Raw genomic sequence first — 282,413 nt, 5'->3', positions numbered from 1 at the left:
GAAGATAATGATGATGGTGGAAAATAGCCTCCTCAGCAGTCTGAGTGGAGGCTTTTGGGGGCAGACTGAATTGTTGCCTCTAGAATGGAAAAATAAAATGTCCTGCAGGAATTATTAATAACAACCTGGACAAACGCAGAGTTTGACCATCTGGACAAAAACTCAGTCAGCTTTAATGTAGTGTTTTATGGGTATTATTATTATTGCTTATTATTATGTCTGATTTTAATAAAGTGTCTTATGGGTTTTTAATGCTATGGTTTCAGTATTTATATGCATTTTATTTCGCAATAACTTTAATCTTTTTGAATGCTTTACTATGAGTAATATATTCCGTGTTGTATTTTATTTTATTCTTTGTAAAATTATATTGTATTTTTCTTTCTCTCTATTTCTGTCCCGTCAATCATTTGTGAAGCACTTAGAATTGCGTTTGATTTGTTTGAAAGGTTCTGAATGAATTAAACTTTACTGTAGCTCTGAAACAATAGTTGTTTTTTTCATTAAAAAAAAAAAAAAAGCTAAAGATCTTCACATCCTCACGTGACTTTGTGTGAAGCATTTTTGCGTAAAGTTTTTTTTAGTTCAGGACAAACACACACGTCCATTAGCAAAATATGAGCTCCACTGGTTCAACAGCTGGTGATCAATAAGAAGATGGCTGAAGATGGCTCTTTAAACTTTCAGCAAAATTAAAATGTTTTTGTTAAATCTACATTACGCATTAATGTTAAACAAAATGTTTAATTTAAATAAAAATCTTTTTGCTCAGAAAATAAAAACCTTATATTAATGATCGGACACATTTCCTCACATATCTTACATGTGTTTGTGTAGACGGACTGAACAGAACATTTGGGTTATTTTTGTGAAGCTAAAATCTAAATGTCTGGAGTAGAATCACTACTGCTGCCCAGATGTTTCTGCTTTTGTTTCATTGTTGGCATATGATTAAGACAAATCACTCCGAGCTATAAATGGCCGCCATCGTGTCTCAAGAGGAGAACAGATAAATAAAACTTTACTGAGATTTCTTTCCATCGCCTCACGTCACCATTTTGTCCTATAAACATTGACATTTTAACAATAAGTTGCTAAGTTTCGTGTGCATTTCCTTCTCCACTCCTCATTTTCGGGGCCATTCGGGTAATATTTCATAGATATATCCTCCTGCACTTCTTAAAAGTCTTCTCAAACCCAGAGTCAGCAGGAACTCCTTCACCTGAAGACCAACTCAAGCATTCTGTTTCTTTGGCTCTCTCCCTCTTCACCTCGTATGTTTGTGTATAATCCGATAAAACAACGTCCATTTCACGTCACTGTTGACAAATGAGCCGGGAGTTTACGTTAAAGCGCTCAACAGAACAGGTCCTCAACGATGAAACAAAAAATGAATTATTAAACTTTCTACATTAGCTACCGGAGCTCACCTACAGAATAGATGATGTAAGACTTTCTCCCTGAATATCTTCATTTCTTTGTCCACAGGATTTCTTTTCTCCTGACTCAGCCTAAAAAAAGTCTCTTTGTTATTTATCCGTATGTGGAGCTCCAGTGTTGGTGTGAAGGAACAGCTACAGAACCAAACTAACTTATCTTATTTAATGCAACTCTGCAATTGTTATTTTATTGAACTGTTTTTACTTGTCCAGTAGACTGTCTACCTCTTAATATTACGTCACTTGAGCCTCTAATAATGACGTGTGTTGCATTGATTGAAAACCTCTCAGGAGAAAGCGTGTGCACACACTACGTTGTGCATGTTGAGTTTATAGGAGAGAAGCTGGGAGCTAACAGCTAGCCAGCTAACTGCTAAATGTGGCTACATTAGCAGTTAGCAGTCTTCTTTATGTAAAAAGCCGATTCACAAAGGACTAAACGGCCTCCATGTTTGGAAAAATCATGGAACAAATGTGTGGTGAATATTTAGCCATGCTAGCTGTGTTGCTCTATAGATGTTCAGACTGAAATATTTCTAAAACTGATATTTGGATTCAGGTGAAAGTTTGAACAGAAATTCATGTTTCCCAGAGGATGAATCATACAGACTTTGGTGATTATTTAACTTTTCCTCTATAGCATCACCATGATGTTGATATTTGTGGTTATTGAAATATTTCAACAACTGATTCCAATAAAACTTCAGACATTCATGTTTCCCTCAGGATGAATGTGTTAAGTGCTGACAAACTAGTTGTGTTACCTACGTGTAAAATACAATTTTGATTAAAAAACTAAAAGTTATGAGAGATCGAGTGACAACGCGATAGATGTGATGGAAGAAGAAACTAAGACAGCAAGAGACAGACGAGGTGAGGCTCATTTAGAGGCAGTGACCTCACAGTTTGTCATCAAAGGGTTAAAAATGGAGTTTCATATTTGACTGATGTCCCATCACCTGCCATGCGTCTTCTCCCCCCACCCCCACCTGGCTCCATCAGCCTCACTCTGCCTCCTCCTCCTCCTTCCTACTGTCTCAACCAGCTTCCTCATGCCTAGAACTTCCTCCTCCGCCTCTTCCTTTCTCCTCCTACTGCCTCCTCCTCCTTCCTCCCGGCCTCCTACTTCTTTCTCCCTCCTCCTCCTCCTCTTCTTTCCTCATCCTTCCTTCTACTGCCTCCTCCTCCTTCCTCCACTTCATACTCCTTTATTCACCTCCTTCCACCTCCTGCCTCCACCAGTGTCCCCCTGCCTCCAACTTCCTCCTCCTCCTGCCTTTACCAACCCCCATCTCTCCTCCTCCTCCTGTCTCCTCCTCCTGTCTCCTCCTCCTGCCTCCTCCTGCCTCCTTCCTCCTCCTGCCCCGTGGGGACCCTCCCAGTGGTCCGGTGGAGAGTGAGGATGATTGAGAATGATGTCCGGCTGCTGGTCTGAAGGACGGAGACACAGATGGACCGTCTTCAGGTCCCTGAGGCAGCAGAGTCGACGCTCTGCTGGGCAGCGTTTTGTCAAATCAGCCGCTGACTGATGCTGTTTGACAAAAGACGGCAGGTTTTTCTTTCAACAGGAGACAAACACGGACATCTGCCACATGAGGCGACGCAGAGCTTCATGAAAGCTTTACTGGATCAGTGTTCCAGCACCTCAAATAAAGAGTCTCTAAAGCCTTTAGTGAATCTGTGCAGCAGAGCTAGAAGTGTGTTTCTTCTAAAACAAACTCATTAGACGATATGAACAAAAAATTAAATCTTTGCATAAAATGAATCATCTTTGTTGACAGTTGTGTGTGGCTTAGTAATACTTTGGTTTCCTTTCCTTCACAATATGCCATGGCAACGTTAATGGACAATGGACAATGGACAGCAACAAACAGTATAATGGAATACGGAACTCATCAATATAAGAAGTCAATAAGTCAAGACAATTAAACTCAATTAAAACCTGCAAACAGACTGGAATACACTGGCTATTGACTTACCTTCAAAAGTGCTTTCTACTAAAGAGTGTAAGTAAATAGGCCACAATCATATTAATCAAATCAGTTTTGCTAAAGTTGTTTTGCTGAATTGTCTTCCAGAATATGAAGTAAAATAAACTGTTCCCTGAGCTGCACACAGGCGGCAACCTCCGGTTCTAACGAGTGAAGCCGATGTGGAAGTGTCTTAAAACCTGCATTCTCTTTACTGACCAGCAGGGGGCGACTCCTCTGGTTGTATAGAAGTCTATGAGAAAATGACTCTACTTCTCTCTTGATTTATTACCTCAGTAAACATTGTAAACATGAGTTTATGGTCTCAATCTCTAGTTCCAAGTCTTCTTCAATACAGCATGATGTTCATTTAGTAGATTATGGTCCATTTAGAGTCAAACAGACCATAAAGCAGGGGATGCTTTAGGGCTACTGCCGTATATTGCGTCTCTACGTCACACTTTTGCATTCCAAATATGGTCACTTCTGTTCATTGATTGCTAAAAAACGACATGGCGACAGCCGTAATCAAATATGGCGATGTAGAAATCGACGAACTTGAATTTTCATAACATCAGTCCACAAACCAACGAGTGACGTCACAATGACTACGTCCACTTCTTATAGACCGTCTGTGGCTGCACACTGTCTCAGTCTTGTTTGATGAGTAGCGCTGTCCGTGGTGCTGATCATGCTGACGTCACCATGTGACCTTGTTTTGCTAATAATTGACGTCTTCATGACGAAAAAATGATCTGAAAATGTTTTATTTTCACAGTTAATTTCATTTTAACCTCGTGAGTTTTTTGCCCTAATGTTTTTTAGTGTGAGAAAAAGAAAAATTAACTTTTTCTTTTCACATCCTTCCACCACTGATGTCATCACTCAGCTGAAGAAATAAATTATATATTGTTTTTACAGTTTACAGACACTTCTGGCAGAAAAGTTCCCCGTACAACGACTCATCAAAAGATACCCTTAGCTGGAGCCGAGTCATGTTTTTGAGGACAGAAGAGGAAGACTGGGTGAGAAATCAAGGACATCAATGTGAGATCCGAACAGTCGTTTGAGATATTTCTGTGGTTTTGTTTACACATAAAGAGTCATCTGTTCTTGATCAGAGCTTGACGTTAACGCTTCAACAGGGAAAGTAAACCCTGGAGAGGAGAACAAGAGGAGCGCCTCGGGCAAGGGAAAAATAAATGTGATCTTGCTGTCGGCTCATATTCAGTAAATTGGGCAATCTGGAGGTCGGCATTAATGCTTTTTAGCCGCCGATCCTTAATAATGCTGCATTATGAACAACACATCTGTGAGAACACATCTGTGAGATAGATAGTTAACGTTAGCTGTTAGCTAAATGTTTAGCAATCGGCGAGGTAAAATCAGTTTCTGTCAAAGGAGTCTGGTGAATTTGAGGAGAGCACGTCAATTGCATGTTTTGTCCGTTAATAACTTGTGATAATTGTCCGAATCCCTGTTGATTTTATTATATTTTTATCAGGGTTAAGAAAGCTTGAGAGACGGATTTCATCCAGGTTGAAGAAATCATTGATAGAATCATTTTCGTTTGAATCCTGAACTCAAATCCTCCTCTTTAAATCAGCCCAGCACTCTGGACATGTAAACAACGTGCACTCCAAGTATCTGCGGAGCAGGTATTTCATTATCCAAACAGGAAGTGCAGTGAATCATAACTAAATGATTTTACTTGTTAAAATCTCTCAGTTTACAGGCTCACTTAGCCACCTAACTGAGCAGAGCGTAAGCAGCAGATGCAGACCATTTCACTGCTGGCTGCTTTCGGATGGCCGCTGCTCATCGTGTTAGCGGCCTCATAATCACCGTTTAATGATTTTAGTGGAGCTGCTGAGGCACCTGCAGCCTCCAGCACCTGCAAGTCGTCCATACGGGACGAGGACGAGCAGCAGCAGAGGTGAAGAGGAGCTGCTGCACGTATACGGAGTTTATAATAAACTGTCCGAACCATCACAGGAAAGTGAACTTTAATTACGTTCAACAACAAACCACTTGAGCCACTATTTCATAACGTGGTTTTTGGACATTTCATACGCAGAACGATCGTTTTCACATCTGAAAAGTGAAGTTAGTTAGAAGAAATCTCTCCAGCTGTGGTTTTCAGATCCATAACTCATTATATCTTTGTGATGTCATTTAGTTTTAGAGGGCTGAGAGGACAAAATAACACTCAAAACTCTGCAATCATTTCTCAATGTCAATGACTGGAATGTGAATTAATAGTAAAAGGCTGATTATTAGAAATAAAAAGTCTCAGAGTCTAACTTTCTTCAAAGTGTGTATTTGTTGAAATAAGTTTCTCAATGTGATTTCACCACATTTACAGATGCTTTCATGAAAAAACTTTATAATAATGATTAGACGAAACCAAATACAAATATATATTAAATATCAGTTGTGAACATTGTCAATCTTCACGCTGAGCAGTTGTGACTAAACTCTGTCTACTACAGGAAATACTCTCGTAATACTAGAGAGTAGTATTTGTACTTTTGCAACAACCTGTTGAGCAGATTCACTGAAACACGGTGTGCAAGAAATGAATATTGTTTGAGAAATTAAAACCAGTATTGTTAAAGAAGCCCAGTCGTGTGGCTGTAAGCTCCTGAGGTGCTCCTCCCTCGGAGTAGCCTGGTTGACGCGCTTGCGGTAGGCTATGCTAAACTATCTGTGAGGTGTGGTGCTTTTGACACATCACAGAGACCTTTGTTTGCTGATCGATAGCACATTTATTTTCGTCGTGGAACAATGTACAGAAAGCCACTCTTTCTCACGATGCAGTAAAATGTGTATAGTATCGCGGTCAAAACCTTTTGCCCTTCCGGGGTCAAACACCTGACAAACACAGTGATTTCAGGACCTATATACCCGAGCCCCGGACAGGAATACAGCGCCACCCAATGTACACACAAAGAAGTACAGTTGTATTTATAATACCATTTTTGGCTCTAACACACCGGCCCCTAATTGTTAACCCAGACAGACATAACAATTCAAACAAAATACAACAAAGGAGCCAAAATGTTAAGTTATGACCAAGTGCATTACAGACAAATCAATTTACACTCCCTGTAGCAAAGATAGTTTTGTGACTGGCCTTTCAAGAATGTTAGATTTGGTCTGTAATCTCACCGAACGCACTAGTCCCTTTTTGTCCGTAAAAACTTCCAGAACCTTGCCCAGTGGCCATGAACCACGAGGAGCTGAAGGATCCATGATTACCACGATATCTCCAGCGACCAAACTCCTTTTCCTCTGGTTCCATTTTTGTCTTTCTTGGAGCAAGGGTAAGTACTCCCTCACCCATCTCTTCCAGAAAAGATCTGAGAGGTACTGCACCTGCCTCCATCGTCTTCTTCCATATTGGTCATGAGGCTCCAACACTCCAGGTGGCAAAGCTGGTTTACCCTTCAGGAGAAGTAGATGATTAGGCGTGAGCGGTTCCAGGTCATTGAGATCATCAGAGAGCTTGGTAATTGGACGATCATTCAAAATAGCCTCCGCTTCACAGAACACTGTATGAAGCCCATCATCATCCAAGCTCTGCTGACGTATAACGGAGCTGAGAACCCTTCTCACCAGGCGGATCAACCGTTCCCACACCCCACCATGGTGTGAACCTGCTGGTGGGTTAAAACTCCAACGAATTCCAACTTGTGACAGGACTCCCTGAATCCGATCATGATTCAAAGCAGTGAGTGACTCCTTTAGCTCTCTTTCTGCCCCAATGAAGTTGGTACCATTGTCTGACCTCAAGCTCACCACTTGTCCTCTCCTGCTGATAAAGCGCCGTAAAGCATTGATGCATGCGTCTGTTTCCAGTGAAACGGCTACCTCCAAATGAATGGCCCTGCTCGCCATACAGGTAAATATAACACCATATCGCTTACAGGTTGACCTTCCCCTCTTTACTTCAATTGGTCCAAAGTAATCTACCCCCGTGTTGGTGAATGGTGGTAGATCGGGAAGAATTCTCACCGTAGGAAGATCTGCCATCTTTTGTTCCACTGCTCTTCCATTGTAGCGTTTACAAAAGCTGCATTCAGCAATGATCTTTCTGACAGCGGAATTGGCCTTGGTGATCCAAAACCGCTTCCTCACCACAGACAGTGTATGAGTCCTTCCACCATGGCCCAGATTCTGGTGTACATGCTTGAGAATGAGCATGGATACATGTTGGTCCTTGCAAAGGATTAGTGGATGTTTGGCTTCTTCAGGCATTGCTCCTCTGCTCAACCTCCCTCCAACTCTCAAGAGTCCATCCTCCAAAATTGGATCCAACTTATACACGGGACTCAGTCGACTCACGGTTGCTTTCCTGGATGACAGGGCAGAAATCTCCTCACTAAACCTCTCTCGCTGACAGTAGCAAATGATGGCAATCTCTGCTCCCATTAGATCATCCAGTGTCAAGATGTAAATCTTTGGTTTCTCTATGACACCTTGTCGTTTAGCCTGCATTGACCTATCCTGACTGGTGTTCTCCGGATGATTAGCCACAGACGCTTCCAACTGCTTTCTCGAGCGACTCTGTGCCAACAATATGGCCTTTAACCTGAGAAACCAGGCAACTGCTTTCTTGAGCCTGATCCAGTCAGAAAAGTATGCAATGAGTTGATCAGTAGGACTAGACACGTCAAACACACAGATGACATTTGCTGTGGCCTTCTTTCTCACCTCTTGGTCATCCGAGTCCACGGACACTTCCAACACACTTTTAGGCCAGTCTTCCTCCTGCTTCCAAAGAAATGCAGGACCTTCAAGCCACCTGCCATTCTTCAGAAAGTCTGAGACCTTCATTCCCCTCGACGCATCGTCCGCTGGATTGTCCTTGGAACTGACATGTCTCCACTGTGAGGGCTCAGACGTTTCTCTGATGGTCGAGATTCTGTTGGCCACAAACGTGTGAAAGCGCCTGTCCTCATTGTTAAGGTACTTCAACACTGCAGTGCTGTCAGTCCAAAACACTGAATCCTCCAACTGGAAATTCAACTCTGCCTTTAACATCAAGTCCACTCTGACAGCAAGGACGGCTGCTGACAACTCGAGTCGAGGAATAGTTACAGCCTTCAGTGGTGTCACTCTGGCTTTGCCGAGTAAAAAGGTGACCTGGATGCGGTTTTCCTGATTTAATATCCGGATGTATGTTACAGTTCCGTACCCATCTGTGCTGGCATCAGCAAAGTGATGTAGTTGGGCTTGTCTGACCTCTCCAAAATCCACTGACTTAACGCACCTGTCCACGTTGAATGCAGCCAGCAGATCCAAATCCTCCAACCACTTTTTCCATGGGTGTAAGATGTCTTGTGGTAAAGCATCATCCCAGCCACATCCTCTCCTACAGAGTTCTTGCTGCAAAATTTTGGCCAGCAAAGTGACTGGTGCCAGGAACCCCAGAGGATCATACACTGAGCTGGTAACTGACAGCATACCCCGTCTGGTGTGAGACTGTTGTTTTAACTCCATCTTGAATCTGAAAGAGTCAGTCTCCACACACCACTGCAGACCCAGAGCTCTTTCCACTGGAAGTTTGTCTCGGTCCAAATCCAACTCCCTTAAGTCCTTGGCCCTTTGATCCTCTGCAATGGTTTGCAAAACAACACGACTACTGCTGATCCATTTTTCCAAGTTAAAGCCCCCCTTTCGACACAGAGCAATGAGATCTCTTATCATCCGGATAGCTTCTCCTTCAGTAGCTGAGCTCTTCAAACAGTCATCCACGTAGAAATTCTGCTTGACAGATTGTGATACTTCAGTCGCAAACTCAGACTGGTTATCCTCAGCAGTTTTTCTCAATGCATAGCTTGCACAACTGGGTGATGACACAGCCCCAAAGAGGTGTACAGTCATTCTATATTCAACCAGGTCCTTCGTGACATCTCCATCTGGCCACCAGAGAAAACGAAGAAAATCTCTGTCCTCTTCAGCCACCTTCACCTGGTGGAACATGGCTTGAATGTCACCCATGAATGCAACAGGTTCCCGTCTGAAACGAGTAAGGACGCCAAGGAGTGAGCTGGTGAGGTTAGGACCCTGCAAGAGTTCGCTATTCAATGATGCTCCTTGGAACGTGGCTCCACAGTCGAACACCACTCGGAGGGATCCCTTCTTTGGATGGTGGACGCCATGATGGGGAATGTACCACACCTTCCCTTTCTCGCAATGCAGTTCTTGCGGAGGCACTTGCTCTGCATAGGCCTTACTGATGAGCGTATTCATGTACCCTGCATACTCCTGGTGTAAATATTTATTGTTAAGAAATCTTTTTCTCAAACCTTGAATCCTTTGTTTAGCCACAGCAAAGTTATTGGGCAGATAGACCTCTTGGTTCCTGAAGGGCAACTTCAAGCAATATTTCCCATCCTGAAGTACTGATGAGCGCTCCATGGTTTCCAGAAACTTGAGGTCTTCTCTGGACATTTCCTTTTCCTCAGCCTTTTCATTGAATTCGTGGTTGTACTGATTGGTCAGCATTTTTTCCAATTTGCAAACAGTTATCCTGTTCACCGTAGCAGAGGAAGTCTTTGCCCCTAAAGCACCACTGTTTCCATTCAGCGGACCACTAACAACCCATCCTAGCACTGTCCTGATAGCGTACGGGCCATTTCCACAGCTGTTGATGACCTCCCAAGGTTCCAATATCTTGGGAGCATCAGTTCCAATCAAAAGGTCCACGCTTGCCTTTATGCTTGGGATGTGTACTTTTGACAAATACGACCAGGTAGTGAGTTCTTCAGGAGTCACCATGTTATCAGCAGTGACTGGCATGTTTCTCTGGGTTAGAACATCTGGTAAAGTATAAAAATCATCACTGTCCAGACCAGATATCTCCAAACCACTCAAGGTGTACGCTGGAACAACTGCTTCCTGCCCCATTGTCTGTAGCAAGAAGTTGGTTCTTTTGCCTGTAATATTCAGCTTCTGCATTAGATGTTCTGAGCAGAATGTAGCTGAACTACCAGGATCCAGGAAGGCATACGTTTTGATAATGTGATTTCCTTTTGCAGATTTCACCTTTACAGGGAGAATCGATAGAACACAATGGTCCTTACCAGCCCCTGTATGTCCACATGTTTTCAGTGAAGTTGGCTGGTCAGTAGATGGTTCCTTTAACTGTTCCAAAGCTGTTATTTGCCTTTTGATATGAAGCACGGTGGGATGATTTTTACCACAAACTTCGCAAGACAAGCGCCTTTCGCAGTCCCGGCTCATGTGACCAACACACAAGCATGAAAAGCAAGCTCCCTGTTCCTTCAGAAAGTCAATTTTTTCCTTGTGCTTCCTTCCTTTGAACTGTTTGCACTCCTCCAATGGGTGATTATGGGCACAGCACAGGCATCCAGCCTTTTCGGCTTTCCCTGTATCTGATGTTGGTTCCCTAGCTTCCTCAGGCCAGTCCATAGAAGTTACTGTAGTGGCAACAATATTTCCCCTCACTCTGTTGCTGGGCTGGGATTTAAACCTGCCATAAGTCCTTGTCCCAGTAACACTGGTTGATGGGTCCTGTATGTCACCAAACAGAGGGTCAGAAAGAATTCTGACACGACGCTCAATGAATGTGACTAGATCCATGAAGTGAGCTCTGTGGTCAGTTGTCTCTATAATGCCATGAGCTATGGTCCTCCATTGCTCCCTCATTTTGAATGGTAACTTTGATATAATGGCTCTCATGTGTACAGGCATATCCAGTTCTTGCATGTACTGGAGCTCCTCCATGACATTGCAGCAGCCACGCAAGAATAAAGCATAGGCTTGAAGTGCTTTGCCATCCTCAGATTTTATCGTTTGCCATGCCAAAGCCTTTTCCATGTATGCAGCTGCAATTTTATACTGATTTCCAAAGTGTTCCTGGAGAAGTCCCTTAGCCACTGCATAGCCACGCTCCGGAGCCATATGCTGGCAGCTGCGCACCAGTTCTCTTGGCTGTCCTCCTGTAAATTGTTCCAAATAGTATAAACAATCTGCTCTTCCTGCCTTTTTCTCTACTCCTTGTTCAAAGGCTTTGATAAAGGCTCTGTACTGGAGAGGGTCCCCTTCAAATGTGGGAATTTGTCGTGGTGGCAGTGATGATGAATGCTGCTGGTGCACCAGAGCTGCTGTTATGTCATTTTGCCTGTGCATGATGGCAAGTATATCTCCAGGCGGATTTAGACTGATTTGATGGTGGTTTGTAGAATACCTTTCTTCCTCTGACTGAGCCTTCGTCAATTGGTACTGAAACTGATGCGTTCCCAGTATATTATTTTCCTGCTGTTGTTCCTTGGGGCTGCATTGATGTTGTGGAGCAGCTTTAACCCATTGCTCAGTTTCCTTTGGTCGCACATCCGTTGATCGTGGGTTATCAGGTGGTAACAGCCATTCTGTCAAGTCGTTTTGTGTCTTTGATTTTCCCTCCGGTTTGTATTCCTTTGCCATAGGGTTTAAGCAGTTGACAGATTCCTTTTTCCTTTTCTCCCGTTCGAAATAGGAAGCCATACCATCTGAGGGTCCTTGAGAACGACTTTTCAGATCAGAGGCCTGATATACTGCCAACATAGCATTGAAAGCAGCTAGTTCGGCTTCCAAATCAAGCTGCTCTCTTTTCCTCCTCAGCTGTTGCTCCTGCTCCTCCAACGCATGTCTTTCTTTTAAAGCTGACGTGCGGGCGATAAGTGCGGCTCTACTTGCCTCCACCTTTATCCGTGCAGAGGACGTGGTACTGGAGTTACCACTTTTATTACTCCTTTGACTTGAACGTTTACTACCAACATTAGAAACACTGTCATTTGGATTAATACCGTCCTCAACATTACCATTTTCATACACAGTACCTTCATTGGATGAAACCCACAGTTTTGTAGCAGCAATACATTCATCATTAGACAGCATTTTTGCTTTAAACCATGTTTCATGTTTTTCCCTCTCATCACACGGTAGTAAACCCAACAGAGATTCATGCATGCATTTTGCTTCATCACACACCTCAATCAATCCTCCAAGAACATTTGATACCTGTGTTTTATCATCCCCAGACAATAAATATTGTATTGATTTTCTTATGGTGGCTGCTTTATTTAGTTTAACTTTTCTACCATTTTGCAACGTTTCTAATTTGTTAGCAAGCGCATTTGTAGTGAGCTTAACTACACGGGTTTGCGTTTCAACACCACCAGTCATAGTGCTGGGTTTACCCTCAGTTAGCACACCAGTTCCGGTAGTTTCGTCCAACGCCGCCTCGCGGCTCTCCATGATAAATTGTCAAAATGTCAAATGCAAAGTATATTGTTCTTGTCCGCACGCTTCGGCAACCAATGCATTGGGTTTATGCCCAGTTATGTGTGCACACAATGTAAATGGCCATAAACAGAGTAGCGCTACGCATACCTCTCTGTGCATTTGGCGCCGGGCGATGATCCGGTGGTCCGATGCTCCACGGCCGCGTTAGCCCCGTAGCTCCGTCCTCCAACCCTTGCCAGAGACCCGAACAGATCCGAGCAGCCCTCGTCGTGCTGGAATACTCCACGGCTGCCGATGTTTTCCACACAAAGTTCCAACGTTGGCACCGGGTTTTGACTAATGTTAAAGAAGCCCAGTCGTGTGGCTGTAAGCTCCTGAGGTGCTCCTCCCTCGGAGTAGCCTGGTTGACGTGCTTGCGGTAGGCTATGCTAAACTATCTGTGAGGTGTGGTGCTTTTGACACATCACAGAGACCTTTGTTTGCTGATCGATAGCACATTTATTTTCGTCGTGGAACAATGTACAGAAAGCCACTCTTTCTCACGATGCAGTAAAATGTGTATAGTATCGCGGTCAAAACCTTTTGCCCTTCCGGGGTCAAACACCTGACAAACACAGTGATTTCAGGACCTATATACCCGAGCCCCGGACAGGAATACAGCGCCACCCAATGTACACACAAAGAAGTACAGTTGTATTTATAATACCATTTTTGGCTCTAAGAAGTATACCAGAGATAGGTATATATTCCAGCACTGGTGCCCACACACAGCAGAGTTTTAAGCATCCAGCTCCAGGTGTTTTTCCTGCTGTTTGTCGAGGATTCGTTGGAACAAACTGTAGCCGCTCAAAACCGAGAGCGACATAAATGTCAAGACGTCTCCGGTTCAAACAAATATATATTTAGAGAGATCCGGATCTCCAGCTCCAATAATCCTCCTCCTCTCCCAGCTCTCAGTGGAGTGCGTCACCCTCTTTGTTCTCTATCCGCGGTGTGAAGTGTCTTGAATCTATCTCACGCCTGCAGGATTTCACAGATAACGTGATCCAGCTCCTCGTATGTAATTGTTAAAGGTTTAACACAAAAGCCAGATGCAGAGATGTCGCGAGTGGAACGGAGATAAGGCGACTGAGATATGAGAGGAAACAACAGGAGAGAGAGGACCTCAGTGTAGCGCTGCCTGACAGATATGCTACGTGAGGTGTGAGGATTTTAAAGTTAAGAGAAGGTTCTCTTTCTGCTAGTCACGGAAGATTGATTGTGTCCAGGACGACTCTGTATCTCTGAAAGGTCTTTCATGCTCTTAGGTTGTTCTAAAACAACAATGGCCCTAAAGAGGTTAGCATAGATGCTGCTATAGCTTCAGCTTTCTCTCACCGCGGGAGTATTTCTCCTTTGACAGAAGAACAAAAGGCACTGAAGGCATTTCTTGATGGAAAAGACGTTTTTCGCTCTCAAGAGTTTGATGGACGGATGGTTCTGCCAAGTACTTTTTGAAAGCCGCGGCTTTCTGCAAAAAGTTTCCAACGATGGCTTCTCAAGATGTTCCGTGTCAAAACACACAGAAGCAGAGTTCAGTTTTTTTAGAAACTGTATTTCCTGATTCGGCTCGATCTCAAACGTACGACTGAATCTCTCCGATGTTTCCTTTAACGCTAGCTGACCAGAATCTCTCAGCGAGGGAGAAAGAGTAGAAGTGCTTCCGGCCTCTATTCAGTTTTTGTTTTTCGGATCAGCACCAGCCTAACTCTTCTATGTCCTCAAAGGAAAACACAGTCCACTCACACACTAAGTGCAGCGGTCTCTGTGTTTATCGGTAACAAGTAAAGTGTTGTATTTTCTTTGTGTGGGTGAGTTTGTGAAACTTCCATAAATAAAAGAAACCATTCCAGTGCCTTTGAACCCTCGTACTCCCGGTTACAACCAAACTACAAACGTGTGTAACACCACAGCAAATCTCCACTTTAGAAGGAAAATAGCTTCCGTCCGAGTTCAGGGACTCGAGGCCGCAATAACTTGTGAAATATCTGAAGCAGTGGAAGAAAAACTGACCTTTAATCCAACGTGCTAAATGAGAAACCGTTCATTCATCCACATCGTTTCATCTTCTCTTTGTTCCGTTTCTTGATTCTTCCATGTTACTTGATTTTCTCCGTCTCTTCGCTCCACTCTGTGGATTCTTTACAGCTTTTAATATCACCCAAAAAAACTATTGTGATAAACAAGTCATATCTACACTGAGGGCGACACAAAACCCATGTTCAATTAAAGATGCGACACTTTCTCAACCATGAAATTGTATCTGAGGGAGATGAAGCTGCATGAAGCACTGAGAAGCTTCGAGGCAACGGTCTGATGTGGCTGTTAAATCCTGGAGAACAAAAGCGTGATTAATAACTTTCAGTAATTGGTACAGATAATTAGGAAATATCTCATTTCAGCTAAATTTGATTCGGTGGGAGGACATTTTAATATTGAATGTTTCCGGCCAATTACGGGCAAATTATGTCACTTTGAACAAAATATTGATATAATACACACACACAAAGTGGGAAATTAAATTAACACGATAGATGACACAGTTATGTTTACACCTCATTAAGAGAAACTGAGAAAATATCCAGTAAATAAAACCACAATCTGTCAGACAGTTAAACCCTCTAGACCTCAGTCGACAGGATGCAAAGATAAACTCAAACTAATAAACACAACTATTCAGTTTCTGTCTTTGTCTCGTGACCCTTGAGTCAGAGCTTCACCACAGAACAACAACCAGTTCTATACGTCTTCATGGTTCACTGGTCCCCATCCAAACTAATTATAACTCAATTTACAGAAAGTCATCAAAGTAAAACCTGATGGGATTTCTTGTTTCCATCCATTATATACAGTTGGCGGAGCTAATTCTCCAGTCGGTGGCATTAAAGCGCTGCAGAAGAAGAGGACCTGATTAAAAGTTGTTATCCTAAGGGGAGCATGAATGATGAGCCACATTTCATCCAATAGTTGTTAAGATACTTCAATAATAAACAAACTTCAGAAACCAACCGTCATGGTGGCGCTACAGGAAAAGTTAGAGGATCATCAAAGTCACTGGGATTCACCCTCTGAGGACCATGAATGTCCATTCAGTAGATGTTAACATGTTTCCCCATAACATACATAACGGAGAACACATCCAAATTAAGAATTCCTGTATGTTATTTTCTTGGCCGAGGGAATTTCAATCAGGATTTGTGAACACAAGCTCCTCCCCCTCGAAGCCAGAAACCAGAGAAGGCTGCTCCATAGACAATGAATGGGAGACTGATATAGTTTGTTTTCTATTGTAAATGTATCTGTTGTCAATTGTGAAACAGAACATGGACCATAAACTCAGAACATCCCCTCAGTGTCATCTAGAACCTCTTTAATTCATTGTCTATGACGCAGTTCCACACTTTAAACTTGATAACTTCAATAATTCAGCACCGAGGCTCGTTTAATATTTGGTATTAGTTAGTTGTTGACTTCATACATATGTTGATACAACTGCTAAGCTACTTCAACATATATGGGACTAAATCATAACGCAAGTTAGACGTTATTGTGATGTTCCGGACCTTTGCAAGAATAAAATCTCTCCGACTTGAATACCCTAAATGTTACACACTGTTCCTTTAACCGGAGGAAGGTAAACCTTCAGGGGTTCAGTCGGTGAGATTCTTCTTCTAGGAAACATGAATCTTGGTAAAAAAAATATATATATAGTGACAATATCCCTGTGAGCCAATATGACGGATCGACAGACATCCCGCTAGCGTTACTACACATATACATAATGTATACACATTTGTTCTCTGTTTGACTGACATGTTTTGCTTTTCAAACCAAGAAGAAGGAAGCGTTGTATTCTATTTTGAATTCAGCTGTCTTTGTATATCCCCCGTGCTGCAGTCCTCCAGCTGGGAACATGCGGCCGCCTTGTTCGGGACCCCTATTCTGTAGTCAGGACATGGGGACGCAGGAGATCAAAGCCCGGGACCGAAATACACCAGCTGCTGTCCCCCATACAGGGACTCAGTGTGGGGCCTTATCTGGGCCGAGCAGGGAGAAGTCGTTTCCTCCGACTGAACTGCAGCCGGAGCTGTGCGAGAAAATACTTGAATGTTTATCTGTAGCAGAGGAAACAGGTGGTCATCAATGTCAAACCTATATACAGAGAGAGAGAGAGAGAGAGAGAGAGAGAGACAGAGATAGAGAGAGAGAGACAGAGCGACAGAGACAGAGAGAGAGAGAGAGAGAGAACCTCTTAAGTATCGATAGCAGCACCGCTAACACCGGACCTTATCGATACTCTGGATTTGACTAATTTAGAACGGTTCCTGTTTATGATGGGGTTTTGGGGGCCATCCCTCGTGGAGTTGGACACGCCCTGAACGCACTTCAGACCACTTCAGATGGTTTAAATGTGGCCCTTTGTGTCTGTACTTTACTCACTCTCATGCTGCATGAAACCTGTCCTCACTCTATCCTGTGTTTAGTTCTCTCTTGTTGTGTAAAGCATCTTTGAGTATCTTGAAAAGTGCTTTATAAATAAAAAAACGACTTATCGCTATGAATTCTGAACTGTATTTCCTGAACAGAGCATAAGAAGAGGAAGAGCTTTATTTCTGCTGCTTCACAGAAGTCACACATACAAACGAGAAATAAAGACAAATAACTAATGAATGCAACTTAATAAATATGATTCACGTCAATCGTTAAATACGGACATTTGTATGAATTCAAAAATCGAATTTCACGCTCCAGAGACCCAAGCTGCTCTGACATAAACAGACCCGAGGACAGACGCATAACACTCTGTGTGGACACAAATCCAGAAAGATGAATCACAATCATCGTGCAACTGGCTACTCGTGGATAACTGGCTGTAGAAACGTTGCTAATCAATTGTTTTCTCATCAATAGCAGCTGCCGTGCCAGGTGATGAGTAAACAGTCATTACACATGGCTGTGGCTATTCATAGCGCCCACATCATTCATTTTCCACATGTAACCTGTATGACCCATATTTCAATCATCACTTTTAAACACCTGAAAGGTAATCGATCATTTTGTTTTCAGCGTTCGTATTGAAACTGACTTTCCAAACATATGATGTGAGGAGCCTGATTTGACGCAGTGACGGTCAAATGTGGTTATGAAACAAAGGATCATTCATCATAAACATCAGTCATAAGCAACATAAGGCGACTGTTAGAGCACCTTCATGAGAAAGTAAACATCAGAGCTTTAGATATTTTATTTATTATTCTCAGCTGGGGGGAGGTGGGTAGAAACAGCTCTTTCTCTCCTTCCTTTGTTATATAGAAAATTTAAATTAAAACATTAAACTTACATCCACAAAGAGCAAGCAAGCTCTTCGCTCCTTGTCAGTGCTATGGACGGTGCTACACAATAAATAGTCTCTCCATTATTCTGAAACTACAGCTAAACGACAGCAACGAGTATCTTGGCCGATGTTTTAGTTTTACTATTTTTTTATAGATACATAAAGCTTAAAAGGTGCAAAATACAAGATGTTGATTGCCTCTCAACAGCTCTCAACATGGCGACGGCGAAAGTGACAAACTATATACTTTAGCTTGACTGCTGGTAAAGCCGCTAAATTCCAGCATATCTGTGATTGAGGCATTGCCTCCACATGGCTCTCAACATGGCGACGGCCTAGCAGCTAACGGTGCTAACAGCGCGAATAGTGCAAACAACGGCAACGGTGCAGATTTGACTGTAAATTCTCCCGATTAATGCTCAGAAATACAAGAAAACAGAGTGGACAATGGGGGTAAACATACATATAGATGAGATGTGCACTACCTTCTCATGCCTGAAACACAGATTGGAAAGACTCTGACGACCTTCAGTAGTTAACAGAGCATTTTATTTCTCCATCACTGACAGACTCTGTAAATAAGTCTGAACCCAGGCTGGTTTATAATGTTATTCTCTTGTCCTGTAAATCTCCTTTTAATGCAGCCAAGAAAAATCCCTGCCGACCGCAAAGCTATGAGCAAAAGTGTTATCAAACTTCTGAGCCGCTAAGGACATCTGTTACCCAAAATAAGTGCAGCGGCAGTCGCTCCTCTCCTCACTGAATCACACAGAAACAGGAAACCTCCCGGGTTTAGTTCCTCTAAAACACAACTCATCCGTCTGCTGCGCTGTTTCACTCTTTTACATAGAAGCCCATCTGCAGACGACTCGAGCTGAAAGGAGAGTGATGGAGGAAGGATGGAAGGACGGATGAGAGGAAGGATGGATGGAGGGATGAATGGATGGAGAAAGTGATGAAGAATGGAACATGTTTTTTTATTTGTTGATTAATATGTTTTTCATGTCGTCATATTTCTTCTTTCCTGACGGATATTTTTCAAGTTGTTTTCGTCAAGAAAAATAAGACGAGCAGCGACCGTCTTTCATCGCAGGTTTTGTGGACAAAAACTGTGGATGATAAATATTCTTCGGAAAGAAGAAATATGACGACATGGATAACAGTTACCTTCCTCCCAAACAAAAGGGGTGAGAGGGTGAGAGGGGGGGTGTAATTTATAAATGAACAAGAGAACAAACAGACGACAGGAAGCAGCAGAGAAGAAGAAAGAGGAAACTTGTCCTGTTGATAAGTGTCTGATTGATGATGGAGGGCCCTCAAGGCCACGATGCTGCGGTTACACCCGAAGGCTTAGAGGACATCTTATGTGTTGGTCACGCTCAGCGGACGGACACGCGGACGCGGACACACACACACACACACACACACACACACACACACACACACACACACACACACACACACACACACACACACACACACACACACACACACACACACACACACACACACACGAGGCTTTCACTGAGTTTAAAACCACCTCTGGAGGAGGTTTGAGACTCGTTCTATCCAGATGTTGATGAGGTGTAAAAGCATCCTTCTCTCTAAGACACACAAAGCAAACCGACACGTTCAGTGATTGGAGTCATGAAAGTAGGCGGGGTTTAAACGTCTCTCTGCTCATATCATATGACTTTATTGGAAACAGTCGATGCACTCCAGCAGAGACCGGTCCACCGTGGACAGATCCAGATCCTCCAGCAGAGACCGGTCCACCGTGGACAGACCCAGATCCTCCAGCAGAGACCGGTCCACCGTGGACAGATCCAGATCCTCCAGCAGAGACCGGTCCACCGTGGACAGACCCAGATCCTCCAGCAGAGACCGGTCCACCGTGGACAGACCCAGACCCGGCTTCTACAGCCTTGGACCTGCAGTCGGTTCTCAGAAACACTACCACTTTAATCCAGATGGACCGCCAGAATCAACACAACATCTGTATACGTGTAGACGGGGCTTAAGTGAATGATGAGTTTTGGTTTCACAGAAGACACTAACAGCGGTCTCCTGTGTTAGTTTGACCCGTCTTTCAAACCGTCCTCCTCCCTACCCAGATGTTGTCGCTCTTTATACTTCGTCAGCTGACCTCTGGAGCATCTACTGAGCGTCTGACACCGACGTGGACGGGTTAGTTAGTTGAAGGCCAGATGCGTCTCATACAAACGCTGAAGAGTGAGGGGACCCCGAGGGCCGTGACAAAAACGTCGGTATTTGAGACCAGGTTTTTTGAATGAGACGCTTCCAGGACCGACCACAAGAGACACGTTTGTGACTGAGCATGAATGAAAGTCTTCGGTCTCATCTGGATTTGATCTGGATACTTGAAATGACAAGTGGAAACGGAGCTCAAGAGACTCTCAGTCACACCTGATGTGATGGGAAGAGAGCTGTGAGCAGCAGCAGACTGTCTGCCTCCATGCTGAGTGAATGAAAAGAGACTTTAGAGAATCAATGTCCCGATGCATTTCATCACTTGACTGCACAGCCGGCAGCACGCAGACAGATGCTGCAGGACTGAGGAGATTGCTGCACAGATGAAACCGTGTTTCTTAGCTCCTGAGAAAATACATCGCAAGCTCTTCAGTACAGAAGACAATATAATGGCACATGTGAAATGTACTTTGTTTTAAAGTGTGCTATGACGGGCACGACTGTGTGATACCTGGAAGCAGCTGAAGATATTTTCATTGATAATAATCGCTAAGAAGTGGAAGACTTTACAAGTTCAAGTTTCACCTGCATTTGGAGTGTTTGGGTGTGAAAGTTCTGCGGTGTAATTAAACCTAGGAGGACTAAATATTCATTGATTTTTCTCTTCAAAGATGTCAGAACCGATTCCAAACTTTTGAGTCTCCAGACTCAGAGGAGGAGACCGCCGACACCGATCGACCCAAACATCTCTGCTTTCACCGTCGGTGTTAAAAGGTTCGGTGGTCACTAGAGGCGACGCATAAATCAGATTTTAGATTCGTCTAAATACATAAATTTGACGGTAATTTAACTTGTCGGTCTCATGCCTGCTCAGCTTTACATGAAAGTCACGATTACCATCTTACAGGTTGGACCTGAAACATTTCTGAAGTCTGAATTAAATGCTGTCAGTTCAACATAAAGACGGATATAAGATCCAGTCAGCAATCTTAAAGCTGCATTCTCTCTAGTGTCCACCAGGGGGCGACTCCTCTGGTTGTATAGAAGTCTATGAGAAAATGACTACTTCTCTCTTGATTTATTACCTCAGTAAACATTGTAAACATGAGTTTATGGTCTCAATCTCTAGTTTCAAGTCTTCTTCAATACAGCATGATGTTCATTTAGTACATTATGGTCCATTTAGAGTCAAACAGACCATAAAGCAGGGGATGCTTTAGGGCGGGGCTACACAGTGATTGACAGGTCTCTACCAGAGACATATACGGAATATAAATGAACACTTCTGTTGTATGTTAGACTTCATGAAACAGCCGCAGAATTCACTCTGTGAGAACATTAATTGATGAAGTGATGAAAAATGTTTCTTTGGATTCACTGTGAGAAGCAGGACGAGCATCACTCACGATGGTCAATAAGGTTTTAAATTCCATCGGTGATGCTTTCTTTTCTCCTCTTGTTAAACTCAACGCTCTACTTCTCTCTCTCTCTCTCTCTCTCTCTCTCATCACGTGATGAATATCGTCCCAAACATCGTGTCCATAAATATCCTGTCATGTCAGAATAAAGCCACGAGGAACATCAACGTAACATTCTCGTCTGATTGAACGACATAAAAAAATCACTGAAAACCAGCAATGCTACAGATCTAATGTCTGGTAAGAAGCCGACGGATCGTGGATACAAACAAACAAACAGACAGAAGTGCTGCTTGGTAGACGCCAATTACTGGAAAAGTTATTCACAGACGTTTGCTAACGAGTCCCCGAGGTGACGAGCGAGGAGGGACGGAGGTGATCCGTTTGTTTCCGCTGAGTCTTCATCGAAAGAGATTAACGTCACAATTAGTTTGAATCTGAAAAAATAAATACAAAGAGATGTCGCTCATCGAGAAAAACATAAACTCATCATTTTATGGAGCAGTTGAGGACAAACACCAACACGTGTGTCCTCCATACATACACTTGACATTTCATGTTGAAATAATGTCCCTTAACAATAATAATAATGTTTTTATATCGCACATTTCCAAACTTCAATTCATTATTTTCCAAAAACTATAAACATAAAAACACAGAGGAAACCAAATAAAAAGTGAAAGAATAATTAATATAGAAAATGACAAACGGGAGCAGAGAGTAAATTAAGTGTAAAATGTATTTTATATTATTTGATGCTGAACCACACACCAGACTGTTGTAGCATAGTTGAGCTGCTTGTTACTAAAATGAGACTAACTAGTCCACCTTAAAAAGGGCAGTCCGCCTTAAGAGAGGCTGGGCAAAGGTTGTTTTAAAAAGGAAAGTTAAGGTATTTTTTAACCTGCTGTGTTTCCAATAAATATGGCGGCTGTGACTCTCCACCTCGGCGATGTATTGATATAGTATCGATATCGTGATAAAGGATTCAGTGGTGATGAAGAGTGATGTTAAACTTCCTGTTAAAGCTCCAGCAGACCTTCTGTCTGGTTCACTGTGACCACCAACAGGAATGTACCTCACTGTAACTTCTCTGTAACGCTCTCTGTAACGTTCTCTGTAACGTTCACTGTAACGCTCACTGTAACGTTCTCTGTAACGTTCACTGTAACGTTCACTGTAACGTTCTCTGTAACGTTCTCTGTAACGCTCAATGTAACGCTCACTGTAACGTTCTCTGTAACGTTCTCTGTAACGTTCACTGTAACGTTCTCTGTAACGTTCTCTGTAACGCTCTCTGTAACGCTCACTGTAACGTTCACTGTAACGTTCACTGTAACGTTCTCTGTAACGTTCTCTGTAACGTTCTCTGTAACGTTCACTGTAACGCTCACTGTAACGCTCACTGTAACGTTCACTGTAACGTTCACTGTAACGTTCTCTGTAACGCTCACTGTAACGCTCACTGTAACGCTCACTGTAACGTTCACTGTAACGTTCACTGTAACGCTCACTGTAACGTTCACTGTAACGTTCTCTGTAACGTTCTCTGTAACGTTCTCTGTCACGCTCACTGTAACGCTCACTGTAACGCTCACTGTAACGTTCACTGTAACGCTCACTGTAACGTTCACTGTAACGTTCTCTGTAACGTTCTGTAATCTGAGCATTTTGATCTCGTGTCGGATCAGATTTCATTCCACTCGTTTCACTCTTTGATCTCAACACATCAGATTTGAGTCTTTTTGTGAGTTTAATCAGCGACTCTGCAGCTACTGCATGTCAGTATTTATTAACAACCGATCTCCACGTAAACACGAGTTTGTGAGGTGCGACTGTGACCGACTCCTCTGTAAGAGCGTAGAAGCTCAGTATCGAGTGAACAATAACACGGATAAATGCAAGTGATTGCGTTGATAAACTAAGAACTTTGCATTCTCGTCCTCTCTCAAATGATTTAAATGCATTTGGCAATTTCTTTTTGGGAGAAACCAGTGAAACATTCAGTTAAACTGGCCGTATTACTTAGACTGTGACCAGGTGGACAAGTGACCTGAACACAACACATGCACAGAAAACAGGCTGCAGCACGAGGAGGGAGTCCTCAGTGGGAGTGGCTCATGAATTCTAAATAGCACATTTAAGGAGATAATAAATTAAAAAAACTGGGTATTTTAAACCAAATTATGTCTTTATGGTTAAAGTTGTTTTTTTGTACGGTCAGTTGATCATTCAGCAACCCTTAAGTGTGTGTGTGTGTGTGTGTGTGTGTGTGTGTGTGTGTGTTGGAGCTGGTACCTCTCCAGGTGACTGGTCCTCCAGCTGTTCACAGGTCCTGATACTGTAGATTTTAGGCTTCCAGAGGAATCAAGCTGGGAGGCTCTGCAGGTCGATAAACAGGAGCAAGTGCAACAAAAAGAAGAAGAAAAAGTGGCATTTATTAACAAAAATCTGCCTGGAACAGAAGCAGAAATGGAGCCTGGGAAATGAAATTAAATTAAATTAAATTAAACTGAGGCAAAAAAGACACCAGTGAATGACTGTATATCTTCCCAGCCTCAGCTGACTGGAACCTCCCACCTGCACAGGTCAGGAAAGGATGAACTAAACAGAGCTAACATCCAAAAATATAAACAAACCATTAATACAAAGACTTCTGAAATACTGCTGGTATCTCAAGTAATCCACGGGCAACCCTTGCATACTAATACAAATATAAGATCTTTATATAAATATGTAAAGATTGATTTCTCAGAATGCAGATGTGATGGCAGGAAGTGGTATAACATGACAGTGGCACAAACAGAAAAGTCAATATATGACATCAGAAGATGATTATATTACATTAGATTATAAATCACAAATATCACGCATTAACCTGCAGAATATAAACCTTGTATTTTTAATTTCTTCTTTAATCCTCTAAATAACAATAAACATTTCTGCTGACAAACATTAGGACTAAGGGACTCATTTTGATGTACTTGTACTTTCCATTTTATACTACTTTATACTTCTACTCCATCTCAGTGGGATATATTGTGCTGTTTACTTCTCTACATGTAGAAAATGTAATTAACTAATAAATGATGAATGATTATTATGGACTACATTACCCAGCAGTATATAAAGTAATTAAAATGAGCTCCACCTTTACCAGCTGACACATTGATGCATCAAATATCATTATCCAATAATACTGAGATATATATATATATATATATATATATATATATATATATATATATATATATATATATATATATATATATATATATATTTATATTTATATATATATATATACATATATATATATATGCATACAAATAATTGTGCATTAATGCCTTTTTTTATTTTCAGTTGTAACAATATGAATATTTACTAAACGTTACCACTGAATTTAAACAATAAACCTCGTAAGTTTCCTTTCAGCCACTTAACGTTCAAACAATGAGACACAATAAAATACGAAAAGTGTAAACTCAACATGAGAAATAACACACACACCAAAATAGGGAAGCTAATGCTACCTTACCGCAGGTGTAGCGGGGCTAACCAACGAAGAAGAAGTGGACGGCTGTCTCCGGTTCTCCGGTGTTCCGGTGTAACGTCCGCTCGAAGTTTGTTCCCCCGTTGTGTCTTGTTTCCCTTCTGAAAACTTCTCACTTTACTGTTTTCTAAAGTGTTCATGAACTCACCGCGGTGACGCGGAGCGACGCTTCCTGCTCTCAGCCGGAAGTAGAAACTTCCCGTTCAATTAAGTGCCAGTTGGGAATTAAAAAAAAAAAAAAGACACACAAACAAACAAGAATCTGGGCCTAAAAAGGCAAATAAAAGTATTAACTATCATATTTTATTTGTTGTTTAAAGGAGCTGTATTTAATATACTGAGCATTAACATGGCAGCAAACATATATTACTTTCGTGGAGTAATGTCTATTTGAGCATATTATTTCCCTCTCCCTCTGGATGTGTTGTTATCAGCGCTTCTCTTTGATTTCTTGAAACAGGTTGTCTTTTATTTTATTGTTCATTGTTTGTTGTTGTAATACTCTTTCCGGCCACAAGAGGCTGAAGTGCACCAGTACCTCATGTTTTAAACAGCATTAATGTTTTCTTCCATGAGCTTTCCATGAGGTACATATCTTTTAGTGAGTTTTATAAATCAAAACTCACACACACACACACACACACACACACACACACACACACACACACACACACCAGACCTGTATCAATGTTTCTTCCTAATGTTGTTTTTTCTGTTATAGATGTTGCAAATCTTTCACCTGGATGTAAATCCATCATAAGAGAGAGCATGAACCTCGTCAACAAGCACCGGACAAACATTGAACAGCAAACATCACATTAAATAAATACTAATGATGTCTAATAAACATAAAGCAGCGTTTCCTCTCAAATCTGAGCTCCCGTTGCAGAGAATGTAAAAATAAATTCTTCCATTCCTTGTCGAGTCAGCTCTTTTTTCTCTGTGTCATGTTTTCGCGGCCCGTCAGCGGCGCTCACAGAGGTTCTGGACTGACGGTCCCGGGTGGGTTCCCCCCACCCCCCCAGTGGACTGAGATTCATCAGGAAAGTCGGAGGAACATCTGAGTTCTTGCTGAAGTCGCTTCTGTCACGGAGAAAAACAGCGACTGGAACAGAGTCGCTGCTCCCGAAGAGCTAGCAGCATGTCAGTCATTCCCGCCATTTAGCTTAAAGTCACACACACACACACACACACACACACACACACACACACACACACACACACACACACACACACACACACACACACACACACACACACACACACACACACACACACACACTTAAGGGTTGCTGAATGATCATAAAGTTACCACCTGTAAAAAAAATGTGTGACTTAGAGTTAAAACGATTTTAACTGATATCACCATGGAACTTCCCGTTGATTACTAACGATGAGAAAAATGATTTTTGTATTACAATTTAGGAATTTAAATATGCAAATGAGGCAGTAGCTGATTAAATGTGTGCTAATTAACTAACTATTTTTTTTTAATCCCTGTTACTAATTTTATTAATTTAATCCTTTCCATCTTTTTTTGTTTATGATGGTATTTGGTTTCCTTGAATCTTAAATATCAGATATTTTGACGTTTTCTGAGATTCTAATTTATTGCATAAGACTCAAAATAGTCTGCATTCAGTCTGCTGTGTTTATTATTTGGTCTCATGTGCATCTACAGCAGCTGCCACATATGATGATAAGAATCCATGCTTCTCATTTCCCTTCTCTTGCTCCAGTAACGCTGCTCAGAAAGTCTTGAAACGTTTTCAGATATCAGAGCGGAAGGTTGGCAGGAAAAGAAAAAAAAGAAACGAGTGAAGACGATGTTTGTGAAGTGAGTTCAGAAGTTATTCAGAGGCAGAGAGAGGATGACGTGAAGGGGAACTCAGGACAGAGGGAGAGCTCATCGGTCTGCGCTCTCTCACAGCTTCTGGTTCAGTGTGGGACTCCGAGGAACTCTCGATCATCCCGCTGGAGGAAAGGCGACAGACAGTATGTTGTGTGCCAGCAAAGCATCAACTGTGTACACACACACACACACACACACACACACACACACACACACACACCAACTGTGCAGAGCCTCTGATCCTCGGTTCATTGCTCCGCCTGTGCTAATGTTATTTTTTCAGCATGCATAAAAACATGAGAGGGTGTTTCTGGACTAAAATGTCCCTTTAAGTTATATGTTCACAGAGGATGTGCGTCACTGGAAGCTGCCGTGTTTCATGTGTAAAGAGTGAAAAAGAGAGACAAAGGTTCGCTTTTACTCTCGAGCTCCCCACTGAAGATGAGGGTTCTTCAACATGAGTAGCTTTCAGGCATTAATGCCATTTCATAAAAGTGATAAATGGTTTGTGTAGCCCTGATACATAAATATGGAGGGTAAAAGCATCATCCCCATGGGGTTGTTTCGCCTCACATTAATTATTCAACTTATTTCACTGACAAGAAATAGTCCGGCACACAAAAATTACAGGTTTTGCACAAACAAAACAAGATACCGTACAACATGTTACCAGGAAGCTTTAAAGGAGGCGGTTGGTGTATTGTGTTCCCTTAGAACAGAGCCAGGCTACCTGTTTCCCCTTCTGTCTTTATGCTAAGCTAAGCTAACCAGCTGCTGGCTTTAGCTCATATTAAACTGTACCAACATATTATCATAAATAGTTTTGTAAGACATCTTATGAAAAGTTACTCTTTGTTTTTTTTTGTGTATTTTCCTACGAATTTCCAGGAACACGTCTTCTTCCTCTCGTTACATCATACAGGGTTTTCAAAATAAACTTCTGTCTTTACAGGAAACAACTAAGTTAAGTTTAGTTGCAGCAAAAACGACTTTGTTAGGTTTCGGGAAAGATCGTAGTTTTGGTTTAAAATAAGTACGGAGGTGGCGTTACTAATGTACAGAAGTTAGTTTGACCCTCCCGATGAAGAGCATTCATTTTTCGTTGGTAAAGCTACAAACTCCTTGTGCTGCAGTCTTTAAAGTCATCCAACGGCATTTAATCCAGACTTCGTTGGGTTAAAACTGAATCAGAAATGTTACGATTTGTACGACTCTATTGTTACAATACTTTGTGATGAGACACAGTTTGGACCACAAGGTATCACATTCCTATCTTCTTTAATCATCTTCCAGCGTGACTTCTTGTGACTCCCCCACGGTACCGGCTCCATCGGGCTCTAAAGGTCTCTCATCCAGGGTGTTTATTGGAGGAACCTGTTCACTATCTGTCAAGCAGAAGCAACACGAAAGCAAGGGCAGAATATTCATAAGGATTATGAGCGTTTATTTATTTATGCACTTAGATTAATTAAATCACTCACCAGAAGTCAGTCAGCATTTTCTTCTTTTCCTGTGACAGATAAGACGTCTCTCTGCCATACGAGGACTTTTCCTCTGAACACTAATTCCCTCCTGACTCTGTCGTTGTCATGTCCAACGCCTGGATTCAGAGTATTTACCAATCAGTTAGTAATACTCTCTGTAATGCCCCCTGAGCTGGTACCACGGAGAACATCAGAGACTCTAAGCCAGTTTAACCAGCCGACAGCGAGAGACCTGAAAGAACCTCGGTCACATTTCCTCACTCATGTAAACACGCTCACAAACTTCACTTCTACACCAACATTATACTCAACAGTTCGGTTTCCTTCCAAAGATAATAAACAAGGAAATAATATGAAATATAATCAGCAATGGTGCATATTTTTAGTAGTATTTAGTGACGAGTCGAGGCACAAACCGGCGCTTTTGGCTCCATCCAAACAACAGAAGGTCTTTAGGTCCTCGTGGTGAAAAGCTGCAGAAAACACTCGGCTGGCTCGTAAGTTTACATGACATGAAACACACAGCTTTGTGAATGCTCCTCTGCATTGCATCCCAACGTTAATCTTTTTGTTTCTCTTTTTAAAAGATAATGTCTGGTTGTTGTCGTCACATGTTTATTACAAAGTGCGCTTCACGATTGTATTTTTGACTGATGTTCATCTGGACTCATCTGTCTGGAGTGAATAGTCAGAGAACATCGTTCAGAGAGACTTAAACGCACAATAACGATGTTTCTGCCTCCAGGTGGTACTCAGTCAAACAATAACAAACACACTGATTAAAACCAGGAAAAACACACAGAATAAAGTAGCTTCACGTTAATAATCTGTGTTTCTCAGACGCTGTCGCTGTCCTGGAGGAGCTGCTTCACATCCAGAAGTCCAACGACTAAAATCTTTCATCCGGTTAAAATGAAGAGGTAAAAACCATCAAGATCTAAAAAAACATGTCAATGTATAAAAATGTGGCTTAAAACTGGATATAAAGTTAATTTATGACAAACGAGCAGAACGCTGCACAAAGAGGATATGACAACATTGACAGGCGAGCAAATGAAACGCACCCTAACTCTGATTAAAAAGACACATTTCTCTGGTTTTAAAACCTGTTGGAACCATTTGTGATAATGTAAGTACACAACTCAAATGACACCTTTAAGTAAGAAAATCAACCTGAGAACCGTACACTGACTTCTCAGCAAAAAAACAACTCACATTTCAGTTTAAAAGTTAAATGAATTTGTCATATTTGTGCCGTGATTTGGTTCCAGAGCCGCGGATTCCTTTGATTCCTCAGCGGCTCCAGAGCCGCTGAGGAATCAAAGGAATCTTTATGATTCACCGGAACGTCCTCGTCTGCATGAAATCATTTCAGCACGTTCAGTTATTTACCTCCACTGTGTGTGTGACCACAACTCACGAGCACAGTAACTGCATAATACAGTGATCACGTGCTCACACGCGACCTTCTGTCAGAATCTCACGTGTTACAGAAGCAGCCGGGGCTTGTGTTGTCATGGTAACCGCAGCTCCGTTCGATGGTGGACGTGGATTGGAAATGAAGAAGAAGAGAGAAAACATGAAAAAGAGAGCGACACACTCACTGACCTGTGAATGTTTACATGAGCGTCTGAACCGAACGGGTGCTTGACTCTGACAAACACTGTCTTCTGGTGCTGCCGTTAAATCTGTGGCTCTGTTGGGAACATCGAGCCGACCAAGTGACGGGTCCTCTGAGGCTTTACTTCACTTTACATGACGAGACATGCTCGTGTGATATTTGTCAGCTGCTGTGCGAGGAGAAGCGGTTTCACTGCTTTAAGTTTAATGACATGAAGGAAGACGTTTTTTTTACTGTATGTGACGCAAACACACTTTAAACGTCAATGTAAACACACTCGCGTCATTTATTAGACCCTCAGAGTGATTATTACCGTAGTGTAGAAGTGAAACAGATGGATGAAACAAACAGGACTTTCACCCAGGAAACCACTGTTCATGTCCCATCTGAAACCAAAAGTCAGTGTCATGAGTTGCTCTTGACTTTACTCACTAGTATCGTTAGTCCCGTGAGTTGCTAGTCATGTGATTCACTAGTATCGTTAGTCCCGTGAGTTGCTAGTCATGTGATTCACTAGTATCGTTAGTCCCTTGAGTTGCTCGTAATGAGTTTATGGTCTCAATCTCTAGTTTCAAGTCTTCTTCAATACAGCATGATGTTCATTTAGTACATTATGGTCCATTTAGAGTTGTCCAACGTTTTCGTCTTACAAATTAAACCCTTTCACATTTCCGTTGCCTAAAAATGTCTCATACAGCATTTGGCTCCGCCCTCTCGTGTCTCTACTGGTTGCAAAAAGCCGAGATGGCGACGGCCAAAATGCTGAACTTGAGGCTTCAAAAACTTTAGTCCACAAACCAATGGGTGACATCACGGTAACTTTGTCCTCTTCTTATATACAGTGTATTCATGAGACCCATTTGTTAGCGTCACATTCAGCTGTAAAGCTAATGGCCACTTCTCTTCACTTCCCTCCATCAGCTGTGATCAGAGCGGCATCTCCAGTGAAAAGTGAAAAGTAGTGACAGTCAATTGGTCTTCTGGAAGAATCCCACCCTCTCCTTCCTGCGTGCGGTCCCCATCCATCACCGGCAGCCGCTGGGTGCCCCGGCGACATTGTGTTTATGCAACTTAAAGAGCTTTTCTCTGCCCCGCCACAGTGATATATGGCCCAGGAGCCCAAAACAGATGATGTGTGCACTGGGAGGATAGGAGAATGGATGAGGGGGCCGCGGCCGCCGCCGAGCTGGATGCACCTCGCTGGGAGAATCTGTCGATATTCATGTTAGTAACAATAACAACAAAAAAATGGTGTGTTGGGGATGAAATGGGGTCGGCTGATGCTGTAAGATTTAAAGGCTTTCACAGGGAATGTGCAGCGCTGGTTTGCTTGATATTGCACAGTGAGAAAATCCGTCAATATCGACGTTGAGAACAAAAAGTGTGTGGAGTGAAATGGGGCCGCCTGCTGCTTTGACGCGATGTGGGTTTTTGTTTGGGGGTTTTCAAGGTTTTCGGGGATGTTGTGAGCCACTGAAAGCGACGGCGCTGATTGATTGCCGAGGCTGATTAGAGAGTCGCTGCGGTTTCAGGCTCCCGCATTAAAGTCACAAGATTGATTGGGTTCTAAATATTGTTTGTTTGGCTTTGAATAAACGTTTTGAACATTTTACTGCAGAAAAGAGTCGAAAATGGCAACTAGCATTTAAATTCATTCATTCATTTAATCATTCATTTAACAAGTCATTTATTACAGCATTTAGCAATAACATTATTGTCATGTTGCTATTTTTCAGCGGACATCTTTTCATTTAAAGGGCCAGTTTGTATTGTTGTTTTAAGAGTCTTCCTGTTGCTGCTACTTTTAGGAGACGACAGCATACGTCATTTAAAAAGAGAGAAACACCCTCAAAACACACGTTTGTGTTAAACTAAAGAAGCGATCCAGCAGCATGGGAGCTCTGACTTATGACTTCATGCTGTTATCGAGCCTTAGAATCGTGGGAAGGAGGGCTGGGTGGATGGATGGATCAACAACAACATCAGACTGTGACACCGGAGACATCTGTTTGGTTCAACTGTCTCCATTGAACTCTAAAGTGTTGTTTTGTACCTATAACTTACCACAGCTTAACCACGGTGTCAGATAGAAACCTGTCTTATCAATCATCTTCTATAACGGCCCTTTGGAACACTTTTCGGAAGGCAAACGACGTTGAAAGTGGAGTCCCATTAGAGACGGATCCTGGTTGTTTTCAGAGGTGTGTGAGTAAGAATCAAATGTTCATGCTGTGGTCAAAAACATCACAGCAAAGCATAACTTCAATACTGCTTTTAGACTTGAAATACAGCAGATGTATACGAGGAGAGAAGTGTGCCGTGGAAGTAGAAATGTAGCTACGTCAGGTTGTGTCGACACCGTGTCGGGTTGCTTTCACCTCTTACCTGTTTGGTTTGGGTCGCTTTGGGTTTAAGAGTGACGGTTGTCAATAGAACGGACAAATACTGCAGAGTCCCGGTCACCTTCTGAGTGAACTCTGCTGCAGTTTGTTTGTGATCTGAAAGCAAAGCTGAACAATCAAACAGGGTTTTATGGCGGTAGATGTTTGATTTGAGCATCAAGTCAGTGGTATCAACCCTGAAGCTCCTGATCTGTGGCCTATTATTCCAAAGTTTAAAAAAGTGTCCTATTGGACCGAAAGCCAATAGTCCGAAGGCCCATTACCCCAAAGACAGAAGCCCACTGCTGTGAAAGAAAACCCACTCTGGAGCTGGAGTTCAGCGACTTCATATTGCTCAATTTAACAAATAACGTACAATTCAAACCGTACATCATCACGTATGACTTTGCGTGGCGGATATTTCCCTTTAACAGCTCTTCAGTGTACACAGTTCAATAAACAAACGTCTTCAGGATAATGGGCTTTGGGACCAATTTCAGTGTTGAGCTTGTGTCCTGTGTAATGAAGTAGTTGGACGGAGCATCCTCGCAGTAACTATCCTCTCGTAATGAGACCATAAATAAACCTTTTCTATCCCGTTTCTGTCGGTTTGTCACTTTTTATGATAAACACGTTTACTGAAACAGTTTGGACTAATAATGCTGAGAAACCGTTATTTATCTTTGACTCTTAACCAGAACCTGACTTGCAATGAGTTACCTGTCTATCTGTATGCTTCCTGTTTACTCCTCTTGGTTTGTTTGTACAAAAACAAGAAACAGAACTGAAATGCAACGAGGATCTTTTTTTAAAATGTATTTGCACAGTCGGGACCAAATGAATTGAAGTCCAGGTGAGAAAGAGAAGTTCACTTGGTGCAACATTCTCACCACTTTTCCGTCTTGACGGACGCACATATTCTTCAGAACGTTGGCTGTAAAAGAAGGAACAGCAGATAATTAGTCCGATTTGTTCCCGGGTGTCTTCCCCGCTCGCTGAGCTCCTGACGGAGACTAATGCTGTTGCATTGAGACAATATGGCGCATGAGCAGCAGGTGGTCTGACATTTACTAAACACCAGTACAGTAAGTCATTAAAGGTGCAATAAGGTCAACAGAATAACAGAGACAACAGAAAAAAATCTCGTGCCAGATGCTCCACTTGCTTAGGAAATGAAGAAAAGATAATATATATCTAGGGACGTTACCGGTCTGGTTTCTTTGGTCCTGATCCTGAATATATTTGCAGGTTCAGCGATTATTAAAAGCTTTCTGTGTTGTAATTTATTCTTAAATGCTTCTCATATTTAACATGAAATGGGAAAAGAACATGTATTCATTATTACAGTATGTTTTATTTATAATTCATCAAGTTCAAGTTGAAATCTGACAATAAATGTTGAGATATTAATTAATTGAGGTTTCAGTTACCTCAATATATAAATGGCACTAAATCATAGTGCAAGTTATACATTATTGTGATGTTTCAGACCTTTGCATGACCAAGTTCTTTCTAACTAGACCTCGTTGAATTTGAATTGAATACCCCTCTGTAGACTTGGCAATGATGTCTAAAGGACACTAGTCTGTGGGAAAGCTTTCAGTTTCTCTCAGTCTTTTACTCGAGCATTTAAAAAAACGGCAAAATGTCAAAAGGAATCCTGAGACTGCAGTGTGAGCGGCTCAGTCCTGCTCTGCTGTCTCTCTTTCTCTTTCGCTCGCTCTTCCCAGAGAGAGGGAGAGAGAGAGGGGAAGACACTGTGGCAGGAGGGTTAATAACTTGCTTTGCTCTGGACGCCTCAAATTGGTTTCCATTGACACCTGCTATCTCAGCAGATAGCAGAGAGGACCTCATCAAGTGTAAAGGCGCCGATAACGGGGAGCCAAATAACCCACTATAGGGCAATAACTTCCATCCCATATATACGCAGCTCTTATTGTCGCCGTGTCAAATCCCTGACTTTTGTTCCTCCTGCGGTGATGATGTTCCGCAGCTCCGTCACTTTTCAGCCGCCCTCGATGCCTTGTGGAGATAAACCTTTCATTTCCATTCACGCTCTTTAATTGCCTCGCCACGAGGATGAGCTTATCTCAAATTAGACGTTCAAATATTGAAATATTTGTCATTATCGGGTTTCTTTCTTTTTTCTGTCATAAAAGTGAATATAATCCAGCGCGGTGCAGCAGGAGAAGCTCACAGAGAGAAGTGAGGAGAAAGAAAAGGAAAAAGTACAGGAGTACAGGAAACTCAAAATAATAGATTTTCAGTTCAATACGTGATATTTATGTGTCACTTTTGAACTGTCATGAGTTACTGTTAATTGCTCTTATATTTCCTCTTTCATCTTTTATAACCAGAATAAAAAGACAACATTTGTCAGTTTGAGACGTGGCAAAGACGGTGTGTCAGTTTCCTCTCATTACATGCATAACGTCTTTTCAAAATAAAACTTCCAATGTAGGTTTACTTTGTTTTTAGGCTGGTTTGGGCTAAAAGGAGAATGCTTGTTACGTAATAGTGTCAGTTTTGGATGTGTCAGTTTCATGCATCGCATCTTTTCAAAATAAACTTTGGTCTTCACAGGAAATGTACAGATTCCGCTCGTTATGTGAATACAGTGTCCTTTCAAAATATACTTCCAACATAGTTTCTTTTGGTTTACTTGGTTTAGGCAACAAAAGTAGGCAACTTGGTCAAGAAAAGAGATGTGTTTTGGGTTCAAATAAATAGTTTTTGTTACGTAACATGAGTACATTTCTTAAGTAACTTGTATGTAGCACTAGTTAAAGTTACTGTGAGGAACTTTTAACTGGTTCTGACACAGTCTCAGTTTAGTCCTGATCCTCTATCAGACCTCCATCAGTAAATGAGACCATCAGAGAGAAGATGGTCTATTTCTATATACTTACTCTTAATGCTCGTCATCGGGGCCACCGGCTCGGATTCTGGTAAAATCAGATGCTGGGCCCGCTGGAGGGAAGGGAGGCACGGGAGAACCAGAACCAGGACTGAGAGGGGCAGACTGTCAGACCCTGCTGCAGTGAAATGAGAGGTTTCCTAAAGAGACTCTGGTGCTCGGAAACTCTACCACTTCTTCTACAGGGAGAGACAGAATCTACAGAAAATAAAAGCTCTTGTAGTAACTTCAAATACGTACATTATGAAACAAAACTACGGTAAAATAAATCAACGTTGACTTGGTTCCACATGGGACACAAACAGCGGCCTTTTGGGTGAGAGTCCATGTTTGTTTGACCTGGATGGATTTACATTGGAGTTAGTTAAAAGCCGGGTGCGTCTCATACAGACGTCGCTCCGGGGTGAGCTGGTCTGATAACAGACTTTGGTGAAGGCGGCTCACATGTATCCTCTGGAAGGAAAACAATTTCCGGGGTTTACCTGTGGATCGAGAGGCGAGGATCGATCAAATAAGGGGATCTGGATTTACCCAAAGATTGAAAAGAAAAACGATCCTAAATCAAGTTTCTCGTAGCTGTAAGTGGATTCAGAGAGAAAGAAAGTGAGAAAACGAGAGACAGAGAGAGAGAGAGAGAGAGAGAGAGAGAGAGAGAGAGAGAGAGAGAGAAGTGAAAGCAACAGGAAGAACCAGAGCGCAGCAATTTGCCACATAAGCGAAACGTCAAGCTAATGGAGTGAGGAGCCTCCTCTTCCTCCTCCTGAGTTTCTCACCCTGAGATGCAATCGAATCAGTCTCTGACAGATCAGAGTGTTCAGACCGAGGCAGGAGGACAGATAGATAGTCAGACGATGCGTTTGTCTGTGAACGCCTCCATCATTCACCGACCACACGTGGCACTAAAGAGACAGAGAGAGGCTGGTGTGGCCTGTGGGGCAATAACAGCATCGAGTCCAGCGAGTATTTAAAAACACAGGTTTTATTCTCTTATTCTTATTCTGTCTCTCTTCTTGTGTGCCGTCTGCCAAATATGCTGTCACACGTTTTTCACTCTCGCACTTTTCTGAGTTTGCCAGCCAGCACTTGGCAAAGTAATCAGAGAGTCATTGGTATCGATCAACAACTCTTAACAACCATCCAGAGAATATATCTCTTTGGATTCTGGCAGTTGCTCCTGAGAGGAGGAGGCTTCATGTCGCTTAACAAGACCGGAGAGAAGAACAACATTTCTGCTGCTGTCAGAAATTGTCTTTTTCCACCCCCCAAAGTTTCCCCAAATCTTAGCTTCATTTTAAAAGACTGGAATAAATTCTTTAGAATCATTAAAATAGATCAAATCTTCTGTTGAACCGAGTCAACACAATGCAACGAGGGGTTGTGAGTAACAAGGCCACGAGCCTAAAGGTTGGAAACAAGTGGATTATTGGTGTAAAAGTAAAAATCGCCCATTTTGCCGATGATGTTTCATAACACAGTGATGTTTATTCTTTTACTTTTGAGGTTTAGAGTTGAAGGAGCGAGTGGAGGGAGAGAAGTAACGATACCTTGTGAGGTCAGAGGGACGGCTGCATGCAGGAAGCTAGTTTTGGTCGGTTGGCTGCTGATTTGACGGCAACACGGTGAGCTGCAGCAGAGACACAGATCATAGAGCTGACTAATCAAAGACACACTAATCAACTGCAAAGACACAAAGTGACCACAAATACACACTAATCAACTAATCAAAGAGACACAACACGACCACAAAGAGACACAAAATTACTACAAGGACTCACAAAACGACTACAGGGAGGCACAGAATAATGACTAAAGGACAGAAAACAACCACAAAGAGACACACAACAACTCAACAGGATGAGCCAGATCGCTAAAAACACTTTTCCACACAGAATGTTAATTGTTGAAGCATCCCTTGTATAAACACAACAACAACAATCTATGGGATTATGCACAAACAACAAAGTTACGTTTATCTTTGAGATAAATGCAGAGGATAAATGTGCATCGAGGGGATTAATTAAGACTTTACAGCGTCATAAAACCAGCTGTTTTAAACAGACTCTCCCCATCACTGTACAGTTACTCTCACTGTTCCTCCCTCATCCACTCACCCTCTCTATGAAATAATGGTCTTCCTCCGTCTCTGAGTCTGTCTCTGTGTGATGAGAGCCGTGTTGGGGAGGACCGGCTCTGCATGGATTCACATAACTAACCTTCAGTGTCCAATTAGATTAGTCGCTGCAAAAACCAATTAGTGTAACTGGGAGGGAGGATGAGATGCCAGTGGTCGTATTAGGACCGTAGGACCGTATTAGGAAACATGCTGACAAAGCTCTTCAGTAGCCACTGCAGTGGAACATGCAGTCGTTTTCTTTGCTCGAACGGTAATAGAAAATAGAAGTTTCTCAACTTGGAACCAAAAATACCGCAAAGGGAAAATTTGGGTAGAACGACAAACTTTGGCAGTAATTAGTCCGAAGATCTGCAAATATATATAAATATATTTTTAAAAAAAAGTCTTTATCCCGTTTAAAAAACCTTAACGCAGAAATATTTAAACAGACTACATTTTAACTGACATACAAAAATCCAAGAATATCCTTATTTAGCTTAAACGTGAGTAAACAGCTGTTTGGCAGACGGCTGGTGTGAGGGGGAAGAACAGATGCACTCTTTTAACAGACCTCCTTCTCCTCTTCCACAGTTAATCTGCAACAGCAGCAAACTTATCTCAATGTGGAGGTAAAGATTTGTTAGAATTAGCACAAAGGGCCGGGCGAGTTATCCGTGCCGCGCGTTCAGGATCTATACGTTTTGTTTTATTGATGATATTCAATGAAAAAAACAAGCTTCTTAGGAATTGAGATCGAGTGGCTCGTTTTCTGAAAATCACCGATGCAGTGCAGCAGTTTCTCTTGTTTTTGTTTTTATTCCGAACAGGTTCTCCGGTGCCCATTTGCTCCACAAAAGCAACCTTGATAAATCTTAATCTGAGCAAAGAATAAGGAAAAAGAAATGGAGACATGAAGATCGCGCTGCTTTCACTGTTCTGATGCAGGTGTGAAATAAATCACATGTCTCTCAAAGGCAATTCAAGTGAGTAAGACACGAGTGCCAAACTGCGTTTCCTCGGGGGAATATATGTAAAAAAAGAACCAAATATTTTTTTTTATTTCATGTCGATACATTCTTGGACAACACCACAGAATAGTTGCATGAGTGGCCAAATGTAAAATCTCTCCCACAACATTGGCACATAAGCAGCAAGGGCAACATTAATATAACTAGTACAAACAGTAGAAAACATACATGCTTCCTTTTGATGTGTTTTTTTAACAAGTATTTTGTTTTTTTTAAATATATATTCATCTTGTTCTCCATTTCCCGTAGTTTCCAGGAAAATAAGGAAACCAATCAAAGCCATATTCTGCTGAGTGAGAAAGAAACGGTGGAGAAAACGAACAGAAAGAAAGAAAAGAAAGAGAAACAGTACAATTCAGAGCAGACACGTGGAATCAACCGTTGTGAGGATTTCCTTATTTTAAACTTTTTTTTCTTTTTCTTTTTTCGGATTCAACATCGAACATATCAGGCATGCATTGACAACCTCGACATCAACACCTTTTTTTTTGTTGTATCAGTAGTCCAAGAAATCACCAGAGAGCCGGCGCAAATCCGGTGAAGTCCGGACCGAAGCGGGTTCTTTTTAAAGTCGGCTACAACACAGTTAAGGGTCGTCATCATCATCATCATCATCATCAGCATCATCATCACCACACACCTACAAAATACTGGAGAGGTCATCGTGTATGTGCTCGTGGAGAAGGAACACACATGTTGGGATGGGAATGCTTTCATCATGGGACCACCAACAAGTCAAACAGTTCAAACAAAAGCAGCCTTTAAAAACACGCCTTCTTTTTGTCTTTGTGTCCGCGTCCTTCTGAGGAATCTGATTTTTTTATTTTTCTACCACGTCAGACGACTGGTACTGTTGGATTGTTGGACTCGCATACGACAAAACCTTTGAGCAGAAAAGCGAATCTCTCAAGTTTTCACTCTCCTTCTCATCCGGTTATTTTTTTTTGGGACAGCCATGAAAAGTTCTTGGCTCGGATTTATTACTGAGAAAAAACGGGGTTCCTTCAGATCTTGTTCCTGTTCAAGTAATTAAGAGAACACTTTGGAGTCAATCTGGTCTTATGTCCACATTGCTGATCTCAGATAGTTAAAGCTCCTGAAAACACAGCGTCAAATCTTAGTGTTCCTCTAGAACAGAGGTTTTTTGAACTGTAAGAGAGGCGTCCTCCCCCCTGAGGAGGAGGAGGGAGAGTGAGGTAAAGACGCGTGAGGTGAGACGGGAACGGTGCATGCAGGTGTAACAACAGGAAGTGTGTTTTTGCAGTTGCAGCAGGAGACACACAGATCATGGAGGAGACTTTTCAGATACAGGAAATTTGATTTAGGCGCTGCACACACAGATCTGCGCATCTAAAACAAATAATAAATTCAGGTAAAAAAAACAAAACACAAGAACATAGAAGCAATTGTACAAAAAGCGGTTGCAGATGATGAAAGGCAACATATATAACTAACACCTATTAAGCCACAAATTCCCGATTTTTGAATTTCCCGTATACGTTCACAACGCTTCCGCACCCAACTGCTACAATCTGCGTCAACAATCGCGCGCTCCTTCTCGGAGTCGTGACTTCAGGTTTCAGTCAAACCTGACCACGATAGCATGATACACTTATAATACGATTCAGTGTGACTTACACTGTCCGGGGATATCGTTATCTCTGACGTGCGTCACAGATAGATGTCCATGAATCCACTTAGAAATCATAGAACGAAGACACTTCCTATAATTGCAGAACTTGCCTGAGAATCTTCACATCTTAAAGTTTTCTTCAATATCACAGGAACCCAATGGTAGTTAATGGGTTCACTGCAGATAATTCAATATACTTTTAAGAGACTATTTGACTAAATTGACAAATGAAGGCAGTGTCAGACTTTGTAAACCCCTGTACTTCAGCATTAGTACGTGTGACTGAAAACAGGGAGTGTGTGTGTCACTCACAGCAAGAAGCTGATTGAGAAAACCAGTTTTCAGGGCCTTTAAGGACGTTTCTTTAGTGGCAACAATCAGATTCCAGGTGGCAGCGTCAGCAAGAGCCCTCAAAGATCTCAAAGTGAAGAATATGGCTTTAATAAAAAACAGAAAACATTGTGCATCCAAGAAGCGAAGAGCAAAATAGATTCATCACCAACGTCATAACCATCGTCGCCTTTGAAAAAGAAAAAGGAAATAAAACCGACAACCAAAGTAACATGTAAGCCATAAAGAGCCACACACGGGGAGGACGGGAAGGTTGGAAAACTTGCAGTTTGGAAATACATTAAAAGACAAGAGGAGGCGGGGCTTCATAGAAAGGTCACGTCAGACTGCCGCGGCTTCGTTTGACATCAAGGGCAGAGAGAGAATCACCACGGAGCCCCCCCCCCACGAGGCTGCAAAGATGCCATGTTTGCTCTCAGTACCATCATCACCTCACAAACAGAAGGATTTATATATATATATATTTTTTAACTTTCCGAACATCCTCACGTCTTTTTTTTTCCCTGGCGCGTCTTCGCTCTCTGTGCGTCCTCGCTTCTCTTTGACCGAGGGGAAGCCTGAAGTCCGTAGGAAAGTCCCACAAGGCTTTGCTTCAGCATCTGTGAGTCTGTTGGTGGGCGATGAAGCACATGAGACCATAGAACTAAACAACAACAACAAAAAAACATACTTCTCTGCTTCTTCTTTTTTCCTGCCTATCCTTGTTTTTTTTAGCCAGCAGGGCCGGAGACCAGACATCTCCAACTATCGCTCTGTTTTCAGTCTCTTGCTCTGATGCCGTTAGATCACAAGGTCGTTGTAGCTCACGAACTTCTTCTTTGCTGCCGGACCTGAAAAAAAGGAGACAACGGACAAAACAGGAAGGAGCTTTAGTTCCTGCGGCTGTTATTTTTTACCTGGAGGTTAATGTTGTGATCGAGGCGAAATGAAAGTTGTACACAGATGTAAATGAAATGATTCCAGAGTTTAAAGGAAGGCCTGAATTATGAACTCTCAAAGCGGGAGGGGAGAGCAGTTTGGTGCGTTTGAGATCAGAAAAGAGAATCAGCTTCTCTTCATTTACAATTCTGTGTTCTATAGCGAGGGGGTGATCTGTCAGTGTTGAGAGGTCATAACTCATAAAGCAAAAGAGCATCTGCAGCCGAAGATAAAAACAAACAAACAAAGAAAGAAAATCCAAAATGTCAAAAAAGCTTCTGCAGAACAAGAGCATACAATTAAACTTTGGTGAACTTCTCTTTGGGTGAGGGCCATATTTTAATAGCACAAAAGCAACGACCAGCACGGAGCAACCAGAGAATAAACCAGAGAATAAACCAGAGAATAAACCAGAGAGTAAACCAGAGAATAAACCAGAGAATAAACCAGAGAATGAACCAGAGAACGCGGTGATCAATAAATACACTCTCAGCCAATCACATCGTGCCTCCCAACCATTGACTGTATATGAGAAGTTGACGACGTTACCGTGACGTCACCCACTTGTGGAGTGCCGTCCTGAAACCTTGAGTTCGGCATTTGGATTTTCGCCATCATGTTTTTTGGTCGTCGCCATTTTGTTTTTTTGCAATCAGAGGGTACAACCGTGCGCTGAATTTTTTGGGGACCAAAATGTTACAATTAAGTTTCATGAGCTGAAAACAGCCTGTGAAAGGGTTAAAGTTCTAAGACAAAAACACAGACAACGGAGGAGTCGCCCCCTGATGGACATTAGAGAGAATGCAGCTTTAAGACACTTCAGCATTAGCTTCACTTTTCAGAGCCGCCTCTGCCTGGTCCCAACTTGAAATATATCTAAAATGTTTTCACTTATATTTGATCTGTCATTGTCGCTGTGATACTGGCTTGAGAGTGTATAATGAAAACAAGTTTTGTTGAGCGTTATTCGGTCGTTTCTGCGCGTCTGCTGCGAGGAATTTGTGCCGATCTACGACACGATTCTCCCTCGAAAAAAACAAACCAGCTCTCAGAATTACAAGGTCGAGGCTCGTGCTGGTTCGTTGCGGCGATAATAAAATAAGACTCTCAGATGTTAAATGAGCAGGAAGAACGGGCGTCATGTGTTCGCTTCAGTTATGACCGCCTCCCTATCTCCCCCTGCAGCTGGACCTCCCTCCCCTCCACCCCCCTCCCTCTACTGGTCACCACTTGGCCCTCGGTGTTCATCCAGTGACAAATGGCTTCGAGCCAAAAGTCCATCATCAATCACGGCGAGGAGATAAAGATGAAAATGGCATAATATGCATATTAAGGGCTGAAAGTGTCACCGAACCTCTCTGACTTTGTCACAATGTGTCTTCTTCATGCAGAGAGAAGTCGTTAGAGTCAGACCCGACTGTCCAATCAGGACCGTGTGTGCGTCACACTGACAACAGGCTCAACTTATTGGATAGGCAGAAATAAAGTGTCATATTTTGACAGTCATTTACATCCACTGATATGACGAGGGGCCTCAGGTTTGGATTTGAGTGGATTTGCAGTAAAACATGTCTTTTCTCTTGAGGGACATGTTATTTGACTCTTCTGCTCCACTACATTAATACTTTTAAAATTAAATCCAACTGAAAAAAATATGTTTTGATCCGTTTGTTGCAATTAAATCACAAATCACATTAAATCACATCATTATTTTGGGTTCATACAGCCGTAGTAAGATACAATGAATAAAGATCAGTGAAATTCGCTTTGTATTTGTACAAAGCATTTGACACCCTTTTAGCTTATTTTTCGTATTTACTTTAAGAACTACGTTTAATATGCTACCACACATGACCCCCTTTGTTAATCGGGGGCATCTTCCCTGACGTACATGTGGAATATTTGAACACAATAGACACGTTGTTTTGGAAATATTATATCATATGCACTCTGCTATATTAGCTGTTTTAAAAACAAAGAATCAGTTTCCGGTGAATTCGTCCATCGACATCCCAAGCTGCCACACTTCTCCACCCATTCCTCAAAAAGGCATTTGAAGGTAGTGTCACATGTGTGTGAGAAAGGCTAATCCCCAAAGAAATAAATGTAGCAGAGGGATTTCACTGCTGCAGGCACCCGGGGCCACGCTCAGAAAAGAGGGAGAGAGTACCGCTTGTAAGGATTGTTTCCAAGAGCAGCCGGGGCTATACGAGTTTTAAGAGAGATATAGAAGCCTTTGTTGTATCAGGAATCAGCTTTTGGAGAAAAGGCACGAGAGGCCTTATGAGAGCAGAATCAGAAGAGATTTTGGCCTTTGAAGAGACCGGCCGAAGCCAGAAGAGCGACGAGAGATAGAGGCCTTTGTCGTTGGGGGGGGGGGGGCAAGTGATTGAGGGCTATTACATTGTGGTGAAAGGAGGGAGAAATGGAGTGAGAAACGAGGGGGGAGTGGACAGATGGCTCTGTGGGTCTTCAGGGAGTCACGACTGAGCTGCAGTCTGCCAACGCTGCTCCGGTACTGCTGTGTCTCCTCTACCGTGAACGGACTCTGAATAGTGAAACATGCTGAGGTCCAGAGTCTAGGAGACCCCCCCCCCCCCCCCCCCCCCCCCACACACACACCAACAAGCAGGACTGACTGACGAGCCGTAATCATCCAGATCCCACAGGTGGGTTTTATTGGTGAGCCTACTGAATTTAAATACACCAATAAACGAGGGTAGGTGGCATTTGGAAGTCAGTATTAGGCATCATAAGCCTACTAACACTTATGATGATTAAAAAAAACATAAATTACTTGATTGTTGTCATCCACACCTGTTATAGCCTGTGTCTATTATTATAATACATATACATGCCATTAAACAGCTAAAGAAGAGGACACAACGAGATGCATTAAAAGAGCTACTGTCAAAGCTTGAACAATGGAAAACCATGTCGAGGACACAATGGGAATAAGACTTTGAAAATGCTCATAAAGAACCCAGATGCATAGAAACACTAGTTTCTAGTAAATGCATGATCAGTGAAAAACTAAAAGCTACACAAACCTGAAGTTGGTAACGAATTCAATACTTTTTTACTCTTATTCAAGTAGTTATTTTTGATGATTACTTGAAGTTTTACTTGAGGACTTTTGCAAACTAAGTACTTTTACTTGAGTACAGTTTTTGGTTATACCACTGATTCAGACAGCTTTATGGACAGAGCATCGCTAAGAGCTGGCTAACATTGTTAAGAGTTGATTAACATCACTAACACTCGGCTAACATTGTTAAGAGTTGATTAACATCGCTAACACTCGGCTAACAATGTTAAGAGTTGATTAACATCGCTAACACTCGGCTAACAATGTTAAGAGTTGATTAACATCGCTAACACTCGGCTAACAATGTTAAGAGTTGATTAACATCGCTAACACTCGGCTAACAATGTTAAGAGTTGATTAACATCGCTAACACTCGGCTAACAATGTTAAGAGTTGATTAACATCGCTAACACTCGGCTAACAATGTTAAGAGTTGATTAACATCGCTAACACTCGGCTAACAATGTTAAGAGTTGATTAACATCGCTAACACTCGGCTAACATCGCTAACAGCCTGCTAACAGCCTCACATTGCTAACAGTCAGCTAACATTGCTAGCAGCCCTGCCATGAGTAAGCAGGATCTCCCCCCACTTCTTTCTCTTTCTGCCTTCACTTTCTCATGTTCATTAGTTTCTGGATCCTCTTGTCAAGGTTGTTTGATGATGAAAACATGCATTTGATCTGCTTATGTGTGACAGAATCAGAGTGAACTCATCCAGGGCACGATTGTACCGGATCAACTGGAGAAACAGGAGCCGAATAACGATATCAGACATCTGGTTACCCCATCTTAGCGCCGCCTATACAGGATCCACAGAGGAATATCTCAACAGGTTCTCCCCCTCTCTCACAGTATCGCTCACAGGTGTTGAAGGAGGGATTGCCACATGCACAGTTCAGGCCCCGAGGAGCGTAGGAGCCGCGCATTAAAATCTGAGGTCTTGGGGGTCAAACGTTCTGTTAAAGTGCCACCCGAAATAGCATGCAGCAGAGACAGACTGTAAATCTGCCACTCAAATAGTCATATTATGCTCGTCTCTCCCTCCTCATGTAAAAGTTATGAGTCAATTCAAAGATGGCGATAAAGAGCTGTGGAAGTACACTTAGCATTCCCTCCACACACTCCCTCCTCTCTCCCACTCAAAATGTATTCCCCCCCGTATCCCTCTCTCTTTTCTCTGGGCTGTCTCTCTCTCTCTCTCTCTCTCTCTCTCTCTCTCTCTCTCTCTCTCTCTCTCTCTCTTTCCATCTCCTAAAAAAAAACCTCCAGAAGAAAATGGATTCAAGGTCAGGACAGCAAAGCAGAAGTAGAAGATTAATTTGCTCTTACCTCTGATAAATTATGAAATTAGCCTGTCAGGGGGGAGAAAAACATTATTTGGTGAGATGTCCCTGAGAGCCCCAAAAGGGAATCCCACTGCGAAGTGGTAATTTCATCACATGCCATGTAATTTCAATTTGTGCACTTTTTAAATTTATTTCTGGAACATTCAAATTGAAGCTTTTTTTTCTCCCCAATTTCTTTTATTCCAATTCTGATTTCCTGTGGAGCAGGAGCGCAAGTTTGATATATATATATATATATATATATATATATATATATATATATATATATAAATATATATATATATATTTTTTCCAATTACAAAAGAAAATGCTGTTTTTGCTCGTTTATTTAAATCCAGCATAATTGTTATTAGAACAGAAGGAGCATCACAGAGGTACATATGGGGGCTTCATAGAGGCAACATTAGTGCCATATGTGTAAAACTTCATGTGATGCTGTTTTCAAATCATTGACACCCAAAATAACCGTCAATGCAGGTTTCACAAATCCTCACTGACGACAACAAAGGAGACAAGGAGCTTATAAAGAATGTACGACATAGCTTACGTTGACAGCTGAGTGGGAGTTTGGTGGAAGTCACTGAAAGAAGACAGCTCAATGTCTTCGGTCCCGTCTGCACGTATGCAGATAGTTTTAGAAACTTATATTTTCCTCTATGCTTTGGCCTCTACCTACAGACATGAGAGTGGTGTCTGAACATGCAACTCTCAGGGAGACTTTGCTTTTATTTTAAAGTATTTCTAATGTGTTTTCAGTGCCTCAGTTCAGGTATTAAGAAAGAAAAATGTAATTAATCCCTCACACTTCCACATTAAAATCCAAGTCAGTCCAGGAGGTGCTTTAAATGATTGGATGAGTAAAATAATAACATGCTTTATTACGTTTCAATTGATTTCAGCTCCAGTTTCACAGCTCATTTAACAGTCCGTATGTAACCGTTGAGTTAATATACAGTGTTTCATACTCATTTCATTTAAACTCCGAATAAAGATCAGAGTTTTTAACCGACATGAGGCGGAGCAGATGTGGACTTACTGTTGGGGTCGACGTTCTCGCACAGCTCCGTCTTGGCCTCCCCGTTGGGCCGGTCGCTGGCCTTGTGGGAGAGTCGGGACGACATGGTGGCGGCCGTGGCGACGGCCTTGAAGGAGCGTTTCCTCTTCTGCACGTTGAGCTCTGGGTGGAAGATGATGACGTAGACTTTGGGCATGTAGAGCATCCCGAGGGCCACCGAAGCACTCAGGTTCATGGAGATGGTCAGTGTGGTCGTCTGGATGTACAGCTGGAAGAAAAGGTGGGGGGGGCACTCAGCTTACAAAGGCGTGTGAATGCATAGAAACATTTACAGAGCTCATAGAGTTACTGTATATTTTAGTGTGTAGACAACATTGATGTCTGATTTATACCCACAGACTGTATATAAGAAGTGGACGTAGTCGTCGTGATGTTACCCGCTGTTTTGAAGCCTCGAGTTTGACGCTACCGATAAACAGAAAGTGATGGCATTTGGACTGCGGAGAAGTGATGTAGAGACGCCCTATACGTCTCTGGTACAGAGCTGTCAATCACCGTGTAGCCCCGCCCTAAAGCATCCCCTGCTTTATGGTCTGTTTGACTCTAAATGGACCATAATGTACTAAATGAACATCATGCTGTACTGAAGAAGACTTGAAACTAGAGATTGAGACCATAAACTCATGTTTACAATGTTTACTGAGGTAATAAATCAATAGAGAAGTAGAGTCATTTTCTCATAGACTTCTATACAACCAGAGGAGTCGCCCCCTGGTGGACATTAGAGAGAATGCAGGTTTAACACACTTCAGCTTTTGTTTAACTCAGCAGAACCGGAGAACCTGTTTATACCGCTATCACTTCACCTAGAACAGTTCGGAACGGCATCGGATCAACGCGATCAAACACTGTTGGATCACATCAATTACAATATTATGCGAGATACATGTATTCAAATTATGACTGAAACCGCATCAGATTTGACGCAATCATATAAACTGCTTGAGAATATTATTTATCAATATTCATCAACTGGCCCTTTAACAGTTTGCTCTCCTGAATCTACATGAATCAAAACAGTGGTCATTGAACACGTTTAGGTTTTTGTGCTTTCTATTGAGATGCAGCCAGAAATGAATCATACTGTATTTGTACATAAACAGTAGAAACTGAGTGCATTAAAGACCTATTTGAAGTAACTCCCATCATGTTCTTCCCTCTTCACGTCAGTAGATGTTTTGGTAAATGTTTAAATTAAAGACTAAGACTAAAGATTAGATTAGATTAGATTAAAACTAACACAGTGCTGCCTGGATAAAGAGTAACTCAGCTAAATATACGTTTAAACACAAAACTAAATGCGATGCAAACGGTCTGCCACTAGTCTTTTGCATTTAAACTATTAATTGACCGCTGCTTCTCTGTCAGGCTGTCAGAGCTACGCTACCATGGAGCCCACACTGTCACTAACTGCACTCACTGGATGAATATTATCTAGTTTTTGGACAAAAATGAAGAAGCGATTTCAGACAGAAGGGTCTGCAAAATGTGTTTGAAGGATGTATCCAGGGTGTCAAAGTGATTCATCAGTGAAAAGATAAAGATAGAAGCTAAAGCTACAGATCACAGTCTTAAAGTAGCTCTTTATTCACGGTTACAATCATTAACATGTAAAAGCAGCATGTAGCATAGAAGTGCTAATGCTAGTTAATGACATGCTAACGTACTCTAATGTTAGCTCCACAGGTGTTCAGGTAGAAACGTAACGTTTTAGAAACATTTATCTCCTTCAACCTCTCCGGGTAACGAGTATCACGATCACACAACGTTTAACATGACGAGCTCCACATCCACTAAACCAGCCTGAACATGAAGACCATCTGAGACCACTGATGAGAGTCTACGGAGCAGAGACGGAGAGTTATTGGACCCTGGTCAGAGCTGGATGATGCTACGCTAGGATTGGCCAGTCTGCATTTGAGGGGCGGGACTTAACAAAGGGTCAATTAAGATTGATGAAGATGAAGCGTTTTTGAGAATCGATACATTATCACAAAACATAACACTGCGACCCTCTAATGTATCGATGGTTTATTTTTCCCGAGTGTCCATTTTGAGCTAATTTACGCTCATAGTTCTTACTTCACTATATTTATCTGAGAGCTGTAGTTACAAGTTTCTTTGTTACAGATTACACTTTTCATTATAAATATCAATAAAAGCTTATCAAATTACAAAACATGTAGATACAAACTTCTGACTGGAAGTGTCTTGTTTTATCAGATCAAGCTCTCAGACACAGCAGCTGTTTGTCTGTCTGATATAAATCAGTGTGATAAGATGACTCGTCAGATACGGAGGAAAAATACATCAGAAGATTCAATTCATCACATCGCATCTTTTTTTAAATATAATTTGTGTCGTTGCATGTCTGTGCTTTACAATGTGAGTGTGTTGTGTCTGTAGAAGCACGTGTACGTGAGTTTTCAGTAAGTGTCACTAGATTGGTGTTGGAAAGACCAAAAATAAGAGATATAAAAGACAAAGTATGAAAGGAAACTGAAGATGCTGTAATCAGGACTCTCCTTCCCTCCATCGGGTCAGACAGAAGACGCAGCAGGCCGGAGGATCCGAGGGAGGAAGAAAACAACGACCTAATCTTATTGTTTACTTGTTATCGGGCGATAAAGGCTAGGTGAGATTGTAGATGAAGCTGAGAGCACGACCACCGGCAAGGTTAAGTGCATCATTTATCTTGTCAGCCTCCTGTGAGTTACTCCGGTTCTGCATTTATCTAAAAAAAAAAACACACAGACGAGGAGCGAACCGGGCTTCAACCATCAGATTAAGATAACGTGTGCGTTTATCTTGGAAGAAAGACGGGGAATTAATTCCATATAAACATCCCCAGTGGTGAAATATACGTTTACCGAAGTACTGTCACTTTATACTTCTCCTCCACAACTCAGAGGGAAATATTGTTCTGCACTATTTATCTGTTTAGTCTGTGGAGGGAAAGAAAAACGTTATTTAATAATGATATTATTCATATCTGGCATTGCTCTGTTTTTCTATTCTGCTATATTTTCTAAGGTTATTCTTTACACTCTTTTAAATTGTATTTAAATGTGTCTTGTGCTTCTTCTGTTTTACTGCCTTTTATGTCTCATATGAAACATTCTGAACTCCCTTGTTGCTGAAAAGTGCTGCACAAATAAACGAGCCTTTTTCCAGTTGTTCTGTTGTGTGTACATTAATGTGAATAACAAACAAAATATTGCTCAATCAAATCAAAACAACGTGCCAAAAGTTCCTCTCAGGACCACAAACACAGAGAGACTTCCAGCGTCCCCGAATGCAACTTTCAAATCACATAAAACAAAACAAAATATATATAAATATATATACACATCTGGTCATATTTCTGAAAGCGTTTGTTCTGTCAGGATTAGGGTTTGAGAGGATTATAATAACCCGTGTCCCGGTGAATGATATCCGTTACGCTGTGGATCCTATTTCATTAATATACTCCACGTGTCTCCTGCTCATTGCTGCCGACAGCTCGTCTCTGATGAGGACCGTCTCAGTCGAGTCGATTCCAGCGGCACGTCTCACATTCAAGTCAAGACTGGAACCAAATCGAATCGTTATTAATCACTTACGGCTCAGCGTTTGTGCAGCAAACAAACGCTGTGGATCAGGAGGAAGTCGGTCTCTGTCCTTCAATGAATCAACGGGATTGTGACTGAGTTGTAAAATAAGAGACACCGACTGCACGAGGGACAACAACTAAGACGACATCACACACGTCATGAGATCCAAACTTCAAAAATACTGTCAATAAATACTCTGACGTTTAAAATTAATAACCACTGAATGTACTGAATGTACCTGGATACTAAAACGTAGTCTTCATATCTAATATCTGTTCTTATAGCTGTCTGTCTCTGTCTCCTCACATGTCTGCCTCTCTCATTACATGCATCACCTCACCTGTCAGTCTCTCCTCGCCTGTGGGTCTGTCTCCTCACCTGTGTGGGTCTCTCTCCTCACCTGTCTGTCTCTGTCTCCTCACCTGTGGGTCTGTCTCCTCACCTGTGTGGGTCTCTCTCCTCACCTGTCTGTCTCTGTCTCCTCACCTGTCTGCCTCTCTCATTACATGCATCACCTCACCTGTCAGTCTCTCCTCGCCTGTGGGTCTGTCTCCTCACCTGTGTGGGTCTCTCTCCTCACCTGTCTGTCTCTCTCTCCTCACCTGTGGGTCTGTCTCCTCACCTGTCTGTCTCCATCCTCACCTGTCTGTCTCTCTCATTACATGCATCGCCTCACCTGTCTGTTGGCTGTGATGTAGTTGTATTGTTTGTTAACTAAAAAGGATGTAGAAGAAGAGATTTAACAGTTGTTCATGTGGTCCAGGTGTCTCTATGGACAGACGTCTCCCCCTGGACAGCCTGTTGTTGTGGACACAATTTGTTTGTTTTTTACATTAAACAGCATTTAAAAAAACGAGACTGCTTCGTGTCGACAGCTTAACAATGCCTGCTGTTCTTGAGTCTGTGCTGCGTTAAAATAGAGGACAATGAGGTGATAAAAAAGGAAGTCCAGCAGAACTTCGTCCAGCTGCACCGCTCAGTAAAACATCTCTGATCTGATTCCAAAGACACAAATCACAGTTTCATTAGTTAACCGCTGTTAAAGCCGGAGTTCGAACACATCTCGCACCATCAAATGCTTTTATATCTCGTCTAATCATTTGTGTTTGAAGAGTTTGTGTCAAACCGTCTCAGCGGGGAGCGGCGGCGTGGGCGCAAACAAACTCCATTAATTAGATGTCCCTGGATCTGTGAACAGGGAGGAGGACTCATTAGGACTCTGCTCCGGAGCGGTGACAGATACCATCCAGTGTGGGAGGAGAAGACTCTGCACCTCGGTTAGTTTGCAGCGTGCTGGGAAAGTTCAACTCGTCAGCAACAGTTACACATCATTCTTCTGTTCTCTGCATTTTTAGCGGCTGTTAAAATAAGTGAATTCTAGTAATCAGATGATTATCTTGTTTGTTTTAAAACATAACTATTCAATAATTTAGCTTTGCCAATGATGTAACTTTGACAAAATATTTGAGTAGCCGGAGAAAGAAACAGCAGCAGTAGGCTAACCTGCATTCTCTCTAGTGACCACCAGGGGGCGACTCCTCTGGTTGTATAGAAGTCTATGAGAAAATGACTCTACTTCTCTCTTGATTTATTACCTCAGTAAACATTGTAAACATGAGTTTATGGTCTCAATCTCTAGTTTCAAGTCTTCTTCATACGACCAAGACGGCGAACTTAAGGATTCAAAACTGTGGTCCACAAACCGAATGGTGACGTCTCGGTGACTACGTCACAGTCTACGATTTGAATTCTCTTTTCCGTCGTTCATTTCAGTTCATCAGACTGGATGGTGGTGCGTCTCTGTCTCTGGGCAGGGCAGTGCAAATGTGGGGTTTTTTAGCTGCTAAGCTAACAGCTAAATGTGTTCTAACTGCTTAGCTTCAGGCGGAATAGGAAACGAATCGACTTTGGGCGGATGAGCCTTCTTTTTAAAATGTATAAAAAACATTGACGAAAACAATTCATGCATAAATAGATGAATCTGTTTCTGTCGCACAACACTAACATTTACTTGATGTGTTTTTCTTTTAACGTCCACAACATTACAACCACAGCTTATATAACTATCATGTTAACTATTCTTGGTGTGAGCAAGAAAAGCACGTTGCATTAAAAACACGATGAGACGAGGTCGCTGTAAGAGCTCAAACGATGGAAAACCATTAAATATGACATTTCTGTCTGTATTATTGTGAGGAAGGTTACCGTCTCCTCATCGCTGCAAACGGATCGGATGGGCTGTTCCTGTGTCATGGATGTCATTATTTATTCCCTCTGTAACGCCTCATATCAGCAAACTCTTCAAATGTTTCCACTCTGTTCTTTTGTGCTCGGATTGAAAGAGTCCATAAAACAGATGGAAACAGATTTGAAGTGTCACTGCAGGACTCACAGTAAAATTAACTGATGGAGGAAACGGCAAAATAAAACTCAACAACATGGACACCTGCTGATCACATCTGTCTTCATCCAGAGAATAAACTCACACTTTTACATCCAAATGTATCAAAGTGAAATATGAAGTTGAACTGGATTCCTTCTCATTATTGGTGGTGTTGATTTATAGATACTTTAGATTGTTTTGTATTGTTTTAAATCTGTCTAATATATATTAGTCTTCAATTCCTTATTGTCAATATCAAATAAATAAGTTATTAATGTTATAAAAATTTCACAACTGAGCAGGAAACCAAACTTATTCTTATTCATAACGGATTAATTATTGAAACATGTGTAACAGTGCTGCACCGTTTTACTGCACAGTCGATCAGCTCTTTGTTATTTCCATCACATCCACGAGGGCCGAATCTGCTGGCGGGAGGACGCGGTGTCATCTTATGAAAGCATTATGAGGAACACTGCATTTGGCCCCATATGGAGGCAAACAATCTACAGTATACCAACAATGATGTAACAAAACAATATCACGGCAGCGGGGAGCATCTGCTCAGCTGGACGTCTGAAATACATGCAGAACATATAACAAAGAAAAACAGAGCAACAGTCTTATCGACCGGCCAGAGAAAACGCTCTCAGACAGAAACTGCACCAAAGAACTAACAAGGTGTGATTTGGAAAATGTCCAAAATGTTTTCTCATTGTTCAAAATCAGTCAAAATAGATGAACGGAAAAAACACAAGGTGAGAAAAAACAAGAAGTGAATCAGGAAGCAAATATGAAGGAAATAATTAATCAAATTTTGCATCATTTTGTATACTATCTTGATGCTGAAGGTTTGCACGTGGGTAACGTTGTAGTTAACGTTGTAACACGAGGTGTACGTTGAAAACCGGTTAACATGGGGACCATGTCTATTGATGTTCTCCACTGCCCCGTTCTATTTAAAAGGAGAGATAAGGAGGATTATCTGCTCCAGTTATTCATCTCATGCCGTTGATGCTGCTCTAAATACACCGGCCTCTCGATTTGTAATTTGAGTAAAGGCTTGAGACACCATTAGGATATTGGAGCTGCATAGGAGGGTTTGCATGAAGCCGTGCATGATTATATTACATTTTTATAGCTCAGTGAATTCTGCTGCTGGCCGGAGCGCCGACCGTCTGAAGCTCTGCGTGCTTTCTGGATGTTGGACTGAATTTACATGAAGGAACCTGTGTTCACTGACCTACATACACACAGTCCTGTTCCAGCTGCAGAGGAGGTTTTAATATTCATTGGTTCAAATGTATGTGTGGGTCAAAGACCACATGGGATATTATAATTCAGATGAAATGAAACATAGCGTGCAACTTAATATAATCTATTATTACAGACGAGCAAAGACAGAAATGATACATTATTACATATTAATATATACATAATACGTAATATATATATATATATATAATGTTCATTGTGGAGTTTTAGTTTGTTAAGTTTCAGAGGGCTGACTGAGTAGAATGATTTACTAAATAAAAGACAAACAATCACTGTAATCGTTATTTTAAAAGATCTTCACCTCAATTCAATTCATGGTAAAGTATTTCAAACAATTCTGAACAAACTGCATATTACTAAGAACATAAACTGTTAATATGATACATCTAATTGTATTCTGTTGTCTATTTGTTGGTATATTGGTTTTAGGCATTTTTTAGATGAATATGCAAATACTCTTAACTGTTTACATTCCTGGCATCGTGTATTTGATTTGTGCAACTCCTTGATGATCTTTGTTGTTTATATATTGTGTTTTTTTGCACTTTGTAAACTTGTTTTGAAAAGTGCCATATGAATAAAGATTATTAAATATAATTAAAAAGTTGACAAATTTAACACTGCTGTCAATTTATTTTATTTTTGTCCTTTTATGTGCTGTACTATAGTATTTTTGTAAATTAAATTTTTTTTTATTTTTTATTCTTATTTATACATCACATTAATTTCTTTCAATTTATCTTCATTTATTGATCTGAAACAGACAAACTAGACAAGCAACGCCTGTTGATAGTCAAAACTTATTTTAGGGTTCGTGCTTTTAATTAAATCCAGTAGTTTCTCACTGAGTTGCAATTTCTGTTCGATCCATATTTTTTATACTTTTTTTTACCATTATTAACTTGTGTTTCTATCCTAAATTGGTAGACCTTCAGGATTTTTTGTTCTTTGTGTCCCCTTTTTTAATTGCATGTGTAATTGATTTGTTTCTCTAGTGAAGCACTTTGAGCTGCATCTCATGTTATGAAAGGTGTTGTTTTTTATTTTATTGTTATTTGTGCTTTGTGCTGCTGCAACAACCGGATTTGCCTGCTGTGGATCAATAAAGGTTTCTCTTATGTTAAATGTCCCTTTTTTCACTCCAGAAAGATGTCTTTCTTCATAAACATGAGGAACATGAGTGTTGCTTTTAGACATAACTTAAAATAAAGAAATGTGAATCCATCTGTTGCAATGCATCTTTTCCCACCGGAGGGCGACATGCTGAGTGGCCATCAGGACGCTGTCTGCCTGGAGCTCCTGATTGGCCTGTGAGTGCCGTCCCTGGTGGGTAATGAGTGGGATGACGTCGCTGCCGGGTCCCTGTAGTACACACCGGCCAGAGTGTCTGTCCCCGAAGTACACACAAAGGGTGCAGAGGTTACTCAACGAGGGCCGCCGCAAGGAGCTTATTGTTCCTGTTCAGCCCCCTGTGGGTTAAGATGGCCACCCCGAGGCCCTCTGTGGCCCCTGGCTGAATAATGATTATTCAAGTCTAATTAATATCCCTCAGGACACGGCCTGCTACCGTCACCATCAACATTATGGTACCTGTGATTAGATTTATTGCATGGCATTTATAATATTCAACGTGGATATTTCGTCTCTAATGGCTCCACTCTTACATCGTTGCCCTCCTTCACTCCTATAAAACATAAAGACTGTATCAAGTCAAGGGCGGCGGAGGTATTAAAACATCCTTCTGCTGCGGCTGAAAGCTTCACAGTCTTTAAGAGCATCTCGCACGACAACGAGAGTATAAAGAAAGCTGCAGAACTTGTTTATGATGATATGAGCTATTACTCCGCAAGACCCTCACTTGTGAAAGTGTAAAGATCTTTAAATGGAGTCCACAAAACAGCAGATGATGTAACCCCTGTGGGCACTGACATGGCCAGGACTGGACAGGTACACGTTTCAGTCGACAGAAGAGTGAATGTGGAGGAAGTGGGAGGGCAGTTAGAGACGAGAGCTGGTTTACTGTTTTACTGTTTCGTGTTGAGAATGTTGTGTCGGTGGACAGTCGTCCTGAACTTAACATCCCAAGTTAGAGCGTCTTTAGCTTCTGTACTACGAGTATTTAGTGAAATGAAAATTTTGAGTGTTGACGAGTCAAATCTTTTGCATTTGATCGGACCACTACAAAAAGGGTATTAGAGGGTATAGGGTATACAGAGATACAGAGGACTTTGGCTCCACCAGGCAAGCTAAGTGAAGCCAATGCTTATGTGCCTTAAAGCTGCATTCTCTCTAGTGTCCACCAGGGGGCGACTCCTCTGGTTGTATAGAAGTCTATGAGAAAATGACTACTTCTCTCTTGATTTATTACCTCAGTAAACATTGTAAACATGAGTTTATGGTCTCAATCTCTAGTTTCAAGTCTTCTTCAATACAGCATGATGTTCATTTAGTACATTATGGTCCATTTAGAGTCAGACAGACCATAAAGCAGGGGATGCTTTAGGGCGGGGCTTACAGTGATTGACAGGTCTCTACCAGAGACGTATACGGCGTCTCTATCAGTCCTCAGTCCAAATATGGTCACTTTAGTTCACTGGTTGCAAAAAAAAAAAAATGGCGACGGCCAAAATGCCAAACTCAAGCCTTCAAATTCGCAGTCCACAAACCGATTGGTGACGTCATAACGACTACGTCCACTTCTTACAGTCTCTGGCTCCACAAACCTCAATGTGGCTGAAAGTTGCAGATTGATTGATGGGTGGATTTCACGATATTATTGGTTGGTACCATGCTCACACAAGCACACGTCATATTGTGTTCTACAGGAAGAAAAGATCATTTGATTTTGACATTAAAATACAAAATGATGCATTCTCTCAATAAGCAAGTGGAATGGATTTGATAAAGAGAAAAGCGCAGACTGGATAAACCGACGCTCTCACTGATTTCAACACGGTGAAAGTGAGAGGGGGTCTAAACTAATCACTTAAAAAAATTGCGTTGAGCATGCAGCCATAAATGACCACCCAAAATGTATATTCAGTTTGGCGCAGCAGTACGCGAGAGTAGCCGTGGACAGACACATAGATGCACACGCTCACATGGGACTATCTCATAATCGCCTGGCGGAGCTAACAATAATAGAGAAAGTGTGGTGAACCCCGCGGCGAGGTGAAACAGCAGCAGAAGTTTAAGTGTAAGAGTTGGTAAGAGAGTAGACGGCGGCTGTGAAACGGGAGCAGATAGAAATTCGGCTTACAAGAGAAAGTTTGTGACTGAAGGGCGAGTTGGAAAGAAAGACAGGCAAGAGGAGAGTGACAGCGAGAGAGAAAGAAGGAATAAGGAAGGAGGAGGTGAAGGCGTGACAGGGCTGTGATAGGGAAAGAAAGGGCTGGCAGAGCCGAGAGAAAGAGCCGGAGGACGACGAGCGAGAGACGAGTGGTGAGAAAAGGTTAAGTGGGATGAGACAGCGGCGGAATAGAGAGTGGAAAGCCAGGTGAGATGAGAGAGCTGTAAATGATGAATGAATGAGAGAATGGCTGAGGAGTCAGAGAGAGAGGAGAGGAGAGAGAGAGAGAGAGAGAGAGGAGAGGAGAGGAGAGAGAGAGAGAGAGAGGCTGGCAGGTTTTTAAGAGGCCTCGGACAGCAGCGGAAGATTGATGGCAAAGTCAGAGAGTCGCTCATGATAAAAAAAAAAAAAGATGTCGGGGAAAGTCGAGAGAGATGGATGAGAGGGGTGGAGCAGTAGAAGGGGGAGATTGTAGAGGAATGAATGAGAGAGAGAGAGGGAGGAGGAGGAAGAAGAGGAGGAGGAGGAGGAGGAGGAGGAGGAAGAGGAGGAAGGGGTTTAACACAAGGAAAAGAAACAGAAACTACGAGAGGGGATGATAATAGATTTAAATTGCAAAAACAAGGAAAGACTGAGAGCGTGCAGTAGAAATACTACAAGTATTAATATAAATACTCCTGCTGCTGTTGTTAAGCTAGTAGTTTACACTCTTACATCCTCCCACCACTCATCCATATTCACTAATCTGTCACTCTCCACGTCTGCTGCAGCTGAGCTAAGCTAAGCTAACAGTTGAAGCGGTTCTGACCCCTGGGGGTCTTTTTCCAATTCCGGTCTTTAATCAATCAGTTCTCAATCCCCAAAACGATAGACCCCTTTACACCACATGATGGCAACGCAAGTAGTGTTTCGCCCCACTCATCCACACGACTTAGCAAGCTTTAAACGTAGAGTTAAAACTGTTAGCAGCTCACAAATGTTTGGCGCAGCAATCGAAAACAGACTTAGCCAAACCGCAGGAAAGGTAAGATTTATGCTTCATCATCTCAATAAATCTTCTCAAAATGTATTTTTCTTTTTACTTTTACTATGTTGCACCAAACTTTAAAACTAGATTAAAAATAAGAGCTCTCTGTAAAAGTTATAATAGTTTTTTTACGATTATAAAGCATGACTCACTGTAATTATGTTGCATCAAAACTTTAAGACTGTGATCCAGTATTAACTTTAGAATTTGACTCTGGATTTACTTCATTTTAAACCTAGTTTACTATAACTGATCATTAAAGGAATGCTTGTCGGAGGTGTTCAGCTGCTCTTCAAAGCATCTCGACCTGAGTCACGTTATATCTGCAGGTTGAACACATCGCACACGTATATATTTTATCTGAACAAAATCTTTCAGCGTGTTTCTCTGACAGTAATTAAAAATGATTTCGCTCCACAACAAGAAAACCATGAGTGTTTTATTTTATTAAATGTAATAATTCACTTCAGAAGACTATAAACACCATCTCATGTGTTCTAGGTGAGTTCACACTTTGCAATGTTCATTTAGTGTTTCAGTCGTCACAGAGGGAATTCATAATGGTACGTTTTATTGTGGAAATCATCGCTTAATGTCTTTTTTCCCCCCAATATAATTTTTTGAGAAAACACTTATTGATTTTACAATAACCACCGTGCCATATGGCTGATAGAGGAATACACAGCGCGCACATCACGGGGATATGTTGGCGGCTTCTTTTTCATCTCACTGCGGGTGAACTGCTCTGCAACAAAAGGGCAATTTACAGCAATCACTGTTTGTCTGTGAAGAATGATTTGTGCGATTGACTCCATTTAAAAAGGCAATAAAGGCTCCGCTGGAGAAGGAATCTAGTTTCATCAACGGACCACGAATTCCAGGGATGTGTTGGGGCGACTGCACGGCTTCGTTTTAAGCGTGCGAGTCTCACTGAAAGAGAAAGATGATAGAAAACGACATAAAGTACAAAAGAGGTGTTTCTTCATTTTACGCCATCGTTCATGAAGCAACATGAGCGTTGGAAATACAAAAAGATCACCTGAGATGTAACGCGGCTACTTTCAGTCTAAAGCAGACAACACAGCGTCATCTGAACGAGCTGCAGATGTGAACTCGTGCTGTAAAACATGTAAACGTCTTTAACGTTAGCTATAATATAAACGTGTCTCCTGATGAACGGACAGACGCGTCCACAGCTTTCTGAATGGACACATTGGACAACCTCGCTCGAAGATGCGTGAATAAGAAAATAAGTGCCGTGTATTATTTATTTATTTATTTATTTCCAGCAGAGGTATATTTCCTGCTGACAGGGGGGGGGGGCAGTCACAATAACAGGTTGAGTCTTTTAATCTCCTCCTATTTTCCTCCCATCCTCCCCCACTTGTCTGCAGGAGCTTCACTCACACTCACACACACACACACACACACACACACACACTCACACACACACACACACACACACACACACACACACACACACACACACACACACACACACACACACACACACACACACACACACACACACACACACACACACACACAGACACAAAGACTCACACACACACCGACACACACAGATCCAGCTGCTATAATGGACCCATGCCATAAATCATGCTGCTGCTTGTTCTCACACGGTGTGTGTGTGTGTGTGTGTGTGTGTGTGTGTGTGTGTATTGGTCGGTGTAGTTTTTCTCTACATGTGTGTATTGTGTGATTGTATGGATGCAGTGTGTGTGTGTGTTACTTAGCACTTAAATACTTCGGTATGACTGTGAGAGATTATCGCTTATTGTGATATTATAACCCTGACAATGTAACTAGCGTAAATAAATAACAACTGCCTGTAGTGGACTTCCTTACATAATGCTCTGTAACGAGCGTACAATAAACATTTAGTTTAGGTTTAATACGGGACACGCACAGCGTTCTCCTGGGTGAAAGTCGTGTGTGTGTTTGACGTGTCTAACATCTCCTGCTCTTCGTGGACGCTGTTGCCTCAATCAGCATTTATATTCCATTAAAACACATTTAGCTGTTGAAGCTTTAATTTCTCACAGTGACTCCACGAGATCATTTTCACACCATTTCCATGATGTAACGTTATTAGACTGTTGGGAATCTCGCTAATTGCTATTTGCTCTCAGGCTGCGTGTAAAGAGACGTTGACGCATCAAAAAGTTGAGTGAACATTGGAAATGCACAGAGAGACTGTTGTTCAGGTTATGACTGTGAGATGAGTTCTAAACCTCTCGTGAGAAGACGGAATTTTCGAAACTTGATCAATTAAAAAGTGTCACTCTGAGGATTGTTGTCCAGCTCGGACTGATCTCCTCCTCTGAGCTCAGGCGTTTCCTGTTCTGTGAAATCATCTGAGAAAACATTCACCTTTTCACTGTGCACATGTGCAACTTTATTGTTTAACAACTGGTCCACTCAAACAGCCGTGCTGCTCATCTCCATGTTTCCATTCAGGTGCTTTAAATGCGTGAAAGCTGCTGGACGCTCTAAACAGCAGCAGCACATTTACAGCACAGGACTCCAGACTGTGTCTGCAGAGATGAATAACTCAGTGATTTATGTGAGGCTGCTGCACAGCTGGGCCCCAACCAAGAGGTCATGTTCCTTACCTTGGCAATGATATTAAATACAACCTCAGATCACAGGGAGCAGCTGCACCCCTGACAAGTGGGAGGGTGTGTGTGTGTGTGTGTGTGTGTGTGGTCCGTTTTCAGGTTCCAGAGCTACTGAACGGTGACTCTGAAAGCTCAACAGACTGCAAGTTAAGAAAATAATAATAAAAAAAGATCCTGACCAATAAAACAACAAAAGAAGGCAGAAAACCGGATTTGGGTGTATTTTCTGTCTTTCGTGGTGTTTTCTGTTTTTAAGGGTGTATTTTCTGTATTTGGTTGAATTTTCTGTATCGGTGGTGTTTTTCTGTTTTCAATTGTGACTTCAGTATTTCTTACTTTTTTCTCTTTATTAAATATGTGTATTTAAAAGGTCCCTTCTTCCTCTAACTAAACAAATTGACAGCAGCAACGTCCTGGTTCTGGTCGATATTTTACTTTGACCTTGTTGTGAAAAGTTTTTACTGCAAAATCTTTCTACCAAAGAAAAAATAGTCGCCAGCGAGGCCAGTGAGTAACCAGTGAGGTCAGTCTGTTTCTGAACAGAAATGTGTCTTTCGAAGTATTTTAATTGACTTTTTCTCAAAGCTGCTGGCAGCACAAACATTCCATTCACTCCTATTGTGTCGGGGTCCGACTACAGTTACAAAATTGAAAAGAGTTATTTCTCTCTCTTATTTTTGGTCATTTTGGTGATCACAACATCCTTTCACAAGAAGAAGAAGAAGAAGAAGCCGAGCAACAGCAACAGTCATGGCAACTAAACAAAAAAAGAACAGAACACACGAGAGTCTGGAGGGATGACAGCGTTGCTTTGAGGAGAGGAGTAAAGAAAGGCAGAGAGGAGAAGACGATAAATAGGAAGTGATGACAAGCGAGGAGCGAAGAGGGATGAGGAGGAGGAGAGGGATGAGGAGGAGAGGGATGAGGAGGAGGAGAGGGATGAGGAGGATGAGAGGGATGAGGAGGAGAGGGATGAGGAGGAGGAGAGGGATGAGGAGGAGAGGGATGATGAGGAGGAGAGGGACGAGGAGGAGGAGAGGGATGAGGAGGAGGAGAGGGATGAGGAGGAGAGGGATGAGGAGGAGGAGAGGAGAGGAGACAGGCAGAAAACACAAACATTAATGGATGCCATAAAATGCATGCTGCATGAAGAAATGATATTAGCATTGCAAACATTATCCTCCTCCTCTGGTGCCTCCACATACCAGCGGATCTACCTTTTTAAAACACACTTAATTAAATCAACGTGGACGGCGGCAGTTTGAAGCCTAAATGACGAGAGCGAGCCTCCGCTGTGTGACCTCGGCATGTCACACGGGGAGATGCTCGGGTCTCCTGGGAAAAAGAGCTCTTCGGAAGGTCGAAGAAAACACTTTTCCTCCGGCTGATTTATTCATGAAGTGCTTAACACATCAGCAGATTTCGGGTCTTTACATCGCGTGACGCCAAAGTCATCCTAAATGCTGACACAGCATTTAGGATGTCAACCGTGTAGCAAGAGCCCTCCATTAAAAACAGCTACGCGGATACAACCCATTGTTAAACCCATTGTTAAACCCTGTGATGGTAAATCATTTATGTTTTTAATGCGTGTGGATGAAATCTAGTTTTTAACTACGGTGGAGTTTGATAGCAGCTGTTTTTCATGACACCGACAGACCTCAATATTCATGAAGCTTGTTTATTTGTGTGCGCTTCTTGTTGTGTTCGAGGGCTGTTGACTGTAACGGGGTGAAGGCGAGGAAGAGTTGAGGGAACCAACGGACAAACATCTGTAGACAACGAAACAAAATTGAGATTGTTCTCTCAAGACGATAACATCATCGCTTCAGCCAACGGCCAAATACGAAGACTCAAGACATATACAACAATCATAGTTATATATATGTATATATATATATATGTATATACATATATACAGATATACAGATACATATATACATACTACAGTTGAAAAGTTATGAATCAGCTGATTGATGTTTTTCTTCTTTACTTCAATGATAACTATTTGAACAGAAGTAAAAACAGTAAAAGTAATTTTGTCCCCAGAAGAGGAATTAAATGATTCGTATAAACTTCCATATTTAACCCAAATACACATTTTGATTTTGAATTTGTTCTCCAGTCCAGAGAAGCGTCGGTGACCATCGCTCCGTGTTGAACTCTACATATTGAGTTAGTCTCTCTGAAGTCCACTCAGCGGTGAGACTGAGGAGCTTTGAACTGTGTCTGAATAAGAGCTGCACTAAAGCAACACGTTGCCTGTTAATGGTGAAAGTTGGTCCTATTTCACTATTTAACTCACGCACACGCGTCTCTGTCTGTCTGAATGTAAACACATGCTGCCTTCTGCTCTGTGATGATTGTAACAGTGAATCAAGAGGAACAGTGTTGTTCTGTGTGGTTCGGCGATGTGTTGCTTCACTTTCACACGTTAGCTTCTATCTTCATCGTTTCAACCTGTTTTCACTCAATCAGTCTCACATCCTGATGAATCCTTCAAACACACATTTATAGGCCGTTCTGTCTGCTTCTCTCTGAAGTCATCTCTTCCGTTCTTCCTAAAGATCACATGTAATCAGGGAGTGCAGTTAGTGACAGTGTGGGCTCCATGCTAACGTAGCTCTGACAGCTAGACGGAGTAGCAGCGAGGGGGGCGGGACTTAACAAAGGGTCAAGTGTCAGTCTGGTTGAACAGATTGCAGGCTTTTCAACAGTAGTATATAAATTATCAATTGTTTTATATTAGTTTTTTATTTCATTCTCGTGATGTGTGTTTTTCAATATTTCTCTCTATTTGATCTCTTTTGTAAAGTGTCTTTGAGTTTCTTGAAAAGTGCTTCCTACATAAACAACGTTTTTAATCTTTATATTTATTGCTGTTTTTAACCTCAAACTTGAATGTGTGTGTCGGGCTGCAGTTTAGTTTTCTTTTGATAAAAATAACAAAGTCAAGCTAAAGCTGGAAGATAAAGGAACATTTGTAGAATATACTTCAGTATTTGTTGATCTGAGGAGCACACACACACACACACACACACACACACACATCTCACCTGTCCTTTGTACATGCTTTGTGTCACCTGGAACATAAAGCACATTCTGTAAATTCTTAATCCTGAATGGGTTCTCCACTGAGTTCACGTCAGAGAACACACACACACACACACACACACACACACACACACACACACACACACACACACACACACACACACACACTACACTTCTGTTACATTTAGATACAGCAAATCCCTTTTCAGAGCCCAGCAGACCGCTTTATCAGTTTGAGAATGGGACCCTGTTCAGCACACGGGGGGCTAATCCCTCTGCATTATTTCGTATTATAAAACCTGCGCCCCGGCACACAGAGGTGGACGTCTGTGTGAGCGTCAATGAGCTCGTGTGACTTAAAAAAAGTAGATCTTTGTGTGTGTTGAAAACACTGTGCAGAAGTTAGTTTGAGGCTTATGACATCAGTTCAGTGAGGTTAAAAACAATGTATGAGCCACTTATCTGAGATAAAACGTATGTGGGCGCACAAGCTTTACGTATTGTTGTGTTTTACTGTAACGTATACGGATACAAATGTAACTGATCTTGCTGCTTGTGTCAGGCTCTTTCAAATCTCCAACACAAGGGGAGATCTCATGTATCGCCGAATAAAGTCATTCTTCACCTGAAATCCTGGTTCCCTCAGCCGCCACACTGACATTTTTCTGTAACTAAATTGTCCTTTAATCTTTTCCTTTTATTATAACGGCATCACCCTATCACATTGTGAACAAGAAGAGTTGCACATATGTTTATGATCATGAGCTCATTACATCACAGAGTCTCCATAGTCCAAACCGAGAACTTTATTGTTTCTTCAACTTTGACGAAGGCGACGCAAACCAGGTGCACTTCTTCTGTTCTTATATTTCACAATAAAGGCCCCAAAACATGTAATATTCTTCATTTGTCCCACCCCCGCTGTATTAATGCCTTCACACTTGTCATTTTAAGTTTGTCACGCACACGCACGCACGCACGCACGCACGCACGCACGCACGCACGCACGCACGCACGCACGCACGCACGCACGCACACACACACACACACACACACACACACACACACACACACACACACACACACACACACACACACACACACACACACACACACACACACACACACACACACACACACACACACACACACACATACACACATACATACATACATGATTTAATGTGAATTCTTCTTTAATATTTCTAAGATCGGATTCTGAATTCTTTCTTTAGACAACTAATAATGGAGGGTCCGCTCTCTATATACCCCTCCCCCCCCCCCCCGTGGGCCTCACGAGTCCATATTTACAACCCTGTGTTATCACATAAAATCCAGATGAGATTTATGACTCTTTCATTTACAGTCAGGTCACATATCTGCGTCTCTGTTGGTGGGATCATAAATCTTTCTGGGCTGCGTGTACTTCAGGGTCGGCCCTCCTCTCGTCCAGAGGGAGGTGGTGATGCTCCTCCAAGTGAGTGTATTTAACCAATCAGACAGTGAGTGGACATTTAAACATCTGGAATAGACTCGAGCAATCAAAATTTCTTGGATGCATTTACACTATTTTTATAGATCAACCCACGACATTTCACTTCCGTAGTTATTTTAACCCAAACGACGATCTTTATCTGAACCTAACTAAGTGGTTTTGTTGCCCAAAACTAACTGAGTTTCCCGTGAAGACAGAGTGTTATCTTAAAGAGACGGTATCGGAAAATAACACGTGCTGCTGGCTTTTGTAGTCAAACCTACAAAAAAGTAACTTTTCGTAGGATGTCACACGAACTGTTCCACCACAGGAATTTGTTCCTTGCTCCAAAAAAACCCATAAAATATAAAAATAACAGCAACCAATTGTTAGTGAACATGTAGATTCACAAGCAGATAGAACAGTCTGTTTTATCGTCATGAGTTCCAATATACAACTTTAACTGCACATTTCATCCCTCAAATAATTCAACTGTAAAGATTTATTAGTAAATGTGGTTATTTTTTTCAGTTATTGGCCATTCAGCTTCAGCTCGCTACCATAACATTATACAAGAATCTAATACGCTGTGTGGCTCTAGGATAAAAACAACAGTATTACAACCTTTTTTTAAACACGTATGCAATATCTATAACCTGGATCCTTAAATCACTTATGACTCATGCGGCTATTTTTACATTCAGTTCGATCTTTTGTGCCCTTTTGGTGTCGGTGCTGTTTATGTGCATGTTGGTGTGTGTTCATACACGAGTACGCGGTCGATAAGAGTGCATGTTCTGTGTTGGTTCTCTCTCATTCATTAGTGTCAGTTACTGCTGCACTTGAGCTGCTGCGTGGGTTTGTGTTTGTGCATTTTGTTTGCGTTTTGTTCCTGAAATTGGCCTCTTGAACGCAGCAGCAGCCTCCTTCACGCTCCTCCCCTCCCCTCCTCACCCACAGCCCTCCCTCCCCCCCTCCCTCCCTCCTGCCTTCTTTGCATCACTACGTTTGTGTCGTCTGTCTCTTCCCGGCTCTTCTCTCCCTCCTTCACGCCTGCTTTGCTCTCGGCCTTGCTGTCTGCCACTGTGTATGTTTGCATGTGTACGTTATGCGCTTCAGTGTGTCCATGCATGTGCGTGTGTCTGCCTGTATACCCTCAATGTGTGTGTGTGTGTGTGTTTGTGTGTGCAGCGTCTTCCTCTCTCCTCATTTGTATTCGGCTCGTCTTGGACCAGGTGGGTAATGACAAGCAGCAAAGGCCAGGATGTCACCGTTCCACTCAGCTGCTGGCTGGCTGCTGACGTCAAGCCTCTGCTACAGCACACACACTCAGACACACACACACACACACACACACACACACACACACATTGCTAAGTTTAAATAAGGCACTTAGCGCCGCCGTAAGATGTAGAAACAGTTTCTCTATCACGTAAAAACTCTGCGGTCGGATTCGGATCCGGCCAGCCACGTCTCTACATGTTTATTCAGTGATAGTTACAGTTCTCAATCCTACTCACGGGGCCGATTGAAAGAAGAGAAAACAAAACCGAACAAAGCAATCCCCAAAACAAAGCAGATCCTTATCACCGGGGTGAAATACGAATATTGCTTTCTTCTCACCCCGGAACCCGGCCGGCGAATCGAGGTTCGGCCCGCTATGGTTTTGGTCTTTAAAGTAATAAAATCCCAATCTCCAAATCCACAAGCAGTGGCTGATCTAATGCAACATGGTTACAGCAGTAAATACACAGAATAACAGGACTCAGCGGTCTGCGATGCTTGCACAATAACACGGTCTAGACACTACAGTAACTTAAACAAAACAAGCTAAAGGATTAACACACTAAATGACCTAATTAAGCCCAGACACCAGTTAAACTCGTACTATGAGAAGGTTTCTTTTGGTCGGATCGGTCCTTCGAGTGGTGAATGCACTCGGTTCGCGGCGCAAATCAGCCTCCGTCTCTGCAGAGAGGAGGCTGTCCTTGGGATGATTTGAAACTCGCGCTTGGTTTTATCAGATGCCTGTCCTCGGGTCATAAAACCGGTGAGGGGTCCCTTTTGGCCAATGAGGGACCAGAATTAAGTTTGGCTGGAACTCTGAGGTGTGGCACATTCCTTAGATCCCGAGTGTCCCATCTACCAGGATCAGGTCTCTTGTTAAACATCAGGCCAGCATATGCTCCTTTGTTTAAAAAGCACATGTGAGGGCCTTAGTGAGACTCCAACAACTGCATCCAACTCACCACCATATGCTGATCAGCTACAGCCACAGGGCTCTTTTGCTCAAGGTGTTCTGGTATCAGGTACATAAATACAATGGAACACGGTCTTGGGGGTGACAACACTTGCAAGACTGGACATGTGGATTGGGTGATTTGCCAAACAAGTGGCAGGTGAAGAAAGGTACTGATTCGGGATCAGTCCAGTTTAATCTACCACAGAGATGACCTAGTTGTAACACATATTTTTAAAGTTCTGTGCTTTGTGTATTTTCACTTCGTCTCTAGTTATTTGAGAAAATATGCATGTACAGCATTTACAGTTTGTAAAAAAACACTTGAGACACTCTCATCTGATTTAGTTTATGTTGATTTCTGCATCACTACACTGCACTCCTTTTTGATTGAAGGCAAATGTGCCAAATAACCAGAAAAAAAGAATTCCTTTGTGGACCTCAAACTTTTACAAGCTCCATCTAAACTGAACAACTAACCCAGTTAATGTTATTTCATGAGCTCCATGAAGCTTATAGTCTTCTGTAATATACTGATGAAATGAGAAAGTACCTGTTAATCAGTAACTTTTAGAGGTGTGGTAGGTGTTCTATTGAACTTTGGAATGGACACCTCACCTTTGGAATGGATACCTCACCTGACTCACGTGAGACGAACTACGAAACAGTTTGTGATTCTTCCTCACTAAAGAGACACACAGACTGAGAGAGAGACGATCAGATTCACCTTCAGACCAAACTAACAACTTCCTCTGAGTGAGTTCAGCTACAGGAGAGAAAAGAGGAAAACTACAACACTGCTGCTTCAACCTGCTGACGCTCCACACACTGAATGTGAGTTTGACTAAAAACAGTGAAGTTAGTAGAGGAGGGAGGGGAGCCATGACTGATGTACTTTCTGTGTTTTCAGCTTCACTCAGAGACAAAATGGCTTCCAGATCAGAGGAGGATCTCTGCTGTCCGGTCTGTCGTGAAGTCTTTAGAGATCCTGTTGTTCTGTCATGTAGCCACAGCTTCTGTAAAGACTGTCTGAAGAGCTGGTGGAGAGAGAAACCAACTCAGGAGTGTCCAGTTTGTAATAGAAGATCTTCAAGGTCAGATCCACCTGTTAGTCTGGTGTTAAAGAACCTGTGTGAGTCCTTCTTACTGGAGAGAGATCAGAGGGCTTCAGAGACTCTCTGCAGTCTGCACTCTGAGAAACTCAAACTCTTCTGTCTGGACCATCAGCAGCCAGTGTGTCTCGTCTGCAGCGTTTCAGAAAAACACAGCGACCACAGATTCAGACCCATCGATGAAGCTGCTCCACAACACAAGAAGAACCTTCAGGAAACTCTGGAGACCTTAAAGGAGAAGTTAAAGGTTTATGAAGAAGTTAAAGTGAAGTCTGATCAAACAGCAGAACACATGAAGGTCCAGGCCCGACGCACAGAGAGGCAGATTAAGGAGCAGTTTAAGAAGCTTCACCAGTTTCTAGAGGAGGAAGAGGAGGCCAGGATGGCTGCACTGAGGGAGGAAGAGGAGCAGAAGAGTCAGATGATGAAGGAGAAGATGGAGGCTCTGAGCAGAGAGATAGCAGCTCTTTCAGACACAGTCAGAGCCACAGAGGACGAGCTGAGAGCTGAAGACGTCTCATTCCTGAACAACTACAAGGCTGCAGTGGAAAGAGTCCAGCAGCGCCCCCTGCTGGAGGATCCACAGCTGCTCTCAGGAGCTCTGATAGACGAGGCCAAACACCTGGGCAACCTGACCTTCAACATCTGGAACAAGATGAAGGACATGGTCTCCTACACTCCTCTGATTCTGGACCCAAACACTGCTGATCCAGAACTCATCCTGTCTGAAGATCTGACCAGTGTGAGACGAGGAGAGAGACAGCAGCTTCCTGATAATCCAGAGAGGTTTGATGTAGACTGGTCTGTTCTGGGCTCTGAGGGATTTAACTCAGGGACTCACAGCTGGGATGTCGAGGTAGGAGACAGTACAGCCTGGGAACTGGGTGTGTTAGCAGAGTCTGTCCAGAGGAAGGGAGACATAGAGTCTGGATTATGGATAATACAGTTCTATAAAGGTGAATACTCAGCATATTCACCACCAGCTCCATTCACTGTTCTCAAAGTGCAGAAGAAGTTCCAGAGGATCAGAGTGAATCTGGACTGGAACAGAGGAAAGCTGTCGTTCTCTGATCCTGATACTAACACACACATACACACCTTCACACACACTTTCACTGAGACGATGTTTCCAATCATTAGCACTTATGATAAACTGAATATATCACCACTGAAGGTCTGTGTGTCAAAACAACAGGTCTGATAGAGACTTTAGTCTGAAGGTGGAGATTATCAGTTATTGACCTTCTTAAAATGTACATCCTGTGTCTCTATGTTTTTACTTTTCAGCAGCAAACTGTAACAGATCAGATCAGTGCATCTCTAGTTTCCTGTCAGTATCTTTTCAGACCTCCAGTAAGAAGTGAACCTCCGTCGTAAGACTGAAAACCCAGGGTTAACCCTGACGTTCCCTCGCTTACCCCAAATCCTGCTCCGTAGTTCAGGGCGGAAGAAAAGGTGGCACGTAAACACCTGATCCAAGTTTCTGAACTTTTATTGTCAGTAGAGAAATGAGATGATGAGAAATCAAGACGAACCTGCACACATGTGATCAGAAACCTGGATCTTCAGAATCATATTAACTGTGAATAACCAGGTTTCTTATGATCCATGTCAACAAAAATATACGAGCAACCTAACTTTCTTTAGTTCTTTTATGATCATTTCAGTAAACTGTAAGAAGATATCAATTCAGTTTCTCTGCTGACTGAGATTACTTTGATCGGACAAAACAAAAGACATTTTTAAATAAAATTTAGTCTCTTCGTGACAACAGATGGGTCGAGGTCTTTTCTGAGTTTTCATTCATATATTTGTGTTATAAACTGTGTATTTACAGGCTCTGTCTTCACTGACTGTGCTACCTGTCATTTTGTTGTAGTTTGTTGTGTCTATACTGGATACATGTTGTTGTTGTGTATACATTTATCTTTATGAAGGATTTTTTCCCCTATTTCAGAATGAAATGTGAAGAGATATGTGACGCCAAATCAAATAAAGGAAAATTATGAACAAAGAAAATAAAACAGTTGTGATTATTATACAAACTTTATATCTGATAACAGTGATCATAATTAAAATATATAGTGATCATATCTTCATGTGCTGTGGAGTTTAATACATTTACATGGGATTAATAAACTCACACTGTCAATATCTGTCAATGTGTATTTAGTAAATTTGATTTCATGTTCTTCACTGAGTTCATTGTATTCAGAATATTATTTGGGTAACATCCTCTACGATCTGTGTGTTTCTGCTGCAGCTCCAACTGCTGACAAACTACAATCAATAACTTCCTGATGTTTTTACAACAGCTGCATGCACCTTTCACCTCACTCCGAGAGAGAGAGAGAAAAGGATCTTTCGACTGCAAGATCCTTTTCACAAGACAGATCCAAGACCTCTTAAATATGAAATACATTAACGTGCGTTATCACGTCTTTGTGACCTTTCATAACATGTTTGTTACATGACTTTGTTACATGTTCTTAATTCACTAACTTCTTTAAAGGCGCAATGTGTAAAATCTGGCCGCATGCTTCCAACAATAGGCAGTCGTTAACCAGGTTCGACCCAGACGGCAACTTCCGGTTCTGCCAAGTGAAGCCGATGCGGAAGTGTGTTATACTGGCATTCTCACTACTGACCAGCAGGGGGCGACCCCTCCGGTTGCAAAAAGATGTAACTTGACGAAGAGTCTACCATTTTGATTCGGCCAGTCGGCAAACTCAGGTTCTGAAAAGTGAAACCAAAGCTGAAGTGTCTTAAAGCTGCATTCTCTCTAATGTCCATCAGGGGGCGACTCCTCTGGTTGTATAGAAGTCTATGAGAAAATGACTCTACTTCTCTCTTGATTTATTACCTCAGTAAACATTGTAAACATGAGTTTATGGTCTCAATCTCTAGTTTCAAGTCTTCTTCAATACAGCATGATGTTCATTTCGTAAATGATGGTCCATTTAGAGTCAAACAGACCATAAAGCAGGGGATGCTTTAGGACAGGGCTACACAGTGATTGACAGGTCGGTACAGCTATTAGAGACATCTACGCCATCTCTACATCACTTCTCCACATTCCAAATATGGTAACCTCTGTTCATTGGTTGCAAAAAAAACAACAACATGGCGACAGCCGTAATTTCAAGACAGCAACAGCAAAATTGCCGAACTCAAGGCTTCAAAACAGCAGTCTACAAACCAATGGGTGATGTCGTGTCTACGTCCACTTGTTATATACAGTCTATGGTTAAAACGTGGCTTAATGCTAGTTGCTACAGCTAACCGCCTGCTCACCTACCGGTGAAGTAGTCTACTCAGGGCAACAGGGACCAAATGAAAATGTAAGTCGTTTGCGCCACTTTGGTTGTAAAGAGTTGTGACCATCCTGCTACGTCGATTTTGAATGTGAACGTCCGTTCTACTCCTATTATGTTCCCGTGGATTTTACTCTGTGGGTTCTGATAATGAGCTCAGTTTAAATAATGACATCCATAAGACTTTCCGATCAGTGAGTTAGTTGTAAATCATTGTGGACTGAACAATCAATTGATCTTTTGTCTGAACAAAATGAAGTGAACTACCAGAAAGAAAGCACCTTGGTTGAACAGCTGTCACAAACACCTTCCCCTTTAGGAAAAGAAAACTACATATACAAGTCAATGCTGAAAGTTAAAAACGTTCATGATGAAGTGGAGCTCAGTGCCACAGGCTGCAGGATTCCCCTCACCGTGCACTGACAGCCCTGTTAGGCAGCTCAGAGGCTGGGAGCTTATCAGCTGCCTCTGTGGCCCGAAGCAGTTCAGGTGGACAAGTGTATCCCTGTGGACAGGACACAAGTCCATGAGAAGGGTTTACCCCAATCCATCCCTTCAATGCTGAGTGCCGAGCAGAGAAGCTTAGTTTTTCAAATGACTACCAAAGATCAAAGTCCGGAGCTCACCGTGTCAAACCGGACATTCCTACCTGGGCCTGAGGGATGTTGGGAACAGCAGATCATTCGTAATCTCTGCCTCTGGCTGGGTTTACAGCCCCTTACCAAACTGTCAATCACTGGAAACTCAGGTATTAGAAAGGCATTTGTGCTTCATCAAAATGTAATATAAATTCACTCTGGTAATACCACAGAAGTTCATCGCATCAAGAAAAGCCTGTAAGCCGGACCTGACGTGGCTCCTTTTTACAAATCTTTATTCAATTCCTCACAACTCTTCACACAGTTAGACTAAACTTTTCACTGCTTTGACTTAGAATGCTTTCAGTGACCACATGAAATTACGAGAACTCTTTTCTCACTCAAACTCGACCACCGCCAAACCTGTGTATTCAAACTCCTTTCTACATGTTTGCACGCCATTTTTAAAAGAGAAATTGGCAACATTCTTCTACGACAAAAATAGCAAAAAAGGAGGAAGAAAAGTACATAAAGAGGTGATTGGGCCATGCACCGTTCAGTGCCTCATGTCATTCCTGGATGACCTCTACAAAAGAGTGAAAGGTGGAAAAAAGAGGTTAGAAAGGAGGCAAGGACACATGGAGGACAGAAGGTGTGACGTGGAGGAAACACTGCTGCATCTTACATGAAGCTCAGCACAACAGTTCCTCTAACAACATACATTTTTGTAAAGAGGACACATGTAAAATGAAGTGTAAATACGGAGAAGTTTGGTGGAAGTTGAGTTTGAGTGAGAAAACAATTCATTAATAATAAGTGGTCATTAAATGCATTCACTTCTACGCTGACGACACGCTGCTATATTTCCTCAAAACATTGTTTGTTTTTAAATGTATATCTCAATTACCCTATTTAAAACAGCTTATGGTTCCCTTCTCCTCTAATCATCAATAAGCCATTCCATACAGCATACAATACACATTAATACTTTTCTGTAAACTAATTATATTTTGGTTCAAATGATTGTAATTGCATTTTAAATAGCTATAATTTGAAAACTGTGGAGCGTTTTGAAAGTAAACTCAGTTTAGAGAAATGTGTGTAACTAATTGTAAACAAACTGTAATAAAGAAGAACATGCAAGTTTGCCCACTTTGCATGTATGGATTCAGTAAAATGTCATTAATACATCTAAGTATCCAAAAACAACCAATAGATGTTAAACAGATCTGTAGGGACATGAACCAGAGCTCACATAATCGCTATTCATCCCTGCAGTGCATGGTGGAGTTGTGCTAAAGCTTATTAACACTGTTCAGCAGATTGAATTCCACATTTCTTAAAGGCCTAAATGCAGAGACTCATTTCATTTGGCAGTAGTTTTTATAAAATTGTGATCAGACTTGAAGGCCATACAATAATTATAAGAACCTTTAAACTGTTCCAACAAGTTACCTCCATCCTATAACTTACTCACATTAGAACACATTTTCAGTTTGAGCCTTGGATGACAACGAGCCACTTGTGTCAGCCTCCGGGAGTTCTTAGAACCTTTTGAAACCCCAAAGGAGAGAAACAACAACACAATCATGCCCAGTCTCTGAGGAGTGGTAACTCCTGGGGATTGCAGCTGTTGTCTTTTATTAAATCTACCCACTGGAATTGCTTCATCAGGACAGAGTAGCCGATGAGAGCAAACAAGATCTGGGGTCGTAACAAACAGACAGTAAGTAATATGTCGCTCTGTCTACATGCAGTCATTTACCAACCACATGCGCTTTAAATTCCATCTTGATTCATACACGAGATCATTGCAACTGCCTTTTTTCCCCTTCTTTTTTACATTGGTGTCATTGGTGTCATTTCACTGCAACATGTGGATCATTGGGTTTCATAACAAAGCCTTCCTCTCTCTGCTCAGATGAGGATGAGATTATTTTCTAGTGTCAGATCAGGCTCGTCTGGAAGCCTTTAGGCTGATAAAATGGGACACAACAGTGATAGTGACCCATTATGAATGATGCCGTAATTCTCTGCTTGACATGGATTTTCGCTATATTGCGATTTGTTGGTGATTATTAATTGCAGTGTGACAGAGTATGTGCGTGATTCTCCTGTTTTTAAACTGAGGGAGACAGGGATGTGTTATTATATAATGCTATTTTACTGTGGCTGATAATGAAAGTCATGGAGACTGTGTAACAAGACTCTGTGAAGTTATGTCACTATGTGACAGTGTATGGAAGTTTAAAGCCTTTGACTGCATAATCAATAATCAGAGGTGTAGAACTTAAGTTACATGACTTGTACTCGAGTCAGACTCCAGTCGCAACGCTGACTTTAGTCCTGACTCAACAAAATCAAAAGGAGACTTAGAACTCAAATTTTACTTTAATACTAGTGAAGTGTTACTTCACTTGGACTTGAGCCTTTTGACTTTGAAATACTTGATCCCTTCACCAAAACCCAAATATTAAAAAGTATATTATTTAAAATGTATGGTATTCATCACCAACAGATGCAGGAGAGAACCATGAAGAACTAGAATTACATTACCGAGTACCAGTTGGAAAAAAAGGATACCAAAGCTGATTTCTTCCCACATGGTGGTCAAACAAAACTGAATTGCAGTATGAAACAAGTGTGAGTAAGTACCGATTACAGACACGCATACGACATTACTTTTAGTGAAGAGTTCATAATGACTTTGAGTTGAGACTCGAAACTCAAAGTTTAGGACTCAGGACTGGCCTGTCTTGACTTGTGACTTGCAAAACAATGACTCGGTCCCACCTCTGGTAATCTGTATGCTGTCACATGTAGAGAGTAGGTTGGTTACCTGGAGTTGGCAAACAAAATGTGTCCACAGACAGCAGAAAAACCACTGGTGATGTAGGAAAGAAAGGCGGTAAAATCTTTGAAGAGACGTATCATTGTGGACAATAGGAACTTTCATCAGACTGTAGTGCAACAGTGTCTGAGCGTTACCAAACAATTCCGACTCAAATCTCGTGTCATAGTCAGAGGTCAGAGACTTGATGCTAAGGTTTTGGTCACACCAGAAAATGGAACAGCAACATTCATCCGCGTGTCATCTCGAAAATATGGTTCTGGAAGCTTGGTGACAGAGTGACTATTGGGACTGCTAGTTGGGGAACAACAAGCTAACTGGTAGTCAGTCACAACAGATCAACAAGGTTATTTCTATTTTCTCTGCACTGTTTTGTTTACTCCCCCTTGACAATTTAATTTCTTCTCATTCCAAATCATCACATACCGACTTGGCTCACTTTGCAGGCAACACATGGTTGCGAACAAAAACACTTGCTTAGGTTCAGACAACAAAACAACTTTGTTAGGTTAAGGAAAAACCTCATGGTTGAGCTTAAAATAAGTACATAAACTAAGTAAAACTTAAACAACGTAACATAGGTATGAAAAACAAGTGATTCAAAATGACTAAACAACACTTTGGGACACGTACACTGGTCTCCCACACCGTTCTCCTGGTTGAAAGTCCTGTGTTTGTCTTCATTGTTTTGATGTATTATTAGAAAGAGAAGCGCAGCTTTGAGAATATGTAGCTCAAACACCAAAACTGTTTTTCAATTTGCAAACAGGACATGAGTCATTGTGTTGTCGTACCATCTACTGAAAGTGAAATACTGTAATCACCCAGCCATCAAACCATCCAGCTGTTCATCTTTCATCCACCCTTTCGCCCATTCATCCATTGGTTCCTACCTTTTCTGCAGACTGCGCCGTGCCAAAGAAGATGGGTATAAAAGCCAACCATACGATGCAGGTGGTGTACATGGTGAACCCGATGGGCTTGGCCTCGTTAAAATTCTCCGGCACCCCGCGGGTCTTTATAGCGTAAACAGTACACGTTACCATCAATAAGATGCTGTAACCCAACGAACAGATAATCTGAAGATCCGTGATGTCACATTTCAACACCCCTCGGGCCAGATACGGGTTGAAGGTCTTCTGCTCGTCATAGTCTATGACAGTGTTGGGTGGATCCACCACGAACCAGATGAACACCCCCAGCAGCTGGACTGAGATGAGGCTGGAGGTGATTGCCAGCTGTGAGGTGGGGCTGATCAGCCTGGGCGCCGTCACTGACTTCTTGCCCTGCTCGAAGATTCGGTAGATGCGGTTGGTTTTGGTGAGGAGGGCGGCGTAGCTGATGCACATACCCAGACCCAGGAAAATCCTTCTGAACGAGCACACGCCAACATCTGGCTTGGCGATCATGAGGAACGTGATGATATAGCATAAAAATATCCCAGTCAGGAGGACATAGCTCAGCTCCCTGCCGGACGCTCGGACAATCGGCGTATCGTTGTACCGTATGAACGTCGCCATGACGAAGATCGTAGCGATGATGCCGAGCATTGCCAGGAAGACCGGAATCACCGCCCAGGGTGAGTGCCATTCCAGCTTAATGATGGGTATAGGCTGGCATGCTGTGCGGTTGGCATTGGGCCTCATGTTGTAGGAGCAGAGCTTGCAGGTGAACTCGTCGAACTGGTACTGGTAGCCGTCGCAAGACTCGCAGTGCCAGCAGCAGGGCATGCCTTTCACTACCTTCTTCCTCTCGCCGGTTCTACAGGGAAGGCTGCACACCGAGCTGGGAATGTCCTGCTCCCCTCGAGGCCACTGCATGTCCTCGATCTGGAGAGAGAGCAAGAGAGCAATGAACGGTTAGATCAGTGGCTGCCAAACTTTGCCAACCACAGCACCTTGATAGACAATAAAGATCTTGTCTGCCTCTCTGAAATCCTAAAATGTCAACTTTGTTGAAAAAGGCAATTTTCTTTACCTTGAAAGCTAAAGGGGAAAAAGATTATCTGAAACAAAAATTGGTGTGTGAGTACATCCCATACGTTGTAAAACTTCAATGCGCTGAGAAGCCACTTCTAAGTAATGACATTGTAAGAAATTGACGCTGAGGTTCTGGTGTCTCAGTCTCAGATTTATAGCTGAGATTTTTATCTTGCAGTGTGTAGCGCTGCTGTTAAACAAGGGGTTTGCTTTGGCTCTGGCTTGTAACTCAAGCAAAGGTCTCATTGATTTGACAGCTTGACTGCTCCTAATGAGTAATGAATACTCTATTAGTCCAACATCAATATGGATAAATTCCACCTGGATCATAGCGCTGCACTGAGAGGACATCTTAGTTATCTGCAATTTCTACTCAGCGTTGCAGCCAGGTGGCATTTAATTATGGCTCTGCAACTGGAGGATCCTTTATCAAGGCACACCCTGCTCCTCGAGTTTCACCATCTTTCACACTGAGCATATTTCAAATTTAAAAACACATTGGAAGACTGGACACAGAGTAAATTGTACTGAGTAAACGAAACGGTTGTCCGCACTGAGAACGATAATGACACGTGAACGATATCGTTGGTGTGTGTGTAGTCCATCAGTCTGTATATAAGGATGTAGTGCCTCCATGCCAGCGGTAGTGTAACAATACTTCATGCAGACCTTCAGTTGTGTCTCAATTCAGTGGCCGATTCGGCTCTGTGACTGCAGGCTTAGCGGCAGAGCATGACAAGTAATCCACAAGAAAATGCAATATTCTCGCCTGCGAATATTTTGTATCAAAACTATTCATATTGGCAGTTGCAAAAGACTTATCAATAAAAAGTTTGAATTCCCTCTGGTAAATAGTTACAGTATATACGTCTCGGGCTTTTATTGTGAAAGGTAAGATGGTAAGAAGGAGTGGATCTGGTCTGGAGTAATAAAGTTTACCCACTTTGTTCCTACTCCTGTGTGATAAACGACAGTGTATGTCTCTGTTCGGGATGCAAAAGATCAGAAAATCGACCTCACAAGTTCACCTGACAAAAACAAGTAGTTCGACAAAATATATTGACGTGATTGAAAGCCTCAACTCTGCAATATGTGCATCGATTTGAATGGTTTAATCCCCATTAGCTTACGCCTTAGCGGCCGCTAATCTTTCTGGGGTCCACAGAAAGGACAAAACGTAATACACACAAAACATGCAAAACCACATGAATATGCGGCTCGCTGGGAGGTGTGTGCACCCTTTGTACTTAAATGAGCTGCATATAAACTCTACTACACCCCTGGAAGCAGACGGAAATTTAAAAAAGGAAGCATTCAATTATTTTTTATATTTAATTTGAAAGAGGAGAGAGCCGATAAGTCAGAAGCATCCATAATATCAAACTTTCAATATGCTACTATGTGAAATTGGAAGTGAGCTAAAGTGTTAAGGATCATTAAATCAGCTTGTGTCCTCCCGACAGTTCCCTTTTGAACCTACGCCCAGACCTTTGGAAGGAGCTCCAGCGACTGACGGTGGCCAAAAACCATGTTGTTGTGTATTGATGTTGATTATCTTGGCAGATAGAGACTTTTTTTTTTTTTTTTAAAGGATTCGAAAGGATTTCAAATGGCTCTGTGACCCCGGAGCCGATCGATTACACAACGCTCAGGACACCCTCAGACAGATTATCTACAAAGGCCGATCTGAACCAGTGTTTGGTTCCAGCAGCCTGAGGGGGGGGGGGGGGGGGGGGACATTGGGTGCTATTGCCACCCACCATCAACCAGACTCTCCCCAGGCTCTTAAAAAAACAAAGTTGAGGACCTGGGATAGTTGGGGATAAAAAAAAAAAGGCGGCGTGGACCGAACAGCCTGAGTCAGCCGACGGCTGGTATTTGGCCACGCTGAGGATTTCAGCACCGCGGCTAAAAAGGCTCCAAACAGCCCTCTGATCTTCCTCCCTTCCCCAAACGCGGCAGCACGACTCTGAGGCGAAGCGAAAGACGCTCTTTCTCTTACTTCATTTCTTTTCTATAAAGGTTTTCTGATCATAGCCATCAGCACATCCAGCACTCCCATATTTTTGCCGACTTCACGCTAAGATCTTACTTATTGTATTCTGCGCACAGCCAACACATCAAAAAACGACATGACCGGCTGACACAGATCCCCGCTGCTCCTCCTCAGCAGAGCGAGGTGAATACGCTCCCCCATTTAGCATCTGAGGTGTACTAAAAGCCTGTCACGTAGGAAACAAGCTTTCCGCTACACAGAATTGATGAGTGGCAAACCTGTGCCTGGTTACGGAATGACTCACGGCTTCCCTAAAGGGATCTCAGACCGGAGGTTCAAAATGGGATTCAGAATGCTCAGAGCAACGCCGGGTAAGTCGTTTAAATGAAAAACGCCATCTGTCTTCCCGCCTTTCGTGGTGGTCAAGAGGACTGCCAGCCGCTGCGGCATGTTCAATAATTCACTCAGGTCTTTGAGGAGGTGTCACAGCTGGTAGACGGATCCGGATGAGAGGTCCCTCTGGTTTTAAATCTGCGACTTTGTGCCCATATAAAAGCCCCTCCGGCTGGAGATCGGCCTCAGCAGGTGATTAAGTCCCGGGGTCCTGAACTTCCAGGTACAGTCTCACACTCTTTGGCAACGAGATGAAAATACTGAGGAGAACCACGTGTTTGTGGCACGGACTCCATCTCAGAGGTTAAAATAGAAACATGTGAGGAGCACAAAGGGCTGCTCTGTACCAAGGAAGAGTTGTTAGGTGTGGAGGGTGAAACATACCACGATGCTTCCTCACTTTATAACTGACATTAAGAACATTCTTTTTTGAGGAAATGAGGGATTTTATACATTTAAAGAACAGAAATCTGAATGTTAGATAAAGAAAGATTAAAAGTTTAATAATCCCTTATTAAAGAACTTCTGCCAATAGAAAACACCGTCACGTGAGTTTGTTGACAACGGCATTAAATCTAGGCATGCAAATTTAGGATTAGGAAAGCAAAGGAAGAAGGAAGACAATGGAAGCAGATCATTTGGCTTTGTCTCTCTCTCTCTCTCTCTCTCTCTCTCTGCCTCTCTCGACCTCCGTCCCCTCTGGTTTTCCTTATCAGTCCCTGGCAGACCTTTCACTCCTCAGACTCTGCTCGTCGATAAACCGTCTGCCCACATCGATGTCATTGTAGGCTGCCGGGTCAGGTGAGCCCTTCTGTCTGAATAAAGAGGCTGTAAAGTGTCCCAAACAGACCAACCACCTGTGAGGAGGAAGAAAGTGGAAACGTGTCCGGCCTCTGAAGATACAGGAGGGGGAGGGGCGGCTTCTCTTTCAGCTTCTCTTTCACTGCGTTTGTTTGTGTGACGTCTCGTGCTCTTCTTCTATCTGTCTATCTATTCATGTATCCATGCTCCTCTTATTTCCCCAAGTATGGTCCAGGGTCTGCTGTGTTTTGTCTATGAAATTCAATGTTGAATCAACAATAACAGAAATCTTCTCACGGGGGGGTTGTGTTTGATTTTTTTAATGAAGCTGAGCTACTTCACAATGTTTCCTCGTTCCTCGGTGCTCTGCATCCTTTAATTGCTTGTATCATAAATGTTTTTTTTTCTGTTTTCCTGTTTTTTACCTCCTCAGGTCCCGCCCACCCCGTCACGAGGCATTCGACTTCTCTTTACATCTACCTGACTGAAACTCACTTCAGCCTTCCAAATCTCTCAGAGGAGAGTTCCTTCCCGTTAATGCGTGGCCGCCGTCGTTACAGCGCCGACTACGCATCGAGATTAAATTGATTAATTGAATAGTGCTCCCTGCACTGGAATGTACACATTTGGCAGATTAGCAGCAGGCCTGACTGAACCAGAACGAGTGATGGACTAATCAGACGAGTGCCACCGGGCCGTCGGCGGTGCGTTGTGTTGCTGCTCCGACGATACTTTTAAACACAGCATGGCAGCACTCGCAATGAAAAAAACACAAAAACAATGTACGGAACCGATTAGCTTCCCAGCAGACGTCACATTTTGATTAGCTGTCAAAGCATTCGCTATGCTCAATCAGCAGTGTGTGTGTGTGTGTGTGTGTGTGTGTGTGTGTGTGTGACGACTGAATTAATGCTGAAAGAAAATAAGACCAGAACAGTACGTGGCTAAAACCGTTAAAACTGTCCAAATACATTGATTATGATTAACTGTTTTAATTTAAAAAGGCATTTCCACTCTTCAGGTCTCCTCCTCCTCCGTCTTTCGATCCGTTTCGATCGTCGTTGGTTCATTACGTTCCCAACACAACTGCAGGAAACTGCTTTTAAAAGATATGGCGTCTCGCTTCTCCGGCTCATTGGGTTCCTTTTCTTCCTGCCGTTCTCTCTTCCTTCCTTTTATCCACACATGATGTGCTGTATATATATATATATTTTTTTTTATCGTCTCCTGTCTTCACCTCTTTGGTCCAGACTGAAATATCTCAGAATGCAATTTGTTTCAGGGTTTCCTGGTTCCCTCTCAGTGTATCATTCAGGTTATCGTCATAAAACGGTTCGTAAATGAATCTTACAAATAGTTTGTTTTCCAACTAAAGCCAGCAACGCTTGGCATTTCTTGTTCGTTACATGCTCACGGTCTTTTCAAAATAAACCTCCGTCTTCACAGGAAACAACTTAGTTAGGTTTAAGAAAAGATACTTTGTTAGGTTTAGGCAACAAAACGACTTAGTTATATTTAGGAACAGATGGTTGTTTGGGCTGAAGAAACTACAGAAGTGCGGTTACAGTTTGAGCAATGATGCAGTTGTTTTGTAGGTTGCACTCACAGAGGGTTTTAAAACAGGAGATAAGAAGAGAGCGTCTTCTCTTCAACAACAGACTCTCTGAACAGGACGGATTAAAAGTGATCCAAAGCTGAGAGGAAGGTATCTTCAGTTCACTTAAGCCTGAATCATAATCTCAGGGGCAACACACGAGGTGTACTTCACTTTTGTTTCAACATTACTTGAAGCGGTAAATGCAGCAGCCCGGGATGACCTGCTGCGACTCAGGATTACTTAAAAGGAAATGATGAAAACGTTGTGTACATTAATTGGGAGGAAGTGCAGTGTTTTTCCACCACAGGTGAGAAATCGACTGCCTTTGTTCTTTCATTCGGGTGTTGAATTAATCTGAATAAAACACACTTCTAACTCTTCTTCAAAGAAAAGTTACCGTTAGAGGGGAACATTTAAATAATTATTTTCCTTTCAGCTGCATTCCCAAGACTCAAAGGGGCAAAGCGAACTCCAGGCATCAACGAAAACAGACAAACAATTCACCATTGAAACGAATGCTTCCCTTGTTGTTTATATTGTATTTATGAGGACAGTCTGGGAATCTGTATTTATAGGCACATTGTTAAACAACAGGGCAAAACCCAATGAGCAGAACACAAGTGTTGGAGATATATCAGACTTCCTTTTACAGACAATGGAAGTCAATGGAGGGAAAACAGCATTAGGGCTGAATAGAGTTCCCTCTGGCTGCTTTCCTCAACGCTTTGCTGAACTTAATTACACAGAAGAGAGCTAACCAACGCTAACACACGCAGCTACTGTCGACATAACGTCTGGGTTGTAGTTCCACAGTGACTCCAGAGCCCCAGGAGGAGCGCTGGGCCTTGAAGACAATCTGACACATACTGTTCAACAGTTTCATCTATACGGGTTCATCACGTGATGCCCTCTAAACCAAAAAGACTTGTCTCCACAGACTTACATTGAGAAGGAGACGTTTGTAAATCCTCTATTTTTTTACGAACACTTGAGTAGCCATCATATAAATCATTAGGTCCTAAAAGTTGTGAATGTTTAATAAAAAGTTGTATTCCTTCATCTGTTCATCTGAATGAGTCTGAAACCGAGCGGCTTGGAGGTGTAAAGGAAACATGATTGTGCTTTATGGACGTGAAAGATAAGGGTCATTTTATTTAACAACTTCAACTTTATTGCAATCGTCATAGGACAGGAGAGGAGAGAGACAGACGGGTGAGGAGAGAGACAGACGGGTGAGGAGAGAGACAGACGGGTGAGGAGAGAGACAGACGGGTGAGGAGAGAGACAGACGGCAAATTGTTTACAAGAAGTCTCCTTCATAATGGAGGTCAATGGAGGTCATTATTCTTTGGGCTCACGTCATTGTAAAAGCTCACTTTTTAAGACGCAAAAAAACACAAAGCTGCTGTTTTCACATTTATCGTCTCTGAAGAACAAGTTTGAGAAAGAAGAAAAATAAACTCAGTTTCAGAGTCATGACACATTTCTCTCAGCCTATCATTGGAAAGACTCGGCTCCATTCACTGTGGCGGCTGATCTCGGACCTGTTCAGGAATGACAGAGGGTCATCTCTCCCCCTCTCCCCCCCGTCTCTCTCTCTCTCTCTCTCCCCCCTCTCCCTCTCTCTCTCTCTCACTCATCACACATCTAGAAGGGCTGTGAGGGATCGCTCTCGCAGAGATCAAGGTCAGATTTCATTACTCCTCATGAGGCTCAGCCCACATCCCAATCTCTCCTCTCCATCTCTCTCCGGCTTTCAGACATGAAAAGGCAGCAGCAGCAGATTTCTAAACTATTACAGATAACGCTGCTCACTGCTGCTGCCGGGTCAGAATCACCTTTAATTGTCAATTCCTCTGGAGACCCTCCCCCCCCCCCCCCCCCCCCTCTGCTCTGCTAGAAAAGGAAAATGTGAAGTATTAATATCCCTTTCTCAGACACAACAGGAAACACATTTTGGTGTTGCCATTTGTAAATGTGTGCTCATATTGTGTGTGTTGCAGGCGGCAACCTCTGGTTCTGAAGAGTGAAGCCAAAGCTTCATGTGTTAAAGCTGCATTCTCTCTAGTGTCCACCAGGGGGCGACTCCTCTGGTTGTATAGAAGTCTATGAGAAAATGACTCTACTTCTCTCTTGATTTATTACCTCAGTAAACATTGTAAACATGAGTTTATGGTCTCAATCTCTAGTTTCAAGTCTTCTTCAATACAGCATGATGTTCATTTAGTACATTATGGTCCATTTAGAGTCAAACAGACCATAAAGCAGGGGATGCTTTAGGGCGGGGCTATAGTGATTGACAGGTGACCAGAGACCAGAGACGTACACGGCGTCTTTACGTCACTCCTCCTCAGTCCTAATATGGTCACTTCCGTTCATTGGTTGCAAGAAAAACAACATGACAGCCGTATTCAAAGATGACAAACTTCACAACATCAGTCCACAAACCAACGGGTGACGTCACGACGCCTACGTCCTCTTCTTATATACAGTCTCTGGTGTGTTGGTGTACGTGAGCCTGTGTTCATATCAGTCTGCATGTGTGTATGTTCGATGTGTCTCCTCTTTGATAGATGATGTAATCCTGTTTCCATCCCCGGCCGTGCAGAGCGGCGTTACTGAGGCTCAGGACATCAGAACGTGTCATGTCCTCTGCGATGGATTTAGTTTCTGCCTCACGTTTGTTCTCCTTGTCTTTGTGTGTTCTCCAACCCTCGTCAAGAGCTAACACCTGTATATTGTGGTGCTCACATGTGATGTGCACACAATTTAATTTGGTAAAAAGTGAGGGCTACATCTTAAAAAAAGATGAATTATTCTTTATAGAATAGAGGTCTCCTGGACAGAAGTCTAAGTACCGATGAAACAATCTAAAATATCTCCATTACAAGTTGATAGTTCTGCATCCAAAATCCCACTTGAGTAAAAGAATAATCAGGTGGAAGAGCAGCCGGCTCTGTAATTTCATAATCTCATACTCGCAGTGTGGCGATGCTTTTATTATCATTTACAGACAAACAGTCAGAAGTTGAATTATTGTCGTGGTTATTTGACGTTTCTCAGGCATCAACCTTTGTCATCTTGGTCAGCTGCCGTGTTTGTTCATTTCTCTGTTCATGTACTCACATTGCAGACAGAGTCACGGAGGATTGAGGAAAGACAAGGTTCCACGAGGAAGTGTCCATCTGTCTCTGACTTTCTACATCGTCCCTCCGCTTTACAATCTGAAGGTGCTGCTTCAATCTAATCAGAAGGCGGTCGTCACTGTTTGTGTGGTTTCACTTCACAAAACAGATCCAAATGTAGATCATTTAGACATTTTAAATCATGTGACTGCAAGGCCAGCATTACAGGGCCACCATCTTTCAAGAAGTATGAACGCTCCAAAATCAAAATAACAGGAGGTGTTCCTGTTCGTCCCACTCTGTGGATGAATAACCTTACTTAGATCCTCTATAACACAGACAGACACAACACCTGATCGGTGATTTCAACCTCTACAAGCAAACAAGGCTTTCTAGACTCAACTCTGTAGGTGGAATATACTTTCAGGACAACAAGGGCCTTAAATCAGTGGTGGTTTCAGGACTCGTGGGATAAACATGGCTCTGATCTTACAGACAGTACGGACGCTCACAACACGCTGACATGTTTAAATGCCCACCCAGAGGCTCGAAGCTTAAGCTCTTTTCATCCATTAACAAATGCACTCCTCCTTCTCACAGTCATAATCTGAACAGGCACACATGATACACGTTGTTTTAGATTCCCTGTGACTTACACCTTCCGGGTAAATCTTTATTTCTGATGTCCGTCCAGAATAAACCATAAGTCTTGAAAATCATAGAACAGAAGACGTGCAGAACTCGCCTGAGAATCAAAGTCATCCAGTGATAGCGGTGTGTACATCGTACACTTATGGATGATTCTGCACTTTTAATGGCGACAGTTTGACAAAGTGTCAGCAAATACAAGCTAAAGGAAGCATTAAGGACACTGCAGTCTGAAAAAGAATAATGAAAAGAGTTACAATGGGCATTAAAAATGGCAATCAAATATATCTTTTTTGACATTACATTTTAAATGATATGAAACTGTTCTGTTTTCCATATAAACTTATTCTAAAAATAATAATATTTGTCATGCTCGACTGAGACATGAATTGACTCTTAAAGCCTGTAAATAAAAAAAACAGTTTCCACGAATATGGAGACATTATAGTTTATATTTCCTCACACAAAACAAATGGAGAATTTAAATTTCAGTTCGATTTCCAAAGCTGTTCCTCTCACACAGAAGAATACGTGTTTCTGGCCCCTTGCCCATCGTCTGCATCACGGCTCCCCCCCCTCCTCCCCCTCCTCCTCCCCCTCCTCCTCCTCTCCTAAATGGCATCTGATAGGCCGTTTAAATGCTTTTGCCAAATTGATATGCTTCTCCCTCATTTTCTACCATTTCAGTGACTCTTTCATCACTTTCACTTTCCATCTTCCACACCATGAACGCGCAGACAGGCCTGGACTGGATCATCACATCACTCCCCTCTTTCTGTCCGTTTCTCCATCTCTGCCCACTTTCTCAATGTCTGCTTCGTGGCGTTTGCTCCCAGTGACCTTTTGTCTGTCGAAGTGACACTGATGTGCCATCGTGACAGCGTCTGTCTGTCCCAGCTACAGCACGGAGGGAGGGAGGACACGGTACGACACAACAAGACCCAAATATCCCTGATCCTAGTCAGTGTTTTCTTTTGCCTTGGAAACATGCATTCCATCCAGAAAGCTACACTTTGATAGTTTGAGCCTCAAACAGATTACTTTAACAGTTTACATTGAAATGAGGGCAGACGTCTCTATTTGAAACTTGACTATAGACTTCTGAGACATGACAAGGGCCCCAATTGATCCTTCGCTAAGCCCCGCCCCCCGCTGTGACTCTGACAAGCTGTCAGAGCTACGTTACCATGGAGCCACACTGTCACATTTCAGAGAGAAGCGGACAGAAAGTGTGTGTTAGAAGGACGTATCCAGGATGTTAAAGTGATTCAGCTGTTGAAACAGGTTGAACAGATAAATAGAAGCTAAGGTGTAAAAACTAAAAGCAGCACGTGTAGATATTCAGTTTACCTTCAGTAGCTAGCATAGCATAGATGTGCTAATGCTAGTTAATGACGTGCTAACGTACTCTAATGTTAGCTCCACAGGTGTTCAGGTAGAAACGTAACGTTTTAGAAACGTTTATCTCCTTCAACCTCTCCCGGTAACGAGTATCACGATCACACAACGTTTAACACGACGAGCTCCACATCCACTAAACCAGCCTGAACATGAAGACCATCTGAGACCACTGATGAGAGTCTACGGAGCAGAGACGGAGAGTTATTGGACCCTGGTCAGAACTGGATGATGCTACTCTGTGATTGGCCAGTCTGTGCTCGAGGGGCGGGACACACTGATTTTACCTGAGAACAAACCACAACGATTAGGAGCTACTGGTTTAATCCTTACCAAAGTGATTATAATGTTTTATTACATTTTTTATTTTTACAAGTAGCTATTACTGTCAGAAATACTTAAGTAAAGTAAGAGTAACTAATAGTCATACTTAAACTTAGCTGTGTTTTTGTCCACAAACACAACATTGAGATATCATGTTGAACTTGTGAGCAAACAACTGCTTATTTCCACATTCAGCAGAGCAACATTATTTTACTTTTTCAGCTTTCTTCCCTGAAAACGCCGCTATGACAGCGAACCACAACGGTAAAGTTTTGTGCCGCACAATGAGCAGAAACTCACGATAAAGCTCCGTAAAGCTGCAGAATCAGCTGATCCTCTGCAGGCTCATCGCTACCAGAGACATTGTTGTTGTAAAAATTGTAGAAATTACAAGTGATGAATTAAATTAATCTCAATTGAGGCTGGGAATGGGATGAAGCGGGGGTCTCCAGCCTGGAGAGGATCAGCAGCCAATGTCAAGAGAGAGGAGGGGAAATGAATGAGGCAAAAATATTGTGTGTGTGTGTGTGTGTGTGTGTGTGTGTGTGTGTGTGTGTGTGTGTGTGTGTGTGTGTGTGTGTGTGTGTGTGTGTGTGTGTGTGTGTGTGTGCCGTGGCGTCCTTCTCTTTATTAATGATGTATCGGAATAACACCTCCCCCCTTTGTGATTAGTGTTAAACACTTCAGGACCAAGTTGATTGAGACCGACACACTACACACTCTTTACACACACACTCAGGGCTACATCGCCCTGAGTGTCCAGGTATGTGGATATGAAACACAGCCCTGCAGGGATTCTGTTGTGGCGTGGCAATGTGCCAAGTCATCATGGGAAGCTGCCATTGTCTAAATGAAGCTGGTAATCCTGTATCATAGATATGAACAATGTAATCCTCCCCGAATACATCGTGCTGCAGCTGAGACCAGGTAATCTAACGTGCTGCTGGTTCCATTGACCTTTTGGAGTTCCCGTAGTTCATTAGTTTAGCTGGAGTCTTGCTGGACTGAATACATAGTTTTATCATCATGACTATACATCATATCAATGTTTTCAGAACAATATGCTCGTCGCTTCGCATGCTTACAGCAATAAGGTAAAGAAGCATCAGGACTGAGTTCAGTAAAATATACTGAATATTTTAAGGTAAAAGCTAATAATGTTTTTATTTAATATACTCCTAGAAAGTGCTTAAACTGAATCAGCCAAATAAAAGGCAGTAAAGAACAAACTCTTTGTAGCAAAGAAGCAACCAGAGTAAGTATTCATGATAAAGTACGAGGTCGCCATCAATGAAAACTAAACGTTATTTAAAGTTATAATAATACTGCAGTGTGCAGTGCATTAAAACATTGATTTATTGAACAACCATTCATTTGGAAAAGCGAATAACCAAAATAATAATATAATTGCGTATCATTTGTTACATTGACATAAATATAAAATGCAAAGAAGAACCTCGGATATGTGGAAGATAAAATGGAGATAAAATGAAGATAATGAAGATAAAATGGGTTGTTGTACTTGTATATTGTAATGTAGTACAACAACATTTTCAAATACAATGTAATCCTCTGAAATGTCTTTTCCATCAGGTACTCAGTGGTAGATCATTGTTGTATCAGTGGTAGATCATTGTTGTGGTAGATCATTGTTGTGGTAGATCATTGTTGTATCAGTGGTAGATCATTGTTGTGGTAGATCATTGTTGTATCAGTGGTAGATCATTGTTGTGGTAGATCATTGTTGTATCAGTGGTAGATCATTGTGTATTTCCTGTCGTCTTCAATTCAAGCATCTTTTAGGAGGAATATTAACTGTTAAAATAAAGACATTTTCATTCATCATGTTTTTTTACCTGTAAAACATAGATGGCAGAACCTTCACCAACAAGATTAGAGGAAAATAACCGCTGCTGTTCGTTAAGCTGATCGCTGTGAGCTCAGCGTTACCAACGGACCAAGCTCACCTACATTTCATTGAACTGACATCTTCTCTCATCTCCACTGTGAAGGCGGTAACATGACGACCAGGACGACCTGTCACACCTGACCCGTCATCTTTACAGAAGGAGGAAAAACAAACGGCCGCTCATATCGAATCAACCGCAGGGGATTTGTTCCGGACCTTGAGGAGGACCCGGACACATCCCTGCATGTTGAGCGTGATTAATGGGGCGATGCATGAGCCAACACGCCACCGTAACAAATCTCTACGGACGTTTCGCTAAACACGGCTGTCAGTGTCGATGAAGGAGTTCACGGCCGCTCACTTAAAAGATCAACCTGCGGGAGACGAGGTGACGGACTCGCACCTCGGGGTGTCTGCACCACAGCGAGGGACGCTCGAGACGCTCCAGCTCGTCTCTTTTAGCGTCTAAACCACAAGGAAACACACAGGCTGGGCACTGTGACCGCCCAAAAGAGTGGGTAATCTCCAACAGATGAACGGATCCACTCCTCACTGCACTGCACCTGTCTCCACTTGGCCACAGGAGGCCCGTCTGTCGGCATCATTTCAGCATCGCGTAGGACGGTTAATCTCAGTGATCCAGGACCAGAGGTTCTCGGTTTTGTTCGAGATCAAGAAGCACCCTGTTCACTGACAATGAGCCCGTTTAAGGCCTGACAGAGACACACAATGACTACAGATGATGTGGACGGACGGACGGACGGATTATAGATGGACAGATGATAGATGGATGGATGGATGGATGGAAGGATTGATGAAAGGATGAATGAATGGATTGATAGTTTATAGATGGATGGATGAATGGATGCATGGATGAATGAATAAACGGATGAATGGATACTTTCTTCATTACGGGGATACATACGTGTGTCAGCAGCAATACACGAACAAACTACATGATGCAAAGAATAGTTCAAAACAAATGTTAACAGGCGAGCAGACTGAGGCAGCACGTAGGTCCTGGTCTGTTTTAGTTTACTCTAGAGAGCTCTTTGTCAGAGACCGGGTACGAACAACATCTCACACTGAGAGAAAAGATGAACTGTACCAGACTTAGCTGCTAATTTCCCTCCACAGCCCCTGGGCAGGTAGAAGCAAACACTGAAACTACTAATGCAAATAATACAAATACAGTTCAGCATAAAATAACTACTATATTCAATCACAGGTCCAAATATACAAACAGCATTAGCTTTCATGTTCCTGCAAATGATCAGTCAGCTAATATGCAAATATAGTCTGGTAGATGGTAAAGCCTGTCAGAAGTAAAAAATGAAAATGTCTTCCCTGGTGTTAGTTTGTAAAGTGTGTGTGTGTGTGTGTGTGTGTGTGTGTGTGTGTGTGTGTGTGTGTGTGTGTGTGTGTGTTAATAACATGTGGTTTGTCCTGAGGAGTTTTCAGCTGTGAAGTTAAAAGAGTGGTCCTGGGTGGATTCTAGCAGAAGAGTGAGAGAGTTGTCCCGGTGCAGATTATGGCCACATAAACCCCGACAGAGACCCATCAGACCGAAACGTGGTCTGATTGACCCATTAAGTCACAGCAGAGCGCTGCCAGCAGGGAACTACAGACAGAGGAGGAGAAGAAATAACATAATATTCATCTCCTCTCTTCCCTTCATTTACATGAAAACATCACCAGACATAATAGGACATGTAAGGCAGATCATGTATGTCAGTGTGGCACATTATGATAATTGATCCATACATAACGCCCCCCCCCCCCCCCCCCCGGGGGACGAGGGTTCTCTCCTTCTCCGACTCCGCTAACTGCAGCAAGTTCAAACAGAGGTTACTAATGTTCTAAAATATGCTGATTGCTCTTCAGCGCCTTGATTTCAAATCGCCTCGGAGTGCCGGTGTACATGCACCTCGGCTAAATCATATTAGCTCTGACTGTCACGCTTGAACATATAGTTTCAGTAATAGCTCCTTTTTTCTAATCTGGAGAGCAGCACACGCTACAAAATACACACAAAGGAATTATGAGGATAGAGGGAAAGAAGCAATAACGGGAGGCCTAATAGCAGCAGCTCTGCCACATCTGGCTTTACCGGAGGCTATTGAGGTGAATAATTTAGTGCTGTGAAGGAGCAGAGGCATGGCCGTGAATGCAGAAGCGGAAGAATGCAGCGGATGAAATCACAGCCATGGTGTTAGAAAACATGGCTGCTCTATAACAGCTGAGGAGCCAGCGAGAGGAGGAGAGACTCAGGGTTTAGTCCCAAATCATTCACTCATTTACAACTTCCTACGCACTAGTTTTACACAGAGGACATGAGTGAGCTCATCTGCAAAATGAAGAAATAAAACATTTCTGACAGTTACACAATTACGTCTTTGTCAGTTGGTGGACCATCCATGAGATTAATACATATTCTCAGCTATTTTGTTGAGTTCTTAGCGAAATATGAATTTAAGTTCCCCCCTGGTATGCAGTGATGCAGCCTACAGTGCATGTCTAGGACTTTTATTGTGAAGGGTTAAAATGCGCTGCCAATGTGAAGTACTTGCTTTTTAACAGGATGAAAATCGATGCAGCAGAAGCAGAGATACCGTCGGTCCTCTTTTTAATTACACGCATTCTTCTTCCTTGTCAAAGCCCAGTGCCTACATTACCCACAATGCAACGACACCGCAGACAGCTGTGTGTGTTGTGCTAGTGGCTGGTTAATGTCTCCAGCCTGCAGCAGAGATGAGCAGCGGGCTGCAGAGCTCTCACTTCTTTCTGACTCCACAGATCAAGATCTCTTCACTTTCACACTGACGCTGACTCACGGTTCACACTGCTACATCTGGAGGCACTAAAGGCTTTATACTTCTTTATATATAGGTATATTAGCAAATTGTAATTTAATAATTAAAAGTAAAAGTACTCATTAAAGGCTGTATAATATTACTGGCTTATTATTACTGATGCATTAATGTGTAAGTACTATGTTATAGGGGTGTTCATTAATCCACAGCAGACCCTCCGACCAAGACACCAGCGGTTTGTTGTGGTATCTGTTTAAATGAGGATGAACTTGGTAGTTTATTATGTGTTTTTCACTCAATGTGCAGGATTTCCTTGCTGTGCACATCTCCCCAGTTTTAGTATACATCAGCATACATCCCATAATGTGAATGCAGTTGTCTTGCAGATTGATCTCCTCTGTTTTAACATAGTGTAAACTCTTGCTGGGATCAGACACACGCTCAAATCCACAGCGTTAAACCAACGCGTTCATGCTCGAGAAATTGTATTCTCCAGAGCAACACGGCGGCTTAACCCAACTTCCTGGAACGCAGCAGCTGTCGCTGAAGGATAACTCTGGTTAATAATTCAACATCACTTTGCTTTTGAGCAAGCAGTACCTATCTCTGGAAACACAGAAATAAACAGAAGCCCAACCAATGAGTGGAGCAATGAAACACGGAAGGAAGCTTCGAATCACAGACGTTACTCCACAGGTGAGAAAATGACAAATGTTCCTAACTCAGACTTTTCTCATGAGATGTAGTAAGTACACGTTTTATCCAAATAGACTCCAAAAGATTTCAGACAGAATGTTCTGCTCCATTTGCATTTCTGTCTATGCATTGAACAAATGTCTAATAACTTGACGAAGAGCACCATCATGCTAGCAGCTCAGTGAGGTCGTACTTGATTCGGCCAGGCGGCAAACTCAGGTTCTGAAAAGTGAAACCAAAGCTTCATGTGTTAAACCTGCATTCTCTCTAGTGTCCACCAGGGGGCGACTCCTCTGGTTGTATAGAAGTCTATGAGAAAATGACTCTACTTCTCTCTTGATTTATTACCTCAGTAAACATTGTAAACATGAGTTTATGGTCTCAATCTCTAGTTTCAAGTCTTCTTCAATACAGCATGATGTTCATTTAGTACATTATGGTCCATTTAGAGTCAAACAGACCATAAAGCAGGGGATGCTTTAGGGCGGGGCTACCTTGTGATTGACAGGTCGCTACCAGAGCCGTATACAATGTCTCTACGTCACTCCTCCTCAGTCCAAGGTCCATGGTCACTTTCTTTCACTGGTTGCAAAAAACAAGATGGCGACGGCCAAAATCCAAGAATGGCCAAAAACACAAACACAAAGACTTCAAAACCGCAAGTCCCAAAAACAATGGGTGACGTCACTACGACTACGTCCACTTTTTGTATACAGTCTATGGTACATAGGTGCTTTGAGCTAAATGCTAACACAAGCATGGTAACATGCTCACAATGACGACGCTAACATGCTGATGTTGAGCAGGTGTTTACCACGTTCACCATCTTAGCTTAGCCTGTTAGCATGCTATGATGTTTTCTGTTCACTGTTTTCAGGACAAACTGTGAGTAAATTATTACTTTCTGTATTATACATTTTTTATCCATAAAGGTTTTATAACTGTAAAACTTCCTCAGAGACTAGAGAAGCTTTTTTAATCCGTTTAACGTCATCTCAATGTCAAGTGAGGAAGCCGAGCCGGAGAAACACTAATGCACATGCGCAGTGCGCTGCTCACTTACGCACACAGTCCGGTATGCAGTTCTTATACTACGTCCATGAGCTGAACAAGAGAAGCGGGTTAGAGGAATGTTTATGGATGATAGAACAATGTAAAGTCTGAAATACAGGCTTCTATTCCTTCATTTAGTGCACTTCACCCTGTTGAAAACATTGGTGTAGTGTGGTCCATTTGGCTCCGTTGGGCCGAGTCGGATCAAACAGCCTAATAAATGTGTAAACCTCTCACACTATCAGATAATCTCCTCTGTCCTCCAATTAGGAGACTGTGACGACGGGCGAATGTGGTGTGAACTGGCCTGATAATCCTCCAGCGTGTCCCCGGCTTGGCTCGGATAAAAACACATTACAGGGGAAAGCAGAATGTAACAGTGGTTCGTATTTCAGTTATTAACATAGGTGGATGCAAATTCTTTTAATCTGCTGGGAGGAATGTTTGCTTTGTTTGCCTTTAAAACGGCAGTAATTAACAAATGTAATGTATGATTAATAGACCTGCATATATATTCAAAGGTAGGTTTTTGTCCTATGGATCTGCTCTCATGTGTACTTTTCATTATGCTGACTCTCTTCTGGTCCTTACTCCTCTTTCTGATTAACAAGAGAAACAACTTTCTTCATTCATTACAAATATTTTACTCATCATGGATGATGCAACATTACAGTCGAGCAGGAGACGCAGTTGTCTTTCAGCAATAAACACATTTAAATCATCCATCTCCATCTCCATCCAGCTGCTTAACAATCGAGATCCACACCTCGGGTAGAAATGATATGTTCTGACGTGGATTAACATATTTTTTTCACTTTCCCTCAAACATTTGAGCAAATAAATCTTTTCTGCACATTAGAGGACCTTTTAATCACAGCATGTATTATTTAAAACATCATTTACAAACTAAATGCTGCTGCAAATCATTAATACATTTTAAAAATGCATCGGAACAGTGAAGTTATTTACACGCTGTGGTTCCACTGATCTGTACGCAGTATTAAAAAATGAGTTTTTTAATAAATGTGCAAATGGTGATACGGTTCATCGTAAGGAGGAAGATACAGAGACGGAAAAAATAAACAAAGCTAAAAATAGACGTGTCAAATGACGATTCAGGATTGGGCGTCTGGTTCCTCTAAAAACGCCTTCAGTGGGACGGACTGAGATGTGAGGAGAAGTGTACGTGAGGGAAACAAGGATGAAACTCAAGTGTCTCAGAGGAGACGAGGAAGGAGGAAACTATGACGGCGTATTTCAGGTCATTGTAGGTAAAATAAAAAAGAAGTTATTACGGAGCCGGAGGAAGGGGGTAAAACTCAGAAAGAAATCTTAAAATTTGCCAGAAACAAATTTGCTTTTTCTCTGAAATTATTATGGCAACTTAACAAGAAGAGAATGACAGAAAGAAGGACTAGAACAAGGCATTGGTTGTCCTCTACAGACAGCTCCATGAACTCACATTGAGCTGCAGGGCCTCGGTCCATTGTCCGATCACGCGGTAGCCCGGCACGGTGACGTTGTTCCACTGGTACTGAAACAGGTCGTAGCGTCCGGGGGCGTCGCCGTTGCGGTTGAAGGTCACTGAAGTACCAGCACTTCCTGTGGAGGACAAAATAGCCATTTAGTCGCTCGATCGAATCAATCAATCAATCAATCAATAAATACATCAATCAATCAATACATCAATCAATCAAGCTACTCTTGTAGATACAATCGTAGATTGTTGAAGAGTAAATGGACTGCATTTATAAAGTGTTTGTATCCAAACTGCTTTACGATTTGCGTTTCCTACACACAGTTTTGTACTTCCATCTTTATGAGGACTCTCCTTGACATATTGCATTCCTTAGCCCCATAGCCCCAAACCCAACCCTAAATAAGACTTAGCCTTCTAACCTGAACCTTAAAAAGTCTGAACCCTCAAACAGCTCTTTGAAGAAGTGAGGACCGGACAAAATGTGCTCACTTTCCAAAACTGTCCTCATTCTAAAGTTCTTGGTCCTCACAATGATAGATGTACAAACGCTCACATACACACACACACACACCCGGATGGCAGTGAGCTACCCTGCTAAGTGCTGCTCTGATCAGCAGCAGTTTGGGGTTCACTGGTCAAGTTTACATCCAAATTTAGTTCAAATTTTAGTTTGAATTTTCAGAAAATGGTGAAAATAAAAGATGGCTGAATGCTTGTTTCCATCCACTCCTGTTGTCTGGATGTGAGTTCACTGGTCGCTGTAGATAAACAGCCGGTGGAGCTAAATCTCCAGTTAAGCTGTAGATTGAAAAATCAGCTCGCTAAAATATATAAGCCGTCTGCTATCGACACGCCGAGGCCGAGGCACCCTTTAGTGTCAGTATGAAGAGCACTGAGCTTTCAACTAACTCCAATGTAAAGCCACCTGTGTTTATATGATGCTCTGGGAAATTGGTGTAGTATACGATGGATGGATGGATGGATGGATGGAGAGATGGATGGAGAGAGAGATGGATGAATGGATAGATGGATATATAGATGGAGAGAGAGACGGATGGATGGATAGATGGATGGATAGATGGATGGAGAGAGAGACGGATGGATGGATAGATGGAGAGAGAGACGGATGGATGGATGGCTGAGTCGTTAATTGATCAATTTTAAGTCCACCACGCTCTTTTCCTAAACAGAGTTGTTAAGTTGACTCGACCTGAATTCCTGTGAAGATGGAAGTTTATTTTGAATTCATTCAAGTATTATGATACATATTTTAGTATTAATGTGAGTTAAATAATGATTTCGATTATTTTTCATTATTGTTGTTATTGTTACTATTATTATTATCATTATTAATCATTTTGTTATTATTGTTATCACGATCAAAGAACCAGATATTTCCTAACACAGCTCGTCATCTTTTATTCTGATTTGCTCTTCATCCAAGACTCCGACCGTGAGTCACGTAACACTGTCTATGAATGGATGAATGGGCCTCTATGACTCTGTGAACAAAGTGGTTTAAAACACTGAACGAATGTAAATGAGCGAATACATCAGCCTCCCGTCAGGCCTGTAGCGCAGTAAACACCCCCCCCCCCCCCCCCCCACACACACACACATCTAGCTGACATTAAGGTTGTTTTTGGCACTTCCTCTCAGGACGGGTTGTCTCTCTGACCTCCCCGTCCTCCTTCTTCCTCTCTCTCTCTTTTATTATTCCTCTGTTCTTTCTACTCGGCGATGCTGGGAGGCCCCCTTGAAAGACACCGTGTTTATTTACTCTGGCTCGCCTTGCTTTAGGTGCAGGCCAGGACTCTCTTTCAAGTCTGTATTTAATTTAAGGCGAAAGGGAGGCAGATAGAGAGGGAAAGAGAAATGTGGTGAAAAGAGAAAGAGAGAGAGAGTAAAAGAAAGAAGGCTGACAGGCGGAGGAGAGGGGACAGATTGGGCTTCCTCTCTTCAAAATGAAATACAAAGAGAATCTTCCTCAGGTCAAAAATAACAGCTTCTGTTTTAATATACTTTTCTCTCAGTGACTGAAGTTTGAACCCTCCTCAGCAGCTTCAGCTCTTATTCTACTACATGTTGCTCTTTATTATTTTGCCACGCCTTCACTTCACCTTTAAATCATTCTTACATTTGTATTTCAAAACTATTATACTTTTACTTCACAGATGTGTGCTGATACATGCTAAGACGTGCATCTTACTCACGTGCATGAAGCATTATTCATGTGTGAGAGCATGCATGCATGCGTTAGTGCAGGCGTGTTCACAGGTCTGTTTGCGTGTTTGGTGGGATGGCTGCGTCATGCGTACTGAAGAATGTGCATTAATGCAATCAGACTGCCATCCCAGAATGAACTATCTCTGTGAGCAAAGTGTTGACTCCTGTCCGCTTCCCGCTCAGCCACTCAAATGTCCAATTGATCCGTTTCCATTGCACTTTGACGCACTTTGTGTTCATCGATACACCGACTTCCAGAGCAACCTGCTGAGCCACGGCCGTCCTATCAAAACTATAGTCAAGCATCAACAAAAGACAACATCAACAAAAAAAGTACCAAAATAATCCGACTGACCCTTGTTATCTATGAAGTGTGCAGCAAACTCTCAGTGACATGAAGGAGAATGTGTCAGATTCAGATTCACCAAAGTCACAGAAAAATACAAACTAACTAACCGATTGGAAGGATCAGCATCTCCCCTGTTCTGCAAGGTTAAAAATGTGCTTTTGTCAACGGAGTCTGGTGGCTTTAAAGAGAGCGTAGATGGATATATCGGAACGAGACATTTATTCACTCAGTCTGTTTCTGCTTTAGTGTCCACAAAAACTGTGACACCTCAGACAGGAAGCAGTTCTTTATGCACAAATTGAAAATGTGCATCCAAACAGGTGCATGGAATTTAAAGATCTAAATGATTTAAATTCAAAGGGTCATTGATGTCAGACAGAAGCAGACAAAAGCAGCTTCTCATTTCCAGCCGCCATACATCTATTCTCCCGGTGGCTACAACAGATTTCATCACAAGCTTTAAAGGACATATAAACGGGGAGAAGAGGAACGTTCTTATTATTACAATTCACAGAGAAGGTACAACCTGTTCTCAAACCCGATCTCTTGTTCCTCCTCGCTGATTTAAAGAGATTACCTCAGCGTTATTGAACAGATCCAACCATTGATCTTCATCCAGTCTTCTGATGTAAAAGCACATCCAATATTCAAAACTTTCAAACCGGATGCCACTTATCCAGGGCCGGAGATTGGAAGCAATTGTAGAAGAGGAGCACTTATGCTGCGTCGCAGGTCTATATGTAAAGTCAAAACAGCAAACTGCTTTCTATTCGGCTGAGCATGAAGGTGAGGAGCTACATGTATGTAGGAGGGCTGTTTTAGAGTGGCTGTGTCTACTTATCTAAAGTGGAAAGCAGTAATGGAACGTGTGTGGATACAGTACATGCTTCTACATGTGACGTTCATGTGGAGTCAGGAAAGAAGAAGCTGCTTTCATATAAAGCCTTTTTTTGTGTCTCTTGTGCCGAACAGATTATTTCAGGAAACCTTTGAGAAAAGACACTTCGACACAAAAGGCAAATCGTGATGTCGTCGAGTTACCCGTCACGCTCATAGGAAGGTCCGTGTTTTGTTTTTACAAAGATTTATTGCTCCATAAGTGAGATATTGATGTTTATAGATGCTTTCAATGATTTCCACAGACTGCAGAATCTTTCATGAGGAAAGAGTGAAAAACTGCCCGAAATTCTGTTTTTGAGATAAAATTGTAAAATTTACCACAATACATCGACTATCACATCCAAATTTTGGCATTTATTTATATTTATTAAGAGGAGAAGAACAGCTCAAAGAAGAAGAGGAGGAAGAAGAAGGAGGTGAAGGAGAAAGAAAAGGAGAAGAAGAAGAAGATTGTCATGAAGAAGAGCTTATTCTCTCTCATCTTCTGTCGTTGAGGCTCAATCTGGTTCGGTCTAATGAAAAGCGTGACCGCTTCTCATCCGCCCTCTTTGTGTCAAACACAGCAGGTTGATTGACAGCTGGGATCTCAAAGAGATCGACTCTCATTCTGAAAGAGGAGCAGACTATTTAAAGCGACGGTCTATCTGGTGTCTGCCGTTGAGCAGCTCCATCCTTGATTCCCGCCATGACCAGACAACTGCCTCAGATCAATACTTGGGTTAATCGCTACCACGGGCAACACACAGACCTCTTGATATTAAATGTATTTGGTTTCTCAGTCGATATTTGGCTCATGTTTGCTTCAATACAGAAAAAAAACAAAGGACAGAAAGCTTCGGTCTCATTTGTCGTATGAATCTTTTTCTTTCTTTATCAATTTCTAAATTGATTACGATCTGAGTGAAAGGAGATATGCTCTATTTAAAAAGAAAGTCATCCAGGAGCAGCTCTGCAGAGATGCTGGGGGCCGATTCCTTCTGTGGTTCTTCTGTGTGTAATTATTTGGACTCCAGTAAACGGTGAGTGAGCAGTTCAACTGCCACTTTCATTCTAAATTAGCACGCGGGCGCCTTTGCTAATTAGCTGATAGAAGTATCTCTCTGGAGGGGCGGATTTCTCTCTGTCTCGTGCATCACAACTATAAAACTATGCAAATGATCGTCTGAATAATAATGCAGGTAAAACATGCAAATAGCTCAAAGTGGAAATGTAATATTTACAAAAAGGGGCTAAATAGTTCAACACTAAGTGTATATTATATTAGCTATTACTACTTATTACTACGGAGGGTTTGAAGGGCCCAATCTAAATACAACTAAAAGTCATTATGTCCTTTCATTTTAAATGAGACGTTTCATTTGTGATTGATTGAAGAAGGCGTCTTCCTCCAGCAGCATGGGTCATGAAGCTGCACTCTTCTGTCTCCGTGTCAGTGTTGTATTCATGTGTACATTGGTGAAGCCCGTTAGAAGTTCTACGAAGATATTAAGGTTTTAAATGTTGCACAAGATTAAACACGTTGTACCAACTAACCACTGTTGTGTAATGTTAAAGTGTTGTGGGGGGGGGGGGGGGGGGGGGGGGGGGGGGGGGGGTCACGAGGAGGGTTAAAAAAGACATGAGTAACTTACTACTTATTACAGCGTGAAACATAAGGTCCAGCCTCCCTCACCACCCCGACCGTTCTGCACGGTCCCGTTGGTTCAAGCAGCAGACTGAAGGTTTGGTGAAGGTGTGTCTATTGTTACAGCAATCTTTCCCTCATCCGAACTAAAGCACTGCGAGTGTCTTAACACAACATAAAAAGTCTAATCATGCTTTAGCTGCAACAGCTTGTAATACGTGTTAAATCTCATCTCTTAATTACGCTGATGAAAGACATAATCCAGACAGCATTATGCTCCCTTCACAATGTGTTAGGCTACACAAATGATAAGCACCGTCACTCGCACGAAACATCCACCCTTCAGCTCGAGGCTGCCGGACTAGAAACAATAACATCACAATGCAAAATACTCGTATAATAACTATGCATTTCATTTGCATCTTGGCCGGAGAATGAAACGTCTTCGAAGGCCGACTGCTCGCTCGCTAAGGAGCTCGGTCCTTTATTACGGGACATTTGAACAGAGGAGCAGGTTGATGGAGTTCCTCGGGCGGTTTATGTTCCAAAACAGTGAAGTGAATGGAAAGTATGTTTGGAAAGAGAACATCGTACCACCTGGCACAGTCAGCCAGCGACTTAATGACCGACTTCAGAGAGCAGTCATTGTGTGCGATGGGCCAATAAAAGTCTTAATGATTGCTCCTTTAAGACCAAAGCTGTACATCATCTCACTTTACAGCACCTGTTCACAAACACACTTTCAAAAGAGGTTCCTTCACTGCTCAGTTGATTCTGTGTATCTTCAGCTAGTATTACCTCCCCATGGTGAATCAGATTAATGCACCGCTGCACAGTCCATACATATTTTAATAACATTATTTAAATGAACATTATTTAAAGGGGAGTTGTTTTTAGTAACGTTGTTTTTAGTAACGTTGTTTAAGTACATTTGTTCCGCTTGATTTGTAACGTTATGTAGGAAAGTCTGCTCAGGACGGCTGTTGTTTGTGTACGTAGTAACGTAGTAACGTTGTTACGGTGTTTGCTTATCTTAACCTAACCAATCTCTTCACAACAATAACCATGCGTCATTATAAATTTCTGCAAGCGTGATACAAGGCTGACATAAAAGGGTTTGGAAAAGAAACATACGTTTGCAGAAACGTACGATGACAACATCTTTTCTGGAAACTGGATTGCTGTTACGGGTCTGTACATGTACAGTCCATTGGACCAGTTATTAAAAGCATGTCATGTGTGTTGCAGCGCACACAGCATCTCACATGAGTTCAATTCCACACAGGCCCGTTGCAGAGGAAGTCGTATGCTGTGCAGATTGTAAAGCCCTCTCAGGCCAAAAGATTTTTAATTGTCTTTACGGCTCTAGCCGCCCTCTCACTCTTCGGTGAATTATTCCCATAATATAACTGATAAAATACGTTTACAAATGAGCCTCCATGTGGGAACAGTTTGAAATTCGCGAGCAGACAGCCCACGACTAAAAGCGTCGGTCCAGTCGGGTGCCTAATGGCTGGTGACACGCCCATCAAGAGCCATTGTGGACGCGTATCGATACAGATTATTCAATGATTGAACTGATCAGGGATCAGATAAAACGCTACAGCAGTTTCTGTACGATCGTATGTGTTGACATCACTGGAGCGGCTTTAATGAGACAGATACCGACGGCTTGAAGCTCCTGTTATCACAGTCACAGACCCTGGAGGTTATTTACAGAGTGCGAGAGGAGCAAAGATTACACAATGTGTCCTGGAGAGAACAGATTACACCTCTTCTACATGAATGACTCTCAGAGCTCCTCTCTCACAGACCGCTTCAATCTGTCTGCAATGTTTATCGGATGCATTTAAACTGAGCTTTTATAAATACAGAAGAATTAATTCATGTATTATCAGTCAGTAAAAGTAGCAATACCACAGCGAAAGAAATACGCAGTTACAAGTTCTACATTAAAGAGTTTACCTGGGTACAAATACAAAAGTCTGAGCATCCTAATCTACTGCACCAGAGTTCATTATTGGATAATAATCACTGACAGATGAAAGTGTATATCACTAATGTTTAACCACTTTCTACATGGCCTCAGTCTATAATTTATTCATTAACTATATTTTTAATTAATAATCTGAGTCTGCAACATAACTAAAGCTTTCAAATAAGAGTGCAGTAGAAAGTACGATATTTAGCAGAAGTACAAGTAAAAGTGCGTCTAAATTAAACTACAATACTTGAGCGTGTCTCTATAAACTATAAGCTGTGAGGTGGAGATGGGACTCTTCTTCTGCACTTCAGCATAAGACGTTCAGGTGAGTGTCTAAAAAAACCAATGCAGGATTTTCAGTACAAGACACGAGTTGCATTGTGAGATCAAACAGTAACAACACATTAGAAAAAGAGAACAGAACTCCACACATGGCACGACGGAGAGCTCGGTTATGATGGAAAGATAAAAGCCCTTAAGGCCGTCATACGGAGGCAATTTTACGAGACAATCAAGACACTTTTATAACCAGGAGTTTTTTTTACGATCAGCGTCAGTTGGCTACTTTGGTAGATTTACAATTTATTCCATCTGAAGCTGCTCTCGTCCTAAAGATTCACAGGCGTATCTCGGCCTTGGAGGACATATAAGTGCACTTTACGTCCTGCAGAAGGACAGGACCATCCGTCCCGCTCACCGTTGAAGCTGACGCTGCGGATGTACTTGAGTAGTTTCTTCCCTCCAGCCAGGTCCATCTCGGGGCAGATGCCGGAGTTCTCCGGACACAGGTCCCTCTGCATGTTGTGGAGGGCGTGGGCCATGGCGTACACGGCGTCGATCACGAACTGGACCTTACCCTCCTGCTCGTACTTGGAGTCGATGCTGATGCGCTCCTGACCTGAGAGAGACAGACGGAGACGACGGACAACGTAAGTGACTATCACATTGAAACACAATGGCAACCGTTTAATCCATGTTCCTCTCTGGATGAATTGCAATAACTTTTGCTTCATGACCAAATACGTCTAACTCCCATCAGCCCCAGCGGTACTTTGTACCCAACTACACATTCATTATAAGCAGGTTTTGACGTGAAGCTATAAACTGGATTGTTTCTGTAGGAAAAGAAAGAAAAAGTTCCGAACTAATTATTTTCATTGTGTAATAATCTGCTGATTAAGTTCTTTGGTTTGTAAGAAATAGTGAAAATAGAGAGACATGTCGTCACAATTACCCAGAATACCTTTCACAAAGTTTGTTAAGTCAAACCAACACTCCAAACCTCGACATCTTTACTAACATTGTAAAAAGGAAAAGAAGCATAAATCTGGATCCATGAAACGTCTTTACATGAAACATAACCTCAAAAATAAGTTTCTAATTCATTTCCTCATCCGTAGATGTGAGTAGCCGCGGAGTCACCAAACAGAACGTGTTGGTGTTTCTTTCTGTTCTCTAGTTGAGTGTAAATGTTGCACACTCAGCTCGTTTTACAGATAACAGCCGAGCGTTTCATTTTGTCGAATGGCTGACTCGCAGCATTAACGTTAATGAGCTACAGCTGATAGCATCAGTCAGCTAAAAGTGAGGAGACTTTGTCATCCATATGAACCCGACTTCAAACAAAAACAGATTCTCTGTTTCTTACAAAAGTAAAAGACCTTAAACAGCCTTCCTGTTCACGCTGGACAAACTGTTTCAAATACTAAATCATATAAAGACATTTTATTGGAACGGACCACACGTCATGATCGATGGGAACCACTGGTTGAACCTTTAGCAATGTATTTTATTTTGAAATCTTATCAAACTGTACTATCTTAATGCTGATTGTAGTGCTGGGCAGTCTGGTGAAACCAGTTCCTATATATTAAAAGCTCTTCTATGCGAGTGCTGTCCTCCCGAGAGCCTGTCTCAGCAGAGGAGACGAGTGTCCCAAACAGCAGCAGCTTCCATGTGGAGTCCGATAACAGGATTATGATGTCTGCTGTGTCAGTGTGACAATAAAAAGGGAGGAAATTGTTCTTTTATGAACTGCTGGCTGGACATGTGGTCCGTGCTGATATGATGGAGGGGCGCTCGCTGTTATAGGTTGTTTCAAATATTAGATATGTTTTGTTTAAACGGAAGTAATCAGTAATTGATTTGTTTCACCTCCTGCTGACTGTAGAAGTCAAACCTTCTAAAAGGAAAGAAGAATGTTTTCTCCAACACGAGGTAACAGCGTTTATAACGTCTCTTATGAAGCTCCTTTTCTTCTAGTCGAGACTCAATCATTCATCAGTTTCATGATTCAAACAAACTACATTTAAACAATGACAAATGCATTTTTTATGTTAAAAGAAATTGGCCAGCTAGCATTGCTAATAGCCTCTTAACATTGCTAATAGCCTCTTAACATTGCTAACGGGCGGCGTACGTCGCTAACAACCTGAAGACATCGCTATCAGCCTTCTGACAGCGCTAAAGGCCGGCTAACATTGCTAACAGAACTATCGCCACCTCTTATTTCTTTCTCTCTCTTTTTGTGTTCACTTTCTCATTTTCAGTAGTTACTTAATAAATAGATTTTGCGTAGTCGACAGTGAGCAATGTGAACTTGCCCATGTGATTCCAACGTGTAACGGTTGATATACATACTGATTGTTTATTGGACCGGACCAACTAAAGAATGGGAGAAACAACAGAAGAATTAAAGAAATCAGACAAATGGAAATAAAAAGGTTATTTCATGGTCTGCCAGTCCTGTCTGATCACTGCTTAAAGACGCCTGATTAAAGCAAGTAATCCTGATTTGGCGCCTCTAATACTAAAGCAGTAGCACAATGGTAAGAAATATAAATCTTATAACAAGGATAAAAACTTCATCATCATCATCATCATCATCGTGACAATATCTCCATTTGTGATCGAGCCCTTGATAATCTTTGCAAAAGATACGTAATAAAAATAAAAACAAAGAAGCTTCTGTGAGGATTAAGTTGCCTGATGATGACGAGGAGAGAGATGCAATCACATTCAGACAATCACAGAGACAGTGGGGCGGATTGTAGCTCGGTGAAATTCGTTGCGCATTTCCCTGCGACGCACAATCACTGAGTAATTGTTTTCATGGTGTTTTCATGAGACTGGTGGAAACGTTATGCAGACAAACAACTAAAGCAGTTTAAAAGGCAGCAGCTGCAGGGCCTCGGCTTTCAGAAGAAGTTTGGGTTCTTAAAAAAAAGAAATAACAAAAAAGACTTTGAAGGACGTTGATATTTTGTTATTTTACAGTTTCTGCTGCAGGAATGAGTCATAAAAACCCAGAAAAGACTTTTTCTTTTTATGCCTGAGATCAGAAAACTTAAAGTAAGACGGATATTTGTACCACATAACAGTACAAATAATAATATTAATAAATTATTGCGCAGATACTGTAGGTGTGAAAGACACCAGTACTTTGCTTGATTACTTAAACAAGAAAGAAGTTACAAGATAATCCGACACATCTCCAACGGACCAATCAACAGCGCAGGTACCTGGAGAATCATTCATGCTGAGAATGAAGAAGACGAGGCAACGAGCAGCTGCATGCTTCTTTGTGTGACTACACGGTGGCGTGCTGGAGAGCAGCAGCAGCATCGCAGCAAATATAGGAGTTCATTATGATTATGCGTGCGTGTGAAAGAGCAGCAGATACTGCCGGGATTTCTTGATCCACCCCATTAACTTCCTTGTGTGTCTCTGCCCCTTTTTTTTTTTTTCCAATTGTCATTTGCTTTCATGCTCTTCATTGCTCCCTCTCTCCTCTCATGCAATCTCTCTCCATTGTGTCTCCTCCTCTTTCTTTCTCTTCAACACTTTTCTCTCCTACAGACCACACAGACACACAGACACACACACGCACAGACGCACAGACACACAGACGCACAGACGCACAGACACACAGACACACAGACGCACAGACACACAGACACACACACGCACAGACGCACAGACGCACAGACGCACACACGCACAGACGCACAGACGCACAGACGCACAGACACACACACGCACCGGCTTTCTATCATCAAACTAAATAAACATTCAGTTCAACCAGCTTTAAGTTATTTACATTATTAGCAGTTTCCACAAACAATCACTGAACCTGCAGATGTTTTGAGGGTTTGGAAGCAGATTTATCAATGTCAATTAAAAATGTCACCCAATTATGATGTGATATGTAATATATATGTTTAATAACTTATAATAAGAAGAATATTTATAATAATAATAATGACATTTGGACTGATGATAATATCATCAACAATAAATAATATAATTCTATTCAGCTTGTTACACAACTGTAATAGTCAGTTTCACACTGGACTGTGTGGAGCCAACAATGATGAGTCTCCACTGTGTGCGTCAGGATGAAGAAATGCATTCATAATATAATCAAATTAAATATTAAAAAACACAATTACTTCCTGAAACGCTCAAGGTGAATTGTGTAACACGTTTCCTCCTACACTCACGCAGACATCTTCGTCTTAGAGAGCTGAGCTCAACTATGAGTGGGACGTCTTTGTTTTATCATCAGCTGACATCGGGAACCTGGATCTTCTCTCCACAAAGAGTCAACAGTTATATATAAAGATATTTCTTTAAGAAATCTCAAACACATTTTTATCAAAAAGTCCTTGAGAAGTTTGGTCCCTCTCAGCTGCTTCCATACGTCATTCATAAGAATCTGAAGGTCTTAAAGGGGAACTGCAGTATTTTCATCCATCCCTATTTCCCCATGTTTTCGTGTCTTACTGACTAATAGGGACGACAGATTTTGAGGTCGGTCCAGTATTGACTGACAGCGCTGCAGAAGACAGCTGCTCACAAGCTGCAATATAATCATATCAGAGCAATTTGTTACTGTCAATTTACGTTATAACATTATAGAAAGAGTCTCGCTCAAGGAGAAGTCTCGTTCTGGAATTTCATGAGGTGACATGTTGCTGGAATAAAAGCGAGGGCCAGTCGGGCAGAGTTTGTTGTGTTGGAGTACAGGAAGCAGCGAGTGTTCAATGTCATGGCTGGATGTTTAGATGACTTCAACAATGTGGTCTTTGACTCCAGGACTAGCAAGTTAACGACACACGTGATTACCAACTCACAATATTAGCCAGCTAACAACTAATGTGACGAGCTAGTTAACGACTCACGTGACTAGCTAGTTAATGACTCACATGACTAGCGAGTTATTGATTCACGTGACTAGCGAGTTATCGACTCACGTGACTAGCGAGTTATCGATTCACGTGACTAGCGAGTTATCGATTCACGTGACTAGCGAGTTATCGATTCACGTGACTAGCTAGTTAACGACTCACGTGACTAGCGAGTTAACGACTCACGTGACTAGCGAGTTATCGACTCACGTGACTAGCGAGTTATCGATTCACGTGACTAGCTAGTTAACGACTCACGTGACTAGCTAGTTAACGACTCACGTGACTAGCGAGTTAACGACTCACGTGACTAGCGAGTTATCGACTCACGTGACTAGCGAGTTATCGATTCACGTGACTAGCGAGTTATCGATTCACGTGACTAGCGAGTTATCAATTCACGTGACTAGCGAGTTAATGACTCACGTGACTAGCTAGTTAACGACTCACGTGACTAGCTAGTTAACGACTCACATGACTAGTGAGTTATCGATTCACGTGAATAGTGAGTTAATGTCTCACGTGACTAGCGACTCTCGTGACTGGCGACTCTCGTGACTAGTGAGAATAACAAAATGAGTCACGTGACCAACGACTTGACAAAATGAGTTAACGTTGACTTTTAGTTTCACACGGAACGACAGCATTCTCCTCGGTGAAAGTCCTGTTTTTGGTGAAAGTGTTTCATTTTTACCAATTTACTTAAGATTTCATTGAGCTTTATTCTCCTTACAAAATGAATCAAAACAGTGACAACGAGGAACATCGTGAGTTGATAATTATGAAATATGAAACTTCTAATATCATTGAAATCTCCATTTTAATTGTATTTGTTTATTGGTTTTCTTCACCCATGAACTGGTCTCCTGTAAGCTGAGGACACATTTGGGAGAATGAATCTTTAAGTTTTGTTTTGTTTTAAAAAAATTAAAAAATGATCATTATGCGAGGGTGTGCATGCAGACAAATATGTTGTGTTGTTCAGAGCCTCGGCCTCAGCTGGGATCTCATTAACTGACACTGTCAGCTATGCAGCTCCCGTATCACTGAATATATTTCTAGAACAATCACATATGAGCTGAATTATGTATGTAGCCACCCTCTCTCTCTCCTCTACACAAACAAATCCCAGTTTAACCTTTGCTCGCTCATAAACACAGAGAGGAGACGTCGTTTCCTCCAGAATATTCAGAGTCCTCCGAGAAATTACATTTTCAGGGATAAATGTCCGGAGTCAAGAACGTCACACTTGAGATATAACCGGCTTCCATCCTTCCAAAACCGATATTTGGTCTGACCAAACTATATTTTACTCATATTTCAAGACAACAAATGCTTCCTGACCTGTGAACATGTGAAACACACCAAATGATTCGATCTCACCGACTCCTGAAGGGAGACAAAAGTTCAAAGCAAACGGATGAACGCCAAAAACTCTGCTCTCACAGACTCTAGGTCTGCGTGAGCGTCACCAAACATCACTACATCAGTATTAATCAGAATACCTAACTGAGGCTTACATTTCATTAATTTTTGTTTGCTGAATAATTGTGACAGACAGTTCAAATCGTTCAAGTGCATTGGTGCTGCAAACTGCATTTCACTCTCATGCATTGTTGGTAAATTATATGTTAACAGCTTTATTTCCCCTCCAGATGTGTGCAGGCAGTGAATCCATGTAAATCAAGGCTGCACGATACCTACCGGCCTCCCTGTTATTGTCTTCTATTGCAAAATGTTTCCGCACCGATTTGTTGTTATCAGAACAGTTATTATGAGCAGCAATGAGAAGGCCATTCATGTGTTGTATGTTGTCTTCTGCAGAAGCAAATAAACCATCTTTTGGGTCGTGCCCTATCCGCGTCTGTTACGTAAGGATCGGAGAAAGCTCCAATTATCCAGGATTAATCTCAGTCCACAGACACTATTCATTCCCTCAGCTGGTGATGGTGTATTTTTGTTTAAAGGGATCGTGATCCAACAAAAACACAGCAACCAAAATGCAGAAAAATCTCAGTCTATTTTTATATCGACATTCCCCGTAAACTGAAGTGCACAAAATCCCACGAGACTTTTCTGAAATGCCGAAAAAAACACTTTGCATCAATCATCATGCATCGTTCATTGCTCAAAGGTTTAGCTGAAAAGCAAGAACCTGTAAACAAAACAGCGCTGTATCGTAGTTTGTACCTCATCGGCTGTACCTTCTGTCTCTGTGCTGGTTCAGCAGACTGTGTAGTTTGTGACTGTAAGACAGATACCTGCATCACATGTACATCTGCCCTGTTTCTCTCTCTCTGTCTGTCTGTCACACTTCCAGGATTCGCTCTGAAATGAAGCACCTTCTTCAGAACCCCGGAACGTTACTGCATCATCGCACGGCTCGTGCTCCGCTCCCAACAATGGCAGCATTGTGTTTAGAGAGTGGAGTCTGTTCGCCTGAGCAGCGGAGACCCGCACGGCGCTGCCATGGATATAGACACGTGAAGGCTGGTTTAAATGGAATGAGGTCAAGTTTGAATGCAGCAGAAGAAGAAGAAACACGCAGTGGAACAAATGAACTGCAGCTCAGAGCGTCGTTCTTTTTCTTTCTTCCTCCAGGTGCAGGTGAGACGCGTTCTCCAAAGCAGACTCACCAGCTTGTGTGTGATTGGTGCGAGTGTTTGGAAGGAGAATACTGGCAAGACATCAAATATAGCATGGTCAGCACACCTAAGCTTCACACTATGACACTCTGGGATCCTCTAGTCAGTCTGTCCGTTTTGGACGTTTCAATATAAGTTTTTATACATGAAGAGTGTCTTTTCAAAATTAACTTCCATCTTCACAGGAAGTGCATGACTAGTGACTCACGCACGGGAGTCACGTGACTAGTGACACTAAAAACTGATTAACAACTCAGGAGACTAACGACACTAATGAGTCACATGACTAACGAGACTACCAGGTGACTAAGTACACTAACGACTCTCGTGACTAATGACTCACATGCATAGCGAGTGACAGACGACTCACGGGACGATCAACTTTCGTGAGATTCGAGACCAACGACCCTAACGACTGACGTAAGGACTTAAGTGACAAACAGTTACTTCTACTTTGAAACGGGACACGAACAGCGGTCTCCTGGGTGAAAGTCCTGTTTGTTTGACCCATCCAGACATGAATATATTGGTATTTGAGAGCCGTGGGCAACGTATTCTAATGACGTAGGAAGGGGAGCCACATCTGAAGATTTCACAATCCTTTCCTGAACCCAACATAGTTGTTTTGTTGCCTAAACATTCCTAAACTGTTTCCTGTGAAGACGCAAGTTTGTTTTGAAAAGACATTTATCTTAAGATGTACGAACCTTTGTATGAAGATACAGTGGATTCAAAGTTACAATCATAACTACATTACATAATTACATATAAGGAAATGAAATGTGAGGATAAGATCCACATTCTGAGCATTAAACCTTTTTCTCCTCATTTATTTATCTGAATTCTAAGCTTGATTCTGAGGTTGAGCCGCAGTAACCAGAGCGGCAGACATAATTCATTATTGTTATGCATGAAATATGGATGATAATAACCTGCTCACAGTAATAGAATAAGGCATTTCAATATCCACAGTGAAGTCAGAGAGTGGTGGATAAAAGGAATCACAAAGAAGTATCATCAAAAAGATAACCTGCCTGAAACCAAGTCAGGATTCCTGTTTCATTCTTCTGAATAAACCCGGATGACTGTTTTCATCGTGAAACATATTGAAGGAGGCTGAACAAACAACCAGCATTTACATTCAATTCAACATCACTCAAAACCTTCACCCTCCATCAAACAGGTTGGAATGGGAATGGCCTCTGGGGGGGGGGGGGGGGGGGGGGGCACAGGATGAGCAGCAAACAACATGAAAAAAATAAAGAAATGAATCAGAAGGCAGAGCCGGATCGGTGTGTGTGGTGTTTGTTGTGGGATGTTATTTATTATTTGTCTTTTGGTGTGAAGTCTCTTACATAAATGATGAGAGGAGATAAAATGGAAGAGGTAGTTTTGGCGGAGGATGAGTGAAACACAGAAGGAGACATGCTATCAATAAACGCTCCCCAGTAATCCCATCACAGGCAGAGACAGCAGCGGAGCTAGCCAGGCCGCTAATAGCACGACACCAGGAGCCCGTTAGCGCCACAGACCCCCGATCCAACACGGAGCTCCAGCTCACTCATTCCAACACTGAGTGGTATTACTGTGCTCATGGATCTGTACTCATTCCGAGCCTCCTCCTGCGATTCCTTCATCTGCTTTACAAGGTTCAAGTCAACTCTTATCTTGAAGAACAGACATTTTGAAGAGATACACGTTTGATGAATCACAATCACTTTGTTTTATTGGAAACATTTACACATGTTAAATAGTATATGAGACCAAATGACTGGATTTAGGGGGAGCTAAACTCTCATTCTCCTAATTTCCTCTCATCAGTAAAACAAACGTATGCTAGCCTTTCATATTAGATTCAATGTTACGAGTAATACGAACAGTCAGGCTCCCTCATGTGGCTCAAAGATGTACTGCAGATATAAATACATCTGCAGAGACAAATTTAGAACCAGTGATATGTTGACATAAGTCATCCGCTGCCACTGAAACGAAGGTTATTATATCAAATACTTCCACTTTTCAGCTAGATAGTATGAGGCGTCTTATAGGACAACGTCAAGCTGATTCCATGCATCACTGCTTGTGTTTTAGTTTGAATGAAGTGCATTTTGCGATGCCTGTATTGTTTTGGACGATGTGTTCTGCTAACAGCTAACAGAACTACCAGCACACTCACTGCTCAGTACATCGCCGCCACTCAGCCGCTGCCAGCCGTCAGACAGGTTGGTGCATTTATGTTTTCCGCTAGATAGTAAGACGTGTCTTGTACGAAGACTTTACGGTCCGTTAGTGTCTAGACGAGGTTAGCCAGCTGTGGGTTGTATTCAGTACATCCCAGAATACTGCAGTTGTCGTTGCAGACACACCTGGAGGAGATCTGCACTCTACTGAGTGCACCTTCCTACTTAGATAACATCATTCTGCTGTGCACAGCCAACGACGCCTGTTTGTTCTGAGTGCAAATAAAATCAAACTAATACTGCTGACTGACAAACCAGAAAATGAACAACTCCGTTCTGAAGACACAATATCCAGGATGTACTATAAATATCCAGCTTAGACATTCAGTGTGCTGTGACACCAGAAGCAGATGTTCTTACCCATTTAACAACTGGCTCGCTTTGCTCCCAGCGCTCAGTTGTTATCCTTAATAACAGCCTCGCCATCTGCTGAAGAGAATGACTCCTCCTGACCGGTGAGCGCCGTGTGCCGTGACATTGTTAGAAGCTGTTTTAGCAAAAGTGTGAGGGGAGCCGGCTGTTCTCAGCTCAGCGATCGACGGGCTGCGCACACTGACAGCACCAATAATTACTCCGGGTATCTGCTGCCATGTGGCTGCAGCTCTGAGCAGACACTGATCGGAGACTTCCTATCTCTTGTTAGGAGGCCTCCGGAGGCCCGACTATCCTATACTCTAACCCCTCTCTATTTCCTTGCCTGAAGCAAAGGGACCCGGAGCTTTATGTTCTCTTATAAACAGGAGTCTCTCAGTCCCTCTCTCCTCTCTGTGACCTGCTCATATCTGTCTCCCACTCTCCATCACACACACACACACTAAACAGGACGCCCATCGGACCCCACTGGCATCACTTTATCTTGGCTCCAGCCTACAAAGGCACCGCGAGCACAATGTTATCCTGGCAGCTTGCTGCTGCCCCCAGCTACGGCTCTGTGTGAACGTCCTCGCCCACTGACTGCAGGCTATTAGGCCTTTCCCCCTGTAACCTCAGACGGGTCCTCTGCCTCCGGTTCTGCTCTTGTCCCCTCTGCTCACCTGCATGATTTCGTCATCAATACTCTAACACTTACATCTGCTTACAGCTACATCATAGGCTGTTATAAACCATGTATTACATGTCTGTATATCGTTATAAATGCTGAATAAGGGGATTAAAGTGAAGTGTTGCCGTGGTGTATCACATATTTTACAAATCAGACTGGATTTCACGAATCATATATTTAAATAGATTACTCTTTGAGGTCTTTAATCCCTGAAAGTTGACGCAATAAACACAAAGCATGAAGCATAAAATATCATCCTATTGGCAAATATAATTACTTCCACATTTTCAAATGGATAACACTGCAGCAATTAAGCAGCACAAAGCCACTGAGTGCGACTAACGGTTCACTGTAAAGTAGCCACCTCCTCTAAACAAACCCGACGCCAGCGTCCTAATGCCGCACCATGTGGCAGCTTTATTACGGCAATAAGAGCTGATGGAATGTTCTTTCTTGAGATTATGGGCACGGCGCCGATGTGTGGCCGCAGACCGACCACGATACATTAACCAGCATCGTTGGGGCCGCTGTGTTTATTTTCTACATTGCTTGAATAATCATGTGGTCCTGTCCGTCCATTCATCTTGTTCTGGGTTGCAGAGGGAGAAGTTTTATCCCAGCATGCACTGGGGTAGAGGTAGGGCATCCACTGCAGGACTAACACACACTCAGATTCCCAACTAGAGTTCAGTCTGCAGTCACAGATTCTGCTATAATGCATGTCCCTGCACCGTGGGGGACAAACAGAAAGGTCTCCAGTCAGCCGACTCAAGTCCCAGACCTGGTCCCAGTCTGTCAGCGCTGGTGCACGATAACGACCCTGCCTCTGAAAAATCACGCTACACGACTTGTTTTCCCAGTTTGGTTGTGGTGTGAAACTAAATCACGCTGTCAATAAAATTCACTAAAGGAGAAGGCGGGCCACCATGCAGGCACAGACCCAAATAAATAGAGCTAAGCGTCTATTGTTTTTATTACTATTTGGCAGGTTAATAACGTGTTTGAGGGGAACAGAATCAATCAATGGCAGGTTCGTAAGTATTGATCAGGATTTGTCTTTTTTCTTCGTAGGCAAATGTAAGGGAACAGTGGTATACGGTATCTAGTAGCTCAAGTAGCATAGGAGGGCTAACATTAGTTAATGACGTGCTAACGTACTCTGCTAATGTTAGCTCCACAGGTTTGTAGGTAGAAACAGGTAATAAAAGATGATTTGAGAAGGTGTGAGTCATCGATAACCACATGAAGCCATTACTGTCATCGGCGTATGGACGCACACAGTCACACAAATGAACACATGACCTGTAATCTCCCCAGGACGACGTCTGGCGGAGATTACAGGTTACAGGTGCAGCATCAACATTTTGCAATGTAGAAGATATTGTTGAATACTGAATCTTCAGCATTATACTGATAAAAATGCATTTTGAAAACCATAATCATCCTCACCCGTTGATCCCTGGAATTGGGGTTTAGTAAAGTGTCACTAATAGTGTTCATAATGGGCCTCGTGTCGCAGCTCTGTCTCAGCATTGGTCCACTGCCCACTGACTCTTCAGCAAACATTTATATCTGTTAAGCAATTCAGGAGATTTACTGCTGACAAATAACTCGACATAAATCTGCTGTTGTAGATTATTATTATTATTATTACATAATATTCAGGAGACTGTGCTGATGTTGAATAACATAACAGACGGTGGCGACACAGATGGTGAACTCATCGCTGCCACTTGTTGATCTGGCACCCATCCAATGTTTGAGAGTGTTTGTCCTGACCCTATTAGTCCTTGCACCATTGGATCCCTATCACAGCGATGCATCCCGTCACCTTCATGTATGTGTATCTGTGACAGTATACCGTCCGGCTGTTTATCCGTCTGTGAGGACTCACGACTCACTCTGAAGCCGAGCGCGTTGATTCATTATCTTCTGATATGAGGGCAGCGAATTGAACATTCTTGTTGTGGGGCGACAGTGCTCGCCGCTGAGACGCTGTGCTTCCACACAGTCTCATCTTTTATTCATGTGTTTCAGTGAAAGCTGAGGAATGTAAAAACACGCATTGGTCCGTCCAAAATGAGCTACTTGTTAGCTTCCAGCTAACTATCTACAAGTAGGCCAGGTAATTAGAGCAAACAGATAACACGAGGTGATGTCATCATGTACAACAGTACTGATTTATCGTTTTCCTGTTCGACTTTCCAAAACGACTGTTGTTGTGACACTTGGTGCCAAAAAGCTCAGAAACATTGCAGGCTGTAAACTCTTGGATGAACAGGCTTCTAGGGCACAGGGCCAGGAGAAAATCACAGAGCTCAGTTAAAATCGCAGTTCAGCAGCAGTTTTTCAACAAACAGCAGTACCTGAGAGTACTGCTTTACCTGACGAATAGCACTGAATGAGACACAGAACAAACACAAAGACGCGCAAAACGACTGAAGAGATGCAGGAATGACACCTCGGAGATGCAAAATGACAACAACAGGGATGCAAAACTACCAGAGAGACAAGAACAAAGACAAACAAATTGCAAAAAACAAGCACAGAGAGACTCAAAACAACTACAGAGACTCAAAACATTTTCAAAGAGAGGCAAAACGACCATAACTAAAAACCATGAGGATGTGTAAAATAATTGGGGATGCAAAACTATCTAAAAGAGGCGCAAAACAACCACAAAAAGCCACAAAACGTTGGGGACGCAAAACTACAGGGATGCAAAAATACACAAAACCACCACAAAAGATGCAAAACAACCACAAACTGATGCAAAATGACTACAGGGATGCAAAACTACCACACAGATGTAAAACAACCACATTTTGAGATACAAAACGAGGCCAAAGAGATGCAAACTGACCTCAGAGATTCACAAAACAACCTCAAAAAGACAGAAACCAACTACAGAGAGAAACCAAACGTCCACGGAGACCCTCACAATGACTGAAGAGAGGATGGAAAACGTTTTGTGTCTCTTTCAGTCGTGGCACTCTTACTCTCAACAAGCAGAGCGCTGCACTCTGCAGGAGTGAGCTGCCACTGGGTCCAACTATGCCTCTAAATGTCTTTGTGCTTTAAAAGAGCTTTTAAAGAATAGCATCATGTCAATGTGCAAGTATTATCCGTATAATTCCTCATTTCTTTGCAAAATAGAGGGGACATAATGATCATTCCTTTGTGTTGACACAAAGAATCCCTGACCTCATCTGAGCAGCTTTAATACTCGGTGAGTTGGGTTGAATTCTCCCCGTCTGAGTCATTAGAGTCGTTTCAGAGAATAAAGCTGCTGCTGGTGTCTCTTGTCTACACGCCTGCTGCTTCGAGGACACAGAGGGACTCAATCATTCCGAAATGGCACAGGAGGCGTGTTCATTATGTAATTGCAGGTTTAGTTCTAGGGGGCACAAGTGATCCCAGACGTCTCTGTGGTTGGAATTATAATATGTGTTGGTGGGGGGGGGGGGGGGGGGGAACAAAGAGTGTCAGTGAAACGTGACGATGTATTAGGCACTGCCACTGTTTACTGTTTGTAAAATGTATACCTTTAAATATCAACCAGACGAGTTAGTGAGTGGAATACGAGAGGGAGGGTGAAACGTAGCAGACATGCAATGAGACAATAAGACAATAAGACAATAAGACAATAAGAAACGGTATTATGTTCCTCTGTGGCTTGAATCAATACTCTTAATAGAACGGGTTCATTCGTGCTGAAGGTTTGCTCCACGCTATCGTATTGCGTCGCTAATTGCCGTGCACGATTGACTGTAGCCCAGAGGGATGAAGAGTTTCTGCTCCACCATTGCAGGTGCAGCCGTGCCTCCCCCCCCCCCCCCCCCCAACAACCTACGGGAGAAAAGACCAAGTGTATGCAGAAAGTCAATATGTGATGAATAGCGTTCATTAGAGCTGTGATATTAGCCCCTGTCTCTTTCTCTGAGACTTCCCGTCCAGCTCAGGATGCAGTGGGTCGCTTCCAGCTGCTGGTGTTCGCTCATACTGCCCCCCCCCCCCCGCCCCTCTCAGCACTTTCTGTTGGAAGTTCGCTCATTTTGTTCTCTGCTGGACGATAAATCAACAACCAAATCCTCACCGAGAGAATAGCCTCATACTGCGATCTTGGCATTGTGTATATCGTATGTAATGTGGATTTGCACTTTATTATCTCCGGCAAGAAGGTAAAGCTTTATGTTTGGTTTGTTTGTTTGTCAGCAGGATACTGGCCTGATGTCCATGGAACCTGGTGGAAGGTGTATTATGGGCTGGATCATAATCACAGGGCGGATAAGCACATTATTTTCTGTTATGTTGACATTGCAGGAAAGAGCATCTCGTCCCTCCTTATAGATTATATTGTGTTTCAGTGCTGCACTCCTCACACTTTGTATTGCAAACACTGCTCAGTACTTTCCCTCGGTATAAATAAAGCTTGATATTTAATTATATTTAATTATAATAAAAGTAGCGATGCCCTGAGTCTTTTAACATTGAGCATATGCCAATCAAATCCAATCCAATATCTGTTCTTGTTGATTCTTCTTCTCTTCATATTGCAGCCTCTCATCATCTCCAGCGTGTATTCTGAAGTTCAGCACTTTTTAAAGCAACAGCAGCAACTGAGAGCGCTGCAGTAATAATACAATAATGATATTTCCTGCATTTACATTTAATCAATCTAGCGAATACCAGATTAAATTGGTTATTGTGCTTCATATAATAATAAAAAAGCAATATAAAACTTTGTGCCTTACTGTTTTATCGTTTAAGGAGAATATTTATGAATTAAAAGTTTGCAGAGCCCTGGCTGCCTGAAGCTCATGGCTGGATGTAACTTATTGGGCCTTCTGTGAGTGTTATCATCTCTCCTGAGGTTTAGTCCTTCTCTCTGGCCGACTGTGACGTCTGGACACCGTTGGCAGAGGCTCACCTGTACACTTCCTGCTGCTCTCGTCCTTCTTGGAGGAGCTCATCAGCTTGCAGTTGAAGTTCTCCTCCCAGTACTCGGCGAACCACACGTTCCTCCTGTTGTTCTCCAGCGTGCGTGACGTGAAGTATGCGTCGAACCCTGAAAGACAAAAGGACGGCGGGTCAGCAACACCTTCAAAATGTCTGTTCTGCACCCAAATCACTGGTGTTATGTAAAACATCCAACGCGCTCTCAGAGACGAGTTCACCTCTTCATGACAGAGACACATAGCAGCAGTAAACATGATCCGAGAGGAGGGTCGGACACGCGTGCAAGTTCAGAAACGCACCTTCTGTCAGTGCAAGAACAAGTCCGGGGGCTCTCGTTCTGGTTTCACGCTGCCAGGACGGCGGTGAATCTTTGCATACGGACACAAAACGTTTGGCAGGACATGAAGACTCCAGAGCAGCGGATGGAGACGGAGCTGCGGATCAACAGAAATAGCTGCCGAACGAACACATAACCTGTGCTGGCGTCACACAAAGGGCCCCGGAAGAGTAGGTGGTGGCTGGAGGCTTCTAATCACATAAAGCCATTAAGAGATTATCGGTAACGATGACGATAAACAGAATATGCAAAAGAATAAATATAAATGTATTCAACCTCAAGACAAATTTTATAAATCCATGTGCGGCATAAAACCATTATACAATACATTATGAATGTGGCCGCCAGATGAGCATTAACTTGATGCTGCATTGATTTATATCATCTATGTACTTTATTATGTCCTTTATTATATTTATCTTTTTAATAAAAAGAGAGCAGCAAACACACGCAGAACCAACACACTTTGGGTCAAAACACCATGATGACCATTTCATTTCAATCAGGAGAAACTTGTTTAGAATTCAACAGTGATTTATACAAACATAACATATGAATAGTGCAAAGTCTTTGGCAATTGGACTCCATCCTGAAGTAATCTCACCGAGGGGAGGGACACTGAGGTCCAATAAGGCCTGACCCCCCCTGGAGTCCAGACGCTGGTGGTGGTGGTGGTGAAAGGAGTTGCTGCAATCTGATGATGAATGAGGAGCATGACTGTGATGCTGACTGGAGGTGACGGGTGGAGGAGGGTCGCATCTGCTTAGAGCTGAATTGACAACTGACAGCAGCAGAGAGAAGGACACTTTTTAAAGTTTGACAGCTGCGATGTGATTGGCTTCAGGAAACGGTGCAGAATCTGGTTGGTTACTTCAAAGTGAACACCCCCAATCAGCAATTAACAGGAGAGAGAGAGAGAGACAGAGATTATGAATGAGAAGGAGTGTAGAGATAGTCTTCCTGACTGAACTTGCGCTTAAGCTTCATAAATTCACAGGACAGGAAGTGGTAGATGTAAAGGAGCTGGTCGGATCATGAAAGACTCCGAATCTGCTCCGTGCTGTACAATTTAAATCAAAATCCATCCAATCAAATCACTTCAGCCCGAAGAGAATGAATAATATTTCAAAGAAAGCATTAGCAGCCGAGTGAGGATCCATTTCTTCCTCTGTTGACAGCTTTGTCTCCTGCACTCCATCATTCAGATGCTCACAACAGTCAGAACAGGAAACTGAGTTATACGGAGAAGAGTCCTCCATCTTAAGACCTGCACTTAATCACGTCGCTATTCTCGCTGTGAGCGTTGGCTTTGAAGTGACAGGCAGCCTCGCCCTCTGCCACCGATGCCGCTGAGATGTCCTTGACACCCTCTCACGATGTCACCGACGCCTACATCTTTTATCATTCCTGGCTAAAAGTAGGATCTTGACCTCTGTTGCTTTCTATGCGTGAAGTCCGCATTAGAGGAGGACGTCAGGGGACGTTTGTACGGTGATGGCGATGGAGGTTAAACGCACACATGAAAGAGAAACATAAAAGATGACAGGAGAATACAGCTTGAAAAGGACTCTGTTACAGTGAGAGATGTAGTTCGTAATTCACACAGCGACGGGCTGACTGGGACTAACCCGTCGGTTTGTGGCCGTGATGAAGCCTCGAGTTCGTTTTGTTCTGCGTACACTCTGCACTCAGTACCTGCCCAATAACCTGGAATCTAATCCTGATATTTATTTGTATCTGCCCATGTTCCCCCTGGCAACTGCAGGAGTTCCGAACGTGCATCTGTTCAGGAATCACGGCCGTCCTGTCACGCATCAATCACGCAGCGTCTCCAGCAGAAACAAAGCATCCGTCTCGTGCGTCTGCTGCGTCACTGACGCACGCTCTTTCCGTATTTCCCGTCCGTGAGAGGAGCGTGAACACAACAGTCGGATGCAGAAACTAGGGCAGAAATGAGGACCGTCTCTCAAGACACTTTGACTGACGTGGTTTTTCTGTCCCAGTCTCTGCGGGCTGGAGACGGACAGCTGTGCTGCTCACATCTATTTAAAGATGTCTTTCTTCTGAGGCGATGAATAATGAATGTAAACAGAAACACTTTCACGCACTGATCCATTCTGATGAGGGACGCGTGCTTGTGATAAACTTAATCAAGACTATTTCAATGATGTAATGTTATGATTTTCACTCCTTAATTCACCGTGATGTCAGAACTGTTATAGATAATATGCATTCACGCTCCATGAGTTCTTCAAGCGGCTTATTCTCTCCTTAAAGAACACAAACGAGCAGGACGTTAAATCGTCTGACTGAAGGGCAGATTATTCCTTCGGCATCTTCTCGCAGCTTGAAAGAAAAACTAAATTAGAAATGTCCTTGTAATTACTGTTCGGAGAGGAGCATTAGTGCAACAGAACGCCGAGCATACATTTGAAAAAGTTGGGATTCGACAATAACTGCATCTGGATGTACCCCTCAGGGGCGAACGCGGTGTTTGATCTTAATTTATAAGAATCCCTGATGAGTCTTAGCCTACTTTATGGAGCGTATAATGTCAGATCGGGTCCTGAGGAGAAGCTGCCGAGCCACTGAACAGAATTACAACCGACCCGACCGTTGTTCAATGAACACCGAGAGCTGTTTCATCAACATGCTGCACAGTGAGACAGGCTGCTCTGCTATTGATTAGTGATCCACTGAATCAGTATCTACATCCAGACCCGGAAGATTCTCTTGCAAAGGGCCGCACGACCATTTCTGTTATTTTTAACATTGTTGTTGATATTTTATTATTGGCATTGTTATTTTGATTATTTAGATGATTGTCATTATATTATTACTCTGTTATTATTACTATTATTAGTAGTAGTAGCATTGTTATTACAATTTTTATCATTATCTTTATTATTATTTTTTACTATTATTCACATTTAGTGCATCCCTGCTAGACTCAGTCAGTGACTCGTTATCTCTGATTTCCATCCAGAATAAACTTCCATAACTCCACTTCTAAAATAAAGACACTGCAGCACTCAACATGTTTTAAGTATTCTCTAGCGTCATAGTAATCCAGTGATACTTGTGCATTAAGAGGTTCACTGCAAACAGGAGCTGCTAACAGGTCATTCGTCTTCCTCTAGAGCCTCTAGTTGAATGTTGTACACAAACAACAGTATTTAATGATTCAAAAGGTGCCCTTTGTTGTTGTTGTTTTAAAATAATACATGCAGCACAGCTGTTCAAAAGAGAAACACAGCAGATGTTGCTTTGAGAGGAAACGTTTGACAGGAATAAAGAGCAAAGACAGATCTCCATGTTGGACATTGAAGGCTGGTGACTTCCCCTCTCTGCACTTTGTTTCCTGCACTTGTTGTTTACTCCGAAATGTCGAACATGTTCTGGGTCAGAGATTTCAGCGACACCGTGAAAGCGTGTCAGACAATAGTGACATGTTATCTGGTGAGTTACCGCCACCGCTGCCGAGACCAAAGGCTGACATTTTCAGGGTCGCAGAGTCTGTCACTGTCCCTGACAACAATGTCACGTTCTATTGATTTCTTTTTCATTTCAATCTGAGAGAAGTGTCCATTTCTGAGCAAATCGTCTCTTATTTTCAAAGCGAAGCCAGCGTGAGAGTAAATCGCAATTACAAGTCCTTGATTGTAACACAGACCGAGGCAAAGTGGACAAAAGCGGAAATGAAAACGTTTGAACATTGATAATTAACAGCTACTGAGGAGGAAAGGTGAAGTGTGCTGTGTTTTGATCATGAATAACAAACTACATCTTGTAGAGGAAACATAAAATAAAGTTTTGCATCCAACTAAAAGAGTTGAATTTGATTATTTCTAAACTAAACCGTTTTGGGATGAATGGAAAGCTGACACTCCAATCCAACGAGCTCTGCTGCATTCATGTGGGAGGATGTCAGTCATCAGAGTCGTCATCTGAGACATCGCTGTAAAAATGACTTGTTGTGACTTCTTGTAGAATCACAGCCTCATGAAACTCTACAAACACAAACTAGAGACCTTGAGAAGTCAGAGGATGGATGGATTTTCTAGATATATTGACAATAAGTGGGTTCATGAGCAGTTTCCAGATCAGAAGTGCTCGCCATCCAATAGAGAAATCTCTAAACTTCAAAGGTTTTGAAACCAAATCACAGCATGAAGTGTTCCTCAAGGTCTATGTGTCTCAATGTGGTATTTATGATCTTTCTTTTGTTTTGATCAATTCTCGATTGTTATAAAACTGTTATATTTTAGCACCAAATCTGCATAACAAATGCTATTAACCCCAAAAATAACGCAACAACTTATGAGACATAAGTGAGCACAGGAATTGCCATCATATACTTCCATCATAATGTTCACTCAAGTTCTAAGCTTTGAGACGATGTAAACAACTTCTATGTAGCATCGGTTGACCTGCTATCTCCCCTAAAGACCCCCTGTTCCCCCTCAAAAGACCAACATGGGTCTATGTGTGTCTCTAGGGGTTCATCTGATGGGAGTAGTTTCTTTGCTGATTCAAATATGGATCATATTCTGGAGAAACAAACTCCACCAGATCATCAATAACTTGAGGCGCTAACTGACGATGCTGTGTGGAGCTGAATCCTGGATTTGTTTCTTTCCGGTTGATTTACTCACAGAAGTCCCTAAACAGTCTTCTGACCGCCCAGCCGAGCTGATGGAAATGCTGCTGCGCTCATCTCCTCGTTATTACCTCACCCTCCCAATAACAGAAGCTTTACAGGGCTACATGCCGGTTACTGTGCTACCCTCTAATTGGTGGAGGCTGTAACAGCAGACTGAGAGGAAATCTGCAGGGCTGCAATGATCGGATTTCTATTTGCAGCAGTCAATATCCGGTTAATGATGCCAGAAGTGAACATCAGTCAAAGGTGCAGCAGTGCTCGGTCCCCATCAATGAAAACTAAACGTGATTTGAATTGGTTTACTGCATGATATAATGTAATAATACCACAATGTGCAAAACATTTCTAATGCATTTATTAGACTCATTATCTGTCATCGATTTCCTCTGATTTGATAAATGCCTCTTCCGTCCAGTGTGATTGAGTCTTCAGCTGGCTGCAGCCAATCAGTCGATTTTACGGCCACTAAACCTGTACAAATGCAACAAAAATAAACGTGGAATTCTCAAAGCACCCGCAAAGGGTGAAGTGCACCTTTAACCGGCTGCCAAGCAAATGCTGACGCGGTGTTCCCGTGCTATTTGCGCATATTTAAATGAGGTAATATGCAGATATTCTTATGACAATGAGCCTCACTAACATCAGTCCAATTCACAAAGACCAGCGCAAATAGTCACAGCAGCTGCAGGGAAAGTATTGGCGTCTTCAGAGAGTTTGGGACATGAACTCTGGTCTCCTGCTTTGAGTCCTGTGTTTGTTTGACTGCTCCACCTCCACTCCCACCCGCCTCTGTGTGGGCTTGTTTCATCTTTAAAATACATGGTCACACTCCCGGAGCACTTCCTCTGAGCGTTGGATAATGACGTGGATGGGTTGACATCACAGTCGGTTGAAGGCTCGCTGCGCTCCTCACAGACACTGAAGTGTGTGTTGTGCGTTGAGCAGCGGCGGTGGTTACGTTTAGGCAACAAAATCACTAAGTTAAGGTTAACATAAGAAAAGGCCAAATTGCCCTCAGCTGTAGAACGTTATCGGCGTGTTTGCTGTTATAATATTAGCGTAAGATATCTTGTGAATCGGACCTTGAGACGGGGCAGACAGTCGTTACAAGTGATGGAGCAGAGCGGCTGTGTGTTTATGTGCAATAGCCACCAAAATGTACAAACAAACAGCAATATGAGAAAGCAGTGGAACTGTAGAATCCCTTCTGAACTACTCGTGTTGATCGTGTGAACGTGCTGCCCTCACACCAACCTGAAGCTCTCTCATTATAGCGCCATCGCCGGCTCAATATTTCAGACGTATTGCATTGGAGTGAGGGGTGTTCATGCCGAGAGAGGGAAACAAACCAATAAGAGTTTGTTTACTTGCCTCGCTGCCAGTTATCAAGCTCTAAGTGCTGCACTGATGGGAGCAGTGACTCCACTGGGACCCCCCTGATAAAGCTGCAGTGTTCAGCGAGTCTCAAAGCACTTTTTATCCTCAAAGATACAATTTGAATCTCAGGCTTAACTTCCACTTGTTATCTGGAATGTCTCGTATCCGATTAGATCCAGATGAGATCGAGGACACTTTGATTTCCACTCAGACAAATATCTGTGTCTCACAGGTCCGTCTTTGTTTACTGAGCAACATGCATATCAGGGTCGGTCCTCCTCCTCCGGTCCAGAGGGAGGTGCCAGGAAGTCGTTTGATAACTGACAAAAACACCAGAAGAAGAATTTACAAGAACGGTATAGCAGCAAGCTAACAGCTGTCCTTACGCTAACACAAACATGTGGAGGAATGATGTAGTTACACTGTGCAACGTATCGTCATACAACAGTTTGTACGATATCTCTTCATACAAACACGTGTCAGCTTCCACTCGTCACATGCATACAGTCTTTTCTAAACAAACTTCCGTCTTCACAGGAAACAATTTAGTTAAGTTTAAACAACCAAACTAATTTGTTAGGTTTAGAAACACATTGTGTTTTGGGTTAAAGTAAATCAACACGGACTCCTTGATTCGCATGGGGCACAAACAACCGTTTCCTGGAGGAAATACCGTTTTTTATTTGCATTTATATCTTTTTAACACATGGCTTAAATGCTTAAAAGGGGTCTACTAGTTAAAGATCTTGACCTGAATGGTTGTGTCATAAATAATTGCTTCGTATTGTATAAAGATCAATCAAAGTAGACAAGAACAATAGAGAGAGAGGAGAGGAGCTGGATTAAAATAAAATTGGAAAGCAAACAGGAAAAGAACAAGAACACGAAAATAAAGAAGAAGAGGTAATAATGACAGTTTACAATGTTTACTGAGGTAATAAATCAAGAGAGAAGTAGAGTCATTTTCTCATAGACTTCTATACAACCAGAGGAGTCGCCCCCTGGTGGACACTAGAGAGAATGCAGGTTTTTAGACACTTCAGCATCGACTTCACTCGGCAGAAGCGGAGGACGGAAAACACGTCACATACGTCACGAACGTCACTTATATTAAAATAATCAAAATCTCAGACGCCAAAGGCTGCCTGGTGCATCGGTATCAGACGGCGAGAGGCGTGACAAAGTGTTTTTGACGCCCTCGGACTGAGAACGATCTGTCAGCCCTGAAAGTGAAGCTGCCACTCTGACCCTGTGATTGCAACAACTAATCAGAACCGTAATTTGGCTCGGTACATTTCCTCACAGACGTCAGGTAATTGCAGCGCGTGCATAATTAAGAAGTCTCACAAGACAACCGGGGGGGTGAGTTTCCTCTGAACCCTCTGCTGGCGAGCTATTGATTGAACAGACCAGCATCTCTCTCTCACACACACACACACACACACACACACACACACACACACACACACACACACACACACACACACACACACACACACACACACACACACACACACACACACACACACACACACACACACACACACACACACACACACACACACACACACACACACACACACACACACACACACACACACACACACACACACCTTCCTGTGCAACACACCGTCTGCCTTTTAATGACGCCATTAATCGGCGTTCTCTCGTCTTCTACGTCTCTCCGTCTCCTTCACTTTAAGTGCCACCCTTCCGTCTCCCCCGTCCTCTCTTCTGTCACGAGCTCTTCTCCCGCTCTTAACTGTGACACAAACAACAACAAATGACGCTTCCAACGACTGAAACTCTGAACTTCTCTTTCTGCAAAGAGACACGTTTTCCGGTTCTGTTGACAATTTGTCTGAGAGGAAGCGGGAGTCGAGCTGAGAGACACTATAGAAAATCTTTTCTTCAGGGTGACACATCGGAACACATTAAAGTTCACACAAGAAATAATAATGTGGAAAACAAATGCAGTTGCATTCAGTGGCCCAATTGGGAATCAAAAAACCCAACAACATCCGCTAACAACGCTCGTCTTCAGAGGGAAGGGTAATGCTCTTTATTCATTCCACAGACAGGTGATTGGTATCCATCGGCTCCAGTTCTGATCAGCAGTGATGGAAACATGACACGTTCATTTCCGCTGTGAAATAAACTCAACGAACTGTCTTTGTTAGTCTTCACACTGTTCCAACATTCACCAACTCTGGTTTGGTTGAAATAAACCCTCGATTCAAAGAGTTAGGTGCTGAAAGAAACATCCGTTATATTTGCTCCTCAGAGCGACAAGACTCCACTCACAGAAACAATCGTTAACCTCGCTGATCATTGTGAAACACACGTCATTCAAACTCGACACAAACCAAATTAAACTCATCAAAGACGTCTCGGTTCGTCTCTCCACAGCTCCGATGATCAACAACTTTTGTTTGAGAGTTTGAAGGAGAGACTGATTAAGAAATATAAAACAAGAAGTAACCACAGGAGCATCTTCACTGTTTACTAAAGCTGCACTCGAACGTGTCACCACAATAAAACAAAAGACAGGAAACTTGTCTATTGGCAATGAAAAAGGAGACTATTGCTTATTTTTTGAAGGGTTTTTCTGTGTTAAAACAACCTGCTTGTACAGATTCATCTTAAAGGGTATTAAGAGTCATTTTGTAAAGCAGTTGTTCTGCCATTTGTAATCCCTTTATTTTAACCTACAATGTCCTTTTAATCTACAATGTTGATATTTTTTTTATACAGAAGTCGTAACTGAAATAAGTAACCAAAGACATTTAACTGTGAAAACGTTCACCTGATTTGGGCGCTACATGAAAACTCAGAAGATCACATAAGTTCATGCTTCATGCTGATGGGAACATGAAGGCCTGACCCTCATCATCACAATCCATCCAATAGTTGTGGAGAGAGAACACACAGATGACAGACGTCGTCTCTGCAGCTAGTGCGGCTGAAAACACAGCGCAGTAGAGCAGTTTCAGAGAAACCCAACAACTGGGGGGGGGGGGGGGGGGCATCAGAGTGAGAGCAACACATCACCTTTGAAGTCACTTTGAGTGTTTCAGATGACTCACTATTCGCTGAGGTCAGACTCTCACCGGTGACCTTCCAACACATTCGTCCTTGCTGTCCTCATGTCTGTCCTGCTGTGTAAAAAGGGACTTGAGCAAAGCTCGAGCTCTGGAAGCCAAAGTGCAGTTTCACGCAGATGAAAAGACCTCGCGAGCCGAGGTCACTCCTGGGCCGCGGCGGTGTTCGGCCGAGCGATCCTAGAATAGTTGGTGTGACGTGTGCGACGGTTATCGCTGCTGTGTGGCAAGCTGCTCCGTTAGCCCTCTCACCTGGGGGGCACAGGGCGGTGTTGAACCGGCATCGTAACCACTGTGTGTGTGTGTGTGTGTGTGTGTGTGTGTGTGTGTGTGTGTGTGTCGCATCAAATCCCTGCTACGACATGATCGCAGCATCACGAGTAGCCATCTGGTGCTCGGAGGCCGGTGTCTGCAGATCGACCTGTTTCCACTCTGTCTGTCCAACTTCACCCCCAAAAACTAACACGCGCTGCTTTCCTGTAATGATGGGAGTCTGGGAAATATCATCAAGCTGGTATCGCGTGTTCATGCACGCGTACATATACTGCTTCTGCACGCACCGTGGCTGCTTTCACCAGGATGGGGGACAAGTATTTCAGCGCTCGTGTCTTTAATGTCGGCATTTCCACAGTGAACGTTCTCCTGCATCGTGTGCACAACGCAGCGTCTTCATTGAGTGAGATTCCTGGAGCTCTCTTCTCTCCAACAACAGTTATGCTAGGACACATGTTCATGTTTTTATACTGGCTCAGGTAATGAGTGGGACAGAACATGACACGTGTATATGTAATCTGAAAACAGGTATAATATTGTTATTATTGTCTTAATTGTGGTGAGAATTGGGACAATTTGAGTGTTTCACAGATAATTGTCGGGTACACGGCAGGTAAGTTTAGTCGATGACAAAATCTGACAAAAATAGCGTAGCCATGGACATTAAACCGGCTATTAGTCAATAAATCCTAATTTCTACAAAAAAAAAAAAAAATACATATAAATGAAAAAGTTAGTGACAAATTAAACTGTCCATAATAACTCATTGGGATATGTAGCATATTTTTTTAAATCTTATTTTTTGAATAAACTGACATGGAGGTCCAGACAAAAATATCTATTATAAAACAAGCTATTGACAAAATTATGAATTGCTCTCTTCTTATTTTGAATACATTAGAGACGCTCGGATCGAATCACCGAACCTTCATTCAGCCATCGATGCTAAAACCACACCGAACGGCCTCTCAGCCACTCAGCCGTCAACATCTGAAGGATCCATGTGTTGATGTGTGGGGGGGGGTATGAAGAATGTGAACATCATAATGAATCTGACAGAAAATCTTTGCCAAGGGCCCATTTTGCTCATTGAAGTGTGCAGCTATAGCTTTTCTCCAAACGCTCCCAGAGGCACAAAAGCTGTAATCATCGGTGAGCACCGGCAGAACCCCGAGTCCTCCCGGTGTGAGCGTGAGTGAGAGGCTGTGGTGTGTGAACGTGTTCGTGCTTAAAAGATCAAACTCTGAAGTCCATGAAAGAAAAAGGACGAAACTGAGGAGACGGTTCAGGTGTCGGGTGGAAGAGGCAGCTGTGCTGCTACGTCGGCTCCCACACGGTGTCCGGGTGCAGTGTGCATGTTGACGCACTGTTGTATGTGTGTGTGTGTGTGTGTGTGTGTGTGTGTTAGAATTTATAACCTTTCTCTCCCATTTTCAGTGATCTGTCTGCATCACAATGACAATTTCTCACAGAAAATCTGAGCTTCTGCAAAACGGTTTCCAGATTGTGGAAACAATGAAAACAGCACCAAACTTATTTTAACACATTTAATCTCAATCATTCTCTATTTTTTTCTCTCCTTTCGTTTGGTGGTTGATCAACACGATCACAGCAGGTTCATGACTCTGCTGGATTGATAGATTCTTCAATTTGACCCTGAGTTCAAACCCAACAGCTCCAGTACTTTTCTTTACGTAAGACATTGTTCTTAAATACTTATTTTCAGAAGTGTGAGGTGAAATGCATTTCCCGGCTGCCTCCGCTGCATCTTTATGGGCTCCACAGAAAGCCGATGTATTTATACAGACGTGTCTCGGTACATGCGAGGTTAGCGGTTCAGCAGGCGAGAGTCGTGCAACGATAGAAATGCTGCTCAGAGTTCTTCTTTGTTTTTGTGAGGTGGTTTGTGGTGGAAGGTATTTCTGTTCACACACTATTCGGTGCCGCAGGGTTCCCGACTCATCTCTCGGGGTACGTGGTGCATGATGTCACGGCGTACAGAGCCCTTGTGAAGTCATGGGGGGGAAATAAAGGTGCACAAAGTGCCGGTATCACAGCGAGCCGTGAAGCTGCCGCAGTCGCTCCGGTTCACAAAGTGTTCGACAGATGTTTTAAGAGGTCGCGGCGTCTTTAGAATGAAAATATACATCACTCGGGGGCATTTCTTCACCGTCTTCCCTCGTTTTGCTTCTTGACATAAACACAGTCTCCGAGTGTGGAAGCCTCGAGTGAGCAGCAGAGATGGTGGTGAAACGTTCTCCACCCACGGGCCAATCGGATCGCAGAAGCTCTCCTCTACGCTCCCCTTGAGGGGAAGCCTTCCCTTCTTTTCTTCAGACTCTCAGCTAACACCAGCTGAACGAGGACGGCAAGCGTCGGGTCGCAGGGGTTCATTCTGAGAGCGCGGAGAAAATAATGCGCTTCATAAAACACGTGGCGAGCTCACGTGCCGGTGAATGCGGCGTGTTTGCTCGGGGGCAGTTAAAGGCCACCGGGGTCTCTCTGCACTCTGTGTGTCTTGTAGCAGAATTTATTATCAAGTTTGAGTCTGAAAAGTGAGAGAAATCTTTGATTCCCAGCAGCTCCGGGAGGAGTTTTATGTCCAACTCTGTCTCTTGCAGATGTACCTTCCCATACAGTTAAAGCGCACTCTTAATTACGTTACGAGGGAAACATATTTTATCTTTCAGAATTCAAACAAAACAATAAAAAGCAACAAAACTACAAGTACTTCTTTAGATTTAGTAAAAAAAAGTTTGTCTGCCAACGAAAGAACAGCGTCTTTTCTGAATGGATCGAATATTAAAGAGCGATGTGTCTTTGAACCTCACATTCAAAAAACTGCACAAAAACAAAATCCAAACAAATCGTATTAATTAACTGCGACCTCAGACTTTGCAGCAGCGTGGATTTGTTTTTAGAAATGAGAGACAGTGACCTATCGAACCCAAAGATGATTCTATTCAGTCCAACAGAATTACTCACAACTAAAACGTTTCTCCGCGGCAGCGAGATCCCTCTCAGCCTGTAGACTTTACATGTTGATGACAACTACGATTTTTAAATAGTTTTTCTTGATTCAAGGAAAGTTTTACAAACGTAAAACTAGCGGATGAATAATGTTTAACATCAAGAGTCATAGTTGACCTTGTTTACAGTTCGAGGGGTTCTGGTAACAGTTTTACAGATGTACCTTTTAAAATAATGGTCTATGGGTGAAATACTTTTTGAAAGACGGGGTTTTTGTTCTGCAGTACTGACAAAACAATAGTGTCCACTGGGTCATTTCAGCGAGGCGGAGCTGCGGAGCCGTATAAGGTTGTTATCATACATACATGGCCTACTGTATATTGTATCGCCTCGTCACATGATCAATCATCGTTGCACATCTGTAGGTGACAAATCTTTTGCCTTTTTGAGGGAATATTTAGCAAATGTTACCAATGAACTTAAGTTATTCTTTGAACAAAGTGTCCGTCCGACACATTGTTAGAGGTCCAACTCTCTTTACAGGCCCCACCCGAGGGGCCCCAGGGTAACTGCACTGCCCGTCTCTATTCACGCCCCTGGTGGAACAAAATTCCTCCTGGTATAGGACACAGTTCTCCTCTGCTGGAGAGAAAAGTCCCCCCCCCCCCCCCCCCAAAAAAAACAAAAAGTAGCCAAACAAACAGAAGCCATGAGGGGTCACAGCTAAAGCTGGAGCCGAGCAACGACTCTAATGACCGGAATTAAAACCAACTGCCAAGAGCTCGAGCAACAGCCAACTGCTGCTGCTGGGGCTGCAGCCAGTAAACAAGAGAGGGAGAGAGGGAGAGAGAGAGAGAGAGAGAGAGAGAGAGAGAGAGAGAGAAGTCAATTACTGGCTCTCATTTAGCTGTGCCTTGAGTGGGGAAAACAAATGGCCTTATTTAAGATAAGACTAATCCTCAGTTTGAGAAGAAAACAGAAGCTTGTGAGGTGAAAGTGTTTCTTCTGCCGGTGGAGACAAAAATAAATGATTCAAAGGTTTGTTGGACAGAAGTATTACGATCTACTCGAGGCTTTCCTACATGAACAGAACAACGATGCTGCACCAGCACACATGTTGTTATATTCACATCTGGAGACCATTGCTACACAGTGGTAGATTCATAAATTGAAGTTTTTATGGACATCTTGGTCATTAAACAGTCACTTAACTTTACTAAAGTACCGTTATCAGAAATCATTTTTAGGTTATTGTTTGGGACTTACAATGTAATCTACAAAGAGAAAAGGTCAACACTTCCTGCCCGGAGGAGGTTTCGGGGACATTTTAAGGACAGAGGAAGGTAAACAGTAACAAGGCTGCTTGAGCAAGGGACACTTAAATGTGAGAAAAAGAAATGACAGGTGTACTGATGGAGAAAGACTGTTGGTGTGAAGCAGGAGAGAGGTTGCTTTGCATGATCAGTGTCAGCGGATAAGCGTCTCCTCCTCCCATCTCTTTGCCGTTTGTCAGATTAGTGTTGCTCCTCACAGCGCAGCCACAAGAATCCATTGTGACAGGCTGCCAGAGAGCGTTCCCAGAGGATTAGATACGTTCTCCAGGAAACGGCCATCCAGACATCCAGACACTGCTGCAAGCGAGGACACGCAGGGCCACACCAAGGGCCACCAACAGGGCCACACAGAGCCACAGAGGGCAACATGCACGGCCACGCAGAGCCGTACACAAGGCCACACATAGAGCCACGCAAACAGCCGCACATAAGGCCATGCAAAGGGCCACACATAGAGCCACACAGGGCCAGTATTATCCAAATACGATCTTTATCAAACTAAAGGAAGTAAGTTGTTTCCTGTGAAGACGGAAGACAATGAGGAGTAACTTTTCCATGAGATATACGAACGGTTGTACGAGGAAATGTTGACACGAATGAAGCAGGTGCCTCTCTCTCTCTCTCTCTCTCTCTCTCTCTCTCTCTCTCTCTCTCTCTCTCTCTCTCTCTCTCTCTCTCTCTCTCTCTCTCTCTCTCTCTCTCTCTCTCTCTCTCTCTCTCTCTCTCTCTCTCGCTCGCTCGCTTGCTTGTAAAAAGCAAACTAGAAACCGAGCTAGATATTTGGTGTTGATGTGGAAAACGCTGGTAGACTCGTTGTTTTTTTGGGGCTACACCACAGTTAAAGCACAGAGCACCACTGATGCAATGAAACGTGAATCACCGGTCAGTTTGCACAGTTAAATATCAGTAAGAGACGTTGACTGCAAGATAAATCATCTCTAATTAGAAAGCATCACTCATGATGTGCAGCGCTGCCACACTCAGGACGCCACTGTTTTTAGGAGGAATTGGGAAACATTAGTTTCATACAGGGTGCTTTGGTCCATGCTGTATCTCCTCTGTGGTGTTCATGGGAGATCATTTTATCTTTAGACCTCTGCAGCGAAATAAAGTGTTGTTTTTTACTGTAACATCTAAGCAAAGAGACTGAGCAAAAATGTATAAATGTAGTAATATTAACTGTCTTTTTTTGTCCGCAGCCGTGAAAGGTTGCCTCTCTTTCATGCATAATATATAGAATTAGCATTTTTCTCTGCGCTAACGCTGAGCTCACAGTCACTTCCTGTCTTCTCAGGGCCAGATGTGTGCAGGAGGACATTCGTCTTGGCGGATACCGATCATGTTTTAAGCACATAGAGCCAGATTAAAATCCACAGCCTCCTATCTCCCACGTACACATGGTCACGCTGAACCCACCCGCTCCGTGTTTCTAACAAAGAGGATGGAGAGGAGTGGGTGGAGGGGGGGGGGGGGGGGGGGTGGACCGTGTAGGCATCGACATCCATCCTCGCTAACCTCTCTCTGGTTCCTTTCCTCTTTCCATCTCTACATACAGTAAATAAATGCACTGAGTCAAGTGTTGCTACGCTGCAGAGTCGAAAGAAACTACATTTTATACTTCAAATGATTAATTATTTAATGTTATTAACGACTTAATACTTTTGATTTGATGAAGTGGAGGCGTTAGAGACGTTGGGGGCATTAACCCTCTTCTATGTTACAGGAATTGGTGACACACAATCCATCGCGTAGTGAAGAGAAAAAACAAACAGATAATTCCATTTTATAATAAAGTGTTGCTCAACAATGTTTGTGTGAAGTTCAGTACTTCTATAGCAGCCTGATATTAGACAGAGATTTGCAGATTAGAGGGCGTAACTGACTCTGGGAAGTGGATCCGACTCAGCTGGAGGCCGCAGACTCAGCGGGGAACAGTTCCCACATTCTTCATCCTTCCTCATCCTCATCCTCAACTCACTCCTCGCCTTCCTCTCCTCGTCTCGCTGCGTTTCTGGATCTTTGCTCTTTTGTCTTCCCTTGATTTCTATTTTTTCCCCTCAGACTTTCATATTTTCCATCTTCGCCTCGCTCCCTCTCTCTTGACTTCGCTCTCAGCCCTGCTCTCAGGCTGCTGTGTTCAGACAGGCGGCTCTAATTTGCATTTACATGACAAACACGAGTTGGATATATTTCCAGAGGTCGGAGAAGACAATGAAAGGGAATGTGACCCAAAACCACAAACAGAGATTCTGATTCATCTATAATAACCAGTCTGCTAAAACAGACCAGATGTTTCTCTTGTGGACATGAATGTGACACCACACGAGGAAAACAGACACAGAAGAGAGAGAGCACGGACAGCTGAGGTCTTTTTCAGATAAACTGAAGGTTCAGATGATAATCTCTCGTCTTTGGCTGCTGGCAGGAGATCCCTCGACTGGACTCCTCCAAAGACACAAACTGAACGGAGAAATTTACCTTTACATTAAAACTATGATATGAACAGTAGGAGAAGTATTGAAAGGAATAAACTACTTTAATGTGTCAGTTGTACTAACATCGTGTTGCCCGAGTCGACCTGCTCCTTCGGCACTGAAGCAAGTAAAGTAAATGAAAGGAAATGTGCAGCGCAACACCAAAAGGTCTGACGTTATAGGGCCGTCTTGAGGAGGGTCGTTGTGTCGGAATCTAGTTTTAAGACCGTCATTAGTACAGATTTGTGCTGACATGGTGCATATTGACACATTAAAATTGGTTTAATCAAATTACAAAACCTGTTAAGAGAGAGTGGGAGGAATGAGGCGTTGATAAGTGCCCCGCAGCAGCTTAATGTGGTCATCGTGAGGCAAAACTTCCTCTCCCTCTCACCTCTTCTCTCGTGTCTCACAGCCTCTGATGGAATGGGTCTTCAGCCCTCATACCCGAGTTACCCAGACTGACCGTCACGGCCCAGTGATCTCTCCCGTCGTCTTTATGCCCAGAAAAACGGCCATTTCCTTAAATCATTTGTCAAAAACGAGGGGACAAAAGGGATCACGGAGCCCATCGAAAAGGGAACAATGTTTATTAGCGCACCACCCGTCGACCCCCTCCAGGCAGATCCAAGGTTACACACACACCGAGCTCCACTTGTCAGGGCTCGTGTTTCTGGAATGTGCACCGCATGTCGGTGAAATGTGTTTTTCGTAGCAAAGAAAAGGGCAGAAATTGACGTTACAACAAAACATTGGCGACACGATTATCGAGGCTTTTTGTTGTTGCTGTGTGCGTGGGGGGGGGGTGTTGATTGGTGAAAAGAAAATGTAATTTGGCTGCTTAAAGTAAACAGTTCAGTCCGTTTAATCAACCTGTACATCTGTCGTCATTCAAACTTAACAGCATTTAACGAGGAGTCATGTTTACCGGATGTCCTCGTCGGAGGCGAACAGGATGACTGCCCTGGCGTACCGAGAGTCAAACGGACTGTTCTGTAAATCTCTCTTCACTCGTCTGTGGCACCTGAACGGAGCAGTTATGACATTTTAAGAAAAACGTTTTTTCGCTTTCTTGCCGAAGGTTCGATGTTCAGATTGATACCATGTCATGTCTGTGTGATAATTATTAAGCAACAGTCGGCTGCTGGTTAGCTTAGCATAAAGACGCAATCCCTGCAAAACAGCAAATAGTCTTTCTTAAACTTCAGTAAACAAACAAGATATAGCATGTTAGTCAGTGAGCGTAAGAGGATTGTATGGCATTTGGAGAGAGCCATGCTAGCTGTTTCCCCCCTGTTTCAAGTCTTTATGCTAAGCTAAGCTAACAGGATGTAGCTTTAAATTTACTGCACAGACATGAGAGTGGTATCAATCTGAACATCGAACATATTGCATGTTCACCAAAGCCAAATACTGTCTCCTGTTAAGATGATGCACAGAGTGAAGAGTGAATGTTCTCAACGAAGATTTGTTCTTTTCAAAGGTCCAGTCAGTCGGCTCCAGAGATGAGAACATGACACAAGTTCACACAAACGAACGAGCAAGCACATTCTGACATATCCACACGCGTGGTGACCGAAGAGCATCGTCAGATAAGGAGACAGGGATGTAAATGAACTGACCGCTGATGGTGGCTCTTTTCGGCAGGATGGTGACGGCTCCCACGGCAGCGTCCTCCAGCTGGTGGATGGGACTGTTCTTGGCCCCCCAGCTGTCTGAACCGATCCACAGGAAGTGACCGATCTGGTCCGCCCGTTTACTGGCATTCAGGATACCCCTGGATCCAGACACACACACCACCACAGAGTCAGATGCAGGCAGCCTTTGACGTTCACAGAAAGTTATTTTTCTTTCATAATGGAACTGAACTTTATTCTGAAAGTTGAATAAATGTTGCAGACCAAAAATCTTTGCGTTTGGCTATATTTTACAATCTCAGGTTTTGCCTTAAAGCGGTCAATAGTACAAATCGATGTGCAAAGGATTCACACATTGTTAACAATTAATGACAAATAGCAATATGAATGTTTTAAGAGCTGTAGAGGAGATTCTAACAGTTAAATTCAATTTTAATTACACAGCCCAATCTCACGAATCACACATTTGACTTAGGGGGCTTCACAATCCGTATAACAGACATAAAACCATGTTTTAGTTTGGGTAAAGAACCAAACATTAATATAGAACAATAGCAATAACACTGGGTTATTAAGTTAACACAGTATCCTGTTGGTGCAGAGCTAATGGAAAACGGGCAGTGCAGCAAACCAAACATAAATATAAAAAAGATAACATAATAATAGTAATAAAGATACTAAGTAAAATAAATGGTCAAAGTTGAAAGCACATTTCTAGGCAGATGTATTTAGTTGTTAAAGTAAACAGTTCAGTCCGTTTAATCAACCTGTACATCTGTCGTCATTCAAACTTAACAGCATTTAACGAGGAGTCATGTTTACCGGATGTCCTCGTCGGAGGCGAACAGGATGACTGCCCTGGCGTACCGAGTGTCCAGCAGCAGACGGATGATTTTATCAAAGTCGGAGGGTTTGTGGTCGTGAGGGATCTTCAGTGACTGAGCGATACAGATTCCACCTGAGGAGACACAAAACACAGTGAGTCACGGACCGCCTCGCTTCCTGAATGTCTGTATTTCATGATGAAATAAGATTCTGCACAATCACAACCATTTGCTTCCAAACAACCCTTTTCTTCTTTAAAGAAAGGGTTTGTCAAGGGTTCTTTGTGAGACTATGGGTTCCATTGAGAACCCTTTTCATCCAAAGAACCATTAGAAAAAGATTGTTGAGAGATACTTCCTGTGAACCCCCCCACGCTAAGAATCCTTGGAATATAAATGGGGTTTTTGGTAGAACCCCCTGAATGGGTTCTTGTTAGCACCCTTAGAGGGGGATATGTTCGGGATAGAAGCTCCATAGAGGGTTTGCACCATAGAAGGGCTCTCAGTTGAACCTTTCACAGATGGTTCTCTCCTTTATGTTGAGTTCATGGTTGAACCCTCTGAAAGGTTTCCAGGTGGAACTACATGAAAGGTTCCACCAGGAATCAAAACAAGTTCTGCCATTGGAGTTGAAGAACCCTATAAGGTTCTAGTTGGCACCTTCATTTCCAAGAGTGTGGGTTTGACATAAAACATGTTTTTTATTGATTTTTCTTGTCAATGACTTTAACGTTTAAGAAACACCCTTCAAGGGTTCTTCCAAGAGTTCGTCCTAAAGGTTGAAGAAAAGGTTACTGCGATCGAAGAACCTAAGAGACGACTTTAAAGGAGCACACCAGAGGAAAGAGAGCTGTTCCACATTTCATGAAGCCACCGATGTTTCTACACACAGCCGTCTTAAAAGTGAGAAGGAATTAGGCAGCGAGAGCTCGCGGCTGAGACGTCGTTGGTTTTAATAAATGTCACTCAACCGCACCGTGTGCAGCTTTCTATTTTTTCCTTTTCCTTTCTCAGCATGCCTCGTTTCTCCAGCACACAGTCGAGCGCAGAATCATTATGCATTATACATCTTATCTTATTTCACATCCATAATTGACAACTTATAACTTATAACAATAAAGAATTCATCCTTTCTGACGTCGCATGCATGATGAATATTGCACGACCTGACCTTACCAGCCACCATTAGTACAGTGGCATGTTGGTTGTAAACCTGCGTATAACACGAGAAGGATTTCACCTTTTTAGTGCTTTTGCTCAGAAATCTGTCCCGGAGATCCTGCAGAACTTCTAACATGTTGACAATATGGACGTCAAATTATTGTAAAGGCTATAATCTACAAAGTCCTCAGTGAGTTAGTCCAGAGTGCAAAGTTCAGCCTCAACAGCTCAACATCGTTTTGCTGTCAGCTGCTCCAACAACAGGAAGTAAAGGCCCACAATCCTCTGCTTCATGAAATCAGTTACACTTTTTCCATTTCCATTCTGAGCGAAATGCCGCTTGATTACCGTACACAGTCACACAATTGTGCGTTTTGTATTTTTATTGAAATATGTATTCCTTCTGATTACAACGACAAAAATCACCTTTAAGTTTGATCATTTATAATCAGGAGCTGATGAGAAACGCAGGCTGATTCAATTCCTCCTGGAGTTTCATATCAATAACATCATCGCAATCAATCCAATAGTTGTTCAATAATAGAGATCTTTGACTCAAAACCACAAACGTGTACCCCATGACACTCCATCCAATAGTGGTCGAGAAATTTCAGTGTGCATGAAAGACAGATAGTCATTAGCATCCATTGATGGTAACATGGCCAAAAAACAAAATTCATTCTCATACGACCATTTCATAAATATGCGTCGATGCCGGCATGTAGGTCCACTTCCTGACCCATTCACTAACACCCACGTGCACTAATCACGTCTGGCTCAGGCGGATCTATAATGAAAAGCAGCGCTGAGGACTTCTGCACAAAGAGTTTGGCCTTTCAGAGCGGCTGCCGTCATTGTGGGCGAGAGGAGGGCAGCGGCAGCGAGTCGGAGGGTTTCTGTCCTCCTCGAATGGCAAACTGGATCAGATATCATGCGGCTTACAAAGAGCACTTCTGGACCGGGCAGCGCCAGCGTTTGGATCCAGTCCTCACACGGAGGCCTTCTGAGCCGTCACATGCAGATACTAAACGTATGATGTTGTCAAAGAGTGAAACACGTTAGATGTAATTATTTTGCCAGATATGTGAACTGTTGTTGGAGCGTACGTTGCATCGACACATCCAGTCCTTCACGCTAACGATCGCATGTTTGAGAAAATGAAGGTAAAGATGATCACATCACATCCCCACTTCCTGTGCAGACAGGAAGTTAAAAGACACAATGACTGTGTCGGGAACGCTTCCTTGTTGCTGAAACACACGAGGTCAATAAGACGAGCTCCACGTCGACACGACGAATCCAACTTCAGAGCGCTCTCTCCGGAGGAGAAATGTTTATTCCAGCGACCTCTTCACCTCCGCTCCACCGTTCCTGTCTTCTATCAATAATGAACATGTGCCGGCAGACTGCAATGAACCACCGACTGAGATACTCCATTCCAGTGCTCAGAGGTTAATACAATGTTCACAGGGAGTCCATCGTTTTATTACTCGCACCAAATCACCGTTTGTCTTTACTCCTTTCTTTTATGTCAATATACTTTTTTCTGTTTTCTTCTGTTTTGTCTGTTCTTTTCTTCCGTCAAGTACATTATGTTTTTATTTTCTGTCCTTTTCTCACTTCTTCCCCTCTTTCTTTCTGTTGTGTTTTACTTCATTAAAGTACATTCAGTCTCTTTTCTATTGTGTTTTCTTCTTCCTTTGTTCTTTCTTTTCTTTTCTTTTCTCAGTCTCTCTCAAATAACACATTGTCTCATCATCATAGCTGCCTCCATACTGCTAAATAAAAACAAAACAAAGCAACATTTACTGAAGCACATTACACACATTACACACATTACACAAGCAGAAAAGAAGAAGCAACATATTGGACGACCTGTCGTTCTTTTAGAAAATGATCTTTCTTAGTTTTCTTTCTGTTTTTCTATCCTGCCCGTTTTTCTTTTCTTTCCTCTCATTCTCTTCCTTTCTCTTCACTACTTTCAGTGAAATAGTTTCTCCTTATTCTCTTTTTTATCTCCCTTTTCTTCTTTCTGTAATTATTTTAGATGTTCTTCATTCCTTTCCTTTCTTTCACGTCCCTCTGCTATTATTTCTCTTATTCTCTTCATCCTGTTTTCTTTCTTTCTTTCACTTCATTTATGTATTCCTTTCCTCCTTGCATCGTTCTTTCCTTCCTCCCTTCCTTCCTTCTCTCACGGTGGTATACCTCCTGCTGCTCCCAGACTCTTCAGATCGCTTTTCTCAGAAGAAGACAATTCACTTCCTGTTCCTGCTTCAGAGCAGCTAGAGAAACTACAGCAGGTGAGCAGACTGTGATATCATATCTCATCACATACTGTGTGCACTCACAGACAGAGATACATCAACACCAGATGATCACAGAGGCTCAGAACGCTGATGCTGCAATTACTGAGAATAGGATGTTGAAAATGAATAATGCAAAACAAATAAATGTCATAAATGCAATCAAATATGTAATTATGTTTCTCTTCTTAGCTTACTTTAAGCTTATGTTTTTATTATTAATATCATTATCATCGCTATTATTAATAATATAATCTATTTTCTGCATTGTTATACCTGCTCTCTGATTTTGTATTCTTTCTTTCTGCAACTTATAAAGCTTGAGTCTTGATCAGGTCTCCTTTGCAAAAGAGTTTTCCAACTTAAATGGGATTTAAATAAAATAATATAAATAGAATATTATATAGTATATATGAAACACCGCTGTTCGTTCCTCGTGTAAAAACAAGAACTCAACATTAATGCTTTTTGTCACGGACTCACCAACATCATTCAGATGAATCTGCCGGGTACCAAAAATGTCCCGACCAACTATCCATGGAGTAGATGTTGAGATGCTTCAGTCTGGGCCAAAGTGGAGCAACAGACCAACAGTGCCTTCCATCAAGTGGGAGATGTTCATTGGGACTCCGAAATAGAACTTCTGACAACTTATCATCCATCGTTAACAGCTACTGATGTGTGTTGGTGACGTTTACTGTAAAATATGACTGTTACTCATGAGGACGTTATTGTACCTCAAGCTTTTATCATCTGATTAGATAACAAACCTCATTCCTCTGCTGCAGCACAGAGCTTATCCGTTAACGCGGGAAAGCGACAGACATTTACAACCCTCGTGTAGCTGGCAGTGAAGTGAGAGACACACATTAAGTTGATAGACAACCCTCCTTAATTAGGTTCTTCACAGCCTGCTGATGTATCACCTCATCACGGTGCTTTAGGAGCATTCAGAGTCTCCTGCAAAAATAAATGTTTACCACACAACGGATACTTCTCATCATTACCGGCTGATGTATATATATATATAAATACATCCTCTCCTCCCACACGCTGCTGGAGGCTGCCGCCACCTTCAAAGCAACGGTGACTAGATTCACAGCAACATGATGGAGTCAACTTTAAAGTGAAATGAGAGAATAGAAACACCAATCGTGGTTGTATCATTTGTTGTTTTAAGCTGGATGTGTGCTCGACACAAGCGGTCAGTGTGTGTCAAGAGGTCGATACTTACTGCAATGAATAATGATTCTGTTTGTTTTGTTTTAGTTTGTTGCACTTATTCTATTCGTTTGTTTCTGCACTGTACTTTGCTCTGGTTTCTGCTCTTAGATGCTTGTTTATAAAAGGAGATGCACTTATAACTTGTGGTGACTATAGTTCTCTTGAATACCGATGTTGAATACACTTGTTGTAAGTCGCTTTGGATAAAAGCGTCTGCTAAATGACTGTAATGTAATGTGAACACAACATTGACATTTCATCACTTTCTAAGTTGTTATGTTGAACTTGTTTGCTTGCTAAGCAGTTACAGAGCAACATGATGATTCATTCAGAGTCTTTGTGTCCGATATTCTCTCTCTTTTAGCTCCGTTTTTGGTCCCCAGCACCTCCTGAGGGAGATATCCGTCTCTTTACTGGTAAATGGGCCCTTTGTTCCCCAGCTAGTCTTTAACCGAGTCTGCTGTTTGCTGCTGAGCAGGTAGTGTGCAGCAGCTTCTTACATACTATTGTCTTTAAACTTGACACTATGAGAGCGCTGAGAGTGAACCAGAAGAGTAAAGTTGTAGGTTAAATAATGAGCCAAAAGGAGTCACATTAAAGCTCTGTAGAGCCGAGGGGAGCTGCTGATTCAGCTGATCGTTCACTACACATTGTCTCTCCATACGTTGGTGTTGGCTGCAGCTATAATGTTCTGAATGACTGATTTACTCTCTAATTCTCTGACAGATGGATCATTCCTGAGGTTTCTGCGGCTGAAAATAGAACATTGAGTATTTTTATAAACAAAAAAAGACAGTCAGAATTCAGTCGCTCGTGCATGTGCCTCCAAATCATTCATTTTGGCTTCATGCAGGCCAAGGACGAAGAGGACTCCGTCTGTTAATACCTCCACGCGAGCCTTCATAATATATCGCCGTGACTCCTCATCTCAAATTCAATTGAAAAGCTGAAGCGTACTAGATCAAATATGTGTACGGGAAAAGGGTTTCTATCTCTTATTCTGCCAATGAATAAAACATTTGGCTTTGGGTGAGCAGTGGTCAAAACCTCCCGGATCTCATATTATACTGAATCTTTATGAATCTACATCTCTTTGCATCACGACTAAATTAAGTGTTTCATGGTGGATTACATTTTAATAGAATAATATATATACATATTTTGTCTGTATGATCACATGAAATGTTTAATAATGGTATAAATTAAGGGAATCAGAAGATTTAGCATTGTACTCCTCTAACTGTCAGACTCACGAAGCAAAGACCAAAAACGAGAGAGGTCGTCTTTTTTATTCCACACATTCTACTCTCTTGTCAAAACCTGCGCCTACATTACCCACAATGCAATGTGACCGCTGAGAGTTGGGTGGTAGATAGGTTGATGTAACCTTGGGCCTCTAGCCTGCAGCAGAGATGAGCAGCGGGCTACAGAGGTTCCTTCTTTTCTTACTCCACACCTCCAGATTTCTGTACTTTAAGAAGTCGTAGTCTTCAACCGATTCAGACTCAAGTGACATCACTTGAGGTCAATATATATATGATATAAGAAGTGGATGTAGTCGGATGTGGTTGTGAACTGCCGTTTTGCAGTCTTGAGTTTGGCATTTTGGCCGTCGCCATCTTGGTTTTTGGCTGCAAGCATCTTGTTTTTTTGCAAGCAGAAGTGAAAGGATTCAAGTTCTAAGAAGAAAACACGGAGAACTCAACGCTGTGGCGGCGACCCACAACCCTTCTCTTTGCAGCAGGAAACATAAACATACAGCACGTCACTTCTACAAATAAGCAAACCTTTTTCATGTGCTTCTTCAACACCTGAAAACTGAAGAGTTTGTTTGTGTTGGAGACAGTCCCAACCAGTGAAGACACGAAGCCTCTTTGTGCAATTCACACCAATATTACAATGTTTAAGTTAATCACATCATTCGGACCAAAGGAGAGAACCACCGCACCATAAGACAGAGACAGACAGACCAAGTGTCTACACAGACATCAATATACATAAGGTTCAAACAGTGATGCTTTATTGTGAAGAGCAGGTTTAAGTTTAATTTCCTCCTAATTTCTAATGTGTATACTTCTAATTGCTTATTTCCTACTTGTTGCTATTTATTGGTACTTAATTCTATCCTGCTGTTCCTGTAACACCTGGATTCCCTCTCTGGGGATTAATAAAGGCTTTTCTTTTCTTACCTAAACAAGCATAATGTAAGAACGGTATAGTTTGTGTGAGAGAGACTTTTATATTCTCTGTGTAGTGAATTGATTGAAAGAAGCTGCTGGAGCATGTAGAAATAGCCTACGTCATGCTGCTGAACATCCCAGCTGGAAGCGTTCCACACGTTGGGCTGAGTGGGGTTGAAGTCAGGCGAGCAAAAAAAGGAACTTTTCAATCCTGGAATCTGAAATTGCATCAGAGAACAGTGCACTTAGGAAAGCACACTTCTGTATCTTTGGTTGATTAGTCTTGTGAGACCGACTGGCAGACGGCGCAGACGGAGGCTATTTACTTTTTTTTATCCATTTTGTAAGGGCTTACTGACGCTACAGATAAGAATTTGCATAAAAGTCTTGGTGAGTAGAGTTTATTCTCCGGTCCTGGCAACTGAAGCGTGAAAAAAGCACGGATTGCTTTTCCAAACTGATCATATATGGATCCAACCCTGTCTCCTAGGGAAACAAATGAAGTTCCCATACAACTAAACTGAACTCTCAATTACATTTAGAGGGGAAACGTATTTTCTCCTGGATCACGGTCTCAGTTTGAAACAGTTTGAGACAGTTTGAGACAGTTTGAGACACACAGTTAACATTGAAACTAAAGGTTAAAGCAACACAATGACTCCCGGGTCTCCTTTGAAAACTATTTGGGATTCAGTCAAAAGTAAACGTAATCCACAACAAAATAAGTTTCCCTTGAGACGTAATTCACAATGCAGTGTTAGAGACCTGTCAATCACTGTGTAGCCCCGCCCTAAAGCATCCCCTGCTTTATGGTCTGTTTGACTCTAAATGGACCATAAGTTACTAAATGAACATCATGCTGTATTGAAGAAGACTTGAAACTAGAGATTGAGACCATAAACTCATGTTTACAATGTTTACTGAGGTAATAAATCAAGAGAGAAGTAGAGTCATTAGACTTCTATACAACCAGAGGAGTCGCCCCCTGGTGGACATTAGAGAGAATGCAGCTTTAACACACTTGGCTTCACTCGGTGCCAACCCTAGACCAAACTTCTATTTCTATTTGAAGTTTTATACAATCCGACTTATTTTCTGCAACCAGAGGAGTCGCCCCCTGCTGGTTATTAAGAAGAATGCTAGTTTAAGACACTTCCACATTGGCTTCAGCTGTGGTACATCTATCGAAATTCATCCTGCAGGGAACAACAAATCCAATGAAAACAGCTTAAAAACGTATTCAGATAATGTTCTTATCTCTTTATATATGAATACATCCCTACTGTACATGCTGCTCACACCCAGGCGTCTGTTTGGAAGCAACCTCCCGAACCCCCGAGCACCCGTCAGACTGACCTGTCCGTATAGATTACTGTCATAATGTCTGCCGGAGAGCTGCACACACACAGACCTATTGATCAGCCTGTAATCTCTGCTCTCGAGCATGAAGAATCGGTGATCGGTGGTATGTTGTGGTGTCATGTCCATTCAAACTTAGTATATCTAGAGACCCCCCCCCCCCCCCCATCACATATTGGTTGTCTGACGTTCCTCCAATAGCTGCTGCTGTATGAGGCGGTGCACTGTATATCTTATGTCAGCTGAAGAGCCCTGTCAGTCTGGTGGGAGACGTAGTTTATCCCTCACAGAATGCTATTCTGAGGCGCGCAGTAACGTATGCAGCAAAAGATGTTCCACATACAACAGACACGTATAACACCGTAGTAATATATATGAGACCTTCAACTGATTTTATTCCAGGGATAAACTAAATATTAAGATGTATTTCATAAATTACAAAGCTGTGATGCCATCAAAATGTCATGAACATTTTAAAGTTATTACCAGGAACTTTTAACTGGTTATGAAAAAGTCTCAGGAATTATCAAAGAAACGGATCCAAATGATGTCCGGACTTTATGCAAATCCTTCTGTTCCAATGCACTCGTGTGTTATCCTCAGTATATGTGTCACAGACTCACAGACAGACCTCTGAGCAGTAACTTGAAGCATAATCTGCTTGTGTTTCAATCCTGTCTCCTTCTTGCAAGAATGAATGTCCTGTTTAATGATTTTTACATCGGTGTCGAAAATCCAAAAAGTGAAATCATTCCCACAAATTCCATTAGTTTAGAGAAAGACGATGTAAAGTTTAAAAGAGAATATTGACCCACTCACTATTAATTACAAAGCCAGGTTTAGGACCCCCTAAAAAGGCCCTGAAGAGGATAGAATAGAATAGAATAGTACTTTATTTATCCCCAAGGGGAAATTTGTCTGTGGCAGCAGCAAACAGGGTTACACAATAAAATAAAAATATTAAGTGTGGAAAATGCACAATATATACAATGTAATAAAATAAAATAACCGAGCAGGACCTATTCGATTTAAGAAGATAAAGTAATAAAAATGCACAGTATATACACGAAGTAGAATCGTATTAAATTAACTAAGTATGAAAAATTAAACAAAACAGTACTGCACAAGATCACCAGCAGCAGCAACAACAGTGTAGCATTGTTATAGTCTTGTGTTTGATTTGGCCAGAGGTGATTTATTATAGAGTCTAATAGCAGTGGGCAGGAATGTTTTCCTGTATCGGTCCTTGTGACAGCTGAGCTGAATCAGTCTGTTGGAGAAAGTGCTCCGCTGTCCCTGCAGTAGGTGGTGGAGAGGGTGGTCCGGGTTATCCAATATGGACAATAGTTTCTTCAGTGTCCTCCTCTCCACCACCTCTTCCAGATAGTCTTGTTTGCAGCCAATGATGGAGCCGGCCTTCTTAATCAGTTTATTAAGTCTGTTGGTGTCTCCGGCTCCAATGCTGCTCCCCCAGCAGACTACGGAGAAGTACAGTGCACTGGCCACAACAGACTCGTAGAACATCTCCAGCATCTTGCTGCACACGTTGAAGGATCGAAGTTTCCTCAAGAAAAAGAGTCGACTCATCCCCTTCTTGTACACAGCGTTGATGTTGGTCTTCCAGTTCAGCCTGTTGTCGATGGAGACACCCAGGTACTTGTACTCCTCCACCATGTCCACATCCTCTCCCAGAACTTTCACCGGTTGTGGAGCCGTCGTCTTCCTCCTGAAGTCGACCACCATCTCTCTGGTCTTGGCCACGTTCAGACGCAGGTGATTTCTACCGGCCCACTCTACAAAGTCATCCACTACTGCCCTGTACTCCTCCTCCCGTCCGTCCCTTATACACCCGACCACTGCAGAGTCATCAGAGAACTTCTGCAGATGGCATGACCCTGAGTTGTACTGGAAGTCAGTGGTGTACAAGGTGAACAGGAAGGGAGACAGGACAGTTCCCTGTGGGGCTCCAGTATCACTGACCACCGTATCAGACAGCACACGGCCTAGTCGGACAAACTGTGGTCTGCCTGTGAGGTAGTCAGTGATCCAGGAGACGGTGGATGCGTTAACCCCCACCACCCGCAGCTTCTCACTCAGCAGCAGTGGTTGGATGGTGTTGAATGCACTGGAGAAATCAAAGAAAGTGATTCTCACAGAGCCACCGGTTCCATCCAGGTGCGACTGAGCTCGTTGCAGCAGGTAGATGATGGCGTCGTCCACCCCCACATGAGGCTGATGTGCAAATTGCAGAGGGTCCAGTGAGGATTTCACCTGCGGTCGAAGGTGGGCCAAGACCAGCCTCTCCAGCACCTTCATCACATGAGATGTGAGGGCAACTGGTCGGTAGTCATTGAGGCCAGATGGTGTCGTCTTCTTTGGTACGGGAACCAGGCACGACGTCTTCCACAGCACTGGGACTTCCTCCTGCTTCAGGCTCAGGTTGAAGAGGTGTTGAAGGACATTAGACAGCTAGATGGCGCAGGTCTTCAGGACCCTGGGGCTGATGCCATCAGGTCCCGCAACCTTTCCTTGATGGAGTCGCTCCAGCTGTCTTCTCACCTGGCCAGTCGTCAAGCATCGATCAGGCTCACAGGGAGTTACAGTCGCGGATCACAGATATAAACAGCTGCCTGACCATGAAATAAAGCTTGAGAATCCTAAAATCAATTGTGTAACTGGCCGCAGCCTTTTGTACATTTGGACGTTTTGCCTGCACTGAGCAGAATAAATTGTTCTGCAATAGTCAAGTCTGGAGGAGATGAAGGTGAAGACGTCCTTCTCTAGATCTTGATCATTAAACGTCTCAGCTGAACAAAACAGAACATTCTCAGTTTACAGAATAGTCTTGAGTTGCATTCTCCAATCGGTTAAAAGCACAGAAGAGTGGAAGGACTGCTTTATTTTGCCAATGATGTCTATTTATTATCATACATTTATTGGAGAATTTATGGTATTTGGACCCGTAGAAGCTACCTCCTGTGATCGATAGGAACCATAAGACCAACGACGTATTGCCTCCTCTGGTGCTCGCACACTAACCACACTTCCGCTCGGACTCGTCCTTTGAATTTATCCGTGTTACCTATGACTAAATATTGATCCAGGTGATCACTCTCCTCCTAAAGTACCTCCACATCTGTGTGAGTGCCTGTTTGTGTGTAGTATAGGGCCACGCAGTGGGCTGAATTATGGCCTCATTCCACCGAGTGTTGGAGTTATGGCGGCGGGTGTCAAAGCTCGCAAGGTCGAATTGTGAGTCACTGCCGCGGTGTCGTCAAGGCTGAACGGTCACAACGACTGCTGGAAGCCAGCACGATGTCGGGATCCAAAGCCGCTTATCACAACCTCATTAGGCTGTCGCTGTTCAGTATACAGCACGAGGCCAACCGGGCTGCAGGATGCATTTAACCCTTCAATGGTTGCATCCATCCACAGCAAAATATTAGATTCCACAAACTGTCTCGGACTTGTTTGCTGTATTGAAGAAGACTTGAAACTAGAGATTGAGACCATGAACTCATGTTTACAATGTTTACTGAGGTAATACATCAAGAGAGAAGTAGAGTCATTTTCTCATAGACTTCTATACAACCAGAGGAGTCGCCCCCTGGTGGTCAGTAGAGAGAATGCAGCTTTAAGACACCTTTTCTGGTCCAACTTCAGCGCACCCTGGGGCTTCTGCTTTGGGCCCAACACGCTTCAGACTTCAGACACAACAAGTGCGAAGAACGCTCAATCAAATGAAGTCAAGCAATATTGAAGAAGATATCACAACTTAAATGTGTTTCACTAAACGGCAGAGAAGAAGAAAACCTTTTCATGAGCTTTTCTATTTTGTCACTGACATCTCTTAAGTGACTCTCTGTTGCCTCTGAGCCTCTTTATCTCTTAGAAAGCAGTGGATTGTTTTAATCTGGCTCATATTTGCTTCCTTTATTAGAAGAGACCGGGCATTTTATAGCAAGAAAAATAGTTTCAACAAATGTCCCACTCTCTATTCAAAGTAGAAATAAAGTAATGACTCAAGTTGTGTAATACCCTTTTAAATAAACATTAAAAATTCACAACTGCCAGTCTGTTGCTGTCATTCATGTTGGATGTTCTGGTAAAAACAAAAGACATTGTTTGAAGCAGAAAGTGACACAGAGGGTTGACAGACTTCAAACACTCAGGTTGGATGGGGCGGGGGACACTTAAGTGTCTCTATAGCAGGTCAAGGAGGGAACTCTAAATGCCAACATGGACTTCAGTGCATTGAACAGACAGAAACATCTGTCTGTTCAGTGCACTGAACAGACAGAAACATCTGTCTGCGGAAGAAAACGGCATCTCGCTGTCACGGCTGCTCCGATCCAGAGGGAGCCCGTTTCAAGAGGAGTGATCCTCTGACCTCGAGTCCTTCCTTTGTGATCTCATTTCTGAGCCAAAAGGAAGTCACATTAGTGTGGTGGTGAACAAAACAAAAGAAAACACAAAGGCAGACTTCAGCATAATCCAAAGAAGAGGAAGTGAATGTGTCACTCTGTGGAAACTGTTCCTCAGCCCACCGACAGATACGAATCTGTCAGCTCTGAAAGCACTTCAAACTTTCCCACTGATGCAGTTCCTGTGTTCCACGGAGCAGACGGCTACATCTTCACTCCGGAAACATTGAAACGGTTTGAGAATACATGAGGAATATGAGTCTGACACATACAGAGGTCCAAAAGCTGAACATATAAGAGACCAACATGAGCCCAAAACGTGTTCCGTTAAAGGAATTCACACTTCTGATCTTTCTCCCTCTGTAGTCACTCGCCTGTCCTGTTCTCTGTAACTCCTCACTGTCTCTCCTGCCGACGTGTATTAAAAAGATTATTTCATATAATTATATGCACTGTCTTTACTTCATCTTTGTGTTTGACTTTGCATCATTTTGGATTTGAATGACAGAAATGTGTCTCAAACTGGACAAAAACACGATCAAAGTATGCGTTTTACAATAAGCTATGGAAACAATAAGACTTATATTACTCTATAGTTCTGCTGGGTTAGGGTTGTTGGATTGAGGTCTGTAGGTGCCACTGTGGAAACATTTCTGTTGTTTGATCCGGTGACTTTCTGCTTGTGTTGGTCAGCATGATGTTCACCCTGAGAACTGTGGGTCGTACCTGCTCTTCCTCTCTCATCTCCTTCTCTCTTTCTTTCCCCCTCAGTCTCTTCATCTTGTCTCGTGTCTCTTTTCTTCTTGAAGCTGAGCTTTGATCAATAACCATTTAAATGTTTGTCTCAGTATAGAAAGTAAACACATGGAATGGTATTAAACTACAAGCAGTCGACTATTAAAACGATCTACTATCCTGTTTTACAGTCGCTCCTTTGACCACCAGATCTGTCCGATCGTACAGATCGCCTTGAAGAGTCGAGTGTGGACACACATGTGCACACAGCTGAGGTCCGATGTGGCACATCTGTTCCAAAAAGTCTCATTGCGAAGACAAGCGTAACCACGGCCGAAGAAGATGACGAAGACGAAGGAACAAGAACTGACAAAGAGGTGATTTATGTTCTGATTTGATTTGCTTGATGGGCCTTTTATCTATTCTTCTCTGTTCAGCACCAACACTCCAGTTGGACTTCTTCCTGTTTTATCATCTTTAGATTTTGTGCTTATTTAGACACATTTCTATTTAATGTTACAGAGAAACACTTAAGAATTAAAGTAGTCAGGAGCTTCAAACTCTGATGAACTCCCGTTTGACTAAATAACTCAGATCAAGACGAGCAGATATTAAATTGATTTCAGATTAGATCACAGTCACAGCCTGAGCACGCTGATCTGATTCTGGGTCGTGTTTAAACCATATTTAAGGAAGCTGATTGGATTAGTCCAGATCGTGGACGCTCTCCCCGACGCCGTGTGAAAGTGAAGTGTTCTCTCTTTAAAAATGTAGAAATATGCGGAAAGATTATGCATATTTTAGTGTTTGATCAAATAAGTTAGAAATGGTTTGCTTTGAGCGCGTATATGAGTCCGAAAAGAGAGGCAGAGAGAGAGAGACGCTTTCATCATCAGAGCCATTTCACACTCAGACCATCAGCAGAATATCAAAGCTCTGCATTCACACACACACACACACACACACACACACACACAGAGAGCGAGAGAGAGAGAGAGAGAGAACACAACAGGCTGACTGTGCTAGTTAGTGATACGCAGGCGATAGCGGTGGTCATCTCCGGGTCAAATGTGTTTGCATACTGCATTTCACAGCGTGTCGTGACAATTCACGGCATATCAAACCGCTGAGCTCTGTGGCGGTGATGATGTACAATTCACCACCGAGCGAAGGGGAGCCGACGACTCTCAGCCGTAAACACACAGATGTTGCGTTCCTGCTGTTTCTCTTGAGCCGTCATCTTTACATTCAAGTTTAATTTCACACAAATATCAGAGACACGTTTCCATCAGTCACACGGATGGAAGGAGGTGAAGAAAATCAGTTCTGCCTCGTCGATTTCTTTTGATCCGAGTGAATCAAGGAGCTACGCAGATGAACAGACGCACTGGAGTTAGAGGAGGGATTAGAGGCTTTGCTGCATCTGAAATCTGGATTCTGAGAAATCTGCTTTAAGTCACAGAGAAAGGTCCTCAATATTTTCTAAATATCAGTTGTGTTTCCCATGCAGACAATAAGGTAAAAGCAGTCAGTGTTGTCTTTTAGTTTCACCATCCCTGCCTTAAGTTGTATCGATGATGGATGCTGGAGGAAAAAGTCAGAGGATCATGAAACTCAGCAGGATACATCCTCTGGGAACCATGAATGTCTGTACAAAGTCTCATAGTAATCCACACACAAGTGGAGGACCAACACATGTCCAATAGCCAAACGCAAAGCCGCCGCTGTCTTTCCAACAGCTGCTGACAGTAGAACACGTTGTCTCATTTATCTGCTTGAAAAAGCTTTAAAAGTTTGACACACCATCTCTCCCATAAACAGCTCTTCATGTACCGGCATCACCATGAAATATCTCTGGTGCTCCGTCTAACTACCCGCCAGCTTAAACTGCTCAGCAGAAATCACAGCGTGGCGGGTGAATGTGATCTGAACATGCAGTAATGTTGCTCTTCAGTAAAGACACTTGAGATTCTCCATCTCTTCTTCTGCCAGAGGACTCTTTATCCTCGCAGCACTGACTTCTGTCTAAAGTATAAACAAGTAGTAAAAGTCGGTCTATGAGACCAGAACGAACTGGGGAAAAGAAGGTTTTATTGAACGCAGCTCACCTCGACGCTCTGGTGACAGGAGGGAAAGGGGAGGCGTGACGATGACACAGCGATAAAATAGAGAAGCCGGGCAATCGGAAAGTGAATTACGAGCTGAAGAGCCAGTGAATGGCAGAGAGTGGCCTAAGTGGGTCAGAGTGTCGTGAGGGCGGAACAAACCTTGTGAGACAGAACGAGACAAAGGAGACAAAAACAGAACTGACAGACTGCAAAGGAAGATGCACGACAACACAAAACAAAAGCCTCGCAGTCAATGTTTGAATACCTGTTGATTCCGATCTCGATGAAAGCCAAAGTCTGAGACTGTTGTCTTCCATTGCATGAAACTGTTCAGGTACTTCTTCGTACAGGCGATAATTCTCCGCTAGAAAGGTGGAGGACGTGATGACAGTAAGAGCAGCAACTAACAGTCCTGACATGTTGACTGCTTTTCTTAATTCATAAAACAATGTCAAAGCATGTTTAAACGTTGTGCGTCTTTAACATGCATGACGCTGGCTTGCAGTCTTCTCCCTCTCTGCCTGTGTGGATGCATCGCTTCTACTCGGTGCAAAAAGACATGAAAAAGATCTGCTGATGATTCAGATTCTGAGAAGTTTGGAATCTAAATCCTTTAGCTTTGGTTAATATTAATGACGAGGCACCAAACAAAAAGAAGCCAGAACATTTCAGTAGTTGAAATGATTAAAACATGCACGTTGTATCTCTTTATGCTCATTATCCCACCTGCCTGTTTCTCTTTCTTCCCCTCTGTTTTCATCCATTTACCCTCTTCATCCCCCTCACTCTGCTGCTGCAATGAAGCGTGCGCACAGTCACCATCTACCAGTGGGACTCACAGCACAATCACATGAGCAGAGCTGGAGCAAGGAAGTGCAATTAAGGCTTCAAACCAACATGTGAAGTCATATGAAGCATTGAAACAGCAGGTACAGCTACTACTTTCTGTTCAGTGTCGACGTTCCTTCTCTAAGTACTTAAGCCACACCCCCTTTTTATAGAATCAAACAACTTCTTAAAACCACATTTATCAGAAACATGAACACTTGATCAAACAGAGTGAAGAACTGGCAGAAACCGTCTTTGGGGAAAATCTATTTGACTTGTTTTTAAGTGTGGCCGATGTCCCTGCAGGGCAGTCTCTCCATCCGTGATAACCCTCACCCTCACCCTCACCCTCACCCTAACCCTCACCCTCACCCTAACCCTCACCCTCACCCTAACCCTCACCCTCACCCTAACCTCTGCAGAGTGAAGAACTAACATTCCCCACAAGCAGAGCTGCCCTGGAGCGACACCGAGAGCGGTTCTTACGAGTTTAGTGTGAGAGACGCTGTGTTCTCCTATCATTCCTTAAAGAGACAGTAGAGATGCCTCTCACCTCTACGAGCTGTTCTCACCTCAGCGTTGCGTCATAATGACTTTACAACACTTGCAGCTCCTGGAGAAGTGGACGTCTTCTGGATGCTACATGCTGCCGAGCCCCCGGAGACTCGGCAGCTATTTCCGGCGTCATTGTGCGATCAAAGAGATTCAGACGTGGGCCGGTCACCCGGGACCACACGCAGCCACTGATGTGAGCCGTGCTGCAAATGCCACTCCTGTGATGAACTGCTGCTGCTTCCCCACGACGAGCATCTCTAAATGAGATTCATACTTTGTTTTGTTTCTCTGCTGTCAGCAAAAACAACAAATAAGCCGTTCACTCCGTTACAGTCTCCTTTATATGAGCTCTATACTTTCTCATGTATTAAGGTACGAGACCATCGCATTGACTTTATTCACCACATTGAGAGGAATATATATTGCTTTTGATTTGACTAATTATTGTTTACCTATAAGAAGAAATGAGTTTATATCCCACTTTTCAGAACCTTGTTTACAAAGTGCTTCACAGTTACAAAAAAAGAATATAAAACCACATGAATAAATGATAAAAACCAACACAATCAGACATTGATAAGGTAATAAGAACATATTAGAGAAAAGGTGATCAATAAAATGCCTTTAAGAGTAAAGAGAAGCTCATAAAAGAGGATTTGTTACAGACTACACTGCCGACCATCCATCACTTTAAAAAGTCAACTATGTTTCGATATTTATTCAAAGTGACACAACTGCTGTAAGATGAGATAAGTTTAATGTTGGGCCACTAGGGGGCAATAAATCACCCAAACCAGCTGACAGACGTCCCCGTTATAGCGATGGCTAACACGTTAACGGACAGATACCAAGTCGTCACCTTGGACTCCAGGAATGCGTAACAGACGTTTTTGACTTTTTCTGATGTTTCATAGACTCTACGGTTAACTCTACGTCCAGGAGGCTTCCTGATCAGACGCCGGAACCTCAGCTGGCTCCTATCGGCTCTTCTCCGAGCTCCGTTTTGGATGTCTGAGCTCCTCATTACGGCCGCTTCTGTCAGCGATCTCACTTTTTGGTCATGAGCTGGTAAATCAAGGGTCTTGCCTTTCCGGTTCAACGGTCTGGTACCCGTCACTGCTGAAGACCACCCGTCTAGCTCACGCTCCGCTTTACCCTCACTGTGACTCACTCCCAACGCAGTCCACCGTTTTCAGGTTCAGGAGTTCCTCAAAGTGTTCTTTCCACCGCTCGACAACATCTCCAGCCCTGCTTTCACGTTCGGTTTGCCAGAACGTCTTTGAGGCCAACCAAAAGTCCTTCGCCCGGGTTTTGCTTTGGCGACCGCTGCAGCAGCAGTTATTCTGGCCAACGACAGTTTTTATCTTCATACATTTTTGGTAAAAATGTAGCAAATATTTTCCTGGTTGCAGACATGTTTCATGATCTTTCTTATATCTATTTTATATATTTTAGGTAGTCTTTTCTCTGTTTCACACTATTAATCTACGCTTTAGGTCACGAGGTAGCTTGATTTTAAGTAGAGCCCTTTGCTGGCGTAGTCCATCATTTGTTCGCCCATTCACAATAAATAACAGACAACTTTTTGTACAAATCCGGTTAGTGCAGATTTCCCATGAGGCTCGGGGGGGAGATGCATCATACATGAAGGGTGGAGGACTCCATGAGGGCACGAGGCCTGCTCTCCTCGCTGAGGGAGATATTCCTGCTTTGCCTCATCAGAGATGATGAATGAGGAGAAGCAGTGGCACTCACACAACCAGTCAAACCACTGCAGCTTCATCCACTCTTCACATGTAGTTCATGTAAATGTCTGATTGTAGTGTTTTTTTTATTTTTTGTTAAAAAAGATAATTTTTCCTTTAAGGAAAGAAGGAAAACATCGTCTGATTCACGTCTGTGAGATTCCTTTATGTCTACAGACTTATATCTTGTGTCACATATTCATGTTGTCCATACGACGGTTTGCTTGTTTGCACTGAAGATATGAAGATTTGTTTCAAATGGTTTTAAATCAACGAAGGAAACATTACTCTCCCTCTACATCCCTCCTTCCATCCCTCCTTCCTTCCCTCCTTCTCTTCCCCTCCGTATTTCCTTTCCTCTGTTCGTCCTCCTTCCTGTCCTTTATTACTTTCTCTCGGTGCTTCTGGTGATGAGTGGGGAGAAATAAACAGCTCTGAGGGCCACGAGCCCAGTCGAGCCCCCCCCCCCCCCACCCGTAGACCCATTCAACCTGGGGAGCTCATCAATTGGCACACAATTTGGTGTAATAAATGCCAGCGAGAAGAATGAGCCCCCTGAATTGGAGTCACAAACACGCACACACACCAGCTGCGATGGAGGGTTTAAATACATTTTAACACACCTGTACCAACACAAACACAAGTGAAATACATGTTGGCTCTTTAAAAAAATTCCAAAACATCCATGTAGTAAATTCACACACACACACACACACACACACACACACACACACACACACACACACACACACACACACACACACACACACACACACACACACACACACACACACACACACACACACACACACACACACACACACACACACACACACACATCTCTAAAGGAGCTGCCCGACAGCCTAATCAATCCTCCAGCTACTTGTCTTTTAGCGGCTGCATCCAAGAGGCAGAGCTGTAATGACCCGCGGACGTCTGATGAAGTGAAGGTTTACAGACTGCGGGGGAGTCACGCGGCAGCGTCTGTGTGAAAGGATGTTTTAGACGGATCTCCTCTTGGTATTGATCGTTGACTCCGGCCTGCGTGTCACGACGTCTGTGTGCTGATGCATTTTAAACCGTTAGCGTGTTCATGCGGATCTGTGTGTTGAGCACTGGGGGACGAACAGCAATCGGAATTTTATCCAAAATTGCAATATTAGTTAAACGTGAAATATTAACGTATATTTTTCAAATGCAATATTGTGTTGTTGCAGAGATGTCCTGGCCCAAACATCATATTCTACAGACATAAGGCAGGAAAAATATTCTTGATATTTTTGTTAAAATTCTTACAACATCCTGAGAGCAATCAATGACTCGAGTGCTCCAACAAAATGAGAAACATTTCAATATTTGTGGCTGTCGCGTCCTGTGATTGAACAGGCCGTGTTCTGTTCGGTCCGCGTCACCGGAGTTTTTCACAAGTTAAAAAAGCCATGTGGTTTCTGAAGATGAACAAATGTCAAATATCACAAATCAGTTCAAATAATTAGAATTAGATATTTGTTTCAACATCGTTGAGCCCTTTTTAGTACTCGGCCAGACATTAGTCGGGTATCTGAGAGGAAAGGAGAACATTCTGTTCAGCCTCTCTTTGACATGACGCATCGTTAGATTAAAACTACATCAAACCTCCAAACGTTGGGGCCACTCCTGTAGCTGCTGGATCTTCTTCATAATCTCGAGTTGGGCTGCATTGATGTGTGTTAAAGGAGAGCATTGTTTAATCCGTGCAATTCATTTGAAGGAAACAGCCCTGCAGGTGAAAAACAAAGCCGGGGAACCAGAAGAACGTCACCACACGTGGATCGTGGATCGTAGCCTCCGTATTTATCTCAGCTGACTGAACTGACGACATGATGCACGAACATTACACTGATTTATTACACATAATGCAAGTTCAAATGTTTCTACCATAAAAAGACGGATTAAATCAGAAAGCGTTGGCTAACTGTTTCGGTTGAATGACGACCTCGTGTCATGTTGGACATTATAATAATACAGCATGGAATACATTCTGTAATAACAGAGTCACGCTGATTAAATGTAAGCAGTGAGCAATATCAAACACTTTAAATCAACCACTGACCTTATTAATATAATTCCCATGCTGAGACTTAAATTTGTCATAAATTCGGCCAAAGCTGACGAGAAGTTCAATAAAAATCTATTTGCTGCAGACTTAAACTTTCTGTTTAACCTCTCGGTTTCTCTTGAAGAGCATCGAGAGAGTTCAGTGTCAAAGGTCAACAAGCGGAAGACATTTTGACCAGAGATGTCCATCTCCTTGTCAGCTGATGATGTCTGTCACACGACTAATAATGAATCAGAGGCTGATGACTGAGAAATAAAACAAAAAGAGAAGAACATGTCGGCTGCAGCTCACCGTCCTCAGAGCTTTTATCTGTTGTGGATCAGAGACACTCGGCCGTGCAGCGGCTTGAAGGTGCCGACGCTGGACTTCTGTGTGCGGTAACATTCTCAGTACTGCGGTGGATGTTGAACACATTTGAACTACAGAAGCTGAATGCTGACATTAATACGATTATTTTTCGTATCACAAGTTTTCTGAAATGTTATGTGTAAATATGCAAATGAGGAATTATGTTATCAATTATCTGCTCATTTTGACACGTTTCCAGGACAGAAATCTGAACGTTGGATGAAACCATTTTCAAAACTCTTGTGTCATTTTGATGACGTATTAGAGTCAAAGGTTTTTACATTTTGGAAATCTCTTTGTATCTCAGAGAAAAACACTGTCAACAACCATACAAAGTATTTTCCTTTTGCCATATTTCTACGAATAAACTCAGGCTATGAGTGATTTATGGACAAATGCAAATGAGACATTATCGAATGGTAACTTTTGGTGAATTCAGGAGAAATGTAAGCAGTAAATGTGTATTTTGGATGTTTGTCCATGTTATGGAAGCGAAATAGAGCAAAATGTAAAAGATGACCAGAGCGTGCGGCGTCTTGCCTTCAGACTGAAGCTCTCTGGAGGAGAAGTGTTGCAAATCGGCATCAGCTCTGCTCTCTTTTCACGTCGTATGGGAACACACTGACACAGGAGATGGATAATACATTAGATTTAGATATTGCTCCGTAGACATAGATTGAATTTCACTTTTACATTCTGTGACTAACAGACAAACAGCACTCGAGTCCCATTGGTTCCACGGTCTGTGTTCCCATTTGAGGTTCGTCTTGACACGATCTCCTCACTGTTACTGAGCTCAGCAACTCTCCTGGATGATGGAACCATCACACAGGTTTATGTTCCTGCCACCAGTTTGATGGATTTCAACAACTCGTGTCAGTTTGGTGGATGTTTCTAAATACTACAACACCCATGAGCCTCAGCTGCTGTTGCTTTGGAGGAGAGGCCAGTCGGAGGCACAAACCTGTTGCAAATTTAAAATTCTTTCTTGAACGAAACACTACTGAGTCCCTTAAGAAAAATAACCCAGAATGTAAAAGTAATAATAATATTAATAACAGCATTTTATACAGACTATGTATGTATGAAAATATATGTAAATTGATTTAAAGTGAAGATTTTCATCAGGAGGTAACAAAATGATAATTGAGTGTATGGACCACAGATTGAAGCATTGCACCCTGGGAGTCGTAGTTGACTTCTCCTTCAGTTTTTATGTCCGCGGGTTTTTAGCACTATTTCATCCAAGAAGCAGATATTTTCTAACACAGCTGTTCATCTTCTGTTCGGATGATTCAACCGGTAGAGTTTCGCGTCCACCACCAAACCGTCTTTTACTGCAGCGGCTGCTGAGGGCTGAGAAGCTGGCCTCTGCCTCTCTGGGAATGAGTTTCTCAGAGAACGGCTCTGTTGGGTGTTAATTGCTGAGTTTAAAAATGAAAACAAAGTCACAGAGAGAACTTGCACGTCGGAGAGTGTTTTTCTTCATTCATGCCCACATTGGTTTCTTTTCCTGCATATCTTAGATATCCAAACACGGCCGTCTCCAGATGATCTCAATTTGTGAAGCTAATTTAAGCGGTGTGCATGTTTGCAGCATGAGTGAATGTGGAGGCGGGTTGTGTGAAATGGACTGCCGTGTAATCGTGCTAGATTTTGATCATCAGCTCTCGGGACTGTGAACTCCCCATGGCTTAACATGTCCTGCCTTTAAAGTCTTCTGTTTCAGCATCTGAGAGCTTGTTGCAACAGATGACTGTGGGAGACGCTAGTGTGATGAATAGAGACTTAATGGGGATTTGAAGTAGTTCAGAGGCTCCAGTGTCATCGGGTGTTTCTGTGGCTCCTGCAGGATAAGCAGCGAGGTATCGTCCATCGAGTTCAGGACTTTAGGGCAGGCTGTTGGTAGCGACATGTATATCAGGTGGCTACAAAACTGCAGGTCCTTCTATTGGACGCACCGTCAATAAGGTGAGATGGTGGCATAACTAACGTGGTTCTTGCATGTGTACAGATAGCTACAGGCGGTTAGCTGCTGGCTAACACAGTGGCCCAGAAGTCTGCAGGTGCAGTGTGCTGCATACAGATGTGTGTCTACTGTGGCATCGTGGTCTACGATAACAAGACCAACAACCTCATTCAAGAAGTGTCTCCTGATTATCTCCAAACGCCGCCCCCCCCCCCCCCCCCTTCTCTTTGGGATGTGTCATGCTGCTTGTGGAGGGCTGTTAAAGACTCTTTTGAAGGATTTATAGGCGCTATTTTTAATTCTAGACTAGTTTCTCACTGATGCATTTTTATTAATGATCACAGCTAATGATGACTATTACCAGTGAATAAAAACATAATGACTCAAATGGCGGTTTTTGTGTCTCCATGCCTTTGACGATAATGAAATACGGAGCATTAGTCATCGCATTTAATGTGTGTAATCAAACAAGCTTTACAATTATACAATTTATTGGGTTGTTTGTTTTGTAGAGCACATTTTCAGGTTTTAAGATGAAACGTGTGTTTGTATAACACTGTGGATCGAGCAACTGCTCTCACTATTTTAAATCCCCAAATCCAAACCTTCTGTATTTGTATGTGACGTTGACTAAAAGCCGTTTCTCTCTCGTGTGAATTGTCAGCTTTGCTGTGTTCCTTTCAAATACATTTCTTGAAATTTCTGTTCACATTCTGTTGACAGAAGATTTGTGCTCGTTTGAAAGAGTTTCTAGCCAGAGTTTGTTCTTTGGATTCAGGAGAAAGGGTTTACACTAATGGATGGACACACTGTGACAGAGAGAGTCTTCTCAAATGACTTGGTTCTTAAAGGGTTGAAGACATATAGCGACTATACTGTCAGGGCGAACTACTGTTAACAGTCAATACGCTAGCCAGCCAGGCGAGCACAGTTGGTCACAATACACACATTCTGTGCGCAACTGTACACCATTTCATTCATTAAAGGTATATCAAAGACCTAAAATAGAGCTCTCCGAGGTGTTTCCGCTAACAAGCTCCCGTTAGCTCAGCTCAGTCGCTATGGAAGGTGGTCCTCTTGGAATAGTGCAATGGAGAAGTGGTGACGGAGAACTTTGGGAATTAGTTGAACCTGCTATCGTCTCTTTGTAGCATCGTGACTAAAGACGAACCTCTGTGTTACAAACCTGACTACGTCTCCCCGCTGAACTGCAGTACTACCTAAACCATGTATCTGTAAAACGTTCTTTCTGAACATAACGGGAGAATCGGTTCTTCACATACATTTACTATAAGTCGACTGTTTGAAAGAGGGGATCAATTCAATATCCTGTATTCTCGGGGAAACTCGCATCCTCTTTCATTCCAGCTAAAAGTGGCCCCTGGCTGCAGATGTATAGCTGAAGGCTTCATATTGTGTAGTCGGGATCTTGCCCGTGGCAGACGCAGCTTAGGGAAATTATGGGTGTATTTCATACATACGACTGGATAGGTTTGCAGAAATTGCCACGGAGTCATTCAGCCTTCGCCACCTCCCAATAACCATCATTCACATTGACACACAGGAGACCAGGAGAGACGGAGCTGAAGGGAAGTCTGCAGATAAAAACACTGCATCCAGTAGATACTGTAGTCTGTAACTGCAACGATGCAAACTGGGGCTGAAAGCCCCTAAAGTGCTGAAAGAAGCATCGGAAGAGAACAGAGGAAATCTTTTGGCCTCAGATTACATCAGAGTGCCTCAATTATTAAAGAGTTGTGGTTTAAGCACAGACAGAAAGACAATACTTTATCAAAGTAAAAGTAAAGTGAGTTGTGTACATTGTTACTATGTTACTGATTGTGTCCGAGGGTGAGCCCAGTGTCAGACTTTACAAAACTCCTGTTCTCCAACATGTAAACTAGCAAAAAGCCACGACTGTTTAAACTCCTATCAGATAGGCCCTCGCATAACGTACCTGTCTAGTATGAAAGCATCTCCTTTATCACACACTGAACTCTCCTATTTACTCTGATGAGTTGCCTTTATAATAATTGAATGACAAAATCTGTGAGTTTGATGCGTCTCCATGGAGCTACATGGATGAATAACTGAACGGGTCTAGCTGGCACAAGCTCAGGGGCCCAGAGTGTCAGGGCCCCCCTCTAGCTTTCACACAGCGACAAAGTGTCCCTTAAAGAGACAAGTACCAACCACAAGAGACACAAAATGACTGCAAAGACTCAAAGCGACACCACAAAGGGGCAAAACACACAGACAAATAATAACTACATAAAAGAACAACATAGTAACAAAGTGACACAAAACAATTATGAAGAGACACAAAGAAAACTACAAAGAGACCCAGAACAACTACAAAGACACTCAAAATGACCACAAAGACGCAAAAACACAAATGGCCCTATCAGGAGCCATGTGTTAGGTTTGTCCATTCTGGGCTACCGTAGGAACACGGCAGGACCCGCTCTGTATGTCGAAATAAACCAAACAACTCTTATTATCAGGTGATAATACACTGAAGAAAACATACTTCACCGTCATTCATCATTATATTCCATTTCTGCCAACAGATGCCATTCACAGCACAGATACACCGATGGATCACACACACACACACACACACACACACACACACACACACACACCTCTGGATTTGTAATCAATCCCGTTGTGTTCCTCATCTCTCCTAATGAAAGAGGGGATGCTCAGCAGCAGATGCCCTCTCTAATCTGTCTGCTAACAGAAGGCTAATAAAGGAGCCAGAGTCAATTACTGACCAAAGAAATGAACATTTGATGAAGCGGTGGTAGTCAGCGAGCCAGAACATCCAGCTTTTTATATTCTCTTCTGGGCTCACGGAAGAAGAGAGAACGAGAGAGGAATTGCCATTTTGCAAACACAAACACACACAGAGGAACTCTGGTTCTAACCTCAAGGAAGCACCGAGATATTCTCCACAAAGAGCCTGAAGCACAACTCCTTCACATTCCTCCTGAATCTTTGCGGCTTCTGCTGGTTGAACGTGGACGCACACACTTAGATGCAACCTAGTCTACATAAGAATGCAGCAGGTCTGAAGTCAGATTTCTCTACCACCCAGACCTGACTTGTTTTAACTGTATTACTGAGAGAAGATGCTTCGTTGGTCAGTTGAGGGTGGAAAATAACTTAAAAGCCCAAGTCCTTTAAAAGTAAAAGAAGAAATACATCTAAGGTCCATGCCAGAATTATATAGATATATATCCTCTGTGGTGGAGGTTTGGGGAGGTTAAGGTCACAAATGTCTTTGTTAGTTGAGGGAAGGTTGTTGTTTTGGTTAACAAACGATGGAGAACCCAACGTTGACTGTTTTTAGGAAACAGGAAGTGATGGTGTTAAAGTTGTGTTGAGCCATCCATTCACCCTGACCTCCAATAAAGTCACCTCACTTCCTGCTTTGCTCTCATCATGATGCCTCTTGCCATTAGAGGGAGCTTTCACTTAAATGCAAACAGATGTCTTTTTGGTATATTTTTCTGAAACGACGGATGCAGCCTCGCTTCATCTCAGATTGTGTTTCATCCTGGCCTGAAGTACTTTTTAAATGTTGTACTTATCCGTTATTGGCTGTTTTGTCAGTTGTAATGTTTGTCGAAATGTCTTATTTTTGCTTTTATTGTCCTATGAATGGGAAACGGACTGCATCTATACAGTGCTTTTCTCGTCTTAGCCACCACTCAAACTGCTTTACAACACAAGCCGGCATTCACACCCACCAATACACTGGCGGCGGAAGCTGCCATACAAGGTGCCACCTGCTCATCAGGAGCCATAAACATTCACACAATCGGAGGATATGTGGGGTTCAGTATCTCGCCCAATGACACTTTCACATGTAGACTGCAGGGGCCAGGAATCGGACCTTCTGATTAGACGACCACTCTACCTCCTGAGCCACAACCGCCCGTTTAACACATGTCGCTCATGCAAGAGAGGACAAACTGCAAAGCGGTGAACGAAAACGCAACATGAGGCAAAGAACGAAAGAGGACGAAGACGCGGAGATAAAGTGAGATACTGTAAAGAGAAGAGAAACCAAAACAGGCAGTGAGAGAAAGCAGGAAGGAACATTTACCAGAGAAAGAAGGTGAGAAAACCAAACAGAGGATGATGGTGAAGATGCAGTGAGAGAAGGACGGCCACACAGGGACATCAACGGGGTCACAGACGATCACACGATCACGGGACAATCAAGCGTGTTTACCAGTTCACACAGAAGGAGGTGTTTTTCGTTTGAGTGAGTGCAAAGCATAGGGCAAGCTGAGGCCAATAACAGGTCTTCTGCCTCGGGGGGGTGAAGGGGATAATGGGAAATCTCACATTCATCACTTAGAGGCCCGACAACCCAAAGCAAAGGTGGCAGATACATCTGAGCACCAGCGAAGTCTCTTTTATAAAAGCATTACACATGTACTGCAACACACTAAGGCTGCATATAACGACCATTTTATCAATAATTAATGAACTCTTTGGTCCATTAAATATCAGGAAAGTGAAATATGCCCATCAGACACGTCCTCAAGTCCAAAGTGACAGATTCAACTGACTCGGTTTCTCCGAACATCTAAACCCCAGAAATATCTATTCTGTATAGATTTTGAACACTTTGTCGTTGTGCTTACAAACACATTCATAAGCACGACAAAGCGTTCAAAATGATGTATGGAGTCCTGATATTGTGCGATATAAAGAGCATTATAGCTCAGGGATAATAATAAAAAAAAGAACGCTAAAATCTAATTTTAACCACAAAGCACTGTTGATTCATTTCTTTGCTCCTTCCGATTTACATCTTTACGTGCCTGCAGCAGGCATTAGTTACCGTGCTTTGAGGCGATCACCTGCACATATCCCCATTATGACTGATGGAACACGCTGTACTGTGTGCAGCACATGACATGCAAACCAGGAAAATCCCTCTAAAGATAATAATTTCACAATCTAAAAATGGAACCGTGTGCTCTGAATAACATTTGTAAATCAATGTTTATCCAATATTTGAGATAGAAATCCCGTGTTATTGGCAAACAACGATGATTTAATAAGCCAACATCATGGCCTGTATTCATTGATGTTATGTTATAAAATGTTACACCTTACTTCAGTTTAGTCTTTTTCTGCCTGGTCCCATGAATATCATTTGGTGCACAGAATTCAGATGCAGAATACTCTAAATGTGACCATTGGAAAAAATATAAATTAATAAAAATCACTTTGTCAGTATGGTGCCTCAGACGTTTTAGAAACAACAAGAAGTAAATTGGTAAAGAGTTCCAGTTGCTGCTGGAGCTGCATCAGTGAGACACAGATCATGAAGGCAATTAAGTTACTGAAAAACACACAATCGCTGCAATCCGCACAACAACATCACCCTCCTTGGAGCCATCATTCAGTCCAATCCAAACACACACATATGATACACATTATGATCCCTGTGGCTCACTGTTTGAGGATATCATAATCTCCTGATGTCTATCTTGACCAAGTCCATACATCCGTATCTAAAATGAGAAAAACAAGATGCTTCAAATGACTTCAGAAGTCTGAGAATGCCTGAGAATTGTCACACGTTTAAGTTTTCTTCAGTGCATCCATGGGTAGCTGCAAACAGGAAATGCTAAAAGATAATTCGGCAGACTTTCAATATGTGAGGGAGGATCCTACCCAAGGGCCCCACCCAGGGTGGGCCCATAGTGCCCGACTTTACAAGAACCATGATCTACAGCATGTAAGCCGGCAAGAACAGTATTCTGTCCAAACCCTAGAACAGTTAATGAGTTGAGTACATTAGATGTGCCTCGTCTTGTACTGGTGAAACTGTAACTTTACTATCGCAAAGACAAACTCCTCTGATGTGGCCTCATACTGCAGACGTTAGCCGTGTTTCCGCTCAATTGTCAAGTGAAGTTTAAGCAAACTCTTGAAATGTCGCAGAAAAAGAAGAAGTACGAAATGAAGACGTTTCCATCAACTGGTTTGGAGAGAATAAACTCAGCCAACGTGGATTTTCATCAGAGGTTTGAGCGATCGCCTACATCGGGCTGGAATCGGCCAGTAAACACGGTAGAAAAAGGATGCCAACCAGAAACAGGAAGATGGTTGGATCTGCCCCAAGAAAAGTGGAGAGAGATCTTCGGGAACTTGTTTTGATTGGGCAGGTTTTAATGATCCTTTCATGTCAGCTAATAATGGCCAGATTTGATGCAGTCATGTGACGAAGGCAAGCATTTGCACGTGATGGGAACATCCAAGTGAACAGCGTCAGTGAAAGACAGCTGATTAGTCACGTGACTAAAATGTTTTCTACGTCAGGATCTATTGGGCAAAGGCTTTTCCATGATCCATTTAGAGCATCAACTCTTGTTCGACAAAGGCAAAAAGCTCCTCAAAAAAGCATAAAAACCTTTCTATCGGAGAGCTTTATTGTTGCCTTATAGCATTTCTAATACTTCACTTAAACTATGTGAATGGAAGCCTGACTTGTGACACTGGCCGTGACGAAGATAACGCTGGAGCAAAGCCGATTCAAACATTGTTACCTAAACTGATATAACTGAGTAAGTCAATAGCAGAGTGCGGTTGATTTTATATTTCTTCGAGTTCCTGGTCCTTGTCCAATTACTGACGCTCTTTGCACCAAACATGTGCTCGTATTACTTCATGTGGAACGGAAATCAAAAGTCGAGCGAGAGCAAGAGGAGTGTGAAATCAGTGCAAGTGTACCAACCCACAGGGAGCATTTTGACAGCTCAAATGAAGCGCTCAGTCGCTGTATCAGTGCAGCGCCAGAGCCGTCTCCGAGGTCTCCTGCAGTTTTACACTTTAACTTAATTTTCAGAATGAAGTTTTCCACTTGAATGACGTTGACCAATCGTCCATTTCACAGTAAACAAAGCTGGGAAACCTTTTTCTGAAAACAAATGTTCATTTATGAAGCTCGGTCCGATCAAACCAGCTCACACAGTGTCCTGAACAGAAATACATTTTGGATAAAGGAGGCAAAATGTGTGTGTGTGTGTGTGTGTGTGTGTGTGTGTGTGTGCGTGTGTCAGGGTGATGGATAGACTAATATGTGATGTTATGACTGCATGGTCAGTGTGGCATATGAACTGATAAATGAGGGTATTCTGAGCTCGTACATATCTCTGAGTCTCTGAGTCTTGTTTCAAGGAGAGAATCTAATATAGAAATACAAAGCAGGACTAAAGGACAGGATTTATGAAATAACAGATCCAAGTTTCCCAGATTCACCAGAAGAAAACAAATTGCAAATTTGTCACATTTTACTTTTTACTGAGTTGTCCCAAACACGAAGGTGAAAAATCCGCCTCAAAGCCAACTCAACACTAAGGAACAGATCTCTGGTGTGGAAATTCTCATCTTTTGGCTTTTTGTTGTCCTGCATGTCCAGAGTTCATGGCCTCAGTGTCTTCAATGGCAGCCGCAGCCCTGAAGCCAACCACCGCTGAGAAGCTGCAACACGGCATTTTAAATTGCTCATGCAGCTTCTTACAAAACAGGAACTGTTTTTGCCGTGTAAAGTACTGCATTAGCTCACTTTAGCCCAGTTGCAGTCTTTTGACTGCCATTTGAAGCGTCTCAGCTTATCAGAAGGAAGGCCTTCGGGCTGATTTGAAAAGGCTATTGTCTTGCTCTTATCTTTCCTCTTCGGCCTCGAGACACAACGGATGCAGAGCGATTGTCGGAGAGCTTCTCCTCCGCTTTGGCTCACAAGCATCCAAGCGAATACATGATGTGGCACAAACACAATATGTGAAGTCAAGAGACAGAGCTTAAGAGCAATCAGTGACAGTTTTAAATGTCATACCAAAACCACAATCCTTCCCCGAAGATATCCAAAGCTTTACAATAGCGGTGTCACATCAAGAGACGGATTCATTTTTCAAATTTTGGGAGACCCAGACAGTCAGACAGACAGACAGACAGACAGTCAGACAGACATTCTGGAGGGCAGTTGGAGATATTTTATAGTGTAACGTACCAGACAACTCAAATGATTTGAGTCATGATGAGCACTGAGGTTGAACTGAGGTGTTTGAACAGCTAAATACCAGCAGCATGCAGTGATGTGTACTTCGCACAGAGTCATGAATTGCAAAAGCACATCAGTGCACATATCGAAAGCAATTTATCTAAATAATTCGTGCAGAAGTGCGTCTACTGAATTTTTTTTCTGCTTGCTTTCACGAATGAATTGTTACTCCTCTTACCTCCAACGTCTGTGAGGACTACTCTAGTGTCTGAATGGTCTTTCCTTCTTCCAGGTTTTAGAAAGTAACTCATTACTAACAGATGTTAGTTCGTAAACGGGGGTTTGTTACATGGAAAACAAAATGCTGTACAATGTTAAAACCAGACTGGCAATCGAATAAATCACCATTCATTGGTCAAAGGAACTGGAAGTTTAGCAACAAAATGTGTGCAGATTTATATAGGAGTAGGCTTCTGCTGGAGAAACAGTGGACTGCAGCCTCCAGGTTGGGAGAGACTCACTGCCCCCAGCGAGGGAGGTTAAGTATCTCGGGTTCTTGTGCGAGGAGTGAGGGTTAAATGGAGCGCAAGATGGACAGCGGTGATGTGAGCGTTGTAGCGGACCGTTGCGGTGAAGAGGGAGCCGGGCTGAGGTGGTTCAACATCTAATGAGGAGGCCTCCTGGACAACTCCCTTTACAGGCCACGTCCAACTGGTAAGAGGTCCCGAAGGTCGACCCAGAACACGCTGGAGAGATTATACATCTCATAATCGTCAAACTAGAGGCTTCAAAATGGCAGTCCAAAAAACAATGGGCGACGTCATGATGACTACGTCCACTTCCTACACACAGCACTCTTGGAATATCAGATGAGCAAACCACAGTTCAAACCTCTTCAATCTAACCACTGAGCAGAGTGCAGAGGGCTCAACACAACGCCGAGATACAATGTTGTGGTTAAGTAATCAGCGTGGAACAGTATTCTGCTGCAACGCTGTGGGGACGTCGACTAAACGGAAGTTTGAATCATTTCATTTGTTCTTCTTTTGGGGACAAAACTGTTTCACATGTAAATAATACATTTGGTGTCTGATTACTGAAGGAAAGAAGAAGTAAAACAGCTAATTCCAAACTATTTGATCGTAGTGTATGTAAATCTACTTCTATCTCAGAAGACATTGTTTGCCTTCATAGACAGTGACAAACGTACTTGTTGGCTGATATTCCATATTCGGCTTGAAGCTGTGTGAATGTAGCCGTCCACCTCCTTAATACAAATACTACAATGATGAGGATTTCAGCAGCTTATGCTCCACAGCTACTTTAGAGAAACTCCGTGTTTAGTCACTGCGGACCAGTCAGACATGCAGGACGTGCATACATAAAAGCAGAACTTCTTCAAGGACTTGGACTAGATTTTATAATGGGACTTAAAACTGTTGGAGCTTTTGATGGTAAAGTAATGAGATACAACTTTCTGTTGCTCGGCTTCTTGGTTTAGCCGTTGTTCACCGAGAGATAAGAATCAAAGGAGTCACGAATCACAGCGGCTGAGCCGATGAGTCACCGAGTGAGACTACACCTTCCTCTAATGACTTGTGACTTGGCTGACGGCTCTGCAGGCAGCCTCCCATGGTGGTAGTCATTAAATCAGTGAGTTGCACTTTGATGGAGTGACTGACGAGATGGTTTCATAACCTGGAAACGGCTAGAACTGGTTCCCATGTGGTGTGGCCAATGCTGTATCTCATGTGTCCTTCAGCTCAGTGGTTCCCAACCCTCGCTCCTTTATTCTAACGTCAACCTGAACAAATTACAAATCTGTGAACAAAATCCATTTGAGCAAAGGGATTCATATATTACATTAGTTTGGGAATTCTTTTTTAAAATAAACTCTCTTTAGTGTTTATAACTCGTTAGTTTCTTCAACATAAATTTTGTTATTGGCGTCTTGACGGCTTTACAACGCTCTGGAGTTATTGGAAAAGTTTGGATCACACGAGTTGCAAACAATCCTACTTACTCACCACCCGAATCTAACTCTCACATTAATCCTCATGATATAAGTGTTGCATGATTTGTATCTGCAACTGTGCAGAAATGATCCATACTTAGCAGAATGTGGTCAACTATTTATGAGTGAGGACAAAAAAAAGTGTTTTATTAGTTTTTTTTTGTTTTAATGTGCAAATCTAATTTTGACAACCTCAGAGCAGAGAAATCCTGGCGCACCCCCTGTTTTCTTTGGCGGCCCCCTGAAGTCCAAACCTGCAGTGAACTGAGTATAACACGAAGTGAATAGCAGCACAATAAACACTGCAATTCAATCACTCCAAATATGGTCTTCCTTCCTTTGTCTTCTTCTTTTCTGCGTCAAAGTCCTTGATGTCGACCTGATATTGAGCTGATGTGCTTCCCACGAAGACCCCACCTTGAAACATTGACGTTGCTTTGACTAAATATATACTGCGGCCCGTGGGACGACTGCCGAGCTCCTCTTGAAAACGCTTGTTTTGAAATGACTCGGCATCAAAAGTTTGCGTTTGAAAACAAAAGAAAAAGGATCCGTCAGTGTCAAACTCTGCTGTTTGGTGATTATGCCGGAGCTGAGTGGAAGAAATGAAACGGGGGGGGGATTTGTTCTACAAAACGAAATATTTTATCGGAGAGCGCACAAGTTATTTTGATGGATGGCTGCCTCGCCGTACTGAGATAAGCTGAGAAAACGTTAGTACAGGCTGTGCAACGATGACCTGTATTACTGAACACCAATGCCATACGTTTCCTCTCGCTGACTGACCTCTCCCTGAATCACTCCAGACTGGCTATCACTCCCGGAGTAACACACCACAGTCTGATGGAGTAGAGTGAAACCACTTCTCTTTTCTTTGTTAGTATCCTCTCCACCCCCCCAACCCCCAAACCTGCAGTTTCCACTTCGGTGATAAGCATTCGTCACCGCTCTGCGTTCATCGGAGCAGAAGAGGCTAATAAGCGGCTGATGCGTGCCATCCGGGGATTCCCAGGTAATCAAATAGGCGAATCATTCGCCGCATTAACTGGTGTGTTCTGGGCTGCTTCTAATATTCCTCCAGACCAATGAATTTATAAATAAACACACAGAGGGGGGGATAGTTGCTGGGTTAGAAGATGGAGGAGGATGAGGAGGCAAACAGCTGCAGGGACAAGTTATGGAGCCACCATGGGAAGAAGCCCGAAGGAGACCGAACAACCAGTGGCGGGCCGTCAGGGCCTGCAAGGCCTTCTCTGCTGGCCCAAACAGAATCACAAAGTTATAGCTATTTTATAACTTAATATTTTTTCTTAAATACACTACATGTATTATAATTTATAAAGATATTTTCCCCATTATCTTATGTTCTCATTGCACAGCTCCTGTCTTCCTCAGTTGCTCTGCTTCCAGTGCAGCTTGTTTTAAGTAGAGCTTTCATCCAATCAGATCTCACCTCTGTGTCTCTAGGTAAGAACAGAGGCCGAGGCCTGCAGACTCACACGTGAATCCATGAGCAGTTTAAGTGAATGGGGACGATATTGTTGATTGTCATAGTCTTCAACCAATCAGATCTTTAGTTTGACATGTTGGGCGTATTTGAGCTTTCTAGGTGGCCTAGCCGAGTACGTGCAGCTCAGCATTAACGTGCGGTGTGATTGGTCAGTGGGCTAGCGTGACTGTTGTGAAGCTGAAGCTAGCGAGCAGAACTTAGTAAGAGTTCAAGTTGAAAGATATGTAAGAAGTTATGACATTGAAATTACATTTTTAACGTTTTTCTTGGTGTAGATTCTTTGCATCTTGCAGTGACCTCAACTCAAACTCTAAGTATCAGCTCAGGAGATTGTTTGACACCTCGGCTTTATGCCAGAGCTATATTCATACATTCTTTTTGCAGGAAAGTCAGAAGATGTTAAGCATCTAGTAATGTTCTGCTCGTTTGAAGCTAACCTGCTGTTTCACTACAACCATGGCCGTGATTCTGTTACTGAGGTGAAAGAAAGCAACACACTGATAGTGCAGCCTCTCGTGAGATGTGTGATTTCATAAATAATGCCGACAATGTCAAGACTGCTCAGAAACATAACGAAGAAAACTGTTTAATTTCAAAGCGAGCAGTAGCTGCAGGTAGTTTTCCACATCCTGTGCGTCTCTGCTGGAGTGCTTGTGATGGTAAACAGCTTGGAGACTTCATCCCCCTCCTGCTATCTGCTGCCAATACGCCGTTCACATGGTATTAAGAGGCCCAGTTACCCCGTCAGCATTCTCAACCTCTGAAGGAATGAGAAGCAAATATCTCACAGCGTTTTTCCTCACAATCCTGCTGATTCAGAGATAATAAGGGCGGCTTCCTGCGGGTCTTTTGAAATGTGTCTGTATTCAAGAAGCTGCGGAATAATAAAGCCCTGATCAGAATGCCCCTCTGAGACTCCACGGTCTCCTCCCCGCGTGTGCAGTTTTGCTTTTCTTTCGGGTCCGAACACAAACCGATCACTTCATTTGCACTTCATGTCGAGGTCCGACTGTTGAGACAGGTTCGATTACATGAGCCCAAACTCAGTGAAGCAAACGACTTCTTTCTTTCACATTCTGGCCCGACTATGGAGGATGTTTAGGACAAGAAATCCAGTTTAAATATGTGGCTCCTGCTGAGATTGGCTTTTATTTGTCCACTCACTTATATTTAATTAAAGCTGTGGGCAAGACTACGGAGTACTTACTTACAAGTACACATGTACTTCCACCCTAATAAGGGCGAGTATTGACTATACCTTTTGCACTTCATGAGCTCGCTTCATTTCCAGATCCATGAAGATGAAGTCTTTGTGGGCTTTAGCCTTCACATAACAAAAGCTGACTCAAAGTGTCAACCTGTTAATATTTACAGCACTGAAGAAAAAGACGTCACATCGAGTGGTTGCATATATCGGCTGTACAGAGATGTGTTCTACTTTTATAGGCAACTTTTATACCACAGTATAAAACTTAGTATAAAAAGTTGCTTATAAAAGTAGAACACATCTCTGATGTCTCATATACTTTTATCTGCATTTTTTATTGGTGATATCAAGATATTCTATCAAAATAAAAGAGACATTTTTGAAAATATGGATTCTCTTTTCTTCAGAGATGAAACCTTCATCTCGTCTCTGTTCTCTCGTGGATATGTCTGATCAATGATTAATCATAACGTGTTCAGTAGCTTGTGTCTTACTCAGCATCCAATTCTTGAAAATTAAAGAACACATATTGCCTCACATTTTAGATGAAAGCACAATATGCAATGCTAACTAACTATTGTATACACTTTGCTGCTAGCACCGTTGGCTGCTAGCATTGCTCTGACATCTCCGTGTTCAGAGCCGTGTGCAGGCAGGCAATCCTGGCTGTCTGGGGTTGTAGCTGCTGCGAGCAAAACCATACAAATAGTCCTCTCTTTCTACTTTTGTACTTGGTACTGGTTTATTTCCGAAACTCAAACGTAGTATAGAAGGTATATCTTGCAGGAATGCATGAAGCAAAAGCTCCTGTTTGTCATCACGGTGCAAGTACAATGGGACTACGGTGACACTTTGATAAACCAGCTGGATCCTTGCTACAGTAAAAGTGAGTAAAAACGGAGTCTACTGTCGACTGCAGAGACAAAGAGAAGTCGTGAGAGAAGCGTGAGAAAAGTTGAGATAAGAGAGAAACTCTCTCTGCTAAGCAGTCTCCTACCACCCGACTAATCACTCTGGATGAGTCCTCCCTGCATTACCGCCAGTGTGTGTGTGTGTGTGTGTGTGTGTGTGTGTGTGTGTGTGCAGGCTCCTATCTTCAACTGGAAACGAACACCGTCTAATTATATTACCGGAGAAACATATTGTGTGTGTGTGTGTGTGTGCGAGAGAGTTTACATGTGGATGTGTGTCTTGCTGACTGATAGAGGGAACCTCCCGCAATCAATACTCGGCGGATTACTCACAAATCTGCAGATAATCCAGAAACTACATTTCACACACAGAGATCTCTTTTATCAGATATTCATCAGCCTGAGAAGGCGTAGTGCGTGTTCACGCCTTGATGGCATCAGAAATAAGAGGATTTAGGAGCAATTACAACACCTGCTCAACCCCCAGACTCTCTTAAGGATTCACTTCTCGTGGATTTATCGCTAAATTCGGAAACTCAGCTGTTCGTCATCGCCCGACGGTGGCCTGCACCAGTGGACGCTGTAGAGCTGTGACAGAAGCGTGCTGGCAGGGACTCAGTGGAGACAGATGGCCTCTACCGTCCCTACCGTCCCTTTACACATGTGTGGGACTCCGGTCTGCTCGTTTAACAATTTGGCCTCTTCGACATGCTGAGATGGATTTTTTTATGCATGCAGCTGTACTTATGCACGTGGGAAAACAATGTCCACATGTTGGTACGAATACTTTGTGGAGAGTCATGAACTTGGAATTGAAGCCATCTGTCAGGTTCAACACATACACATGATGAATAAAGCTGTTATCATGGGACATATGTGGCGTCTGAAAGCAATGTGTCATCATGCAGATGGTGTTTGGGTTCAGATGAAATCTTATTGTCAAGTCTGGTTTAGTTTTTTAACTTTTAAAAAAAACCTTCATTTTACATTTTTAACAAAACACAAGACCTCAAAAACAGCAGGTGAAAAAAATAATAGTAATAATAATTTAGTAAGTAGTGAATTCATATACTAGATATATGCATACATAATACCTCGTGTCCTTGTATTGTATTTGGTTGTTGTTGTTGTTGTTGTTGTTGTTGTTGTTGTTGCTATATGGACTCATAAAGTTGAACATAATATGCTGCTTCAACAACCAGCGACCTTTTAGCCAGAAGACCTTCTTTGTTCCTCTAGAAGTCAATGGAGAGGTTTTTGTCAACCTGCGTACTTCATTAACAGCACTTCCGTGGTTATTTTAACCCGAATGACGATCTATTCCTAAACCTAACCAAGTCGTTTTGTTGACTAATCCAGTTTCCTGTTATGACGGACATTTCTTTTTTTTAAGGAAATTGACACGAGTTGCTGGACTTTGTAGGAAAACGCACGAAAAATGAGGAGCAACTTTTCGTAAGTTATCGTACGAACTGTTGTGTGAGGATACGTTGATTCAAGTGGTTACGATGTTGGCAGTTTTCAGGAAAAGCACCATCCTCCCTACAGTAACCTGTGTGAGCACGAGCACGTCCTCGACACAGTAACCCGTACGAGTCATTCCTTCAAGACACAATTAATTCATTCTGCAAACCTTGCTGTTCATTTTTTTCTTCGCCGCTAAGTGGCAGTTTTCTAACATTCACCAAGGAATTGATGTTTTCTGTTTGTTTGTTGGAAGGATTACAGAAAGACTTCTGGCCCTGTATCCATGAGACCTGGTGTCAGGGTGCAGCATGAGCTTCTCCCAGATGACGACACGGATCAGATTTATTTTTCCACTTATGCAAACAGCTCTACACTCCTTGAGCGTCCTTCTAGTTGCCTTTAAAAACACAGCCAGAGGTTACGGCCCAAGATTTCCTCCTGAATATCTTCTGAAACAGAACCCGTTGAAGGATTAAAGAGTGTGAATACTGCTCGAGGTGACACTGTGCAGGACTGCTGTGCAATTCTTTCTTTTTTTTAATCAAATCATGGTTCAAAAACCACCACAGATCAATGATCAAGGACTCATCCGTGTGGAAACATTGGCTGACCGTTTGGTGTTAGCTCAGTTGAAGGGTTTTTTGGGCGCCCTCTGTGCGCCCTGGCAGCGGCCGCGTCCTTTCATAATCCTCGAAAAAAGCGCCAGCACATAAATGTCAGAACGCCGTCCTAACTGGAGAGATGTGAGGAGTCGTCAGACTGATCCAAATGTCATCGAGATTATTCGGGGAGCAATCAGCATCACTGCATACTAATCAATTCATTTTAAGCTTCTGTGACTCAACCGTTTTATGCAACACTCTTTTATGTTTATACTGAGGCACATATTTTACTAAGAAACACGTTTTTTAGTTTAAAGGGGTTTAAAGAGCAGCACAATCACTTCACGTCAGAGTCACAATTTGCATTCATTATCATGTTAATAAAGAGCTTTAGCACCGTGGCCTCCACCTCACACAAAATCCAGACAACCGCATCCCTCGATGGGATATTCTGAGCCTCAAAATATACTACATTACATTACATTACATTACAGTCATTTAGCAGACGCTTTTGTCCAAAGCGACTTACAATAAGTGTATTCAACATCGGTTTTCGAGAGAACAACTAGTCACCAGAAGTAATAAGTGCATGTCCCTACCTCAAACAAGCATCTAAGAGCATAAACCAGAGCCAACGTACAGTGCAGAAACAAAGGAATGCAATAAGTGCCACAAGCTAATATAAAAACAATAAGTGCAATAAGCTAGTATGAATACAGTAGATGCTAGGTAAGTGCTAAGCGGAAGGGTAGGCCTTCTTGAAGAGGTGAGTTTTCAGCCTGCGCCGAAAGATGGGCAGCGACTCTGCCGTCCTGACATCAGTGGGGAGTTCATTCCACCACTGTGGGGCCAGGACAGAAAACAGCCGCGACCGGGTCGATCGGCTGCAGGGACCTCTGAGCGACGGGGCAACCAGTCGCCCCGAGGTAGCAGAACAAAATTGATAGCAACAAAATGCCGCTCAGATATGGATCTGGTAAACAGGTTACAAAGGAGACCCCCCGTCATCACCAGTCTTACCTGCTTCCCTGGAGAGCTGCATGAAGGCGTCCACGCCCTTCTCTCCATAGCTGCCCTCCGAGGCCACGGTGGACACGTAGTTCCAGCCCATGGCCTTGACGATGTCCACCATCGCCTGGGCCTGGAAGCTGTCCGGTGGGACCACCCGAGAGAAGAAGTCGTACCGCCGGTCGTCACTCAGCTCCGGGGCCGTGGATGCATAGCTGATCTGAGGGATCTGGAGACAGAGGGGGGGGTTGAGGAGTTAGGATGGTGGAAGCACGGTTAATCAGTGTGATCCTGTGAGGGATCTGGAAAGACAATCGTGCTCTAAATAATTCTGCATTCATGTGGAATCAGGCGGTCAACACTTTCTTGACTGCACGAAAACACAAACGAAGAGTCCGATGACATACTGATGCAGGGATGACGTATATGTGCAGGCCAACAGGAGGTTAGGTATGATTTTAACATTGAATAACAGATTATTGCAGAAAATAACCTTCGGAGAACCAACGTTTATGATACTGAGACGTTTTGTTCCTCAAGATTGATTTTTGGAGCGTGAATGTAATTGGCAAAAGTACGGAGCTAACATTAGCCTATAAAGGAGCTCCACCACGGTCACATGACTTCATGTTACCCCCACTCAGCTAAAGGAGGACTAGTGTTCCAGTGATGCATTTAGTGCTCTCATTTAGACTCTTGTTAGTAACTGCCTTTTATAAGACACGTAGAAGCTTCCACGCTTCAGAGGGTTATTTACTGACATGTTTTTTAAAATCCATTTATCTTGTCTTAACCACAGACCTTATTTCAGGCATCTAACAAAGAACACGTTCTAAAAACTGCTGACTTCGAGACTAGGGAACAGGAAGTGAAAAAATGCTGACTCATTGTTTTAGGGCTCATCTCTGAAGCGCTCTATCGCAGAACAGCAAAACGAACCACGCTTGATACGTTGCTATGATGATGAAATAAAATATGTGGAATGGAATGAAACTATTTTATGTATGCATTCTAGTAATGCATGCAGCTATCAATTGCAGCTTTCTATTAATATTATATTGCAAACTTAAGGTAGTTAAATTCTGTCGCGGAGGACGTAAATATGTTAACTTTGGATTGCGATGCCGTCTACCGTTACCGGTGTCTCTACCGAACTCACCCAATGTTACCGTCCTGCTCTCGTCCACCGGTCTACTGTCTGACGTGTTCCCCCTGAATGCAACACATGAGGCGGAGTGTTGCTGCTGAGCAACTCTCCCCTGGATTGGTGAACACTGAACAAAAGCTATTTTAAAAAAGCACCAGGGAAAAGTAAACATTTATATTTATATCACCGTCCTGTCACAACGTCCAACACAGACAGAAGGGGGAAAAAGACTAATATATTTAATAATATATATATCTACTTGAGCAGCACTGTGACTGACAAGTACAGATAAGAAGCATGAATAAGACAAAGTATGGAGGCTAATGAGTAAATGAATGCGTTCTAGCACTGCGACATTATCGAGCTCCACCTGAAGGTTTAGAAATAAAGAGGAAAGTAAATTCAAGAGAGAAACTTTTCTTACTTTTCTTATTTTCTTATTCAAGTTGGCTGATAAACAGACATGTCTTTAGAATATGGAGCTACAGCTTAAATGATTAAACTGGAAATTTTGGTTCAGGTAAAAAGTAAAGTTGTTCAGAGCCATGCAGTGCTAATATATGTGAGAAGCTGATAATGAATGTGGGAGATGATGAGAGCGGATTTCCTCCCGTTTGCTGGAAAATGAGCTCGACGCAGCAAAGAGCCGACGTGTTCGTGGTAATTACACATGTGTGGGAGGTCAGGGATTATTTGATCTCTGTCCATCAAGGTTCTTCACTAATGGACAGTCAGAATTAAACTCCATCCCTCAGGAAATTCTCTGAGAAACTCTTAAATTTGCAACCCCCCCCCCCACCCCCAAGATAGTTCCTCCAATTACCCTTTGATCTGCTGGGAGTGGAGATGCACTCACGCTCACATTATGGCTTAAGAAGTTTGACGTATGCAGGAGAGTGTTGCTCCGTCTGTGGAGAAGGTTAAACACTCACAGAGAAGTTCCTGTCCATCCTCAGTGTATTACACACGGATAATTATTATTATTGGGGTTTTATTAACTTAATTGGATTTTGGAAATACCATTTGCAGCACAAACACTTTTTCTTTCACATAATCAGCAGCTTATTTCTTTGACCTTGTTTTTCTTCAGTTTCTATTCACTTTCGGAGTTTAACAGAAACTCATTTAAACTGCGGTGATTAGCGTCTTCTTACAGCGTAACAGATTATGAATGCAGGAGGGACATAAAATATATTTAAAAACAATCTGATGCTATTAAACAGTTCAGATGTTTTTGGTCAACAAGATGTGCTGGAGAAGACGTTTCTGTTTCACCGTACTTCCTCTACACACCGTCTCATCTGTGAATCCAGACTTCAGAGGTCTGTTAGGGACAACCCACAAAACTCTCTAGATCAATCATTGTATGGCTCCTGCAGACTTGTGCACTTATACACAGAAACATATCGACACGTATGTGGAAAATATATATTGGGTATCAAAGTTACAAACCCACACATGAATCCTCTCGGGTATCGGTCCAGTTTAACAGTTTTATTACTACAATCACCACCTCACGGTTGTATGTCTTCACCGACCAGTCGAGTTGCAGTTAACATCCATAAATGTCATCACTTTATAATTTTATCCTTAATATCCTTTAGTCAAAATTAGCATATTAATTCTTGAGTTTAACCTCGAGTCCAAGTTATGAGACATCCTGTTAACGAGGATGAAACACACACTGTGTATAAGAAGTGGACGTAGTCATCGTGACGTCCCCCATTGGTTTGTGGACTGCCGTTTTGAAGCCTCGATTTTGACGATTTGGCCATTGCCATCTTGTTTTTTTTGCATCCAATGAACAGAAGTTACCATATTTGTAATGTTGAGTGACGTAGTGACGGCATGATACAGCTCTGGTGGCGGCAGCGACCTGTCAAACACAAGGTAGCCCCGCCCTAAAGCATCCCCTGCTTTATGGTCTGTCTGACTCTAAATGGACCATAATGTACTAAATGAACATCATGCTGTATTGAAGAAGACTTGAAACTAGAGATTGAGACCATAAACTCATGTTTACAATGTTTACTGAGGTAATAAATCAAGAGAGAAGTAGAGTCATTTTCTCATAGACTTCTATACAACCAGAGGAGTCGCCCCCTGGTGGACACTAGAGAGAATGCAGGTTTTAAGACATGAATCATTGACTTCACGGAGGTTTCCACCTGTATGGACCAACATGATCTCATGGGAAGGCATAAAAGGCAGGTCAGGTGTATAAAGTGAGATGAGAAACAGTTGCTGTAAGAGGTCTTTGCTGCTGTAGTGGCTGTGTCCTTGACACGTATAGCTGGAATGTGTTGACTCCAGGTGTTACAAAGGCCACCTCATCTGGCCGGCAGCGATAGATGCTGCGTCGTGCCCACACACACAGTCACAAGAACACAAAGGTACTGTTGCACAAACCTCGCAGAGCACAGCGGAGAGCAGGCAAGCACATGAATCTGCAGATGTGACACACACACACACACACACACAGACACACACACAGACACACACACAATGTGGGTTAGTTTTTTGTCGAATTTGAGGTGGAGGCCTGCAGCATGAAAACCTCAGGGAACCAGAAACACCTTCAACCTGCTGCTCCTGCTTTACTCTGAACCATTCTCCTCTCCACACACACGCACACACACACACACACACACACACACACACACACACACACACACACACAGGCACTTTCCAAGGCCCTTTTCCTCCCAGAGAGAGCGAGAGGACGTCTAAGAGTGTCACTACGAGAGGGAGTGAAAGAAGGACTTCATGATTTACATGCTACTGTAGTTTTGGAACAAAATATGCAACTCACTCTCAGCCCATGAACAGCCGAATGTACTTCATGCATGGATGGATTACTGAGTCGACCAGGCTCAGGCTCAGGGGCCCAAAGTGCCCCCCCTTCTGTGGCCTTTAACTACAGAGTGTCACCAAAAGAGACACATGCCAAACAGTAAGAGATTTAAAACGACCACAGAGGCAAAAAATGACTACAAAGGAAAACGAAATGACTACAAAGACACACACACAACAGGGACAACTAAAGAGACAACTATAAAGCGACTCAAAGACACACAAAATGACCACAAAAAGATACAAAATGACCACAAAAACAGCTAGAAAAAGAGACTCAAAATGACCACAAAGAGACAAAATTGACTCTCAAAGCACTCCTCAGTCACTTCCGCTCCTCTCAAAAGGTAATCTTCTCTCAGGGCTCTCTGTCAGTGCTCCACCGACGGTCAGCCGTCTAAGTCTCACCAGGTGGATCGTGTAGATAGTTTACACCAGCCAAATTTGGGCTGGCATCTCCACCACCTTCACCTCCCGAAATAGAAATTCAGGGGACGAAAGTCATTCTATTTATCATCTCAGCAGAAACGCTGCTAGCCAGAGGTTTCCAAACTCTGAGGCGGGAGATGGAAGGTGAAGATACTGTGTGAGGGTGAAAGAGACGGGAGTATGCAGGAAGTTCGTTTTTGGAGTTTGGCTGCTCATGTGACCGCTTACCGACACGGTCAGCAGTTGGAGCTGCAGCGATGACACAAAAGCAGAAACATTGTGTTTCATGCACTGGCCAATTTTATTTTTTTATAGAGTTTGGTCTATTTTGCTTCTACAACATCTAGTGGAAAGAAAACATCCAAAATACACATTTCTGTTTCTTTTCCTACTTTGGTCCTTTTGCGTCTGTAGATTTCTCCTCAATTCAAATTTAAACATTATTTTCCACAAACTTGTAATACAAAAAGTGATTGCCTTATTGTAAGTAATCAACTTACAGTCTATGATTTGAACACAGACATGAAACTCATATTGATGTCATTCCATGTGACCAACACTTCCCGCTCATATCATTATCTCTGACGTCCATCCGGAAGAAACGTCCACGAACTAATCGTTAAAAAGACGCCGCAGATCTTGCGTGAGAATCGTCGTGTTTTTAAGTTTTCTTCTGCATCAAAGTTGTTCAGTGATAGTTGTGCACATATCCATGGCTACACTGCCACTCCCCCAATCAGGAGGAAGACAATGAATTGCATCTGCAGTGACAGAGGACCCGATGGTGCAGCTCTCTTTTAGTGCTCTTAAACATGTCGATGTTGCCTCCTGGTGACGGACAGCAAGAACAGCTTGATCGCAGTCACTGGAGGCGTTCTCATCGCCGCGTCTCTCACTCTGACAGCGGAGAAAAGAAATGGAATGAAGTAAAGGAAATGTAAAAAGTGGCGTAACGCAAAAAAAAAAAGAAAGGTTGACTGGATCATTAAAGAGGAGGATGAATCCACATTCTCTACAGGGTTCATTAGTCTGTCCCACTTTGTGTCTTCAGGGACACCTGTGTACGGGGAAATCCACTAAGTAAACTCAAATTACAGGCCAGCAGTGAGACAAATGACAAGCCTGGAAGGAGGAAAAGGAAAGAAAATAGGAGCCAGTAAAGGTGCTTGAAGCTAGGAGGCCTTTCATCCAACGTGATCCGAAAGCTGAGCGATGAAGTGATGATTCACAGCTTTCTCTTCAGGAGGCAGAGAGTCGTGTACAAGTGTACTTGTTCTGTACTAACGTTTGCCTATTCCATCCAGTTGACATGCTTTGATATATAAAGTCATGTCGTTTTGGGTATTATTTGATATCCGTCTGGAAGCAGCGGCGTGTGAATCTCTCTCACCCTCTACCTGCCTCTCTGGAGTCTATTAAACTGAAAAATCATCCAAAGCTGAAACCTCCACCGTGGCCTGCAGGAGAGAGGGTTCACACAATCCCCGGTGAGCTTGCACAGCACACCGGTTGTCCCTGGGACGGCTGAGGGGACCGCGGTGGTCGTCACCGTCACTAAATTTTCGCAACTCGGAGTCTCGAGGTCATCGGTGACAGTAAGCGAGGAAATGGAATAAGAGGAGCTCTCCATGTGTTGGCGTGCTGCTCAGCTTTAACACTAGTTGTCTGTTATGCATCGTGTCGCGCACAAGACCCCCAGAACAACGTTGCAGTGGTAGCTTCTTCAGCAAAGAACAGAGCTTCTTACATAAACCATCACATTACAAACAAAGAACTCTATGTGTAGATTATTCCTACCGAAAGCACAAGTTACTTCATTATTTTCCTCACAGAGGAAGATTTTATGGCAAAGCATATAGCACTTAAATCATCATTTAATGAGCAATAAGAATGAAACGGACTTCAGTTCCCAATCTCATTAAATAAATCACATCAACAAACTGATGCCTTCGCTCTTAAGGCCGTTACAGACTGGTGGCGCTTTTTGGTAAATTAACTTGTAAAGCGCTTTTCTAGGCTTCGGACCACTCAAAGTGCTTTAACACTACATGTCATCATTCACCCATTCACACACTGACGGCAGGAGCTACCATGCAAGCTGCCACCTGCCCATCAGGACTCCAACTAGCCATTCATACAACATTCACACACCGAAGGCACAGCCGGCGGGAGCAAATTGAGGTTAAGTGTCTTGCCCAAGGACACATCGACATGGACTAGCGGAGCCGGGGATTGAACTGCCGATCCTCCGATTGAAGGACGACCAAGAGTCTAGGAGATGTTACGATGAAGCGTACAGCACTTGGACAATAATTTAATGAGCAACAAGCATGAAATGGTCTTCATCCTCAACCTCTCAAAATAAATCACATCAACAAACAAAAGTGTTCTCTCTCGAGTCCTTTACACACCGGGGGCGGGGTTGTTTGTGCGATACATTTGCGTGTCAATACATACACAGAACAAACCTTTAATTTAAAAAAAGGTGTTGCAGCTGTTGCAAAATCCTCACTTACACATGAGGCACAAGTTGCACTGAGCATCACCGATATCAGTTTTGAACACCAGAGACCTGTTCCTTCCTTTATCTTCCCCAACCAACAGTTGAACAATTCTCCCAACCATGACCACCGCCATCGTTAGCTGCCTTTCACAAAAGATAAGTGCCGACTTTCACTACTCTATAACTTAATCGGACCTCACCGTATCTCAAACTGTTGCTATGCGAGGATTCTGCAGGAATCAGTAAACAAAAAACATCTTCATTAGACCGAATCCATTGATGCTTCAAGAGGAGAATCGTGCTGAGGCGCAAAGGCAGCCAGCTCGTCCACTCAGCACTAAAGTGATTTGATGAATTGCACTTCGTTTTAAATTAAAAGCGCATGGCAACGACTTTTAATTAGTAGCTAGTGAGGCTTTGTGAAAGCTGCAGAGGTGTCGTGCAAATCCCAAACCCTGAGACTTTCAGCTGGTCAACGGGTCGGCCGGATCACGTGTCCTCAGCTTTGCCTCGAGCTTCATTTTAATTACGTGATTTGATAATTACATAGAGCTTGATCCTAATTGCATGAAATGTGACTGATTATTTAATGTACCTAAACAGGAAAGATCAGCGGTCAGAGCAGAGGGAAAACAACTAATGGAAGGAGTTCTCCTCCCAACAATTAGCGACTCTACAATATGACTCGAGATTACAGGTTTTATTGCCCCAGAATCACCGGCTCCCTCCTGAGTCTCCCCCCCGATATCAGTTCTTTATCCCAGACGGCAAGCTCCGGTTTTGCCGAGTGAAGCCGATGTGGAAGTACTTGTATTCTCTCTACTGACCACCAGGGGGCGACTCCTCTGGTTGTATAGAAGTCTATGAGAAAATGACTCTACTTCTCTCTTGATTTATTACCTCAGTAAACATTGTAAACATGAGTTTATGGTCTCAATCTCTAGTTTCAAGTCTTCTTCAAGACAGCATGATGTTCATTTAGTAAATGATCCAAAACCCGGAGAAGAAACAGACAAATAAATACAAATACAATTGAGTGACATGAGGAATAAAGAAGGAGCTGTGTGCTTGAAGGCCAACGTTTGGCCGCGATCCAAACCCTCCACCCTCTGAACCCCTTTGATAGATTAGACTCATAAGCGGCTTGGTCGTCCCTCTCCTTCTATCATACCGGCCTGCTGGCATCACTCTTTCTTCCCCTGGACACGGAAAGGTCAGCACCTTGACAGCTCCAATAAAACACAACCTGCGCCACAATGTGACAATGGCTAAACCCCCGCATTGATCCGAGACACAGAGGCAGAAGGAGAGAGGGTGTGTGGGGGAGTAGGGGGGAGGATGGTGCAGTCTGAGAGAAGCAAAACATGACCCGAGCTGCAAGGTGACAGCGACCAAAGCCGCATTGATCCAAGACAGATGGCAATAGAAAGGGGGGAGGAGGAGAGGGAAGCGAGAGACACCGGAGACAGAGAGATTGACGGCGAAACAGAAGGAAATGCGGGGACGGAGGAACAGGAGAACGCGTGTAGGAGTGAGAGCGAGGAACGACAATGCGACGGAGGGATCCATAATTGATTTCGAGGGCCCAGAAGCTTCTCCGTACCCGAGTGGAATAAGAAAGTAGACAAAGTCGTTCAGAAAGAGAGAAACAGCCCGGGTGGCTACGGCATGCGCCGGACATTCTTATTGACATTTCCGTCTGACATTTGCGCGCCCCTTCAATGGCAGAGGACTCGCAGTTTATTGACCTTCTGCCGAAAGCCGCTGTCTATTAAATGAGTGTGTTTGTCGGTGTGATTTGTGACAGCCGGTATTGGTTGTGGCCTGTGGCCTTTCCGGCCCACTTTGTCAGGCAGGAAGTGTTTGTCAGAGGGGCCGGAGCTCCGGGTCAGCGGTGTGGGTACAAAACAGGTGGAAGGTTGACGCTTTCATAAACTTTTATACGACGCTGTGACGTAGGAAATGAGTCCTTTTTTTAATTGGAACGTGTCTATTAAAGAAGAACACATTTCAAATAACACAACCCTAACCACAGCAACAGTACTTCTGCTTGATGCTGCACGAGGAGAGAAGCTCTCACTGCGAGGGATGAACCTGTACACATAAAGAGTACACAGTCAAGCTGTTCTTTGAAACAGCGGTGCTTTGACCTACCTGCTAACATGCTGACGGTTAGCAGGTAGAATGCTAACCGTCTTAGTCTAATGGGTTTGCATGCTAACATTAGATAATTAGCAGAAAACTCACAAGTACAGCTTTTGAAAGATGGAGGATTGGATCACAGCACATTTATTTGTCTTTTGGTTGGAAGCAATAAGTCATTCTGAAATAGAACATTGACAATTTTGTCAAAATCTCGACGTAAATCATAATTATTGTATATATATATATTTCTAAAAATGAATCAGTCCCCTGCACCTCTGTCTGGAACACTCTCTCTCCCTGCAACCGACCTAACCACTAAGCATGACTTCATCTTTTTGTGGAAACCAGTTGGAAACACTGCATTTTGTTTTCCCCCGTAACTTTGGTTGTTCCACAGTCTGCCATTTCCACTACTGGGGGATAGTATCTGCAAGGGACTTCCATTGATAGTCTTTGGCAACTGGCAATCAAACCTTCATTTTCCAGGTACAGCCAATGTAAACTTGTCTACTGCCACTGAATTTTACAATATAGCTCCAAAGCCGAAGTGCTTATTCAAGGATTTCGGTATGTTATACTGTATGTGTGTGTGTGTGTGTGTGTGTGTGTGTGTGTGTGTGTGTGTGTGTGTGCAAGAGAAAGGATATGCGAGTTTCTAATTACCATGTCGACCACAGTATCTCTCAAACAGGGCAGCACTGAACACTAATGACATTGATCAAACAGTGTGTAAATGCACAGAAGTGTGTACACAGCGTGTTACGTCATTACACCCACAGCTCTCTCATCACTGTGCCTCCATATCTCTGACGGATCGCTCTGTTCTCTGTTAATGAGCCAGCGGGGCCACATCTGGTCCAGTGTTGGACGAGTGTGATCCCTGAACCAAATGGAGCTGACAGGTCCTACACAGCACATATGGCACCGAGAGCCCGGGCCGGTGCGGATGCGCCGACCGGACGCCACTCAGCGGCAAGTGTGAGTGATTTAACATGTGTGATGTTTGGATGTGTCATCGCACAGACACACAGGGGCAGCAGTACAGCTTTTCAACAGAGAATGAATATCTGTGTATGAGTGGATAGAAGATTATAACAACCACGTTGATGAGACATGCTGGGACCTTCCACTGGGTTTTAACATGCGTGTTGGGGCGATGGGATCACAAGTGGACAGCGCTAAACACAAGCGCCAACGACCGCCAAGACGCAGAGTGACGCAAAGTTGCGTGACTTTGTCCGCAAATATCGAAAAAGACTCACCAGTCGATCGATTGTCAGCTGATTGGCCGATCAGTCTCTTCTCAGACAGAAACATCGTGTCCTAATAGCAAGCGACCGTCCGACTTCCGCGTCGCGTAGTGTGCCTCAACTTTAGACTACAGACCACTTCAAACATGGAAATACTTGCTATTTTTCTATGTTTGCACTTTTTAAATAGAAAGCACACATTTTCATGATATTTACTGGAAATGAAATTACATAACAACCAATTAAGTAGGTTTCTGGTAGCCAGCCGTGTAACGACACACACACACACACACACACACACACACCATGTAGTCGGTGTAGAGGTTTTGATGTAAATGCCATTAGCTGTGTTGTCATTTATATGTTTTCCTTTTTAATTCTGTGAAAGTCAAACACGTTACATAAAGTTTATTTTAGTTGGATTGAGAGAAATGTAATGTAGTCAATGTTTTATTATGAACATACAAATTAATTCCAATTTTCCATGAAAGAAATGAGACATAAATGTTATTTGTTTGCCGTCAATTATAGATCTCAGAATGACAGAAAACAGGAATCTGCAGGTCGGATTTTTGCTTCTTTTTATAAATCGGTGGGGAAAATTGCAATCAGTGCATCTCTGTTGTCGGGCGGTTTGGTTTGATTTTAACGTGCCTCAACACTCAAACTATTAATCAGTCACAACTAGAAATACAATAAATGAAACACCATCGCCAGCATGCTTTAATGACTGAAAATGTACCGTTGGATATTCTAAAGACATGAAAAAATGAAGCCGTCTAAAATCATAGTTAAATGAAAATTATAATCACCGACTGCTGTAAAACCGTGGAAGGCCACATTGTCCAAATCCGGGCCCAGCAGGCTCCAGTAGGTACTCACGTACACACAGCAGCCACACAGGCAGAGACCTGCTGAGTCCTGCTGCATTTAGTCTGTGTGATTTCATCCCATGGAGCCGACGTGAAGACTATTGTGGTTTCTCCTCCAGACATTCCATTGGATGCATTTGCAACAATTCGTTGTTTTTTTAGATTTACAAGCTCTCCGATACGGCCAAGAAACACGACTCGACGTAAACCGAATGGTAGTCGTATGCAGGCTGTGCCAATCATGTCGTACAGCGCACAGAGAAAAGAAATAGAGGCTGGATGTGTGCTGGATAAATGACATGGATCACCCCTCATAGGGTGTTTGTGTGTGTGTGAGAGAGAGAAAGAGAAAGAGAGAGAGGTGGTGGTGGGGGGGGGGAGGTGTAGAAACGTGTCCTAAACACCCTTAATTACAGTGACCCTGCTAGCTCGGGGTACAGCAATCACCGATTTCATTACAACCTCTCATTTTCTGTGATATTCTCCTCCCCTCTCACTCAGGCAGCACAATCACACACACACACACACACACACACACACACACGCGCACACACACACACACACACACACACACACACAGGGGCTGACATTTTGGCACACAAACGCGCTCATACAGAAATACAAACACGTAGGCGCACGCATTCATCAACATGCTGGTTTTTTCCCAGCCTGCTGACGGACGGGTAGATGAAGCAGAAAGCTACAACCTACTGCACGGTTATACTCTCTGAGTCACCGCGTACGTTTGTGTGTGTCGTTGAGTGTGTGTACATTGTTACTATCGATATATCTGCACAGCGGTGCATCAGCATTCAGATAGACTGTGCCAGATGAAGAGTCGGCCATGAGGTGTAACTGTGTCACATGTACAGAATGTCTGTCCGTATGAGGAACGTGGTAATTAAGATGTTTGCTGTATCTTTCTCAGGCGGCAAACTTTGGTTCTGAAAAGTGACGCCAATGCTTTGTGTGTTAAAGCTGCATTCTCTCTAGTGTCCACCAGGGGGCGACTCCTCTGGTTGTACAGAAGTCTATGAGAAAATGACTCTACTTCTCTCTTGATTTATTACCTCAGTAAACATTGTAAACATGAGTTTATGGTCTCAATCTCTAGTTTCAAGTCTTCTTCAATACAGCATGATGTTCATTTAGTAAAGTTATCTCTACGATGCCTCCTCATTTCACAACAAAAACTTAAATAAGGTGGCAGCTAGCTGGAGGGAGATCGCAAGAAGGTTGCCTCAAAGTGTCCTACTTGGGGTTGGCCATATTGTACGTAAATACCACAATATGAAACATGTTTAAAAAGTGCACATAGGACAATAGCAGCAAGTATATTATACGTAGGTCGACGTGGTTTGTTTACGCAACGTAACAGAAGTGAATTTATCAAATCCAATATTTATTGGATTCAATGTGGACATAAAGCGTCTTATTATAAGTGAATAAAAAGACCACAAACGTCCTGTTTGGTCAATATTTTCCATCATTACGATAAATTATTATATTTTGTTATATTGATCAAATTCGTTCATGCATTTTTGGCTCTTGCCACTCGGGGGTTCAGTGAGCCCTCTGAACCAACGCAAACTGCGTCACAAAGAAGGTATTTAAAGCGCCTGCCACACAGGATGCGGTTCATGCTACGCCCAAAATGTAGGCGGTTCACATTTTGCGCGACGCAGCGAAAAGCCGTAGAAGCCCCGGGCTACATTAGCTGCTACTAGCATAACACTTACCTATCTAACCACCCAACTGTCCACAGTCCAGTTGAATTGTGGGCAATGTAGATGCTAGGTATTGAATAGGAAGGAGAATGTGTACTTCCTGGATCATATCTCACCTCCTCACCTTTGCACACTAATGCAGATCCTGAAATGTGTTCCCTTACAGTGCTATTTCCTGTGTCAACGCTAAGTGGGCGTGAGCTCCTGGATGTCTGTGTAGGATTATATACATGGGCTATACTTTGTTCTTTGCATAAATCCTAATAATACCTCGTTGCACCCACTTGAGGGTCGCCTCAAGTGGGTACTGCTCGAGGTGTTAGGTAAGTCGCTGTCGACTGATTCATAGAGCTGAGATGCAAAACCACACACACACACACACACACACACACACACACACACACACACACACACACACACACACACACACACACACACACACACACACACACACACACACACACACACACACACACACACACACACACACACACACACACACACACACACACACACACACACACACACACACACACACACACACACACGGCTCCATTTGCATTTATTTTCCCCAATCCATCACTTTATTCCTTGACGAAGCATATTAGCCGATTTCTGCCCTCTAATATTTGACACTACACACACACACACACACACACCAGCAGCAGCAGCAGCTCATCATCAGTGGCATGTCATTAAATCTGGTCAGGACTCTTTGTGCTTACATAATTCATTAGGAGCACCAAGTCACTGAGTGGAGTAATCCTATTTAATCTGATGTTGTTAATTCATTTGTCCTACATCGCCCTCGATTCTCACCTCGCTGTCTCCTGAAACAGAGAAGAGTGGGGAGGTGCAGCACAGGTGAGGGAGAGGAGGAAAGATGAAAGAGGTGGACGGGGAAGATGAGGACAGAGTTTAAGGGAAGAGGAGAGGAGAGAGGAGGTCATTAGAGGAGGGATATTGTAGAGGAGAGACGGGGTGAAGGGGCCAAACCCACTCAAACTTTTAAGTAATGACCCAGCTGCCAATTAAATATGAATGACCTCATGTAATTCAATGGCACACTTCCAGTTACAATGAACATTTTAATTAACCCATTTGGAAAGCTGGGAGGAAGGGGCTCCGACATTATTTTGCTTCAAAGTAATTTGAATTCTAGATTCTAAATTTTGGCTTCGAGCTGCTCGAGGTTTACACTGTGAGTGATGGATACTGTGACGATGTAAATCTGGCCGTCCGCATGTAGAATAAGACCGGAACAGAATTTTTCACTGCATTGTTTCCTAATCGGATCATTAGGCAGTGAAAATCTATTTCATACAAATGACTGCAAGCTATGCTATAAATTAAACCAACGTCCTCTCAAGACTAGTTTTATTCTCCTCACAGCTCGCTGTTGTTGACATGGATAGATTACTGAACGGGGCAGTCAGGCACAGGACCAGGGGCCGAAGGGGTTCAGGGGGCCCCTGGTCCTGTGCCTGTAAAATTATGCAGAAAGAGACACAACACTACTGAAGAGAGACGCAAAATGTCCACAAAGAGACACAAGACAACAACAAACAGATGGCAAATGTCCAAAGAGATGCAAAGCAACAACAAAGAGATGCAAAGCAACAACAAAGAGATGCAAAGCAACAACAAAGAGATGCAAAGCAACAACAAAGAGATGCAAAGCAACCCCAGAGAGATTAACGATAACTCTGCAAAATGTCCAGACACAAGACAACAACAAACGGATGCAAATAAACTGCAGAGAGACGCAAAACTACAAAACAATTCAAAACAACCAGCAAACAACCTGCAAAAAAGAGATGCAAATACACCAGAGAGAGATGCAAAACCACTACCAGACCCAAAATCACCACAAAAAGAAGCAAAAAAGCCAAAGATATACAAACTACCATAAAGAGATACAAAACCGCAACAAAGAGATGCAGAGCAACCACAGAGATGTAAAACCACCACAAACAGACCCAAGAACCACTACAAAGAGACACCAAACCACCACAATGTGATCTGGGGGCCTTTTACATTACTGTGCCCAGTATCCATGGTGGCGGATATATTCTCTAATAGATGGCGTTTGACAATAAACGGGGGGGACGATTGGGCCTCAAATCTTCTCTTTCAATTCTCTCTCACCAGACTACGCCTTATCTGATGGGTTCACTGATTTATCGGAGGTGGAGCGGAGGCCGTGGCTGAGGTGGAGCGGTATGATGACATGCTCCGAGGATTGGTTGAACCAGGAGGGAGGAGTGGAAAGAGATGATGGATGGATGGAGACCTGAGAGCTCGGGGTTGGATGAGACGGATGTGGTGGTTTGACTTTAAGAAAACGTCGTCGAGTCACAGCGATAGCGGCTGCTCTGCTCGGTCTGACAGCTCCATTTAGGAACAAATGAAGTGATGCAATATTGACGATATGGCCGGAAGAATGTTATTGGTGAACATCTCATTAGAAAAACCCACGGTCATTAGTGAGCAGCTTGTGGTTTGAGGCTGAACAGAGGATTCAGAGGAATGAGCGAGTGGAGACGATTTGACACGAATTCAAACACACAGTCCATTCTTCCATCCCATCCAATTTGATTCAATTACAATTAGGATTTGATATATTTGCTTCTTTACTTTCTGCTCCGTCTTTGAACCACAAGGTTTGAGGTTCGATTCCCGGCTCCTACTGTATGCATGTGGAAGTGTCCTTGAGTGAGACAGTGAACACAGCAGCCCAACGCTCCTAAAATGATTAAGATGGGTCGAACGCAGAGGTCACATTTCATGTACGTACCTGTATCTATATGACAATTGTAATCAAGCAAAACATTATTTTGAAACACCAGATATTAAGAATTATTTGGCAAGTCCTTAAGGAGTCCTTATATTAATATGCTGCTGATTGATAAGATAAATGTTATTTTATTTATCCCTAAAATTAACATTAAATGTAGCGCAGAGACAGGCAATAAAAAGTAAAGATAAAAAACAAATAATTAAATACTTGAATATAATAATAAAAAATAAAATAAGAACATTTATAAAAATTTATTTCAGTGAGGATGATGTAAAAAAAGCCGTACACAATGTACACATTGCACAGCATGCTATGGATTTGAAATGCGAAGTGTCCACGTCTCTGTAAATACATCAGCTCATCTCTTCAGTAACACTTTTACCTTCAGCGGGGAAGAGTTGGGCCGGTTGGAAGTAGCATTAGCTGCTAACGTCAGTGTTACCCGCCTTTTATTGACGGTCTCCTCTCAGTAACTCTACCGTCAGCTCACACGATGCCTTATTAAAAGGTAACAAATATGGAATTCATAATATATCGGTTGCCTCCACAATCCAACACAGTGCAAACAATGGCAGCAGTGCTGACCGGGCTAACGGTGTTTACCTGGGACTGATGCTCAAATTACAACTTTGACATCACTCCACTACATCTTCTCATCGACAACAGGTGTTTGCTGCTATATTCATGCTCCTGAATTTTGGATTCAACACCTTTAAATAAATAGCAAAGTGTGCGACACCAGCGTGATATGTTGTGGTCGGGGTTGTCCTCGTACTTTTGAAAAAAGGGTGACTTCACTTTGATTCACTGTGTCCAACAAAATGGCAGAAAAGAGAAGATAAAAGAGCAAGTAAGAGGCCGTGATGGGTTCTCACAGCTGATGTGAGCGGGAGAGTCCAGGTGACACTGAGGGGATGGTTTGGCAAATCGTGTTTCTTCCTTTGTCGTCACTTCTACGGCAGATTTTGTTTTTCTTGCAATGACACAATTATGTTGAAGTCAATAGCTGAAGTGGTTTTATACTGTGAGCTTTAAGCCCGCTCCGTCCTTCATGCTGTTTCTTTTCTCCAACTCTCACCCCCATCAGCATCTCTCTCTCTCTCTCATCTTCTCTCTCTCTCTCTCTCTCTCCTCTCTCTCTCTCTCTCTCTCTCTCTCTCTCTCCTCTCTCTCTCTCTCTCTCTCTCCTCTCTCCTCTCTCTCTCTCTCTTCCTCTCTCTCTCTCTCTCTCTCTCTCTCTCTCTCTCTCTCACTCTCTCTCTCTCTCTCTCTCTCTCTCTCTCTCTCTCTCTCTCTCTGCCTGCCCTGCCTGCCTGCCTGCCTGCCAAAAGCCACAAACCCGCCACTCTGCCCGAGAACCCATTAAGCGATCATCAACAAAATGGCAGCTCATTCATTCGTTTTGTTTTCCTCTCGCGAACACATTGCACACATCCATATTGATCCCGCGGGTTTCATGGTGTGAGTACACTGCATTCACTCGCGGAGTGCGCTAAGAGCAGCAGCATTCTGCTAAAAGCAGCAATGAAACACTTGATTTTAGAGTGGGAAATGCTCCAAGGCTCTCAGTATCTCTCTCTCTCACACACACACACACACACACACACACACACTCCTCTTCACAGCATCCAGCTCTCTGCGGGCTTTTTTAATGTCGTTCAGCTCGGCGCCGGGCGTGTTTCAGGGAGATAGTTCCTTTGCACAGCAGCTTCCGACAATGAATCTCCCCTCTGTGATTTGCTCCAGTGTTGTTGGTCCATCCTCGACGCAGCTCGCTCGCTAGCTATCACTGGCCAGATTGAGTTTGTTCCCCCCCTGCCTGTCATGCATGCTAAAGCGGAGACAGATTACACCCCCGGACCGACGGCGGTTCACAGACTGCGCAGAGTCTGGCCTGGAAATCTGAGGCGCTTTGTTCTGTGATCGCCACGGCGGCGGGAAACTGGACAGCGTTAAATTGCTGGTATTGTCAATGGCAGATAAAAAGCCGAAATGGAAAATGACTGGATGAAAACGGTCTGGGTTGTTGATGTGCTGTCACCGCGGTGCTTGTTCCGAGTGTGTGTAGTTTGCATTCTTGTGAACACAACGTGACGCCTTCATTCTTCACCCACAGGGAAGAGGATTTCACACAATTTGCTGCAGAAATCTGCAAGCAAGTGGCATGACAGCAGAGTTCAGGAACAGTGAGGCAGTGATGGCGGATATGATTGAGTTCCTTCTCCGGATCTCTATGTTTCACGAAGTTCAAAAAGTTAATATTATTACCACCCATGAGGCTCACCTCGTATGTTGGCATAGAAGCAATTGATAATTAAGGAATCCGCTTACCAAAGTAATTGCCTCATTAGAGGAACTTATTACAGTTAATATATGATGGCGATCATCACGAGAGGGGAAACAGGAAGCTCAAGTGCTTCAAAAATGGACACGTGTTGCTGGACCTTTGAGAGAAAACGAACGAAATGTTTTTGCAAGATATCAATCGAACCATCGTCTGAGGATACGTTGATCTTCTATTTCACAGACATAAAACCAACACACACTCTGAGAACACAGTTATACTCCATTTGCCAAAACGCACAAACAAAGACACACTCACACACACACACACACACACTCCTACATGACAGCAGGTCAGCTAAATTGATTACCAGGGTGTTATCCTGACCATATGTGCCATGTTTGCCCATCAGAGTGAGTCATCAGCGCTGCTCGCTAACACAGCTAAACATAGATTTATAGACGTCGAGTAAAAAAACAAAACAGAACAAACATGTATTCTCCTGCGGCTCTCTGAGGGCTTTATCAAGTTTATGAGGGCCCTAATGAAAACATCATTACTGCAGCAGGCTCACCAACACAGAGCCACTCCCAATGCTTAGTGAACAGTTTTAAAGGTCTAATGAAACGCATAAGTACTCTTGCAGAAATGGGTCAAGTAAAGTCTGTGATGTGCCCGTTTGTCCGTGAGAGTTAGACAATGAAAAGATCTTTCCTGCCCGTACTTCAGTCTGTGGAAGCGGTCGTGTGATATGCCTGCTGTGTGTGGTGTGTGTGTGTGTGTGTGTGAGTGTGTGAGTGTGTGTGTGTGTGTGAGAGTGTGTGTGTGTGTGTGTGTGTGTGTGTGAGTGTGTCGTGACCATTTTCCAGGTAAAACAAGTGTGGACGTAATGCTGAAGGTCCCACGCTGTGCAGACCTGACCCTGGATTTGGGGCGAGGCAAAGCTCGGACCAGCTCACATAATTGCACGCTGACTATTCGTTCCATACACTGGTCCCTCTGCCGGGTCCCCCCCCCCCCCTCCCCCCGATCAAACCGCAGTCAATTGTGATTCACTCCACTCTGTGGTCAATATGTTTAACACCTGATGTATGCTTCTGTGTCTCGGGGCTCTCAAGTATTAAGCAAAGGCAAACAGGTGGGTATAATGAGCAGATAGAACATGGGGGGGGGGGGGGGGGAAGCTTTTCTTCTCCCGTCTCTGGAGATATTCTTACCAGATCCCTTTCTAAACAGTTTGATACACTCTGTTCTGTTTCTGACCTGAGAGTCTCTTCTTGACTTACAAACAAGGGAGAGAACACTGATAAACCGTGCACGAGAATCAATGAGTGTGAATCAAAGGCAGGCAGGCAGGCAGGCAGGCAGGCAGGCAGGCAGGCAGGCAGGCAGGCAGGCAGGCAGGCAGGCAGGCACACACACACACACACACACACACACACACACACACACACACACACACACACACACACACACACACACACACACACACACACACACACACACACACACACACACACACACACACACACACACACACACACACACACACACACACACACACACACACACACACACACACACACACACACACACACACACCTTGCCGTTCGTGACAGGAGGCGAAGAAACAGCGACTCCTCTTTTGGAGCTTTTGATGCCGCGACTCGAGTTATTCGAGGTGAGATTTAAAAGCTTATAACCGTTGTTACACCGGTTGCTGCTCATCGTCTGTGTCTTCAGTCAGGAAGATATTGTGTTCACGTTTCTTACATCTGAAGCTTTCAGCTTCCACCGCCTTCTCTTTCAATGAATGCAATGTTAAAATGTCAGAAAACACTGAGGACTGTGCACACTGATTGACAAGCATGATAGCGTGACATTCATGCTCACCTGGAGAAACCAAACACATATTTCCCAAAAAGAAAAGATAGAAGACAGATTTGTCCGTCAGAACTCCACCTCGGGTTTACCTGAGGACCCTTAGGTTGGGAACCACTGGATTAAACTTGTTAATAGAATAAACCTCAAGAGTTTACCAGATAAATAAATAATACATCAAAAGGCAAAAACATCATGTTTTCAAATTTCAGTCACTAATTTCCCTTTCATGTTTCTTCAAGGTTTAATTTCATAAAGAAAATCACAAATATTAAATTAAGGATGTCACGATACCAGAAGTGTAATAGTTGGGGGGGGGGGGGGGGAGTTATTAGTATTAGTATTATTCCCTGATGAAAAGCCTCAAGTGTCCTTTCACATTTTTTTTTACAAGATGACATGTGAACACATCATGATGTTAGTTGTCCAATACTTTTTAGCTTTTACTTTTCTTACTAAATATATCGTATCAGAAAATAACTCAATGGAACACACATTAACATAAGCTGTTTGCTCCACTGAAGGAACATCATTACATTCCAACTCGTTTGTTGATTGTAGAAGATGCTCCAGAGTTATTTCCTTTTGTACTTTACAGTAACGGCTTCCTGCCTTTCTTATGCCACGTTCCACTGAGCTCCAGACCGACGAACACAAGTTGTCCCCGTCTTTAATGGCACTGTCCTTCTTTATGTTCCTCGCTCACAATGAAGGCCGTGGCAGAGGGCCCGCACTGCAGACAACTCTGCCAAACTTTGAGTCAGACAGATTCAATATTGAATGGCCAATCATCCGCTGAGTGTCTGTGGGGGAGACGAATATAACCGAGGGACGGGCGAGCAGAGGGAGACGGGGGACGGGGGACAACAGCAGGGAGGCGGACGCAAATGGAGATGGACGGAAACTCCTCACGACGTTTTGGCTGATGAAGAGAGCGAGACGGGCCTCTCGCCTAACAAGCTCACTTTGCATCAGCGCCTTGTTGGGACATGAAGCGGCAGACGGGAGCTTGTACCCGAGTGAACTCACAGATACAACCTCATTCTTATGTCGCACTCCGACGATGACACATGCATCTGTTCCTTTAAACCTACAGAACATTTGGCACTGAGAATACTGCAGAGAAGAACTCTGAACTGACGAACTAAGACACAGAAGTCTCCGACCGGATGTCCAACTGGACTCCATGATATTACAACTTGTGCTGAAGATAAAGCACTACAAAGAAGCTACATGGATGAGTTTCTTTGGTTCGATATTCCAGACGTTGCTGATGCAAATAAACTAAATAGTTTCATTTTTTACTGATTTCTGACATTTTATAGGCCAAACAATGAATCAATAAATGTAAACAAATGGACGGATTAATTGATTATGGATCAAAAATGTTAGCAGCAGCTCTGGCAATACCACCGGCTGATGGCTCCGAGTTATATCACTTCCATGTGCAGATCAGTCATACATTTGCAGGCACAACAATACAGTAAATAAGATATCGGTTTCCAGAGTCATGAACAGAATGCACACAACAACCCGTCGCGTCCGGCCCTCGTTTGCTGCCGACCGGAACTCATTCCAAAAAGTTCCCCTCGAAAGTAAAACTTTAAACATGAATTATGAATTGCTTCCCTGTAATACGAAAGAGAAATGCAATGACGAGTTATTGCATTACCACACATCCAAAGTCTGGCTGACAAATGAACGAGTCAACCGCGAAGACTAATGATATTTCTCCTTCACCGTGAGCCCCATCAGGCGCTGCAGCGACAAGCCTTCAGTCTGAGGTTAAATCAACAACGCTGCAGCCGCCGACTGCCGCTCTGTTCCACTAATGGAGGGACTTGCTGCACGTCTTCTCTGACTGTAAGCTCACAACGGTAACGGACAAAAGCAGCATGCTGACGGAGGAGGAGAGGCGCTAAAAGAGGAGGATTGCGGGGGTGTGCGAGAGATGGGAAGAAGTGAAACTCTCTCTGTCTTCCTTGGCGGGCTGCATTGGCACAACTCCTGTGGAGCAGGGACAAGGCTTGGCAGGATCCGTTTTTGGGATTGGCTCTAAAGTGGCACTGATATGCTAATTCCTCTCTGTTAAATGAGGAATATCCCTAGTGGGACGCTGAGGCGTCGGTGGGAGCTCCTCCACTCTAAGTGATCTATTTATAAAAGCATAGCGGAGTAGGTGGAGGCATCAATCAACGAGCCCAGGAGGGGAGGAGATTTGTGGTTAGCATCAAGTGTACTGGAGAGCCACGTGTTCATGGTACAGAGCGGCGGATGCTGCTGGAGGCCTCATGTATCCGTATTTATGGACGTACATAAGTGATACATCTCACAGGTACAAAAAAAGGTGAATAAATAAATGCACCACGAGTTCTATCCATTGAATGTACCGTATAATATATAAAAGTGTTTGTGTTTGTTATGATATAAAATCATTGTTGTCCACTTCAAAGTCAGGTAATTAATTATTACATATAGTATGTACATGGAGAACAAGTGGACATAGTCACAGAGGCGTCCTCCATTGGTTTGTGGACTTTGCTTATGAAGCCCTGAGTTCGCTCCCAGCATCATCCTCCATCACTGAGCAGATACCTGCTGGTTCTGTGTGCACTTTAAACTGCTCAGTGAGTCTCTGGCTAAGTAATCGTGGAGTCAACAAACTTCAATCACTCAACCCCCTGTAGATGTATAATGGACATTTGCATCTTCCCTTTATGGACGTTGACATAACACCGTACCCCCCTCACACATTCGGGCCCCACGCAGCTGACTTCACGCTGCGCCGAGGCTCCCGTTTGGAGGCTCCTGTCAGAGACACTTCTGCTGCGCTCTACATTAGCCTCGCCGCCGGGAACAGAGGGTGACCCTTCGGGGTGAGATCCACCATCTGTACCCGACTCACTGCGCTCATAAACCACGCCAGGTTCAGAGCGGGGCACACACGGGCGGACACACACACACACACACACACACACACACACACACACACACACACACACACACACACACACACACACACACACACACACACACACACACACACACACACACACACACACACACACACACACACACACACACACACACACACACACACACACACACACACGAGCTGATAGTGAGGGTTTGTCCTTGCATGGAGATGTTAGGACCACCTGCTTTCTTCTTGCACTGAAAGCAGCCGCCACTGACGTAGTTCTGCGACTGAAGGGTGATTCCAGCATGAGTCATTCTCTACAGAATTAATGTGGAGGATCTGTCTGCCCAGAAGCTTCATTAACAGAGAAACAATGACAAACACACTATTATTATGGTTTAGTACTCAGGATAATCAGGACACAGTTAAACATTTAAAAGGAAAAGGAATTAATATAGAACATTTGACAAATTACTTTTATGGAATTCACATCCAGCAAATATTCAATGTAAATAGAAAATAGCAGATTCAAAAAGATAGAAAGAAAAAATAAATGAATAAAAATAATGATAACTTCATATCTTAATTATTTTTTTTCCTTTTCAGTTACACTTTTCCATTTTGCCATTAGAAATTGCCATTTTAGAGAATCCATTTTCATTCCAGTATCCAATTGCCTTTTCTCTTTTCCTTTTTCCCTTTTCTATTTGATTAAGGTCGACTATAGAGTATTATTTTACTTGCCATTTTCCCTTTTCATTTCAGTTCTGGGAAAATGATTCTCCACACATCTGCTCTGTAAACACAAGTTGTGTCAATCACCTACCGAAGTCAAGGAACCAGATCAGCATTCACAAACAATATGTGGAAATAAGTGGGTTGAATTCGTCTTCTGTGTGGAAGTATTCAACGGCAGCATTTGGAAAAAAAATGTCATGAAAGTCGTAGAAAAAGATCTCCAGTAACAATAATTAGCCGTACATTCGATACCTGCCTTGTAATAAGGGATGTATCCTTACATTAACACGGTAATGTCATACTCACAATGTAAATATAATATGTTCTTCAGTATTTACATAAAACTGAACATTTAAAGCAAGTTGTACTTTACTACAAACTGTAGTCAGCAGCATACACGAGACCTGAACACAAAAGCAGCTGATAATTCGAATGAGTCGTGCTGACTCACAGTGCTGCACATTTTTAATTGGGTTCAGCAGCGCCACTCTCGTTCTTTGATTATGTATCCGTTTCACTAATGAAGGGAGGAGGAGTCTGTGTAGAGACACATGGAGGTTCATACGAGTAGCTGTCGCTGGCATAAAGAAACATATTCCATGAATCTGGTGACAACCGTGTTGACGCGCGGCTCTGTTGAACTGCTTATTCCATTCCGTCGACTTCTGTTTCAGTAACATAATAAGAGTAAAAACATGATGAGCTGCTCCTCCTTTTGTTCGCTTCGTGTCATTCAGCTTTGAACTATTTCCTCAGTTTTCTGGCTGAAGAAGAGATGAGATAAAAGTCAGACTTAATTGATCCCCGGAGGGGAATTCATGTGCTACAAAGGCACAAAGAGTGAATTAGATAAATAAGGATAAAATAAGTAAGAATGGACGATGCGCTCTACCTCTGTTGCCCGTACATTATAAGCACAGTCTCATTCCCAGGACGTCCTACGTTTTGTCACGGCTCTCAGCGATGGATACTGATGCAGATGACCCGTCAGTGTCTGTATGAGATGCAACGGGCAGTCAAGTAACTTCAACGTCAACTAATACTCAGCAATTTTTAATGCTCAGAGGAACTGCTTCGACTGCAACAACAGACAGTTGTTCATGTACCGAGTGAAACCAAAACTCGACGTTGACTTATTTTCAGTAACTTGAGAAGGCTTTGTTACCTCACATTCATAATTTACGTAACATAATGTAAAGTAACATAATGTAACATAAGAAGGCTACTTAACGTTACGTAACGTAAGATAACACAACTTAGCCTATACCTAAAATATTTAAGTTGCTTAATTTGAACCCACACAACATTTCTTTACTCAACCTAACCAAGTAGTTTCTACTTAAACCTAAGTGACACCAAGAGAGGACGCTGTCTGTCACTCATCAATACTCCTGCACTGTAATATGAAAGACAACAGTGTTAGGTATGTTACTGCATCTTTCACGAGTTGTCCTTGTTATGAACATATACAATGTGAAACATTAAGCAATGCATGTTCTCCACCTCCACATCGAGCTCTGATTCAAACTTCACTGGAGAACTCAGCACATCGTTTATAAGAAGAGCTACAACCAATCGCTTGAAAATACTTTATTTGTGGGCAACGATAGGATGTACAGAGATTTTGTTGAGTCCAGCTTTGTCAGGATGAACCGATCACTGCTGCTTAGCTTTTATTTTTCTGCATTTCACTCTTGTTCCAACTCGTTACCTGATTTTCTGCCACTGAGTACGTTTGAATTTGAGAAAGTCTGGTGATCCAGAGTTTCATTAAAAGGAGATGGAGCCCTCGTCTCTGTTGCAGCCTCACTTTGTGGTTGAGGCTGATAAGACAGATGTGTTTTTGCAGAGTGCAGCTAAAATGGATGTGATCTGTATTGGCTGATAATTGTCATCTGGATTCTCTGCGCCGGATTCATTTCAAGAAGAGAGCAGGTGTTCCCAAGAATCTGTAACCTCAGCATTAAACACTCCTGACTACCAGCTTGAAAAAGCAATGCAACAGGCCAGCACTGCATACCGAGGTGACTGTACCAACAAGTAACTGGTGGATGTAGCAAAAGAAAAGTAATACCGTGCTCTCTGGTTGAATTTATTAAGCACTGGGTTGAGGGGCAAAATGGGCCACAAGCTTGTTTGTGATGGGCCTCGACTTGACAAGGCTACCTGTAAGGTTTAATGAGCCCTGGTCTCCGGGTGGGAATAAATTATCATAATTAGGTCCTGAGATGAAAAAAAGTTTAAGACTGCTCAGCGCCACAGTACATTAAGGTCTCTCCTCCACACTTACTTTACAACCTTGTAGCTCCTTGTGTGAACAGAAGCCTGCCATGGGGAGGAAGGGAAGGGCGTCCTCTTAAATAAACCTTAAGACTCTGTAAGTTGTCTGTATATTGAAAGGATTTTTATCAGACAAGTATAGAAGTGTCTATCGTACGATGGTCTTACTTAAAAAAATGCAAATATGTGTACATTTCTGTAGTGTCTTGCCCCAGTTAAAAATGCTCAATTGCGGTAACAAATGTGTTCCTGCATTTAGAATTCAGATAATGTGCAGTTAGATATCACATGAAGTTCTGCCCTCAACAATCAAGGTAGATACGGTACTTGCAGTAGTGTAGAACAACTGGTACCGCCACGGTTTCAGAATTTCAGCATCGACTAGTGTGGTGGGGAACAAATATCCTGTAGCTGCTCTGCATGAGTCTTTTGCTGCTGAAATAAAGAACACCAAAGACCAGAGGTTCCCTCCTGTATATTTATTTTCTGCGCAGAAAAGGTTCAATCATCACAGCAGAATGCGTACAGTCTCAGTGAGGAAGAAACTCGAATAAAATGAACAAGCTTTCTTTATACAGAATGAGCAAAGGTGGGGGCCGATGGCCAATGTTAGACATTTGGGTCTCAGACTGATGGAACAACACGTGAAAACAAACGGCCAGCAACCAAAACAAGCAGCCCGAAGGCTTTGGCACTGGAACATTCTCACAACACAGTTAGTTCTCTATGTGAACAGAGAGGGAGAATCCTTCTTCTGCACAACAGAGACACGGTGAAGTTCAACAAAGTTCAGAGCAAAAGTACTTATGCATGAATACAATATACTGAGTCGAAATATATACTAAGTAAGTAGAAATATATATACTACGTAAAAGAATACCATTACACTAGGTACCAAAGTATCGGTTCTCATGACATCACTAATTCTAACCCATAGAGTCAAATCCAAATAAACCAAAAGCTGTGAGAGACGATCAACTGCAACTAACGCAACTAACACATCAGTATGTCCTGGTGGGTCAACAGGTAACTCCACATGCCATGTACACAAAACCGGGTTATCTCAAGTCCTTACCTCGGCTACTTCAGTTCCAACCTTCTCTCTCAATCAAAATACATCATGTAATATATATAACAGGAGGCACCCTGAAGAAACAATGTATGGGGGATACAATCACTCGATTGTACTTCACCCCAATGCTCAAATAAACAAAAAACAACTCCAGACATTTGCACAATCACAACACGTCTTGCTATCACCTCAAAGGAGGCTTTAATGAAAAAACAAACAAGGATGTCAATGTTGACAACCTCAAGTCGGCAAATACACATATTGCATGTTGTTTTTTGTCACCCAAGACAGATAGTATTAAACCCGGCCTGCCTTTCCTGCAGTGCAATGTGCTACAAGCATTTCTGAGCCAGCAGGACCTGAATGTTTTGTGTGAAGTGTGGATGCTGTGCACTGTGGGGCGGGTCAGATAGGATGCTTGGAGAATTAGAAAGAACTGTAGTCAGAGCAAAAGGCAGCTGCTTTTTAAAATTCCATTATGAAATCAAGTAAACAAATTCACTGCTGCGAGGCCATTTACTGAAGCAACGACAGCCAGGAACGGGTTTATTGAACCTGCATCGACTGTTAGACGGCGGAGGTAAACAACTCACACTGTGGGTGCTGTCCAATAGTCAAAGAATGACCTGCTATGTCTTCTCCTGGCCACGTTTCCTTAGAAAGATGTGAAGGAGAATTCATGAGGACATAGCAAAATATAACCGCAGTGCTGAGAGAATCCGATTCTGATCCGATCCAATTATGTTGGATGTTTTTTTTTTAGAAAACAAATATGGTGACAATCTCAATGCTGTTCAATTCAAGGAACGATTCCTGTCCAAAACAGAAGCACACCTTCTAAGAAGGATGTTTCTAATTGATCCACAGTGCACAGTTGTGATTGGCGGCCAAATGGTGCGCCTCACTTAACTGTTGCTGCCACGAGGAAGTGTGGAACGGCATTATCTCCGTTTTGTTTGTAAAGAATCAGAAACCGTTTATTGCCAATGTATGTTGCACATACAAGGAATTTGTCATGGCGGGTAAAGGATGGTTCAGTGTACCCTAAACTAGAGGGGATAAGAAGGGAAGCATTGAAGTACCTTTCATTAGCATCTAGTGAATTAGACCAGTAACCTTAAATCTGAAAATGAGACTGTTTTTAAAACGCAGTTTTAGTTTGCAGCCATGCTAAGAGGCTAAAGAGAGACAGCAATGCCAATTGTTCATCTGGTCCACCACTTTGGCTCCGAGTTAAATAGCTGAACAGGTATTTTTGTGGATTGAAGCAACATTTGGTACAGATAGTAATGGCCCCCAGAGGTTGAACCATACTGACTTGATCACATGACGTTTCCTGTAGAGCCAAAAGCAGGTCAAAGTTTTCCCTCAATATCTAAAAAAAAAAACATATCTCCAGTTAAATATCCCCCATGGGATTAACTGTAATGAATTGAATAAATACATTTTTTATTATTTCCTCAACAGCAACAAAGCACAGATGCGCACGCACGCACGCAAAATGTCACTGTTCCAGTAAATGGTGTGTAAACATGCACAGTTAACGGGACGAGGCATGAAATAGCATTGATCCTGGCTCTATTTTAAATCAAATGTCATCTCTGTGTTTGTATGATACATGTGTGCTTTGCAAAAGCTGCTAGTGGGCATGTGCTTATGTGAGTGGAAGTGTGCTGTACAGTGTCTGAAGTGCGTGAGTGTGTGTGTGAGTGTGCGTGTGTGTGTGCATAGATGAGTGTGTCTGAATTACTCTGTGCCCAACAAAGACCGGGCCAAGCATGCAACATGCATTTGATCTCAACGGCCAACAAGCACATTTTATATCAGGCTGGAAATGGAAATCCTGGTGGGCTGCTTCTAAAGGAGCTGATCAGAATACAAACACCTCCAAAGTGGAGGAGGAGGGGGGGAGGGAGGGATGAAGAGAGAGAGAAGGGAAGACCGACAGAGAGATGCAAAAGAGAAAGGAACGATGTGTGAATCACAGAATGGGGCAAGAAAGATAAAAGTGAGATGTGATCGATGGATGGATGTATAGGTGGATGGATGTATGTATAGATGGATGGATGGATGTATAGATGGATGGATGGATGTATAGATGGATGGATGTATAGATGGATGGATGGATGTATAGATGGATGTATAGATGGATGGATGGATGGATGAGTAGATGGATGGATGTATAGATGGATGGATGGATGTATAGATTAGATGGATGTATAGATGGATGGATGGATGTATAGATGGATGGATGGATGTATAGATGGATGTATAGATTAGATGGATGTATAGATGGATGGATGGATGTATAGATGGATGTATAGATTAGATGGATGTATAGATGGATGGATGGATGTATAGATGGATGTATAGATGTATAGATGGATGGATGAGTAGATGGATCGATAGAGCAAACAAATGGAGTCTTGAGAGTGTTTCTTCACAGGGAGAAGAAACATGCACGTAAATGTATTATAAAAGGTGCAGTTTCACTGCTCTGGTGCCGTTTAGAGACCAGGAAAATATATATATTCCCATATATATATGCTGCTTTCTTTGTCTTGTGTTATAGTAAAGTGAGTATTTGATGACATCTTCCCGGGCTTTAGGAAATTGCACTGGGCATTTGTTACTATTATGTTATATTTTATAGACAAAATGATTACGAGATTGATTGAGATGAATTGCTAATACAAATTGTAAAAACTCTTGTTTGCTGTAGCCCCAGTCTTAATGCATTTTCATCACTGAGACAACAATGCAGAAGTAGTGAGAAGCGGTAAAGAGAGAAATATCTACAAACAGCTCAACAGCCTCAGGCGTGCCGCTGCCATGTGGTCTTTTAAAGGAGGAATGGTGTCCATTAAAGAATAGATAGGCCTGAACAGAGGCGGCGAGCCCTGAAGGCAACACCCAGTCACACTGGGTCAGACGGTCCTGCAGCAGTTTTTGTGGGAATATGAATATATATATATATATATATATATATATATATATATATATATATGAATATATATATATATATATATATATATCTCGTAATCATTTTGTCTATAAAATATAACATAATAGTAACAAATGCCCAGTGCAATTTCCTAAAGCCCGGGAAGATGTCATCAAATACTCACTTTACTATAACACAAGACAAAGAAAGCAGCACCACAGACTGTAAAACCATCTTGGTTTGGAGAGAAGTACAATCAAACGCAATACAATTTGTAATTTCTTTTTTTTTTACTTTCATGAACACACTGAACAGGTTTACGTTCTATGACAAAAACACGGACAACTCCCAGTTTGGTAGCACACTGTAGCCACGCCCATAAAACATAACCTGCTCTATCGTCTATTTCAGCAAGTAATCGAGACCATGAACTCATGTTTAAAGGTATAAACCAATTGAGAAGTAGGGTCATTTTCTAAAAGACTTGTATAGAAGACGTACGCATTGGCTCATGCGTCTCATACTGGACTCCTGGAAATACACACTGACATGGACAATTGGCCCCTTTAGTGTGTGTCCTCCACCACAACATTACATCACCGTTTATTCTCATCGTTCCCTTTGTCACATTATTGAATGGAAGCTTCCGTCACACAAACACATGTTTCAAGCTGGAGTCATCAGCCTGCCAATCACCCGTCTCAGTTTCCCTATCTACCCCCCCTCCATCCCTCTCTCCCTGAGCCACTGAGCATAATTGACAGTGGGGTCTGGAGGATTGGGGCGCAGCAGGAGTCATTAGCAGTAGCTGGCAGGCTCACTTGGCGACTCTTTTTCATTGTGTGTGTGTGTGTGTGTGTGGAAGGTGAGGGAGGGAAAATGGCTAACTGCTTTTCTTGAAATCTTTCCTTGTGTAAAATAAGGTGATGTGTAAAGGTCCCTGCATGTAGAAATCCCCGGCTCTACAGATGGAGGACTCGCCAAACCCCGAGGATCGGAGCAGGACTCCCACTCTCGGTTGATGGTCTGCATAAATTAGCTGTGAATGATGCGAGAGGTTTACAGATTCCAATCTCGAACAGACTGATCCGAGGCGGCCTGATGCCAACTCGCACGTTTGATATTTATGACCCTGACGTCTGCCACGTAGACCATGAAAACACAGCCGGCGCTGAGACGAGGCAGACAGAGCCAGCAGGGTCTGGCTGTCCACGGCGGTTGGCGGTGATTGTAACAGGAGTCAGCAGGAAAATCTCAGCCGCTGTCAACTGTGTAATGCGTTATCTGTTGCTAATTATCTACCGTCAGCGTGTCTGCTGAAGCTTTTGCTACGAATGTGATGTCTTAAAGAAATCAGCCGTCTGTTGCGTCCCACAACGAGGAGACATTTCCAGCTGAACGCAGCTCAGCAGATCTATGCGAGCTCTCCAGGGTGTCACAGAGAGACCAGGGCCCGGATGTATCAACACTTCCCACACATTAAAGCAGAGGTGAAAATGTGCTCAGCTCACACAGATTCCAGACTGTGAATACACAACTTGTCTTCCTTTTTTTCTGAAGCACTCTGACACTGATAAAGAGTAAAATACAGATTCTAATAATACAACATTGGTGGTTTGGGTTGTTAGCCAATTTCATTGGTGATGATTCTCTTTGCAGTAAACACAGTGATCTGTGGAATACCAATCAAAGGCACATAAACCTAATTAGATTAGATTTGATTTCCTTTTGTTTACAATCAGTATTTACTGGGGGATATTATAGAACAAAGAGAATAGAGCCATGTGTACCCAAATCCCTACAAATCTCACTGAACGAATGTGTCTGCATCATAGACTGTATATAGGAAGTGGACGTAGTCATCGTGACCTCACCCATTGGCTTGTGGACTGTTATGAAGCCTCGATTTGTCAATTTGCCGTCTCCATGTTGGATTACGGCCGTCGCTATGTTGTTGTTTTAAACCAATGAACGGATGTAACCAAATTTGGAATGCGGAGGCGTGACATAGTGACGCCGTATACGTCTCAGGTTGCTGCAGCGACCTGTCAATCACAGTAAGCCCCGCCCTAAAGCATCCCCTGCTTTATGGTCTGTTTGACTCTAAATGGACCATAATGTACTAAATGAACATCATGCTGTATTGAAGAAGACTTGAAACTAGAGATTGAGACCATAAACTCATGTTTACAATGTTCACTGAGGTAATAAATCAAGAGAGAAGTAGAGTCATTTTCTCATAGACTTCTATACAATCGGACTTCTTTTTGCAAATGAAGGAGTCGCCCCCTACTGTTCAGAGGAGAGAATGCAAGTTTAAGAGACTCTGGCTTCACTCGGCAGAACCGGAGATAGCCGCCTGGTCTACATAGTTCTGTGTTTGTGTACACACAGTTTTAGTCATTACATAGTTTAAGACATGTCCACTTTCCCAGAGTTTTCGAATCACAAACTCTGACTTCGGCAGAGCCTTTTTACATTTACCAACTGTGGAACACAGAGAGGGATATTGATGAACTGCTGGAGCGCACACAAACACACGCACGCACACCTCGACCAACATTAGATGCCAAGAGGGCATCGCCGACTGGCTGTGCTCCATCCAGGGAAATCAAGTCTCACTTGTTGTCAAGTGGATCATAACTGTCGATCGCCACACGGCTGCATGGACTTAGTCCGTGAACCTCAAGTAATGCTCCTTGGCATTTTTCACTCCGTGAACCACAAGTAATATTCTTCGAGTGACATTTTCCGTTGATTTTTTTCACATTTTCTGCAACTCATAACGGATATGGTGTACCAAAGAACCTGAGCAACATCTTAGAAGGATAAAGTAGTACTGATATTAATGATGTTAAACTAATTGGTTTTTAGTGAAGGACATATCTGCAAACGTCAAGGTTCAGTAAATACAATATTGCCACAAAGCTGTCCCGATCACTGATACGCAACTTTACCAGAAAGGCTAAATACAACCAGAGATATTAAAGATGATCTATACGAAATTCAGAGCATTTCTATTTCCTCCACTTGGCTCTCAATATGGCGGCTAGAAGCTAACAGGGCTAACAGCACAAAGAGTTTAAAACAGTTACCTGAGGGGGACCCGGAGGATTCCCAACTTGTCAAATATTGACATTTGGTCAACGCTCATACACTTCAAACTACGATGCTCTAAATATCCCCTCAGTCATTTTGTTCTCCTTACATGTCTTTTCAAATTAAACTTCTGTCTTCACACTAACTTAGGTTGTTGGTTTTGTTGCATAAACCTAAGTTTAGGAAACGATCGTTGTTCCCGGGCCAACTGGGCTTATTTCTAAATTTGCTCAAGAATTACATAAATAAAATCATAGTAATTCAAACAAAGCATAATTGAAATGACCAGTTACGTTCCAATATCACCACGCCAATCAAGACACATCATCAGGAAGAGAGAAACATGGTTTTCCTTCCATGGGATGCAGTGACACAAAATCGATGGCTTCAGCTGACAGAGGAAGAACACATTTAAAATGCCGAAGTGCCATTAAATCAATCTTTTAGCTGTGATCTGTTAAGGATACGATCGTATAAGCAATCTGTAAGCTGTAACCCTGCAACATATACTCATACAACAGTTTGTATGTTAACTTACAAAAAAGTCACTCCTCATTCTTCGTGGGTCCAGCAACACGTGTCAATTTTAGCTCGTTTCAGCAAACAGTCTTTTCAAAATAAACTTCCATCTTCACAGGAAACAACTGAACTTAGGTTTAGGCAACCAAACTACTTAATTAGGTTTAGGAAAAGATCGTGGTTTGTGTTTAAATAAATACGGAAGTGGTGTTACCGAAGTACGGAATTTACATGAGAAATAAATCAATGTTGACTTCTGGTTTGTACACGGGGCATGAACACCGGTCTCCTGGGAGAAAGAACGCTTTGTGTTTGAGCAGCAGTTCAGACTGACCTGCTGTCAGTCACCAGAATTAGATGTTCCTCTGTGTGCCCAATCAATTGTCCAATCAATCAGTCTCGCTTTGTTTTGAAAAAACTCTGTGTGAAAAATGGACCAGAATCCAGAAGAAATGTTACCCGTGGATCTCTGTCCCCTCTTAGTCTGGATACAATGGACTCAACTACAGGTGTGAACATTCTGAGATACTAATGTGGGAAGTCAGCGGCTGGACCAGTCGGCACACTGCTGAACCACTGCTGAACCACTGCTCAACTACCGTACGAGTCCTTCTTTGAGCGCGGAGGGTTCGGAGCCAGACAGGAAGCTTCAGACGAGACAAATATCACATTAAGAGGAGGAGATCTTTTCCTGTCTGAAGCATCTGACACTTGCATGAGTAGCGCTCCCCTACCATCAGTAACTACTCCTGAGGTCCTCTTGGTTCAGATTCTTTACCTCAAACGTCTTGCATGGAGTTATTCAGCGGACAATCGTGCGCAGAGCCTCGGTGTTAATAATATTGCAATGCTGTTTGTTTTAGTTTCTGTAGAGGCGGTGGGTCATCACTTTCTTCTGCTGCAGCCTGGATGGTGCCAGAGTTATTATTTTTTTTTTATATGGCTTCAGGCTGCATGCTTGGCTCTTTAAAGATTAAATCCCTCTCCATTTGTCTCGCCCACAATGCCCAGTAAAGAATCCCCCGGTTGGAGGCTCCAGAGGATCAACTGGAGGGGGGGGGGGGGGGGGGGGGGGCATCGGGGACAGCAATAATAAAAACGTCTAACTTTGTTTGTATCGAGCACTTTCCCAAACTTCTGTGTCTCACAGCAAAACAACACAACCAGCTTAATCAGGAAACCTCCAACTTCTGAAATACTGCAGGGGAATGTTGGGGACTCATTTTGCACCAATATATACAAGTATAGATGGAACATATGCAGCTAGGGTAGCGAGACACAAACAACAAGGCAAGAGAAGAAAAAAGAAACACTTCAACTACACTTTTTACGTTTTTGTTTTCATGATAATATTCTACAACACAATGCATAATTCAGGCAGAATAATTCTCTCTTATGAAGTGATTTTTGTCTGAAATTCAGACCTTAAAGTTCTATTTTGAAAAGTGTAGTATATTACATTACAGTCATTTAGCAGACGCTTTTATCTAAAAGGGACTTACAATAAGTGTATTCAGCAGGTATTCAAGAGAACTACTAGTCACCACAAGTCATAAGTGCATCTCCTTTTAAACAAGCATCTAAGAGCAGAAACCAGAGCAAAGGTACAGAAACAAACTAATACGTGCTGAGTGGAAGGCTCAGGTAGTACTTAGTAGTAGTAGGTTTTCAAGCTGTTTTTTTATCTATTCATCATTTATTGTTTCAAAACATTTGTTCTTGAACAACCAGATTGAAACTGAAGAGTTAGATTTAAGGACTCTATTATTGACAGACGTGTTTCCGACAGATTGATTGATGAACTGACTGATGACTGGTGAACAAAGTGGAGCATTTAACAGCCAATGAGACTTATTTCCTCAGGAGTTGGTGGTGGAGACCAAAAACAGAGCTAAAAGAGAGAATATTGGACTTACATCCAGTTGGACAAAGACCAACTCCATGTGGAAATGAGCAGCTGTTTGCCAACAAGTTCAACATAAAAGCTGATGTGTTGATGTTGCAATTGATTATTGCAGGTTTAAAGGCCCAGCAAATAACTCTCGTATTGGTAAAGATGTAGAGGAGTGAAGAAGTGTGTTATCAGAGCTCCGTCTTGCTTTGTTGACATCGGCACATGTCCACTGCTCTCAATCGGCAGTTGCAGCCAATAACCAGACAGCATCATCACTGAAGTGCAGCACCCGTCCTCCGGTTCCTCCGTCAGGTAAACACTGTGAGCTCCGTCAGCATGTTTGCTGTAGTTTTTACTTTTAGTGCTTTTAGCAGTGTTTGCTTTGAGCTACGTGGCTCAGGTGTCACCGTGTTGAGAGCTGTTGAGAGGCAATCAAAATGCTCTCACTCTTTGTATTATGCAGCTTTAAAGTACTTAAAACTGGCTCCATCTCGACCCACTACAACAACTATGCTGTTCATAAATAAAAAGGCATCAGTGGAAAAAACCAGGACTGAGCAGAGCAGACTGTCAGACCCTTCTGCAGTAAAATGAGATGTTTCTAACGGGAGTCTGTTGCTCAGAGACTGCACCTCTTTTGTTGACAGGGACCAACAGAATCAACAAAATATGTAGCTTCCTCATACTAGTTTTCAGTGCAATTTTGAATGCAGGATTTTTACTCATTTCTTTACTAGTTTCGTAATCCTTCTTCCAAACCTGCACATTTGATCAACTTATTAACCGTTTGGTCCGTTGCTCTCTCCTATAATTTTTCGTCCAATCCACTCGACCATCCAAAGCCTCACATGTTCCTCTCACCACATTTCTGTTTTTCATCCTGACACCGAGAAAGATCAATCGACACAATGTGCCAGGAGAGCTCCTCTGTGTTTCTGACCGTTTCCTACAAAAGAACAGTGGCTTTCATTTGTGTACTGGATGTTAAAAGCTAATCTGGCTGGTCTACCCGAGTCCAACGAGCCCTGCGCCGCTGACACCCCTCTGGGGCTTTGCTATGTGGGTTGGCGGCGTCTGTCCTGTCCACACAGTCCACCACAGCTAATGTATTCATTCACCTTCTGACTGCCGCTTGCCTTTAATTGCTATGGGGATTATTGGCGGTTAAAGGCTCGGCCGCCGTGCGAGGTGGCAGACAGCCCACACGGCAACGAGAGCAGCCTGAGACCAGAGGGAGATCGAGTGGAAGAGGACGGACTGTGAAGAAATGTCAACAGTGGAACAACAGAAGCAGTGAGACGGGCAGTGAGAGTCCTCATTCATTCACATTCCTGCGGATCTCCTCTCATGAAACTGCAGAGAGTCCTTTTCTTTGATTGCCACGTAAAACATGTGCATCTTCACGTGAGGGGAACTCCTGTTGAGCTGAGGAGGTAAAGTGGGTTTTCGTGGGCTTTCATGTGCAGCATGCGAGCAGAGAGGCCGAGCTCAGAGAAAAAGACGGTGGTCTTTGGGTGCTGATGATAACGATGTTACTGTGTGGCGGCGGCTGCATTAGTTTTAATGCTAAGTTGAAAAGTTTGCTAAAGGCTGCTAAACTCTGTCAGCACAAACTCGCTTTGTTTCAGAACCTAAAAGGTCCATTTATTGTCACTGTGTTAACTCAAACTTTGATGTTTGATATCTGGCTACGCAACTGATGAGCAGGTTTAGTGGCAGGGAAAATGTTTTCCCGTTCTATTATATTTGGTATATTTGTGGTGTTTTTTATTTTTTACTTGCTTGCTGGAAATGTTCTAAACCCTAAAAAGGCTCACGTGGTGAAATTAGCAATTATTATTACATTTAAGTTATATTTGTCCAATTATTTTAACTGTTTGTTTTGTTGTTTAAATGACAGAAACATGAAGACTCAACGAAAAGTTGGTTGTTCACATATAAAGCATATAATGGGCAGGTCCGTCTGCATTCTATTCTGGGTTTTTCAAATGGAAACGCACACGTAGCTGTTAGCATAAACTTAATAAAAACGAAAATAAGCTATTCAATAAGGTTAAGACTAATGTCAATGCTAGCAGTGCTAAGTTTGAAAATAACTGGAAGGGTTAGAACTGATGTTGTATTTACATTCCTGTGTTCTCAAAGATAACATTACATTCTGGTGGCTTTGAAGAGAGCAATATAACCGCTTCAGCTGTCCGGCGGCGAGGTGAAGCAGCTGTGGGCTGGAGCAGCACAAAAATGTAGTCAAGCCACCTTAGAACATTTTTTCAGTAAAATAAATCACACTCATTCTCATTAGTCAGTCAAATCTGACCTCACATACTGTGCGACGCTGCCGAACTTGCCTGAGAATCATCATGTTTTTAAGTTTCCTTCAGCTTCAATGTAATCCGGTGACAGTTGTCCGGAGATCCACTGGCACACTGCAAACAGGAGCGGCTAATAGAAATATGAGAAATATGATCTTTAAACATTTTGTCGGAGGGACAGCCCACGGTGTCCTGAACACGCTGTAACAACAATAACTGTCTGTGGATCTGCAGTAATAACAGCCAGTAATGACCGGTGTTATAGTGACCATGAAGCACCATCCATCAGCAGCCGTGTGCTCGGCTGCGAGCTCTCAATGTGCGTCAGGAGACAGTGAGGAGGCAGAGGTGTAGTTCATCTCACTAGCGGAGTTAAAGGTCACCGCAACTGTTAAAATACAAATCCTGCTGTCTAAATGCAAAAAAATAAATAAATAGATGCACGCTGTTGTATCTGCAGCGGGACCACTGCTGTGCAAACCGTACATAAATACAAATGACATGGCTGCTGCAAGCTGTTTGACCACATTGAGCCCCGACCTCGTGTTATTGTTCAGTGTCACTATGCTGCATGAAGACGTAATGCAGAGCATTCAGTGGCTAAGGATGTTGAGGAGAACAGCACGAGAGCATGAACAGATGTTAAATACCGTTAAACATGGATGTAAATACAGCAAAGTCTTCTCCCTGCATTTACATACATTGAAATCTACCTAATAGCAGTTGGTGATAAACGTCTGTGTTGTTAATGTAGTTTTTATTCACTCAACCTTCTTCAAATCATTTCTGTTCTTTTAATGGATACCTACCTGCACTTTGCATTCAATCCGTAAAGTCATATTTGCATCTTTACCACAAAGGTCTTTGTGCTTCTCTACCGTCTAATGTTTGACTGGAGCACAAATTAAACGCAAGTTTGATATTTTACCTGTTTTCTGATTCACCATCTGGTTAAAAAAAAAATACATGTTTAGGTCTGAACAACACAAACAACTTCATTTATTAGAGAGATTTGTCTCTTCGTGATCCGTTATTTCCCCCAATTAGCTTTAAAGTCAGAGAGAGCAGCAGAGTCTGTACGTCCGTCTGCAAGAAACACTTAATACATCGTTTATCCTCATTTCCATTCAGTCAAGTAAGACTTGACAGATCCTGAGTCTGGTTTAATATGCGTTACATCATTTCAATTTTCCGATATCTCCAACACTCACGCCAACGCAAAAATTCACACAGTGAACATCAGGACCAACGAAGCATTCACAGCCACACATACTTCTGGTTAAGTGTCTTGCCCAAAGCCACATTGACGTGGACTATATATTTATATATATATATATATATATATATATATAAATATACAGTATATAAAACCAATACACAATATGATTTCTTGGTTCCAACTCTCAACTCATTCCGCCATTATTTCAAAATAACAGCGCACCGTCATTCAAGATAACTCCATCTACCACAGCGTCTCACTGAAGGACTGTCCAACGAGTCTGCAGGAGGAGCCGGGGGTCGAACTGGTTCAAGGACAACCCGCTCTACCGACTGAGACACAGCCGCCCCCGGACCCAAACAGTTACATTGAGATGAGCTGAGCAACTTCATCTCAAACCAAAGTTTAGTTCACAAACCAAACCGTTGAAATTGTTCAGCCATGACTTCCCCAGAGACGCGATAACAAGGTTGAACCACACGGCCGGCTTCCAATAAATCTTCTTTTTGTGTAATTAAGAACAAGCAAATACATTTTCATATTTTCATTTTCTGTTTGCCGAGTTGAGCGCACGCACATTTTAGTTTTCCATTCCGTCCTTAACGCAGCACTTTCTTTGCTTGAGGTTTTTAATGTGGTACCTTGGTTCTCTGCTCATGGGTCCCTGGTGAGTCCTCCCCCGGCCCAAAGATGTGGCGCCAGCAAAAATGGCCTCTTATACCCTGGCAAGCAGGAAGTGGAAGAGGCCAACTGGGTGTGGAACAGGGGGGTCCACTGTTAAGAATCCCAGTAAAATATAATTATTTTAGCTTTGTTTTTATGTTCATTGTGTTTAAATAGTCTTTATTTAGATGTTTGCTTGTAAAGTAAATTTGCAATTTAAGGTAAGTTGTTTTATATTTTTCATAGGCCTTTTTCAACATGTTCAGTAGTATGAATTCAATATTCAAAGTGTAATTTTGGTGCATTTTTGTCACACTATGAATACACTTTTATTAATAAAAGTGGTGATAAGAAACGTAAGGCATTTATCTTAAAAGCACAGAGAAAAACTACAGACAGAAATGTTGCATTTAAATTATCTTCTGGTTAAAGAACAGCCGACAGGGGCTTTTAAGTTTCATCCCTTTGAGTCTAAACATGTTTAATAGCCACAAATTCATTGCAACGAAAGCATAGAGTGTGAAAACATCTGCACCGTCAGCAATCCTGTTGGGAAGAAGATACAATCAAAATGCAGTGTGAACAAACGTGTCTGTTGGAGGTCCTGTTTTAAACCTGGAGTGGTCATCTGTCTGTCAAACATATTTCTAATACCTCTAATTTAATAATCATGGCCATTAAATACAAGAAACGTTACTGCTATATTAAGAATGCCGCTTTGTTACTCTTACTTGTCACTTTAATATCGATTCAGCACTTTTGTTCTGATCAGGATCCTGTTTTACTTGATCAATGATCTGATTGGTCAGTCGAGCTATTTTTATCTGATTCTGTTACCTGCTTCATACCCGACGGATCTACAGATCCCAGCGGTCAACAAACTAGGGACTTCATTGATTTTACTTTAAAGGTTGAATTTAAATGTACAGTTGTCATGAACGGGCATATTAGCGACAGAGACCAAGACCGTTGTCTGCTGTAGAGTTGGACATTTTAACATGGCGGTCTGTTGACACTAACTTCTCTTTTGGACCCATTCTCAAGTGGCCGTTTGAGGAACTGCAGTTTGTTTTTTGCATTTTTCAGCATCTTGGGTCAAACCACTGTGACGGCAGCAACAAAGTGTTTGCTGATCCAGCGCGGAGTCGGAGCCGGCTGGATGTGTTTTTTATCGATCTATCAATCAAGATTGTTTTGGTGTTGGCTGCAGAGTGTTGGAGGTATCGGCATAGAGATGTTTGCCTTCTCGCCAATAAAATGGAAATATATATATATATATATATATATATATATATATATATAGCACTTGGCTTGTGGCACTCATCGCGCTAAAAAATACATTGGAAACACTCAACAGCAATGCCTCTTTCCAGAAATCATGTTCAAAATACAGTTTAAGGGATCATCATCCCAGTCATGATTTCTGGAGAGAGACATTCTTGTTAAGTTTTTCTAACGGAGTCATATGAATACATATGAATATGTATCAAGTCGCACTTGGGACATTTCAGAAGAACGTAAAATTAAAAGACACTTCAAGCAAGCCTCGGTTGGATGTTCTCTAACATAAATGTCACTGTCAAATGAATTCATGCATTAGTTTCCTTATAGCAGCTTTTTTAATGAGTCCCCCCCCCCCCCCCACGCTGCGTTTGATGCATGACCTATCAGCCTTCCAGATGGTGGACTAAAACATTTCATTACTATTAATTTCAGCAATACAGCAAAGCATTAACGAGGACTCCCACGAATCACGTGTGTAGCAGGTGCCGTGCAGCGAGAGGGGTTCCATTAAGCTTTTATTCAAATTTGTCATTTCTATGTTTGGTTGAACGAGAGAGTGCAGAGCAAGAGGTCGGGGAGAGGAGTGGCGAGGGACACGGCGGTGTGTGGATGTGCGATCGATGTTCGTACGATTCATCTTTTCCCAACAAACGAGATGAGACACTGAAAGATGTTTGAAATGTTGTGATGCTGTTTTTAACATTCAGCTCACAGTGCAGTGCATGTTTCTTGAATGCGTTTTTCTGCACCAATAATCTGTCTGGGATGACAGCAATGTAATTTATCAATGATCAGAAAATGCTGGATTTTGATATTCCTCCAGTTTAAAGTCCAAATGAGAACCGTGTAAGTTATTAAAGGTGTTGACAACCACTGGACTGTTTGTAGCACATATTTCAAATCTTACTGAGTCCATGTCTTGGTGTTTGAGGTTCTGTGCATGACCACATATTTCGTGGTTAGATCATCTAGTAAATTGTAGCTCGTAGTGTTTCACTTGTAACGTTACACGCTAGGTTTCTCCACCAAATACATGTTAACACAGGATACTAAATACTGGGCTACTTGCTGACTTATTCTACCCTCTCACTACAGGCTGGTCTCATCCAGCATCTGTAGCTATACCAGGAGGCAACCTCCGGTTCAGCCGAGTGAAGCGTGAAGTGTCTTAAAGCTGCATTCTCTCTAGTGTCCACCAGGGGGCGACTCCTCTGGTTGTATAGAAGTCTATGAGAAAATGACTCTACTTCTCTCTTGATTTATTACCTCAGTAAACATTGTAAACATGAGTTTATGGTCTCAATCTCTAGTTTCAAGTCTTCTTCAATACAGCATGATGTTCATTTAGTACATTATGGTCCATTTAGAGTCAAACAGACCATAAAGCAGGGGATGCTTTCGGGCGGGGCTACACGGTGATTGACAGGTCGCTGTCGCTACCAGAGCAGTATTTGGCGTCTCTACGTCACTCCTCTGCATCCAAATATGGGTATGCTATATTAAACATGGTAACTTCCGTTCACTGGTTGCAGAAAGCCAAGATGGCGATGACTACTACCACTTCTTATATACAGTCTATGCTTTATGCAACAACTTGTGCAGATCAATGCCAAAGGATCTTGCCAAGAAAAGCAGTAGGATTCATAAAAACGCATTTACGACTTCTGGTTTGTCAGTGTGATTATCGAAAGATAAGATGTCGCTTGAATCCAGAGAAATTTCGAGACCCTGATCCACTGATTTGACCGGCGTATGATTAACTCAGGTTAGTGTTCAGGTGTGTTTATGAGTGCAGCCTTACAAGAAGCATGCATCACCTCAGCCATCTCGACTTCACGGCGAGAAGCAGATGGGAAACGTGTTATTTTCTATAATTCCTCAAGATCATTTTTCGGCCTTTGCTGTAAGTCAAACTGTGAGAATGATGTGAGGTAACGCGGCCGGGCACCCGTCCAGCAGCGGCAGCACATCGTGGCCCCACACGCCCGAGGGTGGGTGGTCGGAGGCGTGACAGTCCAATTAAAAGGTGAGGACATATGATGTGTCAGAGGAGGACGTCTAATCCAAAACAGCTCTGACACAAACACCCCCAGCGCTAATAACCAGTCAAACATGTCTGCTCGTCGCCTCCACACCATTCCCTTCTGTTTCCTACTTATGTTTAGATTTATTGTCCCAGAGGGATACTTCGTTTCACAGCCGGTGCACAAAAACATACAGCTATACACATGGCAACATGCAGATAAAGACAAAACTGTCATGTATTCATTCAATTAGCAGCTCACGCAGGCAGATCGATCAGAAGGAACAAAACTCCTGAAGCGAGCTCTTCTCCATTTAAACGTTCTGTATCTCCGACCAGACGGACGTAATGTGAAGTGATGCTCTTGGCTGTCTGAGGTCACGGGAAAATACAAAGGATAATGCTTTTTTAATTTGAAGATGTCGGCCACGTTGTGTGCCTAGAGAACTGCTTTTTTGATGTTGTTAAATCCTGATGTAAATTGGAATAATGCACTGCTGTTATTGGTTTTATTTCGTTCGGCATGTTTTCTCTTGTGTTGAAAATGGAATACAACTGCATTTCATTGTGCATCCCTGTTGCATAATGGCAATACATAGTCTTTGAATCACTGAGAGACAAATGCATGTTTTACTGTAAAACATGAAAGTGATGTTGATATCAAAAAGGAGAGTTAATGTCTGTTGCCATTTTTGGCTATTGCATGGATTGTCGTGGAATTTGCGACACTCATCCACCGTCCACTTCAGGGTGAATTAACATAACTCTGGTGATCCCTGAACTTTCCATCACAGCGCCGTCATCAGGTCAACATTTGAATGTGTCCAACACTTTGATTTATGACCAACCACCTGTAGAACTGAAGACATTCCCAGCAGCCTCAGCTCTACTTTGCGTTTGCTGCTAATTAGAAAAATGTACAGCCTCACAGAGCTGCTAGCATGGCTGCAGACAATGCTTCTGATGCATATGTTTGTTTGTAATTGAAGTTATTGTGACTGCTTCACAAATGAGAAAATATCTTTCTCTATTGCAGTCGTGTCTTCCTCTCCCAGCCCTCCCTCCTCCTCCTCCTCCTCCTCCACACGCCTCCTCTCCCTTTCAATGAGTCACTGTCTCCAGCTGGACAACTATGACAAGAAAGAGACACTAATAGCAGGTTTCGCTCGTGGACACCCCATTACTTAATTGTCATGTGCCTTAATTTTAAAAAAAAGGATATCGGACATGCTGGCAAATTATGTCTCCGCTGCAGCTTCCCTGCTGTCAACAACAACAACATCTTTTCAGAATTGGAAATTTCTGTTTGTGTGGAAGTTACAGAGGAGAAAAATAACGAAGGAAAGACCTGAAGAAGAAATTTACAACAAGTGCCGCAGAGGTACTAAAAACAGAAAAAGCAAAACTCCCTGGAGTACACATCAAAATGGAATATTAATTTCTGACACCGAACATGTTTTTTCTTCAAAGACGAACAAAACAACAGCGTTACGATGAGTCTCGTGTGCACATGACGTATCCTTTCAGGTTTGCAGGTACCGCTAAAGTGGTCGCACGCATGTAGGCGGTGATGTCGAACGCGGGCTGACAGAATGACAGAATCTTTTCACTTTCGGTCGGAGCGACGCATAATTGAGCTGCCGAACACTCGATGCCAACGTTCATTTTTCCGAGCCAAACTCGCCTGCAGCACAATTTTTTGCTATTATGCGTTCCAGCACAGTGAGAGGTTCAGGTGAAGGGCCTCACAAAAGAAAACATTTTTATTCATGTAATTTGTTTCATAACATTCAAACTGCAGTGGGGACAAAGGTGAATATTAAACTCTAAACCGCTTGAGTGCAATTTACATTTAAGTGGTACCATGTTGTCCAAAACGCTTTAGAAACCTGTTTGAAGTACTTCTAAAAACCCCGATCTGTTATGGTTCACTAATTCTTGCTGCCATGATGTCAGTCACTGAAATGGTACCTTTATAATGTTATGACCCCCCCTCACCCCCACCACCCTCCCAACTCAAATTGATTCAAATTTGTTACTTTGTAGATTATGTTATTACATTGCAGGTGCTTGTAGGTGCAGAACTTGTGTCTGTTACAAGGCACCCTCTGATCTCTGGATGACCTCTGTTCCCTTTGTGCACCATGATCACTCCTGTGCTGTTTTACTATTTCACTGTTTCAAGACTCCCCCATGCCCTTTCAAAGACCAGCAGGTGTCTGTCTCTGCGGGAACCTGGGCAAATGTTGTTGGAACACAGACAGTTCTCGTGACAGTGTCGAGGTCCCCCTTGAACTCTGTCACCACTGTCCTATAAAAAATACACACAAACATGGCCTGTACAGTTTCAAGATTCCCTAAAACCACAATTTTCCTTGATTTACCCACACTGGTAGATCTAAAATCCATCTCAATAGATACGGGTCAAATTTGACCCAAAACAGCCTCAGTGTACAAAAATGTGTAGCACCTGTTCAAAAGTATACAATTTTAAAATATTGTCATTTTTGTGTATTTTGGGTCACTTTAGGAAAAGTCATCAAATTCCAGGCAAAAAGAATGACGTTTAGGGTATTTTAACTGCTGTCAAATGTCAAAACGGGTCAAATTTGACCCTAACAGTATGTAAGGGTTAAACAACTGCATTGTCTCAAGTTTCTCATCAGAAACTACATTTTACAAGATAATATATGAACTCATCATGATACTCATATTTACTGAATAGAGCTTGAACGGATCATAATGTAACTAAATGCAACCTCAGTTAGCGTTAGCCGTTAGCTCCATTATTAAGCCAAGGAGGACTGTGCTGCCACCGGCTGCTAACAGCTAACGTCAACTAGCTTCTCCTCTTGCCGATTTCAACACTACATTGTTGTTCACAATGTAGCATTTTCAGGGGGGGAAAAACTGGCGTGTTGTACTAGTTTGCACATGCTCAGTAGCGATCGGGCAGTATGTACGATCGGGTAGCAAGTGAAATGTGTTATTGTTGTTCACGAGTAGGGAAAATGAGCAGATAAGTGATCTGATAACATGATATTGGACCGATTCATAGACTTGTGTAGTCACCGAAACCCGATCCAGTATTTTAGGCTGCGTCGGATGCATTTCTGATACTTGTATCAGTATTAGAACAACTCCACTATTAACGCACCAAATCTTTAAGGACGCAAAATTCTAGTCGTGAAGCCAAAGCTTCATGTCTTAAAACTGCATTCTCTCTAGTGTCCACCAGGGGGCGACTCCTCTGGTTGTATAGAAGTCTATGAGAAAATGACTCTACTTCTCTCTTGATTTATTACCTCAGTAAACATTGTAAACATGAGTTTATGGTCTCAATCTCTAGTTTCAAGTCTTCTTCAATGCAGCATGATGTTCATTTAGTACATTATGGTCCATTTAGAGTCAAACAGACCATAAAGCAGGGGATGCTTTAGGGCGGGGCTACCTTTTGAATGACAGGTTGGTGCCGCTGCCAGAGCCTCTGCGTCACTCCTCCGCATTCGAAACATGGTGACTTCTGTTCAATGGTTGTGAAAAAACCCAACATAGCGACGACCGTGTTCCAAGATGGCGACGGCGAAATCGCAGGACTCGAGGCTTCATAACATCAGTCCACAAACCAATGAGTGACCAAAAAAAACAACACATAAATGTAACCTGTGATCGCTGAAACTTATAACAACCTGTACAGCCACAAGTATCAAACAGTCCATTACAGCGTGCCACACGCTCCATCACTAGCGTTCCATACACACAGACAGGATTAGCTCTGCACAATCACTGTTTAACATTTAAAACCACCACCACGCCGCCACAAACCATGAGCTTTAAATACGACCACAGACATCTATGACACAGTGGGAACTAAACCTGAGCATCAACAGCTTCATAGAGGAGACTAGAAGTGATATTATGGATCATATACAGGCAGAGATATGAGTCCACATTACATTTACATTTCAAGTAATGCTATATTTTAAGTATCAGTTCCAAAGCAACAACAAAATGCAGGATGAACAGTGAGCATGGAGCAAAAAACAGCAGCTGCTGGATTGTGTGCTGCCAGCAGGAGGGTTTTTTAGTAAAGAGAAGAAGGAAACCCGCTATGCGGTAGAGATGAAACACTACATCATAAAGCCGTTGCAGAGTCGGGTTTTTCCACTGAACCGGCTCGGGAGAATATTCTCATGCTTTTACAATATTTAGCTGTGGCTTTAATGAGCTTCAACAGCGACTGCTGCAGTCTGAGCTGCTGGCGTGGCAACAAGACACGTGCAGATAAATGATGACGGAGATCTGACGCCTCACCGCGTGTTTTCAGTTTAATTTAGAGGGAAACAACACACGTGATGTGAAAACAGATTGTATGAAAGTGTCATTCATACTGTTAACAGCAGACAGTATTTAAAGCTCTCACATGAGTGACACTGCAGGGGATGTGAAGGCTCCACTCTGCTCTGCAAAACATCTGCATCCAAAGACTTTTTCTTCTTTTAAACAACATAACATTCATTACAAAAAATGAAGCATTTGCTGCTAAGTTCTTATACAGCTTTTCAGATAGCTGCAAAAATGAATGTGCTGTAATTCCCACAAAAATCTAATCTTAAGTAATCCACATAATCGTGAACCAGGAAGTATAGAAACACGCTAAAAACCAACACAGGGCATATGGGTCAAACAAGACAGGGTCTTTCAGCCAGGAGGCCGTTGTTCATGCCCCGTGTGAAACAAAATGTCAACTTGTAACTTCTGCACTTCAGTAAAAATAACTTATTTAGTTAGTTATCTTAACACAAACCACGATCTTTTCCTAAATTTAACCAAGTAGTTGTGTTGCCTAAACCTAACTAAGTTATTTCCTGTGACGACGGAAGTTTATTTTGAAAAACTGTATACTGTAGGTATTGATGCGTGTTGCTGGACTGTCGTAGTGGAATGAGGAGTAACCTTTTCATGAGATATACAAACCGTTTTATGAGGAAACGTTGCAGCGATACAACTTCAACCAATGCGGTAGGACAGGTATCTACTGTACATCACGTGGTTGATGGTGGCTGGACGGTGTGGAAAACTGGGTGCGCAAAAATATGATTTTAAAAATGGAAATTGCAGCAAATAATAAACCTACCAACCTAATAAACTGGTAATTTGGCATTTTTTCCAGTCCATTTCTCCTGTTTTTTTTTGTGTGTAACGTATCAAGCCAACATTAGTTGAGAAAGCAAAGTTTTACATCGATGTAGTTCTAAATCATTTTAATCCATCCACCGGCTCAGCGGGACACGATCTTGTAAACGGCGAGGCTCTAACGCGCGAGCTTCTGGTCACATATCGTATTCTCTACGCTCCGCTCTCCCACCACAGAGCCTCACGGTGCACACGTAAACACAAACAGCAAAGTCAACTGACTGACGTGTGAAATTGCTTCGGAACATTTATTCCAGCAATTGCCAACACCAAGGGTGTTGTTCGCTTCCACAAATGAAGGCGTTTTATGCAAACCATGGGGCCAATTGTTCTCTCTGCGTGTGTGAACGCAATCACATTTACATTCCAGTCATTTAGTATGCACTCGCACAGTCACAAAGAGAGCCGCCATCAAGTGCAGGTGAGCAAAAGAAACGCATATCGTTTACAGATAAGACCCAGAAGTGACGAAAAACCAACAGTCGGAATCACAATAAAGCGGCGGATACAGCGGGCCACGTGTCGCTCCGAGGGCTCGGCCTCTGTAGCGGCGGTGCAGCGTGTCTCAGTCATTACAGAAGCATAAATTCAGAGGCAATGAGACGTCAGTGTAATTAGCTTCTTTAAGCTGTGGCCGCGTAAGCGCCACTCAGCGCGCCGCTTCCTGTCAGAGATAAGGGCGGTCCGTCGATCCAGCTGATCCGTCACTCTGATGCTGACCTCAGTTTGTCGTCGTCTGATTTTTGATACACGAACCTGAATGTCACACCAGCCGAGGAACTTCTGTGAAATATGTTTTTGGATCATAAATCCTTCAGATTTTCATGAAGTCAAACTCCATTTTCATACCATTTATTGTCAGCATTTTTTCAGTATAGCCAATCAAAGTCCATCTGTCTCTCTATACAGTGGATTTTATTCTTGAATACTTAAAGGGCCAGTATGTTTGATTTGGTGCCCTCTAGCTGTAGTTAGTCTGACCTCGTACAACGGTTCATATGATATCTCACGAAAAAGTAACTCATTTTTTTTTTTTTGCGTTTTCCTATGAAAGTCCAGCACTCGTTCCATTTATACAGTCTTTTCAAAATTAACTTCCGTCTTCACAGTAAATAACTTTAGGTAACAGAACTATTAGTTAGGTTTAGGAAAAGATCGTGGTTTGGGTTAAAATAACTCGGTGGCGTTACATATGTACGGATGTTGAGTGACAAATAAATCAACGTTGACTTCTCCTGTGTGAACGACCGGTTTGTTTCATTCCAACTGAATGTTTAAATCAATTAATCTTAATGTTTTCATTTGTGAGAAAGCAACTTGTGAACCGTCCAATGATCTCCTCTTTGAGCTCAGAAGCAGCTTTATTTTCATATGACTCACTCTGATATCACTCCCGGGAGAGCCGCTGGGAAACCCATAAGAAAGTTATTATTTCTGATTTTCCAATATCATGCCATTTGTCAGTCTATATATCCTGCATGAATCAACACGTCGAACAATGGATACGTGCACATCCATAGACATATATATCTAGATACAAGCGGAGATTAAACTCACAGTGATTGTTACATTGTCACATTTCAGACAGCCATAAAAAGATCAAATCTGTGCTGCGAAGCCTGAGAAGGAGACCGGGGGGTCTGCTGCTTCTCTGACATGATGTACTTGTTTGGCTGTGTACCTGATTTTCTGGATGGTTCCACTGCAGAGAACCAAAGTGACAATGATAGAAAACACGTGCACACACACACACGCTCACACACACACAAACGTGTCCGCCGTCTGCAGGGAGCCGAGCCGTGTGATGACGGCTGTGATCTATAATTAATTCGCAACTGTATAAATGTAACGTGGAAGATAAATCGCTTTAATACCGGGGGAAATATATAAATAAAAGAAGAGAGGGAATATGATAATATTGCGAGACGGAGGGGGCAGGAAGTGGGGTGTGGAGGCATTGACACACAGAATTGATGGCATAATAAAATCGGCGGGGCTGCATTCCATGAGTGGGTGCCTTTGTCTCGACGATGAGTTCAAATACATCCGGACACATTTTTTTTTTTCCTGTGCCATCGTCGGGTTGTTCTGGCCCTTCCTCCCATGTTTTACCCTCCTCCTCCTCCTCCTCTCCATCCTTTATCTCCAAAAGGCAGAGCTGCCTCTCAACGTCGCCAATAATCCTACTGATGCTCAGCCCACTGAGGGTTTAAGGCTGCTCTTTCAGTTGGCCTCCTGGCACACTTGAATGATATCATTTTGCTTAAAATACAAACAGGAAACAAAAACAGTTAGACAACAGCAGTGACTCATTTTTTATTTCTTTTTTTTTGTTTAATGCATGGCACTCTTCATCTTGGAGGGGGAACAGACTAGCTGGAAGCAAACATACTCTTAGTTTTGATCTTCGGCTAATTCAGCGGCCTCTCGTTTGCCTCGTTTCACACCTCCTCGCCCCTCGGGTGACCCGGAAATTGAGGGGGAGGTTTGAGCGAGGAGATCAGCTGCTGCAGGATTCTCCATCAGCCCTTTTATTTGAGACCTGTTGGTGACACGACGCTGCTGCGATCGGACTGATCTGAAGTCACTGACATGGCAGTTTTGTACCGTTTAGAGTTTAGATTTGAATTCCACTCTGGTTCCCAATCTTCCAAATCATTTCCCCATTTTAATATTTCATCATGGGTGATGTAGCAGTTCGGGAGAGGAGGCGAGTCCGTTGTACTCCACTGACTTAACGTAACACTGTCATAACACTGTCAGACTCTCGATGGAGAGTTTAAAAGAGTTCAAAGAATCAAAGTCGGTGCAGCTGAACCAGAGATTTCGTCATTTTTACTCCACAAATTCTTCTTCCTTTGCAAAACCTGCCGCCTACATTACCCAGAGCGCAACTCGCCTGCTGACGGTTGAGGTTGGAGATTGTGGTGTGCGATGCAAGTAGCTGGCTGATGTAGTGTGCAGCCTCGAGCGTCTGAGATGAGATGTGGACAACAGATGTCTCACTACTTTCCGAATCCACACCTCCAGATTTTTTACACTTATAATCTTTTTTAAACTTATAATCTTCGGACCCATAAAGGGACATAACTCGAGTTCACACAGCTCCCTCTGGAGACACTAAAGGCTTCATTCTACTTGGAAAACACTTGGAAACAATATGATCAATAATCAACATGATTTATGCCTTGAAACACTTGTTACACTGTTGCTTTGCCTCCGTCTTCTTCCTTCCTCTCTAGATCTGCTGAATGCGGCTAAATACAGACTGGCCATCCTCCAAATCATGCAGATGATAACAGATACCCTTAAAGTAAGCTGCCATCATGGCTCAGCCTGCCTCCTGGCAAGGACGGGATGTTCTCAGCATCTGCATGATGGAGGTTTGGCGTTAAGACTTGCAGCTCAGTGTACCTGCTCTCTCACTAACTGAAGTTAGGACCCACTCGCCTTAAAGGCCTCACAAAGTCCACACTGTTCGTTGTTAGCTGCAAAGATCACTGAGGGGCATTTGCATTCATGGGAAACCTCCAGAGGGACGGAACACGGAAGAGAACCCAACATCGCTGCCTGGTTTTGTTTTTGTCATCATTATCTCAATGATGCTAAGTATCCTAACCCTCTCCTGTCCTCCCTCATTTATTTTTCTCCCCGAGTCCCTGCATCCTTTCTTCTACCCCCCCCTCACTGTTCCTTCCTCCTCCTTGTTTCTTTATTCGTTCTACTCCCGTTTGCCCCCTTCTCCTCTGCCATCTATGTTTGCTTGCTTTGTGGTCATTATTAGCGGTATTATTAGCATGCAGCCGCGTGCCCTAAGGGCAGCCGTCTGCAAAAAAGCAACAGATGCTGCAGCTTACAATCACACAGCGTCAGCACAACACAGCAAATAGACACAAATTTGGGTCGCACTCCGGTGGAATCCGCTCGCTACGACTCTGCAGAAACAGGGCGCTCAAAATGGAGCTGAGACGGATTCGAGCATTTGGCAAACTTAACTCTCACCCCGGCTTTCTAAAGCGTCTTCTCCCCCCCCACTCGCTTCTCTCTCCCTCCATCTCCATCAATGTTCTGCCTCTCTCCCCTCGTCCTCGCCTCCCTGACCCAGTTGCATATGCTCATCACAGCAGAGGGTGTTGCAACTCTTCATTTGTACCATCGGCGTGGCTAAGCCGGGACACGCATTAATTGTGGGTATCGGGGCACATGTAATTGGCTTACTGTACATTAGCTGACTGGGGTTGTTGCTGCACCTCAAACTCTTAATGTACTAAATAAACATCATGCTGTATTGAAGACTTGAAACTAGAGATTGAGACCATAAACTCATGTTTACAATGTTCACTGAGGCTTCTATACAATCAGAGGAGTCGCCCCCTGATGGACATTAGAGAGAATGCAGGTTTAAGACACTTCAGCGTCGGCTTCACTCGGCAGAATCGGAGGTTGCCGCCTGGTCCAGAAGCATAAACAGGTATTGCTTTTTTTCACACATCTGAAATATGAACTGCTACAGAGCCAGGACTGTCTCCTTAAAAATGATGTTCCCATACAACGTCAAGGGAAACATATTTTAAACGTGGAATACGTTCGCTTTTAACGTGTCACAAAAAAAGTTTCAAAGGAGTCTACTGTATATGCTAACCAAAGACTGTATATACAGATGGCCGACGCCCACTTCCTCCCACTGTACAGAAGTGAAGCTAAACTATCCCAGTTTACTGGCACTGTCATCTTGCGCTTTTGACTACCGAAGTCCCGCCCACACCGCTACCCGAACTAATCGTGAGCAAGCGCATGGCCACAGCTGGTTAGCGCAAAAGAACCGCAGCTTTCAATCATGACGTCACGTCTCCTTTTCACAGGATCAAATAACTAATCCAAACCAAAACACACCTGAACATACATCAGCGTGACACGAAATCCCTAAAATAACAGAGAAAAATATATAGATTTTTTTGTTTGTCTCATACGTTGAAGTGGAGGGGGCGGGGTTTCTGACCTATACTGCAGCCAACCACCAGGGGGCGATGAGCTTCCCTTTTTGGGGGCTGTCATGTTTTCCATTTTTAAATACAGTGTATGATGCTAACGTGCCCGCAATGACGATGCTAACATGCTAACAAATAGCTGTTGTTAATGTCGTATATCTACAGGACTCTTGGTGAGTATCCGACTGAATTTGAGGTCACAGCTCATTTTTGAAATAATACTCAAACAATACATTTGGTTAATGTAGTGACACAGCATGACGACCCAGCTCTGGGCTTTGTTATGACATGGTTGGGCGGGTGCCACTGATCCCCAGCACTCATTGCAAGCTTTGGACAGACATCAAGATAAATCAAGTTGTCTGCCAGAATGTGAAATCCATAAAAAAAAGGGCAAACAAGGGCTCATGAAAAAATCAAATAAAGCTTTTAGAAGTTTGTCAGGGGCAACCCGCTGCCAAGTCAAACCACAGTCCAGGTTTTCACCGCTGAGCAGATCTGTTTTTACATTTGGGTTTCATGCCTTGCTCAGGGGCACATTGACGCCGGCTGCTGCTGCGCGCTGGGAGAGCGTGATTGAATTACCTTCCCTCCTAATCCTCGGGATCCTCCTGCCGTTTCTTTATTGCATGCCTCAGCTGAAAACAACGGTCCTCCCTGGTGTTTATCCGCTCGTTATCTGGCTGCGAGACGTGCTGGATGGGAAAGTTGTTGTACGGTTGGAGTTGACGGTTAATTTCACTCTCCTGGGAGAAATTACCATCCGTCATCCAAATTAAGGATGCAGTTTTCATTTGGCTCTGCAACTAACGCAGAAAACACCGGAGCTGGTCCGACAGGGTGGCAGGAACCAGGAACCACGGCTCACAACTCTTACACACATCCAACACAAAGCAGCGTGACAGTTAGATAGAAAGAGACAAACGTCTCACTGATGGTCCGTTTAAGTAGATTAGTCATATAGAGGCGTCAGTATTGAATTGAGACTCTTTCATAAAGAGTTAAAAGTTCCTCACAGACATTTTTTGTATGTTTTTGATCTGTGAAAGAGGACCAAACACAACATACGGTTTAAGATTGTTTTTCCTGCTTGGTGACATTTCTGTGATGATCCCGTACTGGAGGTAACGTTTGTTTTAGAGATTCATCATCACATAGAGTCAAATACATCCACGCTGAGCGATGCTGCTGTGAATAACGTCGAGCCAAGAAACTCCAGTCAATGGTGTGTTCTCTGATGACAGGATAAGTGACCGTGGGCTGTAGTCGCTGTATGACACACACACACTCACCTAGAGGGATTACCGACAATTTTAGGAGTACAAATGACAACATTGCTGGTTCAACAGCCAAGATAAGGACTGTTGAAAATAAATGCATCCCAGGCTCTGAGGATTTCTGCTCAACATTAACTGTGTGTCTGTGGTTACACGTTAGTGTATTTGCTGTCTGCATGTTCGCATGTTGTGTTTACATTTTTGTCAACAAGAGTTTGTATTCAACCTGTGCAGAGTAAACTTTTGTGGGTCCTGACATGAAGGTTTGTGTGTGTGTGTGTGTGTGTGTGTGTGTGTGTGTGTGTGTACAGCTCCTCCCTAAGGGCGGGTCGGCGGGGCTAATGTGCAGTGGCAGACCAGTCAACTGAGGAAACCACAGAGACGATGAGAGAGGACAGCGTTGACTGAAGGGATGATTATCAGACTGATTGATCCACTGACCCCGTAATTGATTCAATGAATTAAATTAAATGGTGGAGTGTGGCAAAGGAAATTGACTTTAAATTACTGAACGTGGGTACATTGCTGCAGTAAATGGCAATTTACTTGAGTATGCCAATTCTATATTCATTTATACTTTAACACTTTAAAAAATAAATGCCACTAAGGTGCCCTCTTGGATGTCCTTATGGTAGAAAAAAACATGATAATGTGGCCTCTAGAGTTTCCTTAAATGGAGGAAATGTGATTAAGTGCCCTCGAGGAAGACTTTCTAGTGGAGAAAAAAATGAAGTTCCCTCTCTGGTGCCCTTTAGTGGAATAAACATTGTAGGCGGCCCTTCTAGGAGAGAAAAGGTGATGAAGTGCCCTCCAGGATGCCCTTACAATTTGAAGATACGATGTCGATGGCGTGCAACAAAAGCTGTTCTACATGCTAGAAAACATTCCTCGCTACACGCAGCCGCTGCCCGTCAAACAGCCTGGATCCGCCACTGATGGGGCGGGATTATGGATTTATGCTCATTCAACACTATTTCAGTGGAGGATTTTTGGTTAGTTTATAATATTAGCGTCTGTCTCTGTCTGGCTTCTCCCTTCTTTGGAGAGCAGAATAATTGCTTTAAGTTCATCTTAAATGTGGTTCTTCCATCTTGATTGAATATTTGAATGGCGTTTAGACGTCGCTGCCGTCGGCTGATAGACTTTTGGACTGTTGGTCAGAGAATACAAGCAAGCTGATGATGTCACCTCCGACTTTAGGACACTGAGTCCGGCATTTTATTTTCACAGTTTTATGACATTTTACAGAAACAAGCACTAAAGGAAATGATCTGCAGATGAATTGATAATGAAAGTAATTGTTAGTTGCACGGTTGTCTGGACAATACGTTGACCGTCTCTCACAAATAGAGTCGAGCTGAAACCTGAACTTCCTGGTTCTGGTCCAGGAGTAAGACACCCTTATTCAAACCTAACTCACAGTGGATTCGGTTTTAAACACAAAGAGGTGAAAGTCTTTGATCCGTCACACTAACGCAGACTTCCTCACTCTTTGCACTACGCAAGTTGCTCTGTGCGCTGCGTTTTCACTGTAGTCAGTTGAAAGCCTGGTGCGTCTCATACAGACGCTGAAGGCTGATTCTGTGGGTCACCTTCAGACGCCGAGGGGCACTGACCAAGCGTCGGCATATGACGCATCGCGAGTGAGAACTGGGTGTCCCCCCCTCCTGATTCAGACAAATGACTACTGACAGGATGATTCATATTCTAAGCCACCTCTACAGCACGTAGCAGTGACTCACCGAGACAGTGAGCTCCACAGACATTGTCGATTTCACAGAGCAAAATAAGAGCGCAACGCGGTCTGATAGAAGTTTCTAATGATGGAAAGCTTCACATGCAAAGTAAAAATCTCACATCTATCCTGCGACCGCTGTTCATTCATGTCCAGCCGCTCTGCATTAACTCGCTGGAGGTCGTGGCAGATTTAATCTGAGAACGAGACGCAGACCTTCTGTTGAATCTCACCTCACCGTGTTACTACACTCTCTAACACGGCCACCTGGTGCTGAGCCAAGAGACTTAATAAAAACACAAAATAACAAGATAAGTTCAAACTTAATTGTACCTACAGGGAAATTGACACGGCAAACAACGCATACACAACTAGCCTTCTGCAATACACATGCAAGCTGCGGGTGGACGTTCATATTTAATATGAAAACACTGGACAGAGGGCTATTCATTGCATCATGGTCAAGGACACCCCTTCTAAAATGTCAAACACTAACTCATTGTGACTAGATTTGATTATCCTGAAGCTAATAACATTCCGAATGAACGGCAGAAACGGAGGAGGATGAAGATGTAAAGGTTTATCTTACAGTGTGGAACTTTTAAATGGTTATGAATCATTACATTTCTCACCGATACCTCTATAGGATCTACACAAGTAAACAAGACGTTCAGAGAGTGGATTGGCTATTTCTATGTAGTTACTTTAAATCCCTGACTTCGGGTCCAATTCCCCGGGGGAATCAGAAAAAACTATTTACGACATTCAGTTTCACCAGAAAGTCCTTTAGCTCAGACTATTCCGGTCCCCGCTGGGAGCCAACAGCGACACCACGCTGCTGGAGACACAGGACGTAATGCCGGGCCCGCTGGAGGGAAGGGAGGCACGGGAGAACCAGAACCAGGACGGAGAGGGGCAGACTGTCAGACCCTGCTGCAGTGAAATGAGAGGTTTCCTGAAGGGACTCTGGTGTTCAGAAACACTGCCACTTTAGTCCACAGGGACCGACAAAATCAACATGAAATGAAACTTTCTTGTAGTGGCTTTAAGGTAAAGAATCTCTAATGTACACGTGGCTGCAGATCGATACATGAGCTGTGGTGTGGCTTTAACCAGTGACTCTCTCTCTGTGACCACACAATACCACCTAACTATCCACACAGTAATGATGAACACACCGGTCTCATGAATCCCACCCACATAACCTTTTGTTCCAAAATGAAACATCCACTTCTTGAAAATGCCATACCTGCTGAGGGTGTTAATACAAAAGAACGTCCTTGGTTAGAAGAAGCACTTTTACAGAACGGATACTTAATACGTTAGAGATGTTGCATGTCGACAGTCAGAGAAAAAATACTTTCTCCTCTTAGATTGGATATAAAGCCTTTTGAAAAATGATTATTCATCCGTCCTATACCAAAAAGTGTTCTACTTACAGCAGGAACACCTGTGCAGTTTTTGGATTAGTCACTACACATACAAAGACCATTAACACAATTAGATATAAGGCATAACATTTTAGAATTTTTAGTGATTCATTGCAAACGGTTTCATTTTTTTTTTTTTTTCATAATTTCAAATGGATAGTGAACTAAAATGTGAGTAGTGAATGTTTAACATCGTTTATAGTAATTTATAGATGAAGGAAATGATAGGCAATGTTGTGGTTTTAAATATTTAGGCAACAAGACTGGGAAACCTGGGAGACTGGGACCTGCATCTCAAGTGAACCTGGGCAGCCAGGTATCACAACATACAGTCAGAGTATTCAACACAGTCTGACAACAGTTCATGAAACAGTCACGAAATACAATCTATTAGTTTTGTTTACAGGGACAAGAATTGTCGCTCAGTACAACTTTACGACGTACGGACGGACGACATTACGTTAAAATCAAGAGTAAAGTTAAGGCAACAAAACCACTCAGTTAGGTTAATGAAAAACATCATCGTTGGCCTTAAAATAACTGCTTACAGTTGGGTTAAGGCAACAAAACCACCAACAGTTGAGTTTAGGCAACAAAACCGCAAACAGTTGAGTTTAGGCAACAAACCCACCAACAGTTGGGTTAAGGCAACAAAACCACCAACAGTTGAGTTTAGGCAACAAAACCGCAAACAGTTGAGTTTAGGCAACAAACCCACCAACAGTTGGGTTAAGGCAACAAAACCACCAACAGTTGAGTTTAGGCAACAAAACCGCAAACAGTTGAGTTTAGGCAACAAACCCACCAACAGTTGGGTTAAGGCAACAAACCCACTAACAGTTGAGTTTAGGCAACAAACCCACCGACACTTGGGTTTAGGCAACAAAACCACCAACAGTTGAGTTTAGGCAACAAAACCGCAAACAGTTGAGTTTAGGCAACAAACCCACCAACAGTTGGGTTAAGGCAACAAACCCACTAACAGTTGAGTTTAGGCAACAAACCCACCGACACTTGGGTTTAGGCAACAAAACCACCAACAGTTGAGTTTAGGCAACAAAACCGCAAACAGTTGAGTTTAGGCAACAAACCCACCAACAGTTGGGTTAAGGCAACAAAACCACCAACAGTTGAGTTTAGGCAACAAAACCACAAACAGTTGAGTTTAGGCAACAAAACCACCAACAGTTGAGTTTAGGCAACAAAACCGCAAACAGTTGAGTTTAGGCAACAAACCCACCAACAGTTGGGTTAAGGCAACAAAACCACCAACAGTTGAGTTTTGGCAACAAAACCGCAAACAGTTGAGTTTAGGCAACAAACCCACCAACAGTTGGGTTTAGGCAACAAACCCACTAACAGTTGAGTTTAGGCAACAAAACCGCAAACAGTTGGGTTTAGGCAACAAAACCACTACCATAAAACCACAGTGCGTGTCGAACACCGGTCTTCCGGTCTAAAGTCCTGTTCTAGGTTTTTGGCGGAAAAAGACCACCCTGATTAAGACGAAACTCCCAACCGATGTTTTCGGCATGTTTGTCTATGAGGGGAGAAACGTGCATGAAAAAACTCGTCTTTCTCCCTCACATCTGTCTCATGTTCAGACAGTCACTTCCTCTCGCTCCGGCGCTCGTCTTCCCTCCTCATTTCCCAAAGTGCCTTTGTGTGTTTGTGTGGAATGTGGAAAGTATGAGAACGCACACACAACAATACACTGCATCGCATCGCTGGTGTTAAACAGCAGCAAATTAACCTTGAATTTACCGGGGAGAATTAGCGCATTGGTCTGACTCCGGTGTCCAATTAGGAACGCGTTGTTCTCCTCCGTTCGCTCAGCAGACATTAAAAGCACAGCGGCGTTTTGGCCCGTCGATTAGAGTCGCACTGCTGTTTGTCAATCAACAAGCCGGGGGGGGAGTTCCGAGATCAGGTGGGGCCTCGCTCAGACCGTGCTCCGATGGAAACAAAATCAATGGCAAACAAATTGATTGCACTTACTTCATTAGATTCTGATTTAATGAGTTTATAAGCATACCATTTTCCTCCAGGTTAATTCAATTTGGGCCAAGTCTGCTGGCTTATTGCCTGAGCTCTTGGGGAGTCGTCTGCGTGATGATGGTGATGACCTTGTGCCAGCTTTTTTTTTTTTGCAGTCGATAATTTGCGGTAATTCTGACTGTTGTTCTGTGTTGTTCAGTGTACACTTTGCCAAAAGACAATCCTGGCCGTTTGCAAGTTTTGGGGCTAGACAAAAGCTGTATGTGCATTCTTTGGAAAGCTTTGGAGTGATGGTTTTGCATCCGGTTGTTCTTGAAATCTGGCTCGTATTATTATCTCACTGCGACCAGAAGAGCTGTTCTGATAACGATACCAGTATCTTGAATGCCTTCAATGCAGCCTAAAATGCTGGATTGTGTATCGGCCAGTACGTGAGGCTATGTGTCACGTTATCATATCATTTATCAGCTTAAACATTTCTCACTTCCTACATCTCGCTCTTCTACCATCATCAGCTACAACAAAACAATCGTTAGAAACCGATGAGTGACGTAGCTTACGAGTGAGCGATCTGCTTTCTTTCTCATCTCTGTTGAGAGTTGCACCAGCTCCGTACCAATCAGGCTCGTGCTAGCTGAGAGTCGGCCAGAGCTAAAGCAAAATGTCTGCAATATGTTCATTTATCACACTGGGAAATCTGTCAAACTAGATAATAAAAAGAAATGTATATGTCATCTATGCTCTTTATGTATTTCTTCATGTTTTACAAAAGACTTTAACCTGAGCCAGGCCATACAACAAAGATATCATATCACATCCATACAGGGTTAGTAGTATACAGCTGTTGAAAAATAATAATATAATATGGTTTTGTTTTTAACACACTGGTACCAGCAACCGCAGATATGCAAGTTCAGGTGTTCAGGTATCTGTATCGGGAAGGAAAAAATGTCATCAAAACATTTCCAATAATCAGATTGGATTAATGTCTTCATTAATCTAATGCACACAGATACACTTCATCATATGTTTACTGCTGGAAAATAACTTATTCAAGTCCTGCACTGTAGTTTAATTTCATGGTACTTGTACTTAACTTGATACTTCTACTCCACAGCAGTTCAGAAGCAAACGTTGCACATACTTTTCTTTTACTTTACTGCATTTATCTGCAGCTGTAGTTTCCGGTTACTTAATAGAAACTATATGAGAAGCTTATCCTGACATTGCAAGAGGCCATGTGACCTCTTATATAGAATCGGTGTGTCATTGTGTCTCGTCATGTTTCAGATGTCAGTTCCTCCAAAGCGACATTTCTCCTCACATGGTTTTATTTAGATAACGTGTGATTAATATGTCACGAAAGATTAAAGACTAGAGAAAAGTCCAGAGACTGAAAACTGACTCGTGTATCAGAACTGAGTTTCTTCATCTTTCCTCTCCCATTAATCCTCCGACAACCTCTCAGTATTATCTGCTGACCCTTTGGAGGGCCCGACCCCTTGGTTGGGAAGCACTGCATATAAAGTAGATACAACTAAACCTCTAGCAGCTACAGCGGTAAAATGCTGCTTATACATCACTATTAATTATCCAACAATGTCACATAAAATCAGATTCCAGCAGGAAACATTGAAAAAGTAACTAATGATACAAGCAGGGAAATAAACATTTGATGTATAATGTTTCTCACTGAAATGTAGTGCAGTAGAAGTATAAAATAGCATCAAATGGAGATACTCCTAGTACTGTGCAAGTACCTCAAAAGTATACTTTAGCAGAGTATTGTGATTGATGTACTGAGGTCCGTTCTACGACAGAAGTAGTGTAAAGAAAATTCATGTTTTATTTCGATTATTTTCTTGCAATTCTGTTAAAATGTGCTTTAAATTCAGATGGAATGGATTCATCACTGCTCACACGAGTTTTAAACTGAGACAGGAAGTCTCAGTTGTGAAGTGGACCTTTGGGACGAGTGACCTTTGGACAACAAGAGGATAAAAAAGATGGAGGCAATAATCTCCCCACTAAGTGTTCTCTCAGCCCGCCGTGACACGGGCCGGGTTCACGCTGCTGGACGCATCAGTCAGCCCCGTGATCTTCTCTCGTTGTGAACTAATGCTGAGACAAATTAACGGTTTCGACTTGAGCTTGATGAATGTCAGAGCGAGAATGGAGTTGGTCTGCGGGGGACGCTGCGCCTGCTATTGATCGCAGTCTGAGTGGGAACGCGTGAGCGTGTGCATGTGTGTGCGTTTAGGACTGGAAACGAGGAGGGAAAGACGCCCCATTCATTACTGTCATTATGCGTCATCAGCTAATACTTGGAGAATTGAGGGCTGTAGCGATTCTGGCAGCTTCCATCTGCGGGGAGGGGGGGGGGGGGGGGGGTCCTTGTTAAGGCACCAACAAGGCAGACAAAGGCGATGACAGGCTGACAAGCGGTCCCAGTTTAAGAAAAAAACACACGAGACAAAGTGAGGTCATGTGAAGTGTGCATTTGTTTGAAACAAGAGAAGGGTGGAGGAGAGAGCAGACAAAGGTTGATGATGTTTGTTTGTTTGTGTGGGAGATAAAAGAGAAGAAACTATAGAAGAAGAACAAGAGCAGAGAAATTCACATTTTGTGTTTCCTCTCTGTGTTTTTTTTGTGTGAAGTGCAAAGAGTGAGAACATGCAGAACGAGGTCTGGAAAATGATGGAACATCCTGAAATGATTATCTCACTATTTCAGCATGCTGACGTGGACGTGGTCCTGAAACCTGGAGCCGTTTGTGTGCCTTTAAAGTAGATAAGAATGAGAGTGTCCATGCTGACCGCTAACAGTTGTGCTGTGAGCTAAACACTAACACATCATAGTTAAGCACACAAAACGGACAGATTTGGTATTAATTTCACTGTTCACCTTGTTTCCGAACTGAAAAAACTTTTCAACATGAACTTGTAAGTATATGTTACTATTACCGATAGAAATGTTCGCTAAAACTATGAACTTATGACCCAAGTTGTATGAAAACGTTATTTCCCCGTAGGAATGATTCTTTAGGTTGAGGCTGAACAGCTTAAAAGTAAACTAGAATAGAGTCCACAGCCACACTAGCTGCTCTGTGGGGCTGTTTACACTTGATGCTAACGTCAGCATGCTAACACGCTCACAATGACGAGGCTAACATCCTGATGTTTAGCAGTTAAAATCGTTACCATGTTCACAATCTTAGATTAGCGTGTTTGCTGGTATGACCAGAGAAAGTGCAGCTATTACTTATATTATTGTATTGTATCGTATGTTGTTGTATTGTGCTGTACAGTGTTGTACTATAGAGTTTCCTGTTGAATTGTACTAAAATATTATATTGTATATTTTACATAATAATATTGGGGCATTAAATTGTAATCCAGGGACTGCAGACACAAATTTGCTCTCTAGCTAACTCTGGCACATTTACATTGAGGTGGAAACTGAAGTGTTGATTAATGTGCACTGTCCCTGGTACATAAATGAATAAATATATGAATATAATTGGAATGTCAGTTGTGCATGTGTTGACCTACAGAAGGCGCGAGAGGGAGGGTCAGAGGATCACCAAAGTGAGACGGCCTCGTCCTCCGAGATGAATGTCTGAACATAATTTCATGGCAATCCATCGAATAGATGTTGAAATATTCCAGTCTGGATTGAAGTTGTGGACCAATGAGCCAGCTGACCCACCGACAGACAAACACTGCCGTCCCTGTAGCCGTGCCGCTAGCGTGGCTAAAAGGTGTTTAGGTTCACAAACAGAAGAATAATAGCAGCCAACACTTCAGCTCTCAGGCTGTCAGTGCTGCTCAGATTGCTCGACTGATTCACTGAAGCTCTTTTGCCCAAGGTACACAGTTGCTCTACTTTAGACTTCTTTATGGTGTGTTGACTTCCTGAACTGATAAACTCAAAAGGAATCCCACAAACTCTTCCCACAACCTTGCAAAAGGTGAAATATTGTGACTACTAATAAATATAGGATCACATTTTCCAGAACCATAGTATGCAAACAACCTTCGTTATCATCTTCAGTGAGGTTATAGGCTGTATATAAGAAGTGGAATGTTACTCATTGGTTTGTGGACTGCCGTTTCTGGAGCCTTGGGTTTGTCATTTTGGCCACCATCTGGTTTTTTGGAACCAGACGTGACACGAGAGGGTGGAGCTAAGTCCAACAGGACGCTGAATAAAGAGGAAACCAAAATGTTCCAACTGACTTCCATGAACTGAAAACACACTGTGAAAGGGTTAAAGTTGTAAGACGAAAACAGTGGACGACTCCCAGACCAGACAACGCTCTGACAGCGACCTGTCAATCACTGTAAGCCCCGCCCTAAAGCATCCCCTGCTTTATGGTCTGTTTGACTCTAAATGGACCATAATGTACTAAATGAACATCATGCTGTATTGAAGAAGACTTGAAACTAGAGATTGAGACCATAAACTAATGTTTACAATGTTTACTGAGGTAATAAATCAAGAGAGAAGTAGAGTCATTTTCTCATAGACTTCTATACAACCAGAGGAGTCGCCTCCCTGGTGGACAGTAGAAAAGCTGTTTAAGAACCTTCTGCATCGGCCTCACTTTGCATGACCAGTTGTTGCCACCTGGATAGAATCGGTATTATTGTCTCAAGAATCTTCATCAGCCAGTGGACTGTGGATTTCCTCTACCATCTGGCAGCTGAGGAAAAGTAGTTTCTGAATTTTGCAAACAGCGAGTGCAGCAGTAGTGTGCGTCCAGTGTGAATGGTGGGAGCACTACAGTGGATTAATCAGCATGTAAGACAAAGAACAAAGCATAAAAGAGCACCACAGAAGCCATTTTTTGTTTCAGTCCCAACAGATATGCAGAATAATCACCTGGGACAGAACGCTGGCTACACGGTCTAATTAACGATTTCATTATTTCTATGAGCCACTTCTATGTTTCTTTTTTTGTCTTGTTCTCTCATTATACAGTGATGTCATTATAATTTCACCCCTTTATTCTTCTCATCCAGTGTTCATTATGGGGCTTTTTATAACTATTTATGTAACCAATGTTTCCAGAGCAGATTATTCTTTAGCCATGGTAACAGCATATTCCACCATATTTAGGCAGACTGAAATGTCTCAACAGCAACTCAAAGGACTGTCGTGAAAGTTTTAACAGACAGTCACGGTCCCCAGAGGATGAATCTGAATGACTCCGGTGATCCCCTGACGCGTACTCGAGCGTTCTCTTTTTGTGGTTTTGAGTGAAATGGGAAAGCAAAATGTGATTGAAACTTTCGGATGGATTGTGATGAGACTTGGTTCAGACATGGAGCGTGACCGGATGTTTTAGCCGTGTACAGTAGTACTGCAAATTGATAACTACGCATAGCTATGACGTTGTTGAAATAAAACATTAACGCGGGGAAATGAAACCATCCATCGCTGACATTGAGCCCGTTGTCCCGGGACCTGGTGAACATCCATCCAAAGAGAAACCAAGCTAATGCAGGTACTGGGAGGGAATACCCATGGATCATTGCTGCCTTACGAGATCCAAACAAAGCATTTTGCAATGTATGCCCGAGATAATATTATTACTGTGGTCTGTTTTTAGAGGATGCCATGTTGTGCGGTGCTATTTTACATTTTTTCAAAACTAAGATGACACTCCTCTGCAGAGTGTTCAAAGTTCAAACATATTCACAGTCCTCCCATTCTAAACAACCACTGATAAAAAGACAGATAATAAACAGTCATAAAATGTCCTGAATATGTGTAATTTTCTGTAACCGCACAACAAAATAAAGCTGAATTTAATGTCTATAATAACACTGTTTGGACACAGGTTAATTCCACACTCCGTTTATTGTTTCCTCAGCTGCAATCACGGCGGGCACGACTGCATCAATATGCACTCACAATAATTACACGGCTGCTTTGTCAGCCTACTGCAAAGCCATCATTTTTACCTCATCATATCGGTGATGTGAGAGTTTGTCTCTCACCACCTGTTAGGCAGCGAACACACACACTCCTGTTCAAAGGTTTGTCACAATTCTTACTGCTTGTTTTGAGTCATTTGAGTTAATTTCTTTGGCGGGGGAGGGAGGCACAACGTCGAGCGTAAACATGTAACATCTGTATGCAGGCTGCAGTCTGTATGCAGTGTTTGGTGACAACAGTGACAGCTCAGGCAAAGTAAGAGGCATCTTGAGAGAGGGAGGAGGAGGAGGAGGAAGCACTGCCACAAGTCAAAATAGAATAGTTTTATTGTTTATACGTGTCACATCATCACCTCCATGTTTCTGTGATTTAGAAAAACAAATGTCGGTCAAACAGGTCAAATACTGTTAAGTGAGAAGGGAAGAGAAACAGATCCGTCAAATGCTCGACAAAGACATTCATTAAATCCAAAAGCTCATTATGGATCTTTCTCTGATTCATTACAGCAAAGGTCACTGCTACTGCCGTCGCATTCAAAGACGGAAATAGTGCGAGCCAGAGGACGGGCGGGTTCCCACCGGCGGAGCAGCAGGTCAGACGTGCAGCGCACGCAGTGACAAGCCGGACGTCTCCTCCGGCTGCAGCACAGCGAGACTTTCCCTTTGAACTGTCCTTCACTTGCTGACTGACTGAGTTGGCAAAACATCAGTCCTGCATCCGCTCCCAAAAAAAACGTATTTACCCAGAAGTCTGAGGGAGACCTGTCTGGCCCAGCTCCGTGTGTCCTGAAATCCTTGACACCGAGAGGACACTTGATGTGCGGTGTGTTGGCAGGAGAACTGCTACTGTCAACAGAAGATGCTGCCGTCTGCTAACACACACACACACACAGGTGTGTGGGAGAGAAGGGAGACAGCGGTGCAAAATAAAGAAGTTTTCCCAAGTAATAAAGCTCCAGCTTAAGTTCAGTCAGGAAGACTATGTTTATGCATGCTTAGGCCGTTTGTTTCCTCCTGCCATTCACTCACTCATAATCTCCCAGCTGTCAGTAGTGATATCATATGTTTATGGAAACATCTGAGGCGGGAAAAAGGCAAAACAGTAACAACATCTTGATTCATTTTTGATCAGCGCTGCCTAGTTTGACAATTTCACAAGCTTCACGAGCGGTGATTGACAGCTGCATGTGACTCCTCGGCTCTGATTGGTTGTTTCTCTTCAGAATCTTGAACGCCATTAGGAGCACGAAAAAGGAGGCAGAGAAACCGGATCTGACTCATGTGCTACTACGAGGACATAGTCACAATTTAAACCAATATAACAAGAAGTTATCTTTATTATAATTACCAACTCTAGCTATGATGCAACGGTTCTATAGCATTGAGTGGTGTCCACAGCAATAGTCATCATCTGGTCTGCCGGCCCTTGTGACCACTCTATCCTGTTTTATATCTTTGATTGAGAGTCATTTGAAAACATAATGTGCCAGAAATACCTCCGTGACTCGTTACTGCATTAAATTGGCAGGAGGCCCACTGCTGTATTTTTCTCGCGCTGCCACAGGAGTCGCCTCCAGTAGCCCACAGTGGCCCACAGTGGCCGTTGCTCAAGTTAATGTGACGATTCGTGCTGTACATTCTGTTGATTGGGTTTGTCCAGTTGCACCGGTGACGTGTTTATTTTATTCTCGACCTCACGTTAGCTTGCTTTCTTGCAATAAGTCCACAACACTAGATGATCTTAACTATTGTGTGAAGATGCAGAAACTTGCTGCAGCTTTGATAAAACAATTTCCCTCCTGAATATTGGGCAACTATGTTATTAGTATTTCTTATTAAATTATTTCATACAAAGAGACACAATAACTAGCTATGAGTTGATGTAAAAACTAAAGAAAGACTTGATCATCAGAGGGATAACTCTCAACCCACAGCAGGAGAGATAAATCAATACTATTTATCAAATGTTCACCAAACTTATTCTACATTACAGTCAAAACAAGACGAGACGAGCTGTTCTATGAGACTGAGGCACAGCGGTGCTTTGAGCTAAATGCTAACACCAGCATGCTAACAGCCTCACAATGACGATGCCATGATGTGACTGTCATTAGTTCTGCAGGTATTTGGTCATAAACCAAAGTATTGGACACATTACATTGTTGACCTGATGACGGTGCTGTGATGAAAGTGATAGGATCACAAAAGTAACGATTTATCCTTAAGAACATGAATGTTCAACCACAACCCAAGACATCCCGCGCCCTTCTGACACAAAATGGTTAACTGCCAAATAAGCTGTCAATCAAACCAGTTATCCTGCTTTGTTTTAGCAGACTAGCAAAAAATAGCAAGGCCAGTAAAAGGCAATCAAACATACTGTAGTTTTATCTTGAGGAATGGTTAACATGGGCTGAGTGAGTTTTTATTTTCACAAATGTCAACGACAAATGCATGTGTCTCATTTGCGCCACCTCGCCAAACTCCACAGCAGCTGTCTGGCTGGTGGCAGTCTATTAACAGAGAAGGTAAAGGAGCTGACAACATGCTCTGAGTCAGCTGAGGTGGGTCGGGCATCCTGAACGCATCACGTTAGAGGATATCCGGGCACATCCAACTGATTGAGAGTCCCCGGGCTGGACCCAGAATAGCTAGTGAGATTATCTCATCTGGCCTGGTAATGCCTCGGGGTTCTCCAGGAAGAGCTGGAAAAAGTTGCTGGTGAGAGGAACGTCTGGAATACTCTACTCAGCCTGCTGCCCCCACTACCTGGCCCCAGATAAGTGATGAACTCTGCACTGACGTCACCACCGATAACGCCTCTATATATGAAAAAAGGGATTCTCTGAAATCCACAACCAAGCTCAAGGCCAGGCGTCCCTGTATGGACCTTGGTCTTTACATCCATTTGATGTTTTTGTCGGGACAAAGTAGCTAACCTGTGGTGAGCTCTCAGATGAACAGGTCTGCCACAGACGGGCTTCTCTGCCCGTTACAGATGACCCTGTGTGCCTCTGCGTGCCTCAAGGGGCTGCCGAAGTCTGGCACACCACTTTTCCTTTGAACACTCCAACGCAGAGCTTCTGAAGCCATGGGTGGTCACCCGAAAATCAAACGCTGGCCTGCACCTGGGGGCATGCTTTTATGTAGCAGCAAGACTAAACGAAGAAATATATATAAATGTATTTTAAAAGAAAACACAACTCGGCATACTGTAAGCCGGAGCTATGAAGGCAGAAGAAGAAAAGGCTTCATGTTCCAGATGCATCATTATTGTTGATGTCATTAACTAACTAACTACTGGATGTGATGATGTCGACTGTATATTAAGGTTATTCTGGGCCAACATGGAGCCCGACACAAAAAGTCTACACCAAGACTGAAAGAATGTGATTGAAGAGAGATGCTCCGCCTCCATTAAGAGGGATTCTTATGTTGTCTTTGTATAAGAAATTCATTCTCTAAATCCATGGACAGTAATATAATATGTGCATGAAGAAGAAAAGATAGGGAAGAGTGTCAAGCTTAAGTCGATCCCATGGTGACAGTTAATTGGTTCAATTTAAGCCTGAGGATGAAAAAACACTCAGAACCATTGAACTAAATAGATATGAGCCCAAACCTGCATCGATGTGGAATCACTACCAACTAGCGGAAACAAGGCGTTTTAATCTAAAACTGCACCGACTGACACAGGAAACAGAGTCTGAGTAGTGTCCGGACCCACGGGAGCTTTTTCTGCCGGTAATAGATGTGCCTGTGTGGCTGTGTTTCTCTCGGAGGGCTGACTGAGACTACCACAGCTATTTTTTTATACTTAGCAAATGCAGCGAGGAGCAAGAGGCTTCCCAGGCAGCTGTGACAGGCTGAGAAAACAACACAAAGACGCCCCAAAACAAGGAGAGAAGCAGCTGGGAGTGGAACCGGCCTCTCCTGGCTGTGGGAATAATAGAATGCGAGGGTTGCAGCTTCGTGAGGTGTCGGCGAGGAGGATTGGGGGGCGAAATTATGACAGAATAGGGAGAACACAAGGACACGAAAACCCGGGAGGGAGGTGTTTCTGTGGCTGCTTCGTCCAGAGTTCTTTTTTGCAAGATTCATTTCAATTCAAACTCAAAGTCTATTGTATAGAAGTCTATGAGAAAATGACTCTACTTCTCTCTTGATTTATTACCTCAGTAAACATTGTAAACATGAGTTTATGGTCTCAATCTCTAGTTTCAAGTCTTCTTCAATACAGCATGATGTTCATTTAGTAGATTATGGTCCATAAAGCAGGGGATGCTTTAGGGCGGGGCTACAGGGTGATTGACAGGTCGTTACCACAGCATTGTCCGGTCTGGGAGCGTCCATGTTTTCCTTTTTGAACTTTAACCCTTTCACTGTGTTTTCACTTTATGAAAGTTTACTGTAACATTTTGGTTGCTAAAAATGTCTGATTCAGCGTTCGGTAGCTCCACCCTCTCATGTCACCTCTGGTTCCAAAAAAACAAGTTGTCGACGACCAATAACCAACAGGGCGACGGCGGAGAAACACAACATGGCCAAAAGGCCGAACTCGAGGCTTTAAAGCCGTAGTACACAAAGGGTCACGATGTCGCCGTCCACTTCTTATATACACTCTACGTGGAAGCACAATCCACGTTTCACAACAGCCCCGATGTTAGACTGCAGGCACAGAACGTCTCCTGCCAGCCTGCAATTCAATACAGAAACATTTGAGAACAAACGTCGCTGCCAACACAATATGAATGACTTTTGTAAATTAAAGTTCAAGGCTTTTTAATACCTTATCAGGCTTTCTAAAGCAAACTAGATTCAAGGCCTTTTTTAAGACTTCCCAAAACCTGCAGATACTCTTTTCCTCTCGGTGCTTATTGCTCCAATATGACAGCAAAAACAGCCTCTAATAAAAGGGCGGGCTTGGACTATCATATTGGATGATACATGATTTGTTCCACAGACCTGCAATGCGACTTCATTACCAGAACATTGTGAAGCGTGGAATAATAATATTAGATACTACTTTTATTGCTGCATGTTGCCTCATAGAAAAACAGTTTTGTACCCTTTTGGAAAAGCACGTCATTCATATTCATTAATGGTTTTTTTCAGTCATGTAGAAAAAAGGCAACAAAGTTAAAACAATCCTTTCACGCAGTCTCTACACACAGGAGCTCCCTGTGCCGATGGAAGCAGCCGTGCTGAGGAAGTTACTCGAGGACGCCGTGTTTTGATTTGTTTTGCCAATCACAGCTGCTCAATTTGTTCTGTCACGACCTCGAATATGTAACCGTTGCTTCCCTTCTGAGTCTGCTTCTGCAGCGTGGCTCCACTTCCACCTGGAAAGTAATACAAAGGCAGCTACGAGGTGGGGCGTCTACAACCAACAGTTTTGATGACTCAGCACTGCCGTTGTGGCACTTCAATGAATATAGGTCAGAAAAAAAAGGGCGTCCAAGAGTTATGAGTTTGTGTTGTATCCAAAAATAAAGTCCCAGAAAGTGGCAAAGCCTGTCCTCCCAGTCTGTGCTGTGGTACGAGTTAGAGGATGTATCACATCCAGGTGTTTCACATCAATCCAATTCAAATGTGGTCACCTATAGTCAATAATTCATGACGGCTGATTCCTATTTAGGCTCAAAAGGGAGCAGCAGCCTCTCCCAGCATGTGAGGAAATAACCTTCACCAGTCCATCAAAGGGTCGACAAACACAGACAGACCAATAAAACCCACTCATATAATATAACAACGCAGATCCCCTTTACTCTGTGACTGAGCTGAACAAACCAACTGGTTGTCCCAGATCTCACTGTGCAACTGTCCCCAAGAAGTTCTGTGAACATACAACTTATTTACAACAGCACTCTGAAGGAAATGTATTGCAGCCTGTAATATGTTTAGCATTAACATAATGCTGAACATATTTATTAACGTCGCAAACTGAACCCAACGGGAGCATTCCCTCAGAAATCAATGAAATCACATGTATCGTCTGCTCCAGCTGACCTGCACACACTGCAGGCCTGTGGGAGGACACCGGAGCACTGAGAGGACTCCACGCAGGAAGCAGCACCAGGGATTCACCCTGCAGGGACCTTTCATCCTGTGAGGCAACAGGGACATAAGCGGAGCCACTAGACTAGACTAAACTGGACCGACTCACTTTCTAACAGGCTAAACTGCGTGCTGCTCAATATTCATGCGGACATACCCAAACGTTGGATATTTCACACAGAATTATGTGAAGAATGTTTGAACCCAGGTCTGATATTTAGCACTTTGAAAACACGCTGTTCCTCTGAGTCTCCAGTGCAGACAGGGTGGCTATCCTGCCTGGAGTCACAGCCACGCCGGCTAACAGGATTTGCTGTGGTGTGAATGGAGAAGCGACTTGCCGTGCGGTTTAAATGATGCGTAATCAACCGACATAAACTCTGCTGCTCACAGTCCCATCAGTGTGGTGTTCTGCCGCCGCAGCTTCAGGCTCAGCCAAAGTCAACCTGTGAGTTCAACTTCCAGCGCGGCGAACGGAGACAACGTGAGTCACCGGGTGAAACATTCAGGTCCGACATCCAGAGGGAGAGTCGGTATATTAAACCACTCCAGCTGAACTTATTGGATCATATTACTTTATATCATTCTTATGCAATACGCTAGATATTTACTGAGGGTTTGTGTTGTCCTCATAATAAGGACAAACACATGGAGGTAAAGGGAGTTGCATGTTTGGTCTCATGTAAGACGTATCGCGGTGTTCCGCTCTGCACCAATGAAACTTCATCGTTTTCTTTCCCTCCTGCTTATCTTGAAATGTTTCATGCTGGAGCAGCTGTTATCACTCATCCAGTTGGCTGTCATACTTCATCTGTTTACAGGAAGAGTCTCAGAGAAGTTTTAATTTAAATCTACTGTCGTGACTCATTCCATCACATTTTGTGTTTTGTAGCTCTGATGATATTAACTAATATTTCCTCACATACTGTTCCAAAAGTATCTGCAACTAACGCTGATTTCATTCTCATTATATATGATTTTGTATCAACAAGAGTATTTATTTTCTTGTCTGTGAAATAATATAATATAATGATATATATGATATAAAGAAAGCTTGTTAGTTTGGTGATGCCTTCAGGTGTCTTGCTTTATCCGACCAACAGTCCAAAACTCAGAGAGAATTCATTTACTATCATTTACGACAAAGAACAGCGACAGATATTCCCATTTGAGAAGCTGACACCAGTACACGTTATCACTCAAACGATGAACTCACATCACTGCGGTTCTTCTTCTCCTAAAACAGTTCAGCAGCATAACACAGCTCATCTCTACTTATCTCACCTCCGTTGGGCTTTTTTGACGCATGCTGCCAAATCTTCAGATCTCTCTTCACTTCCACTTCATAACAGGTGATCTGCGGCTCATTCACATCTTCAGTCTCAGTGTTTTGAGGGTGCACTCGTGCTGCGTTCTGCTTTTAGCGCCTGCTATTCTCTAATCACGTCATCTGTTACTGTCTCGTTATGTGCAGCCAGCGATTAATAAAGTCTCAATCCTCGTTCTTGGTGGAAAAGAAGCAATCCTGATTCTACGTGTTTTGGTTTTTTTTTCCTGCACAAAGCACTGATGGCCCATTATCAAAATGAATATGGTCACATATGGTGGACTCATAATACAGCGTATGTACCTAATGAGCTGTAGGCTATGGTCGGCCCTCCCACTAACTCCCATTACCAAATAAAAACATATCCAACCAAACCGCCACCCACTCTGCTTATCTGAGACATGTGAGGCTAGCAGCATTACCCGACCGCTCAATTAAAAACACCAGCACTCGTAATAAAACTCTGCTGTGACTCTGCAGCCAAATGATTTCGTTTTTAATACTAGAGACAAAGAATAAAAGTTACATTGTTTAATATTTAAACAGCAGCTGGAATCAGCAAATGTTGACATTCTCAATTCAGTGTTTGTTGGGTTTGATGAAAAGTAAAAGCAAATATGTTGAGAGGTATTTCTACACCATTTCAGCACTCATAGTAACTTTGGGGTTTTTCTTCCTTTTACAACCGTAGAGAGGAACATTGGTATATTCATGTAACACACACTGACCACAAAACTATCAGTGTCAGTAGCTGCAACCTTCCATCACGCAGACTAATGGAACGGTTCTGGACATCCTTCCTAGGACCCTCAGTGTTTTAGGTTAAAGTGCTTTTAAAAGTGTTTGCATCGTCATGTTGGTGTGAGCACAGAGACACACTAGGTTACTGTAAAAGCGTACTATGTTTATGGTGCGGCTGCAGAGCCAACTAGTCCATTTAGGAACAGGCGTAGTGAAGTGAAAACAGCTGTGGAACAGATGACTTCTCTATCAGGGGGCAAAATAATTAGCCTCCCATTTCACTCTATCGAGTGTCGCGTTAAACGGATGCAGAAAGCAGCTGAAGCACCCATTCTCCTCAATATCAGACCCCCTTCACTTCAGCAAAAACCTGCACAAACTGTCTGCAGAGTGAATTTAAACGGGACATTCTTGACTTATTCGAGAAGCAGTTGGCTTCTTGGACCAAATGAAGATGAACGAGAGAGAAACAATTCATTCCGTTCATGCTTTTTCACTGAAATATGTCCGGCAACCGCAAAAATTATATTTCTCTCTATTTTCTCGAGGTCCCGATTTTTTATTTTTTTGGCTCTGACACCACTGAAGGAAAGAGAAAAGCATCAGCTCTTTGAAAAATGTGTTGTAGAAGAAACACGTCCAGCTCCCGCAGAGCAACGGCCTTTCAAAGTTAGTCGTTTGGCGACCAGTCAACTCTGAGGCTTCCTGGCCATTGAAATATTTTCAATATTATTGTATAATATTTTCGGTTAGCCCCGCGTTGAATGTCTAAATAAATGAGGAGACGAGTGTTTCGATGGAACGTCATAGTTTTAAAGACTTATTGTAAGTTAGAATGGATTTCATGAGATGAAGAACAAATACAGGATGAGTAGTGAATATATCATCAGAACCTGAAACAAACAGGGTTAATACATCTTTAAGAAGAATGAAATTAATTTAGCTGAAGGACAAACACCCCAGGCCAGAACACATGTACCGCTCATTGTGAGAGTTCAGGGACAACACGTCTTCTTTCAGTCTAGTGGAAGAAAAACTCTCAAGCACATTCAGGTGTTCATTTTACTACTTTTGTCTGTTTGCATCAGTAGATTTCTCCTAAATTCCCCAAAGGTTACTATTATAATTCCTCATTTGGATATTAAAAAATTGAATTTCAGAAAAGTTTAATGTGAGTGATGAAGTGGTGAAGTTTCATGGTGATATCTATGAGTTCATGTGTTCACCTGTAGAGTCTCTAAATGTCTGTAATGTAACTAAACGTCTCTTTAAAGGACGTTTCCTCTCAATGAGTTTGTTCTCAGACTCTGATGATAAATCTCCACTTCAGCAGCTCTTACATTCACCAAACTTCACTCTTTCATTCCTCTCTGTGTGCTGAAGGTTCACACAGAGGGGTTTGTTCACTCTTCACTCACACACTCATTTATACTATATTTTAGTACTAAAACATGACAACATTAAATTTTCTTTTACTACGTTTTACAGTTCGGAACTATAGTTCCAACATGAAACTGATCACAAGAAGCTCTGTGCATTATTTGGAGTAACCGGGTCATTTCTAGAAAAGAGACGTCGCGGTTGAGTTTTCCCAAATGTTTTTCTTCGGGGCTTTAAAGTTGAGTGGCATTATGTTGGAGAGAAGGCAGACATCTACATCTCCGCGGTCAGTACCTCCAACACTGGGCCACTCGCACCAAAAACACTTAGATGGATGAATAGATCTACAGGTAAGAGGAACAATATGTAGTTTGGATTTTGGAGTGAACTGTCCCTTTAACACCCTGTTTCAGCTTCATCGCGCTGCCTTCGCAAGTGAATACAATGCTTTTGCACCCCGACACACCCCCTCACCCCCGCTGAGACTGCCGACACCCCTGCCCTACTCACCCCATCAACCCCCCCCCCCCCCCCCCCCCCCCCCCCCGAGTTTTTCTACATTTTGGGGGTCCAGTGAATAAAATGACTGGACTTTTTCTGGAAAATGAACGCTGTACCAGGATCAGCTGCTAGTGTAATAAAGTGACTGTACATGTAAGTGGATTTAGTGTAAAGTTACTCTGAGGCTGCAGCTCATGGCGCTGAAGCTTTAACATATTAAGAATAGAGTGTCGGAGCTCTGAGGAGAGCGATAGAAAGGATTCTCTGAGGTCGATAACGCCTTCTAATTATGAGACATGCTAAGACTGAAGAGCTGTGAGAATGAAGGATTAAAAAACTGATAAAAGAGAAACTCGGATCTACGCAGTGATGCACTGTATTTGAGCTTCGGGGTCGAGCAGACCTTCACCAGAGCAGCAGGATGAAGGAGAGACGGATTTGTCCAAAACCAGCAGAGGAATTACAGTCAGAGCAGAGGAGCTGTCCTTTCAGCACCACCTCTCTCTCTCTCTCTCTCTCTCTCTCTCTCCATCTTCCCTTTATGTCTGTCGCTGGCTTCGCTCCCTGTCCAAGCCTCTCACACATATTCATGTTATACCCCCCCCACATACACACACACACTCAGTCAATTTCCTGTAAAAGCAACAATAAAGTGTCGCTGAGAACAAAATCTCTTTTTTTTCATAAGAGGCCAAGAGAGCAGCATCAAAACATCGTTCCCACAGCAACCGTACATAAACAGAACAAGACACCTGGTGCATGCTCCGAAACAAATACAGTTCGGATGAAAGAAGAGAATCAACAACTAAACCCAGAAGCAGAATTTTAGCCAAACAACACAGAACCAGCCTTCTTTTAACAAACCTGTTAAATCCTGCTGCTGTCATTTGCAGGAATGCTGTTGCCCAGACGACAGCAGCAGCTGATGAAACCTTTAAAAGCTTCTCACTGTTTATTTGACCCTGGACTGTTCACATCAAACAATGAACATCTTCTAATCAAACTCAATGAACATCAACATGAACCCTCAGAAACACATCCAACCTGCTGATATTTGAGGGTTCCTCGTCCCTTCTGTGGGACTCAAGAACCAGCAAATATTGATGTTCAGTGTGCACACAGGTCTCACCGCAAACCAAGAACACACGCACGCACACACGCACACGCACACACACACAAACCAGCAGAGCCACAGCTCCAGCCACTGTGATTTGCAGTTATTGGGGCCCACTGAGCCGACCTGACCCCCTCTCGGTCACACACCACCCGAGACTCTGAGTGGGGTTTCCCCTTAAATATTTGTTTTTTAAATGAAAATTAAAAACACCCCAGGCTTGCACTGCAGGAATTGGATATGGGTGAGGAGAAGAGGTGGAGAGCGCGTGAGAGGGAGCAGGCCGCCCACTGCACGAGGAACGCGGGGTTACATAAGAACTAAAGATGATGCTGGCAAATAAGTGATGAGAGCGCAGTGAGTTGTGTCTGTTTCAGCGGTGAGAAGGACCTGAAGCCGACACCCTCTTACCTGGAAGAGGCGCAGTATGTTGGCCACCATGATGGACACCGAGCTGGCGGACGCGCCTACGACCCCGATAACTTTCTCAGGCTTGACGAACACTGGCGGCTCCCCGTTGGTGCACCGCACATCCGACGTGTCCTTCTGGATGAGCGCCTGCACGAAAGTCAGCGACTGCTCCAGCGCGTACGTGTCCCGGGAGCAGGTGTCCAGGATCCGGGCGCCCAGGGTGACGTTGGGCAGCAGCTCCTCGTCGCCGTTGATCTGGTCCAGGGCGTACATCATCGCCTCCAGCCGGTGGATGCCGTTCTCCTTCTTGATGTCCCCGCACGGTATCCCGGGGACCCCCCTGGCGTGGACGGGGAAGAGCCCCCCCAGCGTCACGTCGCCCTCCACCCGGATCGAGTGCGGTGCGTAAATCTCCTGGGAGCCGGCCAGGTCCAGAAAAGCGTGAACCATCCACAACACCCGGAATGTAAAACCCGGTCTCAGCTGGGGGGCAGAGTGTCTGCCCATGATTGGATCTGTTTTCCTCCCCACGAACGAAGCAGCCCTCTTTAGAGACAGAACAAAGTAGAACCACTGCAAGGTGCAGGACACTTTTTTAGGACACTTTTACGAATCCGACAACCGAGTTCATTCCTGTCCTCGATCCAGCAGAGAATCAAACAAAAAATAAAGGACAGCTGGCAGGTTACTGGGCTGCTGTAATCCTGCAGGTGCAGCCTTTATGCACACACAAACATAGAATCCAACCTCAGCGACTCATTCACCAGCGCGTTATCCCCCGTTAAGTGTGCGCAGAGCTGCTGCTGCACACAGCCACGGTCGCTTGTTGCTCGAGAACCCATTCTGGGATTTCACATGAGAAGACACGAAGAAAAGGAAAAAACGCACCATCGGAGGTTTGTTCATAAAGGACAGCGAGGAAGGAAAAGAAGCACTCCGTTTGGGCTCATCCCGGTACTCCGTCTTGGACGTGTGAAAACCCCCAGCCCGCGTTCTGCACTGATGTCATACTTTTATGAAAATAAATGTAGTCACACCTCCAGATGAATATCAGACGGGTTCAATGGATTCCCCTCGAAAACGGGGGGAAGGCGCTTACGCGGCGCACATCGGCACGCGCTGCTCGAGTGCGAGAAATGAACTCTGCCGAGCCGTCTGTGTCAAGACGGTCTCCTCATCCCCCAGCAGCCCAGGTCCGCCACCAGTCGCCCGTGGGAAGAGTTGTGTTGTAGTCAGAATTCCTACGCAGAAACTGTCACGATTAACGAAGCCAAGCGCGAGACCTCTCTCTCTCTCTCTCTCTCTCTCTCTCTCTCTCTCTCTCTCTCTCTCTCTCTCTCTCTCTCTCTCTCTCTCTCTCTCTCTCTCTCTCTCTCTCTCTCTCTCTCTCTCTCTCTCTCTCTCTCTCTCTCTCTCTCTCTCTCATATATATATCCACACGCACGCACTCCACCCACGCGCGTTTGTGTAATTATCAAAGGTGCAAAAACAATTTACTCAAACACACTGTGAAAACAACCTTTTTTATTTGGGATTATGGAAAACGAATCTTGTTATTATGAATGACTGCATTCATAAGAATCTATTACAAATGTTTCAGCTGTTTCATGTTTCAGATCAGCTGGTTCTGAACTGTGTTCCACAAGTCTACAGAACATCAGTTGGGAAAAACATGATAGTTGGCCAGGGGGGGGGGGGGGGGGGTCCTCCATCCTATTCTATCTAATTATTCTCCATCTATCTTCATCATTCTGAGCTCCTGTCACCTAAAAAAAAGGCAGAAATTTCTCAGATATTACTAATTATTTATATTATTATTAATCAAGGATCCCCAAATAATGCCAAGTAGTAGTAGTAGTAGTAGTAGTAGTAGTAATAGTAGTAGCAGCAGCAGTAGTAGCAGCAGCAGTAGTAGCAGTAGTAGTAGTAGCAGTAGTAGCAGCAGTAATAGCAGTAGTAGCAGCAGTAATAGTAGTAGTAGCAGCAGCAGTAGCAGCAGCAGCAGTAGTAGCAGTAGCAGCAGTAGTAGTAGCAGTAGTAGTAGTAGCAGTAGCAGCAGCAGCAGTAGTAGCAGTAGCAGTAGTAGCAGTAGCAGTAGTAGTAGCAGTAGTAGTAGTAGCAGTAGTAGCAGTAGTAGTAGCAGCAGTAGTAGCAGTAGCAGCAGCAGCAGTAGTAGCAGTAGTAGCAGTAGTAGCAGTAGTAGTAGCAGTAGTAGCAGTAGTAGTAGCAGCAGCAGTAGCAGTAGCAGCAGCAGCAGTAGCAGTAGTAGTAGCAGCAGTAGTAGCAGTAGCAATAGTAGTAGTAGCAGCAGCAGTAGCAGTAGCAGCAGCAGCAGTAGTAGCAGTAGTAGCAGTAGTAGTAGCAGTAGTAGCAGTAGTAGTAGCAGCAGCAGTAGCAGTAGAAGCAGCAGCAGTAGTAGCAGTAGCAGTAGCAGTAGTAGCAGTAGTAGCAGTAGTAGTAGCAGTAGTAGCAGTAGTAGTAGCAGCAGCAGCAGCAGCAGCTTCTTTCTTGTGTGGCAGTTACAGCCGGTAACGCTGTCCCTCAGGTAAACACTGTTAGCTCCGTCAGCATGTTTGCCGTAGTCTGCGCTGTTAGCACCGTTAACTACAAGCCGCGGGCTCAGGCGTCGACATGTTGAGAGCCGTTGAGAGAATGATCTCACCCTGTAACGTACTTGTAATCTATCCGTCTGTGAATGATTTCTTCGGCAAACAGAATTACCGTAAAGATATATTTATTCATACAAATCACACATTTTAAATATTTGTTTCCTAATTTGGTGTCATACCAAAGCTTTTGTCACCTCTTCATTACTCAATATCAGGTTTTAGAGATCAGAAAAAGAAAAAAAAAACATTTGAAAGGTTGATTGTGCAATTTTTGTTTTTTGACAGCAAAGGAAATGAAGTCGATGTCAAATGTCAAACGTGAAATGAGCAGCTGATCTTGAGATTTACTGGTGATTGATTTCAGCTTTCATAAACTCAATTACAAAATCCATATGAGGCTACGAGAGGACGGATGTCATTATTAAACACTGAAGCCAGAGTGACGGAGAGTAAAGTAGGACATATGGAGAGCAGATAATATGAAGGGTGTGTCCTGAGAGTATTGGAATGCGGCCGTGGCTTCCCTGAGGCCGTGCTGCTTCACATTCTTCTCCCGAAGCTGAAATCAGCTCCAGTCAAAGTCTCAATGACTGATTCCATTAATGATGAAATCGCATTAAAGATTTAGTGGCATGGAGTGTAAAACCGAGCAGATCCTCTTTCAAACTATATGAGAATCAGTTATTATTGATGCTAATCGATGAACCATATGAACAAAGAAAAGCCTGGACATTGTTTCATATTTTTGCCAATTCTGAGCTTTTTCTTTCAGTCACTGTTGTACGTCATATGATCCAGGGGAACCTGTCCTGTCTCTATGGTGCAGTGTAAAGTCACCCTCATGCATTACCTTTGTTTGAGCGTATCATATTTGACATAATAAAATGGCAGGTAAAAATAACTTGTGATTTGTTGAATAACTACATCGTTTCTAGGGACTTTTTTTTTTTTGCTACGCTAGCCTTTTAACGGTCAATGTTAATCACGGTATTTCTCTATAATATTGTAAAATATTCTACATTCTCACTCTGACGTTCTAGAAAACGTCAAAACAGCAAAGAAAATAAAAGTCTAGATCAGAGAGCCCTCATACCACAGATGGTTACGCAAGTTTGATAACAGAAAAGTTGTGAGTTCAAATCTGGTTTAGATTGTTCAATTATGTGTCTTTTTGTACAAAAAGCTTATTTTTCTATATTAGAGTCCAACCGAGAAGCAAGAACCCCCCTTGTTCTTTTGTGATCATGAAGGTGCAACATGTTTCTACCCTTATTAACTATGGCAATGTATTTATGAACACAAATTAATCAAATCAACCCAACTATCAGGGACAAAATGTATTGTCTTCTGTTCACTGCTGCTGTCAAACGTTAATAACTTACAATACAAAAGATTATCAACGGTGTTAGACAATAAAAAAGTCAAAGGTACAAGAAGCCTGTGGACGTACAAACTGGAGGAGAGAAGTCGACTACGACTCCCAAGGTGCACTTCGGCAAGAAACAGCAGAGCTTCAAATTCAGCTGCGTAAGCAATGAGCTGCAGCTAAAGACAACATGACTGAACCTCCAATTTGCAGCTGAGACCACTTTACAGAGTGCTGGGTCTGAGCTGACTGCTCAGAAGGTTCCAGTGGCTACTGGCTGAGCTCAGTTACATCCAGTTACTCCCATCAACAACACATCACTCCTGTTGGTGAATTGTAGCAGCTTGTGCAGTTCCTAACCCCCAGAGTCCCGCAATACCACACGAGAAACACCTCTAATTCCTGTTGACACGTTTCTGATCTGTTGTCTTTGCCAATGTAACACTTCCTGCCCCAGGATTCGCCTCAGGAGAGAAGAAGACGTCAGAAAGATTGCTGGTGCAGCAAGTTCTGACTCTGGAAGCTCTACAGGGAACCCTTTTCTGAACGGGCTGTGTGTACAAACCAACAGGTCCTCGTACCTGAACGACAGAAACAATAGTTTGCCACAGTGACTCCCAAAGCAACATTGACTCAATAGAGATAACATCTAATGAGAAAAGTTGATCAACAGAAGAATGCTTTCGTATAACGGTGCCTGAATTCTGTGTTTTCCGAAACATGAATTCCGACTTTCCCACTTTAAATTGATGCAGAAAAAAAATCAGCAGAATGCAGGACATGAGGTGTTTGTTTGACGGTGAAAAGTTACACTTAATGAGTCCCCACCATTGTTGAAACGAAACCTACGCCCTTGCTATTCGGCCTTTTTTTTGGTAGTGATGATTTGGTTGGAACTGTAACATATGTCACCGATGTAATGGCCAGATTTATCATCACAACAGTGTGTCAGAGCTGAAGAAAAGTCTGGCTCCACACTAGGTTGTATAGAAGTCTATGAGAAAATGACTCTACTTCTCTCTTGATTTATTACCTCAGTAAACATTGTAAACATGAGTTTATGGTCTCAATCTCTAGTTTCAAGTCTTCTTCAATACAGCATGATGTTCATTTAGTACATTATGGTCCATTTAGAGTCAAACAGACCATAAAGCAGGGGATGCTTTAGGGCGGGGCTACACGGTGATTGACAGGTCGCTGCAGAGACGTATCCGGCGTCACTACGTCACTCCTCAGCATTCCACACATGGTCACTTCCGTTCATCGGTTGCAAACAGTTACGACAACAAGACAGGTCATTCTTTCATTTAGATCTTTTTAGGCATTTGGCTGATCGTCTCACCCAGAGTGACTTATAGAGAGTGAGCAAGTGAAGCGCTCAAGGACACTCGCTGAGCCAAAACCATTTGATAAAACGATACAATTGTTCCTCTCAAAGCTCAGACAAAATGTTTCTCCTTTGATTCCATAAGAAAATGCTGTAAGTGCAAATTTGTTAACGCATTACTCGGTAATTGAATTGTGGGATTGAATTTCACTGAGACGCCGAAATGAGCTATCAGAGGAAATATAATGAGCCCCTCACTTGAACAGTCACTGCTGCCAGTTGCTCACAAAGCTGGTAAGCTGCCCCAGCAATTACAGGGAAATGACAGGTCACATGTTTTGATGAGTCATCATATTTCACACATATTTGTCAGAGTGTCCTTGAGGGATTCACCTACCTGGCTGCTCGCCGCACCGGATACGAGCTTGTTCCTTCGCTGTCCAGATGGAGGAGTTGCTTTTAGCTGCACAATAATTCTTCCTCATGAAATATGGGGGTGAAATATGATCGTGATGAGGTGAAGTGATATACGTCGTCATTCGAGATTTACAGGGTGAAGTTAGTGGAGGGTGGAGTAGATTTAGCAGCGGTGTCGTGTCTTGCTATTGGCTACATGCATCCGGCCCTCAGTCTAAGTTTTTTTTATTTATTTTTTTATTTAACTTTTATTTAACCAGGTGAAGTCCCATTGAGATTATAAATCTCTTTTTCAAGGGAGACCTGGCCAAGACAGGCAGCAACACAAGAAACACATAGTTAGACAGAAAACACAGAACAAGACAAGTTAAAAGAAATTAAAAGTTAAGAGACAGTGACTTAACAGAGTTCATTTAAAAAACATTTTTGTTTTTGAAGGGCAAGTAGAAAGTTCAAGTTGGAGATCCTTTGGTTTACGACCGAACGGAACCACATGCAGAACTAATGGCATCAGTGCTTTGTGTTTACTGCTAATGAGCTAATGTTAGCATGTTAGCTAATGTTAGCATGTTAGCTAATGTATTTTCTTTGTGTCTTCAGTCTCTAACTCCCCGTTGAAGTCATTCTTCATGATTTAGCCGCCTGCACAAAATAAAGATAATTGTATCCATCGTGCTGTACTGTGAGGCACAGTTGAGCTTGCTCATACTCCTGCATTTAATCACAGCTTACTGGCAGTTTTTTTTATCAATGGAAGGTCAGGGAAGCTCTGGGAACCGGTGGCTTCTCACTGAGTACACTAATTTATTGCATAACTTAAGTCTGAATAAAGAGCCCTCAAAATGTAATTATGGCTGTAACTTGATCAGTTGGCTGACATTTAACAAGTGTAAAATGAAAAATAACCATAATTAATCACCAGCACACGTCTCAGGGTAGACGCAGCAGCTCTCTTGGCAGACCTCGGTTGTTATCAGATGGCAGAAGGAGCGACTGTAGTGCTGCGTTGGAGCGGAGCCACCAGCGACTTCTTATCTTATCTTCCCGGGGTAAATGCTCCCCAAAGTTATCAAACATGCCGTACTGTCTGTACTATCTATGATCTCTGCGTTTATGGCTTGTTTCTGTTCATAAACAGCTCAAAGCCTCCGACGGTTCTTTACCAGGGGAACCCAAAGAGGTGGAGAGGTGAGTCGCTATAATCACATCAACAAGAAGTCTATTTCTTTGTGCTTTCAGTCTTATGTTTACAGATGGAACGCATGCAGGAGTGGAGGAAGTACTCGGATGCTTTACTTCAGTAAAAGTACAAATACAACAATGTAAAAAGAGGTAAAAGACATGTATTCAAAATCGTACTTCACTATACAGAAGTATTACCAGCTTCATGTAGTTACTATCAGGACTAAAAGTACACAAGTATTATCAGCTTCATGTATTTAAAGTATCAGCAGTAAAAGTACACAAGTATTATCAGCTTCATGTATTTAAAGTATCAGCAGTAAAAGTACACAAGTATTATCAGCTTCATGTATTTAAAGTATCAGCAGTAAAAGTAGACAAGTATTATCAGCTTCATGTATTTAAAGTATCAGCAGTAAAAGTACACAAGTATTATCAGCTTCATGTATTTAAAGTATCAGCAGTAAAAGTACACAAGTATTATCAGCTTCATGTATTTAAAGTATCAGCAGTAAAAGTACACAAGTATTATCAGCTTCATGTATTTAAAGTATCAGCAGTAAAAGTAGACAAGTATTATCAGCTTCATGTATTTAAAGTATCAGCAGTAAAAGTACACAAGTATTATCAGCTTCATGTATTTAAAGTATCAGCAGTAAAAGTACACAAGTATTATCAGCTTCATGTATTTAAAGTATCAGCAGTAAAAGTACACAAGTATTATCAGCTTCATGTATTTAAAGTATCAGCAGTAAAAGTACACAAGTATTATCAGCTTCATGTATTTAAAGTATCAGCAGTAAAAGTAGACAAGTATTATCAGCTTCATGTATTTAAAGTATCAGCAGTAAAAGTACACAAGTATTACCAGCTTCATGTAGTTACTATCAGGACTAAAAGTACACAAGTATTATCAGCTTCATGTATTTAAAGTATCAGCAGTAAAAGTACACAAGTATTATCAGCTTCATGTATTTAAAGTATCAGCAGTAAAAGTACACAAGTATTATCAGCTTCATGTATTTAAAGTATCAGCAGTAAAAGTACACAAGTATTATCAGCTTCATGTATTTAAAGTATCAGCAGTAAAAGTACACAAGTATTATCAGCTTCATGTATTTAAAGTATCAGCAGTAAAAGTACACAGGTGTAAATTTCCTTCAAAGTGTCTTTACTTTTGTAAATGTGGTTTTAATTTAATTTCTATCAGGGAGGATAAAGAATGGAGGGAAGCTTTTATATACTATGAATACAAGTCATGAGGTAAGTACTGTATGTTGGGAGTACTAATATGTATTTCCCTATGTACTCTTGGCTTCATAGACGCTCACTCACAGAGAAGTCAGGGTAAGTAGCAGTCCAGCATCACTGGAGCAGTTAGACAGTAAGTGGCGACATCATGAGCGCGGTCGCGGTTGGTTAGCGCTGTAGATTAGATACACATACAGATGTATCTGATGTAGAAGCTCCTCTTCACTGCACGCTTGCTTTAGTGCAGCGCTCACTTCGCCCCTCAGGGACGTGTCCAAAGAAAACGTGCTTATTAGCCGCTGTAAGGTGTTTTCTACTAAGATAATGAGGGATTGAGTTTTGTTTTGCTTTAATTTTATTCTGTTGAATAAAGAATTAAGACTAAAGAAGTTATTACTGCCAGTGGAGCTTCTCTTAGCATGCTAACCTTTCCTAACACTAAACACAAAGTGCAGCTGATGCTGACGTGAATTTCATTACTTCCGCAGCTAATTGTTCCTAAACCAAAGTATTGGATACGTTATAATGTTGACCCGATGATGGCGCTAGATTAGAAGTCAGAAATAACCAAAAGATGAATCCTCTGGGAACCATGAATATCTTCACAAAATGTTGTGCCCGTCCATCAAGCATATGATGAGATACATCAGTGCATAAGGTAACATTTTGACTTGCTGGTGGACCTTGAGGAAAAATCAGACAAACGCCGAGGTGATATGAATCAATCCTCTGGGGACATTGAATGTCTACAGACTTGTAGCGCATTTCATGGTCATTCGTCTGATAGGATTTGAGATATTTCTCTCCGCACCACAAATGCCAACCTCCTGATGGTGCTAGTAGAAAAAACAAGTGACCACCAAAGTTAAAATGAGTCGTCCTCTGAGGACTACGAACAAATTTTCTGACAAACCCACCCGACTGTTCAGACTGGTGATCGAGACGATTAGTGACTTGTTTTCCACACTTACGTTGCAATGTTTACGTATTTGACTTACTAAATGGCTTTGTTGTTGAATATAACTGCGACTGTTTCATGATAATGATGTGGCGTTAAGTAGTAGTGACGAATAAATGACAATGTCAACATGTCGAGAACCCTAGAATACGTTTTGACACGCGGAAATGTTTTGCTATTCATACCACCTTTGTTCTACATGTCACTCACTGTTTATGTTTTAGTGAACTAAAGACACTCAAAGTTATTTTCCATCATTTTCTCCTCACAAACCAACAACCTTGTCTGTCAAACTTGTCACCTTACAAGCCATGGGCTGTGTATTTATCATGTAATTCTATTATTTGTGCCTGGAATAGATGTTTGTTGGCCACATCCTGCAGACATATTCTTCTCTCTTTGAGTTTCCACGTTGCATTAACTCCCGATTCAAACTTGTAATCGACGCTGTTGGAGCCCTGACGCACCAAGACGACCTCAGAGAGCCGGTGCAGACAAAAGGCTGACTGATCAAACACTGTGCACCGCCCCAAATTACCCCACGTCTTCAGTTAAAAGTTGCACTCTGACACATCACAAAGACAACATCTGACGACCAGCTGACGGCCGGCTGTCTGCAGTGAGAGGAAACGTACTCGGTATTCTGCGTTTGAAAACTGTTTGGACTCAAACAAGCCTTTCATTTTCAAAACCACTGTGGAAATGTTGTGCTGCTTGTCGAATGGTCAGAATACAAATTCTGATTATATAAGATGTCTAAATAATACATGTATTATGTACAGAAGTTTAACCTGCACTGACATTGTCAGCAGTGGTGCAGAGAGTATGCAGATCCTGAAAGCACCGCTTTCACAAACCTATCAAAGTAAAAGTACACAAGCAGCCCCATCAGAATGTATTTCATCTCAAGTGAAATGTCTCCTGCGACTGATATCTGATTCTGATGTGACATTATTAGATGTAGAAGCATCACTGTTGCAGCTGGAGCTGCTGTGGGTGGAGCTGGTTTACGGATAGCTACTTTAGTCCAGTGGTTCCAAACCTAGGGGTTGGGCCCCTACAAAAGGTCACCAGATAAATCAGCAGGGTCGAGAGATGATTAATCTGAGAGGGATGAAGAAGAAACTAACTGTGTGTCATCTGTGTCAGGACCCTCACAGAGGAAATGGTCCAAAACTCCAGTACCTTCCTCACAGAAACACCATCCGGCTAATAGCTTTAGAGTAACGTTAACCAATGTGACATAAGAGATAAGATGAGATAATCCTTTTTTAGTACCACAGCAGGGATATTTGCAGTATAAATCCAAGCTTTAGCGCTCAGCCAGCCTGACAGACACTTGAAGGCTTTTCATGAAACAAGGCCTTTATTATTTGGATCAAGTAGCTCCTGAAAAAGTTATTGTGTCAGATTTAACAGCTAAAGCTTTTATGTCAATGTGTCGGATATAAAGGATCGGAACCAGATCTGGAAAAGAAAGCTATCATCAGCATTTCTTATTTCTGCACATAAAGCATTGACACAATTATCACAGTGATTGAAGCTACGGCTTAATAGCTTTAGAAGCATAACTTGCTTTAAACTTCCACTTGATTCTCAGACATCCTGTTACTCGCCTCGATCCTTGAAAACATGACAAAACTCAAAAGTTCGACATATTATGCTCTGACCCTTAATGGAATGTGAGCTACGGACGGAACGTCATGTGACTCAGCGCCACAAGATCACATGACATAACGTCGTTAGCAAAAGTGCTTGACGCCCTGGGAGTGAGACCAGGCTGACAGAAGCAGCATATCTACCACATTCTCAGTCAAGTTATGACGTACTTTTATGTTTCAGACATGTAAGCATGGATGAGAGGCGGGAAACAATGAAACGCGTTTTAATTTGACGTAGTTTTATTCTCCTTGATTTAGAAACACAGTAGATATGTACCTCTCTGATGAGCCACAAACCATCAAAGGTGAAATGAAATAAAATGACGAACAGAGTAACTGGTGTCATGTTGCGTCCGTCAAAAGTTGCAAATCTTCAGTTTGAAGGACGAGACCAGAGCTCTGTACTCGTCAAGTCTCTGATCCATCTTTTGTTTTACTGTGTCAATTATTCATTGTGTTGTTGAAAAGTTCTACACAAAGTCACACAAGGTTTGTTTACAGAAAACCTTAAAAGGAGAAAATGTTCTTTCGCTTTATTGCCGAGAACCTTGTGTTGTGTTCTTGGTGATGGAGTGCACAGGACCGGTGGTAGAAACACGCCAACAAAGGCAGCGAAGAAGAAGCAAATGTTTCATGAGGAAGGAAAGGCATTCCACATCTAGAGCTCAAGGATTCACATAATAAGTTCTTGTAGTGTAAACTTGTAACATTAATTCATAATGAATAATCAATACCAACAAATGTAACAATAATCAGTATGATGATCAGAAGTCTCTGAAATATTATCGAGTTGCAGTCATCGATTTAAAATACATTCTAATGAGAAACACTGAGAAACATAATTAAAACCGTAACGGATACACACACAGAAAAACTAATGCTTCACGAAAGTACTTGGTTGCATGCAGCCATAATATGATGCCGTTTTCTGCAGCAGCATGCGAGATTAGTCGTGGACAGACACAGAGGTCACTCACACACAGACGCACGATTGATACCATGATCCTCCTGGTGAAGATAAAACAATGGGGAAAAAGTCCCAGACATAAGTATACACTCAGATGAAAACTACTTGGCTGTGTTTAAGGAACAGAAATACCTGCTTCACACGAGTCATGAACAGCCGTCTGTGTTTCCGACCTCCATGGACTCATTTGAAACTTATTCGTGATACATCTAAAGCAAACGTGAACCACGACAGAATACAATTCCCTCGAAATACAGCTCACATTGCAGTTCCTTTGTACGGGAAAGGGATTTTTTTAGAGGTGAGCTCTCACATTTTTCCTGTACTGGTATAGTTTGTGCCTTATAAGCCTGTGTGTGCTTAGCAGTTTAAAGGCCACAGTGCGGATGAACAGTCATTCATATCGAGAGCTTCTCCAGCATTCCCCTCCAGTTCACCGCCAATAAAACACACGAGTAACACAGGGCCTGTTGCAGAAGGGATGTTGGTGTTCAACGTGGAGCAGGCCTGAACCGTTGAATCCTGCGGTCCCTTTTTAAATGATCTAATAAACACGTCCTTCTCTAAAGATGTGCAGCTTTAGATACAGCAGGTTCTCACATATTCCTGTATCGATGTTATTTTATAGCGTCAATGAATATTTTATAGCAGTGTGGCCTATCAGGGTTTGATGTAGCATATGAACAACATCCTGAATAATGCAGGCATGCAGCTCGAGAACGTGTGCGTGTGTGTGTGTGTGTGTGTGTTAAGGGTTAGGACAGAGCAGAGGGGAAACAATAACCTCCCACCATTAGAACATTACTTATTCACAAGATGAAAGCAGAAGGCTGACACAGACACTGGTGTTGCGTCGTTGAGACGGAGCTGATCAATCCTTGTGCTTCACGGGGTCAACGGTCAGCGTAAACATGCTTTTCCTCTCCACTCCGCAGTGGTCTTCTGGTAGCGGCGGGCGCGGTAATGACCCTGCTGTGATACGACAAACCCTCGTGTGTCTCCTGCACAGGAGACGAGAAGGGCGCTGATGTATGCCGTCGTTGGAGACTCGTTTCGATGGCTTTCACGGTAATTGAGAGGGAGAACATCATTATGTCTGAGTGGGCGATAAATGCAGGCTTTTCAAACCATGATTTCTTCTTGGGGAAATAAGGCCGTTTCTGTAGAGTGATGAGTGCAGATTTAGGGTAACTGACTGGAGACGATGGAAACAGAAAACTGCTGAACGTAGTTTTGGATACAAATATAATATTGAGAGAGAGGTTAGCCAAACAAACCCCACCGTGGGCGCAGAGTAGCATATGGAGATAATATAGATGCACTCATCACTAGAGGTCCTTACCGGCCGAGAGCCGGTTCAGAGGAGTGACTGAGCAGTCAGTGGCAGTAAAAAACAGACAATAAATAGCTTTTTAAGAAAGTGTGAGTCACGTCAACCACGAGAGGTCCCCGAGCATGCAACCGTGACTTGGCACCCAAAATATTATGCAGTTTGCTGCAGCAGAACGCGAGATTAGTCGTGGACAGACACACAGGTCACTCACACATGTGACTGATAGCATGATCCTCCTGGGGGAGAATACAACAGGGAAAAAGACACAGACGTAAGTATATATTCATATGATTCACGAAATAATAACTGCTATAGTGCTTGAAGTGGAGGAAAAAACATTTTGAATTTCTACATGAATTAAAGATATTCGGCTGTTAAAATAAATGTAAAAATACAATGATTGACTTGGTGTGTGGTTCAAAAGAGTCAGCGGGTCTGTGGTGGAGAACTCCAGCTGTGAGGTGTGAAAAACAAGGCAAGAGAACACATGTGGAACACACACACACACACACACAACAGAGACAGACACAGATCGAAGAGGGAGTTCATTTAGTCAAGTGATTTTCTGCCGTGTAAGAACAAGCACATATGCAATGTTACTGTTACTGGGTCCAATGACGTTACATCAGTAGCTTAAGTTACGTAAGAAGTGTCGGTATTTTAACCCAAACCAGGATTTTTTCTAACCCTAACCAATCAGTTGAATTGCTTAAAACTTGATTGCTGAAGTTAACCACATGTTACAATGAAAAACACTCCCGAAACGTCTGCAACAATATACTGTATTACCCACAACGTTGTCCCGGCATCATTGTAGCGCTTCTCCTCAAGAGAGCAAAATATGCCGAGTATTGATGAGATCACGCTGAGCTGTAGATGATCTGTAGTTAAAACTCTGATGGTCGGGGCGGATTGGAATCCGTTATTGTCCAACTGTGCCTGAGTAACATTATTATTCAGAGACTCATAACGTAATACAGAGTAACCTAATGCCTCCTGGGTAATGCAGTTTAGTTTGGGCGAACATGAAAGAAAGATACCTAACTGGAAGAGAGCAATTTTGTATTATTTTGTAATTTGTATTCTTTGATCCAACATAATTTAATACATGACATAAATTGACATTTTAAAACCATTGGGTTCCTTCCACTGGAGACCAACCATTTCAGAATAATCTTTCCCCAAAGGCCAAAATTAATCTTCTGTGTTACAGCTCGTGCTTATCAAACTCATTTTTTATGGCTGAGAACATAACGCCTCATTAATCACTTGTTGGCAGTACTTAGACAAGAGAGGAGAACAATGACATCAGAGGTGGAAAGTAACTAAGTATATCTACTCAACATCTGATGCCACTTTATACTCCTGCTTCACTACATTTCAGATAGAAACATTGTACTTTGTTACAGCTTTAATTTGACTTTTCCGATTTAGAGTTGATATTAAAAAAACACAAGTTGACATTGTTAAAGATTGAACCATGATGTTCTCAACCTTCTTTTGTCTTCTTAGCGCTTCTATAAAATCAGTGTATTAGTGTCTTGAACTCATGATTCAGATGTCTCTGTGTTGTTATCAGTTCCTCCAGAGAGACATGTATCCTCTGAACTCCTCACGTGGTTTCATTTGAACAAAATATTAGTAATTAACCAAATTGTCATCAGAGATGAAACCAACCAGCATGTCTTCATGGGACGTCTCTCTGCCCTCACGAGAACAATGATGGATTAAACTTGCCGCGCTGTTCTTCATAACGGTCTCAAGAGAGATATTTCAAAGCATATTGAAAGATAGATTTTCTAGCAGATTGATTTGAACCTTATCAGCATGGAGCAAAGTCACTCCACTCGAAACTGTGAGGGCCACGTACAGTGGGCGGTGTCAGATCCCCTTTCACGCTGACTAAAGCGCTGAAGCACAAATCACAGGCTTCCACATTCATTTCAATGGGACTCCTACACTGCCTCAGCAGGGAGTCCTTGTAGTGGCAAATGTAGAGCAAGTGCTCATGCCACATCAATACCTTGTGTGTGACTTGCTAAAGTTAAAATTGAGCTTTAAAATAAATCCTGTGTGTAGGTTGTAAAGCTTCAAACTAGACTTGCCAGTTCACCTCTCAGCATCTTTACATGTATACTGAACCGGATTGAACATTTCAGCATCTGAATATGACGGTTTTAGCCATGCTGGCTGCACGGCTCTAGGGAAGGCAAAGGCGGTCGGTTGGTCCACCACTAGACTGAAATCATTGATGGATAACAGCTCTACGGGGTCTACCGGGCACAGGCCCAGGGGCCCAAAGGATCAGGCCTCCCTGGCCTTCACCTGCAAAATATCACTCAAAGAGACAAATAGCAGCCAGGAAGTTACTGAAATGACCACAAAGAAACATTAAATGACTCCAAAGAGACTCAAACCAACTAGAAAGACACAAAGCAACGACAAAGAGACACAAAACTACAGAAAGATTCAAAATGACTACAAAAAGACACAGTAACTACAAAGAGACTCAAAACAAGTACAGACACCAAATGACCACAAAGACACACAGAATGCCTCCAAAGAGACACAAACGTTCATCAATAGACACAAAATGACTACAAGAGAATGGAACAACCTCTTACAAAAAACGACTCGAGAAAGATGAAAACAATTACAAAGTGATGAAAAACAACTACAAAGAGACACACAAGGACTACAAAGAGACACACAAGGACTACAAAGAGACACAAACCTCAGAGAGATGCATGACGCATTTAAAGACACACAGGATAACAACAAAGAAGAGGCTACACAATAAAGTCCGTTTGTCCTTGTCCTTTGTAGGAGAGGTGGGGGGCCTTTTGTCTCCTAATTCCCCCCCCCCCATGACTGAAATCAAGAACTACAGGATGGATTACCAGGGAATCTGGTACATACATTCACGTTGACAAGGGGATGTATTCTAAAGACATTGATGAGCTCCTGATGCTCCTTCTAGCGGCACCAGCAGGTCAACGTTGTCACTTATACACAAATATCTCAACATCTACTTATTGTATTGGAACACGATCTGACACAGACGAGCACGGTACCAACATGACGACTCCTCATAGCCTCGCTGATCCTCTGACTTCTTTAACCAGAACAATCATCAGCTCAACATCATTAATGTGTCCGATACTTTACACTAACGACCACATACCTGCAGAAAACTCCCATCAGCCTCAGCTGCACTTTGTGTTTACAACTAATAAGCAAGTGTTAGCATGCCAACATGCTGTACAGTATGCTGGCTAAACATCAGCATTTTAGTATCATCATTGCGAGCATGTTAGCATGCTAAAGTGACCCCGACATTCACAACAATTACAGACCCATCTCCAATCTCCCTTTTCTGTCTAAAATACTGGAACGCATTGTTGCCCATCAACTGAAAACTCACCTGGACTCAAACCAACTATATGAACCATTTCAATCCGGATTCAGATCTCATCACAGCACAGAAACTGCCCTCATCAAAGTCACCAACGATCTCCTCCTCTCCTCTGATGAACACTCCCTCAACATCCTGATACTGCTCGACCTCAGCGCAGCCTTCGACACCATCAACCACTCCATCCTCCTTTCACGTCTCGAGTCCTCCCTCCACATCACTGGCACAGCCCTCTCCTGGTTTAAATCATACCTCTCCGACCGTGAACAGTTCATCAGCATCAACAAATTCAAGTCTGACACAGCCCCAGTCTCTCAAGGTGTCCCCCAAGGTTCAGTACTCGGTCCCCTCCTCTTCATCCTCTACCTGCTCCCCCTTGGTGACATCATACGCCACCATGGTCTCCAGTACCACTGCTATGCTGACGACACCCAGCTCTACATCTCCACCAAATCCATCACCCCCACCATCCACTCCACCATCACCAACTGCCTCACAGATATAAAAACCTGGATGCAAGCAAACTTCCTCAAACTCAACACCGACAAATCTGAAGTCCTCATCATCGGCCCCAAATCATTAAACAATTCCCACCACGACTTCTCCCTCTGCATTGATGGCATCACTGTTCCTGCCTCCACACATGTCCGTAACCTCGGGGTCATCTTCGATCAAACTCTCTCATATGAACGCCACGTCAATCACATCACAAAAACCGCCTTCTTTCATCTCAAAAACATCGCCCGTCTCCGTCCCTCCCTCTCCTCCGCAGCCACTGAAACACTCATCCACGCCTTCATCACCTCTCGACTGGACTACTGCAACAGCATCCTGTACGGCTCACCCACCAAAATCATCAATAAACTACAATACATCCAGAACTCAGCTGCCCGTCTGCTCACCCACTCCCGCACCAGAGACCACATCACCCCAGTCCTTCAAAACCTCCACTGGCTCCCCATACAGCAAAGAATCCAGTTCAAGCTCCTCCTCATCACCTACAAAGCCCTCCACAACCTTGCCCCTTCATACCTTTCGGACCTCCTGTACCATCACATTCCCAACCGCAACCTCAGATCTGCTGACGCCAACCTCCTTACCCCCCCTACTCTGTCCAAGCATCGGACCTGGGGGGACAGGGCCTTCTCCGTTGCTGCCCCCTCCCTCTGGAACTCCCTGCCCCAACACCTCAGACATTCTTCGTCACTTGCCACTTTCAAAACTGCACTTAAAACTCACCTATTCAAATCTGCTTTTAACCTCTAAAGTCAGTCATGTATGTTTTCTTTCTTTCTTTTCATGTTTATTTTATTTTATTTATTTTTTTCTTACTGTTATGTCGTATATTTTGTTCTTATTATAAATGCTTCTATTGTTTCTGTTTTTAACATGTAAAGTGTCTTTGAGTGCCTTTTAAAGCGCTATATAAATAAAATGTATTATTATTATTATTATTAAAGTTAGCATTCAGCTCAACCTACGGCGTCACAGAGCTGCCGGCTTATTATTATTATTCAGGACAGAACAAATAACAGTCAAACGTCTGAGTTTTTGCAGTAATCTGCTACAGACAGATTGTGACGTTCATCACAGCCGTAGAACGTATGTGAATAGCTTCTCTGTGTATTTGTGTTCCTCTGTAGACTTTCATGTATTTGCACTCATATTTCAGACTCATATTTGAATAAGCATCCAAAGGAAATAAAAAACAGAAGGAGCTTCAGTTCCCAGATTACCAACATTTTACAAGAGTTGCAAAAGAGTTTCTAAGTGATAACGCTCAGACAGCGTCCCTGTATCTATATGTGAGAGTGAAATAGCAGGAAAAAGCCATGAACATGAAAAACTAGAGTAGAGAGGATTCTGTGTCCATCAGTGCCTGAATGCACGTCTGACAGTGAATACGTGTCGTTTTGTCTCACATCTCCAGACTCTTTTCCTCAAGACGCACTTATCTCGCTGTGTCTGTGCCCTACTGTCAAGATTATTCATATGTGGCTGTTCGAGGAGGGAAAGTGGGGAATATAGCAGGTGCCAATTACTGTGGTCCTCTGTATTTCTGCACATAATTAAAACGCAGATTATTCAACCTCCTGAGTCTGAGAGAAAACCCATATCAGCCTCTAACTCATACTCCGGTGGGACCGGGAAAAAAGTTTGTGTGGGTTGTGGGAGAGCTGGTGTTATTACATCATTTCAGCTGAAAGAGGGAAAAGAGAGAGTTGTGTAAACAGAACATATGAACTGAACACTGAATAATGAAGGTGAGGTTTGTGTGACTATATATACGCTGTTAGGGAGTCGTTACTGTGGGTAGAAGCTGCTTTGTTACAGAAAAAGCTCTTTCATTATTTTACTGATGTAACATAATGAGACCACATGAGTACCTTTTTATCCATCACAGAGGTGAGAGAGTTCGAGTTTAAGGACCAATCCAGCTGGGATTAAAAGAAAAGTAGCATTGTCCCAGCATGCAGTGTGATTATTATTGAGCACAGCAACATGTGATGCTAATCCAATGCAAAGGTGTATTTATTTTATTTACATATGATGAAACTGCATACAAAAACAAGTACGTCTATTGTATTTGTTTCTACATCTGGGCGGTTAGCAGTTAGTGGTGAATGAACAACAATCGGAAAAGAACACATTATAGTGGTCAAATTATTACTAATAACACGAAGTGGAATCTAAATACACCTTCGGATGGTTAGAGCATTATTGGAGTGGTGTTATCTAAAGTGTGTTTAGCCCACTTCATCTATTTAAAGTAAGGCCTTAGCATATCTGGGGGCGTTTTTTTCATGCGATTAATTTGAATGGCAATATATGTTTCCGACAGGTTGTTTATATGTCATGAAATACTTTCACACAGAATATTAAGCGGCTAAAAAGCAACCTACTCTTTTTAGAACGAGGTTGATTGTTCAGAGCTTTCGCGCCATGAAAAGAATAATGCATCAGCTAATCATGCTGCGCGGAACGGATATTTATCAAACAACAACAAGGTGGCTCCTTAGGCCGAAACAAGGCAGCAGACGTCATCGCTCCTTTCAGCCTTGAAAAAGGCCGCGTAGAGCAGATCCACTGCTTCTGCCTTACCTTTCACAATAAAAGCCTTTTAATTGAAAGGGGAGCTGTACCGGTTTTCTACCTCAGCGTGTGTCTGCAAGTGTTGGGGAATTCTACTGCATATGTTTGTAAAGTAGTGTGCAAAGCCATTAGTGTCTCTAGAGGGAGCTGCGTGACGGCTGACGGCCGCTCTGAAGACCACAAGTTTGAAATGAAAAATAAACCTGGAAGTGTGGAGTTAGAAAGAAGTGAGTGGACCAGACATCTGTAGCCCGCTGCTCATGTCTGCTTCAGGCTGCAGGCTCCAGGATACACTAGCTGCAAAATACAAATGTTAGAGTAAGAGTTGCATTTTGGGTAATGGTTTTACTAGGAAGAAGAATGTGTTGAATGAAGTAGACAATATCTCTTGTTGATAGATCGATTTTGATCATTCCTTTAAAAAACTGATAATCGCAAGTCTAACAATTTTATAATCGCGACATGCTAAATCAGTGGAGTAATTCTTTAAATTTGACTCAGCTAAATCAAGCTCAATAGTAAAGGACATATTGCTAGTACAGTAACAATAACTTGGGCCGCCACACCTGACTCAAAGCATTAAAGCACAATCGTCCATCTGTGTTTTTTGTGAAGCTTCTCTCAGGGTCCTGAGAAAAATAGCAAACATAAGGAGTCCAACCAACTTAGAGGAAAGTCAACAGACTGGGTCACATATTGGGATCTCTACGTCATGTGTTTGGATGACATGTTGTCTCCCATCTCTCCTGTTCTGCTTCACTAAATACGTCACATTAAAAGAAGAGGGTGATAAACAAAACAATCAAAGAGACATTCATTCATTTTCTTCCGACACAAATCGTCAGTAAAAGTCATTTTGCTGCGAGTTCTTCTCCTACTGAGCAATTTGGAAAAATACCAAAAACATTGTGTACGTAGAGCAGGACTGTTTGTTGTCTCACTAAATAACACTTAATACCTAAAGTGTTTACAATTACTGTTTGAGTGTGAAACAGACTGTATCAGATACCTCTTAAATATCCAAGTCACTGGAAGCAACTGTTCCACAATCTGCTCTCTGCAATTAAAGTGTTTCTGTGAATAACTCAATAAAGACATTTGTCAGTTATGTAAGCAATGGATCATTGTTGGGACACTTGGTGTAGTTAAGGTACCGTCTGTCTGCTCTCATTTCATGGAATCATTTTCTAATGTATACAATATGTTGAAATATTGTCTCAACATGAACTGCTTTATCATACAATTCAAACCTAATAGAATCCAACATCTCAATCTAACACATTTCCAGCTTCCTGTACCACTGTGTTGAAATACATCATTTTGTCGGACATAAATAATTCTTAGAAAACACAAAACAAGTAATTACATCTTCCAGTCGTCTGATACTGATAAGCGTTCTGCTCCACTGGTTGTTCTTTCCCTGGCTGTCTCTGAAGGAGTGAAGCCGGCGAATAAAGTAACGCCTCAAGTGAAGCATATGAAGGCGCTGCATGACTGCACATTCATGCAGCTCTTAAAACAAATGTCTTGGCCACTGGGGGGCAACTAGCGCAAGTTGATATGTTGAACTTGTTAGCAAACAGTTGCTTCTCTACGTATCCAGCAGTTACATATCAAATGATTCATTAGGAATCTATGTGTTTGAGAAGAATTCAAGTCCGATTCTCTCTCTTTAAGCTCTGTTTTTGGTCTCCAGCACCTCCTGAGGGAAATGTCGCTCTCTTTAGCTGCTAAATGCTCTACTTTGTTCACCAGCTAGTCTCTCATTGGGTCTGTCTGCTGTTTGTAGTGTACAGTGGCTTTTCACAGCTTTCTTCTCTGAATAAAGAATGCTATGAAAGTGCTGAGAGTGAACCAGAACAGTAAAGTTGTTGTGCTGGAGAGATAAACAATGAGCTGAAAGTCGCTATAAAGCTCTGTAAAGCAGAAGCTGCAGATTCAGCTAATCATTTGCTGGAGCTCCAGAGACCCCTTTCACACAACACACACTCACTGGATCTGAATGTATCTAGCCCGTCATGCTCACAGCTCTGTGAGGCTCAGCAGTAAAGTAAAAACCTATTGGTTTGTGGACTGTCGTTATGAAGCCTCGAGTTCTGCAAATCGGCCGTCGCCATCTTGGATTTTAGCAATAAGTGAACGGAAGTGACCACTTTTGGATGCAGAGGAGTGACGTAGGGATGCCGTGTAAGGCTCTGGTAGAGGCAGAGACCTGTCAATCACTGTGTAGCCCCGCCCTAAAGCATCCCCTGCTTTATGGTCTGTTTGACTCTAAATGGACCATAATGTACTAAATGAACATCATGCTGTATTGAAGAAGACTTGAAACTAGAGATTGAGACCATAAACTCATGTTTACAATGTTTACTGAGGTAATAAATCAAGAGAGAAGTAGAGTCATTTTCTCATAGACTTCTATACAACCAGAGGAGTCGCCCCCTGGTGGACACTAGAGAGAATGCACAGTCACAACGTGTAGATTTTAGCTGCTTTGATGGCTACATGTGAGACGGTTTATGTATTTCTCCCTCTTTATGTGTCCGTCATTATTATTTCCTTCTTTTTCCGCCTGCTCATTAATCGCTGCAGGATTTCTTTCCCCAACACAGCAGTCCTGGACTCATTCCATCAGCTGAATCACACACACTAGAGCGCGGCGATACCACCGACTCTTTGCACCAATCTCATTGTGCACTCTTGGCCCGAAGCACTGAACCCGAACAGACTTTAACTGATGTCACCTGCGTGCTCAGCGTAAATGTCTGAGGGCAAGAGAGGGTGCAAAGGCTCAAAAACGCCGTATGAGGAATGGGACGGCGCTCTGAGACATCAATAATGTTACCTGAGGCCGAGGCCACTAAAAGTGAGGCTCCGTGTAATTGGATAGCTGGCCGTCCACTCCCATTGTCCAGTCATAGAAGTGTTACCATGGCAGACACATCCCGGCACACAAAGTGCATGCTACTGAGCTACAGTGTGTACATGTAAACATGCTCTCACTAGCTGCCTTCATGGTTTATGCATTATCTTATCACTTATTTATTAATTTCAACACAGATGTCTCTGTGCTTCACATGTCAGCCCTGAAGATTGCGACAGCGCAGATGTGGAAGACTGCAAGAGTTTTGACCAATCTGTGCAGATTAGGCTTTTTCAGGAGGGGGGAGCTTAAAGAGACAGGCGCTAAAATAAATCGTTTCAGGCGGAGGGTGGATACAGGTCTATTCAAATTGACGATATGAGAAAAATTATGTTTTTTTTTGGCATTAAAGCATGTAAACCAGGCGGCAACCTCCGGTTATGCCAAGTGAAGCCGATGTGGAAGTGTCTTAAAACTTGCATTCTCTCTAGTGACCATCAGGGGGCGACTCCTCTGGTTGTATAGAAGTCTATGAGAAAATGACTCTACTTCTCTCTTGATTTATTACCTCAGTAAACATTGTAAACATGAGTTTATGGTCTCAATCTCTAGTTTCAAGTCTTCTTCAATACAGCATGATGTTCATTTAGTACATTATGGTCCATTTAGAGTCAAACAGACCATAAAGCAGGGGATGCTTTTGAGCTAAAAAATACATTATATACAAACCGTCACTTTGAAGAAACTTGTTAAAGACTACCGATATTATTCATTAGTAGACTTTGAAATAATTTGGTTTCACAAAGCAACAACACAATCGGGTGAATTGATTTCCTCAGTATGCTCTGCCAGCAGCACTGGCTGTGAAATGATGAAGGGCCTAGAAACGCACAAAAGGGTTTTCATTCTGTTCCCTTTGTCACTGAGCCCACAGCCGGTGATTGTGCTGCTAACAGCACTGCAGCCAGATGCAGTATCGTGCTGCTGTTGTTGGCTCTCCTCTCATCCCTTGTGAGGGTCATCACGTCATGTTTACCCTCAGAATGCTGCAGTGGTCGGCAGTCTGACTTCAGCCACCGTGGAGGCAAACATCAGTGACAGCAGCTGACATGAAGACATAAAAGGTAGTGTGACATGTGCACCTGCTCATAGCATCTCCATTCACTGGCTCTACATCACACCACATGGTTGTTGTCACTGCCCTCCAGGGCAACACATATGCAGTAAATGTTTTCTGATCTGACGCCTCCATCAACAGGTAAACAAACTGTTTCACTGTTTCAAAATAAGTCTTTTGCGATCTCATACTGCTATGGTTAAGGTTTGGTTATTCTCTTTACTCATGAACAACATGGTTAGGGAAATGACTTCATTCATTAACCTCTTGATTAAGGGGAAGATGCTGGTCATGGTTATGGTTAGAAACCAATGTGTACTGTTGGTAGGAAACAGGTAGTGAACAGCTAGAGGGCGCTGTCACTTTAATGTTAACAGATGTTTATTGGATTTCACTGAAAGGACTGATGCTGTTATTTTCCGTCACCTGACCATTCTAATTCCCAACTGGTCACATTCCGTTCCTTGGTCAGGACCCCTTGGCGTCACTAAACCACTTAGTTTACGTGTGTGACTCACACGGAACAACAGCCTCCTGGATTAAAGTCCTGCGTTTGCTTGACCCAACCGTCCATCAATCCACCCTGACATCCGGAGCGGCGTCTAATATTCCCATGGATTGATTTCCATTGTAGTTACTAAAGTGTGCCTTGTGTGTCAGTATCGGACCCTTAAGGGCCGTGTGTCTGATACGGCCAAGGTATCAGGCCGTACCTTGTCTGAGAGAAAACCTTGGTATTTGACACCCTGGGAATGAGACCTGACTGAGTCTCCATACTGAACACCAAACATTTGGAAGTTTATTCTCCAAATGTTCTTCTTTTCTTTCATCAAGCCGACCGTTCGTTCGTCCCTCTGACCGTTCATGCTGATAAACCTTCAAACACTTCTGTGTATGCAGCGCATCCATCCGTGCCATTACGAGAGAGTAACTGATGAAATTTAAAGTCCAAGATAGTCCACATGCGGCGGGCTGGAGGGGAGGTGGTGGGTCAAATAAAACAGGACTGTCGTCTCTGAGACCGCTGTTCGTTTCTTGTGCAAAATTTAGGATAAAATAAGATAATCCTTTATTATTCCCACAGCGGGGACATTTGCAGAATTACAACAGAGTGGACAGTGCAAACTAACAACGTCAACCATGCTCTTTTCCTAAACTCGGTGGTTTTGTAGCCTAAACCAGTTTAAATCAGTTTATTTTGAAACAACGCTATGCATGCAACAAGAGAAAAAATGACCGGCTGCAAAAGTGGCGCTGGAACGGGGTTCTGGGTTTAAAGCTCAATGCCACCAACCAATCTGATTGAGTTGACTCATCGGTGTTTGAATGTGATGTGTGGACAAACAAATGTATTATGAACAGAACCGTGTTCACGTCCACTTTGGAATCAAAACGGGCATTCACGAGCAAAACAATGGGAGCCAAGAAGCATCACTCTCCAGACCTTTTCTCCCGTCTGTGATCAGGACTCATCTGACTGTGATGACCGCAAATAAGAAGCACAGACGCAGAGGGGAGAAGCAAACAGGAAGACACTGAGGTGAGGAGAGATTTGAAAATAATCACGGATCACAATCTTGTGAGACGTTTCAGAAGGTCCCCGTCGTCGTCCATATCTTGGCATTATTTTTGGCACAGTCGTCCAATGAATCACCGGCAAAGGTTGCTTTAAGAATTGTGACATAACCGCTCAAAAACAGACCAGGAGTACAACCCTGATATTGACGTGTTCCTACTCCACAAACACGTGGTTTGAGTTCGTTGTTGACTTCCCTCTTAGCGTCTAAGCTGGAGGGGATGGGTCAGAGAAAATTATTTTTTTAAATCCATTGTTGAGACCCCTGTTTAACGTTGGTAGGTCCAAATGTCAAAGGGCTTCCATATTTACCTTAATTCTTTTCAAATCAATATTTCTCGGGCAATATTTCTTAAGGCGCCAAATAAGAAGAGCCAAACAATACTAACAATATAATCCAAGGAAGACTCCAAAGTACCAGTGTTATAGTTTTCATGAGCAACAATTAATTCATCATGAGTGCTCGAAAATGTATACATTACTTTTAATGAAGACAGCGGATTAAAATACAATATTCCCATTAGAATTTCATTTGTAATGCAACCGGTCGGAGTCATTAAGTGTGACACTGAATGTCACCTCCATTCTCCGGCTGCTCTTTGAAGCTCAAAATGCAATTTGAAAAATAATCAAATCAGTCCGAGGCTTCACTTTCTATCGCCTTGGCGACATCTCACAGCACCGCCGTTGATCACAGCGCCTCTCAAAAAGTCAACAAAGAGGTAGTCAGCAGAGGAAGAGGACCTCTGAAGGAAGAAGAGCGGCTTTTGTTGTGTTCGCTGATTGAAAAGACGTCTGTGGGCAAGATTCTTGAAATCACTTTTGTCCGTTTACCTTCAGAAATAGCAGGTAGACTGATGACAATGTTCTCTGTTGGTCTCAATCATTGAAGTATTGCAGTGCGCTTGCCCACTCTCATTTTTCTTTTTTATCCGTCTTAATGTCCATGGCCGTCTGTGAACAGTTTGTGGCATTGTCTTGTAAAATATTTGTATAGTTTTAACTGACTAGATTCAGCCCCTAATGGAAACAAGTTCTACCAAAGACACATTTCCTCTCTAAACTCCTCACTTGTTTGTATCCAAGTATCAAATATTTCAAAAAGACAGAAAAGTCCCAAAACGGAAAACAGCCGTGTGTATCAGGACTTTGATTACAGATCATACTAAGACGACATGAGGCTAATGATACTTGTGTATTTTTACTGCTGATACTTTAACCACATAAAGCTGATGATACATGAAGCACTTTGACTTGTAGTCGAGAACTTTACCAGCGTGGCATCGGTGCTTAACTTAAAGTTACTCTGAGGAGCTTTCATGTTGTGTTGGTTCTGTCGGTGCCTGTGGACTAAAGTGGTAGTGTCTCTGAGCGCCAGACTCCCTTTAGAAAACCTCTCATGTTACTGCAGCAGGGTCTGACAGTCTGCCCCTCTCAGTCCTGGTTCTGGTTCTCCCGTGCCTCCCTTCCCTCCAGCGGGTCCAGCAATACGTCCTGGGTCTCCAGCAGCGTGGCGTCGGTGTTGGCTCCCAGTTAAAAGTTCCTCACAGTAACTTTAATTAAATAATTTGAATACTTCTTGCAGGTCTCAGTCAGGGGCCACTTTGTGATCACGATCTGCTGTGTTGAATAAACCACCTTTCATCCTACGCTAAATAGATTTGTTCAAGAAAACAGAACTCGCATCATATTATTTACTCAACATACATTCTGACTCCACTCAACCATTACACAGCGGGACACATCATCACCATCGACTTTCTGCGTTTGTCAAACGAGTCATAATGAGACCGTTGTAATCATTATTTCACAGTAAAATCAGCTGCTTCTGTGCCTCTCGCCTGCACACAGAGTTGACCTTTAATGAGGACCCAGCATGATGTGTGATGGGCCTTTGATTAAAAGGAACAAGACAATCTGGATTAATGTGCCCCCCATTGAGAGCGAGAGAGAGAGAGAAGGCTGATATAATGCAAGAAGAAGTATTGATAGGGACAAGTAAACACCTACGTCAAAGTCAGAGTGGGGAAATCAATTCAGCCTGGTCAGAATACAGAGAGGGCATTAAAACATCGATATCCCATCTCAGAGTTTATGACGTTCAACAACATCCCTCCCTCTGATGGACACTGACATCCCATCATAACCAGTATACAAATAGCATTAACAATAATCATAATAAGGTAAAGATTATTTTGAGCTAGAGTGTGAGCGGAAAAACGATGACACATGATTCCTTCATAAATAATTAACAATGTCATTTGTCACAGCGTTCTTTAAATACGACAACAGTGAAATAACTGCTAACATTTGGATGAGT

General features: G+C 42.8%; 2 protein-coding genes across 2 annotated transcripts; one reads left to right on the top strand and one right to left on the bottom strand.

Moving 5' to 3' along the window:
• Positions 1 to 41,377: 41,377 nt before the first annotated feature.
• grm7 (glutamate metabotropic receptor 7) lies at positions 41,378 to 255,468 on the bottom strand. The gene is made up of 10 exons (XM_076096108.1): positions 254,962 to 255,468; positions 178,019 to 178,235; positions 138,214 to 138,349; positions 137,377 to 137,531; positions 119,197 to 119,334; positions 103,848 to 104,048; positions 96,050 to 96,189; positions 76,749 to 77,684; positions 46,989 to 47,235; positions 41,378 to 41,427 (listed from the first exon to the last, which is right to left on the bottom strand). The coding sequence occupies exons 1-10, from the start codon at positions 255,466 to 255,468 to the stop codon at positions 41,378 to 41,380; spliced, it is 2,727 nt and encodes a 908-aa protein (XP_075952223.1).
• On the top strand, positions 68,913 to 70,313 carry LOC142954833 (zinc-binding protein A33-like). Its single transcript, XM_076096109.1, has one exon. It carries the CDS (start codon positions 68,928 to 68,930, stop codon positions 70,311 to 70,313), a length of 1,386 nt encoding a protein of 461 aa, XP_075952224.1. The 5' UTR covers positions 68,913 to 68,927.
• Positions 255,469 to 282,413: the final 26,945 nt, after the last annotated feature.

This window comes from Anarhichas minor, unplaced genomic scaffold (assembly GCF_050575085.1).
Source record: "Anarhichas minor isolate MPS153535 unplaced genomic scaffold, ASM5057508v1 ptg000021l, whole genome shotgun sequence".
NCBI lineage: Eukaryota > Metazoa > Chordata > Actinopteri > Perciformes > Anarhichadidae > Anarhichas > Anarhichas minor.
The sequence above is the reverse complement of the archived record's forward strand: the minus strand, read 5'-3'. Positions and strand labels throughout refer to the sequence as shown.

What these genes read in the sequence shown, in the direction of transcription:
- LOC142954833 (XM_076096109.1), top strand. Translation starts at nt 68,928, where the DNA reads ATGGCTTCCAGATCAGAGGAGGATCTCTGCTGTCCGGTCTGTCGTGAA.
- grm7 (XM_076096108.1), bottom strand. Translation starts at nt 255,468, where the DNA reads ATGGGCAGACACTCTGCCCCCCAGCTGAGACCGGGTTTTACATTCCGG. An exon ending in ACATACTGCGCCTCTTCCAG is followed by an intron (nt 178,236 to 254,961) that starts GTAAGAGGGTGT and finishes CTCTGTCTCCAG; the next exon opens with ATCCCTCAGATCAGCTATGC. An exon ending in GCAGCTCTCCAGGGAAGCAG is followed by an intron (nt 138,350 to 178,018) that starts GTAAGACTGGTG and finishes GTGTCTCCTCAG; the next exon opens with GTGGAATCTGTATCGCTCAG.